At 46.6% G+C, this 228742-nt stretch overlaps 4 protein-coding genes across 15 annotated transcripts; 3 read left to right on the forward strand and 1 right to left on the reverse strand.

The window, feature by feature from the left end:
• The first annotated feature begins 8226 nt into the window (after positions 1-8226).
• Positions 8227-38399, forward strand: LOC133345817 (transcription initiation factor TFIID subunit 6-like). 12 transcript variants are annotated; one of them, XM_061556823.1, is made up of 17 exons: positions 8266-8284; positions 11036-11173; positions 11452-11645; positions 13176-13271; positions 13841-13994; positions 15691-15747; positions 16917-17006; positions 19104-19231; positions 19501-19578; positions 20632-20733; positions 21643-21825; positions 22670-22744; positions 29818-29844; positions 30791-30916; positions 34763-34918; positions 35897-36283; positions 36904-38399. In XM_061556823.1, the coding sequence occupies exons 3-17, from the start codon at positions 11478-11480 to the stop codon at positions 37492-37494; spliced, it is 2418 nt and encodes an 805-aa protein (XP_061412807.1). In that variant the 5' UTR covers positions 8266-8284; positions 11036-11173; positions 11452-11477; the 3' UTR covers positions 37495-38399. The 12 variants fall into 12 exon arrangements, with proteins under 12 accessions (XP_061412809.1, XP_061412807.1, XP_061412805.1 ...); XM_061556821.1 differs by lacking the exon at positions 8266-8284 and adding an exon at positions 8338-8557 and having other exon boundaries at positions 11445-11645; XM_061556820.1 differs by lacking the exon at positions 8266-8284 and adding an exon at positions 8338-8557.
• Positions 38400-39897: 1498 nt separating this feature from the next.
• CFAP410 (cilia and flagella associated protein 410) lies at positions 39898-47837 on the reverse strand. The gene is made up of 7 exons (XM_061556830.1): positions 47572-47837; positions 44851-44869; positions 44635-44681; positions 44003-44232; positions 42777-42963; positions 42028-42115; positions 39898-41144 (listed from the first exon to the last, which is right to left on the reverse strand). The coding sequence occupies exons 1-7, from the start codon at positions 47649-47651 to the stop codon at positions 41022-41024; spliced, it is 774 nt and encodes a 257-aa protein (XP_061412814.1). The 5' UTR covers positions 47652-47837; the 3' UTR covers positions 39898-41021.
• Positions 47838-53671: 5834 nt separating this feature from the next.
• TRPM2 (transient receptor potential cation channel subfamily M member 2) lies at positions 53672-107902 on the forward strand. The gene is made up of 27 exons (XM_061556831.1): positions 53672-53951; positions 57793-58009; positions 60570-60646; positions 61667-61829; positions 66887-67067; positions 68181-68347; positions 69283-69463; positions 71704-71768; positions 73876-74076; positions 74347-74446; positions 75751-75872; positions 76660-77046; positions 77432-77566; positions 80187-80316; positions 80856-81001; positions 81848-81960; positions 85195-85293; positions 87347-87593; positions 88847-88965; positions 90066-90213; positions 91271-91442; positions 93709-93868; positions 95276-95457; positions 96642-96774; positions 98111-98198; positions 102201-102291; positions 104892-107902. The coding sequence occupies exons 2-27, from the start codon at positions 57827-57829 to the stop codon at positions 104918-104920; spliced, it is 3819 nt and encodes a 1272-aa protein (XP_061412815.1). The 5' UTR covers positions 53672-53951; positions 57793-57826; the 3' UTR covers positions 104921-107902.
• Positions 107903-119381: 11479 nt separating this feature from the next.
• On the forward strand, positions 119382-220006 carry LOC133345823 (collagen alpha-3(VI) chain-like). Its single transcript, XM_061556835.1, has 35 exons — positions 119382-119401; positions 122222-122314; positions 131926-132275; positions 133848-133926; positions 136009-136151; positions 136869-136961; positions 137693-137746; positions 142922-142993; positions 144590-144616; positions 145129-145173; positions 147017-147070; positions 163579-163641; positions 163853-163918; positions 164562-164615; positions 166032-166067; positions 166799-166861; positions 168521-168583; positions 172205-172267; positions 175238-175300; positions 179106-179156; positions 180281-180316; positions 180415-180477; positions 183263-183325; positions 183694-183726; positions 184752-184788; positions 197152-197332; positions 205152-205467; positions 206513-206609; positions 208607-209263; positions 210206-210248; positions 213236-213270; positions 214395-214661; positions 215246-215515; positions 216048-216215; positions 216734-220006. Exons 2-35 carry the CDS (start codon positions 122224-122226, stop codon positions 216799-216801), a joined length of 3864 nt encoding a protein of 1287 aa, XP_061412819.1. The 5' UTR covers positions 119382-119401; positions 122222-122223; the 3' UTR covers positions 216802-220006.
• Positions 220007-228742: the final 8736 nt, after the last annotated feature.

Consider the following 228742-nt stretch of genomic DNA (forward strand, 5'->3'; position numbering starts at 1 on the left):
CTCTCCAACACACCGGTGTGCTGTACTAGTGACGTATTGGCATGTTCTGTTTACGTGACAACCCTTACGAGTTGGCTGTGTCGGGTGGTGGTGGGTTTCAACGACAATATATTTACGGATATTGGTCGCGAAAGCCTACGTTTTAAACTGTTCACATGTTGAGAATAGGGTTTCCCCCCTTTTTTATGGCAACAAAAAAATACCTTTTACATTAAATCATGTCTGCATCTCATTACTCTGATAGGCCATTGTCTTTGTGCTGTACGCCTTTTGGCGTCCTCTGGTCTAACACCGTTTGAGACGAGGCTCAAAAGGAAAGCTGTCTCTGGTGTGGACCAATCAGTTTCAAAGACAATGCATATATTATCAGAGTGTGTTTTTTGCTTTCATTCTGACCACAAGTATTGTGGTTAATGGGCATCAAAATGGCGGCCGTGTCTCCTCCCGCGAAATGGCGGCCCCCGACCGCGTGGTCTCCAGCGCGGGAACCCCGACTGCAGGCGGCCGCTCCATCATCCCCGCGCGACTTTGCGGCTCGTCCCCGGCTGCGTCGGCTCCCGAAGTCGCCACTCTCTTCTTCGACATCAAGTCAGCGACGGTCAACCGGAGCCGATCCGCCTCCATCATCAAGGCTCGACACTCCTCCGACGCAGGTGCCACAACCTCTGCACCCTCGGACTTCGTCACCGGGCTCCCGGCTCCCGGGGCTGCTGGGGGAAGTCCTTGGCCGTCTCCCTTCTCCGTCTCTGAAGACGCTACAGGTGGGTTCTTACTATTTCCTTTCTTCGGGATTTTACATATAGCCGCTTCTGACACCACTGTAATGTAGCTCTCAGAGACACCGTCTTGTCTTCCTGTATATTTATTATTAATAAAGTACACTGATAACTCAACGAGTAACCGCGAGTGACTATGTACACTTGGGTAGTTAGACGACTCCATTCCGAGACAACATAGTTTATAGTCTCAAGACAACTTGCAGACGATGGAGACAACCCAATCCATGGCGATGGCGACGACGGCAGTTCCCCACACCAAGCAGCCCCAAGCCCCGGCTCGCGCTGGTTCTTATCCTCACCCGGTCCGGCTACGCCCTTATTCCCGAATTCTCCTCACCGCACTTGGTTCTGCCGATCACCGCCCTTATTACACTTTCCCGCCATTGGATTCCATGCACCCCCTCACGTGACCCTGTCAACACTCGTCCCATCAATCATCATTAGCACGTCCATTAGTAACCATGGTCTCAGGGAACCATACCCTCCTGCTATCGCTCCACACTGTCTTTAGTCTTTACACATGTACCCTCGTCTCGTCCTCTTCGTTCCCAATCCTCTCTCTGTCCTTCATTCTCCCATATTCTGTCATTCTCCCGCCTCGCACTCCTCTACTGGAATCAATTCCCCTGTACATTAAGCAGCACTCCCCATAGACTCAACGCTGCCCATAGGCTCAACATGGGGTGGAGCACGCCCGCGACGTGGTAGTAAATAGTGCACCGTGTGTAATGTACCGTATAGTGTACCTGTGTGTAGTGTATAGTGTACCCGTATGTAGTGTACAGTGTAGTTTACCCGTATGTTTCATGATAGTGGGCAGGCCCAGGTAAAGCTACGTGGCCAGGAGTCAGAGCCATTCTTTGTTCACCTTGGGGTGCGACAGGGATGTCATCTCGCTCCCACATTATTTAACATATTTGACCACGTAGTTCGAGAAGCTTTCTATGGCTGTACCAGAGGAATTTGCATCTGGTACAAATACAATGGGAGGCTGATCGATGCCTGGGTGTGGTCGAGGTATGGCTCCCTATCGGTTAACCATGTTATGTTTGTTGATGATCTGGTGATTGCTGCTCACTCAGAGGAGGAGTTGGAGGTGCTGCTGCTGAACCTGGGGTGTACCAGGATCGAACATTCCACCTCCTCAGCTCCCCATTGGTGATGGAGCAGTCGAGAGTTTCCCATACCTGAGCTGTGTGCTTATGACCAGCTCCGGTTTGACAGTAGAGGTCTCACTCCAAATCAGTCAGGCGGCATTATCTTTTTATCGGCTGCGTAACTGTGTGGAAGCTCCCTGGTCTGTCGCTCCGCATGAAGCTTCGGGTCTTCTCAGCCACAGACATGCCCTCCCTTCTCTATGCTTGTGAAATGTAGACCCCTCTGGTGGAACATCTGCACAGGCTAGAAACATTCAGGTTGGCCTGTCTACGATCCATCCTGGGTTTAACCAGGCTGGATTGTGAGGAGCTCACAAATCCTTCAAAGATCAGTGAGCTCCTCCAGCAGGCAGAAAAAAGGGAAAACCTATTCTTATTTGTTTATATATGTGGCACTTACTTTTCCGTTGGTTGCAGAAACTGTGGGGCCTGAAACCCAGTACCCTGACAAGACACCAGCATGTTCTCCAAATTTTTACATAATAGCCAGGAAGTATATTCTGATTAATTGGACGGAACGTGAACCCCCATCGTGGAAACAGTGGTATAGTACCCTCTTAGCTCAGGCAGCCTCGGAACACTTGAGCCATAAACTTAAGGGGAGGGAGTAAGAATTTGAGGCTAGGTGGTCTCCGGTCCTACAGGGTCTTAAATGAGCAGTTTGGGCAGGGAGGTCGGGGGAGAGGGGTGGCAATAGAGGGGTAATCCCCCTGAATATTCAAGTGGGAGTGGAACTGGGAGTGCTTCTAGCCGCATATTGGTTAATGTTTGTTTTATTCTTAGGGTTTTTCCACACTTCCCCTTCTTCCCTTGTTTTTCCCCTCTTCCCTCCCTCTGTCCCCCCTCTCCCCAGGCCTTTTCTTAGTTGTGCTGGTTATTCTTCTCCCCCCCACGTCTCCTCTCCCCATTTCAATCTTCTATGTCTGCCCCTGCGCGAGTTCCCCACTTGGCTGGAGCAGTGGGCCCTACTCCTCCTCGTTCCGCCCCTTTCATGTGGTCCCACTGTGCTGGAATGGATGTTTGCAGATTTTCTGTTGTATCCTGTTGTTGGAATCTCCTGGTGTGGTTTGCCGGGCCCGCATATTGTTGCCATTAAAAGAGGCGGCATTCTAATCAAAGGTATTGGTCAATGGTGTCGATAACAGCAGCAACAACACCTTGCAATGTCTACGCTGCAATTTCTGCTGCTGCCTGGCTGTTTGCAGCGAGGCCCTGCTCTCGTGGGTCTGATCAAGCAATGCCTCCCCTGGAGAATGTGGCGCCATACACAGAACTTCTCTTGGCCTGGATCGACAAATAAATTATGTCTCATCCAAACGTCACCGATATTGCTGTGGGACTCACCAGCAGACTTGGCCCATCATCCAACGTGCAAAAGGGAGTGCTGATTGGTCAACTTTACAATTCAAACTTCTCAAGTTCCACACCCAGTGTGCTACAATCTGCTGTAGAATGCCGACCCCTACCCGGCCGTGTTCATCAATTGTTGTAAAGCCTCGCAAATGGTTGTGCTGTAGATCTTGTCAGTTCTTCCTCTGTCCTACATCCACATGATCAGGGAAGAGCACGTTCATTGCCATAATGCTGCTGATTTCGGGTATCGAGCCAAACCCTGGACCAGGGCTCCTCAATGTAGTCAGCAAGATGGCACTGATCTAGGATCTGATCAACGATTGTGAACTCAACATATTGGCCATTACTGAAACATCGGTATATGATGACTCACCGTGAGGCTGCACCTAACGGATACGCTATTGTACATTAGGACCATCATGGGAAACCTGACACTGGCAGCCGCATGGTGGTGGGATCGCACCGATTCACCATGGAAACATCTGCGTGAATGTCCCGAGTGACTCATTAACAATAACGTAATTCGCACTGCTGCTTGTGAACATAACGAACAGCATGTGGCAGGTTACGATTGTTGTCATCTATCGAACGCCGTCTTCACCACTGTCGGAATTATTTTCCAAGCTTTCCGGTCTGCTAGTCGGTGGGTCGGTCCCTTTGCTCTCACTACATCATGTGTGCCACGCCGACTGGTTATTGTGGTAAAATCAACAATGGTCTTGCCGAGATTATCGACAGTCACAGTTTAACCCAGCATGTCAGCGGTGCAACATGTTGCTCAGGAAATATACTGGATCACATTTTTCACATCCACCAATGCTGTATTGTGACTTATATTGTTATCGAAGACGTGAGTATTTCAGATCAGTCTCATGACGTGGAAAGTGGTATTATCGATTATTCGCCCACCCATCACAACAATATCATACAGAGACTGGAAATTACAGAAAATCCGGTCATCATTGGCGTGTCTAATTTCTGCAAAAACAGCCGATTTATTTGCATCTCAATTAGAAAATTACATCACTCCTGTCAAGCACAAATATCATGCAGTCACTGGCTGTCACTGGAGGTAATCGCTGCGAAGCAGATGCAGAGGAAGCTTGAGTGTCTTGGGAAAGAAACTGGTTTTGACTTAGAGCAGCCTGCAGATCTGCTAACCGACTTCTTGAGTCTGGCAGATTGTTATATGCTCTGCACGTCAATGAGTTAGCTCGCGATCCTCGTGCTCTGTGAAAGGTCTGCTGCACTCCAACCATCCATCAACTTGTCAACTAGTACTTGCGATGTTCTTTGGCAATAAAATAGTGACAATCAAGATGGCAGTTTCTAACTTGAAGGCAAATAATTCTCCCAGTCTGTCATCTTAAGTTAATCAACCTTGAAACAATGTACAACTCGAGACCCTGGCACCAACATCGGTGGCAGAGATATCGATGTTCATCGCACGGTTTCCAAATAAGACATCTTTGCTCGACTACATCTACACGTCAATTACAAATCCATGGTTGGATGTGCTTGCGCAACGGATTGCACACCTTGCAAATCTTTGTTTAGCAAGGGCTGCATCCCAGTCCAGTTCAAAATAGCGCAAGTAACACCACTCGTTAAAAAAGTTGGCCTAAGCCACAGTGACCCTACAAACTATCGCCCAATCTTAAACCTAAGTACGGATTCAAAGGTCATACAGTGTTTGTATCTGAAGCGGTGACTTCCCCACGTTGTTGCAATGGGCAGATTCAATCCATTGCCATCGGCGTAATGGAAGTTCCACAGCACTGAGACTTCTCTACTAAAGATCACTGATGGCCTCTACAAGATCATGAATGACTGGTGCGCCACAGAATTGGTAGGCCTCGATCTCTCAGCTCCCTTCGATATAATTGACCACGAGATACTCATCGGGTGGCTAAGATCACGGTTCGGTATGTCGGGTACAGCACTAGGGTGGATTGAGTCATACCTACATGGTTAATCACAGTTCGTCAAGCTGGCTGAAAAACAGTCATCACGTATGCCTAGTGCCTAGTCGGCATACCACAGGAGTCTGTCCTCGGGCCCTTCCTATTTTCAGCATACGTTTCTGCTATCGCCGATGTCATCTCATCGCATAATATCAAGTTCCATCAATATGCAGACGATACGCAATTGTACACCACAGTGAAATCAAAGTTAAATATGGAGAGCCTCGACAACCTCGAAGATTACACTCGAGTGGTGCATGTGTGGTTTGTACGAAACGAAAAGCTGCTTAATCCATAAAAATCTGAGGTTCTGTTGGTTGGATCTCAGGCAAAACCATTCTTGGGAGGATCAGATGTGGTGGTCGCAAACTCTAGTATTTCGTTTTATACTCATCTAAAGAGCCTCGACACCACACTCGACTAGAATTAGTCACTTAATCACCGCATGCAAAATGTAGTCAAGTCCTGCAATTTTCATATGAACACTGTCCCACATCTGCAGCAGACAATCTATAGAACATTTGGTGGACGCTGCAGTAAGTAAGCAACTAAGCTTTGAATACCAGCAAGGGGCTACGGCTGTGCTACAAAACTACAAATACGTACTTAACATTGTAAATAAGCTCCTTCGCATGCTCCATTTTGTAGACGATTTATTTACCTTCTTGATGGATTCCACCATGTAGATCCTGAACAGTTGGCCCCCAATGTCGGCCCCCAATATCGTCTACCTGCAGTCGTCCTTCAGTTCCCAAGCCAGTGTCCTGATCGCGGGCCTCACTCCCACTTATATACCAGCTCGGCCACACCCTGGTAACTTCCAGAACTTTCCCCTGGTAACTTCCAGAACTTTCCCCTGGTAGATTCTTCATTATTCCCTCTATGTATGACTAGCTATCATCTCTACACTCCCGTCCATCCGTTATAAGCTCCTCTGGGCTCAGTAGACTCCACAGCCCGGGATCGTCTTCTCTCCAGCACTGTAGAAGATGGCCCACTTTCGACCGCCCCTTTAATTTTGACACTTTGCCTCTCCTCCTTGAACTCCAAATACTTCCTGTTTACGACATTGCTCTTTTTTTAAAAAATACCTCTCCTTGGCTTCGCCTCACCTTATCTTTGCTATCTGATCTCCTTCCATATCCACTCTCGTCCTCTTCGTTCCCAGTCTTGTCTATCTCTCTGTGTCCCTCCTCCGTGCCCAATCCCGTTGTCGGTCATTCTCTCTCCTTGCACCCTTCCACTTGAATAAAATTCCCTTGTACATTAAGCAGCCCACTCCGTAACCCCCTTCCTCTCTTAAAGCCGTACCTCTTCTCTATTGATCGTTCTTTTACTCTTCCATCCCTTTGCCCCTCGACTCCTTCCCGCCCTTCCCCTACCCTTTCGTGATCCCTAAGTACCCTCTATTGCTGTCACTCATTCCTCAACCCTTGTACTACATCTCTGCGATCTAAATCTATTCTGTCACTGCTTTGTAAGCTATGTCAAGTGCATTGAGTGAAGGCACTCTATATAAATTAGATTAGGTTAAGAATCCTAGTTTGAAGTGCACAGTTTTAATAGTCCTAGGCTATTGTAGAGTGATTAGGAAGCTTCGCTTGATAATGAAATGCAACGGATCGCAGTTGTAAATACTCATGCCTCACAGCAAGAAGGGGCCTGGGTTAAATTATGAACTCATGCAAAGTTTTGTTTGTCCTCCCATTGTTCTGCATGGGTTTTCTCCGGGTTCTTCAGTTTGCGGAATGGAAAATAAAAGGCAAGTCACAGTAGCACGACTGGCCATGCAACCCAAAATCACAAAATTTAATTAAAAATAATACATTTTAAATAATAAAAGCAAAAATCCCACGACGTTTCGATCGCAACAGAAGCGGTCTTCATCAGGCGGAGAGATTTTTTTTAATCTACGTGACTTTACCGAAAGAACCAAGAATGCAGTCTGCACTTTTAAGTCTAAATTGAAAACGAATTTCTTTAGAACTGATCTCCGTGTTCAGTTAGTTGTCCTTCCTACGGTGCAAAAGAAGTTCAACATACATGCCAGCTGTGCTGCCTCGTGGTGGAACTGTAATGGGTGAGTGGGGGGCGCTAATTAATTGCAGACGCTGAGGACAGGCATCTGCAAGAACCGTGGTTCTTCATTTGTGGTGTGACATTTGACTTTCATTACTTTATTATAGGTTGTATTTCTCTCTTTAAAAACGTTGTACAAGTGTGAAAATTTTGGGGCTGAAACGTAACTCAGCTTTTAACATGGCAGTCAATGGTAAAGCGATGATCGTTGAACGAATTTTCGCTTAACGAGCAATTATCGTGGAATGCATCTCGCTAGTTAAGTGAGACACGGCCGTGTATTAAAGACAATCCAAAGTAGCAGTCGGGCCATTGCTGCCATGCAACCCAAACTATGTACCACAGAGGAGGAGGAACAGCGAAACAAAAGCTCTCTTCTGAAGCCCTCGTCGTGGCCAGCAGCAGACCTCGACATTGACATTCAGGTCCTGAACGTATTGCCATCATAGGCGAGAATACTGGAGTTGTTTCCTTCCATAGCTAAACAACACCCCCCCCCCCCCACACACAACCAAACTGCTCTTGGCCAAAATATCACAATGCTGGAAAATGACCTTCAAATTGCTGCTTTGTGGACTTGCACCAAACAGCAGCAGCAACAACATCGCCCCCTACTGCAACCACGTGGCAGGATCCACCTGGATAAACACGATGATTACCATCATGGTTATGATAATGAGCATGGTGATTATAATTAACTATACAACTGTACTAAATCACCTTGCTGCTCTGCATCTAAATTGGAAAACTTATTTCTCAATTTAAAACTAATTTATTTAGAAATATTTTTTTTGTAATCAATTTCTTGTCCTTCAAACCGCGCCTCCAAATGAGCACGATTGGTTCCGTACGGTGCGAAAGAAGTTCACGGTACATCCGACAAGTCGCCTCCATCCATCGGCGCTCGTTCACTCCCTGCCAACAACAAAGCTCCACGGCTCAACCACACGAGGTGAACACCACAACCACAACAACCACCACCACCAACACAACAACCACCACCACCACAACAACCACCACAACCACCACCACCACAACCACCACCACAACAACCACCACAACCACAACAACAACCACCACCACCACAACCACAAAAACCACCACCACAACCACAACAACCACCACCACAACCACAACAACCACAACCACCACCACCACAACAACCACCACAACCACCAAACTCGCTCCACACGAGGCACCAGGCACGCACGGACGATGGACACAGGTTCGCCTCCCTACCCATGGGCCACGTCTCCACACACACACACAACAATGGCTTCTACCGTACGGCTGTTGTATCGTTGTTAGTATTAGTGCTGCACCTACTCTACGATGATTATGATGGCGAGCTGACGAGACACGAAGTTGTGTGGGCCTCGACACGCCTCGGCAGTGTTGGTGGACATTGTGAAGCCCTGCCACCGAATCGTTACGTAGTTATTATTGAGTCTTCATGGCCTTTATTTAACCATCTGAGTCACCTGTCCAGTTAGTAATTAACTTTATTCACTCGTGAGAGAGAACGGGTTGTTCATGGTCTCCTTAGGGGGACGCCCCATCTCTTGTGTGAACATCATCTGCGTGGTCATTTTGCGACGCGTTTTGAACGTCGCTGATTTCACCGTGATTTTGTGGTCATATCTGGCTGTGCGTTACATGGAACACACCAATGTGTGTGTGTGTGCTTCATTACTGGCTGATGGCCTTTTCTTTGAACCTACGTGACTTTAACGAAAGACCCAAGCATGTGAATTCCTGCGGTCTCGAAAGCTTTAAGTGATAAATGAATATGGCCAGGGAAACGATGTTAGGGGTACATTGATTGGGGGACATCTGGACCAGCCTAAGACGGTGACATGGCCCAGCGGTAGCACATTCGCTGCTTGGAGGTTCGTGGTCCGATTCCACAAGGACACCCCAGTTATCAAGATGGGTTTGTTAGTCATAAATAAGTAACATATATTTTTAAACACGCTTTAATGAAATGTATTAGTAATGGAAGAACTCGACTGCAGGAAGTGGCCCCGAAGCTTGCCATAACGTAAGGGACCGTGGTGATTTACAGCCAACGTCAGTTGAGCGTGGACAGTTGGAGCCAAGCCGAAACATAACATAAAAAAATGTTTTAAAAACTATATATATGTTTTATGATAGAATATAGTATTGTCATCAGTATGACATAAGTATACCAAGTTTGCAGTCGATAACACATTGGGAAGTGGGTTAAAATTGAGTTACAAGATTTGAGGATACAACGACAACAACAGAGTGAGTTAATAAAAAGCGTGTAAAAAATGGTTTTTAAATTATTATTTTTTATGATATAATATAGCATTGTCATCAGTATGACATACGTATACCGAGTTTTCAGTCGATACCACATTGGGATGTGGGTTAAAATTGAGTTACAAGATTTGAGGATACAACAACGACAACAACAGATAGAGCGAGTTAAATAAAAGCGTTTAATAATAATAGAAGCTCACCGTCCGCTTCACACCGGACGTGAAACATCCTCTACTGGCAGCCTAATGCCTGAGCCCCCTTGTGCCAACAATGACAGCTGCCATTCGGGTGCTCTTGCACGTTTGAAATGAGATGTGATGTAATTCGGTCATCACGTGTAAAGCGCCCTGATAACGACGACCCGGGGGTGAGTGAGTGTTGTTATCCGCAGTGAGGTGGTTGGACACAGTGTGGATGATGGTATACATCAAGTTTCACGTCGATTTTGTGTAACCAGGTGAGAATCCAAGAAGAGGCCAGGATGGAGCCTCATTTGCAAGATTGACCTCGGGTATTAGTCTACCAGTAATGGGCGATGATTGCTGTGTGTGTGTGTGAGATCCCAATTGAGTACATTGATTATCCAGCGGCTTGGGGGGGGGGCTGGATTTGAAAACACGCCGGATAAAAAAAAGACGAAAATAAATATCCTAATTTAAAAAGTGATTGTATTTACTCTATCGTACTTACCACTCCAAGCTCAAAGACTGCATTGGGTGATGTACATATGCTCTTGTTTCTGTAACATGTGTTTGAGGATCGCCGGACTGATGCATCCTTTAGACAGTTGCTCCGGCGAACGCCGAATCTTGCCGGATTGCACTGTATATTTTCTGTTTTTTTATTAGTCTTGAAAACATATACGTGCAGTATTTTCATTGTTTTAGTAGTTTATATAGTGTATAATATACTGCATGGAATATTTGGCACTGAAATCAAGCAAAACTACTTTTTTTTTCTACACGCATGGTGCCGATCGCTGGACTGGAGTGGTTTTTCCGGATCGGCCCTGGACCGCCAGATAATGTTGGAAGCGGGATAATCGTGCGCCGGATAATCGATTATCAACTGTAATTTGGCAATCATTTTTGTAATTTGGCAAATTTGAATCGTGGCATCGGCACAAAAATGGCCTACTCTTGCGAATAACGTCACTGGATCTTTAACGTCGCCATTGATACGCCAAGTGCCAGGATCATGCTATTGAGGAACAGCACGGGATGGCTGGGGCCGCTGGGATGGTTGCGTCCAGGACCACATTAGCGTGACGAGCATGCGCCTGCGTGAGGCCGCCGGTCTGGAGGATGCCCGTGATGTTGATGTCTGTTGCCTCGTCGATGCCCGTGTTGGACTTGCTCCGCTCGCTTGCGGGCTGGTGCACATTGACCAGGTGATGCTTGTGTCATTTGGAGCCTAGGCTCAGCAGCGGCAGCGTCTTATGCTCATGCGGATGGCCCTCATTATCCGGTGTCTCGGGGCGGTCGAATCGGCAATTGAGGTGGCGATACTCCACTGAGAACGCCCGCTCTGTCCAGTTGTCCGGCTGGCTATCCTGGTATTCCATGTTTACTTCCAGCGTCATCTTCCACTTTCACATGACATGTGATATCATACATATTGACAATAAAATTTAAACTTGGTTGACAAGTGTATATATATAGTTGGTTTCCTTTTAACAAGTAAAAAATATCTCGCTAAACTGAACGCTGCTTATATTCTGAGATCCGGTGCATTCAGGGTGAGTCAATTGCAGTGAGTGAAGGAGGCGCGGTGATTTATTAACTTAACCTCATCGCCCTGGCTCTGGTATCGTTTGTTCCTCTGAGTGGGCAGAGAGGGAGGACACACGGCGGGCGGCCATGTCCACCTCCCGCAAGGCCCGGCCCAAGAGGCTGGCGCCGGCGACGGCTCTGCCTGCGGACTCTGTGCGGTTCATGGGCGAGTCAGTGGGTGCCTTCCCACTGGTGGACGACGCGTGCGAAACCCTCGCGGAGAACGTTGTCCTACGCCTGCGTCAGCTGCTGCAGGTCTGGGGCGGGAGCCACGGTGGCGACATGTTAACGACCTCGCCTGGTATACAGAAGGTCGTGGGTTCTATTTCGACCCTGACGCCTGGATATTTGGAGTTTGCATGTTCTCCCCTGTGGTCGCGTGGATTTTTCTCCAGGTCCTCTCGTTTTTCCCTCCACATTTAGAAACATGTGTTTCGAGTATTTGGCTGCTATTAATTTCCACATGATGATAAGCCACTTTATTGAGCTATGATTCGTAGCTAGGTCACTTCTGAAAAAGAGCTATATTGCTTGGAGGGCCTTACTTGGTAAAATAAGAAATAGTTTAGCGGCGGCGATGATAGTGATGGCAGTGGTTTAGAAGTGCGTGCTGCGTGTTCCTGTCTCCACCGCCACCACTCAGATATGGCCAGGTGGCCTGGCTGGAGAGCGAGCGTCTCGAAAGGGGAAAGATTTTGGGTTCGGTAAATAATTCAGGTTTGAGTGTCGGCACCGTCATTCAGAGCGACATGAACTGGAGCGGACTTCACTACAGTGTAGAAGTCCTGTGATATATGGGTTGGAGGTAAACTCAGCCCATCATCCCTGATATACCGTTTAATCTTTCTTTACTCCTATGATACATGCATTTCCTCACGTGTGTATGAATGGATTACCATCAATTCATATGCATCGTATGTTATTAGGTCATGCGATCCCTTGCATCTACTGAGGCAAGCAATATAATGCATTATAGCATTTAAAATCATCAATCGGTGAATTGAGACATGACCCTGGATCATGACGATTTATAGAATTGTGGGCGTTTGTGGGTGGGGGTCGGGGGGGAATCGCGAAACGGTGGTGGAGACCGCTCATCCCGTCTCCGTGCAGTCCTGGCAGCAGCACTGCTCCAGCAGCCATTCGGGGCCTTCTCAGTGTTGATGGTTGTGTGATGCACGTTTCAAGTTGATCTTGTATAACCAGGTGACCTGGGTCACCAATAAAATATTTAAAAATACTTTTTTTTTTAAACACGCTTTCATGAAATGTACTGTCCGAGCTGCCCCTCCCCCTGCCACCATCCCCCATCGCCCACTCTCCTCCTTCCACATCCTCCGCTTGCCGTGACGTAAGGGACCGTGGTGATTTACAGCCAACGTGAGTTGAGCGTGGACAATTAGAGCCGTAAAAAAGATGGTTTAAAAAAATATATTTTTAATTTTCAATGATATAATATAGTATTGTCATCAGTATGACATACCTATAGCAAGTTTGCAGTCGATACGACATTGGGAAGACGGTTGAAATTGAGTTACAAGATTTGAGGATACAACAGACACAGTGAGTTAAATAAAAAAGCGTGTAAAATGTTTACAAATATATATTTAAAAATTTTAATAATAGAATATAGTCTTGTCATCAGTATGACATAAGTATACCAAGTTTGCATTCGATAGCACATTAGGAAGTGGGTACAAATTAAGTTAGAAGATTTTTTTGAGGATACGACAACAGACGGAGTGAGTTAAATAAAGGCGTGTAAAAAAATATTTTGCTTTCGAGTCTTTGCAGGAGGCGGCCAAGTTCACCCGAGCGAGCAAACGGCGGCGGATGACCACAGGGGACCTCGACCTCTCATTGAAAACAATGAATGTGGAGGTGAGACCTCTGCCCCCCCTGGTGCGACCTTATATTGTTTTTAATGATAAAATAATAATAATTACAGTGTCATTGTGGAGAACATAAAATCACAAAATAGGTGAGCAGAAAACTCGTCTCCATCTTATTCCTGTCTATTCACGTCACAAAATAAATGCATTTATACACGACCCATGGGCACAACGGCCTCCTAAGAGTACACAAATTCAGCAGCTTTGATTCAGTACAAGTGAGCTCTGGACTAGTTTCACCATGGTGCCAATATCGGTTGTGATGCAGTGATTATGATGTTGTTATTGGTGTTGTTGGTAGTGGTAATATAAACAATTAAATGGCCCCATGTTCACTTCTGTTGAGCTGGTCGTCTGGATATGGCTGAGAGCTTTTGAATATGCAATGTTACACACTTGTCTGCTATTCTCTTTGTTTCCAGCTGCATTTAATATTTCTGTTGTGATGAGTTTTTCTCATAATTTACGGACTTCAGTTGTGTTAGTGTTGTTGATCTTGACAGTGGTTTAGAGTTTGTATTTGTAGTGGTGGTGTTGTTGTTGTTGGGGTGAGTGCAGCCCCTGTATGGGTTCGAGTCCAAGGAGTTCACTCCGTTCCGCTTCGCCAGTGGAGGTGGCCGAGAAGTCTACTTTGCTCCGGAACAGGAGCTGTGTCTGAGCGAGCTCATCAGTACACCGCTACCTCGCGTGCCCCTGCAAGTCTCCATCAGAGGTGCGTGTGAGAGTGTGAGTGCATGCATGTGTGAGAGTTTGTATGCAAGTGTGTGTGCGGTTGAGTGTTTGCATGTGTGTGTGCATATGAGTACATGTGTGAGTGTGGTGCGTGTATGTGTGAGGGTGTGAGTCTTTGAATGTGTGAGTGCGTGTGTGTGTCATGATGTGAGAGTGTGTGAGTGTTTGCATGTGTGAGTGTGTGCATGTGTGTCAGGGTGTGAGAGTGGGTGACGGTGTGATTGTGTGTAACTTGCAACACCACATATATCATCATCCTCAAAGAAAGAAGGGTAATCTGATCTCTGATCGCCAAGAACAGGTTTGCTGGTTTGCTGAGCATTTTTGTGAGGTCTTCAGGGAGTGGAAACCCCTCAGCTCAAACAACATCACAAGGCAAGATGGGGTTAACTCTGCTGGTGCTGCTATGCCTCAAATATTGAAGGAAGTGTTTGTGCGTATGAGTGTTTGCATGTGTGTGGATGAGTATTTGTGTGACTGCATGTGTGTGTGCATGTGTCAGGGTGTGAGAGTTAGAAACATTCAGGCTGGCCTGCCTACGATCCATCCTTGGTTTAACCAGCTGGATTGTGTGAGGAGCTCACAAATCCTCAATATCTGGATACAGTTCCATCGGTGAGCTCCTCCAGCAGGCAAGGCTGCATTGGCTGGGTCTTGGGGCCCGCATTCCAAGTTATCGCATGCCCAAACAGCTTTTGTTCGTCTGGATAGAGGGGGCAAAACGGGCGTGACACGTGCTATAGAAAATATGGAATGATGTGGTACAAGAGGATGTGGAGCTGAGTGGACTTGCCATTAACTGGTACCAGCGGTGTCAAGATTGGCCTCTGTGGAGAAGATTCATGAAGGACGCTACTGGGCAGTTGGAGGCAGTCACCCTCCAGCAACAACGGAGGGCAGAGGAGCGACGCTCACAACAACGAGTGGAGCGCCCGGTGGCTAAAATACAGGAAGTTGGCACAGTAGAGGGCATAGGTGGTGCATCGGACAGTCATCTCAAGTCAGTCAACCCAAGGCACCTGGGTCTATCTCATGACCTCCTGCAAGCGGGCATTCGACACAAGCGCTGCGGTGATGTCATCGCCACTTAGTGGTGAATGGCGGTTGTTGTTGTGTATGTGTAAGGTGTGAGTGTGTATGTGTTTTTATGTGTGAGTGCGCGTGTGTTTGCATGTATGAGTGCATGTGTGTGTTCGGACGTGAAGGTATGAGAGTGCGTGTGTATTTGTGTGTATTTCTAGGAGAGTGGGAGTGTAGTGATTTGCGCCCCGCCCTACGAGATCTGTTCGAGTGCAGGAGTGAGATGGATTGTTGCATTGCGTGGCAATATCCGGACGGCATAGGGATGCCTTCATCTCGTAGTCCATAGACCATGGCTATGTACAGAACAAATACAGCTTCCTGAAAAGTGTATTCACATAAGTCTGGGTGGTATGTATGTATGTATGTTGAACTTCTTTCGCACCATACATAGCCAATCATGCTAATCGGAGGTGAGGGGAACAGACAACAAACTAGACATAGCGTAGTATCGGGTTGCATCGTATGTGTGTAGATCTACCCTCAGAACGCGTGTGCTGTGAATGCACAGGTGAAGTAGCTTGTGTGTGAAGTGCACAGGCAACGTGTTCCGGCCTTGAGGACACGTGTCGCCCTGTGATCTGTGCTGCGCTCAGCTCACTGGCTTTGCATCGATGGCGTGCAGCCGGCGATTCCAGAAAATCCTCCGCCCGGTTCGTTCAATACAAAGACAAAGATCCCCTGTGTAGCCTACACAGGCTGGCGGGGGAAGTGCTGTTAGCTTGCACCTGTGAAGGCCAACTCAGTGCACGCACACTAGTACATGGGGAAGCAGGCCAGGTAGTGGTGCGATGGTGGCACTCCTGCCTCATATCAAGAAGCCCCTGTGTTTGATTCCCAACTTGGGCGCCTTTACACGTGGCATTTGTATGTTCTCCCCCTCTTCTGCATGGGCTTCTTCTTGGGTTCCAGGTTTCTTCCGATAGCTTAAAAATACACACAATGTTACTGTTATTTGCCAAACATCCTAATGCAAAAAAGTACCTGCAAATTACTCATTTGGGATTACACATGGCAGAAACATTTCCCCCTACTGCAAAAACTTGTGCAGGGGCCTTTTAAAAAAAGCGGTCATCAGACTCAGTGAAGTTTTCCTGGGTAAACCAGTAGTAATAATGCACACACACAGAGAAACATGCACATACAGCACACACACACAGTTTAAACATCAGCACTGGGGAGGCGTATACAGCTTACGTGTGCTGCTGATGAACATTGATTTTACAGCAGCGTGTGTGGGAAAGTGTCCTTCCTCGTGTGTGGATTAAAAAGGTCAGTTGAAGGAATCAGAGAAGAGAATATTTGATACCCGGTGATTGCGGGCTGTTCTCCTGCAAACCTTCCAGATGGATCCTTCATTTCATGCCGTGACTCTCAAAGCACAATTGGAATACAATTTTGAAAAAGACCAAAGTTAAAACCCTCATCATCTCTGCCTTGGCCGTTCGTTCTCGACAAAGTGTATTCTATGACACTTCGCCACGTCCTCTGTATGTGTACTTCACTGCCCTGCGGCCCCTACCACCGCGAGAACTAATAAAATCTCTCCTCCCTTTGAAGTCCCCTCGACGTGGGCGCATTCCCCGCTAGATGTGGTCGCATTTACTGCACTGTATTACAATAAGTCACACTCTGCTGATGAGACTCAAAGAAGTTGAAACCAGCCTGGTTTTTTATTGCTTAAACAGAAAGAGTATGGACCTAAACATTGTTTTACAGTATTCCTAGTGGACGATATATACCCTTGTCTGTCCACTTGTTAGATTAAAGGGTTTGTTTTGCCACCGCCACCACCATCATTGTGTTTGATTCCATGTGGCAGTGCCAAGGGAGCAGCAGAAGATGGAGGCGGTGGGGGTGGACGCGAGGGGACCCGTGGGGCTGTCCGGGAGCGTGGACCCTCGCAGAGCAGGTGACGAACCGCACGACGGCAGGGGCAGCCACAGAGAACAACAACTTGAATTTAGAAGATGCTAGAAATCGCCCAACCAGACGTCTCGCAGAGTGGGCACGTGACCGACGGGATACCGACTCCACTGGAGTTAGCGGAGCTGTGCCTGGCGACAGTTGGCGCCGTGTGCGAAGCGGTTCTGAAAATGTTCGCAGTCGTTTTTCAAACTTCCTGCCATTGATTTCCCATAGTTAATTGTTGATAGTTGTTATAACGGCTGTAAATGGAGAATCTGAGATGGTCGATCGATCCTGTCACCATTTATCTAATTTCTCCAATATGATTCTAAAATATATGTTGATATGAGGGACCTGGGCAAGAGTGGATCTCTTTGCCTGATTTGTAGTTTGTTACATCATGCATTTTCCTCGTATGTGTTCCACATTAATTAAGTGCTATTGATTATTTTAGTTAAGGCCTTAGTTTATGGGCACTTGAATGACTGCATCAGTTTCCCACGATTTATATGCCCTTTCATCATCCACAAAAGCCACGCTTCATGGTATTTGATATTCACCGACTTTTATAGAATCTGTTGATGAATATATTTGTGGTGAATGGTAGAAAAATCTATTTAAAAACCGGCTTGTTCTTGTGATGTCCATGAACAGTTTCTTTATGTATGATAAGTGAATGGGCCTATATTCAAAGCATCTTACATAGGTATGCTAATATCGATCTAACATGCGGTCCTGTTTCTGGGATGATATTCAGTTATTCCATCTGTTTCGGGAACTTTCCCTTGCTATACAGAAATTCGTAGATTAATGCAGTAGACGCGTTCCTGAAAAGTGTCGCGTTTTTATAAAAAAACACGTTAAACCAAAACTAATTACCAATAAATAATGTAACGATAAATTGTGGCCAGATACAATGTACGCATAAACAGTGAGATAGCGGGACAAATAACTGAGGGTACACCGTCGTGTTACTGTACCATTCCTAGTACTGTACCACTGTCACGCTCAGACGTGCAGCTCAAGAAAGTAGTTTGTCATCGACTGCTCAGAAACCGCGTTATAACGGTCTGTGTTCCGTTTTATAATGGTGCACACTCCGCATTATACAGTAATGGTGCATGTTCCGCATTATAATGACTTGTTCTGCATTTTAACGGTGCACATGCGAAAAGTGTTCCAGAATTGAAGTACCGCATTATAGCAAAATGCGTTGCGTGAACACCGCGCGTTAAGCGACGACCCTACCGTACTATGAAGGGCAGTGGTTACCTCTTCAGGTTGGACATCTCGAACATCCTCCTTATCTTGGACATCATTTGTTCCAGGAGTCAATTATTTAGTTTGTGATAAATCATTACGTAGCATTTATCCTTTTTACGATTATGTATTTCACGTGTTATGGTTCCATTGTGCTCTAAGGTCTACCGTTTGTATTTGCAATTCACCAATTGGATACATTGTTTCTGCTGTTTTCATGCGTGTATGTGTTTATGAGCACGTGTGTGTGCGTGGGGAGAAAAAGTGTAGCGGTTGGCGTACTGCACTATGAACCCGGTGGCCCGAGTTTGATTCCCACTCACGGCCAACATCTAAACCGGACCTGGGCCTCCCCTAGGGCGGCTCAGTCTTAAATGAGTACTTGGTGAGGTGTGTAAACATCAGCACTTTAACATGTAGACTTTCACGACCAATATTATCCATAATACAGGTTTTTTGGTTAGATCGCATAAATATAAATGTGCGTTAAATCCGCTACTACCCCACCACAGCTGATTAATAAGGTTTGTCACGTAAACAGAACATGCCAATTCGTTACTAGTACAGCACGCCATTGTGTTGGAGAGTAAATCCACAACATTTACAATCCGAGTATGATGTTTCGCCAATAATTACAACTTGCAACATCGGGCGACAGCCAGAGAAAAACTGTTATGGATAACAGCACTGAGAATACAAAGGTGGCCGGGTATGGTATTGGCCACCTCACTCCCTCGTGTGTTGTGCTGGCCTTAATGGGCACTACTCGCGAACAGTACTTGCCCCAAAAATCAGTTAAAGGCTACATGGGGGACCTTTATGTGTGTGCGTGCGCGAGCAGGGCGGGCGTCTCAGAGTGCGTACGTGCGAGTGCATCGGCGGCACCCGCACGAGCTGTCCATGGAGCTGCAGAGGTTCTACTGCGAAGTGACGGAGGCCACCATGGGCTCCTCGGAGCCCAAGAGAATCGTGAGTGCTGCCAGTCTGCTTGCCTGGCTTCCACCACTCCCACACCCGGCAGCACCCAGTTGTGAACACCCAGCACCAACATGGAACACTCAATACCAACGCAGAACACCCAGAACTAGTACAGAGCACCCAACACGCAGCCGTGAACACCCAGCACTAACACAGAACACCTAGCACGATATCAAATACCTAGCGAGTTATAAGAAAGTGTGTGTGGTTGTAATAAATTGTGTGTGTGTGTGTGATGGTTGCTGTCTCTGTGCCATTAGGAGGCCCTGCAGAGCATTGCCATGGAGCCGGGCTTCTATCAACTGATGCCTCAGCTCAGCACCTTCATATCAGAGGGGGTGGGTGGCTGCCTCATGCCATTACCTGAAACATCGCCCTTTAAATGTATTTTCTTCATTTTCGGCAATGTTATTGATGACTGTTGAGTTGGATGTATGTATGTGTTTGGATATATGGTTGTAGGTAGCATGTGTGTGTGTCTATTTCACTCTGTATTTGTCGTTGCCCATGTGTTACTTGCATATTACTCAATTGGGATTGCACATCGAGCAGCAACAGCGCCTCCCACTGCGAAAGCTTGGCAGGACCCTTTTGAAAAAAAGTATTTAAACTGCGTGAGGCTTTCCTGGTTAAGCAAGCGGAATAATAATGTAATAAAGGTCGTGGAAGCCACTTCTGGAATCCGGTCTTTATTTGTCTTTCATTCACAACACTCCCATCTTACTCCTTCACGCTGCTGACAGACAGCGTGAGAGGGAGAGAGAGACACGCGCGGTTACGTGGCAGCCTGGACCCCGCTCCAGCGTGGCCTCACCCTCCGTTCGTTCCAGATCTGATCACGTGTTGTCCGTCTCCACCCCTTTTAATACCCGGGTCACGTGGTACCTTTCCACCAATCTTGGTTACCCTCTATGGAATCTTCTAGACTCCATCGTACGCTCCCACGACCACGGCCCTGACTCGTCCCCCCCATTGGCTATGGGCCAGGACCGGCAGAGCCAATCATGGTAACGAGGTGTGATCTATCAGCAACCCGGATATATCCTCACATTACAATAATAATGATCACAATCAGGAATAAGACAGCTATGTACCACATCCCCATGCCCACCCGCCTTCGCCTCACCCCAATATAGCTTGATTGCATTGTCTCTGTCCCATGCGTCTCTTCTTTCCACCTTGGTCTGTGCTCGTTATGCTGCTACTATTTCTGCTGCTGCTGTAGTAGAAGTAACCTCCACTGCCTTAGTCACTGCTGCTGCTTCAGGCTGTGTTTGCACAGGATTGCGTAACACACGTAACACACAAAGACGCCTAGGGCCTCTGCCGTTACGCCAGAAGAGTACACAGGCAGCAGTAACGTGCCGCTGCTTGTGCTGCTGTTGTTCCAGGTGCGGATTAACATTGTCCACAACAACCTGGCTCTACTCATCTACCTGATGCGCATGGTGAAAGCACTGCTGGAGAATCCGAACATCTACCTTGAGAAATACGTACGCGCATGCACTCCCGCAACAAAAGACAAGGATTCCCCTTATAACCTTTGCAGACTTTTGGGGCAAGCGATCTTAGCGAGTAGCACCTATGAAGGCCGGCACGGCACACGAGGGGGTGGGGTGGCCAGCACCACGCCAGGCGACCTTTGTCTCCCTAGTGGCGATGTTTACACACCATACCAGATTTCGTATGATCAATGAAGAGCAACTTATTGAGAATCTGTTTGAAGTCATTTAGCCATTCAGTTTGCTTTATTTTAAGAGTTGGTGAATTGCAGATACAAACACAGATCCCTCGTATAGCCTTAACAGACTGTTGGGGCAAGTGCTGTTCGTGAGAACCCATTCACACACCGACCGCCTTCAAATGGATATTTGGGGCAGTGCGAGATTCTATGACCGATTTGGTTTGATGTTCGTAGGCCACAGTCGCACACAGGAGAACATGTTGACTTCCACTTGTGCCTCAAGTGTCCGCAAATTCCTTGCGAGATGGAAATAGGGCAGTCTGATGGTAGGGTTACTGATGAGCTCCGTGTTGTGATGCTGGGCAGTGTTGTGATGAGCTGTGTGTTGTGAAAGTCGAGCAGTGTTGTGGTGGGCTCGCTGATGAGCTGTGTGCTGTCGAAGCCAGGCAGTGTGTTGGTGGGCTCGCTGATGAGTTGTGAAAGCCGGACAGTGTGGTTGTGGGCTCGCTGATGAGCTGTGTGTTGTGGAAGCCAGGCAGTCTGATGGTGGCCCCACTGATGAGCTGTGTGTTGTGGAAGCTGGCAGTGTGGTGGTGGTTCGCTGATGAGCTTTTTGTTGAACACGTTATTTTAATCTCACAAATTGGTCCGTACCTTGAAAGGCAGAGTCTCTGTATCAAGGCTGCTGCTACTGTGTCTGCGTGCACTGCTGCAACAGCTACATGAGCTGATGCCCGCCATGCTGTCATGCGTCGTGAGTCGCCAGCTGTGCCAGCGGCCAGACGTCGACAACCACTGGGCGCTGCGGGACTTTGCATCACGCATCGCGGCCCAGGCGTGCAGGATGTACACGTCACCTGCCAACGCCCTGCTGGGCCGTACCTCCAAGGCCATGCTCAAGGTGTGCGATGCGCGTCTCACCGCGTGTGCGACACGTGTCTCAGCGTGTCTCATGCGTGTCTCAAGGCACGAGTACACATGACTCTCACACCTCCATAACCCAAACGTCCGTATTCCAAGTGATGGCTCGAGCTGGGCTCTGGCTCCGATGAGGCATGGCTCACTCAAAGCCATGCGCTTAACATGAGTCGGCTCTTGAGTATGGGTCCCTGCCACGCTCAGGATTCCTATGAGCCTGAGCCTGGCCATGGCTGAGCCGCTCCATCGTGTGTCTTCGGAAACCAATGGAGCGGCTAAAGCCTGAGCTGAGCCTGAGCATTAAAAGCTGAGCCAGAGCCGTGACTAAGAATGTCCCGAAGACTTCACTCTTGCTCGATCCATACTAATGATCATAGCCAAGGCCAAAACTCTCACGACTACAGCCCTGAATTATTAACTACTACCCCATGATACCATCTCAAGGGGTGCCTGATCTAATGTTTTCACATTCCCCAAACTTTACAACTCCTCTGTCAAAGCACTATCGGGATAAGCAACAGCATCCAGTCAATACATAATTCCCATGCCACTGCCCCGCCATGATCACGAGTTGCCACTATTTAATCTCACTCCATCTAGCCCAGGGGTCGGCAACCAAAATAACAAGAAGAGCCATTTCTTTCCAATTCGGTACAAAATTCAGTATTTCAAGAGCCGCAATGCATCTGAGTACATACGTACTCATCGTCAAGAAGCAGCCCGTAAAGAGCCGCATGCGGCTCCGGAGCCGTAGGTTGCCGACCCCTGATCTAGCCTGTACCGTCTTGCACGTAACGGTTATGACCCCCTCCCCGCCCCTATGCCAGAGCCTGAGTGACTCTGCGGCGGTGTGGACCACACACTACGGCTGCCTCGCCGTGCTGTGCGAGCTGGGACCAGAGGTGTGGGTCACACCACCACCATGCTGCCCTTTTCACGATGCTTATCATTGTCGGCCTCATGGTAATCATTTACTACACTTGGGTTTTGGAGCTGTTTTTATACTCATAGAGAAATGTATTTTACCAGGTAAAGGCCACTGAGCTATTAGCCCTTTTTTATTAGCCGCCTGGTCACACATGATAGTTCAACGAAGTGGCTTATCACGTGTGGGAATTTATAGTAGCAGCCAAATACTCTAAACGCATGGGGAGAGCGAGTGAAATGTTCCTTGGTTCTTTCGGTAAAGTCACGTCGAAAGAAAATAAATTAAATAATAGAATACGACGTTTCGATTACAACACAAGCAATCGTCATCAGGTAGAAAACAAACCTAGTGAACTTAGAAATGCAATGCAATCCAATACAGAGAGTTGGCCAACACAACAGTTAGCACCGTACCTGGTGGTTACGTTCTTCCAAATGTAATCAACGACTTCCACGACGATCTTGACTGGCGTCTTTTATTGATAGAATTTTTGCACAGCTCAGTCCCGCTCTCCCTGTATGTTTCCCTTCCTTCTTTACGGCCGGGGACGAGCCGTTCTTTCTGTTCGCCTCTCTCTCCCTGATCTTGCCGCTGGCTGGCGGCGTGCTTGGTTGTTGGCGAAGAGAGGTTTGTGCAGCGACACGGTCCGGACTCGAGGCTTCACACACCGACCCCTGAGTCCTCCGCTGCCCCTGCTCATATCCCTCTCGGCGGAGCTTAGCTCCGCCTCTAGCCACGCCCCCTCGTGGAACCTTCCCGATGGTTCCCGAACGTTCCCCTTTGACTCCGCCCATTACCTTAGGCCCAGATATATCCCCGCTTGGGATTGGATACCCGCTACCCGGTGGTGGCCATGCGGTTACCCCTTTCCGCCCATTAGATGGCGCTCTCTCATTACATCACCACCCTCCTCCCATAATGAAAAAACTAGCTGTCCCGGCTAGGGTCAATATTAGAGGCCGACCAAAATTCGATTTAGGTTTCGGCGCCAAGAGTTGGCAAATGGCCACTTTCAGCATACTTTCGGTTTCGGTCTGGTTTCGGTTTCAGCCGAAACTGATATTGACTTGCGGTCATCAACCGAAGATGTATTTTTAGAATATAACGCTAGTGCGACGTCTATCTCTCTGCCTATCGGCCGGTCAGTCGGCGCTAGGCAATCCCATGCGATAGGCTGCAGACACACGTCAGCAGCAGCTTAGGAGCAAGGTTAACGCCGCAACCATGTACAATACTGCTAATGTCAACAGACGGCAGCCTGCATCTGCATCCGTGGGTGGAGTCTCTTTGGCGGGACGACAAGTCTACACGCATGTTGATACCGAGATTCGAAGTCTGACAATATTGATTTTCAGTTAGTTAATAGTTCCGTAGCGAATTAGTGATAACGAAATTACGAATCTGAGTGAAGTAGAAAATTAAAGTTAATAAACAGAGCAGTTAATCACTAAAGTCGATTATGATGCCAGCAAGGCGCTGCAACCTGCTGGGCGAGAATACGGAAAAAGTGGTATTTCTTAACTACAACATTCGTTTGTTTGGATATAATTACTAAGTAAGTAACGCCTAAATATTTGATATTTAGCGACTCTTACTGCAGGCTCTGAATGATTAGTTCTAGATTTCTTTTTCATTAAAATAGCATTGCATCATGACATATTTCATAGATCTTGTAGTCTCGGCCGAAAGTGTAGTTAAACTTTCGGTTTCTGCTTCGGTTTCGGCCGAAAGTGTAGTTAAACTTTCGGTTTCGGCTTTGGTTTTGGCCGAAAGTCAATTTTTAACTTTCGGTCTGGTTTTGGTTTCGGCCGAAACCAGAAATTCAGTTTCGGTCGGCCTCTAGTCAATATAGTTACGAGTAATGGAGAGACATGGTAAGAACCCAAAGGTAAGAAATATAAGGCCATACCCAACAGGGACAAGGCTATAAAATTAAGAATTAACTTTGAGAGTAAAAGAAGTAAGACAAAACCCATAACGCAGGTAGAGTAATAACATGCAGCAATGTCAACAAAACCGAGATGTTTTGGAACGAGTCCGCGACGCCGGACCATCCGCGGTAGCCGCAATTCGGTCCGCATTGGCCGACACATCGGGAGGCAGGACCGGCGATTGAGGAGTAGACAGATCCGTCGCAGTCGGGCTGGTCCGGGCGGGGTTACTGCCTGCAATGGCGGTCAAGGATCTGGATGCTGTGGGCGGCAAAACAGAATCCCACGGGGGATCACCCTGTAACCGCACCGGCCCCAGTTTGTCGGACACGTCAGACCCCGGCAGACTAATTACTGGAGATGAAGAAACGACATGCGGGGAATTGAATGGTTTCAACTGAGATGGGTGGACGAACGACCGACGACGACCCGCCCGAATGCGTACACATTGCGGACTTCTAATCTCAACCTCCTCAACAGGACCGTGCCACGTCTTATGTAATTTGGGAGAAGTGCCAACGGGCACCTGAGGGCAATGTAGCCAAGCCCTGTCACCAATGGACCACGGCATATCTTGGCCGGACCTGCGCGCACAGCGCTCATTGCACGCCAGTGTCTTTTCGGTATTAATTCTAGCCGCCTCCCGAGTCTCAGAAATCCGGCGCAGGGAGCCCCAAACATGGTCCGGCAGGGTGGATTTCGTGCTGCCAACAGGCGCCCCCAATTGACCATCTATAGGTGGCACATTTTTCCTCCCATGCATAAGAAAAAACGGCGAATATCCCGTGGAAGCATGCGGGGCTATCCTGTACATTTGGAACATGCATCCTGTACACTTGGAACATGCAAATCCCAATCAGCCTGTTTAGTATCTACAGCCTGACAAAGCATAGCGGTCAAAGTCCGATTTAACTGTTCGACCATACCATTGGTCTGAGGGTGGTATGGCGACGTCCTGATTTTCTTAGTGCCCAGTGCGTCGCAAACATCGCGTAACAATTTAGAAGAAAAATTACAACCTTGGTCAAGCCATCGGCCACCGAGAAAAATATTCCATCCCACCAAAAGATATTTGTTTCCCCTAGGAGTGATTGGAAAGGGGCCCAGTACATCCAGCGCCATTAACTCGTTGATACGCGATACTGAAATATATTGCAGCGGCGGATGACACTTCTCCTGCGGTGGCTTCCTCCGAGCACATTCAGGGCATGAATGGATACATTTAGAAACATGGGCAGTCATGCTAGGCCAATAGTAATCTCGTTGCAATGTCAGCAAGGATTTTTGAACACCAAGGTGCAACAATTTTTCCCCGTGCAGCACGCGAATCAAGCCGTCACGTAGAGCAACGGGAACAACAAGCCGCCAGCGATCCAGCATATCATCCCTCCACATCAAAAGGCCGTCATGAAAAACCAAGCGGCCACCCTCATCCGACTTAGAAGACTTATGTGTATGTTCTACTAGACGCCGTAAAGTCCGTAAGGAGTCGTCCAGCAGCTGCTCGTGCACCCACACAGAGCGCAGAAGCTGCTATAGTCAGCCGGAGCATCTGCGTTGTGCGCGATTGGATTGGCCACCGCGGACATGACAGGTCACGGTAACGAGGCAACAGGCGCACAACGACTCGTTCCAGAGGAACACGCGCAGCGATGCGCATGCAGCAGTCACGACAGGGCATCCGCGTTACAATGCGGGGAGCCCTTATGATAAACCACATCGAACAAAAACTCCTGCAATATCTCGAGCCAACGAGACAGCTGGCCGGCTGGTTGCTCGACTTTCAGGCAGTACTGGAGGGGCCGCATGATCAGTGCATTTCCTGCCGTAGAGGTAGGGTCTGTATTGCTATACAAAATAAACAATCGCCAAAAGTTCCCGTCGAGTGACGCAATAGCGACTTTCCGCAGGGGAGAAGACACGGCTGCCATAAGCGACCACCTTTTCGACACCGTTTTTCACTTGGAATAAGAGTACCGATGCCCGTATTGCTACCATCGATGTCGAGGGTAAACAGCAAGGAAAAATCTGGATATTCAAGTGTGGGCGCATCTGACAATTGTTCGTGGAGAGCCACGAACGCAGCTTCCTTCTCTGGACCCCATCTGAACCTCTGATTTTTAGCAGTCAATTCGTGCAAGGGTTTAGCGACCGTAGCGAAATTTGGCACGAACCGACGGTTATACGAAGCAAATCCGACGAAACTGCGCACATCACCCACGCATGTGGGGGTTGGCCAATCACGAACACATGCAATTTTCGCCGGGTCCGTGGCAATGCCATCGGAACTGACAACATTGCCCAAATAACGCACCGAATTTTGCAACAAGGGACAATTTTTCGGCTTGAATTTCAAGTTAGAGCGCATCCTATCAAAAACAGAGCGCAGGCGGCGGAGGTGCTCATCAAAAGTGTGACTGAAAACAATGACATATAAATAAATGAGGTAAGTGTCCCACTGCAACCCGGCCAAGACGAGCTCCATTAAGCATTGAAGCCGAATTCAACGCCATCGGAACGCAATTAAACTGAAAAAGTCCCTGAGGCGTACGGAAAGCAGTTTTCTGTTTCGATGAGTCATCCAATAGCAATTGCCAGAACCCGGAGGACAAATCGAGAGTCGAGAAATACCACGCCCCGGACAAAGCATCAAGGGAGTCATCCATGCGCGGGAGCGGATACCCATCGGCCACTTTGTTCAACTTGCGTAAATCAACGCAGAATCTGAGGTTACCATCCTTCTTCTTAATGAGCATGCCCCACGGGCTATTTCACGGCGAAATCATTTTTGCGGCCAGCATGTCATTGACAGCGTGTTGCATGTGTGCTTTCTCCACCGGACTCATTCGATGCGAATTTTGACGGATGGGGCTGGCGTCACCCGTATCAATATGGTGCGACAAAAGGGACGTGCTTTCCAAATCGAAATCTTTTACTAAAGACATCTGAGAATTCACACAAGTGAACACAACTTGTTCCACTGCTCGGACGACAAGGATAAATTCTCTCCACATAACTCTGCGACCCACCGATTGTCCAAAATAGAAGAGGGATGAGTCGCCCCCACCAGTGGATGCGACTCAACCCCGTCGTGTTCCGAAAAGGCGGTGGTGGCATGGGCCAACACCGTGCCAGCAGGAACAACAACCGCATCCGGCCCCCCATTAAGAACCTGCAAGAATGGGGCCTGCTCAGAACGAACGATCGTCTGTGTGCTAGCAAGCCTCGGGTCGCAGTATTAGATGGGGTCAGAAAGACGCCAGACGCCGCACTATCGCATCGGATTCCCTTACGATAACGCAACGGCACTAGCATTTGAGAACCCGGCGGAATTTCGACCGTGACATCAGCTAGCGTCTGTACGGCGGCACACAACGGCGAACGCAAGAGCGGGGATAGTAGGAAAAATGATTTGCGACCCGACGGCATTTCCAAGCAGCCCTGGTCCACCAAGATCTTAACAGGCATTCTCCGAAGGAAATCGGTGCCTAACAAACAGGGCACGGCCAGCAACCTGGAGATCAAAACCGGCCCCGACGCCACGACATCACCGATCGCAATATGGGCGTCCACCTGGCTGATGATGCCCATGCTACCGCTGTTAGCGGCGGCACAAGCGTCAAAGGCTGGACGGACTTGCGAAAGGGGGATCGACAATAATTGAAAGATAACATCAGAAGTTATCGTAGCGGAAGCCCCCGTGTCCACGAAGACGCAAACATCCACCCCTGAATCGAACCAGGCACAGCCGAGCATTCCGCAGCCACCGCAACCACGTGACGCGCTAGTTTTTTCCATTGTGTTACCGAAATGGGCCATCCTTTAGCAACCGAACCCGAACACCCAGCGTCAACACACAACCCACGATGTGAATGAATGTGCCCCGTGCCATGAGATGCATGAGGTGGTGAATTTGGCCGGTGTCCAACGCATACCGACTCGCCTGTGTGGGAGGATGTTGAGCCGTCGGAGCAGCAGCCGAAGTCGGTGAACGAGGGCGACCCCGGCAATCCCTCGCGTAGTGGCCCAACAGGTCACACCTGAAGCAGGTGGTCGTTGAGCTCCCCAGTCATCACCCCGACATGGCCTGTTGATCCCTCGGCGACGTGCAGCATCGCCCCGTCTTCGATCCCAAGGAGGAACCGCCGCCGCGGGATCACCCTCGGAAGCCGCGTCTTCAGGTGGCATGTGTACAACTTTAGTTGGTGACCACCCCTTTGGCTCCCCGTCTCGGCTAGGATCACCCGTCCACGCAGCCATCTGCGCCCCCTGCTGCAGGCTCTCGTGTGCGTGAAGGCATCTGGCAGCCCATCGAGATGACTGCACAGCATGACCAAACGCCGGTAGAAGCACCCCCATGTCCCTTGCCAGAGCCAACATCTGTTCCATAACCAACGAGTCAAGGCACTCTTGTTTAACATCAGCGTAGGCAGCCACAGCCAATGCCATCAGAGCACTACGGTAGGCGAGAGGAGACTCGGAGCTTCCCCGCCTCCGTTGCATGAACTTGGTTTGTAGACTTCCGCCATCTCAGTGTACGCATCTTGTAAAGTTTTCTTCTTGTCAGGGGAAATCGACCTGAACACCGCCAGAGCGTCGTCATCCAAGACGTTCGGCAGAGCGATCAACGCCTCCTCCGACCAATGTACTGACCGAAATGCCGCCTCGAACCGCCAAGTATAAAGTCGCTCCAATCACCTCCAGCAGCGACAAATTATTTTAACGTGCGTAAGCCGGCGGGTGCGCTCGGCCCCGTTACGTCCAACTGCAGCAGCGGCCCCCGCAGGTTGCGCACCACGCGGCTCTTCTGAAATGGCGGGCTCCGACCGCGCCCTTGCCGCGCCGCCCAAGATGGCGGCGTCCTGCTGGCCTCCACACAACTGGCCTCAACTGGTTGTGTGGAAGTCCACTCCGAAGCGGCCAGGGGAGAGAGAGAGTGAATGCACCTGTGAGAGCCTGGTGAATTTTGGAGAGAGAAATGGGCAGTTTGAGATTTTTTTTTTGAAGTGTGGTGCAATGCAACGCGGAGAATCGGCTAGCACACAGTTGGCACATGGCCTGGTTGATTGCATTCTCCAAAGATTGTGTCTGTGTTTTGTCTCCCTCTCAAATTTAGCAATCTTTGGAAGAACGTAACCACCAGGTAAGGTGTTGACTGTTGTGTTGGCCGACTCTGTGTTAGATTGCATTGTAATTCTAAGTTCACTAGGTTTGTTTTCTACCTGATGACGATTGCTTGTGTTGCAATCGAAATATTTTATTCACAAAAGCTTCAAATCAAGTTAGAGTGAAATGTGTTGATAGTCTTTGCTCGGTCACCAATAACCACAAAAACGATCATGTTCACTGGGGTTTTCAACTAATTTTATCTGTCCCCAGGCTGGTGACTAACAATGCAGAGCATAAAAACAGGCATTATCAGGGGTTGGGATCAAACCCACGCCCTCCTGCGTACCAGGCGAGGGAGATAACATCTCGCCACTGCGGCGCCCCAGTCACCATTATCGGCCCCATCGTCATCGTAATCAACAGTAGTCATTGAGTACACTTGGGTCTTCGCACCATTCGCATAGCACGGGACTATCACAAAGAAAGATGCTGCTGTATTTTACAGACACAGTCTGCTCTATTTGGTCGCAGCAGGAAATGTTGCTCTGTGTGTAATCCCGATTGAGTGTGGCGGTAAGCTGGCGGCGCAGTAGTAACACCCGTGCCTCACAGCAAGAAGGGCCTGGGTTCGATTCCTGACTCGTGCTCCTTTGTGTGTGGAGTTTGTATTTTGTTCCCCGTTCTGAATGTGCTTCTTCTGGGTTCTCCGGGTTCCTCCCATAGCAACAACAAAAAAACCCTCGCATTGTTACTGAAAATTACTCGATTGGGATTACACACAGCAGCAACGTCACCCCTGCTGACCACGGAGACTTGGCAGCACACTCCTGAAAAAGTATCTGGAGACTGAGGCTTTCTTGGGTAAACAAAGGCAATAATAATGATACAACAAGAACAATAATAATAATGAACCCTTGGGCAATGCGGCACCCCTCTCTGCCATGTGCTGTGACTGGGGCGGTCACCACTGTGGTCCCCAGGTGATCTCCTCGCTGGTGCTGCCCCGCCTCAAGCAAGAGGGAGAGAGAATCCGGTCGATCCTGAGCGGGCAGGCCATCAGCAGTGGCGATCTCTTTGGCGCCCAGCGCGTGGAGAGCATCATCCTGGTGAGATTGGTGGCGGTTGTGTGCTCTGAATGTTTCCATAACCCGGAGGAAGCCCGTGCAGAACAGAGGGAAACTATTCATCCTTTACAGAGAGAGGCGCCCAAGTAGGGAATTGAACCCAGGGCCTTCTTGCTCTCGTAGCTTGGGTCAGGGTAAGTGTCAGCCTAAGGGTGAGGGGCTAGGGTCTGGGTTACGGTCAGTGTTCATAGGTGATGGCCCTGGCGAGTGTTAGGTTCAACATCGCACGGTATGGGTAAAAAGAGTATTCCAACCTGCACTGATTATAATCTGTTACGATGGGTTATTCTTGTCACTCACAGAATCGATCAATGGGGCAGTGTTGGTTAGGGTCATGGTCAGGACTAGAGATATGATCATGGTTAGGCATGTAAATTGTATCTCATCTGGACTGTCATCCTTTTCAGTCTCATTTTGTCTGTTTTCTCTGTATGGTCTGTTTCCAGCGTACCTGCCCTGTGTCGTTCTGCCTCACCCTGCCTCGTTCTGCCTCACCCTGCCTCGTTCTGCCTCACCCTGTGTCGTTCTGCCTCACCCCGTGTCGTTCTGCCTCACCCCGTGTCGTTCTGCCTCACCCCGTGTCGTTCTGGCTCACCCTGCCTCGTTCTGGCTCACCCTGTCTCGTTATGCCTCACCCCGTATCGTTCTGGCTCACCCCGTATCGTTCTGCCTCACCCCGTATCGTTCTGCCTCACCCCGTATCGTTCTGCCTCACCCTGCCTCGTTTGTGCCTCACCATGCCTCGTTCTGCCTCACCCTGTCTCGTTCTGCCTCACCCCGTATCGTTCTGGCTCACCCCGTATCGTTCTGGCTCACCTTGTCTTGTTTTACCTGTATTCTCTCTCACCGGTACTTTCTTGTAAAATTTTGACGTGAAACTTTCATGACCGCAGGAATTCATATTCTTGGTTCTTTCGGTAAAGATGTCATCAACCACTTTGGGTCATGACTTGATTTGTGTTTTCTTATCAACTTTTACCGTCAGCAGTGTGGATGGGTGTAGCGAGGTGCACTGCCCTCCCCCCATCTCTACCCCCCTCTCTCCCCTGATCTCTACGCCCCCCCCCCCTCTCTCTCTCTCCCCTATCTCTACCCTCTTCCTCCCCTCATTGTCTAACACACTTGGACTGCGCCCTCGCCTTCCAGCTCCACCTCTATCTCTGACCCCCCCCTCTTTCGCCCCCCTATCTCTGCCCCCTCCCTCCCCCCATTGTCTAACGCATTCGCTTTACTTGTGTAGAGGAGTCATGTGAGCAACCATGAACGGGCGAACAGAGGGAGGTGCGAGCGAGTTGACAGCCGAGGATGACGTCATGTCACGGGTGCTGTAAGGGGGTACTTAAGGGGGACCCCTTGACGAAAGCGGGGTCGTGGGGAACCAGGGAAAGGATCGGCTGGAAGAAGAGAGCTAAGGGATAGCCGAGAGGAGGGTCCGGAGTATTCAGTAGGGATCGGCTGAAAGAGGGTTTCTCTCTCCTCGTCGCCGGACGGTGTTGGATGAGCCCCCCGTTCTGGGCAGACGAGTGAGAGAGCCCTAAAGGATAGCCGAAGGCAGGGCCAGGTACTGTTGAGAGTCCGGGGTAAGGACCCAGATAGAGGACACCTACCTCTGGTGTGAGTTTAACAGTGTTTAATAAACGGCAACAGCCTTGTAGTAAATCCCGTCTCCGCGTGGTCTTACTGCACAACACTTGTGTAGTGTGGTAAAATACGCGGTGTGCACTGTTGGCCGAGGGCAACCGAGGGTAGGCAGGTGCGTGTGTGCAACGTGAGGTTGCACGAGCAAACCTCCACCTCATTAAGGGGAGAATCGGGTACAGATGGGGTCGGCCCGGGGTTGCACGCTGACACCGGAGGTGTTTCCAGGGAGACGTGCGATAAGGGGTGATTGATGGCCTGATAAGCGCCAGCCTGTCTGGCCCTAAAGAGACACAAGGGAGGAGCTGGATAATTGGGAGGAGGATATAAGGAGGTGCGTGATAGCGGAGTGGGAGTTCGGGTTTGCTGGGACCAAGGTGAAGACATCTCGCCGCTGCCGCTCAAGCCAGGGACGGACCTCAACCCTCACGAGTCGCCGGGCGGGTGATGGTTGATCTCCCCGCCCGGATCGGACGAGTGAGTGGGTCTGAGGGAACGTAGGCGAGGGCAGCGGTGCAGAGTGAGGGAAGCTGCGTGCAAGCCTCTGTGTGAGCGAAGCTGTGTGCAAGCCTCTGCTGCTGTGTGCATGCTCTGTGTGAGCGCTGCTGTGTGCGAGCTCTGTGTGAGCACTGCTGAGTTGCAGAGCCTCGAGTGCGGAGCTACCGCGAGCGGGAGCTGCTGTGTGCAGAGCTGTGAGTGCGGAGCTGCTGAGAGGAAGAGCTGCCGCAGAGATAGGGGAAGTTAGTTAACAAAATTGACCGTATAGACAGAGACAGGAGTGTCTACAACTGAATAGAGTAACAAAGTGTAAGCAGGTGACCTGTAACAACATGTCTGACTGAGTGATTTTACAAGACACTACATTTGTACTTCTGGTGCTTTGCTCCTACATTTGCGCTGGCTGCCCCGCCTGTGCTGTTTACGCCGCACAGCTTTGCTCACTTTGAAAGCTCTTATATGCAGTTTCATTTGGAGGCTTGCCCCCTCTTTTTTCTCCGCATGATGAAGACTGCTTGTGTTGCGATCGAAACGTGGTGGGTTTTTTTACTTTTATTATTTGCATAAATAATTAGTTATTTATTTCCTATCTACGTGACTTTACCGACAGAACCAATAATATGACTTTCTTGTTCGTTTTATTTTGGTTGCACTGCTGTGGTTTTATGGACCACACGGTCCATCTTGCTGCCGTCTGGTTTATTCTGACCATTATGTGCATATTTTTTGTAAACGTATATTCTCCACCAATTTGATTTTACACTTGTTTACCCAGCAAGGTCTCGGTGAGTCTAGACATTTTTTGCAGGAGGGTCCTGCCAAGTTTTCACAGTTCAGGGACAATGTTGCTGCTGTGTGTGATCCCCATTGAGCGCTTGGCAGGTAATTATTACCATTGAAAGTTTTTGGCCAATACCAGTTACATTGTAAGTGTTTTTTGAGCTATGGGAGGAAACTGGAGAATCCGTAAGAAACCCATGCAGAACAGGGGGAGAACATACAGACTCCACACAAAGGTGCCGGAGTTGAGAATCGAATCCCAGGGCCTTTTTGCTGTGAATCACAAGTGTTGCCGACGTGCCACCCTGCCATCCTACATGTATCATCACTGTCATCATCGTCATCATCGTCATTGTCATCATAATAATTGATGTGAATGTTCTTCTTGGTTCTTTCGGTAAAGTCACGTAGAAGGGAAGTAATAAAATAATAAAAATAAAACATAATAAAACAATTCTCACGACGTTTCGGCCACAACGCAAGCAGCCGTCCTCAGGTGAAAACCAGGTCCGTCGAGGCGACAGAGTCTGAATGAAACAGCACACGAGCTTGGAGCATATATATAAGCTGGGCGCATTGACAAAGGAATTTGCATATCAAAAGGAATTTAGCATATTTATGGGAAATGCAGGAATGTGATTAGTACTGAGGACGGCTGCTTGCGTTGTGGCCAAAACGTCGTGAGAATTGTTTTATTATGTTTTATTTTTATTATTTTATTACTTCCCTTCTACGTGACTTTACCTGAAAGAACCAAGAAGATGAATCCCTGCAGTCACGAAAGCTTTAAATCGAGATGTGAATGTTGATGAGTTACTTGCCCATTAATGTTGGGACTTGCCTTTGTCTGTCTTGTCCCTTTGCTGCCCTCTCCTCTGCTCCCCCTGCCCCCCTACCCCCGCTGCCCAACAGAAGCACTGCGCACCGGTGCTGGCGCAGCAGCGCGCGGTGCCAGACGTGGTGCCCGCGTACTGCAACGACTATGGCTGGCTGGGCCCCGCGCTGTGTGAGCACGTGCTGCGCGCTCGCTCGCTCGCCCTGCGCTCCACGCTTTCCTTGCAAGCACAGGTCAGAGGGTGCTGTCATGGGTCCGGGGGTGTCCGCTCTGCTCCCACTCCTCGTCGTGTCCCCTTCTTTCCCAGTCTACTCTCCTTCTCTCTCTTCTGTCCCTCCTTCTCCCTGTGCCCAATCCCATCTTCGCTCCTTCTCCCTCCTTGCACTCCTCCACTGGAATGAACTTGCCCTGTTTATTAAGCAGCACTGCCCATAGACTAACACTGCCCATAACACTGCCCATAACACTGCCCATAACACTGCCCATAGACTCAACAGTGCCCATAGACTCAACACTGCCCATACTCAATACTATCTCTGTATATTCAGCTGTCTCTTTCCTTGACCTTCTATTTCTCTCTTAAAGCCTCATCTCTTCTCTATTGCCCATTCTCATCCCTCACCCCTCCACTTCTTCCCGTCCCTCCCCTACCATTTCGTGATCTCTAAGTACCCCTCTTTGGCTATCACTCATTCCGCAATTGTTGTACGCCCCTGCCATCTGCATCATTCCATTCTGTCACCGCTTTGTAAGCTATATCAGAGAGTGCCTTTAGTGAAGTGAGGGGTACTTAGTGAAGGCACTCTAAATATAAATTAGAATTAGATTGGTGTCTTGTGTGTTCCCCGGGGTTGCCAACAGGCTGAACGTGAAGAGGGCTCTGTTACTAGTGCAGGAAACTTAGGGCCTGAAACACAAAGGAAGAGACGCGCAGAGGTGCAGAGATAGAAATGGAGCAAGATGCACACAGAGTCTCTCTAAGAGGGACACCATGACAGATGTAGAAACAAAGAATGAGAGGGGGACAGACACAAGGTCCTCATGGCAAGACTATCCAAGAAAAACACTTGACGGTTGTATATAAAAACAGACTTTCCTATTGTATACAAGTCTAAGGTCCTCTGCGGCTTGTATTTTGCGTTCTCCAAGTTCCTCTGCGTCGTTGTTCACACACGGTCATCATGTGCCCCTCTCCGTGTGCCGTCCGCTAGCGGAGCACGGTGGGAGCTCAGAGCGCCGTCCCAGCCAGCGTCGCCGCCCAGGGCCCCGCGGCCCCCAGCGGCGTTCCACGACTGCCGCCCACCCCCGCCAGATCCACGACAATGGCATCCGCGGCACCAGCGGCAGTGGCAGGGCCCCCGTCCGGCCGAGCGCTCCCCACGTCGGCGACGCCATCGGCGCCGGGTCCCCCGTCGGCGAGTGCCGGCGCCGCCTCCCTCGAGGCACGGTGCTGGGCGGTGGCCAAACCAGCGATGGCCGACGGGGTCTTAAAAGAGCGGCTCCTCTCCCCGTCGCTGCCACCACCACCACCGGCGCCAGCCAAGCAGCTCGTGGCAGTATCCAGCAGCACGGCAGCGACGGCGGTCACCGTACCACAGGTGAGTGGCGCTTGCCCCCTTGCCCTTTCTGGCTACTTCGTTTGGGTTTGAGAAACAAATTGGAGGAAGGTGCAAGCCGAAGGGCTGTAATTAGAGGTTGACGGATGGCTCGGCAGGTTCATCATGGACATGTGTCAGAGCACTGAGCCAGCTACCGCTGAGGTCCTTGCTTTGGATGCAGGTTTAGCCACCCATGATTAAATTGAGGGTATTGAGTGCAGTGGACTAATGGACTCGGTTTCATCAGTAATGACTGTAATTGTGCTTTTGGAATTATTTAATGAAACAGATAAACATGTCCATAAATCTCGCAGCAAAGGATGCACTACATGGTGACATCGAACAGACCCAGGCCTCATTAGGTCTGATTATCCACACAAGGCGACACCTATTCTTATGCCCTGTATTCATGATCACACGTTTTGGTCCTCAGTCTGGGACAAATCAAATTAGTCGTGCAGTCATTAGTGACCTAGCAGGGTAAAAGCAACACACTTCACTTGAGAGCACAGTTCAATCATCTGACCTCAAACCAGGATCTCAGTGGTGCTGGCTCCGTTTTCCCCAAACATCGACCATGAGTACGGCGAGCCGCCCAGCTCCTCATGTTTTACCCGCAGGTTCTGTCGCTGGTGTCGGTCACGTCCTCTGCGGCTTCATGCCACACCACCACCTCCCCCACGCTGGTGAAGCTGGCGTCGTCCGGAGCGCCCGGCGCAGCCCCTCACAAGTTCATTGTCGTGTCACTACCGGCCTCCACGAGCCGCTCTCCAGGGGGCCAAAAGTCGCTGGCCCCCACACTAGCCCAGCTGCAGCAACAGGTGGCACTCGGACGCCCGCACCCTTCAGGGTTCCTGCTGCAGGCCTCTCCTGCGGGGACGCACCACATTGTGCGGCTGCCCGGCGTGCAGGGACAGGCCCTGGGCAAGGCCCTTACGCAGATCGCGCGTGGCCAGGCGCTCACGCTGAAGCCGCAGAGCTCCCTCTTGGGGCAGGCATCCGCGGTCGAAGGTCGAGCGGTGGACCCGCTCGGGTCGGCCGCTCAAGGCCGGGGTGCGGAGTTAACCGTGGAAGCAAATGTGATTTTAGCGCAGATTCAGGCACCACCGCCGCTTGCGACCAAGGGCCCGGTGGCTGCGACCACCATTCAAGGCCAGATTGGGTGTGCGCCCTTAGGAAAGGCTGAGGTTTCTGACCAGCAAAGGCCCTGAGGTGTAGCAGTTTTGCAGAGAAGCCAGGCATGTTAAAAGTGGAAAACAGTGGATCACACGTGTTATTTGCATGTTAAAGGAGATCGCTTGATGTCTCCTCCCCTTGGCTACAGCATCTCTTGGCTTAAAGATGCTGGTTTTTCTTACCCAGTTACCAAAGTATCACCACTAACCCAGACCCAGAGAGTGGGACAGGGACCCTGTTGAGCCAGCAGCACTAAGCCCACAATACAAAATTCATGAGTTGATTGATTTCATGAGTTGTCATTCATTGTTTTCACGTTTATTTTACGTTTCCAAGTTTGATGGAAATTCAATTTCAGTTTGGATTTAAAGTCATGAGTCATCTAACAACTCATCCCCACTGCCAACATCAGGTGATTTCTACCACTTTGGGGGTCCCAATTAAATTTGATAGTTATTTGTTATGCTGTTTTACCATCATCTCATTTGTATTGCTTTTCATGCTGGTAGCCTCCAACCAAATCCTCCTGAATGTGCTAAATCTCACCGGATCTTGAAAGTTAAGCCGGGTGGAGCCTGGTTTTGTAGGTGGGAGGATGTGAGGTGGCCAGGGGGTGAATCCGTGCAGATCTGGGCACTCACAGTTTCTTTACAAGTGCCACTCATTCGTGAGAAAGTGGCCACCATCCCAATGCAGGATCCTCGTGAAGTGCTTCGAGACTTAGTGTTCCTTTTCTAGGTAAATATTTGGTCTTGTTAAATATGACATTAATTACATGTTCTCATCCAAAGGACCAGTGGTTAGGGTTCTTTGTCGAGAATCACTGCGTGTTTGGCAGTGTGTTGATTCGTTAAGCACTCTGCTGAGTCCCACAGGGGCACCGTTGTAAGGCCTGGGATGGTGCTGTCCTGAGACTGTTTAATAAATTACTGCAAATGGACCAAGTTTGAAGTTGTCTCATTCTTGTTGCTTGCATTCTGTTCTCAAACATGACCTGTTTTGTTTCATTTGACCTTGAAATAGTTCTCCCAGTTTTGTGCCGTCGGTTGCATCTCATGTCCGTTTATAACTCTTGCAAAGCAGTGCATTACCCATGCAATTAGATTTCACAGAACTACTTTTGAGACCTCTTCAGATAACTTTAATTCAAACGATTCCAATTTATTATATTTCATGGATAAAAATATCAGGAAACATGCACTGATTGAATAACGTGCTTCTTAAGGAAAATTATTGGTATATTGCTCTTCATCAAATTCAGATTTTCATAAGCATTCCATTCCACTCTCAAGTCGTTTGTGTCATCAGTGTGATTAATATTTGCATTGAGCAACTGTCGCAGGTATAATTATTGTGTTGCTCATTAAAGTCTCCAACATTCTAATTAAACTTTAGATTACTTTTGGTTTGCTTCGATTAACCCTTAGGTCCATATTTACACGTAGAGTGGAATCATTATCGAGGTCACGATTACTCGATACCGAGAACGACTAACAGGCTATGGCGTTGGCTGGGCAAGTTAAGGAGTGGAGCATGCTGCTGGTACCGTGCATTTCTTCTGCTGTTGCTGCTCCCTGGTGCACGTTAGTGCTGGTCATTCGTGTGCTGTGTTCTACCAGTGGAGTCTGCCACAGCAAACCTGGAACTGCCTGGCCAGCTGCCACTTCATAAATAGATGAGTAGACTGTGCTCGCATACATTCAATACAGTACTTATTTTACCCGATGAACACTCTCAGTGTCCACTGAACGGATCGTTTTGATCGCAAGCTTCGGCACCGATAACACCCATTCACCTGTCTCGGCATCACCCGGTATTCGGAAGCCACTGGAGCTATGAACTTTTAAATCTAGATTGAAAACTAATTTCTTTAAAACTGCTGTTTAGTTTTTTGTCCTTCCCCCACACCTCAAATAAACTAGCTTAGCTACATACAGTGCCAAAGAAGTTCAATTTACATACCCTAAGAGCAATAAACATTACTACTAGAAAAGAATCTGGTTATTACATCTGTACGCTTGTTAACTCCTGATCGAACAACCAAGTAACCACTGCTGTTACCAATTAAGTTTATTGTGGTTAATGAGCTCCTGAGAGGTGCCGTTGACATTGAAAGTGTCACTTGATTTGCAAAGGGAGAGTGGTGGGACCAGTAATTTTTTTAATGAAGTGCAGTTTCCAGTGATTTCTCTCGGTCAGGGTATACATTGAATCCTGGTCTTGTGCAAAGTCTTGGGATGTGGTAGAGCTCACTTATTCTTTCGTAAAGCTTATGTACAGGTAGTATTACGGATTCAGTTTTAAGTAATTTAGCCGTTCAATTGCTTTGTCCCCAAGCTGGTGAATTGCAGATGAAACCACCCTCTCCATCACCTTCAAATTTATATCCGAGTGCGTGACGTTTTATGGCATGTGGTTTGTAAATATAATAACACCCATTTAACCTTGCTGGACATTTTTTATTTGACATTTTTTTTATCATTTCAACATTGAAATGTACTTTTCACATGGCATGCATTTACACACTTGTGAACCAAGGTGAAATGAAAGTGCAATTTCTATTTTAAAACGTGTTGTCAAGAATGTTCATGAACACTAACAACACTGAAAGGCTCACAGATGATAATGGGATTCCAAAACCAACTACATGTCATAGGCAAGTGGCTTTGCAAGAATCTCTTTTTGCTGTTGGGCTTACTATCACTCCAACCTATCAGCTTTATATTTGTTAGGCTTCTTCGTCATAACCTCAACAAGTAGTACAACCCACTGTAAAAGTGGATTGATTTTCTTCAAGTCGCTCAACCCTAATTAAGCCCAGTTATTTATATCCAACACGAGAAGAAACAGTCGAAAGGTCCTCAGAATATGTTGATGGTACCAAAAGCTGGATAAGAAAAATCTTGTAAGATAACATTGCTGCACATGAACTTTTTTTATATCGCTCAAATCCAACATTCGTGTTGTTGCCAATCAGTTGGTAACATTAACATTTTCATATGTACAACAAATGAAAAACACCCATTTAGAGTATTCTTATGGCACAAAATCATGAGGTTCTTTGGAGTTGCATTATTACAATCACTGCACATAGATTCACCTAAAGTATGTGGTTCATAGTTGCATTTAGAATGTGCAATTGCTCACTACAGTTGTCGTGAGTTGCACATAGAATTAGAATTTTCCATGTAAATTAAAATATAAGCTCTTGACATTCATTAATATAGATCATATATCAACAATAGTTCCATGCAAAAATGTATACTAAATGAGATGTAGTTAATGGTGCATGATAGTTTACACAGCACACATCACAGTAATGCATAGCGCAGCGGCATGTGATGCTTGTACGCAGCTCTCAAAACCATGACCCTAGTACCATACTGCATAGCTCATGATAGCCTTCTGCAGTACAATTCAGTAGTCTTAAAATATAAAAATGTGGGATTACACATAAGTACTCTAAACATCTGCAATGTTCATCTTAATTTTTAACATGTTACGTTGAAATATTTAAATATACAAACACTCCCCACCCATTTAGCACGTGGTGTGGTTATTTTCAGTTGGTGAGCTTGCTCTGTAGAAGCTGCAGTCGACATTCAATTGTCTTGTGGATTATCTGCAATCCCTCCAAGTCCAGTTCCTTCACCAGCAGGAGCACAGCGCTCAGCACATTGGCATTCTACAAAAGGGCAGCCGTGAATTAAGGTACAATAGAATAAAAACAATCACACTCTCCATGATGCTCCACTCACCAAAAGATACAAGACGGGTGATAAACTGTATTCTACCGATGATAACAAAAACACTCCAAAAAGACGCAAATCAAACTTGCGCCTGGTGCCAACAAAGTTGTACAAATGTGGTCTCACCTACTATAAAAAATACAGTGGGGGGGGGGGGGGGGGGTGGCACGTGCCCCCCCAATGATCCGATCGAAATCCCTAATTTTTATCGGATCATTGTGGTTTATTAGTAATAATTCGGCATTTTGCGACCCCCACTGCCACTGTGTAGGATATTATGTGCCAGCGATTCTATACGATGATAGGACAATAGTCTGAGTCCATAATTGGCAATAAGTAACGGCAAAGCAGTTCTAAGTGACTCAGAATTGTGCGCAGTTGCGTATACAGTACACGACTTCCCTGAAGGCATTCACCTTCAGCGAGCGCGATGTCGATCACACACGGTTCGAATTCGACCCGCGATCGATTGCGTGCGCCATCGCCGCACACGAGTCAAATAACAAGCAAGGGATAAGTCCTTACTTACTAACAACTCCTATCATTATTCATTGCTGGAGGGGTTGCCCCCCCTCCCACCTGAAAATCCTGGCTCCGCCATTGGGGGGGGAGGATTTGTGCCTTGCAGTCGATGGAATACAGTTATAGAGACAAAGGCAAGGCAAATGACAAGACGAGGCTTGCGAGAGTACAATCGAAAGAGAAAGTACATTTTTACGGAAAATAATTGAGAGGGCTCACCGATCACTTCACAAACAACGTTGGTATCTGTGCAACTAATGATAATCGAGTGAATATGTGGCATATGGAGGGACCCACTTTGGAAGGGATTTTTACTGGAGAAGAGTTGGAGCAGGAGAACTTGTCAATAGGTAGAAGCTTCATGCCAAGCTGTTGTCGTATTTTACTGCAGAACAAAGCAAAATATTAAGAGGGACACGCCATATTTTATCATTGTTACATGCATTTAACCAGGTAAGCATCACCAAGTCTCAACTCTTTTTCCGGGTCCTATCAAGTTGTTGCATCTATATTCTTGGGTCTTTCGGTAAAGTCACGTAGATAGGTTCAAATAAAATAAAACTACGACGTTTTGATCGCAACGACTGCTTGTGTTGCGATCGAAACGTCGAAGTTTTCTGTTATTTTTGATAATTTTCTTTGAACCTATCTACGTGACTTTACCGAAAGACCCAAGAATATGAATTCCTGCAGTCACGCAAGCTTTAAATCAAGATTTTGTTGCATCTAAAGGCACTGTTCCTGTGTGTAATCCAAAATTTAGTAACTGGTATGTAACCAATGCCAGTTACATTGTATGTTTTGTTAGATATTGGTGGAAACTGGAAGAACAAGGAGGAATCCCATGTAAAACACGGAAGAACTTCCAAACTCCACGCAGAACGATGCCCAAGTCGGGTATCGAATTCAGGCCCTTGCCATGACGTGCAAGTGTTAGCACTGGGCCACCCTGCCGATCATGTTTGGGAATGTGCCCTTTATGGATATTCCCAGTCAAAAAATATCTAATTAGCGCCAAGGCAAACAATATCCAATGGGAATCTTACTTTGTTTCTATGAGGCTGAAGTTGATGGGATCCGTGTCTGCTTCAGTGAGGCTCTCGTTGGTTCCATCTCCAGACTGGCTGATGTGATCATTTGACTTCAGAAGCTCATTCTGCACCTGTGCTGGATTTGGTGATGTGATATCCTCCCCTTCCTTCTGTGCTTGAGCCAGTTCTTCCTCTGTGACAGCTGAAATGTGGACCATAAATATTACATTCGATTAATCTTTTTTTTTACGAATCCTCAAGGATGTTGTGTGCAATCGTTTCAAAGTATTAAATTGTGTTTTTTAAACTACAATGAGTGGTCCCCAACAGAAGAAAGTATTTAATGTAGTGGGCAATATGCATGAATGGTGCGAACTTGACACAGCTGACCCCTTCACTGATCTGGATCTGTATTTCCGTGGTTACTTTGATAACGACAGCGTTGTCATTGGCGTCACATCTACGTAGCTTCTCGCCCGCTATGTTCTCAATCTTTGCTGTCTCTCTTCCTCTTCTCCCTGTGCTCAAGACATGCTTTCGCTCTTTCTCTTATTGTCCCCCTTCACTGGAACAAACTTCCCCTCCACATTAAGCAGTCACCTTCGCTCACTAGTATCATCTCCGTACTCAACTCCCTTATTTTCCCGAGCTCACACCATAACCCCTTAATCTCCCCCTCATAACCAGCACCGTTACTTTTCCCTCTTCATATTCTCATTACATGGCTATCACTTATTATCCATTCAATCAATCCATTCATCATTTCCTGTAAATTTTATCAAATTCACGCATTTAATATTTGCCTATTACTTCCTCTCATCTATTTCATTCACCTCATCTCCACCATTACATTCACACGCTGTACCATTGTTAATTATTTGTTAAACGCCTTCATTAAGGTGCTACATACATTCCGTTAAGATGAGATCATGAGGCAAGGGAATGTCCATTCAAAACTCTCATTGAAAGAAGTTGGACATCACACCATATTATAACGGCCTCTGTAAGGTGATATCACAGAAACTACTTCTCGGGTCTCTTCCATCACCAAAAACATTTTAACTCGGCAGTCATTGGTAACTGGGCCGAGACTATCGCTTGCTACACTTGAGAACCTGGCTGTCTGGACATTGACTGCATGTCCCAGCGTGGGTATATCAGCGCTGTCATTCGGGATTAGCCCCCTGAGCCATCCCCAGCCATCTCGGTAGGTTTAAAAAATCAGGGTTTTGGTTGCGTACCCTGGTTATCCAGCTTGTGCAGACCAGGCAGATTCCGCAGCACACACATACGATAGTGGTGGGGGTCGGTCCCACAGCAAGGGTTATCAGCCAGCCAGAGCACACGCAGATGAGGCAGGGTTTTGAGGTGCCACAGCTCTGCCAGGCTGACGACTGCATTTCTGCGCAGGTAGAGCTCCCGCAGGCCCACGCATTCTTTGAAGTCCTTCAGCGTGTCAATATTGTTCACACTGCAAGATGTGCAACATGGCAATTTGAAATCGATCGACTTGCGATGTCAGCAATAACCGCATGATAGTTTGTTTTCATTACATATCCATATACAGATGCACCTTTCGATGGGTACTTTCAGAAGTGAAATTATGAAACTGGGGTAAAGGTGTGAAAAACAAACTCGTGCATTGTGGTGTGTTGAGCCATGTGATCTTCTGCTCATGTTTGGGAAATTTGACTTCCAATAAATATTTAGTTAAATCGGAGTAAAAATGAATGATTATATTACTTCCTCTATATGTACAAAGATAAGTGAAAGTGTAATTGTTAATATTCATAATTTCGGAATATGCAACGTGTTAGTTTTCTACGGAATATTTACTTGTAAAATGGTATGGTATATATTTTTTTAATCTTACCTTAATGTTAAAACTTCAATATTCGGCATTTGCCGAAATATGGACACCTGAGACACACACAAAAGGGCATACACATTGTTATGCAAACAACACTATCCAGTCTGGACAATCTATACACATTAATTGATTTATCATTCTGAACTGTTAACGCTCACATCGTTACATTTACTCTACAAAACTAGTGGCATTATTAAACGTGCATAGCACTATACTTACATCTGAAAGTTCACTTCCCCTGGATGGGGTAAAAGGAAAACACAGTGTTAAAAGACATTCTTGATTTTAAGCTTACGTTACTGCAGGAATCCATACTCTTTGGTTCTTTCACGAAGGTTGAAAAAATAATAATAGATCACGACGTTTTCATACTGCTGTTATTTTTTCTGCCTGAGGACGACCGCTTGTGTTGCACTCGAAACGTTGTGATCTTAATGTTTTCTACCTACGTGACTTCACAACCATGAATAGCACTGACCACAGATAATGCAGCAATTCCTGTGGAGCAAGTCAAGTACATTTTATTTTTGTTTACATGCGTGGCGTCGTGCCATTCTGGCACAAATCTCTCCACTCAAAGCGCCATCATTAAAACCCAACATGAAATTAGAACCTTTGAAACAACAGCATAAACCACTGGGGCCGTATTTCGGGGAAAGGCGGGTAGGTGCAGTTGAGGTGACAACATCAATGCAAGTCGCATGCAACCAAGGTAGCAGCTTCATATGGAATTTATAATGGGAAACCTCTGATCCACAACCCTTACATGCTAACTGTCCACAGGCACCAGCACATCAGCGATATTGTTCCCAAGATATTGTTTCCTTTTTTGTCCAGACACCCCAGGGGTTGTAAAGGTCAGCTGTAGGTGCTCAGCTCCCTGCTTTGCGGACAAAATGTAAATATATTGTATATCGCTCGCTCTCAATACACTCCACTCACTGGCAGGCGTGGTGGGATAAAGTGTGGGTTCTCCCGCCTCTGCCAACACATCTACTCAACGTGGAAGAGTCGACCAAGCACCATGTCGAGAGCTCCCTTCTTTAGGCAAAGGTTCAACGCGGTGTCGTGGGCCGCCGTGGCCTTTCGGCGTTCGCGCGTTACCAATCGGTGGATTCATTACCAACATTTCCCTGGGAACGGTTAAATTCCTTGCTTTCTGAACCAGTGACCGATTGCTGTTAAACAATGCGTGGTTATTTTATGTATTGTATAATAGGACCCATATCTCAGAGGGCGTCCCTTGTCTGTAAACATCTGGAAGGCAGATCAGTGGCATTGGTTGAAGAGAGCCTGAACATTCTTCAGATGAGACAATGAATGTGGTCCAGAGTTGTGTCTCGTGTTGCACCAATGCTGCTGAAATTATGCAATCTCAGAAAAAGTGTGGCTGATGGGATGTGTAAAAAGAAAACTATTGCTTATGTTGAGTAACTGATATGGAGACGAATAATCGTGAATAGTACTTGTCCACATCTCTGTGTACACCCCCTAGCGCCTGGCCAAGCCATCCCCTCCCCTACTTTCCACCCCCCCACTCTCTACCCCCCCCCCAACTCTACACCTCCCCCACTATCCACCCCCCATCCACCTCCCCCACTATCCCCCCCTCCCCCCACTAATCCTTCTCCACTTCCCTCCACCATCCCCCTTTCTCCACCTCCCCCCACTATTCCCCCCCTCCACCTCCTCCCACTACATCCCCCCCACTATCCCCCCCTCCACACACTACCCCCCGCTACCCCCCGTCCACCTCCCCCCGCTACCCCCCCTCCACCTCCCCCCGCTATTCCCCCTCCACCCACTATCACCCCCCTCTCCATCTCCCCCCACTATCACCCCCTCCACCTCCCCCCACTATCACCCCCTCTTCACCTCCCCCTACTATCCCCCCTCCACCTCCCCCCACTATCTCCACCTCCCCCCCCACTATTCCCCCCTCTCCAACTCCCCCCCCCCCCCCACTATTCCCCCCTCTCCACCTTCCCCCACTATCCCCCCCAACCACCTCCCCCCATATTCCTCCCTCCACCTCCCCCCACTATCTCCACCTCCTCCCCCCACTATTCCCCCCTCTCCAACTCTCCCCCCCCCCCCCACTATTCCCCCCTCTCCACCTTCCCCCACTATCCCCCCCAACCACCTCCCCCCATATTCCTCCCTCCACCTCCCCCCACTATTCCCCCCCCCACTATTCCCCCCCCCACTATTCCCCCCCCACTATTCCCCCCCCCACTATTCCCCCCCCCACTATTCCCCCCCCCACTATTCCCCCCCCCACTATTCCCCCCCCCACTATTCCCCCCCCCCCCACTATTCCCCCCCCCCACTATTCCCCCCCCCCACTATCCCCCCCCCCCCCCACTATTCCCCCCCACTATTCCCCCCCCCCACTATTCCCCCCCCCCACTATTCCCCCCCCACTATTCCCCCCCCCACTATTCCCCCCCCCACTATTCCCCCCCCCACTATTCCCCCCCCCACTATTCCCCCCGCACTATCCCCCCCCCACTATTCCCCCCCCCCACTATTCCCCCCCCACTATTCCCCCCCCCACTATTCCCCCCCCCACTATCCCCCCCCCCCACTATTCCCCCCCCTCCCACTATTCCCCCCCCCTCCCACTATTCCCCCCCCTCCCACTATTCCCCCCCCCTCCCACTATTCCCCCCCCTCCCACTATTCCCCCCTCCCACTATTCCCCCCCCACTATTCCCCCCCCCACTATCCCCCCCCCCCACTATTCCCCCCCCCTCCCACTATTCCCCCCCCCTCCCACTATTCCCCCCCCCTCCCACTATTCCCCCCCCTCCCACTATTCCCCCCCCTCCCACTATTCCCCCCTCCCACTATTCCCCTCCACTTCCCCCCCGTCCCCCTCCTTCCCGCCCCCTCGCCGCCATCGTCGCCATGGCAACCGAGCCCCGTCCCCTCGCTCACCAGCAGTTGAGCTTGCGGACGCTGGACAAGTCGCCTGCGCGCGCCCGCGCCAGCACCAGCTTCTTCGTGAGAGTCTTCATTGCCGCTCTCTCTCTCTCGCCGACTCCCTCTCTGTCCACGCTCTCTCCGCCCTCGCCTCTTCGCACGAACCCCGCGAGCCGAGCCCAAGAAGCGACGCCGCCGTCGCGACAGCGCCCAACACAGCCGCTTACTGCGCACGCGCGTGGTTAACCCAACGCGCCGACGTCACCGCGCTTCGTTGATTCCGTACCAGCGTGGTGACGTCACCGCGGTCACCGGCGTGGTGACGTCACCGCGGTCACCGGCGTGGTGACGTCGATGTTGTTACCAACGGCGACGTCACCATTGTGAATAAGCGCGGTGACGTCACCACTGGTTCTTGCTTTCCAACAGCTGAGAAGATGTTGCACCTGGGTCAGCCACCACCAGCACGGAGTTTTCAGCAGCAGGAATTTGCTCAAACATCACTTGATGCTAAAATAAATATACATTAGGCCCTGTTCATCCATAACATCATCATTGGTAAATCTCCGCTATCCTCTTAATAACGTATTGATAGTTACATTTTAATGTACACATTTTAGTGAGGGACTGTATTTTTGTGGTCTGGGGCTGTTTTTGATGTTTTACTGCCTTTCCCAAGCCTAGGAATTGATTTACTCATGCAATTTGAACGTATGCTGTATTTATTTAAGGGGTGCCATGGTGGTGTGATGTTGGTCGTGGTGCCTGCATATTTGGAGTTTGCATGTTCTCCCCGTGGTAGCGTGGATATAAATACATTTAGATAAGATTATTTTGCTATACATTTCCACAGGACAAGCCACTAAGTTGAGATATAATTTGTGGCCGGGACGCTTCTGAAAAACAAGTTAATATCTCAGTGTGCTTTAACTGGCAAGATGAAACATATTTCGATTTAAAGCTTTCGTGACTGCAGGGATTCATCTTCTTGGTTCTTTCGGTAAAGTAGAAGGGAAGTAATAAAATAATAAAAAAACAATAAAACAATTCTCACGACGTTTCGGCCACAACGCAAGCAGCCGTCCTCAGGTGAAACCAGGTCTGTCGAGGCGACAGCGTCTGAATGAAACAGCACACGTGCTTGGAGCATATATATAAGCTGGATTGGAAGGGGGGAAAAGGGCGCCTTGACAAAAGAATATGCATATCAAGAGGCATTTAGCATATTTATGGGAAATGCAGGTATGTGCATAGTACTACTCATGCCCGTGCATTATGCAGGATTAGCAGCATCAAAGGGAGGGGGTAGGGGTATCATTAATAAAGGGAAGGAGTGTTAATAGTATGTAGCTGCAGTAACTAAAACCACGTAAACAACTAAAGTATAAACTACATAGTATCATCAGTATACTAAATATACTCTACAATAAGCTGAGTTACTAACAGTAAGTAATACATTACAATTCTACGTCGTAAAACATATAATATGCTTCCATCTAAACTTTATTCTCTTACATCACACGAGTCTACACCGTACTATATACTGCCATAGACAAACCCAACATTAAATTATATACTGTATTGCTATAAACCACCTTATACATTGTAATATTGCACTATGTGTTATTCTACCCACCCTAATGTATATCACACTGCTGTATATTCACTATACAATTACGATACTATATATTACTTTGTACATTGTATTAAGCATATACATGTTATACTATTTGTTATTATACACTGTACCATTGACCGTCGTGTGAAAGATACTAAGAGGAAGCAACGAAATATGTCAATGGGTGAGTAGTGGTGGGAAACTTGCAGCGGAGGGAAACTTGCAGCGGAGAAAAGAATCCATTCCCTGCAGAGAATACAATGCCAGTGAATGGAACGCGGTCTGAAAGTCACCGTAAACGTGAACACAATCAGTTAAGATCCGAAATGGTTTATTACGTCCTTCCAATGATTGCTAAGCCAGAATCCATCTTTTCGGTTGAAATTGTCTCTGTGTTTGTATATGTGGATCGCCTCATGAACGAATCTCTCATGGTAACCAGATGGCTTTCCTCTGTGGTAGCAGTTACATTGGAGTTGTTTACGTGGTGGTTTTAGTTACTGCAGCTACATACTATTAACACTCCTTCCCTTTAACAGGACCCTGCGGGGTTGCCTGGTAGGAACGAACAATTGAATGGCTATAATAAAATGAAATGGCAAAAAATGGCCGCCAATAAGTGGATGCCCCGTGGCCCCGCCCTCCACCCGCGTAACCCCGCCCCGCCGCCCCATGTCGTTGTCCCCGCCCCCAGCTCTTTGCCCCACCCCTTACCGCTGTAACCCCGCCCCAACCCCGCGTAGCCCCGCCCTCCACCTCGTGCCCACGCCCCCTGCCGCCGTTGCCCCGCCCCCTGCTGCTGTAGCCCCGCCCAATACACCCCTAGCGGGGGAGAGATTCCCAGGCCTGGCTCTAGGCTGGAGAGCCGCCGACAAGGGGGGGGGGGGGGGGGGGGGGTAGGGAGTTTTTAATGTAAAAGCTTTCAATTTAAATGTTTCTATTAAAAAACATCAGGGAATGTAACATTGTTAAACATTAACTCCCTTTCACACACGCGGGGGAACTATACGAAGGGAGAGTTTGAGGCCTAGTTCTAGGCTTTAGGCCTAGCTGTAGGCTTTAGGCCGCCGTGAGTTAATTGTTAATTTAAATGTTTTAATTATTTATGTAAAAGCTTTAAATGTAAATGTTTCTATTTTAAAACATCAGGGAATGTAACATTGTTAAACATTAACTCCCTTTCACACACGCGGGGGTACGATACGAAGGGAGAGTTTGAGGCCTACGTCTAGGCTCTAGGCCGAGCTGTAGGCTTTAGGCCGCCGTGAGTTAATTTTTAATTTAACTGTTTTTATTATTTATGTAAAAGCTTTAAATTTAAATGTTTCTATTTAAAAGCATCAGGGAATGTAACATTGTTAAACATTAACTCCCTTGCACACACGCGGGGGAACGATACGAAGGGAGAGTTTGAGGCGTTGTTCGAGGCTTTAGGCCTAGCTGTAGGCTTTAGGCTGCTGTGAGTTAAATTTTAATTCACAAGTTTTAATTAAAAGCTATCTCAGGGAATTATAAGGGAATGTTACACTTGTTTAGCCAGGAAAGCGTCACTGAGTCTAAAGGTGTTTGTAGGGCCATGCCAAGTGTTTGCAGTAGGGGGCGATGTTGCTACACGGACGGACGGACGGACAAACGGACAGACGATATAATCTATTGTAGGCTGGTCCACTTCGTTCCTACCAGTATTAATGCTACCCCTATCCCCTCCCTTTGATGCTGCTAATCCTGCATAATGCACGGGCATAAGTAGTACTATTCACATACCTGCATTTCCCATAACCCTTCCATTTGATGCTGCTAATCCTGCATAATGCACGGGCATGAGTAGTACTAATCACATACCTGCATTTCCCATAAATATGCTAAATACCTTTTGAAATGCATATTCTTTTGTCAAGGCGCCCTTTTCCCCCCTTCCAACGCAGCTTATATATATATATACTCTAAGCACGTGTGCTGTTTCATTCAGACGCTGTCGCCATGACAGACCTGGTTTTCACCTGAGGAAGGCTGCTTGCGTTGTGGCCGAAACGTCGTGAGAATTATTTTATTGTATTTGTTGTAACGTTCTGACTTGTCCCTACTGGACATTGTGAACATTTGCTTTATCATTCATCGGAATCCTCCAGTATAAATATTCTGCTTCTGAAACGTTTTTGCTCTCTCCCTTCACCGACCCACACTGACTAGTGTAGTGAAGTATGGTTAATAGCCCCCACGAACGAAAGACGTGGAGAGGCTCTCATTCAGCACCTCTGGGTTCTCAGGCACCATTAGTGACACCAGTACGGCACCCATTTGGGTTCATATAGCGTCCACACGCACTTGCGTGTCAAGACACTCCACAAAAGCCGTGCAAAATTACTTCTCTGGTGAAAAGAAACAGGGTCTCCAGCAGTAGCTGTCTGGGCAGTCCCTGGCAGGGCCTGGGAAAATTAACACAAAGCACTGCCAACAGCATAGCATGGCATAAATCCCAAACGTGATTTGCACGTCAATATAACGTCACCATTCTTTACAAATATTACGTGCTTGAATTTGGTTGTATGGAGTGTGAGGCATTCTCTTTGGTTCTTTCGGTAAAGTCACGTAGGTATAAAATAAATCAAAATAAATTAAATCACGACGTTTCGGGCGCAACGTCCGTCATCAGGTGGGACAACCACAGCAAGAAACAATTGCTGAAGTGGGCAAAAGGGCTACTGTAACACGAGGCTATATAGGTAAGAGAGGGGCGGGGAGGAGCCAGAGAGGAGAGGCAGAGAGAGAGGTGTGGGGTAGGGGAAGTGGAGGGGCTGCTCGTGTCAAGAAAGAAGATGCCTCAAGAAGACGCCTCGTGAAGAAGAGTCAAGCCTCAAGTCACCCTGACCAGCCAGCAGCCCTTCTGGCTTGGTCACGCTAGTAGTATCCAAGAGTGTTGCATTTGTGTTAATAATAAATAGTATTGCCTCCCAAGAAGTTGTGAGTGCGCCTAATTCGAGCCTATTACACATACAATGAAACAAGAAAATGTAAAAAACAGAGGAATGGAATACAATACACTATTCGACATTATTGTAAAAAATAAATAAAAAGTCCATCCTCTGTGTTAGTGAATTTGTAAAATATTTTAGGCAGGATATTCGTTTTCAAATTTAGATTTTTTTTCTGGGGGGGGGACCCCAGACCCCCTGGAAGATTTGGTCCCCCCCCAATGTTGACTCCATGGCTACGGCCTTGGCCTACGGTGCCAATAATGGGTCTACGGTACCAAGCATGGACCCACGGCACCAATAATGGTCTCACGCTCCAATCATGGGCCTATGGCGCCAATCATGGGCCCAGGTGAAGAACAATCTTGATTTTCAGCTGCTTGGTAACTAACTGATCAAGAACACAAAGGATATTTTATGCACTGAAAACAGCACCAACCCGTGTTTTTACACATTTGATTCAAATGTTGACCTTGAAGTCCAATAGAAAGAAATGTCCTTGCAGTAGTTCAGCAAACAGTACTATGTTAGGCAGTCACGAGGTAGTGCGCTCGCTAGCTTGTGTGCAAAGGTTTCACCGTTTGAATCCGTTGGCCACTGATTAATTCTGCGGGTGTATTAAGCACAAACAATCTGCGCCCGTATACTTCACATTAGAGGTTAAGGATCCCGTAACGGCATTCGCAAGAGTAGGCCATTGCGTGGTGGAGTCACGGTTCAAAATTTTCCAATTTTGAAAAAAAATACCCACTTATTACTCAAAGGAATCTATTCCAAAATAATCGACCCCCCCTCCCACTGTGAAAACTTGACAGAACCCACATGTAAAAGAGTCATGAGTGATGCTTTCCACTGAGGGTCCCCTAGGCTAGACATCTGTGAAAATACTGTACATCTGTAAACAAAAAGAGCTTCATAGCTCATCGAATTTTTTCAGGATAAATAAAGATTCTGATTCTGGAATGGTTCATATGTGATAACAAGGTTCTGGTAGATGCTGAGGCATTTAAGCAAGTGCCCTTTCCTTTAAAATGCTCGTCCTTAAGTTGGCGTGAAACAACATTCACACTAAAAGCATAATAAAACATTTAGTCACGACTGTTGAAACTTTGTCTGATTTTTTAAATGGAATTTCCGGCCAGTCCATTCGGTGCTAAACTGGTGCGCGATGATGCCAATGCAGATGAATGGCGGGCAGCCCGAGTGTGTGTGGGGCGTGTTGCACATTGCGCCTGCCAGGCCATATTTACACGGCAGCCACCCTGCCTGCCTGGCTGCGTGGGTGGCCTCACAATGGGGTTTGTTTCCTTTCTGTGGTGTCCAGTGATATTGCCAGGCAACCGTCATATTTCTGTATAGTCTGTAGTAAATGGTTTTGCTTTGAGCCATTCAAGCCTTTCGAGCAGCAGATATATAAGATCTCCGTTTACAAAAAACGACAGTATATAATAAATGGTTCTTTACACATTTTTGTGAATTTATTTTGTTGTTATTGTTCACCAAGGCCTGATAGTTTTGCAGTAGAATGCACCTTCATTCTTATGTAACACAGCATTAGACGACAGTGCTTTAGTGTTGGGCGCTATTGTCCCTTGCGGCGCTTGCAAACATACACCATGTTTGGCCAAGGTGCTGGGCTCTGAGTGGGTAATAAGAGGTGAAAGGTGATGATGAAATGCGACCACGCCTCGTACCTGCCGAACACCTGCGTCTGTTCCTGACAGTTCTGAATACGCGTCCGTTATAACCACACGTGCGGGCTGGACACCTTCTAACCTATATATTACATTGTACATTCAGAGCAGGTAAGGACACATCCTCTTACTGCATAAGGATTTAATGAATGTGTGAAGTGCTAATATTTGAAGTGTGCGGCTGCCGTATTAATGTCAATGCTGTATAATGACTGCGGCAAATGGACGGTTAGAAAGCGCTCTTAAAAGGATATCTGGTGGTAAGTGCAGCTACTACTACTGCAGTGCCCTCATGCCATGTTGGTCATGGGGTTTAATTGACCAGTCTTCCCTGCGGTGGTGAGCGTGGGGTGGTGAAGGTGGGGGGGCGACAACCGGTTCGGACATCACTCGCCACCGATGTGAGCCGTGTGATCGGTGGCCACTTTTAGTGTACGTTATTAATGAAGTATTTTTGTAATGTTATACAATACTGTAATTTGAACCATTGCACATTTGCCTTAGTTACCATTGTGCACTGCTCATACCTTCTTGCCACTTACCTTTATCGCATTTCCCAAAGCGTACACATGTTTTTGAATGATTAGGAATATACACAGGTAGTCGTCGACTTATGAACACCCGTCTTACGAACATCCGTACTTACGAGCCAGCTTCCATGAAATATTAAAACAAATTAACATTGACTTAAAACGCGAACTCGCAATTGCAAACTGAACCGTGAAACTTAATTTGTTCAGAGGAGCGGTCCTCCACGAGAGACGCAATGAGCCGGCCTCTCCGTGTGAGTGAATGTTTGCGCATGTGTGTGTGTGAAAGTTTGAGTGGGCGCTACGAAAGCGGCTACCTGACTTCGATGCTTGCTCACGACCAACACCAAGTACCTGGTGTGGTGTGTAAACATCTCCACTGGGGGAGACAAAGGCGGCCGGGCGTGGTGTTGGCCACCCCCTCGTGTGCCGTGCCGGCCTTAAGTGCTACTCGTTAACAACACTTCCTCATCCAGTGTGTAAAGGCTACACGGGGGGGGGGGGGGTCTTTGTCTTTGCGTGCGCGCACGTGTGTGTGTCGGGGAGTGGTAGTGCAATGGTTAGCGTGCTGTGCTACCAACCTGGAAGCCAAAGTTCAATTCCCGCTCACGATCGACACCTGTGACGATTATCTGAATTGACTCAGCCTCAAATGAGTACCTGGTGCGGTGTGTAAACATCGCCACTGGGGGAGACAAAGGCGGCCGGGCGTGGCACTGGCACGCTCACCCTCTCTCGTGTGCCACAGTGCCGGCCTTCACCAGCGCTGCTCGCTAACAGCCCTTGCACCAACAGTCTGTTAAGGCTACACGGGGTCGGGGGGTCATTGTCGTTAGGGTGTGTGTGTATCTCTGTGTGTGCGCACGTGCTCCCGTGTGTGTGTATCTGTGTGTGCGCACGTGCTCCCGTGTGTGTGTGTCTGTGTGTTCGCACGTGCTCCCGTGTGTGTGTGTATCTGTGTGCTCGCACGTGCTCCCGTGTGTGTGTGTGTGCTCGCACGTGCTCCCGTGTGTGTGTCTGTGTGCTCGCACGTGCTCCTGTGTGTCTGTGTGCTCGCACGTGCTCCCGTGTGTGTGTCTGTGTGCTCGCACATGCTCCCGTCTGTGTATGTGTGTGCTCGCACGTGCTCCCGTGTGTCTGTGTGCTCGCACGTGCTCCTGTGTGTGTGCACATGCTCCCGTGTGTGTGTCTGTGTGTGCGCACGTGCTCCCGTGTGTGTGTGTTCGCACGTGCTCCCGTGTGTGTGTGTTCGCACGTGCTCCCGTACGTGTCTGTGTGCTCGCACATCTTATCTTAAAACTCGCCTTTTGCCTATCCAAGGACGGGTGTATTGCAGTAAATCTGAAACTTGCTAACAGCCCTTGCACCAACAGTCTGTTAAGGCTACACGGGGTCGGGGGGTCATTGTCGTTAGGGTGTGTGTGTATCTCTGTGTGTGCGCACGTGCTCCCGTGTGTGTGTATCTGTGTGTTCGCACGTGCTCCCGTGTGTGTGTGTGTGCTCGCACGTGCTCCCGTGTGTGTGTCTGTGTGTTCGCACGTGCTCCCGTCTGTGTGTCTGTGTGTTCGCACGTGCTCCCGTGTGTGTGTGTGTGCTCGCACGTGCTCCCGTGTGTGTGTGTGCTCGCACGTGCTCCCGTGTGTGTGTGTGCTCGCACGTGCTCCCGTCTGTGTGTGTCTGTGTGTGCTCGCACGTGCTCCCGTGTGTGTGTGTGTGCTCGCACGTGCTCCCGTGTGTGTCTGTGTGCTCGCACGTGCTCCCGTCTGTGTGTGTCTGTGTGTGCTCGCACGTGCTCCCGTGTGTGTGTGTGTGCTCGCACGTGCTCCCGTGTGTGTCTGTGTGCTCGCACGTGCTCCCGTCTGTGTGTGTCTGTGTGTGCTCGCACGTGCTCCCGTGTGTGTGTGTGTGCTCGCACGTGCTCCCGTGTGTGTGTCTGTGTGCTCGCACGTGCTCCCGTGTGTCTGTGTGCTCGCACGTGCTCCCGTGTGTGTGTCTGTGTGCTCGCACATGCTCCCGTCTGTGTATGTGTGTGCTCGCACGTGCTCCCGTGTGTCTGTGTGCTCGCACGTGCTCCCGTGTGTGTGCACATGCTCCCGTGTGTGTGTCTGTGTGTGCGCACGTGCTCCCGTGTGTGTGTGTTCGCACGTGCTCCCGTGTGTGTGTTCGCACGTGCTCCCGTACGTGTCTGTGTGCTCGCACATCTTATCTTAAAACTCGCCTTTTGCCTATCCAAGGACGGGTGTATTGCAGTAAATCTGAAACTTGCAAGCGAAAAGCAGACCGCGACGTGATATTCATTGCATTAATGCCTGTGCCATTTGTAATATACATTTTATACAGTATTACATGCAAATGTACCATATTTATTCTTATGTGTTTAACAATGCTCCCCTTTTTGTTACAGATTTCATAACACTGACCGTATGAGCATTTAAAGACAGTGAATTATTATGTTCTGACTTACGAACCGTTCGACTTACCAATGGGTCTCAGGAACGAATTAGGTTCTTAACCCGAGGACTGCCTGCTGAGTTACTTATGCTGTGCGATGCTTTTATAAATACAATCTCTCCATCAGTGAGGGCATCTGGATCAACATTGGTATCGCAAACCCCACGCTTCACATTGAAAATAGCAAAGATAACTTGAATCCCAATTCGATGCAATTCGTATCTCCTGGTGGGTGATACTCGAAAGCAATTTTCTTGGAGCTGCTTTATATCTTTCGCATGATTGCTATAAACCTCAGAATGACTTTGAAAGAAAGGTGTTTATATAGAATGTTTTTTGTTCACTTCGTTAGACACTTAATGGGCCACTACAATTTAAAGTAATACACGATGCAAAGTCCACCATGCACATTATCTTATCTTATTTACCGAGATACACACATTGGCTGTGTCCTAGGCTGTCTAATACTGAAACTTCGTAAGGATGAAAATTACTTTTCAGTTACTTTTATTAAGACCGATCTTGTGTATTTAGTTTGCATCATCCTCTAAGAACTTGTAGCCGTACAGTAGGTGTGAGACAGTTACTTGCACAATTTATAATAATTCTTGAATTTTTTTTTGGTATTCTTGCGTGTGGTACTGGTTCATGGTGGTGGAGCATTTGAAAACTTAAGGTACATTACACGTAAGTAAAACAAGTTAATGTAAAAAAACCTGCGTTACTGTATAATTCAAAGACGCACATAAATATTGTATTTACCGTGTTTATGTTTGTACTTAGAATTAGGACAATAAGCAAACTATTTGAACGATGCTATGAAGTACTGTGTGCAGTTTTGGAATAGATTTAAAGGTATTGTATCTTGAGCAGATTTGCCAGATAGCACTGAGATGTTATGGCATAGTATTAGCACAACGACATCAACAGGTGAGAGCCATCTGATTTGCTTACGTTTTGAATGGTTTCAGATGCACAGCACAAACAGACTTTTAGGAGTCTGTGATGTCAAAGCTAAAGGACTCCAGCCGGGTGGCGCCTTCACTGGAGGTGAGCAGGGCATCCACTCCGCTGCCGGGCATTGGAGGAGCAAGCCACACGGAGCACGCTGATGGGGGCCTCAAAAAGACAACCAGCTTCACAGGGAAGAGGAGCCGAATCACCAACGCCACCCTGCCCGAGGAGAAGGTACACACACAGTATGGCCCCCCGAGGCACCACTTCAAGTAAAAACTCCTCTCGTGACCTTGAGGTGGGCAAAAGCGACATTTGGTGGTGCAGGGCCTCATGCCAGCACCCCCTTATGTGTGTATGGACACATTGTCAACATTTATACTACGATAGGTGCTAATTTAGTCCATCCATGTGTAATAAGTGGCTCCGATACGGCAGAACTTTATTTAATATTTATTAAAGGTTCTTGCACAGTCACGACTCCTCTCGTTCCCGCGGATGCCGTTGTTGCTCTCCGGCGTGACTGCGCTTGCCCCGCGCCACGTGGCGCTCACCCCGCTCTCAACCGCACCACTGACTGGCAGCGCGCTGGGGAGCGGCCGAGCGGCTGGAGGTCGAGCCGCCACGTGGCTGGTGGAGATGGTGGGGCAGCAGCTCCTCTTCGATCTTCAACCACTACCCCGCTTATATTCGCTCTTGCGAGGCTAAGCCCCGCCTCTGGCCACGCCCCTCTAGGAACCTTCGAGAACGTTCCAGAGGCTTCCATGCTAGCTCCGCCCATAACCTTCCCTCCAAGATAGAACCCTACTACTGATAAGGCGTGGACTGTATGACAGTATTTAAAGTGTAACCCCTCAATTATGCAGGAGATGGCGCTCGCTTATTACACATCTGTAGTGGAGTAACGCGCACGGGGTCTTGCAAACAGTGTGCACGCATGTGTGAGCTGCGGACAGTGAGGTCACATCAGGGCGAATAGGTGCTGTGAGAGAAAACAACGAGAGACGACCAATTAAGGTGCATAGCGGTGATTGGCTGGCTGCAAATGCAGGCGCGGAACAGGCGCCAGGTTGGCGAGAGATTGAGGCGATAGCACGGGCGAGAGGCGACGGGAGGACGCCTGCTTAATTATGGCATTTAATGAGGAGCACTATAAATAGGGAACGTGTGAGGCAGAGGAGTTTAGTTGGTTGGAGTGAAGACAAGAGTGAACACAAGAGAAGTCCGGGGCCCCACTCTCCACACCTCGTCCTCTCCAGCGGTGATGGCTGATCCCCCACTGGAGGCAAGGGCGAGGTTGGAGAAGCGAGGGTAGACAGGCTAGCAGTAGAGAAGCTAGCGGAATCCTAAGTGTGAGTGCGCGAAGGCTAGCAGTAGCGAAGCTAGCAGAGTGTATAGCGAGAGGCTAGCAGCAGAGAGGGTAGCAGTGGATAAGCTAGCAGAATATATAGTTAGAGGCTAGCAGTGAAGATGCTAGCAGAGTGTATAGTGAGAAGCTAGTAGTGGAGAAGCTAGCAGAGTGAATAGTAATAAGCTAGCAGTGGAGAGGCTAGCAGAGTGTACGGTGAGAAGCTACAAAAGTGTGTAGTGATAGGCTAGCAGCGGAGAGGCGAGCAGAATGAGAGAGAGTGGAGCGAGTGGAGCGTGACTGACAGGCTAGCAGCGGAGAGGCGAGCAGAGCAAGAGAGCAGGATAGCAGCGGAGAGGCTAGGAGAGAGAGAGAGAGAACAGGCTAGCAGTGGAGAGGCTAGGAGAGAGAGAGAGAGAGAGCAGGCGAGCAGAGCAAGCGGAAGAGTTGCGACGGAGATGGGTGGTGTTGAACGCGAGGAGTTCTGTTCGAATAAAGTGACAGAGGAGAAAAATAAGTTGTCCGCGTGAAATAACACCACTACACACGCATCAAAAATAGCAATTACAAGTGTTTCAAGACCCCCTATGGACTGACATCTGCCGACGTCTCTCTTCCCATCTTGCTCAGCTCTCCGCAACGCACCACCCACATGGCTGCCTCCATTCTCCTGTTCGAGTCCACTTCTCCTTAGCCTACAACTGACAATTGTGTTGAATACTTAATTCGGAATGTTTTTTTATATGAAATACTTTCAAGAGAAGATCTGAAAGGATATATAATCGTAACTGCTTTTATCAGGTACATTTTTAGATGTTAGTGGTAAATTCTTGGTTGATTGCTTTACACCTTCATTCGTCCATGAAAAAAGTATTGCATAAAAATATTGAGTCAAATTACTTAAATAAAACTAAAACAACTTCAAACACAAGTTTTAGATATGTTTTTAATATAAGAACCGTATTATTTCATTGGCTCATTGTAAACATGCAGATTTCAATATTATTCGTACTCTACAACAAAGGGATGACATGAGACACATCTCAGCAGATAACGTGACCAACAGTCACACTACTGCTGTCAGCTGCATGGGTTAAGTTTCAGGAAAAGTCGGCCCATGCTTGCCAAGTTTTAAAACGACCGGCACATTACTGAATTTGAAAGATCATGTTGCAACATCACCTCCCTGCTGGCAGACGATAGCCATTTGCAGGCTGGTGCTGCATCCAACTTGTGCTGTATAGGGATGGTTGCCACTGGGTGGTCTCCTGAGTCAGACTGACACAGGGCATTTGAATGGTACTGTGAGATGCTTAGACATTGCAAGCAAGTGCCACTATAAATGCAATTTTTTGTGTGAAATATTCATGCTCAGGAGTGCAGTGCCGCATCTCCAGACTTCACGGACATTCCTCAATGCTGTTGCGAACATGTGTCTTGTCACAGGAAGCAGTTAGAGCCTGGATAAGCCAGAATATCAAAATGAAGGTGTGCTGCTGGTACATGGAGTCTTCAACAGCTGGGTGAGGGCACACTTTTCTGAATGTGTACATTTGTGTTCGTAAAATGTGGATGGAGTCTGGAATGTCGAGTACTCTATCCATTTACATAGCTACAAAATGCTTATCACACGATTGTTATGCCAGAAAGTGACCTGTAAAATCACAGGCTATAGGTAAGGTAGAGGGTTGGAAAAAAACCAAACCCATAAAATGTAACTGGTATTGGCCAAACATCCGCATTCTATAACCTTACATTGCAAATTAATTCATTGGGATTACACAGCAGCAACATCAGCTCCTCCTGCAAAAAAAACTTGGTAGGGCCTTCCTGGAATGTAATCTTGAGACTCGTTAAGGATTGCCTGGGTAAATGAAGTGTTATCAGTGGCGTTGGGCTGCACACAGAAGTCTCTGCTTGTATTGCTGTTGTAAACCACCCATTCAGGTATAGATGTATTCTCGACCTGCATGGGTGAACCGCAATGCCTGAGCATGGTGTTGTAATTGTGCTTGTACAAGAATTAAGAATGAGCTCTATGTTATGGGAGTGTATCTATATGTGATAATGTATCGTGATCAGCAATTTTAAAAGCACACTCAGTCCAGTGCACCTACAACCATCTCCAGCTCCTCTCGGATGGGGTGCAGTAGAGCATTTGAACCTTATGACGGTACCCCGAGGGACCGTAGCACCCCGGCTCTCGCACAATGTCCGTGATGCAGTCATTTTTAGTCCGTTGATGGTCGGCGATGCGGAAATCGACTCATCTCGACGAGCTGTACACGATGCACTATCGTGCAGACGAGCGTTCAGGGTTGCAGTACAATCGTTTTGTACCAGGCCAGCCTACAATCCATTGTGCCCGTCTCCACGTGGTTATTTCTTGTGCGGAATGCCGAGCTATGATTGTGTTATGCTGACTAACTGTCAATGGCTATATTAGATGGGGTTGGATTCCTGTGTGACCCCCTTAAACTGCAGGATTGAATGCCTGCGCCACAAGGTGACGACGGCTCTGCATTGGCCGGTGCCGCTCGCAGGGTGTGTGAGTGCAGGCACCCGCGTTCTGAGCATGCCTCCACCGCACTGCGCAAGCCCACTCTGCTGGGAGAGAAATGGGAGCCCGCCAAGCACACTGTGAAAGAGCCCACCAATGCGTTCGGAGACATCCAATTCACCGGCCTTGGCCAGAGGCTTGGCAAAGTGAGTCCTGCGCAGCACGTGGGTAGCACTTGGTCATCCCAGCCGAGGGATGTAAGGGGGAGATCCAGCACGGAATGGCTCTCGTGTTGTGGAGATGCACACCGTGGCCATGTCAGGCTGCCTGACAAATGTTCAGCTGGGATAATGAACAAAAAAACCTTGTACATTTATAAAGTGCATATAATATTTAGTTGTTACGTTTCCAAACTAAACCGTAGTGTGTCATTCGATTAATTTGGTTTCTAATTATTCCCACACAATTTTCCCTTCCATCCGCATCCCGGCCATCATTATCATCGCCCCTGCCGTGCTTACCATAAGAGATGTTCTAAGCTTCATTGTTAAACATCACAGCACAAAGCACCGTCCATGTGAGGTTGTAGAGGCCATGGCAGAGCCGAGCCAAGCCGTGGCGGAGCATACCGCGCTAATAGTGAATATACGAGTGTTGTGGAGGATTTCATCTGCGTGACTGTCACCCGCACAGCTGTAGGCATGTGAAGTCAATCGACAGTGTTTCTAGCTTTGGAAGGGCAGCGTCACGTTATATCTGGCAGGAATGAATAGCACCCTAATTAGTGCTGCGTAAAATAAATGGTGATTCTAAAAAAATAAGTGTCTAGAAAATAACTTTTTATTTCAGCAGAGCAAACGATTTCGCAGACGTGCCATGAAAACCAACTACGGTAATTGGTAATCCAGAAACACTGTTTTGTATGTTCCACATCCGTGCATTATGTTACAATCTGGTAATTATGGGTGTAATGATGCATTGGGGGATATTGATTTTCAAGGATTGCTCTGCATGCATTGAATCGTATGTGCAAACCACTTAACTTATACAAATATGCACACAAATATGCACACAAGATGCGAATGTTACATTTAGGCAAACGAGACAGTAACGTGAGAAACAAATCCTAGATTGGTAGCAACTAACAGTGCACGGGGGGGGGGGGGGGGGGGGTGATAGCGAATCGTTAATATTACCCATAAGGGTGATGCGCGATCTTCCATTGTACTGTCCACAGCAAGGTTTCCCTGTAGCAAGTAGCTGAGATTCCCTCAAGGGACTCAAGCAAGATTGAAAACTAATTTATTTAGAACTGATTTGTGTGCTTAGTTTCTTGTCCTCCCGTAACTCCGATTAGCATGACTCACTATGTACGAGTTTGCATGCTCTCCCTGTGGTCGCGTGGATTTTTCTCTGGGTCCTCTGGTTTTTTCCCTGCACGTTTAGAATAAACACGCGTTTAGAGTTTCGATTAAAGTTTTCGTGACTGCAGGGATTCATCTTCTTGGTTCTTTCGGTAAAGTCACGTAGAATGGAAATAATAAAATAAAAATAAAACATTATAAAATAATTCTCACGACGTTTCAGCCACAACGCAAGCAGCCGTCCTCAGGTGAAGAACAGGTCTGTCAGAAAGACAGCGTCTGAATGAACACCACCAGGCTTGGCAGCGTATATTTAAGCTGGGTTGGAGGGTGAAGAGCGCCTTGACAAAGGAATTTGCATATCAAGAGGAATTTAGCATATTTATGGGAAATGCAGGTATGTGATTAGTACTACTCATGCCCGTGCATTATGCAGGATTAGCAGCATCAAAGGGAGGGGATATGGGAAATGCAGGTATGTGATTAGTACTACTTATGCCCGTGCATTATGCAGGATTAACAGCATCAAAGGGAGGGGATATGGGAAATACAGGTATGTGATTAGTACTACTTATGCCCGTGCATTATGCAGGATTAGCAGCATCAAAGGGAGGGGATAGGGGTAGCATTAATAAAGGGAAGGAGTGTTAATAGTATGTAGCTGCAGTAACTAAAACCACCACATAAACAACTAAAGTATAAACTACATAGTATCATCAGTATGCTAAATATACTTTACAATAAGCTGAGTTACTAACAGTAAGTAATACATTACAATTCTACGTCGTAAAACATATAATATGCTTCCATCTAAACTTTATTCTCTTACATCACACGAGTCTACACCGTACTATATACTGCCATAGACAAACCCAACATTATATACTGTATTGCTATAAACCACCCTAAACCTTATACATTGTAATATTACACTATGTATTATTCTACCCACCCTAATGTATATCACACTGCTGTATATTCACTATACAATTACGATACTATATATTACTTTGTACATTGTATTAAGCATATACATTTTATACTATTTGTTATTATACACTGTATCATTGACCGTCGTGTAAAAGATACTAAGAGGAAGCAACGAAATAAGTCAATGGGAGAGTAGTGGACGGAAACTTGCAGTGGAGCAAAGAATCCATTCCCTGCAAAGAATACAATGCCAGTGAGTGGAACGCGGTCTCAAAGTCACTGTAAACGAGAACACAATCAGTTAAGATCCGAAATGGTTTATTACGTCCTTCCAATGATTGCTAAGCCAGAATCCATCTTCTCGGTTGAAATTGTCTGTGTGTTTGTATATGTGGATCGCCTCATGAACGAATCTCTCATGGTAGCCAGATGGCTTGCAGATAACCTCTGTCTTGGAGAAGTCAATATCACGTGAGCCCACTGAATTGTAACAGTGATCTGCCACGGCTGAGGTGTTTGTCCTACCGTGTTTCAAGTCTGCTTTATGTTCACGGATGCGATCCAAAACATGTCGTTTGGTTTCTCCAATGTAACTGCTACCACAGAGGCAACTTAGTTTGTAGACGCCAGGGTACTGTATGTCTGGAACCACATCTTTTACAGACGGGACCAGATCACGGATTTTATGTACTGTGTTGAATCGGACCTGGATCTTGTGTTTTATCAGGATTTTGGAGATCTTTTTTGTGACCCCAGTAATGTAGGGTAAGGTGATGATCTTGAAAGGCTCCTCAACATAATCCTTCTTGATGGTTGGAGTGATGGCTTTGCGGATTGTGTAGTCGGAGTAACCATTAGCCTTAAGAGCTTGGCGTACGTGTTTGAGTTCACTGGCAATGTGTTCCTGGTCGGAGATGCATTGGGCTCTATGGTATAGAGTCTTGATGAGGGAATTCTTCTGGGATGGATGGTGGTGGGAATCTGGTTTTAGGTAAGCATCTGTATGGGTGGCTTTCTTGTAGACAGAGTGGCTCATTGAACCATCAGGTCTCCTTTTAATTAGGACATCCAAAAAGGGTAGCTTGCCATCTTTTTCGACTTCTATTGAAATTCCTTTGTCAAGGCGCTCTTCCCCCTCCAACCCAGCTTAAATATACGCTGCCAAGCCTGGTGGTGTTCATTCAGACGTTGTCTTTCTGACAGACCTATTCTTCACCTGAGGACGGCTGCTTGCGTTGTGGCCGAAACGTCGTGAGAATTATTTTATTATGTTTTATTTTTATTATTTTATTATTTCAATTCTACGTGACTTTACCGAAAGAACCAAGAAGACGCGTTTAGAGTGTTTGACTGCTGTACATTTCCACATGATAAACCACTTCGTTGAGCTATAATTTGTGGCCAGGTTGGTTCTAAAAAAGAGTTATATAGCTCAGTGGGCCTTACCTGGTAAAATATCTTCAGTTTAGTTTGTTAACATCGACTTTGTGCAGCCAGGTTTACATGCTGTGTTGGTTGAGGGCAGCATTGCAGCACCTGTGCTGCACTAGGCACGCCCTTGTTGCTTCACTTGCCTGTTGCGTCACACGTCACCTTGGGTACCGCGTTGACGCTGGATCAGTTTCTGTCAGGTTAGATGGCTCGGTCAACAATCCTTGCTGCTCTCCATTGTGGCAGCTTTTAATGTCGAGCATGGTGCAGTGCACATGTAACCAACCCAGCGCTTTGGAAGCAACGGTTGATTTCCTCAACCAGTTAAGACTCCACACCTGCTGGGTTCGGTGGGCAGCAGGGTGGCGCAGTGGTAATGCTCCTGCCTCGTAGGAAGAAGTTCATGGGTTTGATTCCTAACTTTCTTTGTGGAGTTTGTATGTTCTCCCCCTGTTCTGCATGGGTTTCCTCCGTCTTTTCCTGTTTCCTCCCGTGGATTATAAAACACAAGGTAATGGCCAAACATCCCAATGCTGAAAAAGTATTTGCACATTACACAATAGGAATTGCACGCAGCGGCATCAACATCGCCCCCTACTGCAAAAAACTTGGCTCGACCATTCTGAAACATAACTCAGTGAGGCTTTCCTGCATAGTAAACAATTGTAATTATATCAACAATAACAACAATAAAATAATGACTGCAGGCCATGGTGCGCTTTATAATACATTTCCTGTGCACAGTATTTCTTTACGGTTTATTTGAAACAGAATATTTGGCACAAAGGTCACGTCATAAAAAAGTAGACTCAGTGATACTGTACTTTAATAAACAAATTTATATTTGTAAGGCGCATTTCATCTGTAAATCTTAATGCGCCCCATGTATGGAAAGCAGGAAACATAACCTGCAGGGAAAAGGGCCAGAACTAGGGGATAAAGGCCAGTTTAAAGAGTTGAGTTTTCAAGACAGACTGAAATATAGCTAACGACTCTGATTGTCTTATGAGCAAAGACAAAGTGTTCCAACGCTTGGGGCTGCACTGACAAAAGCCCGATCAGCCCAGGAAATGAGATTTGACCTCAGAGTAGTGAGAAGAAGGCGATCTGGAGATCTCAAAGAACTCGTTGGTGTTTAAACATGGATGAGTTCATGTTAATATTGCGGAGCTAACCCAAGATGTGAAATACCTTACCTGCTATACAGGAGTTCGTGAGTTCGATCCCGACCCCGACGCCTGTATATTTCGAGTTTGCGTGTCTCTCTCACCCGTGGTCGTGTTGATTGTTTTACAGTTCCTCTGGTTTTCCCCTCCAAATTTAGAATCATCTGTCTCGAGTATTTGGCTGCAATGCATTTCCACATGATAAGCCACTTCGTTGAGCTCTCATTTGTGGCCAGGTCGCTTTTGAAAAATATCTAAACAGCTCAGTGGACCTTATCTGCAAAATTTTAAATAATTGTAATAGTTTATAGTTTTAGAAGTGCTGCTGTCAATGCCCGTGAGTGTGTTACTCGAGATTCCGTTGGGGCTCAGTTTGTGCGCGTAGGCAACGACACGGAGCCCAGCGTGCTCTTCAAGCTGATGATGGAGCACTGGCACCTGGACGTGCCCAACCTGCTCATCTCGGTCACGGGCGGGGCCAAGAACTTCCACCTGAAGCCCCAGCTGAGAACCATGTTTCGCCACGGCCTCAACAAGACCGCACGCAGCACAGGTGATCACGACTGGGCGTCGTGCACCATAGAGCCACCCGGGGTTGGTGGATGACCGCACAAATACTGATGGTTCGCCGGGAGAAGGCAGTACAGCTAGTGGACCGTTCGCCATCTGTATTCCATATGTACAGTCATCAAGTGTTGCCCCCTCGCTCAAGGCGAGGGTTGTCTCCGGGTGCTCCAGTTTTACCCTTTCTGGCAATAATTAATTGGCTGAAAACTTCTTAAAATAAAAAAAACAATGTTGGACCCTCCTGAGAAAGAGAGTCCTACAACTCAGTGTGGTTTTCCTGGATAAATAAGTAACACACATCACATCTAATCACATCTAATCTTAAACACTTGAAAGGGCCCCTCCAGTGGCAGCTGCCCCTACTTGACACAAGGTGACCCAGCATCTGTCCTGCAAGTGGGCACCAGTCTGCCAGCAGGGAGGGGCGATAATTGTTGCCTTGTGTTCAATGTAGCAGCCGTGATGTTATTCTAAAGAGTAGGCCATGGTTGGTCTGGCATCATTTTGGCCAAATTTGGAAACATACCCTCACATTCCTCAATTGGGATTACACACATAGCAATACTGATACCCCCGCTGTGAAAAAATACTCGGCAGGACCCTCCTGAAAAACAGTCATGAGACTCATTGAGGCTTTCCTTGGTAAACGAGCAGAATAAATAATGTGAATAAACGTTCTTGATGAGAAACAGCCTGGTAGGTATTTAACTGTCTGTACCATACGTGCTGCCATGTGTGCGTATTTTCTACCGTATAACATGGGGAGCGGTAGTGTCGCGGTTAACGCACCGTGCTACGAACCCGGCAACCCGAGTTCGATTCCTGTTCACAGCCAACACCAGTGACGATTATCTGAACCGGTCTTGGGCGTCCCCTAGGTCTACTCAAGCTCAAATGAGTACCTAGTGTGGTGTGTAAACATCGCCACTAGGGAGACAAAGGCGGCTGGGTATGATACTAGACACCCGTCCCGTCGTGTGTAGTGCCGGCCTTCATAGGTGCTCGCTAACAGCACTTGCCCTGATAGTCTCTTAAGGCTATACGGGGGATCTGTGTTTGTGTGAGTGTGTAAAATGTGTGTATTTTGTTGGTATTCAAGGAGCGTGGATAATCACGGGTGGCTCCTACGCCGGCGTGATGAAGTACGTGGGCGAGTCGGTGAGGGATTTCGCCTTGGCCAGTGGCTCCAAGGAAGGCAAGATCGTGGCGATTGGCATAGCAACCTGGGGCATCATTCACAACAAGGGGCACCTCATAGACGCGCAGGTTAGTATTGGGAGATCATAGAAAATTACACTGCTCATGATCGAATTGGGATTACATACTGCAACGCTGCCTCCTGCTGTGCAACTACGACAGACTGTGTCTGTGGAACGCAGCACTTTCCTGAGTGATACCCCTGCCCAGTATGGACAGCGAGAATACCAAATGCAATCAATTAATGTTACTAATATTCTTACATCGTTTAAATATGGTTGGTACACATAAATGGCAAGTGTATGAAGACTAATAAAATGTTGGACATTTTTCAAAACTATTATCATTAATAGAACTGGAGAGCATCCTGCACAACATGCATTGCTTTTTCAGGAATTGCATTGCTGTACTATTAAATATCTCGAATACCAAATGTAATTGATTATATTCTTGCATAAGATGCCAATACATTCAGGTGCTAACTGCCAATGTCAAAGTCTTCTGGCCGTGAAGAGAGGGCATCAGATGAGAGAATTTGTATAGTTTTGCTGTTCCATCTCCTCTGTTGAAGGAGTGTCACACCACAGTGGATTTGGCTGTATGGTCTATAGTTTGGGTTGTTTGGGCACAGTTACACTAATGTGGCTAGTCTTTATTGTATTTTTACGAGTCTCTATGTGTCTCTATGGGTTTAATATATGATTCAAGTTTGGGGTGGATGACCACAACCGCACTACTGTGGCTTGTGTCTTTAATTTTCCAACCATGAAGGAGATGTGTGCATCAGCCTATTGGTTATAAATGCAATTGATGGCCCCAGCAGTGTCTTTGAGAAGGAGGCACCTCAAAGCATGGAGGTGCAATGATGTTAGGGTCTCTCATGAGGCGTTTATTCCGGACGTCCGCGTGGTTCCACCCTGTTCGCACAGCACCGTTCATGCGATCGGTAATTATTGCCGTTGTGAATGCTGCTTTGAACGTTTTTGCTGTGCGTGCGTTGGCAGGGCAAGTTTCCGGCAGAGTATCCCATGGACGAGGCTGGCCAGGGGCGACTCTCCTGCCTGGACAACAACCATTCTCACTTCATCCTGGTGGACAACGGCACGCACGGCCAGTACGGCGTGGAGATCGTGCTGCGCGCCCGGCTCGAGCAGTACATCTCCACGCAGCACACGGGAAGCGGCGGTGAGTGCCGCAGCAGCAAAGGAGTGGGCGTCGGAGGCAATTGTGCGGCACGGTTATGGGATATGTGTGTCCGTGTCAGACTGTGTGGCAAAATCGTATTAATAATAATTTAGCACATTGGCTGTTCACGTTATTCTTACAGTGCAAGCCTATCACTGAGGAAGACTTGCCAATGTTTCACAGACTTAGTATGCAGTAGTTTTTCAGTAGGCGGGGGCATGTTGCTGCTGCGTAATCCCAGTTGAGTAACTTTTGGTGTAATTTTTCAGATTTGGCAAATTTGAACAGTGATGCTGGTGCACAATGGCCACTCTTTTCGAGTAACGTCACAGAATTTGTATCGTCCACGTAGTTTACGGTTAGCACACACCACAGTATTAACCAGGGCGGCCTTCCAGATTCCAACTGTAAACATCTGCAACAAGCGGCTGCTACAGCTGGACCGTGTCACTGCCCCCACCTTCTCCTTCCACCCCTAGGCTGCCGTTGAAGGCACAGGGGAAACATTTCACTCAGATGTTTGGACGTAAAAATGTGACCGTATATTCATCCGTCTCTGAGTGACCAACTCCACTGTATGAGGAGCTTTTGAGGTCACCGTTCCCACACTGTGCTCTCCTTTCCTCGGCCCTGTAGCCTTTACCACCCCCCTCACTCACTCTCACTTTCACTCCCCAGTGAAATTCTGAAATCCTATTAAAGTCCTCTTTACCATCACTCATTCCCTTCCTCTTCCCTCCCCTCACCCCTCCACTCAATCTCGTCCCTCCCCTATAGCCATTTCATGACCCTGCCATCTAAATCACTCGATTTTTTGTAACCGCTTCTAAACCATGTAAAGTGCTTTGAGCTAAGGTGTTTTATAAATAAGATAAGAATGCCCACTCATTTGTACAGATTCTTGAGATGCGAATGCAGGTATATTCTTTATTAATCTACATTGAATTGCGTCAAAAAAAACTCTCAGTTATTATTAAAACTACAAAATATATTAAACACAGAAGCTGCAAATATTAATCAACACTCAAACATAACCCACACCCTAAACGTCACTTTCTCATCGCTCACTCGCTCTCACGACGACGCTCCACGTGGATCCGTTTCCTGCCAGGCAGCCCCTATGCACATTGTACAGTCGTCTGCTCGCAATCGATGCAGCGCTTTGCGATGTTGTTGCACGCCGTGCGTGCGCTGCCTGAATTTACAATGAGAGCACGTCAGACCGCTGCTCCCACTGCTGCAAGCAATTGATGCCATTAAATTGTTTTTTTTTTAACATCCATTAATGAGCTCGTGGGGCATTTTACGATTTCTCACATTTGTGTTATTGTGTTCTATGTCTTGTGAATACACAAATCCTGATTGTGTTTTTCACGTTATTCATGATTGTATGTTCTTTCATCATGTTGTGAGTGTACATTTTTTTTACACATTTTCGTGTGCAATTGTATCCAGGAGTTTCCGTTTGATGTTATTCAGCTTTGTGATTGCATCTGAATGAGTTTGCGTCTTTGGTGACAGATGAATAACTCACGTGAGCTGCTGATGAGAATCGACAGTCTGGCTACACTGCTATCTTGCTCCCACTTACTGCCTCATTGTCTTCACCTGCCAGAGTTGACAACGCACAAAGGCCAGCAACATTGCATGTACAAAAACTCTCTGGCTTATCTAGACCACCAACTCCAAAGACATTACAGCGATACACTCCGTAGCTCCTAAAGCGGTTGTCTGGCCTGACCACCTGAATTTGAAATTGTAGTCGTTGCTCCACATCTACATCAGCCGCCGTACAAGAGAAGACGGCGTGTGTGACCGTGTTGTCATTTAGACCACCGACTCAATCAATGACTTGAGAAAATGTGGCCCGTCCCAATGGACAGCACTGAAACAAACACATGACTATGGACCAGATTTGTCATCATTAGGACTCATCAGTCTCTGGGAGCCCCCCTATATGGAGAGGGCTGTAACCTTTACACGGTGGGCACCCGTTAGCACTTGCCTAATGGCACCAGTCATGAAAATCTGTAAACGATGAGAAAACCAGAGAATAGGTGCGCAATTTTCATACTCTTTGAGTTGGTGGTGTGAGACGACAAATGAGCACACATGCAGTTCTTTGGAGCTGGTGGTCTGGATAAGGCTGAGAGCTTTTTGTGCATGCAATGCACGTGCTTGTGTGCCGTTAGATCCATTTGTTTCTCAGCCGGCACTAATTGTTCCTCCGTTTGCCGCAGGTGTGGGGAGTGTTCAGATCCCTATCGTGTGTCTGGTGCTGGAGGGTGGCGTGGGAACCTTAGACGTAAGCACCTGTCACATCAGCACATTCACCACCACCACCTACCCCAATATCCTCAAAAGACCTCTCCCTCTCAACACTCCCCACTCACTGTTCCAGTGCTTTGTATGTATGCTGAACTTGGCAAAAAGGTCCCATTATCCGTTTATAGTATTTGGCTACTATAAATTTCTATATGATGATAAGCCACTTTATTGAGCTGTCATTTGTGGCCTGGTCGCTTCTGGTAAAATAAAATAGTGAGTAGTTAATAGTTAATACCCTGGGTGAATTTCCTCTCAATGGAAGGTCACTCCTCCTCCCTGCCTCTGATCCAGCACTCTGGAGGTGGGTGGTGGTGGATTTAGACAGAGGTGATTGTGCGATGCTCCAGCCTGTAGGCTGCGTGGTTGAAGTAAAGCAAGTAGGTCCCACACCTGTACGCATTGATTTTGAGAACGAGGCCCTTATTTGCATATGTTTTTTGGGAATCCTGTTTTTTCTCCACATCTAAGACATTCTGGAAGGAATTTGTCAAGAAATATCAGAATACATATATCTAATTGCTGCTATATTTGGTTGTGAGGATTTTTTTATAATTGGCATTTTTCGTGGCCTAACCGAGAAAATAATGAATTAATCATCCTATTATAGGATATTATGGAAATAGTTTTTTTAGATTTCTTGTTTGATTATTATTATTGTGAGCACATTGTTAAGGTGGCTGTTGGTGGCTTTCCTGTCTAGAGGTTTGCCCAATTTTTCCGTCATCCTTGAATCGACGGAAAAGAGAACCGTCCTTGGATAACTTGATGTCCCTGGATGAGGAACCGCCCATTGTGATAGGATTCGTGCCAGAGGAGACAAGGAGAGTTGTACAACAGTGTTGTGCTATTCATGGGCTGGTCCCAAAGGAGTTCGAAAGGCTGGCTGCCAGTGATTGCTTTGTGTAGAGTCACTATTGAAATTATGAAACTATTTTTTTTTATTTTACCAGGTAAGGCCCACTGAGCTATATAGCGCTTTTTCAGAAGCGACCTGGCCACCAAAACAAAGTGGCTTATCATCATCTGGACATTTATAGCAGCCAAAAACTTTAAATGTATGTTTCTAAATATGGAGGGAAAAACCAGAAGACCCAGAGAAAAATCCACGCGACCACAGGGAGAGAGACACGCAAACTACAAACATACAGACATCAGGGTCGGCATCGAACCCACGACCTCCTGTATATCAAGCGAGGTAGTAAACTTGCCACCGTAGCTTCCAAAGAGTGGAACGGTTTGGATGTTTTATTGACCAGTCTTGTATTCTCTGCAAATGACCATGGGCAAGGCAAGTCAAGTTTATTTTGTTTAACCGGGTGAGAGATAAAGAGACCACGGCAGTCTCGTTAGAACGAGTGACGTGGGTCACCACATTTATCTTATTTTATATTTATAGAGCATCTTAGCTCAAGGTGCTTTACAGAGCTTAAAAGCAGTAACAAACATGTAGACCGCAGGGGTGTGCAAGGAGAAGAGGTGACGCTTTCAGACCGGAGCGGAAGGAGCTTAAGGAGGGGGACTGCTTACATTTACAGGGGAAGTTTATAAAAGCAAATCACTACAGCAATGACAGATTATATAGAGGAAAAATAACATGAGAAATAAAAAATAATACGTAAACATAAATCAAAGTTTAATAATAAATAGAATGTAACTTAATGGTGTGGATCTAACGTGCATATTATCATCCGCCTATAGTTATCACTCGTTTAACGGGGTAGATGCGTTCCTGAAAGTGCTGCGTTTTTACGAAAAACCCGTTAAGCCAAACCAATTTCCCCATAAATGAAGGACCGATAAAGTTTGGCGAGATAAAGTTTGGCGTTACTGTATCATTCCACGTACTATATCACTATGCCGCTCAGAGGCGCAGCTCAACAAAGTAGTTCATCATCAATCGCTCAGAAACCGCGTTATAACGATGCACATTTCGCGTTATAACTGGGCACATTCCATGCTATAACGAATGGAAGAACCGCGTTATAGCAAGAACCTGGCGTATATCTAATTGTGTGACAGCCGGCTCGGCAGGATCGTGATGCGGAATTGTAACCGAAATCAATAGGCTTTTTTTTTCCGCGCAGACGATGTTCAATGCGATGAACAACAACACGCCGTGCGTGGTGGTGGAGGGCTCGGGGAGGGTGGCCGATGTCATCGCCAGCGTGGCCGCGCTGCCTCCCACCGGCATCACCCTCGCCGTCATCCGTGAGCAGCTGCACAACTTCCTGGGCAAGGAGGCAGAGTCCTTCTCGGAAGCTCGCATCGCAGAGTTGACCTCGAAGGTGGCCCCACTCTCCTTCCCACCCACCCACCCAACTGCTGCCTGACTATCGATGCACCGGTAGTCGTTACGTGCCGAGTCTGCATGCTGCAGGACGTTTTGTGCGCTGTGTGGCGCAAAGGAAGGTGCTTTTGTAACGCAGTCTCCGTTAGATTATGCTAATTAGGTTTGAATGATAGGCGGCACATTCTTTCTGTTGACATTCCAGGTTATTGCATTTGCCGGGAAGATGCGTGAAGACTCGGTGTGTGTGTGCGCACCGTGTGTTTAGATTCAAGACATTGTGAACATGAGTCATCTGCTCACTGTCTTTGATGACAAGGAGGGTGGACCGGGCATCGATGTGGCAATCCTCAAGGCTCTGCTCAAGGGTGAGTGCGATGCCCCACCCACAATGCACAAGCCTCGTCCTTTCCTACCCCTCAACCACACCCCCCCATATCGTCTTCTTCCATTCGGATGATGTTGATGCAGAGCAACAACTACAAGTTCACATTCAAGCCAGACAACCGCATCAGGAGTAGAGGAGTGTATCGCTGCGATGTCTCCTTCGTATTTGTGGATCCGGCATTGCGTCGTTATATGTTGTACGGAAGATGGCAGGCTTCACACGGTGAGAAATCATGATGAATGCCATCAACGCGGTGACCGAACATCGATCGTCGATCTCTCCCGGTCTCCGGAGGAACAACAACAGCCTCCGTAACTACCTCATCGCAACCACCGCCTTCTCGCTTCTTTACCCAGCAGCAGCCTCCAGACTTTTTTTGTCAGGATGGTCCTGCCAAGGTTTTCACCATAAAGGGCGATGCAACGGATATGTGGGGTTAAGGTGACACGCTGCTGATGCCGTGCCACTCATCAGCTGTGCTATGAAGAAGGGCCGCTGTCCGAAACGTTACCAATTGTGTACAAGCAGATCTCGCTTAGCGCTCGCAATGCATTCCTGGAGAAGTGAGCGCAAATCGAATCAGCATTGAAAGCGGTTGTTACATCATTGTATACATGGAGATGAATTACAGTGTTATTTATTTGTGTTAGCAATGAGGGCTTCATTGGGGTATTGGCAATAACACTGATAATGATACAGGTGGTAATTTTTATTATTATAAATAAAATAATCAGTAAGTATTATGCACTGCACTCATGAGTGCATTCTACTGTACTCCTACAAGGTAGCGTCTTAGTGATGCCCTCAGTCTAAATGTCTGTAGAGAGGTTTATTTTAGGTGGAGCCTTGAGACTATCCTGGTCTCGTGAGTTCTCACCTGGCTATTAACATTGGAAAAAATATATAGATTTCAAAAAATGTAAGCAAGACTACGAATCGTGATAATCGAATTGTGGGAGGTGGCATCTGGTTTGCGGAGAGCGTTCGTCGGTCTCATTGGCTGAGCGAATGATGGGGGCGGGTGCGTTTCCTCGGCCAGTGCTGCTGCATGATTTCACTCACTTTATTGATGTTTTCATTTGATTAATTTTTTGGGACAAATTATATCGAGGCCAAACAGCTCTATAATGAATCGGCTTTCAACGGGATCACGCTAAGCGAGGTCTAACTGTATATATATATGTATTTTCCCATTTTTCAAGCCACGGTGTTGTTGACGAATGTGTTGTTGAGCTTTACTGACTGGTATGTACGCTTGCGCCATGGTCGTGGTTTGCATCTCAGCCAGCAGAGGTGAAGCCAACAAAGCCCAGGAGAGCTGTGACCACCAACTGCGACTGGCTTTGGCCTGGAACCGTGTGGACATTGCAACCAGCGAGATTTTTACCGACGACCGCAAATGGCAGGTACGCGAAATATGACTGCCTCGGGACATCGACTTGCACCGGGATACTTCACAACGACCGAGCACACTACCACGGGGCCACGACGGTCATGCTGCATCAGTTGGCGGATCCAAATACTGGCGGAAAAACATCGCTAACTCCCTCACACTGCAATGTGGCTACGTGCAGGACATTGTGTGGTGGAGGGATTTTCGCACACTACCCCGATGACCCCTAGTGGCCCGAGTTTGACTCCTGGCCTAGGATAATGTCAGCGGCGAGTGGAAATTTGGTGGCAGGGTGGTGGCGAGGTGGTGACACTCGCGCCTCGCGACGAAAAGGCCCTGGGTTCCATTCCCAACTCTGGTGCTGTTCTGTGTGCAGTTTGTATGGTATCACCTTATTCTGGATGGGTTTTCTCCAGTTTCCTCCCATAGCTTAAATATCACACAATGTCACTGGTATCAGCTATTACCTGCAAATTACTCAAGTGGGACTACGCATAGCAATGCTGTGAAAAACTTGACAAAAAAAAAAGACTGTTGAGACTCAAGTGAGACTTTGTGTGCGTAAACAAGTGCAATACTACTAATAATAAAACATAACCTGGGCCAGTGCTGGGACCCCACACTTCAACCCACACAGGCCAGCGTGCTGATCTTTGATTAGCATGGTTTTTCTATGCACGGTGCGAAAGAAGTTCAATATACGTACGTACATACAAAGTATGGTCAAACAAGCCACGCAATCGAAGAAGCCGCGAAGTTCCCCGTTGTGTTTTGTGTCACGCCACGTCTCCCCGTGCCAGACGGGCGACCTGGAGCAGGTCATGGATGCTGCCCTGCTGGAGAACCGGCCCGAGTTTGTGTCCCTCTTTGTGGAGCATGGCCTGATCCTGAGGGAATACCTCACCTGGGCCCGCCTCGAGTCCCTCTACAACGGGGCACCCGCCTCCTCCCTGCTGCACATTCTGCTGAGGCGCATTTCTGAGGGCGAGAAATCCCCCGCGGATCCACACAGGAGATGGATCTCCACGCTGCCCATGGCGCCAAAGCGAACGAACCACTTTAGTTTGTACCACATCTCCTTGCTGATCCGCGAGCTGCTCGGCGACAGCACCTCCATGTTGTACGGGAACAAGATGTCCAGATTCTCCAAACTGTCGCCCAACAGCAAGAACACCAGCTCCACCAAGGTCAGAATCATAATCAGAACTTTGTATTTCGACTGGAGGAATCCGATGAGCTGTCAAGCGCTTTGTCACAGATGTACATTAAAAGGTGTCCATATGTGGCTTGTGATGTGTGTGTTGTAAACTGGTGTCGGCCAAAACATCCAACTGGATGAACATTTCCCTGCAAATTACTCCAATGGGAATTCGTCAATTACATACAGCAACATCGTCCCCATCTGCGAAAAACTTGGCAGGACCCTCCTGAAAAAAGTCTTGAGACTCAGTGAGGCGTGCCTGAGTAAACGAGCGCAGTAATAATTAATCATACTCGAATGTAGCACAGATGATTAACCCCACAGGGTATGGGGTAACAGCAGCGTCTGATGTGAATGCGTGTGTTTGGCAGGGTGGGACGTCATCGGAGTTCAAAGGACAAACATACAATGAAGGGCAGCTGTACTGCCCTGACCCTGAGCGTGACCTCTTCATCTGGGCAGTGCTGCTGAATCGCAGGGAGCTCGCCAACTTCTTTTGGAGTCAGGTGAGAGCCAAATGTGTATCGTCCGTGTATCGGTTAGGAGCCGTCCATAAATGACGTCACGCACCTAGGGGGGGAGGGGGGTCAGACATTTGTGACGATGTGTGACGACGGGAGGAGGTGGGGGTTTGAGAAATGTGACGTCACATCAAAATGCGCAACTTTAAATAAATATAAACAACACGTTCTACTTAATTGAATATAATTGTTATAACAACACTCATTTTGATTAAGTTTCATTATTAACTATTTGATTATTTAAATTTACTAAGGTCACCTTTTATTTATTCCATGAAGGAGCATTTTGCTTCTCCATGGCAGAATGGAGAAGCATACATTTTGTAATTTTTTTTGAATTATTGTTATTAAACATTTTAATTTTAATTATTCTACCAGGTCTTTTCATTCTGTGGAATGAATATGTGATTGTTATAATTGTACTCTCCATTTTGCTTCGTTCTACTACAAAGTTTCAAGTATTTTTTATAGTTATAATTACTTTTAATATTTAATAATTCTCAGAGAATTTCAATATCATATTATGAACATCTGTAGTTTTAGTTAGACGATTCATATTTTCAAGTTCATTTTATGCTAAATTTCGGCTTTCAAACGCCTTCTTTTTAATACATGTTTTCTCCTACAACATCAGAGTGCAGCGCCACGTAAAATACGCACTACAATAATGGTTTAAAGTGATTTGAAGCATGTTTTATTTTCAAAATGGAAATATGGTTTTGGGGGGTGGGGGGGCAGAGCTTTGTGGCATCATATTTGAGGGGGGTCTGACTTTTTGTGATGCCGTGTGACAAAGGGGGGGAGGGGGGGGGGTCAAAAATTGCGTGACGTCATTTATGGAGGGCCCTTTAGCCAACAACAATTTTACAGATAATGGCATGCATTGAATCAGAATATTCATTTATATTGGAGGAATCCGATGCGCTATTAATCTAATTTTCACAGATGTCCAGTCGGGGCAGGTAAGAACCTTACAACAACAAACAATACAAAACACGATAGGAGTGCAAAGTACAAGAAAGGTAAACAAATCACCCAAACACATACAAATACAACTAAACCATCCCCATCCTACCAGACAAAGCGCACTAAGGTTGTAACTTATTGTTCAAAAGCGACCTGGCCACAAATGATAGCTCAACAAAGTGGCTTGCCTTTTGGATATTTATAGCAGCAAAATCATCTAAATAGTCTAAATGCATGTTTCTAAATGTGGAGGGAAAAACCAGAGTACCTGGAGAAAAAAATCCACGTGACCATGGAGAGAACATGCAAACTCTAAATATACAGATGTCAGGGTCAGCATCGAACCCCCAATGTCCTGCAAACCAGACGAGAAAGATAAAATATCACCACCGTGGCACCCCTAAAATAAAAGTGTGCCTTCTTGAACAGAAATTATGTAAGCTCAATTGCAACATTTCCATCACAGATAAATGATATGTCATTCCTTGGCATTGTGTGTGAGAAAGTTTTGATCAATTAACATCATAAAAAATGTACAATGCACGCGATGAGCAATTATGAAGTGGGGAACAGCAGGAATACGATAATTGCCATAACAACACGTCATTGTAAAAATAATAATATACTTAATTATCCAAGAGAGCTTGTTTTTTTTTAAAAGATGTTTTCAGCCAATTATTGATCAGTTGTGTTTATTATACAAGTGGGAGGAAATTGGAGCACCCGGAGAAAACCCACGGTCACAAGGGATACAACGATCGATCCCCGTACAAATGGTGATTAGTCTACTTTCTGTATTATCTTCTGGCAAGTCAGGGCATGACATTTCGATCAGCACGGGAAGGGAGTTTAACAACAATTGTCTGGTGATCCACCAACCCTTGCCGCTGCCTCCACAGTGCTGGATTACAAGCGTGCATAGCCAGCACTGCCATCTGGCTTTTGTGTCTGTGCAGCACAGTTACTTGCAACACAGTGAGTGGAGCTGGTGTGAAAAACCTGAAGGTGGTGATTCTATAGGCATTAGAGAATATGCTCCACAAAAAAAATGGTTTAACAACACACACAGGTCTGCAGCATGGTGTGTCCATAAGCCATCAGCCTTGTCTACACCAACAGATGGATAGATCTGTCTGTTTCGATTTTGTCATTTAGACCACCATCTCAGAAAGCTGCGGAAGTGTGGCCATCCCAGTGAGCAGCGGTGAAACAAAGACGCAACTGTAGCCCGGTTTCATCCTTATTTAAACTCATCAGTACTGTACAGACATGCATTTTCGCTGCTGCCATATATGGATAAGGCTGCGAACTTTGAACAGGCAGCGCTGCACACATCTGTGTGTTGTTAAATCTGTTTGTAGCTGCATTATGTTTTTCTACCATAATGGATTGGCTCATCATTTACATATAAAAAAAATATTACAACTAAAGTTACCTTTTGCACATGAGTGATAGACCAATGCGTGATTACTGAAGCCTTTATTGTACCTAAAGTAAATCAATTAATCACTCGCATGACATTTAGAAGCAGAGAAATGTTGACGGCGGGTAAAATGACAAAATGGCCGCACATGCAGTTATTTTGAGTTGGTGGTCGAGATTATGGTGCCCTGACAAGCAGTGGTGTTATTTCCGGCAGGGCAAGGACTGCATGGCTGCGGCATTGATGGCGAGCAAGCTGCTGAAGGCCATGGTGCAGGAGGAGGACGACTCGGACCGGACAAGCGACATGCTGGCTCAGGCTGACAACTACGAGCAGCTCGCCATTGGTGCGCCGGATCTCACACCGTTTTATCATTGAGACCACCAACTCAAAGTGTTGAGAAAACGTGGCCGCCCCGTTAGATATATCGTATGCATGTATTTTGAACTTCTTTCACACAGTACGTAGCCAACCGTGCTCATGGGAGGTACGGGGAAGGAAACACAAAATCAGTTTTGGGTGAAAAATAATTTGATAGCTCATCCGATTTCTCCATGATAAATAAAGATAAATAAAGATTATAAGATCTGACTTTTTTATTCTCTGGTGGTGCCTTTTGTAAAGCACACGGGCAACTCGGTTGTCTTGCAGAGCACAGGGAACATGTGCGTGGTACAATACCGCGCGTCTCTCTCTTAATCAAGTGCACGAATCTTGCGCTATAGCCACAGCCATTGCATCCGTGTCCCAGTGCACTCCCGCTGGCTAAGATCATCCCACAATCAGACGCTGCTTTGAAAATTAAACCAAACGGCGTTGACTCGCGTGCCATGTGCTCGACACGCATGTGTGGCGTTTGTGATGGCGGCTGCGGCGGCCGAGCAGGATTGTTGGACGAGTGCTACAAGGACGATGAGCTGCGGGCACAGAAGCTGCTGATTCGCCAGCTCCACTCGTGGGGCGGCGCGACGTGCCTCAGCATGGCCTACCACGCCAACAACAAGAGCTTCTTCTCCCACAGTGGAGTGCAGGTACCCAGCACCACGCACTGAGCAATCGTCACGGGACAAGGGAGTCGGCCGCCGTGCACTCCAATAATTTCCTTCTCTGGAGGGCTCCGATAGCTATGACCGGCCGCATCCAAAATCAATTATGCAACATGCGTTTTCAGGCATGGCTCCAGCTCCTCTCGATTTGGGGGGCGGGAGTTAAGCTGCTGTGTGGTGGGCCACCATAACAACAGTGGCCTACTGCTAAAGAGAGTGAACTTAACGGGGCCATTTAAAACTTTTTTATTTTACCAGGTAAGGCCCACTGAGCTATACAGCTCTTTTTCAGAAGCAACCTGTCCACAAATGATAGCTCAACGAAGTGGTTTATCATGTGGAAACTTATAGCAGCCAAATACTCTTAACAAACATTTTTGAATGTGGAGAGAAAAATCGGAGAACCTAGAGAAAAATCCACATGACCACGGAGAGAACATGCAAATTCCAAATATACAGGCGTCAGGTTCGGGATCAAACCCACGTACTCCTGTATACCAGGCGAGGTAGTTAACGCCTCACCACTGTCGCGCCCATTCACATTCATTTTAAATAATCAACGGTTGATTAAAATCGAAAACATGCACCATATGCACGCATTTAAAATTCATGCTTTGTATTATCAGATTTACATTTTTCAAAAGCACTCCAACGTGCTCTGGCTCACCTCCGATTGCGATACCACTGTGATGGAATGGGGGCCACAGACTCTCCGATCACCCTCCACGTCTAAAACACGCATTTACTTTGTGGCAAACACGCGTGCGTGTGGACGTGCGTGGACGTGTGCATGAGTGTGGTGGGAGTGCACTGATTGTATCTCTTTCTCAGGCCCTGCTTACCCAGATCTGGTGGGGTGGCATGTCTGTGGACCTGAAGACCTGGAGAGTCATTCTGTGCATTATCTTCCCATTGCTCATCTACACTCGTATCATCACATTCAGGTGGGTACTTTAGCCAGTGCAACAACAACCACCATTCGCCACTAAATGGCGGTGACGTCACCACGAGCCTCCTCCACAGAGGCCGATCTTGACACCGCTGGTACCGGTCATCGGCAAGTCAACTCAGCTCCACATCCTCCTCCATCACTCCATCTCTTCTCTAGCCTGTGCTGTGCCCGTTTAGCCCCCTCTCTCCGGCCGAACAAAAGCTGTTTAGGAATGCGGTGGCTGGGCATGCAGGCTACATGACCCAGTCAATGCAGCCTTGCCTGCCGGAGGAGCTCAATGATGGGACTTTTCAAGGATTTGTGAGCTCCTCACACAATCCAGTCTGGTTAAACCCAGGATGGATCGTAGGCAGGCCAGCCTAAATGTTTCTAACCAGCGAAGATGTTCCAATAGCGGGGTCCACGTTTTGCAAGCATAGAGAAGGGAGGGAATGACTGTGGCCAAGAAGACCTGAAGCTTCGTGTGGAGCGACAGACCAGGTAGCTTTCACACAGCATTACGCAACCGATGAAAACATAATGTCGCTCGACTGATTCGGAGTGAGACCTCTGCTGTTAAACCGGAGCCGGTCATGAGCACACTGCCCAGATATGGAAAACTCTCCACTCTCTCTACAACTGCACTATCACCAATTGGGAGTTGTGGGAGTGGAGTGTCCCATGGTACAAAATACCCAAGCAGGTACTTTAGCCAGTGCAACAACAACTGCCAGTGCCCACACATGTACACCTACAGTGGCAGCAGGGTGGTGCAGTGGTAACACGTGTTTCACAGTAAGAAATGCCTGTGTTGGATTTACAACTGGCGTCTTCTGTGTTCTCCCCCTGTTCTGCATGGGTTTCTTCAGGGTTCTCCAGTTTTCTCCCAGAACTGAAAAAAACGCTCAATACAGGCGGTCTCAGGTTTACAACTATCCACATTTACGACGTTTATTTAATGTCACCATGGATCAATCTACGACGCAGAAACTTGATTCAAGCTGCATCTTCCAACACGACTCCAAACACATTCGAACAGAGTCAGTCTGGTTTTTGACGTTGGAGTGGAGCTTTTTTTTATTCTGAAGTGTTTTCGTGGATTTGTATCTACTAAACCCTTGAATATATATGTAGTGAGTCCAACTGAGTCGCAGACGTTGTTCCTTCTAGAGGCAACACATTTATTGTAACACCGTAACACAAAGGGGTAACTGCCCCTTTACCAGATACAGCTTAGGGTGGGGACCATCCAGCTAACTACACTATACAGAGGGGTTACTGCTACGAAGGGTCGGGCTCTCACTCGGGTCTCCGACCATGTGGTTGCCTCGTAGGATGAAGAGCTTTAGCTTGAGACATAGAGCTTTCCGCTTCTAGATGTTGAGCTTCCAGCTTGTAGAATGCAGCGACCCCGGTCCCTCTCAGGGACCCGCCTTATATCCCCCTACAGTCGGGGCCGCTCCGCCCTCGGTTCCGCCCGCCTTCCGGAGCCTTCTCGTTCCCTCTCGATCCTTCTCAAGAGCTCTCCCTGGACACGTGATCACCCACTAGCCCCCCCACCTGGGGCCCCTTGTGTGAACACTCGGGATCACGTGTCTACGGGGTCAACCAGAGTGCCATGGCCCGGGGCAACCCTACCCCTGGGCTGACACTCACGCACTCCCCCTCGTGGGAGCCCCCACCACATGCTGTGTATGGTGCCCGCACTATACCAGTGCTCACCAAGCCCTGCTAGGGCTGGTATTACACACAGCCACCCACACGGTGCTGTCCATGATGTAGGAACATCGAACAGCACGGCCCTACCGGGCCGGCACCATACAGTGACATCCCTGATGTCACTACATATATGTTAAAATAGGGTCCAATTTACGACATTCCAATTTACAACGGGTTTCCAGGAACGTATTGTAACGTCGTAAAAGTGGGGACTGCCTGTACAACATAACTGGTATTGATTTTAAGCTTTCATGACTGCAGGAATTCATACTCTTTGGTTCTTTCGGACTTCATCATGTAGGTAACCTATGTGACTTTATTACGTAGGTAAAGTCACGTAGGTGACTTTACCTACGTGACTTTACCGAAAGAACCAAAGAGTATAACTGGTATTGGCCAAACATCCCAATTCTGAAAAATTGCTTGCAAATTATTCAATTGGGATGACACACAGCAGCAACATTACCCACTATTGCTAAAATTTAGCAGGACCCTCCTGAAAAAAAAGTCTTAAGACTCAGTGATACTTTCCTGGATGAAAAAAGTTTACTAATGAATAAGTTTAGTGACATCTTTTTGAAACTTTTGTACAGGCATTTTTTGGTTCTCTAAATATATAGAATTTTATTTAATTTGTGAAAAATTCTGGTTCTGTGAAACAAGGAAACGACTTGGTTACCATGCAATATCTCCATGGCAACGCACATGCGAGGATGCAGTACCCAAATGATCGATTGAAGGATCCTCAGAAGTAGTTCTACGACATCACCTTCTGCAGACCTCTCTCAGTTACAGTTAAGATGTGATGCACTGCTCTCCCAGAGCTAGGAACGCACGCACATGGCCTCGTGCCGATAGCACAATTGGAAAACTATTTGCTAAACAAGAGGGTTTGGGATAAATAACAGCAATAAATTAATACAGCAGCAGTATTACAGTACTTTATACTGTCTAGTGTAGACTGTACACCTGTCTTAGGCAATGCGGTTATTGATATCATCAGTTCTTCCCTGGACCTCCATGCCAGGCCACTGCCAGAGTCAACACGGTCATCCCCTCCCTCACGTGGAATTCACTGATGATGTAATTCTGCTGACTGCTGTCGTTGCTTACATTGAAATACATCGCTCATATATTGCGGTTTTTCTACAGAGATCTTGGCCCCTGCCATAGCAAAATTGATTGAGGGCTGCCAGTGGAGGCTCGCCATGTCACGCTTGTCCAAATATGGTGCAACACTTGGACATTTGAACTTAAGATTTATTCCATACAGAAATTAAACTTTAATTAAGCAAATCTCAACTAATGTCATGTACAGTACTGTGTAATGGACCAAAGGTTTTCTCTTGAGGGAAAACTCTTAAAGTTCATTAAAGTCTGCCATGTGAACATGTTCAGTGAACTACTTGTTATTTAACCATAAGAATATGCTTTCGTGAAGCATGAATGAAAAGTGATTATCAGACAGATGTCGTGAGAGAATGAGTGTGTGCACTTCCCATGGCCGTATCTCCCTTGTGCTGTGCAGTGAGGAGCAAGAGATGCAGAAAATTCGGATTTCCCAAGTGAGCTCCGCGTGGAACAGAGCACAGCCGATCTCGGACGAGGAAACTGGGAAACACAACCTGTAAGTCCATCGGAAATGATTATGCTCTGTTGTACAATAACCATTTATAACGTAGGCTTGTAAATCGGATCGTATTAGCTCACTCCCGAAGAGAGATAACGACCTGGAGGCATGAGGAACCACGGACGAGTGGGACGGCAGCAGCCAAACTACCAACAATTACCCAAGCTCTGCAGTCCTCTGTATATGAAGATGTTTTCAGCCAATTTAATGAGCGTTTAAACACAAGAGAGGAAACCGGAGCACCCAGAGAAAACCCACGCATACGCAGAGGGCAAAACTCCATCCCCTACACAAATAGAAACCGATGGAAATTAATCCACTTGCTGCCCTGCCATCTCCTGGCAAGCCAGGGTATGGCGACCGTTATGGTCCACGGGCAGGATGTTTCACGAAATGTGTGCAATCCACCAACCCTGGCCTCCAGTGCACCTCCGATGAGCATGGTTGGATATGTACAGAGCGAAAGAAGTTCAACCTACATACATACAGTGCTGGATTACAGGCCACGTGAACAGCCGCCACCGCCCGGCACGTCATGACTCCCACACATCCCACCCCCACCTCACAGTGATTACAATCTTTTTATATTTTTATGAATTGGGAAGAAAAATAGATTCAAGAATCTAATGTTTTTCCTCACGGATTTACTTTCTCAATTGTGTTTAATGTCTTCTGTCTCAGGTGTACAGCTTGTGGGTATTATTACCGTAAATACTCTTTGGTTCTTTCGGTCACGTAGGTAGAATTTATAAAAAATAATTTATCACGACGTTTCGATCGCAATACAAGCGGCAGTCTTCAGGCGGAAAAAAACAATCCAACAGTGGAACTGCTGAACCAGTGAGAGAGCTGTTAAAACAAGGTCATATATGTGGCGATGGGAAAGCAACGGGGTCTGAGCTGGAAAGGAATTCCATCCCCGGACGCAAGCACGTCAGTTTTGTTAATGGGACACTGCTGTTGAGATGATACTCTTATGCGGCGATGGAAGCTCATTTCATGCTAATCTCTCTCCCTAATTTCTCTCATTAACACAACTGGCGTGCTTGCGTTCGGGGATGGAATTCCATTCCAGCTGAGACCCCGCTTGCTTTCCCATCACCACATATATAACCTTGTTGTAACAGCTATCTCGCTGGTTCAGCAGTTCCACTGCTGGATACATTTTTTCTGCCTGAGGACGACCGCTTGTGTTGCGATCGAAAGGTCGTGATATATTATTCTTTTTCTACCTACGTCACTTTACCGAAAGAACCAAAGAGTATAGATTCCTGCAGTCACGAAAGCTTCAAATCAAGATTACCGTAACTGTATATAAGCAAATTATGTGTAGATCATTTTCATAACTTGCATCCATTTACTCTCACACACAATGTTGTGCATTTAGTGGGAGCGTAGGAAAACGATAATAATGGACGACCCGGAGCATTGCTACTACATGCCAACCTTGTTGTGTCACCAAACCCTTAACAATGGCATCAGTATAGCATGTACTATTGTTAAAATAATAAGATTACGAGTTATATTTTAAGAGTTAAAATTGGTATAAAATCGCATTGCTTACTGCAGTACACTATATCGCACGGTGTACGATATCAATTATAGCACCTGTAATCGGCACCTAGCCGTGGGAAACGGTCACTGTAAAGGTCACCGGTCCGTCTGTCTGTCCGTCTGTCTGTCCGTCTGTCTGTCCGTCTGTCTGTGTGTCTGTATGAGAGGAGCGGTTGTGTAGCGTTTAGTACACTGCGCTACAAACCCAGCCACCCGAGTTCGATTCCCGCTCATGGCCAACACCAGTGACGATTATCTGAACTGGTCCTGGGCCTCCCCTAGGTCGACTAAGCCTCAAATGAGTACCTGGTGCCATATGTAAACATCGCCACTGGGGAGACAAAGGCGGCCAGGCATGGTGTTGGCCACCCATCCCCTCGTGTGCCATGCCGGCCTTCATAAATGCTACTAGCTAACAGCACTTGCTCAAATAGTCTCTTCAGGCTCTATGGGGGATCTTTGTCTTTGTGTGTGTCGATGTTTCTTTGTTGAACAGGTCATTGCCCACAGCATCCATAAAGAATGTGGCGAGCAAGCGCTCTCTGACTATCACGGTGTTCCAGCGTTGGCGGAACTTTTGGACGGCGCCCATCACAGTCTTCTGGGCCAACGTGGTGTCTTACTTCATCTTCCTATGGCTCTTCGCCTACGTGATCATCATGGACTTCCAGTATACGCCCGATTGGCCCGAGTACCTCCTCTACGCTTGGGTCCTGTCGCTCATCCTGGAGGAGCTGCGTCAGGTGACGATTACGCGCGGCGCTTGTACCCCTTAGGTTGGCGTGCATCCCACCTTGGTTTACGTCAGCATAATTTCTGTAGCATAAGTATATCCCACACTATGTCGTGATCTGTTATTGTTTGTGAGTTGTTGGGGGACCTTTGGTCTCAGGGTGGGCTCTTTTTGGTTCTAAATAAAGGTCACCTATCTATTATAAAAGCCATTTTCCATGTGTCCATTTGTCCGTCAACTAAACTATAAGAGCCTTTCAGAAGGCTTGAATCTAAAATAATCCAACAGGTTTACAAAAATTGTCAACTGCCGCCCCCCAAAAAAATAATTCACTCCCCCAACCCCAAATGTTTTTTTTATTTTGTAGGCATACATGCCGCCGACACACCAAACATACAATAGTCAGTAGTATCTGCACACATTTGGGGGGTGCGTAAGAGAAGAGGACATCAGTGGGGGCGACAGGCGAGGAGCGAACCTCTGAGTAGTCCTCCGTAGGAGTCAGAATAAGATGGGCGTAGGCCGCCGAAATTTTAGTTTTTAATAAATCTACATTTATCGTCATATAAATTGCAGTTTCACCCTCTAAATAGTCGGTGATACTGTAAATCTAAACTGTAAATCTAAACGTGAGAATTTTTATTGTTTTATATTTATATTATTTTATTATTTCCCTTCTACGTGACTTTACCAAAAAAACCAAGAATATGAATCCCTGCAGTCACGAAAGCTTCAAATCTTTAAATCGAAATGTACATTACAGCTTCATTTACACAAGGGATGTCAGGGTGGTGGCACAGTGGTAACACTTGTGCCTCACAACAAGAAGTTCCTGGGTTCGATTCCAGACTCAGGCGCCTTTCTGTGAAGAGTTTGTATCTGCTCTCTCCCCCTGTTCTGCATGGGTTTTCTCCAGGATCTTCGGTTTCCATCCTATAGCTCAAAAAACCGTAAAAAATACCAAAACATCCCAAAGTTGAACAATTACCTGATTGGGATTACACACAGAAACATCTCCCCTACTGCAAAAACTTGGCAGGACCCTCCTGAAATATAGTCTTGACACTCGGTTCGACCTTGCTGGATAAAGAAGCATGATACAAAATATAACATAAGATGGCTGTATTAGATGTGTATCCTATCATTCACATTAATGTTGCCCACCCTGACGTACTGGGGCAGCCATACACTGCATTGCCATGACGTTCCACAGCTGTCCACAGCTTTCCACAGCTGTCGTGTGACGTTGCTCTTGCTCTGCAGGTTTTCACTGACCCAGAGAAAGCAGGGCAATGGAAGGCTGCAGTCCGCTACATCAAAGACATCTGGAACCGTATCGACATGCTGGCCTTACTTCTCTTTACAATCGGAGTCATATGCAGGTGGGACGAACCAACAACGTGTGCGGCTTACTCTGTACAATTAAACTTACGATGCGGACACATTTATGCTCTTATTGTGCAGGGAAGAGCGACCTAAGTCGATTGCGGGGCCGATTACAATTTTTTAAGGTCACCAAAAATGTGTGCACCAGGGGAGTTTTTATCTTCCCGTGCATATATGGTGTTTTAAACCTCTCATTGGCCACCGCTTATCTGAAACGTTCGTGATAACGTGATATGTTTCTTGGTTTGCTCTTTATCTGTCAAACAGTATTTTATCACTTGAGTTTGTTTTGAATGGCACATAACAGAAATACTTTTTTATCCATGAGACCCTTTTTGCCGGTATGAAAATGATGAAAAATAATAGGCTTTACCCTTTCCGGAAAAAATTGCAGCTGTTCGCCTTTTGGCGTTGTTCTCCAGTCTAACACTGGTGAGAAAAGGCCATAAAGGAGCCTGTCCCTGGTGTAGGCCAATCAGTTTCAAAGACAATGCATACATTATTATTAAAGCACTTTTTTGGCATGTTTTATCACAAGCATGATGTGTGGTTAATGCAGGCATGATGCCTTGCAATAGGTGTGTTTATTTAGTAGTTGAACATCTTAACATCTCCCATATTATTGTCGGAAAGGGTAAAGCCTATTCTTTTTTCATCAAAGAGATTTTAGCACGCAAGTTTTCAGAGCCAATGTTTGATTCGTAATTAATTTTTGGGGTTAGGCCGTGTAATGATCCGGTCAAATCTGTGTCGTTTAACGATGCACCAATTACGATGGTTTCATGTCTTGCCTTATACACAGGCAGCTAGGAGTTTCTTGTGTAGAACATTCTCACTGCACATAATCACTCATGCCCAAGATAATCGATTCAAAAACCCGATACCTCCAAAGAATGACTCCAAATAATTCCCGTCACAGCAACCATTGGCAGAATGGTTTTTATACCTTGCAACCATCTCTCTTAGTGCCGAGTTTTAAACCGTTTATTTTGAGTTTCCAGCACATAAATGATCAGGGAAATTGATAATTAATCAAATTGTACTCAATGAGCTCGACCTGTATACCTTAGCCATGGCACATGTATTGGTGTTACAGGCTCATCCCGAACAGCATAAACGAATCGACATTCCAGGCTGGCCGCTCCGTGCTCTGTGTGGATTACATGGTCTTCTGTCTCCGCTTGATGCACATCTTCACCGTCAACAAAACCCTAGGGCCGAAGATCATCATTGTCAAACGCATGGTGGGTGCAGTACTAGGCCGGTTAAACTAAACTAAAACAAAACATTTTATTTTATTTTACCAGGTCAGGCCCACTGAGCTATGTAGCTCTTTTTCAGAAGCGACCTGACAACAAACGATAGCTCAACAAAGGGGCTCATCATGTGGATATTTATTGCAGCCAAATAATCTAAACACCTGGAGAAAAATCCACCAGACCACAGGGAGAACATGCAAACTCCAAATATACAGGTCTCTAACGATCGAACCTATGTACTCCTGTATACGAGGTGAGGTAGTTAATATATTGCCACCGTGGTGCCCATTCATGTTACTCATGAACGGAATGGTTGATCAAAATCAAATAAATGCGCCATATGTGCGCATGCACAATTTATACTTTTCGTTATCAGATTAAATTTTCCAAAAGCACTCCATCGTGCTCTCGCTCACCTCTTCATTTGTATAATTTTGATCTCAGCTTGTTTTCAACAGTAGATATAATTATCGGTTGAGATTTCCTGACGTATCGCTCCAACAGTTGTTTTTCATTTGTGTAGATAACTCATTGCACATGGCGTTTGTTTTTGTTCATATTTATCTTTATCCCCACTCTGCTACCTTTTTGTTTAGTTATTACATAATTTCCTGCAGACAGCGCAGCGGGGTAGTTGGTGCAGTGGTGACACTTGTGCCTCCACAGCAAGAAGAACCTGGGTTCTATTCCTGACACGGTTGTCATTCCTATGTGCAGTTTGTATGTTCTCTCCCTTTTCGCCATGGGTTTCCTTCGGGTTTGCCAGTATCCTCCCATTGCTAAAAACGCCACTGACAATGTAACTGGTGTTGGCTAAAACACCCCAATGCTGAAAAAATACTTGATTGAGATTAGGCAATAACAACATCGCACCCTATGTGAAAAAATTGGTAGGACCCTCCTGAAAAAGAGTAAATCAGTGAGGCTGGGTAAACAAGGGTTGTAGTAGTACAAGGATGGAACGTTTCAAAAAGAACATGGAAAAGCCTCGAATTATTTGCATCTGGGTGTTTTTTGTTTCGTATTAAACATCCCACCTTAGGTAAAGGATATCTTCTTCTTCCTGTTCCTGCTGGGCGTGTGGGTGGTGGCCTACGGAGTGGCCACTCAGGGGATTCTCATCCTCAACGAGCAGCGGCTGGATTGGATCTTTCGTGGAGTCGTCTATCAGCCCTACTTGCTCATCTTCGGACAGTTCCCCACCAGGGTTGACAGTACGTGCAGCATCCACGTTGTATGTTGTATAACTTCTTTCACACTGCACGTACCCAACCGCGGTAATCGGTTGGTGCAAGTGCAGGACAACAAACTAAACACAAGAAGCAGTTCCAGAGAAAAAACATTTAAGTCTAAATTATTTAAATGTGCATTGCTACAAGTGGCTTCCTGGATATGATGCCTTCTCCTCTGGCCCAGTTTGGACGAGGGCTACTGCAAAGGAGTCCAGAGAAGATGTGGAGATTTAGGCCAATCTTTGGAATGGGAATGGAGCAGCCCAGCCAATGACCAGAGGTCCGTCCATCCCTCTTGAGAGATTCTACAGATTTGTACAATTTGTATAACACACTGTTCAAGTAGCAAGAAAGTGCTTGTGGGAATCCCTGAGGCGTAAGCCCCTTTAGGATCTAGTAATGCGGAGGGATCTACAGCCAATACGAGTCATACGATTCTTCATAAATGATGATACTAAAGGATGTAACAAGGCCTGGAGACGTGTCAGAAGAATTCGAATAGACACAGGGCTCTGGGCAGTGTCATTTGTTTTACTACATTTGAACGACCAATGAGATGCAGCTCCAGAGAGTTCCACTGATATGGAGAGTTAATTATTCCGATTTAGACTCTTTGAGACTAGAAATACAAACCCCAATGTGTTTCATGGATGTCTAGTTCCATCAGATTGGGCACCAGCCTTGGTCTAATTTATGCAGAGGGATTACCACCGAACTAATGACTCACGAGCATTGAGCTTGTACTCTAAGGCCTGGCCAAAGTCACTGATGACCTCCAACAAACTCGGTATAGACCGGTCTGGCTCCATGAGCATTAACAGTGTATGATCAACGTCGAGCAGTGCCGCGTGTGACCTTTTGGTTAGAAGTTAGGCCATAGTTTTTCATGTATATGGCGAGTCCCTGCTTAGCATGGGGGTTGCGTTCCTGAGAATTGCCGCGTAAAGTGAATGTGTTAAGTGGGGGGAGCGATTTTCCTGTAAGAAATAACAGTGAAGGTAGGGGTGCCATTCCATTGTTGTTTTTATTTGACAGTACATTTTTTTTACAAGTTTCGTTTTACATGTTTTGTGTTGATATAGTATTTCTAAAATTACGCTATGTGTAACACAAATTTATTTAAATATAAAGTTAGTGACGGAGAGATGGCGGGTAAAACATCGCTAGTACTGCAGTACCAGCTTTCAGCATCACCGAACAACGCTGCCAACACCCATGTCGTTCAGAAAAGTAGTCTAACATGCGCTAGACTCGCGTTATAGCTAGTAGTCCATCACACGCTAGACTCTCGTTATAGCGGGTGCGGTGCGCGTTAAGCTAAAAACATTCCATAAAAGAAAAACTTTGTGAAAGTGAAAACGCAGGGATTTAGTGTACTTTAAATCACATCAGATGGTCGCATAAACAGAAGGGGCAGAGGGGGTGAGGGATAACTGATGTCATTGCGTCGTGCTCCTACTTAGCAGAAACAAGTCAGAAGTCGACTAACAAGCATCGCTCATGGTGAGCCTGGCAGGTTTGAGGATTTTGGCATGGGAGCATTAATCTCTAATGGCCCCCGAAAAGCCAAAATAGGACAAAACTCCCAAAAGGAAGGGGCCATTCCACCCAATCAGAGGCATTCTCTTCATCCCTCAAGATAGCTACTTGGCCGTCTCTGCATGGTCAATATTTTTACATCAGTAAAACATCCTCAGCATTGTTAGGGATGTCATGGGTGAGATAAATTTAACTCTTGTTACTGTGTTCATTATTTTCCACGATACACAGAAGGTTTCACGAAACAGTTCAATTCGTTTCTACACTATTCATAAAATAATAATTTACAGCACTGTGTCAATGCATTGCTGAATGAAGGCTTCCCCAGCCCCTGATAGTCATGGGGGTTGTTCGACCATACTTCACCGTGCTGGTCAGTGTGGATTGAGGGAGGCTGGGGCAGGACAGGTTCAGATGTCTCTTTCCGCCCGCGGGAGGAAGCAGTCAGGAAACAAACTCGGGTGGGCCAGGTTCACAGTGTAGTGTGCTATACACCTCGCCACCACTCCACCCCGTACAATATAGCGGTGTTTAATTTAATTTAATACAACAAATCCACGTAAAAATGTGCACGCATGTGAAAATGTATCAAATGTCTTGACGCTTTCTAAAAGCGGTCGCGAGCGCCGTTAGAGGGGAGAGAACGTCTTTGCTGTCCGTTAGCCGTGTCTCGAACGCGAATCTCACTCTGTGAGCGATGACTTCTCAGGTACCACGTTTGACACCACGTCGTGCACGAACAACGGCATTAACACCAGCCAGCCCAGGTGTCCGGTGCTGGGCGTAGACTGGCTCACCATCCTGCTCACCTGCCTCTACCTGCTGTTTGCCAACATCCTGCTGCTCAACCTGCTGATCGCCATGTTCAAGTAACTACGCTACAGTTTATTGGCTCAAGTGTTTCTCTGCCTGCTGCCAAATTGACTTTTTTTTTTAAACGACACTCATACATTCTCTTCTCCTATAACGCGATTGTTGCGTTTCTGAAGAAACATCGCTATATAATAATCATTGATTCAGTTTAACACGTAGGCTTTCGCGACGAATATCATCCATAATATAGGTTTTTGGTTTAGATCGCGTAGAATCAATTAATCATTAATTCATTCATTAAATAAAAAATGAGTGAAAATACATGTTACAGTGTTAGTCGCTAAGCCACTCATTGTAATCAACAAAGCAACATCCCGCCCTGTGTGATGTTACGCGGAGGTAGCCGCACAACCACTTGTTCCTACTCGCGTGATGTAGTTATGATCACCCGATTGCGTTATCTCATCTAAGATATTATATAGCGCTTTCGTCAAAGCGCTTTTAATGCCACAGAACGGTTCTCATTTTATCTACCCCGAATGAATGATGGGTTTAATCAACCCCCTTCCAGTTGGTGCTGAAGCAGAGAGCCTGCACGTTACACGCGTATCCATGTCAACGGCGCACAGTAGATGGGACGGGACGTAAGGTTCTTAGGTTCACGGTGGGGGTAGTAATTTGATAACCGGCTATTAGCAGTGGTGGTGGAGCAAGGCATAAGCAAATTAAGCAAAGGCGTAGGGCCCCAAGGAGCTCACGGGACCCCAGACTGAGCAAAGCAGGGAGTAGCGGTGCACGATAAATCAGCTCAGCTCAAATGTGATTTTGATGACCTCGTTTAGATGCGAGTAAAGCAACTCGAACACTCAACACGTGTTTAAACATCCACGCTGAGCTCTGTCCGTTCGCTGTCTGTCACGGGTTGCAGGGCATGATGTACGTATGCACATATGTCTTTCGCACCGTACGTAGCCAACCCTGCTAATCGGAGGCGCGGGGAAACGCCCGTGAAGATGATTTAGTATGAACGCAAGTTTAGGATGAAGTTGTGTTGCCGTTAGGAAGTCGCGTTGTTTCCAAGCAGCCAAATTGGAGAACACAAACCAGCACTAGAGAGCCGTTCCTCGACGTGGTATTGGCCAAACATCGAAATTCTGAAAAATTACCTGCAAATTACTCAATTGGGATCACACACAGGAGCAGCAACATCGCCCCCTACCATGTAAAACTTGACAGGACCCTCCTGAAAAGGAAACTTGAGGCTTAACGAGGCTTCCTGGGTAAACAAGCGTAGGTGATGACAATGATAATATGCATTAAGTTGAGATATACAAAGCAATTGGGATGGTGCTCACACATGCAACTGGTAAGCACGTATCTTGGTCATAAAAGGCTATTGTAAGTCATCAGCTGACGAATAGTTTAGTGCCTGAGCAGGAGTGGATGTCCTTGTCACGTTGTAGCTACACCTTCCAGTTGGTGCAGGACAACACGGACACCATCTGGAAGTTCCAGCGGTACGAGTTGGTGAACGAGTACCACAGCCGGCCCTCCCTGGCACCGCCGCTCATCGTCTTCAGCCACGTCTACTTATTTGTGAGACGGTTCATCCTCAAGAAGCCCCAACACAAGCACGAGGACTTCAGTGAGACTTCCTTCCCCCTGGTTTACTTCGCGTGATGGCTACCCACTGTCGCGTACATCTCGATTGCACAAAAGCTTCTCTCTCCCTGTGTGCCATGTAATTTCTAAAAATTGTCGGCGATCGTGGCCTTGCTTGGCGCTGTCCATGATACTTCCTCAAGAACTTGGCATCAGATACTCCGCCCAGTTGCATCCTATTGTTCAAATTGCTTTTGTGCTTAATTTGCTTCAAAGACACTGTTAAAAGTATACAATTCCACATTGGTGTAATAGTTATCGCTGCGGCATATACTTTTTCATGAACGAGCATTGTAGCATACAATAACCTTTTAATACATTTCCATGGTTTTATAGACAAAATTATTGTAAATATATATTAATAATGTGTTTCGCTTGTAGCAATCCTACAACATGAGAATGCTAGTATTGCAACTTTGGCAACTTTTATTTTTAATTATTATTATTATCACTACCCTGCTTTACCCCGGGAAATCCTCACCAAGTCTCAACTCTTTTTCAGGAGGGTCAAGTTTTATTTTCTGTAGTGAGTGATGTTTGCTGCTGTGCGTCATCCATTTTTCAATATTGGGATATGTGGCCAATGCCAGTTACATTGTATGTTGTTTTTTAGCTATGGCAGGAAACCCATGCAGAACAGGGGGAGAGAGAACATACAAACTCCACACAGAAAGGCACCCGTGCCAGGAATCGAACCCAGGAGCTTCTTGCTGTGAGGAGTGAGTGTTGGCACTGTGCTACCATGCTGCCCAAAAGTTACAATACTTTTTTCCGATCAGAGCCTACATTGGGAAATTTGGAAAAAAAATGTGCAAAATTATTATTTTAAGTGGTGCAGTGAGTCCTATAAATCCTCAGAATAATTTAAATTTAATGCAGACTCTCTCCCACCAACATGGTGAGTCACAGAATTCACTAGACTCGCCTCCGACCTACAGCATCGCCATTCCATTACGCCTGCTTTAAAACAAAAACACTCATTTACAAATTAATATAACATGCCAAGCAAGGACCCGCATAAGAATTCTTGAGGATTTGGTGAGAATTTCCCTGGGAAAGGTTTTAAATGTTAACCCATCCCTTGTTTTCCCCAAAATCTTACAAAGCAACACAAGGATTGCGAGCGAGGCAGTCGCAATGAGAGTTCATTCCACGTGTTCCCCCCAGAGAAGGGTTTCAGTGAGTCGGAGGAGCGCGAGTTTCTGGCATGGGAGAGCATCATGCGGGAGAGCTACGTGGCGAGCCAGCTCACCGAGAAGAGCCAGAGACTGGAGGAGAGGATTAAGTCGACGGCAGAGAAGTGAGTTCCCCACGGACAATTTAACATTCAATAGTACCGCCGTTGTATGGAGCCTACGCCAGTAATGGGCAACCTGCATCCCGCGGGTCAGATGCGACCCGTGGAGTCCCTCGTGGTGACCTGGTCGAGGTGTGTCTCTTTCACAGTTAATTTCCGTGAAGCGTTTGAAGGTGGGATTACGTACAAGGTGTCTGCAATGCCCTTTCACTCCTGGGTAGCATACGTTTGTGTTGGGCTTAGCCGTGCTTGCTGTTTCTCACACAACAGGGAGATGCAAGCGCCTATAGCTCAGAGTCAGAATGGTGCAGTGTTATGCTTTGTCACAACAATGATGGGCGAGCTATAAGCTCAAGTTGAACACTGCGACGGTGTGACATTTGTATAAGTGAGTACACAAACACGATTTCAAGTTTGTGGCCTACTGAATTGAAGAAGGGACGCTCATGTCACCCACCGACTCGTCTGGGTTGCCCATCACTGGCCTACGGCATCCTCCTCCTCCCGTGGTGCTTTGCCTTAACGATGGGACCCTGGCTGCCATCTTCTCAGCCCTCGTCTGTCCCCTGCCCTCCTCTTCACTTCCACAAACGATCCTTCAGCTCCTACAACGTACTCATCCACAGCTTTCTCTTACCCCTTGTTATAAGTAACATCTAATTGCATATAAACGGCGAGCAACGGAATAATATTTAATGTAAATTGTAATAGCTTAGCCCTTTCCAGTTCTGAGATATTTACAAGTTGTAATGTGGGTCCCGTTTACCGCTCTTTCTCTCCCCCGGGTGCCGCGGGGTGGATTTCCACACAGCTCTCCTCATCGACATGCTAGTTTCTCTGCTCCAGCAGACCCACCTCTCTCTCTGCCCCCCCCTCTATTTCTATTTAAGGCCTCGACACAGAGGCGTTGGGTCTCGGTGTGTCTATGTTGTGTCTCTGTCTCTGTGTTGTCTCTCTCTGCTTGTGTTTCTCTCTGTGTGTCTCTGTGTCTGTGTTTTGTCTCTCTCTCAAATTTAGCAATCTTTGGAAGAACGTAATCAACAAGGTAAGGTGCTGACTGTTGTGTTAGCCGACTCTGTGTTGTATTGCATTGTATTTCTAAGTTCACTAGGTTTGTTTTCTACCTGATGACGATTGCTTGTGTTGCAATCGAGATGTCGTATTCTATTATTTATTTTTTTCTACGTGACTTTACCGAAAGAACCAAATAATATGATAAACGTTTGTTATAAAATACGTAACCTATTACTATGTGAGAGGTTTTGGACAGTTGTGAAATATGTCATGGTGGCATTGTTGTTGTTATTTTGGCATTAACTCCGGTCTGGGATGACACCAGGATGGACTCGGTGATGCAGTTCCTGGATGTTTCTGGGGAGGGCAGAACGGCTGCGTTGGAGGTCCGGCTCCATCAGATAGAAGAGAAGGTCAGTGGAAATGTTGTGGAATGTTGACCCTCCATGCCTGAATTAAATATAGGGGTGCATCAAAGAGCACTTTTACACCTTAACAGGATCCTGAATACCTTATCACCTCCGGTTTACAAAGTTGACTACATACGGTGAAAATGAAGTTCAACATACGGAAAGCTAAAACACACAATTAGAGTATTTGGCTGCTATCATTTGTGCCCAGGTAGCTTCTAAAAAAGAGCTATATAGCTCAGTGGGCCTTACCTGATGAAAAAAAGTTTCATTTTTTAGCCAATTTATGTAACTGGTATTGGCCAAACCTCCCAATGCTGAGATATCAGCAAACTACTCAATTGGGAGTACACATCGCAACATCGTCTCTTGCTGTCAAAACTTGGCAAGACCAGCCTGAATAAACAAGCGCAGTGATGATAATTACACTATGTAACACAATTTCTGTTCCTGGGTAGTAAGTGTTATTTCGTAATTGCTTATGCCTAAAAAGTATAGAAAATGGCTATTATTCCCCACAAACTTTGCTTTTGTGACCAGGACAGTGATATTTTGAAATTTACATAATTTCAATGAGAAAACGGGCGAATATGTGTCTTTTCGTTCACATAAAGTCAGAAAACAACAACATATGAATCAAAATTAACATATATTTATACTAAAGTAATACAAAAATGACTACAAAATATTTAAAAGTGAGTAGATTTTCGAGATTTACGATTATACTATAAATCACTTTCATGAATCAGCCCCCAAATGTAGTCTCCCACATCATGTTCTTGTTATCCTGTCCTTGGTAGCGGCGTTCAAAGTCCAGTATATCCGGTGGAAGAGCTCGCCTTGCTCCTCCGAGTACGCTCCTATGTTCTCCTTGAATTTATCAAGAGGGACATCCTACAGCCCATTGTGCCGTAGTTCTTCACCAGAGTCTGAACCAGATCCACATAGTTTTCGACCTTGTGATTGCCCAGGAAGCCACGAATCACTGCGACAAAGCTATTCTAAGCCTCTTTCTCCTTACTAGTGAGCTTCTTGTGGAATTCATTGCACTCCAGGATGTTCTTTATCTATGGTCCGATGAAGACACCGGCTTTGACCTTTGCCTCAAACAGCTTAGGGAATAAGTCTTGAAGGTACTTGAAGGCTGCCGACTCCTTATCTACAGCTCTGACAATTTGCTTCATAAGGCCCATGTGATGTGCAGTAGTAGCATCAGCACCTTCCGGGGGTCCACCAGTGGCTCCCACTTGGCGTTGTTCCTTCCCACAGAGAACTCGGTCCACTGTGGCCAGTCCCACCTGTGGTAGTGCGCCTTGGTGTCCCTGCTGTCCCAAAGACAAAGATAACAGGGAAACTTGGTAAAACCGCCTTGGAGAGCCATCAGGAATTCCACTATTTTGAAGTCTCCGATGACCTCCCAGCCGTACTCATCATACTTCAAGGCGTCCAGCAAGGTTTTGATGCTGTTGTAATCCTCTTTGAGGTGCACCGAGTGAGCCAGGAGAAGAGACGGGTACTTGTTACCATTATGGAGCAAGCACGGCTTTGAGGCTCCTGGATGAGCTGTCAATGAAGAGGCGCCACTCATTTTGGTTACAGGCGATTCCGATTGCCTCGAACACACTGGTCACATTGTGGCAGAAGCAGAGCCCATGTTGATGGATGACGAAGCTGCAAAAAGGTTGATGATGCTTCCTCTGATCTGCGACTTGCACACTTTAATCCAACAAGTTCCATTGCTTGAGCCTAGATGTCAAAAGCTCGGCATTGGACTTGGTGAGACCAAAATCTCTGATCAAGTCGTTGAGGTCTTTTTAGTTGGGGTAGTATGAATTTTTCTCCTCAGCTCCACCTCTGAAATTGTCATCTGGATGTACAATGTCTTCTTCGCTCTCTGACTTGCTGCTCTCTTCTAAAGACGGCCACTCTCTCTCCGGAGGAGTGGGTAGGGGAAGCTCATGGCAGTGTGGCACCGGGGCGATGGATGAAGGAAGGTCCGGATACGTGATAGCAGGTGCATTCTTGCCAGTCCGACGTTTGGAAGGGTCCACCATGCAGAAGTAGCAGTTGCTTGAGTGGTCAGTGGGTTACCGCCAAATTCTTAAGATAGCGAACTTCATGGCTTTCTTTTCCCCTCTGTACCATCCTACAAAAATACATTTATTTCACCAATTATTAATGTGTCAGATTCTTGGAACATTTTTCATATATGATATATTTTTTCAATAACATTGAAAATTGAAAAAATTTTAAAATTAAAAACTTTTACAATTTTTTTTTATAACATAAAATTCTGAGCAACAATTGTCCATCTTACCTTCCAGAGTTGTTTTTGCATTGTTTGCAGGTGAAATGAGGTGCCCAGGGTTTGTCTTGATCCCCTACAGGCATGCCGAAATATGCCTTGTAGGCCTCACACATCTTAACAGAGTACTTTTTCGCTCTTGTCTTGATAAATTAGCCGCAGACATAGCAAAATGCGTCTGCCGGATGCTTTCAGCCTCTTGATGCCATCTAAAAAAATTGCAGATATGTATCCACTTGGGCAGCTGGAACTAAACTGAACGGTAGGCTTAAGGCCCCTGTATTTATACTACTATTTATATTACTGGACAGTTCTAGAATGTTCTAAAAGTTACTCCAAGTTTACTCAGCAGTGAATCTATTTTGATTGTTCTAGAAAATAGGTAAATAAAAAAATATCACTGTCCTGGTCACCAAAGCAAAGTTTGTGGGGTATAATAGCCATTTTCTGTACTTTTAAGTAATTAGGAAATAACACTTACTACCCAGGAACAAAAAAAATGTGTTACACAGTGTTATTATTGTACATTTGGCACATGCGAATTAGTCTACTGATGATCGTTGATTGGATTGGTAATGAAGTTTTTCCCATGCAGTAAGGTGGTGTGTGGTCTCATGGGGGTGTTAGATGTAAGAAAAGGGAGGATATTCGTGACTTCTTGTCGTGAGTTGACCACTCGTTTAACCAAGAAAGAGCAGGTTGGGGAAACACAAGCGGAGTGGCGAGACAATTGCAGGGTAGATGTTTGTGGAAATGACGCATTTGCAGGTTGTTGGGGAATCTGTAAGATGTACGTTTGGCTGGAAGGTGTACGATGTACGTTGTGCACCTCTAATTACCACGGTTGGCTACATAGGTTGCGAAATAATTTCAACATACATACATTGCCTGTCTTTGTTAAATCGGTCGTTAATTGAGCAGATGCCTGTATCATTCCAGGGCTGTCAAAACAGTCTTTGGTGGTAATTTCTGAGTAAGGGGTGAAGCCAGACTGTGCAGTGCCCAGGGTTTGTGCAGTTTTTCAGATGCTTAATGTCTGGGATAATGTAGAGAAGGTGGTTAGGGAGCAGTCTGTAGGAGTTTCTGAAATGAGATGCTAAAAAGACAAAGGGACCAGTTGAACTAGACCTGACTCCCTTATTTTCTGTGTTGTTTTTCAAGAGGTGAGATACCACTCAAGGGACTTGTATTGGCACCATCATACGAGCACAGACCGATAAATATCACCACTGCTGCTATTGACACTCGTATGACAGAGACATTGTGGGCTAATGTTTCTGGTTATTGTTCCTCTTCTTGCCTGTGCTGTATTATAGAGATGTAATTGATCGTTTTCAGCATTCCATAACTGACTGACATCAAATGTTCCTTTCCACATAGCATTTCATGCTCGATATAAATTGTTTTATTAATCACAGAGAAGTGCACGGCCATTCCAGACTTTCCATTCTTTAGTTTGGCAAAACATTCCATTGATTGATTCTAAATGTTTACCCTTAACGGCTCAATCTCATCTAATTGTATATTTACAGAACACCTTCAACTCAAGATGTCTGACTTAGTTAAAAAAACGGTGACATGCAAGAAGTGAGGAATAGTGAACTGCATGACTCTAAGTGTCAAAAATGTAGTTCTAAATTGAGCGAATGATGTTCTGAACTTGTGAAAACTGTTGTTGTTTTTGTCTGTGTTTGCACCAGCTGGGTATAACAGTTGATGCGCTCGATTGGATCACCAAGGCTCTCTGTGACAAAGGCATTGGCACCAAGGAGACGAGGCCTGCCCTCAAGTGTAAGCCCTTCATTATACAAACAACTGCATGGCCCCTAGAGCAGTGGTGGGCCAACTTGCGTCCTGTGCCGCCCTCGTGGTGGTGCTGGTCTCGGTGTCTCTAGGGTGATGTGTGGGGTCATGACGAGATGCACAAGCACGGTGTCATGCTTGCGGCCCACTGAGGTGAAGGAGGTCCACCCATGTGGCCCATAAACTCCTCTGCCGTTGCCCATCGCTGCCCTATAACATGCAAACAAATACTGGGACATTCGCAAACTCATGTACACAAGTTGTTTATAATATTAAGGTCACGATTTCTTACGGTTTTTCAATGCAAGTGTCTTGGATTCAGCAAGCAGCTGTATCCAGGAAGCGAGATTGTGAGGCTAAAATACGGTCACGGTTGATGAGTGACTTGTTAACATGAAATAACTTCCCTCATATCTATGGGACTCTATTTGCTGGTATCAAGATGATGTATTATTGCCGGAAAGGGTAACACCTATTCCCTCACAGTGAATGCATAGTTGGCTTGAGTATACAGGGGCCAATTTACAGTTCATTTGCTGGAAAGGTCCGATTTTTGGCAAAATTGCTGATGTTTCCAGGAGCAGTGGGACAAATCACCGAGTGAATGTGTTTTTGGCGTTTAGTGAATGCGGTACAGTGCAGCATATACAATTGCTCCATTCAGTTTCAGTTCAGCATTCATTCCAAGTACTCGAATATTATGATTGTTGAATAATGCTTTGAGGTTGTTTTTCCCAATTTTAATGGAATTTTTTATTTGTATTTTATGGCAGAAATCCCTACATTTGGTTTCTCATTGAAGGTGTGAACTTTCGGTTGCTGCAGTGCAAAATGCCCTCCAAACGTGAATTTCATGCTGCTAGCCAGTGGGATGCTATGCTCGTTTATAACCCTACTTTTTCCACATAACTGTATGGAGTAGGATTTTGAATACTGCAGGCACAATATATTACTTTACTATTATCTAGCATCATAAAAAATAAAATCGCCAGAATGAGTGCCATTTGCATTGTCACTCTGGATTCCTTTTGTTGTTATTATTATGAAGTTTGTTTACGCAGGAAACCTTCACTGAGTCGAAAGACTCATTTTCAGGAGGGTCCTGGCAAGTTTTTGCAGGAGAGGGGTGATGATTTTGCTGCTGTTTGTGAGATTCCAGTTGAGTAATTTGCAGAGAATGTTTCAGCATTGGGGTGTTTTCTTTGACCTTTTTTTATTAAGTCCCTGGTGAAAAAAATAATAATACGTTCTCATCGCTGGATTGTGTCGCGTGCGATGTGTGCTCTATCCACAGTTCTGACGTGGTGTGATCGTTAGCAACAGCAACAGGGCCAGGCACAATTCTTCATTTTAAAATAATTGCAATAAGTGAAGGAAAAATGCCAGCCGTACCGAGTTATTTTAAATGCAAGAAATGTGCGGTGGGAAAAGAAAAACAAAATTAGTCACGGGCCCTGACAAGTTGATGTGTTTTGTGATCACATGTTCCTCGCGTATACGCTGAGGCTAAATAACAGCCACAGAGCAGAGGCGCGGCCTCAGAGTTCCCTGTACCAAACGCGTGGGCAGCGCGACTCCACCGTCTATGGTGAAATCTCGTGTAGCATTTGTTCCCCTGTGCGTTAATGATATAATTACTCCTTCACACCCAGCGACTTCTGTCAGTGCTATCCGATCTCAACCATATGGTGCCTAACTTAATACGTTTACTTATGTTCTGCCTGAATGAAATTAGAATGCTTTCAACTTAAAATCAATTCCAATGTTTTTGTTATCATGTACATTAATAACAATATATAAACATGCACTCGTTTTGCATTTAACATGAAATCATTTTATGAGCCATTAGTTCCATTGCAATGCCATGGATAGTCGATGTGTGTTACTATTGGTGATTCTGCTTTGATAAACTACCTATATAACGCAAACAGTTCACGTTTGGCATGTGGTATTCATTTCACAAACTTTGCAAATGGATTATACTCGATTCCACCCAGGTGTCATTCATTTGAGAAGCCATTCCTGATGCAAGCACCGTTATGTTAGCTGTAGAAACTTTTTAGCACTAAAACGTACAAATTCTATCAAAGGAGAAATACAATGTGTCCATACAACAGTTACATAACTGATAGCGCTAAATAGGCAAAGATTTTGTGTGCTAAGAACAGCAATTGAGAGACCCCATAGCTGGCGAATGGTGCTGAAAGCCCCGCCGTACCGTGCACCAATGCCGGCCCCAGAAGTCGCAAGCCAAAGCGCCTCCCCTATAAAGCAATGAGGTCGCTCCCATCTCAATTGGTGGCCCTGAGCCAGTGGTGGGAATTCCACATTACCGTGACAGAGCCGTGTCTTTGTAACTGGCTTTCCATATATTGGTGCTCATTTAAATAATTTCCAGGAGGACGAGACGCTAAGTTGACTCCCAGCTAGTATTTTAACGTGTATAGGCCTTCCTTTTGAGAGTCAAGGGTTCTGACCGATTGTCTGCATGCCCCAAAGTTGATTGCATCTCGTGGGTTAATATCTTGTGTAAGTGTGCGTGTATTCGTAACCTTGCACGAAATTAACAGCGCATTTTCTTTTATCAGCCCCGACAGTGAAGGGCCAAAAGAAGTGAAGAGAAGCCACTGCTTTTAAATGCAGACAAGGAAACACGGCCATTTCGCCCAAGCCAAGCCATTGGTTCACGTGCACGCACCAGCGGAGCAGCCTACGCGTCGATGCTGCAGGGAAACCTTCGCAGGAGTGAAACAAGTTCTGTAGATATTTCAAAAAATGTGCGCCATGGTGTACACTGCACAAAAAACGCCTTTTCCTGTTATGAAAGCCAAAATACAAACAAAACAAGGTTGACTGTAGCACTTTAACTTTGATGACAGCATTTAGGAACTGAGTTGGATCGTAGATTGAGTTCGTTAGCAGCTGAATGTATTTTTTGTATTAATTCATGTGGCAGTGGGCAGGGGAGTGATCCTATAATTTCTAGATTTGTTTTTCTTCCGCGTGTCACCTTTTAATGTTGTCTAACTCTGATTGCGAGTGCGTTAATAATGCATTAACTCCGTCCGCCTGTGTCCGCCTCTCAATAAGGCTCATGAAGTCACAGTACAGTAACAGCAACTCTCGTAAAACGGATCCAGTGTGAATGAAACGTAACGATAGTTTTTTCTTGCTATTGTGGACAAATCCTACAGACAACCGGTGGGGCAGTTGGCCACTGCGTCAACGGCGTTGATCGAAGCTCGGCTTTGAAGGCCAGTGATGATTAGGAGAGCCTCTCTTTCGGCAAGGGGCAACGACCACGGAACATCAATCTGTGGCATCGCGTTACATGCGTCGTCCTCTCGCAACAATAATTGGCGCGTCATTGGACGACTCCATTGCACGCGCGACAATTGAATTTATGTTGCCGTGTCGCGTGGTGGAGAGATAAAAACTAAAAAATATATTTGCCGGATTGTTACACAACTTCCCCCAAATCATAAATAAAGACTCAAATTATCATTGACATTGAATGTATGGAAAATGATAAGGACAGCATGTTAAAGGCAGCTGCTGATGAGATGCCCGTGTGGAGGTGTTGAATTAATGTCTGCATGCCCCAGAGTTGGACTACCCAACAACACGTGTAGACTACCACGAATGCTTATCCATCTCCAGCGTGTGGTTAGGTAGGTACAGGGTCTGAGTACAGTTTGATTATGGGGGTTCTTCAGTGTAGATGACGATGGTAAGTCCCTCATCCTCAGTTTTCTTTTGGTTACACCCCAGAATTCCTCCATGCATGATGCCGGAGCCGTACAATGTTTTGTTGTGACATTGTCACACACACCCTTGTGCTGTTTGTTTACTGTTTTTTTGTGTTGTGGTAAAAACAAATGTATCTCAAGATTTTGAACCCATCTTTTTGCAGTCTGCAGGAAGACTTGGTGATTAATATAATTTATATTTATAGTGTGCATTCACTCAATGCGCTTGACGTAGTTTACGAAACGATGACAATGGAATGATGTAGTTGATTGGGGCGTACGAGGATGGAGGAATGAGTGACAGCGATAGAGGGATACTTAGGGATCACGAAAGGGCTGTTCGGGAGGGACGGGAAGGAATGGAGGAGCGAGGAGAGGGAAGATAATGGGCAATGGAGAAGAGGTGAAGCTTTAATAGATGACTGCTCAGTGTATGGTTGTGACACCTGCACAAGTCTTCATAACAAAGCTAGAGGTATGTGACAATGCGACCGATTCATGGTGTCGGTGATGCAACCATCGCATCAGCAAACTAAGCACATGGCCGAAATACAACCAGTCGAGTGATATTTGATAACACACACGATATTAAATGTCATTGTTAAGTCTGTTAATATTCAAATTCTATAACAGCACTGGTAATTTGGCATTTATTACTGCAGTACTGTATTGTATACATGGTAAATTTCACATCAGTCAGATACAATATAAGGATCTGTCGTGAATGCTATATTGTCATGTATGTACACTGTTGGAAAGCTTGATGAATATTTCACAAAATTGTGTTCAATGTAAAATCTGATTCATCACGATAATGTGTCACTACTTTATAATCTTCTCATTATATTTTATCACATTATTTCGGCATATATTGAGGTGGAGCAGTGGCACAGTGATTAAAGCACTGCACTATGACCCATGTAACCCAAGTTCAATGCCCAGCCATGGCTAAGATCAATGGCAAGTCGATATATGTAGAGTTATACCTCGGTTAACAAAGTAGATGCTTTCGATGATGTCACTTCCTTATCAGAAAGGTCAATACCAGAGGTAGATATGGGAGGCATAAGGATGCGTTCCAGGACTTCAGAGAAGGGGGCTACAATAGTAAAACATTGCTGCACAGTGGCTTTCACGTCTGCTTGTTTTAAAATTGTCTCTAAGATGGACTGCGCCAACCATAACGCGCCACTTCAGGTTTCATCTCCCTCGCCTCTACCCGTCCTCCTTACCATCTGCATTTTGGTTTCCAGAGATGAATTTGCGCTGCATTCTTTGCCCAATGAGGCAACTAGCACGAGACGGTCGGTTGGATGACATAATGGGGGAAGCTAAATAACTTTAATCACTGCAAAAAACATGATGACATTCCAGCGAGTTCAAGCAATGGCGGGCAGGGGGAGAGGGAGGTCTCGCGATGCTCTTCGCTGATCGGCTGTTGGTAATGTCCAGTAAACAGACCCCACTCAATTGCGGTTTACAGGACACGTGCAGCGTTTAAAACATTCATTTGAATCGATTTGCATTATTTCCCATTTTCGATTATACTATTTGTACAAAAATATGGGGGGGGGGGGTGAAAATGGACCCTCCACGGCCGACTATAAAGGAGCTTTGTCCCCAGAGGATTCGTCAACCGAGGTATTTATGCACCTCCGATTAGCACGGTTCGCTACGTATGGTTCGAAAGAAGTTCAACATACATGCTGTTTAACACGTCGGCTTAACACGTAGTCTTTCGCGACCAATATTATTAATAATCAACGTTTTTGGGTTAGATCGCGTTATTCATAAATGTGTCGTAACCCTCCACCACCCGACACGGCCAATCAGCAAAAAAGTGTCACGTTGACAAATGACAAATAAATTTCGATTTAAAGCTTTCGTGACTGCAGGGATTCATCTTCTTGGTTCTTTCGGTAAAGTCACGTAGAAGGGAAATAATAAAATAATAAAAATAAAACATAATAAAATAATTCTCACGACGTTTCGGCCACAACGCAAGCAGCCGTCCTCAAGTGAAGAACAGGTCTGTCGGAAAGACAGCGTCTGAATGGGCACCACCAGGCTTGGCAGTGTATATTTAAGCGTGAAACCACAAGATTTACAATTTTTTGGTACGTTGTACTCAACATTTTTTGAGTATGTCGTACGCAAAAATTTAAAATGTTGTGGTTTCACGCTTCAAAATACTGGTGGGCTAAAGCAGGGAACTATTTGTCTTTTGTCAACGTGACACTTTTTTGCTGATTGGCCGTGTCGGGTAATGGAGGGTTACGACACATTTATAAATAACGCGATCTAACGCAAAAACGTTGATTATGAATACATGCTGTATTGTATATCCAACCTGCACGTAACATTAGCATGAAGCATGGTCACACAACGCCCATAATTGACACGGCATGGTTAGATGACTTCATCCAGAGGTGGACTGACAAAGCGCCAAGAACATTATTGTACCGTTGCGTAAGGGACGGCCGAGAGGCAAACCCTATTAAGTAATGCACAAACATTCCCTGTACTCAAAATAGTACCTACCCTGTACTCGCCGGGTCTAACGGCTCGTACATTCAAAGTAGCGCGCTCGACTCTCATTGGCGAGAAGCTGTCAGGGAGGGAGGAGCCAAACGTAAGGTACATTATTCTATTGAAAAGTGGAGAACCACTCAAGTCCGATTGGTCGCCGGGATAAAATTGAATGAGCAGGGGGGGGGGGACCACATGCAAATGAAGGGTCGGTTTGGAGACTATTGGGAGAGATGAAGGGGATCGGTGAAGTCGGGGAAAGTTCCAAAAAGGACGGGGAAGAGGATACAAGGAGCGAGGAGACAGAGTTCGAGGCGGCGCCTGAACGGAGTAACTCTGAAGTGTTACGCGCTCTGCTGAAGACGGAATCAAGTCCAAGACTTACTTGGGGACTGGAACTCCTTTACAATTGTTTTGCAAATGTTTAATATGCCAGAAAACACACTAGTTGTGTGAGCGTCAGTTCGCCTGAGTTCCCAGGTGCACAGTATCCATATATCTTCTTGGTTCTTTCGGTAAAGTCACGTAGAAGGGAAGTAATAAAATAATATATATAAGCTGGGCGCATTGATGCGCCCAGCTTATATCTATATATATAAAATCGTTCATGTCTGTGTGTCTGTGTGTGTGTGTGTGGACTGCACTTTCATTGGACGGCGGTTGCCCCTGGCAACGGCTAGCCACGCCTTCGCAGCTTTCATTGGACGGCGGTTGCCCCTGGCAACGAGTAGCAACTTTTCTCCGCGGGGTGGACGCCATTTTTAATAGCGCGGCGGGGGGGGGGGGGGGGACCGGCACCCGTACCCAGCGTTCGCCGGGTGGGAAAATCAGGCAAGGCGGGAGGCTCTGCACGGTGCTAGGCCTCGACACCCAACACGCCACTCTGAGGTAAATTCATACAAATTTCACGTCCTCTACAGAGTGGCGAGGGAGGCAGAGTGGCGAGGGAGGCAGAGTGGCGAGGGAGGGACTCAGCCTCAAAACGAGTAACTGGTGTGGCGTATTAACATCGCCACTGGGGAGACAAAGGCGGCCGGGCCTGGTGGATACAAGTCCCGGGCAAAGCCGGGTCATGACTATGTGTGTATGTGTTTATGTGTATGTCTGTGTGTCTGTATGTATGTGTGTATGTATGTGTCTGTATGTGTTTGTGTGTATGTATGTGTGTGTCTGTATGTATGTGTGTGTGTATTGTGTATGTGTTTGTGTGTATGTATGTGTGTGTTTGTATGTATGTGTATGTTTGTGTGTATGCATGTGTGTGTATGTGTTTGTGTGTATGTGCGGTTATGTATGTGTGTGTATGTGTGTGTCTGCAGCAAGCACGTGTATGTGTACCTATGGACGCGCGCGCGTGTGTTGTGTAGGGGGAACGGTAGTGTAGTGCTTAGCGTGCTGCCTGTGTCTATGTGTGTGTGTCTGTGTGTGTGTCTGTGTGTGTGTGTCTGTGTGTGTGTGTCTGTGTGTGTGTCTGTGTGTGTGCGTGTGTGGTGTGTAGGAGGAACGGTAGTGTAGTGCTTAGCGTGCTGCCTGTGTGTGTCTGTGTGTGTGAATCAGTCGAGCGGCAATATCTTTTCATCGGTTGCGTAACGCTGTGTGGAAGCTACCTGGTCTGTCGCTCCGCACGAAGCTTCAGGTCTTCTCGGCCACGGTCATTCCCTCCCTTCTCTACGCTTGCGAGACGTGGACCCCCCTGGTGGAGCATCTTCGCCGGTTGGAAACATTTAGGCTGGCCTGCCTACGATCCATCCTGGGTTTAACCAGGCTGGATTGTGTGAGGAGCTCACAAATCCTTGAAAGATCTGGGCAAAGTCCCATCAGTGAGCTCCTCCGGCAGGCAAGGCTGCGTTGGCTGGGTCATGTAGCCCGCATGCCCAGCCACCGCATGCCTAAACAGCTTTTGTTCGGCCGGATCGAGGGGGCTAGACGGGCGCGGCACGGGCTGGAGAAGAGATGGAGTGATGTGGTACAGGAGGACGTGGAGCTGAGTGGACTTGCCGATGACTGGTACCAGCGGTGTCAAGATCGGCCTCAGTGGAGGAGGCTCGTGAAGGACGCTACTGGGCAGTTGGAGGCAGTCGCCCTCCAACAACAACGGAGGGCGGAGGAGCGACGCTCACAACAACGAGCGGAGCGCCGGGTGGCTAAAGCACAGCAAGTTGGCACAGTAGGGGGCACAGGTGGTGCATCAGCCAGTCATCTCGGTCATCTCGGTCAGTCGACCAGTGGCACCTGGGTCTGCCCCGTGACCTCCTGCCAGCGGGCTTTCGACACTTCACGTGGCCTCAAGGTGCACTTGGCCTGGCACAAGCATCGTGGTGACGTCACCGCCACTTAGTGGCGAATGGCGGTTGTTGTTGTTGTTGTCTGTGTGTGTGTCTGTGTGTGTGTCTGTGTGTGTGCGTGTGTGGTGTGTGGGGAGCGGTAGTGTAGTGGTTAGCGTGCTGTCTGTGTGTCTGTGTGTGTGTGTCTGTCTGTGTGTGTGTTCTGTGTGTGTGTCTGCGTGTGTGGTGTGTGGGGAGCGGTAGTGTAGTGGTTAGCGTGCTGTCTGTGTGTCTGTCTGTGTCTGTCTGTGTGTTTCTGCGTGTGTCTGTGTGTGTGTCTGTGCGTCTGTGTGTGTGAGGAGCGGTGGGTGTAGTGGTTAACGCTACGCTGCGCTACCAACCCGGCGAACCGAGTTAGATTCCCGCTCATGGCCACCACCGATCAAGATTATTTGAACCTCACATAGGTCGACTCAGCCTCAAACGAGTAACTGGTGTGGCGTATTAACATCGCCATTGGGGAGACAAAGGCGGCCGGCCGTGGTGGATACAAGTCCCGGGCGAAGCCGGGTAGTACAGCTAGTATATATATATATGCTCCAAGCTCGTGTGCTGTTTCATTCAGACTCTGTCGCCTCGACGGACCTGGTTTTCACCTGAGGACGGCTGCTTGCGTTGTGGCCAAAACGTCGTGAGAATTGTTTTATTATGTTTTATTTTTATTATTTTATTACTTCCCTTCTACGTGACTTTACCGAAAGAACCAAGAAGATGAATCCCTGCAGTCACGAAAGCTTTAAATCGAAAAAGTATCCATATATATTATTTTACACTACAAGCTATCCCCAACTTACCATGTTATTTTTTTATCATCCCACTTGCGAACGTTCGCTCGTACTTGTGAACCAAACTATTTTGTTTGCCGGAGTGATCCTCGGTGAGATGTAATGAGTCTAGCACCCCGCTGGCAGTGAGTGTATGTATGTATGTGTCTTTACACGTTCGCACATGTGTGAGAGTGTCTTTGTATGGGGAGCGGTAGTGTAGCGGTTAGCACGCTGCGCTACGAACACTTTCCTGCTCCCCCACGCAGAAGATTCCACCAAATAAGTGGATGATAGTGGAGCCACGTCAATCAAAATCAATCAATTCCACCCACTTTTAGAGATATGCAACTACTGTACTGTAGAGTCGATTATGTGGACTTCAGAATAAGTGGAGCATATATGTCTTCGGTTTAAGCACATGACTTGTAATAAACATTCCCAAGAATAAAAATGTAAAACTGTTTATAGATGATTAATTTGGGTTTAAGGAAAAAATCATTAGTTAATCATTGATGTCAAAATCTCAGGTGCACGGTTAATCTGCAAATTGGATAAACCGCACGCAAATACTGTATTGAGTTCTGAGGTCCGAACAAATCGACTTGCGAATGGGTCTCATGAATGGAACCCGTTCATAAGTCTGGAACTGCCCCGTACAGCAAGAAATATCATGTGGCTGAACCTCACTGCCTCGTTCACTGGAGTCTGGGAACACCGCGTCACCTGGGACCCACGATGGGCCGCTTGGGACATAAGATGGAGACAAGACAGCACCCGTGTGTTCTTCCGCGGCAACATCATCGTGAGCAGTGCAGTCACCATGCGTAGAGGAATCTCGCGGTCAAGCGCGAATGGTCGAGCCACAGGGGCGTGATCGGCGAATTGTATCTCAATAAATTTGGCAAAAAAACGCGAAAGCTAAACCCCCGCGAGAGGGAGAGGTTTGCTGTACATTCATAATCAGCATCAAACTCTAAAGCATCACGTAAATCAATACCACGTGGTGGCCACTAAAGAGAAAACATTCCCGATGAGATCACTAAAAGTTACACCACCTCCTGTCATGCTTCATGTGCATTTTCTTGAATTGAATTAAGCTGAGCTTACAGTGGCGAGCGCTATCTGAACTGCCCCCCCACCCCTTCGCCCAACCTGTACGGACAAGCGTGGTGAGGTATGGTCAAACAATCTCATGATCAACATTGTGTAAGAAAGATCCTCATCCAGGAGTGGATTGATAAAGGGCTGTAAAGAATCCATTGTTATTAATCTGAGTTCATCTGCCGACATCTTATGATTGGAAACGCAGTGCGTGCCCTGTAGCCTCCAACTGCATTTGGGAGATTAGTTTTAAACCTCATGCTTGCTCGGCCCCTAGATGCAAATGTCTTCCCTATTTGTAGTGTCTTGACATATTTTAATAGTGGGTTCCTCCAACAAACTAGCACAGATATGGCACTCATATTGATAATAGTGTGTCCTTTCACATCTCAACACATTTGAAAGGGCACCCCAGTTACAGTTGTCCCTGCGCAGCAAACGATGACTCGGCACCAGGCATTAGTCTTCCAACAGGCGGCGATGACTGCTGCGATGGGTAATCCCATTTGAGTGATTTGTAGTAATTTTTTTTATTTGGAAAGCAGATGGCGCGTATGTATATGGTTCGTACCACCGCAGTAATAACCAGGGCAGCCTGCCGGACTGGAACTGAGAAACTTCTACAACAAGCGGCGACCGCGCTACCGCTGGGCGCCAGTCACAGTGCAGCTGTCTAAATACAGGACAGCATCGTGCCCTAAGGGCTCTCACAAGCGGATGTGACACAAAAGAAACAGTACAGCACTGCACTTAAGAGATACACATCTCACTATGAAACAAGCAGTGGATTTCTTCTTACATGTGCTGCTGTATGTGTTTAAATAGCACCTCGACCAAATGAAGACATCCGTTTACATCCCAGTTTCGTAAAATGAACGAAAAGAGTGATGCGTTGGGTATGGCCAGGTCACCGCTCAGCTATTAATTGCCAGAACATGTAAACAGCGCCTCTCTGTAATTTCCTCCGAATGTAGGCAAACGTTTAGGCGCCCCTCCGCATTCCAGGGAACTTCCTCTTTTGGACGCTGCCACATTTGACCGCGGTCCTCACAACTGGACGTCTTCACCACGGCGTGGTGGCGCTGACGGTTGTTGACGGGCCGTCAGTGTGAACGCTTGCTGCTGCCGCAAAGAAGAAGATGCACCACAGGTCCTAGAGACATCGAACTTGAGAGCCTTGCACACAGCCATCGCCTCTGCTGCTGCTGCTGCGTTGAGTTGAGGTAGGCTGGGGGATTTGGTGCCGTGGCAATGCTCTGCGTTGCTGCAGTTCATCGGTCCGTGCGGGTTTTTTAAACACTGCGCAGTGGCTTGACGGCTCCGCACATCATTGTGTATCTGTACAAATGTATTTTTAATTTCGTGTACTCCACTGGTATTGCTCTTGATGACGTGTTTATAGTGCTTGGGGGTGGTTCTTGTCAAAGATATATTTGTGTGCTAAGTATGCAAAGTATATACTAAGTATGTACTAAGTAAGTATGTACTAGGTATGTACTTGATATTCTAAGGGTTTTTTTTCTGACCAAGGAAACTAAAGTGTTATAAATGTGTACAACTTTCGAATTTTATTTATTTATACATTTCAAGTAACAAACGGTGTCATTTTAACCAGCAAAACGTGTGATTGTTACACTACAGTATTTTACAACAGAGCAGAGCAACGCTGTTGCCTGTTTTTGATGCCTTGCCCAAGCTTCATAAATCGGACTTATAGAATGTATTATTTACTTATATTTCGTGATACTCTTTGTTTTTTTCGGTAAAGTCACGGAGGTAAAATTTTGTAAGAAATTAAATCACGACGTTTCGGGCGCAAAACTAGCGTCCTTCTTCAGGTGGGGACAACTTAGCGAAAGCACACCACTTGTGTGTGTCTCAGCGGTGGCGCCCGAAACGTCGTGATTGAATTTATTTAAATTTTTGACTTTACCGAAAACACCAAAAAGTATGAATCCTTGCAGTCAAGAAAACTTCAAATCTAGAATTATATTTCGTGACTTTCTGAACCTCTATTTTGCACTCCTATCGGTTTATGTTTGTACTGTTTGCTGTTGTAATCTGCTGACCCGACCATACTGGACATCTGTGAGAAAAGAGCTTCATAGCTCATCGGATTCCTCCTACAGTCTAAACAATAAAGATTCTGACTCTGTATGCCGGGGAAGCCCCTTTGGCTATGCAGTTCTAGAAGCTGTGTGAGATGCTCGGGACGAGCCATGGATGGACCCTCTCACGGCGCCGAGATTCACCGACAGGACACTGCAATCCGGACGAGCGATTTGCATTCGTGTGACTTAAGGAGTGAAACAAGTACAAAAAGGCATTGCAAATGAAGATCTATTTGGTTGCGAAACTTTGATGGTTAGATAAGTCAGTTAGGGTCGACTTTTTGGGTGGCGATGAGGGTGAATCTACTGTTAAAACGATATCCAGAGAAAATCCTTCTCTTGTGTAGTTATACAGAATTTAGTGAAATACATCGCTGCACAATATATATAAATGAAATTGCAGAGAGCTGTATGTTTAAAAATAGTGCCAAATTTTACGATGGTTTACCTAATACGACCAAATACACTGTAATATCTCCCGCCCGCACCTCCGATTAGTACGATTGGGTACGTGCGTTGCAACTAAGTTCAACAAACACACACACATAACAGATTTTAGAGAGGGGAAAAAATACGTTCAATATATTTTTTGTGATATTTCAATCGCGTTCTAAATTTCGTCGAAATAAGAAGGCGCTGTCGCGTGACCCTATGCCCCTAAAACGATGGGCAACCGCGAGGGAGATGGAGAGAGAGAGAGGGCCAGTGGGTGCCCTCTCGCACACACAGGGTACGACTCTTGGCGAAGAGGCCCCCGGCAGCGTGCGGGGAGAGAGGCCACAGATGTGGCGCTGGAATCGCCCGCTGCCAGGCTGCACGTGGGCTCAGCAAGCTCCCGACATCACTCGACTGAAAATGTTCCACCTTGCTGTTATTTGGCTCGTTTTTTTTCCGTTTGAGTCTGGCTTTGCAACCTTTATAAGCTTCGTCAATCATTCCACCGTGGTTCCTTCTCCTTGGCTGCTTTCGGGGCTCTGTCGTCGGCACAATAATCTTGGATTGTTCATAGTTCCATCATTGAAATATTACGTCATCGTCCGTTTGTTCGTTTCTCAATACGCTTGTCCTGGTGAGGGTCGCGGCGGCAGCATGATGAGTAGGGCGGTCAAGACCTCCCTTCCCCTGGCGACAGACTCTAGCTCTTCCTGGAGAATTCCCGGGAATTCCCAGGCGTTCCCAGGCCAGCCGAGCGACATAGTCCCGCCAGTGTATACTGGGCCGGCCCCGGGGTCTTCGCCCAGTGGGACGTGCTGCCCGATAGAGTTCCAGGGGGAGTCTACCGGGGGCATCTTTACCAGGTGCCCGAACGACCTCAACTGGCTCCTCTCGATCTGGAGGAGCAAGGGTTCGACTCTGAGGCTCTCCCGGATTACCAAGCTCCTTACCCAATCACGAAGAGTGAGCCCGGTAACCCTGCGGAGCTCATTTGCGGAAAAAAATAATTTACGTCATTGTCTCTCCCATTTTTGGAAAATACCTTCTGTCACTGTGAATTACTCTGACGAAAGTGTCTCTTTGTTTTACTCAGAGTTTGCTGTCGCCGTATAATTTTGTTAAACCATGTTTCATTATTATTGTTGTTAAATATATTTTAATGCACGCCTTGGATGACTATTCATTTTCACCAAGTCAGATTTTTATTGAGTCAATAAAGTCACTAAACAATGGAAGATTTACGTTCGAGGGGACACACGTGGAATACTTAGCAGAACAACTGAGCCAGGATGAAAACGATTAAATATAGAGGTGAATGAAAGCTGGGTGGAGTTCTTTTGGAAAACTGCACTTAATGGTGAAAGACAACATACTGACCAATCTGCCTTCAGACGTAACTGTTTAACCAGTGTATATTCACGTGCCTGATATGACAAAATGTTCATACATATGGACATTATATGTATGTTGAACGTACGTAGCCAACCGCGCTAATCGTAGGTGTGGGGGAATGACATTGGAGAAAGAGAATTGAACAAAAGCTGAAAGGGGCACAGAGATGGAATTAGGGGCCGTCCATAAATGACGTCACGCGATTTTGGACGATTTTGGACCGCCCCCCCCATCGTCACTCGGCGTCAAAAAAAGTCGGACTCCCCCTCAAATATGACGTCACAAAGCTCTGCCTCCCCCCCCCCCAAATAAAACATGCTTCAAATCGCTTTAAACTATTGTCATTGTATTGCGTATTTAATGTGCCGCTGCACTCTGATGTTGTAGGAGAAAACATTTATTAAAAAGTCTATTTAATTAAGTAGAACGTGTTGTCTATATTTAAACCCCCCCCAGTCACACATCGTCACAAATGTCTGACCCCCCCTAGGTGCGTGACGTCATTTATGGACGCGATTCGATAACATGCGCAAGTTAGAGGAATCATTGACTGGCAATAAAACACAAGTGGCCTTTGGCAGGAAACGTCACTGGAAGTGACGTTGGCCGATGATCGAGACTAAGAAAGGAATGGCAGCCGAAGGAATAGAACACACACGAGAAGGCATCCCCCTGAGGCGATGGAACAATTAAATCAGCTTGCGCGCAGGTGCTGGATGGTCTGTTGAGGTACCTCGCAAGACTTTGAACGGCTTTTGGCTGGCCATGGAACAAAGAAGGTCACTGCATTGCGCGCTTTCAAATGTGTTTCCGCGGCCATCTGGGATGCTCTTCCATTCGATATTAGGAATCCACTGGAGCTATGCACTTTTGAATCTAAATTGAAAGCTCATTTCTTTACAACTGCTTTTTATTTTAAGTTTGTTGTCCTTCCCTGCACCTCTGCACGGTTGGTTATGTACGGTGCGAAAGAAGTTTACATACATATGGCAATAGTTTAAGGAGGTCTTCATGCAGGAGTGAATAGATGATGGTTGAGATTAATAAGTTCGTAAATAATGAGTGCAGTTGAGTTGTTGTTTTAAAAAATGGATTATTACAGGGTAAAGCGTTCCGTAATTTGCTACTGATATCATATTTCAAATGGTTCAACTGCAGTAATTCGCTACCCATGTTCAGATGAGAATATCCGTATACGAGCATGCAAAGGATATGCACGTGAATTATAACGGCAAACAAGTGATGGGGTGTCATGAACGTTAACTTGCACATTGCACGGTGGTAAAGTGTAAGCTGAGAATGTTATTGTAGCCTTGAGCCAACGGCAAGTGCATTGTGAATTACAATCGTTGTGTATTACGCATCAGCTTAGAGTAGTGAAATAGCATTGATAGTGAGTATTCACAATGTGAGAACACGCTTTAGCCACATATTTGAAAGTAGGATCTCAGCAGAGTTGGATTTATTAAATTGAGCACTCACATTTGCCCATGGATTTCAAAGCCACCTCAATGATGATGGTGGTGGTGTGTTGATGAGATTGTTTTCGTCTGCTGCTGCCACCATACAATATTAACATTGTCGTATTGAGGATATCTACGCTCTGGGAATCAATGTGCATTGATAATACCTGTTTGCGTCATTTTACAGATACATTTGCATAGCTTAATTTGGCCTGGATCGTTAACCACCGAGGCAAGATGTTAACTACCTCGCCTGGTATACAGGAGGTCGTATCCAACCCTCACACCTATATATTTCCAGTCTGAATGTTCTTCCCGTAGTCGCGTGGATTTTTCTCCGGGTCCTCCGGTTTTGCCCTCCATATTTAGAAACATGCATTTAAAGCATTTGACAAGTATAAATGTTCACATAAGCTACTTCGTTGAGCTATCGTTTGTGGCCAATTCGCTTCTTAAAAAGAGATATATAGCTCAGTGGGCCTTATCCAGTAAAATAAAACACAGTTTCTGTCTGGAGTTGGCATTTTTGTACCCCTGTTATGCACAGGCTTCCTCTAGGTTCCCCAGTATCCTCCCATATCTAAGAAAAACTAATAATAATTAACATTTTGTGAGGCACATTCCATCCGTAGATCCCAATGCACCGTTACAATATAACTGGTACTGACCAAACATCCCAATGCTCAAATATATCCTAAAAACTACTCAGTTTGGATGAAACACAGCAGCAACATCGCCTTCGACTCTCAAAACTTGGCAGGACACTCCTAAAAAGATTTTGAGACTCAGTGAGGCTTTCCTAATCTAATTTATATTTACAGAGCGCCTTTACTCAAGACCCTCTATGACAGTGCTTACAAAACAATGACAGAATGGAATAATGTGGTTGACAGGGGCGTGCTACAAGGATTGAAGAGTGATTAACAGCGATTAGAGGGGTAGTTAGGGACCACGAAAGGGCTCGGGGAGGGACGGGAAGGAGTGGATGGCAAGGGGAAGAAAGAGGAAGAGAATGGGCGATGGAGAATAGGTGAGGATCTAAGAGAGCAATGGAAGGAGGTAGAGCAGGGGACTGCTTAATGTAACCAGTGCAATAATAAACCACTGGTTAGGTGCAAGCACAGCGTCCACTGCCATGGCCACGTGTGAACCCAGTGCATTTTAATGTTTGTTTTACAGATTCATGAACTTGTTTCACGCGCCACACATGCTCTACAATCATACGAGGTGAAACATGATCAGGTTATGTCTCATTTAAACACATGCTACTGTTATGGTTTTGTCCCAAAAGGTACTGATCGACTTTTAATTTTATATATTTAGGTACAGTATATGTAAAATAATAGCAAATCCTCTTATTACCCCTTCCACCTACCCATAGTATATAACAGCAACAGAAATTGCACTTACCATAACCAGAAAGCCAATGCGTTTGTCAAGAGCACTGTGGCGCTGAAAGGAAAACGCGCGGTTGGGCAACGGCCCCTCTTGCATAGCACCCACACAGTCAGCCAATGGCGCTTGCTTCTTTATTCAGTTACGTTGGTATGGAAAAGGATCATTGCCCGAAACGTCGCCATGTTGAGTCCACGGTGTTTTACTGACGGATCTGTTGAGTTTACTCGCTATGCGTGTTCGTGCACCTCTTCCAGCGCAGCCTCTCACTGAATTATGTTTTGGTCATCTGTAACAAAAAAAGAGCTTTACAGCTCATCGGATTCCTCCAGTGATAAATAAATATTCTGATATTTCTTGACCCTTAAGAGCTCCTCTTCCTCTGTTGATTACTGCGAGGGTTCAGTGTTGAGTAAAAAAGAGAACTCGTCTTTTTCTCCAGAAGTTGGATCATGGAATGCTTACCAAATATTTTGGTTTACATTCAATATAAATGTTATAATTGAATTATAAATAGCTATATATTTGCACAATTTGCGTGAGCAGCATTGACAGAACACAAAACGTTTTACTGTACAGGTTTTTTTAAGAATGTATAAATATTTGCATTATGTCACGGCATGACCGATCTCCTACCGTGATGTGTTTGCCTGCTAGGCATGGTTTTCGTAAACACATTCGTACAAGTTGCAGTCGCCTCGCATGTCACGGCTCAGAAAACAAAGTGACTTATGTCCATTCAAGGCATATTCATCGACACTGTTTCCTTGATATTGAACAATGCTGCGCAATTCTGCGGTGTCGGAAAGTTCTTGCCATCGTTCACTTCACCGTCTCCGCCCGAGTGCGTCCTTCCTCCACATCTCTGTCGACACAATTGTTCTGCAGCCACATTTGGGGCCTGATTCAGTTATTTGTTTTGGGCCATCATTCCGCACAGCCCCATCCTGCAATTTGCGATTCCGGTTCAGAACTTTCTGTACGAAAATAAAATACACCAAGCATATTCGTACCACTACTCATGCCGCCATTGTGGGATGATTTACCATCAGCATCATTCATCGTCATCGCTGTCATCATAAGGACACTGAAACTGACACCAATCTCCTGACTCCCTGCTTGGGCGAACATTCTGCCACTAACTATCCACAGAGACGTGGACACTGCAAGGTGGTCTACAAGTTTTCTTTCCAAAGACAACCTACCCATCAACCAAGACCTCAACAATGTACCTCAACGCTGAATTAAGTCCAGATCCTCCTTCTGGGGTCACACTGTTGCCATCCCAGAACCTCATCCAGACACGGAATAACTTTGGCGAACAGAGTGGAACAACGCGGGCGTCCAGAATAAACACCAAATTGGAGAACCCAAATACATCATCGCACCTCCTAGCTCCGACGTTCCTCCTCCTCCTCGAATACACCGGTGGTGTAATCATCAACCGCATCAGAACATCACCAGGCCGATGCGCACAACTTCATCAATGGAAAATTAAAGACAAGCTACAATAGTGCGATTATAGCCCTGCAACACAAACTATGGACTTTACAGTAAACTACTGTGGCCTGAGCTCCTTCAACGGAGGAGGAACAGAAAAACTACAGGAACTCTCTGTCCTGAAGCCCTCTCGTCATGGCTAGCAGACCCTAACATCTGCATTAAGCTCCTGAACATTCTGCTGCTATCATGCTCAAAAATAGAATTAGGACCATCGTTATAATTGGCATTATCTTCACATTGCATCATTTATCATCACCACCATCTTTACCGTCGTGGTTTTTTTTAAAGCACAGTAGCAACGTGTCGTATTTGGCGTAACGCTACAATTCCACGCCACCGTGCAGTACGGAGCAGCCTGGCACGTACCCACGCGTGAATTGGCGCGCGCGCGTGTGCGTGGCTACTTTAATTTGTACGGATGTGTGATTGGTCGGCTCAGTTCTGTGGCGACGGGGTGAGAGCGCCGATGCGAGCAGCTGGCCCGGCCCGGACGAAACTCACCCCCTGGCCGCGACTCCCCCCCCACCCGCTTCGTGACCTTGCCTTTTGTTTACGGAACGTGGGGCCACCCGTTGCACTGGCAAAATGGGCTCTAAACCTCTACTTGAATTCAGCAAAATCACTTTTGCAGAAATGAGACTGAATTTCTCTCTATCCCTTGCATTGCTTCGCCGACTACTCAGGAATGGGCTCTGCCAGCCCCATTCAAGTTCAGGAATAACACACCAGGACGCCAGGTCCGCATCGCTGTGATTCATGAACCATGAGGTTCTGTGGACTCCACCCTTCCTGCCCTGGCAAGAGCGGGAAAGCATATACCCAGACAATGCTGCGTGGCATGTCTGTATGTTGAACTTCTTTCGCACAATACGTAGCCAACCGTGCTAATTGGAGGGACAACAGTAAATAAAAAAAGCAGTTCTAAATCAATTAGAATTCAATCTAGATATTTGTTTTTATTATTATCTAGGTTGGCATTGCTACCACGTGAAAGGTGTATAGTGACATCTCGTAATAGTGATTAGCCACTTTGGAACGTGAACAAACCTTTAGGAGCAATCCTATACATAGAAGGCTAAACATCAACTTGTTTTTGACTGCAGATATTATCGCCCTCATAATTGTAATTTTGTGTTTTATATGTTGCAGAAATGCCTGGATTTCGGAATCATGCAATGTCTGCACAGCTACTCCTTCTGACTGCATTGTACCTCCACAGGCTCTGCTCTGCACAACCAAATGGTAATGTAATGTAGACCTTGTTTTACATTGTAACATCACATTCTCGTGTGTAGCAATATGCAGTGTCATTTTAATGTTTCCCTAAAAGGTTCAGTGGGACTGAAAATTCGGGAATAATTGTATGGTTGCAACATAAAAAAGACTTAAAATATACTGCTATTATTGTTACAGATTAGTATGATTTACTTTAGTAACCAATTTCTGGAAAACATTTTTTAAGGAAAAACATTTTCAGTGCCTGTTCATTTGCAATTTACTTTACCAGCTGCCTCCCATAACGACAACATTTGAGCAGCCTTAGCTGTGTTACCAAGTGACAACATTTGCAAACTCGCAAAACATGACTTGTTACTTATCGAGGAAAAATCGTTCGACACTTTTTAAGAAGCGTCCACTTTCGGTATTTTGGCCCATTTTTTTTTTTGTAATGAGTGAATGTGAGATTAAACAGAGCCCCCATACAAAGAGAGAGAGAGAGAGCGAGTACCCGTGCAACGGAAGAGATAACGCTCAACGATCTGTACAGGTGGGTCACGTGCCTACTTTTCTGTCCTGCCAGCTGTTGTTCAAGTTTCAGCCGAGCAGGATTGTAAGTCTTTGCACGTATTGAGAGCAGCGTGATCCACCAACCTCTCCCCCAAAGTTCCGTAGTAAAAGCGGTCCTCGACGTTGGGACATGATTAGTCCCTGAGAGCCGTTCGTAAGTCGAACGGTTCATAGTCCAGATTTATGGAAGTCGGGTGTTCGTAAGTTGATGACTGTCTGTACCGGCGTGCACCTCCACACTGGCCTTCAGCCAAAGAGGCTTCAGGGGAAAATTTCACTGACCCAAAGATCAGTGCACAAATGGAAAGAAAACTAGCACCCTCGATATTTATCTTTTTTTTTCCCAAAAAGTTCTACGATAAAAAAAAATATGCATTAAGTTCTTACATTTTGAAAATTGTATTTATTGAATGTGATTGAAGTTCCCTTAAAGATTATTTTTGAACTGAGTGAAGCATTTTTATACACAGATTACCTTAATCTGTGTTGGGGAATAAATACAAAAACAATGTGTTCTTTTATATTGTTGCTTTGAGTCCCGACAAAAGCGTTGGATAATATTTGAGAAATGATCCATGGTGGTCAAGTGTAAATTGCAGATGGCTATTGCAAGGCATGTGTGCGTGCACAAGTGTAGAGGCGTTATGGGAGGGCAAACAAACACACTGGGCGTGGTTATGCCCGTACGCCAAGAGGTGCTTACATCCACGTCCGCACCGTTTAGCCTGGGGGGCTAACACGGCGCTGGGATCCCCCACGGCCCCACCCCTCAGTGGGGGAGTTGCTATATAAGGCGGTGAGCCGGAGGGCTCGGGGTTCAGTGTTCAGCTTTAACCAGCGAAGCAAGAAGACCGGCTAGATAGGCCCTGGGACACCCCTGGATCGCTGTCCTTTTCAGGACCGACCAGGGCAAGCCAGTGGCATGGCCCCGAGAGCCCAGAGCCGATGCTCTTGTGAGAGCCGGTCTGGGGACTCAGGGTGCCGTAATCCCAGCTTAACCAGAGCTGGGTCAGCTAGCCTCCCCTAGCCCTCTAGTGGAGGACCTAGGAGTAGGCTAGCCGTGACAGAGATTGTGTGATCTCCCTGTTAGATGGGTGAAGGGGCCGATACCCCTTCGAGTGTTGTATATCTCGGCCTGTAATATACATTGTGGTTAATAAATAAGTGTGCCTCCGACTACGTCGTCCAAGTCTCCTGGAACCTACTACACAAGTATTCATATCTGTGTATGGTAATTACACCTGTACGATTGTAAACATGCGTCGATAAGGCTGAGAGCATTTTCCAAGCAAAGTGGTGGTCACTGGACATGCATGCAAGGCATGCTGGAAGTTGTGCCTTCTTGCTATTCGTGAGCGCACCTCTATGTGTTGTTAAGTCTCAGAGCACGGTGTGTGTACTTTATAAACATTCATTCATTCATTTTACAGTGGATTCAACTGAGTCGCAGATGTACTCTTTGGAGGCAACACATTTATTAATACCAACACACTTAACACAAAGGGGTAACTGCCCCTTTACCAGATAGCAACCTATGGTGGTGGACCATCAGGCTAACGACACGAGTGACACTGGGAGTTATAAATGTCACAACACTGACCTCAAGCCTTGCTGTGCATGGGACTCCAGCTGTGGCCTTAACTGATAACACAGAGGCGGCCGTGGTGTTTGGGGATAAGTTAGTGCAGCTGTTCCAGGGATAATTGTTCAAAATGTATTCTTTATCAGACTCTTGATTTAGACTACATGAAGAATCTGATGAGCTAATGAAGCTCTTTTTCACAGATCTCCAATAGGACATCATCAGCCATGATCATTTCACTGCTAGATGAAGGTCTCCTCTCCTGTGATCCTACGATGCAACGATCCATCCAGCACTTGCACATGAACTGATTTCATCGCTTCATCTCCGCGTTGGATGTGATCGGATGCGTTCCATTTCTTCAAAATGTGATAAAAGCACTATGTTTTGTGGTGATGCAGTTTCAAATATGTTGCTATTGAAATCGTAAGCCATAAAGCATTCCTAGGTCGATGTGTACACAGTGAAAATAAGGTCAGCACAACGAAAGAAGTCTTAAAAATGTGATAAAAGCATAACATTTGGTTAAATGTATACGTTCGCATTACAGAATGAACACCATTAAAACTTACTTTAGGGATATCAATTTACAAGCAAGTAGGGGACAAGGATCTAAAGTGAAGAGGTTAGAATTCCGTAAATATTTATGTTGGTCTGTGTAGATTTTTTTAAAGTAGTAAAAATGTTACATTAACGTTTCTGGAGAACATTCCTCGGTCTCAGCGAGAGAACCACTCTCCGTGGTGCCTACTATCTGGCGTTTTATTAGAATTAAATGAATTGCTTCCACAGTTCAGAACTTATTTCCTTTTGTTCAGTTGGGTTTGGAGCTTACTGACTGGACACAGTCGGTCATCGTAGTAGTCTGTGCTACCTAAGGCCAGTGTTGTCTGCCATGAACTCGTACATTGTGAGTTCGTAAGAACGCGTTGAGGACTGTGCAAGTGCTTCTGAGCTAACCCGGACCGCACAGCTCTGTGCACGTATCAGATAATGTTGGATGACGGGTGAAATGTTAGCTTGTGTCTGCCAAGTGCAGGATCCTGTCATCACAGTTAAACAATTATTATGATAGTCTTACCTTGGATAATAATATCATTATTAAATCTTTACTTCAAGCTTTCATGACTGCAGGAATTCATATTCTTTGGGTCTTTCGGTAAATTCACTTTATTTTCATTTTTATTATTTTAAAGTTATTATTTTTTCTATCGACATGACTTTACCGAAAGACTCAAAGAAAATACTTATTTTAACACGTAGGCTTTCGCGACCAATATTATTCATAATAAAGGTTTTTAGGTTAGATCGCGTTATTTATAAAAAAATAACATATATTACAATTACAATTCCTTATAGGGGAAACAAATACCAATGAATAACAATTGAATGATTACCAATCTATATATATAAAAGGAAAATTTGTGAATGTGTGTCTGTTCAAAATGTTTAGCGTACTTCCCGACATGCAACAACCTTGAAATTTGGCATGTTGGTACTTTCCAGACTATACACCATGCAAAAAAAAACCTTTAGTATTTTTTTTTGGGGGGGGGGGCGCAATGATGCATATATTTTGCACGGTAAGTGAGCTGTGACGTCACATCTGTCATGTCACCCGCACATGCGCAAGCGTAACGCAGTGTGCCTGCTGACGTCACGCACCCCCAACCCTCCGCGAGTAAAGTGCCATACAAATGTGTTGCAGGTCTAAGGCGTTCTTCGCGCAGCGTTGCTTTATTATTTCAGTCGTTTGCTGCCGTACGCACCTTAAAAGTTGTGTGTCTACAGCAAGCGCGTGTATGTGTACCTATGGGCGCGCGTGTGTGTGTGGGGGAGCGGTCCTGGGCCTCCCCTAGGTCGACTCAGCCTCAAACGAGTAACTGGTGTGGTGTGTGAACATCGCCACTGGGGGGACAAAGGCGGCCGGGCGTGGTGCTGGCCACCCACCCCCTCGTGTGCCGTGCCGGCCTTCATAGGTGCTCGCTAACAGCACTTGCCCCCTACAGTCTCACAGGCTACACGGGGGATCTTTGTCTTTATCCTGTGTGTGGGGGGGGGGGGGGCAGTGATTGCATACCGATTCGCGCGCTGTGCTACGAAACCGGCTACCCGAGTTCGATTAACGCCCACGTCCACCACCGGTGACGATTATTTGAACCGGTCCTGGGCCTCCCCTAAGTCGACTCAGCCTCAAACGAGTAACTGGTGTGGTGTGTGAACATCGCTACTGGGGAGACAAAGGCGGCCGGGCGTGGTGAATCCAAGTCCCGGGCGAAGCCGGGTAGGAAAGCTAGTATATAATTACAATACCCTTCCCCTCTCCGCCTCAGATCACTGCACCAGATTGGGTTAAAAGATGCTGTCACCGTGCTGCCCTATTTAAGACCGGGAGCAAATGGAGGACCTCAACATTCTAGAAAATTGCCTGATGATGCTGGATGTAATTGCCAGCGAAACGTCGTACTCAAAATTTTTGTACTCAAAATTTTAAATGATGTTGATTCACTCTTCAACACACCGGTGGGCTAAAGTAGTGAACTATTTGTCTTTTGTAAACGTGACACATTTTTTACTGTTTGGCTGTGTCGGGTGGTGGACGGTTATGACACATTTATAAATAACGAGATCTAACCCAACAAACTTTATTATGAATATAGTTATTATTTCGGTCTTTCGGTAAAGTTACATAGATAGGTTCAATGAAAATAATAAAAAAACTACGACGTTTCGATTCCAACACAAGCGGTTGTCATCCAGTGGAGAAAAAAAGAGGGGTTAGCCTCTAAAGGCAAACTGTTTATAAAGGTTTAAAATGGGCGTAGCCCAAGTGTCAGAATGGAGTGGGCGGGGCACAAGGGCCCTGGGGCAGCATGGGTGGAGGAGCTTATGTTAATGCCAGGGATTAAAACGGTGGGCTGCTACATGTAGGGCGGAGAAGGTTATGTTAATATGATGGGTGGGGGGGGGGTTAAAAAACTGGTGAGCAACAGACAGTGCTGAAATGGCGACATTACAGCCAGTTATGACTTAAACTGGTTGCTCAGTTTGTATCCATCTTCTCGGTTGAAATTGTGTCTATGTCTGTATATATGGATGGCTTCATGGACAAATCTTTGCCGATAGCCAGTGGGTTTGCAAAGTACCTTCGTCTTAGAGAAATTAATTTGTGTGAGCCAACCACATTAAAACAATGATCAGCCAAGGCCGAGGTATTGCTCCTACCGTGCCTTATGTTCACGAACACGGTCCAAGACATGTCGCTAAGTTTCCCCAATGTAATTATTGCCGCAGACACCGCTTAGTTTGTAGACGCCGGGGTATTGCATGTCAGGGATCACATCCTTCACAGATGGGATCAGATCACGAATTTTATGTAGTGTGTTAAATCGAACTTGGATCTTATGTTTGCTCATGATTTTGGAAATTTTTTGGTGACCCCTGCTATGTATGGCAAGGTGATGATTTTGATTGGGACCTCAGATGGTTCTTTCCCAACGGTTGGGGTGATAGCTTAAAGGATTGTATGGTCTGAATATCCATTTGTCTTGAGAGCTTTGTGTATGTGCTCCAGTTCACCGGCTAGGTGATGATGGTCGGAAATACATAGAGCTCTATGGTGTAGAGTTGTGATGAGGGAATTCTTCTGGGATGGATGGTGGAGGGAGTCAGGTTTTAGATAGGCATCCGTATGGGTGGCTTTCCTGTAGACGGAGTGGCCCATTGAGGCATCTGGTCTCTTTTCGATTTAAACATCCAAGAATGGTAGCTTGCCATCCTTTTCCACCTCCATGGTGAATTTGATGGCTTGATGTATGGAATTGATGTGGTTGAGCAATTGGTTCAGAGCTGGTCGGCCATGTGGCCAGATGACGAATGTGTCATCTACATACCTCTTCCACAAGTATGGACGTAGGGTGGATGCCTGGATGGCGTCTGTCTCAAAATTTTCCATGAAAATATTGGCGACAACCGGAGATAAGGGAGAACCCATTGGGGTACTTTCAACTTGTTTGTAGAATGTTCCATTCCAGGTGATGTAAGTGATGGTGAGGCAGTGTCTCACCAGGACCGGTACATCAGCATTCAGTCCTTGTTGGACCAAATCTTCAATGATTGCAATGGTGCCAGGCACAGGAACTTTGGTAAACAAAGAAACTACATTGAAACTAACGAGAAAATCACCTGGAGATAGTGAGATGTCTTTAATTAGCGATACCAAGTGAGTTGAGTTAAGTACAGCTGAGGTGGTTTTACCAGTGAATGGTTGTAAGGTCTCAGACTGAAATCGGGGCAAGTTTGTATGTGGGTGAGTCAATGGTGGAGATGATAGGCCGGAGTGGTGTACCTTCTTTATGGATTTTTGGTAAGCCATACAGTCTGGGTGGTCTCGCAGCAGAGGGTTTTAAGGATATCCGCTTGGTTGGTTCGATTAAAGATGTCGAATCAGTGATGATATTGTTGGTTTTCGTAAAGAGGCTGTTGGTGGGAGCTTTTTTCAATTTTTGTATAGCTACCATCATGAAGTAAGTCCTGAATTTTGTTATTGTATGTGGTTTTGTCCATGATGACTGTGGCATTGCCCTTGTGGGCTGAGAGGATGACGATGTCATCTCTCTTTTTAATTGATAAAGCTCAGAGGGTTGAATTTCGCAGTCACCCCTAAACGCATCCCAGTGGATGGTATTATTTCCCAGGTCGAGGTGGCCCTTTAGGGTTTGGGACACATTACTGCAGACGGGGCAAGATCGGAAATCGCTGCAATCCTCAAAAACGCTAAGACACCTATCAGCAACATCAGTAAGGATGAGCGCTCTGAGCTTTATCAATATAAATTGCACTACATCTGGACCAAATCTTGTGCTTTGATCGAATTTTGAACGAGGCTGCTTGTTGTACCAACGTCAACAGTCGCACGATAAAATACAGATGCAGACTAAACCCAGTAGACTCGAGGTATTTGTATAGGCTGGGTCACTGTGTAAAGATGTGTTGTCCATTCTGTGAGATGGACGAGGCTTCACTGTGAGCTGGTACACCTGCGGGAGTGTGAGTACATTCCATTCCGATAGGCTGGCAGGGCCGCACTGCTACTCTGTTGGCGCGGTCCAGTCTGGACTTGTCACGAGAGTTGACACCTGTTCGACCTGAACTGTCCGGAAATGTGACATCTGTGTTCAGGTGGCAGGATTTAATTTTGACTGAGACCTGGTACCGGTATTGTTGATTATAGCACACGACTGCACTTTTTTTTATAGACCTCGGCTGATTGAGAAATACAGTGATACCTCGGTTCACGAACGCTTCGGTTCACGAACAACTCGGTTCACGAACAGAAAATTTCATAAAAATATGCTCCGGTTCACGAACTCCGCTTCGGTTCACGAACAGGAGCCGCGGCCATTTTTATGCTAATTCCAGGCTGTCACATGGTCGTGACTTCCTGTAGGAAGATCGTGGAGAGAAGCAGAGACACAGAAAGAAGTACTGTGAGTACTGTGAAGACACTTTCAGTGACTTTTTGATTTTTGGTGTGCTTTTTAGCACATACAGTACTGTACTGTACTACTGTACTGTACAATACTGTACTTACTGTATTGTACAGTTCACCCATTTGAGTGCTTACTGGGACTCTCCCTCCAAACAATAACCGCCTCTCACCTGCCTTCCTCCATGCCAGAAGTCATCTCAAGCAAGGTTAGTGTTCTCTCTTTATACATTACTATACTGTACAGTACTACAGTAATGTGTATTGTCATTTGTTTCATATTTTTGTGCTTCAAAAACCAAAAAAAAAAGTCAGAACGGATTAACCGGATTTACATTGAACCGTATGGGAAAATGTGCCTTGGTTCACGACCAATTCGGTTCACGACCAGAGTCAGTTCACGAATTAAGTTCGTGAACCGAGGTATCACTGTATGTCCGTGACAAGGCTTGTAACCAGGGCCGGATCAAAGCACAAGGGCTTTAGGGGCTGCAGCCCAGGGGCCTCCACCAGCTGGAGGGCCTCTAGAGATGAAGTGAAAAGTTATTTCATTTGTGAATGCTGAATTTTATTTGTTGTTAGCCTTGTAAAAATACATTTGATTTTTATTTAACTTTGTTTTCCTTTTCAAAAGATTACTGGGGGCCTCACAGTACCTGTAGCCCAGGGGCCTACAAAAGCTTAATCCGGCCCTGCTTGCAACCCGAGAGTTCTACATAGATGACAGGTGTGAGAATAGGCAAATGTGTGGGGCTGGGCGTGACATTCCCATTCAGCCTTGACGGGAGGATTCTGCTGTGAGGCATATTCATCCAGATGCGCCCGATGAGAGATTGCCACGATGAGTTTTAAACCGATAACTTGGCATCCCTGTGTGGTGCACGACTGCCGTGGTGCATGCTCGAGTTGCGGCCAGCAATGGAGGATATCCGGAGTAAAGTGCATCATCTTAAAAACAAAATGATTTAGTGATACTGTGCGACTGGCAGTGTGTGTACACGCACACATAACGACACCAAAACTGAACACATCCGTCACATCGTGCACATCAAGTTATTAAATGGTTAAGCTATTAAATCGTTACGTCATTACATCAGCAAATTATTGCAAAGCGATATTTCCTTAATAGAAGTAAACACGACTGGGTACAAACAATTAGCATTTGGAATAAGCGCTGGCCACACGTGCAAAATGTTAAATAATATGCAGTATAGTGGTTATTATTGATTTATTTTGCTTATTGAGTCCTCAATTTCACAGGGAGTTCTCTCCAAATAAGGGAATGGATTCGTCCCCGTGTCCTCCACATGTGGTAGGATTTATCCTGGCCAATTAAACGAGCCCTACTTCAAAGTCATGCCCAGAACAAATGGGTCTCATTAACACTAGCTGTGACGTAAGACTGCATACTGGTGTGGAATGTAAAGATAAAATAAGTGAAAGAGTGGATGTGCGTGCCATCTGTTCAACGCGGTCCACTCCTCTGAAGCACAGGACTGTATTGATCTGTGTTAATTTTCACAACCGTGGACAACCCCTATAACTCGACCCTTCCACAAGGCCGTGCCACACATGAGTCTGCCCAAAGAGCAGGAGGAAGCAGGGCTTGCAACGGTGCTTGTGAGTGAGGTTTTGTGTGTTCTCTGCGTACGGAGTGAAAAGTGCACACGGTGATACCTTCCCATTAAAATTCAGACATTTGAGGAACTGGTGGAGGAGGAGCAGGATTTGATGGTCGGTGTTCGGGGAGAGCGAGTGGAGTCATTTCAACCATAGTATCTTGGGGGAAGTGTTTACTAAATGCTTGTCTTCAGTATTTACGTAGCGTATATACCAAGAAAAGCTCATACTGTACAAACCATGGACTACTGTGCCCTTAAATGTCAATGTTTTGGTTGAACATATGTATATCCGGTGAGTACTGCTATTAATAACCACACCGGAATTTATTATTATCAAACACCGGCATTTCTCTTGGTTGTTTTGTTGTTGCAGAATGTTCTATGGACATTGTGTTTGCTGTGGACGTATCCAATGTGAGGGATGGCCAGAGCATCAGTCTCTCCCAGCCTCAGCTGGAAAATAAGCTCTCTGAGGCAGTGGCGCAAATGAAGAATCTCAACTCCATCAGTTGCGGAGAGCTGATCACACCCAGGCTTGCTGTGGCAGCCTTCAGAAGCGACGGCTCGATCGTCGAACAGTCCACCTTCCAACCCGTGATCCAGGGCCTTGCCTGGAATGTGCCCAGAAGTATCAAGCAGCGTGGGCCATACGTGGTCACGGATAAATCCATTTACAATCTTGCAATGAAATTTTACAATGAGTCTAGACACACCACGATAAAGGTGAGAACGTGTCGTTATCGGCGTCTACATGTCTTCTGCACTGCTGTGGCAGCAGACGGATTAAATTATTTATAACCCACGGAGTGATACAGCAATAACCTCGGGCTAGCAGCACCTCAGGTATCTCCAGTTCCCACTTGGTCAGACCGGGGATAGCCAATTATGACATATTTTGCCAGGCAACACCACACACTGCCTCCTACCTCGCATAGGCCACGTGGCCAGTGTGTCCGTGTAAACTACGACACATCATCAACACAGCTGCAGTCGACAGAATTTGCGCCCAGGCCCCACGTAAAAAAGGGCTCCACAAAGTGGTCATTGTGTATTTTTGGCATGCGTGAATAAGAGGGCCCCATACGTGGCCTTCTGTACATCCAGAAGGCCACGTACGTGCTGTGACCATTGAGAAAAACGGCTCCAGATATCAATATAACCCATGCCGTTTAAGGTTTAAGACTTGAAACAATATTATATTTGGCAGTCACTACAGAGCACTCATGGGCAAATGGAAGTGCGAACATGATATATATGTTAGCACGGTTGGCTACATACGGTGCGAAATAAGTTCAACACGTATAAAAGGTGCAAACAGGCTTTTTTAAAATAAATTATTACAGTTACAATTACACTACAGTATTGTGTGGTCAAATGTTACTGGGGTAAAAGTGAAGTCCACGGACATATCGCTACCATGTTTTTCACGGGACGAAATAATACATGTAATGACATACAGCAGGACGAGTTGCAATTATTCGCTCCCCTCAGTGTTCAATTCATTGCTGCGATTCTGACAACTGTCGGCCACCCCTGACCTGAACACAATCAATCCTTGATTGTGTGAGTGACTGCAGTGAACCTGTCACCACAATCAAGGATTGATTGTGGTGACAAAACCCGATCACGTTCAACAACAACAAAAAACTCGCAGCCAATGATAATACCACACAAGGCTGTCAATTCCACATTTCCTCCTCCCATCATATTTAACGATATTATTGTCCACAGTCACAACCTATTCCTCCACTTGGCACAGCCACGACCTGTCGTGGACATGGGGGGGGGCGGGCGGGGTGGAGCACTCAGTTTCGACTTCACTGGATGATGGAATTCATAGTGGAGCAATCAAGATGATAATTCACTCACTCACCGGATCACTCCAGACATTCACCAGGTCACTCCACTCACTCACCGCGTCACTCCACTCACTCACCGGGGGTCAGTTATCTCCTCAATCGTCTTCTTTCTCTACAAGCATGATTACCGTTGCCATGAACTTCGGTCTTTGATTCTCTCTCCTGCCAGGATGAGGACTCGGTTTACCAGAACTGACAAGATTCGTGTCACTCAACGCACTACATTTCACAATAATGATTTTTGCTTCTTCCCTCTCACTGCTCAACCCTGGAATTCCCTCCTCCCATCGCCACCGTCCCTTTTCCCAAGTTCTTATACACTAATCATAACTTGGCTGAATTCAAGTAACGTGCTACAACGCATTTTTATCACTTACAACTTTGATTGTGCTGTTTGTTTTAATAAATAGCGAATTTTTGTAATGAATATTTGCAGATATTAGTGCTGTTTTCTGATGGATTGGACCAGGATGTGCCTGCCCTGCAGAGAAGTATTGAAAACCTCAAACGAGTAGGTAAGAACCAGATACCCATCAAATCAATGGAACGCTTGGATACTAGCACATTATATGCGTTTGCAGATAATCTAGGTTTCAAAAAACGTTACTGCCATTTTCAGATTCTTTTAAATTACCCTTCAATGCCAGGTGAAAAGTTGATAAATGAATGAATAATTTCGCCCAAAACTGAAGACAACCGTTTCGTATAACAGTGCAACAGCCCCCGACTTGTCACATTATTGCGCGCTGTGACTTCACAAGACTCAATGCACTGCTCCGTCCTTTGTGGGTGGTGGCATCGCACCCCTCTCGGTTGTTGCTGCGTGGAAATGTAAGACAACGGGTTCTGGGACTGGATGGGCAGCATAGACAGTATTGCACATATCACTAAAACCGTGCGTACAAGATGGGTGATGAAACTTTCAAACGTAGGGTTTCGTAGCCAATACAATGATCCATGTGTGTTTTGTGGCTTTGGTTTTGACCCATTGGTTGATGCTTGTACGCGGCATGTGCCTCCATCACACTCCCGGGCGTGCCGCGTTTGAGTTTGGGGCCCCTGTGACCTTTGCGAGGCTGCCGGCAGCCCGCTCACACGGCCGGCATCGCAGCTCTGACAACAGCCTGCGTAGAAACGCAGGCGAGGAACGTCACCCCAATGGTGATCATTTAATAGCTGAATCTCTCGAGGAGAGAGAACGACTCGGTGCGAGGAGGAACCCACAGACGAACGGGAAGGCAGTCAGGCGGTGAGCCGGTGCCCCCCCCCCCCCTTCCATGCTCTGTGGTCCTCTATGTATTAGGATGTTATACAGGTAGGAACAACAGGTTCCACACTGCCCACCAGGGATTATTTGTCTGTCGTGTATATCATTATCAACCTGTTCGGGCAGTTCTACTGTCTGCTGCGAGCGGCAGACATCCACCTGTTCAACACGTTCTTGTACACGAAGTTCTTGGCGGGCCATCTCGACGACTTGAATCGCGTCTTAGTCGTGCGCGCCGAACCGGCGAGCACGCCGGTGGCGATCGCCACGGTGCTTGTGCCGCAGCAACCGAGCGGCTACGACTGCGGCGTCTATGCCCTGCTCAACACCATGCACCTGGTGTGCGATTACGACAGCATCGTGGCCGTTCAAGGACCAGGTCAGGTGGATTGGCGCACATGGTACACGCAGGAGGCGGCGTCACAGCACAGGCGCGACCTGCTGCAGCAGCTGCATGAACTTAAAGACCTACATCAGCAGTACATCAAGAATCATCATCAGATGCAATAGTAACAGCTACAACCTCCAACACGACTACAGTATCCCACACGGATCGCACAAATGTGCTATCCAACCAAGTTCCTACCTGCCCACTCCAAAGGAACGTGCTCGGCCATTTCATGACTGTTTACATTTGGGAGGAAACCGGAACACCTGGACAAAACCCCACACGTGCGAGGGGACAACACTCTATCCCATGCAGATGGAACAGGTGGAGTCCACATTTGCCGTCTCGCCTTCTCCTGGAAGGCCAGCGTCATGGCACCTCGATGCCCACGGGAAGGGAGATTCACGACATTTGTGTGATCCATCAACGCCTCCACAGCGCGGCGTTACAAGCCGCGTGCAGAGCCAGCACCGCCCGGCTGGCCATGCAGAAGTATCAGGCTAGAGTAGTGCGTTCGGTGGCAACTTAAATGTCGCAACTTTTGTTTTCGTATTCAGTGTTTCCTGTGTTTCCTGTCTTCACAGTTTGGATTTTGTTTGCAATGTCATAACCGTTTGTTGCGCTCTGTAACTGCTGCTTAAAATGAGGACTTCTCTGCCACGTCAAAATTTCGCCTGTACCAGTTATTACACTAATAATGTGAAGAATATGCAATATTACTGCAATTCTTATGTTTTGTATTTAAAAACAAATAATAGTATTGGTTATTATGAAATGCTTACTCTATTTAAAGATTTGCTTACGATTACTGGAATCCAGTATAGTGTGCATAGTTACTGCACATGCTTTATAATGGCTTTTTATCGTCTGTGAATAAGTGGAAGGTACTTTTTACATATCAATCACAACACAGTACATTATGCCCTGCCTCTATTTGTCTAGGTGTACAAGCCTTGATTACAGTGGCCTTGCAGACATCACAGGACGAGTCCCTGCACGAGTTAGAGTTTGGCAGAGGCCTAAGATATCAGCGCCACCTGCAGCTCAACATGCATGAGTTGGGCATTTCTCTTGCGGAGGAGCTAGTGAGTACTGCCATCATCATCACCATCCACATGATGTATCCACTGCTGGGTTAAGGCCGCCCCAAGGCTTTGCCATCCCTCTCAGTCTTTCAATGCAACAATCCATCTTTCCTTCCGCATATGAGCCGACTTATACACTTTAAACTTTTTGTTTTTGTGATTTGCTTATCTTTCCTATTCTTTGCATTCCTATCCTATCGTGTTTTTGTATTGTTTCTTGCTGTAACTTAATAACCCGCCCCCAACTGGACACCTGTGAAAAAGAGCTTCATAGATAATCGGATTCCTTCTCCACTCTAAATAAGACAGATTCTGATTCTGACTTAATGTCTCCGTCTCCGCGTTGGACGTCCTTGAGGGCGCAATGCCGTGCACACTACGTCAGCAGGTGGCTGACGAAGTGTGCACAGCGTCATAGCCACCCCACATTCCCACTGGGTGCATTACCATACTGGCATGAATGTGAGTTATACAATCCATGGTAGCGGTATAAGGTAAACGTAACCACCAGGACTTCAAAATTACAATATTGAAATGCTCACTCATGTTATTTTGGAATATGTAAATTTTATGTGCTTCGTAAATCTTCTGGTAATAAAAAAAACGTTATTCTGAAAAGTATGTTAATCCGGAGGGACGATATGACGAAATTACATTTCCGTACAGTAAAACTGTTTTGCTTGAGAGTCTAAAATTTGAAATGTATTTTGTCACCAGATAAACGTGGGAGAAAGGATCTGCTGTAACATTAATTGTGTCTGCTATGGTCAACCTGGCAGAAGAGGCCTAAGAGGTTCTGCAGGCTTTGAGGTATTCATAAACAAGTGTGCCACTTTCAGTAATTCCCTCCAACATATAGTGTCACATAATGTCGCATCAGTGTTACCTTTGCATTACAGTAGCTTCACATGAAGATAGATTGTCATGTGTCATTCTTATAACTAGATTGATCGAAAATTGGTTAAAGCAGACCCGAACATCGCGCCTCCTAGCTCTGACATGCCTCCTCGAAGACACCGGTGGTGTAACGATCAACCGCATCAGAACATCACCAGGCCAATGCGCGCATCTCCTTCATGAATGTTAAAGTAAAGACAAGCCACAATAGTGCGCTTGTGGCCATGCAACCCAAACCATGTAATCCACTGTGGTCTGTGCTACTTCAGTGGAACAGCAAATCTACACAAACTCTCTCTCCTGAAGCCCTCTCATCGTGGCCAGCAGACCTCGCTATTGGCATTAAGCTCGCGGACAAATTAACCATCTTGCAAGAACAGTTAAAACATACAAGAGAGCAAACATGTTTTTGCTGCACAGCACATACATTGCACGGTTATCTACGTATGGCGCGAAAGAAGTACAACACACAAACATTGCCATAAACTCCCTCTCTACCCCCCTCCAATACAGATGTTTGAAGGATAGAGCCCCTTTACACGATGTTATAAACCACTCTTATTCATGGCCTCTGGGTGTCTTTAAAACAACAGCCCATTCTGCCATTTAAATAAACATCCACATCTGACATTAATCGTATGCAGGGCTCTCCGGGTGAGACGGGTACATCAGGGCACCCTGGCGAGGATGGCAGCAATGTAAGTTAAACACATCTCTTGCTTCTTATGCACCATGATCACGTGAGTATATAAACTGTATATACTGTCCTGTATGTATAACGAGGATTAACTGTTATAATATGCATGGGGGTTATATTCAGTGACTCAAGTGTTGGTGTACGGTGTTTTTTCTGCAATATTTTTGCTGTCTTTTCTTGGATTTTCTGTTTGCACTTAGTCACATATTCACTTTAAGATGTTTTTTTGTTCATGTTTTTGTTTTTTGTTTGTTGCGGTTGCACCCGATTCAAGAGCTGAATGGCTCACAGGGCTATACCTAATAAATGAACTTGAACTTGAACTTGAATTAGTGGATTAAAAGTTTTTTTTTTAAATATACAGCCATCTCCGGTTTACTATGGTCTGATTTCTGAAAGATCCACATTCACGAAGGTTATTTAATGTCACCATGGATTGATTTACGACACAGAAACTTGATGTACGCCGCATCTTCCGACACGACTCCGAACACATTTGAACAGAGTCAGTCCGGTTTCCGATGTGATTTGGTATGGAGATTTTGTTATTCTGAAGTGTTTTTTGTGGATTTGTACCTATTAAACCCTGTTAAATATGGACGATAAAAGGAAAAACACAGTTTATACTCTCTATGGGAAAATAGGGTCCGATTTACACCTAGATTTCCAGGAACTCGTGCCGTGTAAGCTGGGACTGCCTGTATATTATGTTGTTGCAATGCTAATCACAGCCTAAATGTTGTCACAAATATCAACACAATTATCAAAACAGCAGGAAAAATTGTCAAACTTTAAGCAGAGCTCTTTAAACTTGGAGAGACTGGTCCATGCGTTTGTGTTATCCCGACTGGACTACCTGCAATGCCTTACTGGTTGGGATTCCGAACAAAGTACTGGGCAGACTCCAGCTTGTTCAGAATGCAGCTGCTAGAGTGCTTACACCTACACCATTCCGTAAGCACATTACACCAATCTTCTTATCTCTTCATTGGCTATAATTATACCGGTAAAATTCCGAGTAGGTTTTAAGAAACTGCTATTAACCTATAAGGCTTTAAGAGGGTTCACCCCACATTACTTGCAAGAACTGATACAATTGTATATTCCATCAAGGTCCTAAATATCTTCTGACCTCCAACTGCTTAGCACCCCCAGATCTAGGTTGCGCCCTTTTGGTGATCTGACTTTTGTTAGCGTGTTACCCAAGCTATGGAACGCCTTGCCATTTCAAAACAGGCAATCGGAGTCGGTAAATGTAATTATGTCTGCGCATTATACATTTGAATTATTATTACCCCATCTGCACTTGATGTAGACTTCTTTTGTTTCCAAATATCTTTGCCACATGTCTGGCTTTGACCCAGGAGGGTCCAGTAATTGCCATTTGTGTGGCAAGTGGCAAGAATTGATTTGTACCCAGATCTGGTAGTGGTATTGATGTGTTGAGCTTTATGACAGTACATCGCACGGATTAGATAGACCTACGTCTGGACATTGGTCTACAGTGGAAAAGGTGGCAACACTATTTCCGACCATGTGTGGGGGCATGGACACAATCAAATATGAATGTGGCCACAATGCTCAGTAATAAAAAATGGGATTTGGAAAATGTTGGGTGGAACAAAAATAATACAATGGTCAAATTTATTACACACTTGACGAAACCAGATGCCTGGCCATATAGGCAAGGTGGGTGACAGAACGGTGACGATATTATTGCAGCAGTGAGCATCTGGGAAAACACGTTTGATATTATGTGGAGCTCTGGAGCAATGTAAACCTGTCAAAGTGGGTGCTGAAACAATATCAATTGCTTCTTCAATCCTCTACATACTGTGATTGGCTATTCACAAGTGTTAAAATGTCACTACAATATTCCCTCGTTATTCACGAGGGATACATCCTGGAGATGCTCGTGAATAGCAAATTTCGTGGATAATTATATTGGCCTATGAAAACCTATCTTAGCAATTAATTACACTACCTTAAATAAATACGTAAATATGATATTAAATACATGAAAATGATCATAACGCAAACAACTATTTATGATAATAAACATAAAACATTTTAGAGTAATAATTTATAGTTCATAAATGAACTTACCTTAAATTATGATGCTGCTACACATAATCACTTTATCTCATCACTTTCTCATCACTTTCTCGCATCTAATCAATTTCTCTCTATCTCGATGGAGTCGTGTAAATTTCCAGATGCGATTCGCGGATAGCCAAAATCGCGAATAACAAGTTTGTGAATAATGAGGGAATACTGTACACACAACATGGCTACATGGGCAGCCATTGTGTCAATCCAATGCTGGATATGGGTCTCCGTGCATTGTGCAGGTTATGGGAGTCGTTAGACCATACCTCACCATTGTGGTTCATACTGGTTGGTGAAGGTGGGAACATAGATGCTGGAGCTACTGTCTCAGCTTTTTTTCTGAATAATGTGCGTGATGAACTTGGATTGATTGATTCCACCATGGTGGGGTAAATATGGAGGTACTTCCATCTTTCCAAAGATTTCTGGCCAGCGTGGAAGAATTGGCCAAAAACATTATAGAGGGGCTCTCCAGAGTTCCATTTCATGAAGGCATTTCCACCAATTGTCATGAGCAAGCAAATTGCAGGGCTGCACTTTCACCGCACCTCCGATTGGCACGGTTAGCTACATATGGTGCGGAAGAGGTTCAGCATACCGTACATATGTAGTGTCAATGATTCAGAGACAGAGTTTCTAGGAGGCACTTTCTTTATTAACAACTTTCACGGTCTCGTCCGCACACTCTCCACAGTAGCTTAGCCTAGCCTGTACGCAACACTAGCCGTCTAACACTGACGGTGCTGACTGAGATAGCCAACTACTATCCTTCATAGCGCAATATCTAGTGGAGACGTTTAGTGACGACGGCGACGAGACGACAGCAACGACGAGACGAGTCCATTCCCAGAACCGGCAGCTCTCGGCTCCTTTTATGCTACCAGCACGGCCTGGCTTCGCCCTGACCACGCCTCCCTTCTCGAACCCGCTAGCAGGTTCCAGGGGCCTCTAGATGGGGTCCTCCATGACCCTTACCCTAGTTCCTCCGCTCTGTCAACACACCTGTACTCACGCTCACCGGCGTGTGTACTGTTTGTCCACCACAGCTGCCGCTGCTGACCAATAGCCAGCGCTATTACACTACACATATATTACCGTTGTACAATAGGACAAGTCATGTTTCTTCAGTGCCCACCGCAGACAACTTAACCCCGCAGCAGCCTCTAGCACCGGTTTAACGCATGGTCACCACCCATCCAAGCCCTGTCCAGGCTTTAATCTGCTGACCTTCTGAGCTCTGACGAATTCGGGCACATTCCCGGTGATTTGGTCACAGGTGTGCACAAAATAAAACAAAATATAAAAAAAACTGCATCGATCTCTTGCACAAGCAAGTTGATGAATGCATTGCAGAACTTAACAATTGATATGAATTGGTGAATCAATGCCCTCCTAATATATATAGACACAAATAGCGCTGCATTGAACCGTTTACAGCACTCTCTGGAACATACGGAACGGTGTTACATACCACATAGTAGCGAATGTGAAGATAGGCCGGTGAAGCCTTGATGTCAAAGGGTGGTTCTCAACCTCTTTGGGATGGCAGCTCCCCAATCAAGACCACCTGACCCCCCCATCCCCCCAGGTTACGAAGGCCACAATACAAGTAATTTAGAGGTCACATGTCCACACCTCGAGTCATCGCAGTGTTAGTAAAACGTGGGTTCCATGTTGTGTGCACGTGTGTTTTGTGTTCATAATCCATTCGTTTCATCTTGTGCATTAGTGTGTGTTTGCCGCAGCAATGTGGCGCTGACGTTCTCTGCATATATTCGACATTTGTGCTGCACGGTATCCATGCTGCAGCCTGCGCACCTTTTCTTGACAGGCGTCACCCCTTGGGTGGAGGGTGGGGGGATTGGGGGCACAACCTAGTGGCGAGATGGCTGCCGTGGTGGCGAGATGTTAACTACCTCACCTGGTATACTGGATGTCGTGGGTTCGATTCAGATTCTGATGCCTGTATATTTGGAGTTTTAATGTTCTCCCAGTGGTTGTGTGGAATTTTATCCGGGTCCTCTGGTTTTTCGCGCCACATTTAGAAACCTGCGTTCAGAGTATTTGGCTGCTATAAATTTCCACGTGATGAGCCACTTCATTAGGCTATCATTTGTGGCCAAATCGCTCATGAAAAAAAAGCTATATAGATCAGTGGTAAATAAAAAAGAGTTTAGTTTAACCCACGGGGTGTGAAGATGCAAACTGGTATTCATGTTATGGTGTTTCGTAAACACTATAGTAGACAATTGGCATTACCCCAGCGACGTTCTTATCTCTACCTCGCTGGTCAGCCTGGCTTATTTCCAAAACTTTGCATTTACTGGACTTTATCAGCAAAGTCTGTTCCACCATCCCTTGAATAAATTGACCCAGATTCCGAACATTGCTGCCATATAGATACAGAAATACCATACACAGGTAAGCAATTGGCTGCAAATCTCAGCACTGTGAACAACTCAATACAAAATATATTTTGCTGAATTCAGTTTGAATGGCAGATCCATTTTGATGAATTGTGTATACAATACTGTAATAGTATGTTCTCCTATAATTCGGTAGTTGTGTTCCTGAAGAACACCGTGTTATGGAACAATTGCGTTATAAATAATATATAATATAGGGTAAAGCACAGACCGCGATAAAACGTGAGATGTGTATGCAGGTTGAACAAAGACTGAGGCACATGGGTAGCATCTAGAAGCATCCAGGAGCATCCCGCCTTGTGTAATGCTATGCCGAGGCAGCCATACAACCTCTTATTCCTACTCTCACGACTCAGTTCGGTTCACTCACTCGTGTTATATCCAATTCGCAGCCGCGTTATAAAAAATGTGTCCCCTAACAGATGTCACAGCACAGCGCTACGTAGCATCACTCGAAACCATGCGGAGCCACTGCTATAATCCAATTTGCGTTATGAAAACACGCATTATAGCAGTGGCTCCGCATGGTTTCGAGTGATGCTACGTAGCGCTGTGCTGTGACATCAACTCGAGTGTCCACCCTGTAAACTTTGAGACTTTGGTGCTGAGTAAGCATAACCTTGCTACACTGTTGTTTACAGGGTGTGAGAGGACCCATAGGGGTTCCTGGATACCAAGGTGGCCAAGGTTGCCAGGGCCCCAGAGGCGTCAAGGTAAACGCATGAACGTTATCACTGGTTTATGGGTGCAGTATCTGAATGCCTCCTACACTTGATATTCATTCTCTCCCATCTTCTCTAACTCTGTCAAATAAAATGTACCCCAAGAGAACCCTAACCCATATACTCTATGGGGTTAACTCTCAAAAGTCCCTGCAGCCAGGCCAGCCATCAACTTTCTTCACCATAAGCTCATGGGTGATTCACGCACAAGATTGTTTACGTTTTGTACGCTGAGACCAATCTTTATTTTACTGAGGTAAAGTATCCCTTCTCCCGCCTTAGCAATGTGGAATGTTCGACATGGGCTTAGGTCTTTATAGGAGAGATGCACCACCCTACACTAGCTTCAATGAAGATCTAATTTTGATATTTTCTGGTCGCCCCTTGTCGGACTTCATTCGCCAGGACTCAATTCCACGCACGGGACAGTTATCATCTGCAGCGTCAATCCACCAAGCAGCACTAGACTCAGTTAAATCAAAGCCAACTTCACGGTTTTCCTTTATTGAACACGTTTCGTTGAGAAACATTGGTCTCGGAGACTGAAATTCCCATTGATCAATGGATGCAATGTAACGTTGTTCATCACAGGAACAGAGATGTTGTGCCTATTCTTGTTCGTCATATGTTCTTTTTATTGCTGATATGAAACTAATCGCAAACAACCTTGTGCTCCGAATATAATCTACAGAGATGATTTACTCTGAATCATAACCACTGCTTTTATTTTAATCATAACCTTAAGTGAATGAAGTTAACAGCCAACTGGACACTATGAGCCATGACTGATGTTTTTGTTTTGCTATAAAGGTGTTGATAAAGGCATAGACACATCATTTTGGAAAATAGAACATGTGCCTAAACTTAACGCATATTTAGAAACATGCCTTTAGGGTATTTGGCTGCTATAAACACGTGATAAGCCACTTCGGTGAGCTATCATTTGTGGCCACGTCACTTCTAAAAAAGAGCTCTTCAGCTCAGTAGGCCTTACCTAGTAAAATAAAAATAAATGTATTAGTTTAAAGTCTTAACGAATCGAAATTAGAAGAAAGACATGTGATCATGCAAAATATTATATGAATACGGGAAACAGAATTGCAAAACACGCTCCTCTGGGTGCGTGGCACACAAGCTTTGCTATTATCTACATGCCCTCAATCACTTGCCGTGTTTCCAAACCAAAGCTCATTCGGACATTACTCCCACCGCTACACATCGTGTATGGTGTACTACTAAAGTGTTTCCATGCTGGTACTGAGTTGGGTTATTTTGACCAATGTCTGTTTGAGCACTTCATGGCCCTTAGGGAACAGGAATAACTGGAATAAAAAAACATGAGAGAATAACACTTAAAAGTCTATGTACTGTATTTGGATGAGTAACCTACTTGCTGTACGCTCCTCCCCCTATGCGCTAGGCGTCGCGTGGGCTCCGGCCAATCAGAAACGCGCGCGAGGTGACGCGTGGCGGAGCAGACAATCAGTAACGAAGGGACCAGGCAGACGAACAAAGCTGCCATTTTGTGTATTTGATCGTGAAACGGATTTGTTTTTATAATGCGCTGTTCTCTGTATTTGTGTCTAGGGTACTCGTGGAGGCCAAGGCCAACTGGTAAAAGTGTACACTTTCATCTTGTATGACTGTGAACACTGCGGCTCGGGCTTTAGAAGAGTTATACCGCAATAGCAACAGAATAAATTATGCTTGCCACGTGGTATTCTCGTGTCACGAAACAGTCACAAATTGTATGGGGGTGAATGTTAACGTCCATCGGTTGAGAGCAACTTAAATTCTGCTGTTAGGCATACGTAGTTCTTTAAACAGTAAAATGGCCACTTAATTTTTACTTGTTCCCATCCGAGATCTTTCGGAAGTATCTCCTTTAACTTTCCTGTAAGTTTACACTGAGGAATGCAATCAGCTTTCGGTAAACGGTGCTTTTCCTGCATTCTTATATATCACAGTATTACAGGAATAACGCAACTGTCCAAACACGAGACTAGTAAAAGACAATTGAGAATGTGTCAAAATTATCTGCTGACAAATTATTTTGCTGGAATTTGTCAAAGTGTCAATTTTGTGCAAACTGTTCTGTGTGTGGGAATAACTTCTGTGTTGAGCAGGGAGCAGCAGGAGATCCTGGCTTGGATGGAGTTAGTGGGGAGAAGGTGAGGACTCCTGTGATTGTGCAGCATCATCTACTGCTACTTCCAAATCATAAATGCAATGCTGTCAAAATATGTTTTCTATCCGTCTCGATCACGAGATTAAAGATACATTCGGAAATGTATTACAGCACAACCCTATGTGTCAAGAGACCAGCCCACTTGAAGGGAATTTTCAGGGGACCCCGCAAAATTAGATTGTTGCATGGCATTGAAACCAATATTTGAAATTGTTAAATCTGGAAGTAAACCCACTTAAACTATACTCTTTGGTTCTTTCGGTAAAGTCACGTAGTTAGAAATAAAATTTAATAAAACAAATCACGAGGTTTCGATCGCAACACAAGTGTTTTGATCGCAACACAAGCGGTGTTGCGATCGAAACGTTGTGATTTGTTTTATTTTTAACTACGTGACTTTCCGAAAGAACCAAAGAGTATGGATTCTTGCAGTCACGAAAGCTTAAAATCAAGATTGAACCACTTAAACTATTTTGTGGCTGACCAGATGGAATACAAGATCTCAGCTGCGTCGGTTTAGACATTTGAGCCACAGTCACCACAGCGGCTTGAACTTGTATTGTCTCTAGGCACTAGTGTACTCCCACAAAAGGTGGCTGAGAAGTATGTATGTAGCCAACCGTGCTAAACGGAGGTGCTGCGGAAAGGATAACGGCCAAAACACAAAGTGCAATGTAACATTTTAATATTATTTTGTGTGCGCAGTCATGAGTGACTGGGCTGAGACCGTCATCACGTTGCGCTTGGGATTTCAGTTGAACCATGTGCGGCTGCTCTCATTTGAATCCCAAGTTCCCGGCAGTGACTTCTGAGCCACCGGGAACCACTTATGATTTACATGCCCGATTTGGTGACTGTGTGACTCAGCTCTCCGGAGCCGACACAGCTGGGATCCCTTGTTTAATTTGGGCAACCACAATATTTGAATTATGGTCCCAGCCTCGTCGCAAAGTCCTACACAAAAATACTTGGTGTAAAAATGTCGGTTTGCCATTTAATCGCGTATATACTGGCTTTCATTCCCCATTAATTAAATTCCTTTAAGATTACATAAGATGTTCCAGCTCTGAGAGTTAAATATTTTATCTTGCAATGTTACCAACCCTTTTACCAAGTATATTTTTTTCAGGGCGGTTATTTGACAAAAAGTTATTGACTGTTAACTCTAATATATTTAATAATACATTTCATCATCTTATGATACTGTTACCACAGTTCGAGTATAACTGTATTCTACTTTCTTTTGATCAAACATACACACACACGCGGAGGGAGAGAACATTTACATTCCATACAGAGCAGTCACCTATTTGCTGTACTGCCGTTTGCACCAACTACCTCATCCAAAAATACACTATGCTTTGTCTGATGGAGCCAGAGTTCATTAATAGTGACAACTGATTCATACACCGAGATCTTGGTCAGTTTAATATTACTTATTGCCCATTAGCAAGTTTCTGCTGGCAGCTGCAGATGACAACTATAGCATGCAGGAGTGAATACCGCTTGTGCAATGCTGTATATTATAGATGCCTCTAGTTTTCAAAGTGGAAATTTGGGCGATGATATTAGCATGCGATTAACTATCATTGTGAATGCCATCTAAGGGTCTTATGCCCATTTTATATCAGACGCCATTCTTTGCTTTCATTACACACCTTTACAGAGTGGCCGCAGGAACGGTATAGTGGTGAGAAGATGTATACCGGCTCAGTGGCGAATATGCTAAACACCAGTTGTATACAATGTTCTGTATACACATGTACAATACAAGACACGTGCATATAAACTTACTGCAATAAGTTGTGTAATGTTATTTCCCAAAGGGTGGCGATGGACTACCTGGTTACCCTGGGAGCAAAGGAAGGCCTGGAATGCCGGTAAGCTCTGCATCTGACTGAAAATTGCACCGTAATAAAATAATGTAATTTCATGTGTGTATGTACAGTAGAGAAAGTAATGAGTGGTAGTGTAGTGGTTAGCGTGCTGTGCTACGAATCCGGCGACCCAAGTTCGATTTCCGCTCACGGACAACACCAGTGCCGGTTATCTGAACTGGTCTTGGTCTCCCCTAGGTCGACTCAGCCTCAAATGAGTACCTAGTGCGGTATGTAAACATCGCCACTGGGGAGACAAAGGCGGCCGGACGTGGTGCTGGCCACTCACCCCCGCCGGCCTTCATAAGCACTTGCTAAGAGCACTTGCCCCAACAGTATGTTAAGGGCTTTACGGGGAATCGTGGTCTTTATATATATAAAAAACATACAACTGGTATTGGGCCAGATGTATCCCAATGCTGAAAAAAATATCTGCTAATTTCTCAATAGAGATCATAGATCAGCAGCAATATCACCTTCCTGCTACAAAAACCTGGCAGGTCCCTTCTGAACAAATAATCTTGAGACTCAAGTGGGTCAACGAGCGTAATTATAATTAACGTGTCAAAATATAGCGCTCTCGTACAGTAAAATGAAACCAGGTTAATGTATCTGAATGTGTACTATGTAAGTTGGATTATATGCTGACATACCACTCTCGAGTTAAACCCACGTTTACACTTTGGACACGATCGCAGGTGAGTGGAAAGTCTTTTTGTGATGGATAGTGTCATTTATTATAAACAAAAAAAAAACCTTTGTCTGAACATATGCATGTATACAATATACAAAACGAAACATTGCGGGGGAGGGGAGCCGTTCCCAGCATAATTGGACAATTTCCTGCATTGGGCTGCTTCCCTGCATTGGAAAAGCCCCTATTCTGGATGTGGTCCTAGTTGTGATGTCTGTGTGAGCGTGCACGGGCACGTGTCCTCAGCTGCTCCCGTAACGATCGTGTTGCACTCCTCTGAGACGCACAGAGCACAGCCAACTGTTCACCTTGGAACTGTGCGCTATTTTTTTGGAACATAATATATACGTGTCCCTTCTGCAACAACTCACAGCGGACAGCCGTGTCATTTGTAATTGCAGGTGTAATGTAGCTCTCAGAGACACCGTCTTGTTCGTTTATATGTGTACTAGCTTTACTACCTGGCTTCATCCAGGACTTGGATTCTTGTCTTGGATTAATTTAATATTCCCTTATATTTAACTGAAAAACCCTGAAAAAAAATCGATGCTTGCAAGAAAGAAAAAAGCCGAAACAAATAAATGTAACTACTGTATTTTCCCGCATATAGCCCGCATACGCATATAATCCGCAGACGCATATACCCCACAAAAATAGCGTTTGGTGTAAAAAAATTTCAGATAGCCCGCACCTCCATATACCCCGCATGCATTCATATCTTTAACGTCTTTACCGCAGCTTAATTCCCTCATATTAATACGAAGTTTCCATTTGTAATACATTCCACTATCAATTGTTAACATTAAAATCGCAACACAAGCAATCGTCATCAGGTGGAAAGATACAGCAGTAGAACTGCTGAACAGAAAAGGGCTGCTGCAACAAGAGGTTATATATAGGGTATTGAGGTGGATGTCACCCAAGGGTAAGTAGGTGGGATCAGAGATGGAAAGGAGTCCCGTCACCGCACGCACAGCAGCTGCGTTAAAGGGAGAGATTGGCATGTTAATGTAAACGAGTATAATGGGAAATGAGCCCCATCGTCGAACATGAGCAATGTCACCGTACGCACGCACAGCTGTGTTAAAGGGAGCGATTGGCATGTCAATGTAAACAAGTTTAATGGGAAGATAGCATGTCTGTGTCAGAGGACCAGGCATAGTGTTGCTCCCAAGATAACGTCTGCGACTCAGTTGGACTCACTACAACTGGTGTCGGAAGTGGCCAACTTGCCAGGCTGTAGCTAGCGGTAGACGAGTATGTCTACACGTCGCAGAGTTCGTGTATGTGCGTCGGACGATGAAGACGACGAGGAGCGGATTCCGCCCACGGCTGCCGAGCACGGAGCGGAGATGCTGCCCGCGGAACAGGGCGCAGTTGGGGCATGGGGCGCCTCGCCTTCAGTAGCAGAGCTCGTCAGGGACGCGCATGGCCATCTCGCTGACCTCCAAGCGGCGTCCTCCATCCTCGTCGAGATGCGGTCCCTACCCTCGACGGCGAAGGAGGGGGCGGCGGAGCCGTCCAGACAGGGCGACTCGGCCGCCATTTCACAAAGGGCGGGAACGCCATCGCCGCTGCCCGCACTCGCGGGCGCCATTTTGACGCCGGCGGGAAGTGCGGAGCCCGCCAAACTTGAAGCGGGGGCGTTCACGTCATTTGACGTCCAGTCGCTCTGCCTTCGGCTGCCCTTCATTAAAGAATTTGTTGCCGCCAGCGGCAATTGGGTGGCGTTTAAGCAGCGATTCCTCACTAAAGCCGACGTGTCGCGGTGGTCACAGGCGGTCGCGCTGAAGGCGCTCCACCCCGCCCTTGACGATGATCCTTTAGCGGTGTTCCTCACCATCCCGCTGTCCGAGAGGTCCACCCTCACGCAGGCATTTGACCAGATGACCGCCACTTTCGAGCCTCCGCTGAACACCCGTCAGAAGTTTGCCGTGAGATGGAGAGGGGATGTTGAGTCGGCCCTCGCCTACAGGAGTGCGCTGTTGGCGCTGGCGAAGGCCGCGTTCCCGCGCATGGATCACGAAGGCCTTGACGCCTTGGTCCTCGAGAAAATGTTGGAGCTCACCAAGGACCTCCATACTGTGCTTCCCACTGAGGACGGGGAGGTGTCTTCGCTCAAGATCGCCAGGTGTATACAGGCGCAGCAGACCCTGCAGCGTGACAGGGTGTTCGTGGCATGCTCCGCATCTCCCGCGTAGCCCGAGGCACACGCGGACGGAAAGCCTGCATCCGCGTGCTCGCTGTATCAGCGGAACGCCGATCGTCGTGGTGATGGAGATCAGCAGCAGGATGACTGGCGGCGGACACGGTCTGCTTCATCCCGATCCAGCGACGCACGGGTCACCTGCTACAACTTCGGCCTGCCGGGGCACGCCCAGTCGGGCGGACGGGTTCCTCGATGGCGGGCCCAGGAACGTTCGCCTTACTATGACTCCCTACCCCCTAAGGCGCCATGCGACTGATGCCTCACGCGCGGCCGTTCATGTCGGCCTCGCGTGCTTGGAATGCGGAGGACCCGACGACCCGGCCTACTGCTCTTCGTGAGGAGCCGGCTTTGTCGGGTCGAATTCTTTCCCCCCCGGCCCTCCCCAGACAGTTGAGCCCAAACCGTCTGGAGGGCCAGCATCACGGACTCGTTCAAATGCTCGTTTTGCGCGATCCCCACGCATTGCACACTCCCACACCGTCATGGGATGTCGCGATCGCGTGAGTCGTGGCGAGTATTTGGCTGATCCTGCTCGCCATCGAGCTCACGGCCGTTGTTACCCGTTGTGGGTGGGAGATGTTGATTGTGCGCCGCGATTGTTGGTTCGACCGTTAGTTATTTTAGGTCTGTGTGTATATATTGTACAGTTGGGTTGGGTAATGTATTGCTTTGTGATGTTGTTGGAGCACACTTGTTGTTATGTTCTATTAACTATACGTCGGATGCTTTGTTTGGGGGGAGTTGGCAGCCGGGACGGCTGGAAGCTATGAAGGGGGGGGGGGGGTGATGTAGTGACTGTGCTTGTCACTGTATGGTGCCGGGGCTTGCGAAGCCACGGCTGGTAATGTGTTGTCATTACGAGCAGCCCGGGTTGCGGGATGTAGTACCAGCCCTAGCGGGGCTTGGGTGAGTGCTGGTTAGCGTGGAGGCACCGCGAGCCTTCCACGTGGAAACAGCGGATATTGCAAGGTGTTACACGAAATGTGCGTCTCGGAAATCCTCTTAAGGTCATTGTTACGCATAGTCAAAACATCTTCTTGGTTCTTTCGGTAAAGTCACGTAGAAGGGAAATAATAAAATAATAAAAATAAAACATAATAAAATACAATTTTATTCTGTCAAAACAATATCGCGCTTTTCAAAATCATTTCCAGCAATGATGATGGTGACTTCATTGACTACCGGTGCATTAAAGACATGTGCATGGCCTTGTGCTGGTTTATTGTTTGCCTTAATGACGATCTTTAGGTCTTCACTTGGATTATCATCAAGTACCATTTTGAATTGCTGAATGTAGTGATTGTTTCCGTGCAGCATCTTTTGCAAGGAAGCGATCAAACTCTTGTTGGTGCCAGGAATCACAGCACAATGACGTTGCGCTTCAGTTTCTTCGTCGCCAAGAAAGTAAATTTGTAGGAACTTTGACTTTTCGTTGGGCAGCAATAGGAGAGAGAGCCAGCCTTGTGGGACATTCGACCTTGAATTAACAAAGTTGTCATGAATCCAGCTGACTGAGGCATAGGCACAGATGTTCCAAACGAATTCATTTGAAAACTGCAATTGTATTTGCGGATCAGGCTTAGATATTATTTCGACTTTGGATGATCACCATTCATAAAGCTCTTCAATGGCTCTGACAATTCCGGAAGCTCTGGCAACCAAATCTTTCGACCGGAACAGCAAAATCCTGGTGTCTCGCCTTCAAACTTCAGCACATCGCAAAAAGTGCACTTCAAAGTCATGCTACCAATGACAATCGGAGGAAAGCTTGAATAATCCAATTCAGGATCATAATTGAATGCTTCGTCCTTCAAATATAGCCAGTTTCTTGCCCGTGAGGCGCCTTGTCAAATTCTCTCCGCTGGAGTCGATCTCTGCGAGCTTCAACATTTTTTGCTAAAATTCAGTTCTAGTCAGCAATTAAATCACTTTGAATTCGTTGCTGTCGCTGCTCCTCGCTTTCAATAGCTCTCGAGTTTGAAGCTTCCTTGAAGTTACACAAACTTAAATTGTTAATATTTCACTCATGAAACACGCGATGAGGAAATAACATTAGAAATCTTCAACAATTATAAGAATCTCTGACTGAACAAAATTCTTAAGAATGAATGTCGCGAGATTTTTTTTTTTTATAAATCGGATGTTTTTCACTCAAGGAAATTCAACCGTAACCCACTTATACGTAAGGTCGATTTTGTCAACTCGGGAAGCGAAAGCCGTAGCAAGCTGACAATAGTCGCGTTGACTTAGACATTCCAGACAGCATAAGCTGTGCAAATTTCATGACGCCAGAGCTCAGCGTTCGAGAGTTTTTGCTGTTTCACACAAACAAACAGGTGTATTTTCTGCTTTATAATTAAGATTTATTATGAATAAAGTCCGCCGACTCACTGATAACTTAACGAGTAACCACGAGTGACTATATACACTTGGGTAACTTAGATAACTCTATTCTGAGACAACATAACTCTACTCTTCCAAGGCTACAAGGTGCCCACTCCAGGATGATGAAGACGACCCGCTCCCAGGTGACGACAGCGACGGAAATTCCCCCTCACGACCCGGCCACGCCCCGATTCCCGAACCCTCTCTCACCTCACCTGGCCTTGTCTGTCTCTGCCTTTATTACAATTTACGACCGTCACTGGATTTTTCTATTGCTGGTAGTCACTTTAAAATGTTTTCTTGTTCATGTTTTTGTTTGTTGCGGTTGCACCCGATTCAAAATGTTTAGCGTACTTCCCGACATGCAACAAACTGGAAACTTACCATGTGAGTACTTTCCAGACTGTACCCCATGCAAAAATTATTAAAATACACTTATGTGTTTTTTTTTGGGGGGGGGGGGGGAGCTCAATAATGTATATATTTTTTGCACGGCAAGTGAGCTGTGGTTAGCACGCTGCGCTACGAACCCGGCGACCCGAGTTCGATTCCCGCTCACAGCCACCACCGGTGACGATTATTTAAACCGGTCCTGGGCCTCCCCTAGGTCGACTCAGCTTCAAACGAGTAACTGGTGTGGTGTGTGAACATCGCCACTGGGGAGACAAAGGCGGCCAGGCGTGGTGAATCCAAGTCCCGGGCGAAGCTGGGTAGGAAAGCTAGTACTGTACCTAATAAACTGAACTGAACGCGACCCTGTCAACGCTTGTCCCATCAATCATTATTAGCAACCACTTAGGTCCCACATTATCCTAACGTGACCCTGTCTTTTCCCGTTACGTTAATTAGTAACCATGGCCACGGGGAGCCGTACTGTCCCTACACAGGTATAGACTGTTATGAACTTTGGCATAAAAAAATGCGCCGTGTTCAAGTTGGTGTTCGAAGCAAAAACTGTTTGGCATGAGGTCTCCAGTAATTGTACTACTTAATATTTTTATTTTGCGAAGGCCCACTGAGCTATATACAGTAGATCGATTATCCAGGGTGAGGGGTTCTGGATTTTGAAAAATGGCAGATAATCACTAAATCATAATTTAAAATAGCTTCTTTTTAGCACATTCTTGCATGCCATTTTTAGGTGTTGTTATATGATTATGTTAGTGTTTTAAATTTATTTAATATGTGAAATTGGCATAAATAAACATACAAATAGACAAACATAAACATACTCCTTTTAAAAGTTACTGTATTTACTGTCCATACCACTCCAATCTCGAAGACTGCATGGGAGATGTATATACTTACAGTATTTTCATTGTTGAAGTTGTATGTAATGTATAATGTACTGTATATAATATTTAACACTTAAGTAGAACAGATACATTTTTTTGGTCATGCACATGGTGCTGATCGCCGGACTTGTGTACAGCCTTTGGAGCAGCTTTGCTGTTTTCGCAGGATTGGCTCGGGACCGCCGGGTAATGTTCGAAGCAGCCGGATAATCGATGATCAACTGTAGGTCTTTTTAAGAAGCGATCTGGCTACAAATGATAGCTCAACGAAGTGGCTTATCACATGCAAATATATAGCTGCAGCCAAATACTCTAGTAATGCCGTACAATAGCACAGTAAAGCCCCAGCTGGTCAGACATGGCTATCTGGATTTTACTTTTATCCAGACCAATAGGTATATATATACACAGGCGTGTTTCGCTTAACGAGCAAGATACGTTTCGCGAAAATTGCTTGGAAAGAGAAAACTCGTTAAACGATCTTCGTGTTCCTATTGACTCACTTCACTGTTAAAAGCTGAGTTAGGTTTCAGCCACAAAAGTTTCACTCTTGAAATACAAATCATCATTTAAAATAAAGTAATAAAGTAGGAGCCGACACCAGATTGCAGGGGTCTCGTCCTTTATTCCTTTCCTTCCATCCACACCTGTCCCCAGCCGTCCCAATCTCGTTCCCGCCAAAGGCCCCTTCTTCCCGCCCGTTCTCTCCTTATATCTCTTCGATCACCCCTCCCACTAACCCATCTATTGGTGGGAATCCTTCCCCTGACACCCCTACATCACCCCCCCCCCCCCCCCCGGAGAAAAAATAACCGTCCTCGGTTCTGCCTCCCCCATGGACCATTTAAATCTCCCCATGCCTCCCACCACTGACAGTGACGACAGCCCTTACCCCCCCCCACAACCATACAATGCAATATAACACAACAAAATCAATTGCGCGGCCTGCCCAGGTCTCCAGCCAGCATCCCGTAACAGCCCGGACATCCACAGGCAGCAGATGACCGTGGCGGCCCCCTCCTTCGAAGGCCCTCTCGTCGCGGTCCCTGGTTCGGTGGTGCCGGTGTCGCCTTGCATGGCGCCGCTGTCTCTCCGGCCCCCGCTCGTGCCGCCGCTCCATCAGGCCTCACATGGGGTGCTGTAGGTGACAAGGGAACACAGGGCACCGAACCCCCTGCCGGTCGGCGCGTGGTGGTCGGCGACCTTGGCCTGGGTAGGGATGATGATGACGTTGGCAGTGATGTTGGTGGTGATGTTGGTGAAGATGACGGTGGAGAGATGTATGGCTTAAGGCGGGTGGGGTGTACAAACCATCGTCGCTTACCCAGTTGGACCTGGACGCACTGCGGTCGGAGTGCTTTAATGACCTCGACCGGCCCTTTCCAGGGTCGGTGCAGCTTTGGTGAGAGGCCAACCGGCACCTGAGGACAGTGTAGCCATGCCTGGTCCCCGACTTTGAAGGGCTTGGCTGTCACTGTCCTCTCCCGTATCCGTACATTACTCTCTTGGCTCGTGGCCGATGCGGCCTCGGCTGCTTGGCGGGCCTCTCTCAAATAAATGAGGGAGGTCTTTAGTGCCTTCGGCCATGCGTCGGCTCTTGCGGGAATGTCCGTCAGCTGCACCTCAATAGGCGGAACGGGATCCCGTCCGTACATCAGGAAAAACGGCGAGAACCCCGTCGCCGCGTGTGGGGCCACCCTGTACGCCGCTAAGACAGATGGAATGTGGAGGTCCCAGTCGGAATGGTTTTCGTCCACCACTTGGGACAGCATGGCCGCTATGGTGCGGTTAAGCCGCTCTACCATCCCATCGGTCTGGGGATGATACGGAGATGTTCGAACCTTTTTAGTGCCCAGGATAGAGCAGACGTCCTTCAATAGCTGTGAGGAGAAATTCCTGCCCTGATCCGTGAGCAACCGCTCCGGTGCCCCCTTATCAAGGACATAGCCTCCCACGAAGGCATCGGCGAAGGTCTGTGCCGTTTGGTCCGGGAGGGCCCACGCCATCGGCCACCTCGTGCAGTACTCGACTCCGACCAACAGGTATTTATTTCCCCGTGGCGTGACCGGCAGTGGTCCCAGGATGTCCAACGCAACCAATTCGTTGACCCTGGTCACCGTGATGGGTTGTAGGGGCGCCCGGCTTACCCGGGGTGGCGGCTTTCGCAGCGCACATTCGACGCAGGTAGCGACCCATCGATGCACGTCAGCGGTCATACCTGGCCAAAAGTACCGACTCTGTAATGTGTACCGTGTCTTCCGCCCCGCCAGGTGCAGCAGCTGGCAGCCGTGTACGTCCATAACCAATTGTTGACGCAGCGACTCCGGAACTACCAGGCATCGTCGGCGCCCTGTCGGGTCCCATCGCATGAGGAGGTCCTCCCATACGATGTACTCCTCCCCCCCTGCCTCTGCTGAGGCGCATAGCGTTCGCAGTGGGGCTTCCTCCAGCTGTAGCCGTCGCCAATCGTCCAAGGTCAGCCCCAGGTCGTGGTCGGTCAGCTGGACCTCACCCTGTGCGTCCTCCGCCGTGCGTACGGGAGCGATGACTGTCCCCTCCGGCCTCGCCTCCTTGCAGCGTGCCCCGCCTGTGGTGCATGCACAAGGGCCCTGGGGCGCCAGTCGGGACAATGCGTCTGCGTTGGCATGTCTGGTCCCTTTGCGATGCACTACTTGGTACCTGTACTCCTGCAGGCGCTCTATCCATCTGGCCAGCTGGCCCGAAGGCTGGTCGATGCGGAGCGAATACTGCAAGGCCGCGTGGTCAGTGCGGACCGTAAATTTGCGACCATACAGGTAGGGTCGAAATTGCTGCACGAAGTGAACGACTGCCAGGAGTTCCCTACGTGTGACGCAGTAGCGCTGCTCCGCTGATGAAAGCACGCGACTACCATAGGCGATAACCACCTCGCGACCCTGCTGGACTTGCGACAAAACACTGCCGATGCCCACATCGCTGGCGTCCGTGTCCAGGATAAAGGGGAGGCCAAAATCCGGAAAGGCCAATGGTGGTGCATCTGTCAGACGTGAGCGCAGCTGCTGGAATGCCTCTTCCTCCAGAGGGCCCCAATAAAACCTCTGGTTCTTCGCCATCAACACGTGCAAGGGCTTGGCAATGGTTGCGAAGTTGGGTACGAACCGGCGGTAATAAGAAACGAAACCCACAAACCGGCGTACCTCTGGAACCGTTGTGGGAACAGCCCAGGCCCTCACGCAGGCCGTCTTTTCCGGGTCTGTAGCCACTCCAGACTCACTGACGACGTGGCCCAAGTAGCGTACCGACGACTGCATAAGGTGGCACTTCGACGGCTTGAGCTTCAAGTTCGCGTTCCGGAACCGCAGGAATACCTGACGTAATCGGTCAATGTGTTCCTCGAATGATCGGCTGAAGACAATGACGTCATCCAGGTAGATGAGGCACGTTTCCCATTGGAGGCCTGCTAAGGCCAACTCCATTATGCGTTGGAACGTCGCCGGCGCAGTCTGGAGGCCCATAGGTAGGCAGTTGAACTCGAACAGGCCCTGTGGTGTCCGGAACGCTGTTTTAGGCCGGGAGTCCGCGTCTAGTGGGACCTGCCAGAACCCGGACAATAAATCCAGCGTACTGAAAAATTTTGCTCCCGCCAGTGCATCCAATGAGTCGTCAATACGTGGTAGGGGATATGCGTCGGCCAGCGTGACGGCATTGAGGCGTCGGAAGTCCACACAGAATCTCAGTGACCCGTCTGACTTCTTGACTAGGACCACCGGTGCCCCCCAGGGACTCGAGGATGGAGAAATTATGTCGGCCCGCAGCATCTCCTGCACCGCTTGTTGAATGTGCCTTTTTTCCATTGGGCTCATTCTATATGTGTTTTGGCGCAGGGGTGCGGCATCTCCCGTGTTAATGTGGTGCTGCGACAGATTTGTGCGCCCTAGGTCGAACGGTCCCCGGCTGAACACGTCCGAGAACTCATGCAATAATGAGTGCAGCTGCTGTTTCTGGTCGGGCGGCAATCCCGGCTCAGGCCCCGCCAGCTGGTCCATCCACGATTCGGCCCCTCTGTCCTCGGACTGGCTGATGCTGCCTACAAGCTCGGGCTTTGTCCCTGGGGCTCCTAGTGACAAGGGACTAACGTGGGCCAGAACTGTTCCCTCCTGCACCGTCGCTGTTCTATCGGAGGTGTTCAGCACCTGAATGAACAGATGCTGGTTCCTCTGTACAATAGTTTCGGCTCCCACCAGCGCATGGCGATCCATGGCAGCTGACGCCGGAGACACCAGGATGGGTGAGTCTGGTCGGGCTGTCACGAGGGGAGACCGATATTGCAGCGGAATCAGCATCTGGGCTGCCGTGGGAATGGAGACAGACTTACTGACCAGAGCCTGCACGTAGGGTACACCCCGGCTGGCCCCCTCCGCCTTTAGGAAATGGAGATGCGTTCCCTGGACTTCCACCCGCCCATTGGCCAGATCGATTTTCATTGGCATCCGCCTCAGAAAGTCCGTCCCCAACAGGCAGGGTACGGGCAACGTTGCGGAGACAAGGATGGGTCCTGCTACCGAAAGCTGCCCAATCTGTATCGGGGCTTCAACCTGGCCCAGGAAGCCCATGCTGCCTCCATTTGCTGCAATGAACGTTGTCTTGACGGGGACTAAAGGTCGGATTTTATCCGGCAGCATCTCGTGCATGGTGCTCGAGATGATCGTGGCTGATGCCCCCGTATCCACCAAGATACGTGCCGACACTCCCGCGATTTCACCGACCAGGACCGAGGTTCCTGACGTGGCCGCTACCACCCGCCTTGCCAGCTTCCTCCATTGTGTGGCTGAGTCCGGCCACTGACCAGGCGGCGTCTCGTTATCCTGTGGTGCATGGTGAAATGATGGGGGATGGATGTGAATGGACTGAAGATGGGGTTCCTCCCTTTGGAGTGCGTCGCAGCAGGGTGAACGCGCCCTTGTTACATAGTGTGGGCTTACCCCTGGGTTGCGGGCTGGGCTCTCTATGTGGTGCAAATTGCCCCCCTTTGGTGACGTAGGATGGGCCCCCCTTGTGGTGTGGGGCCCCCCCCCCATTGTAGGGGGCAGTGGGGACTGGGGGGTGGGCCTTCCCGTGAGCCCCTCCCTTCTCCCCTCCCTTCCCTTTGTCACGGGGGCGTGGTCCCCCTGGTTCCGTCTCGATCTGCCGCAAAGCGGTGGCGAGGCGGCCCGTGGAACTGCTCCAGGGCGCACTGTCAATCTTGTGGGCTGCCTCCGCCCCCGGGCCGTTGCCCCTGGCAACTCGCCGGCGTCGCAGGCAACTGGTGACGTCACGCCCGCCGGCGACGTCACGCCCGCCCGCGACGTCACGCCCGCCCGCGAAACCACGCCCGCCCGCGACGTCACGCCCGCCCGCGACGTCACGCCCGGCCGCGAAACCACGCCCGCCCGCGACGTCACCTCCGCCCGCGACGTCACCTCCGCCCGCGACGTCACGTCCGCCCGCGACGTCACCTCCGCCCGCGACGTCACGTCCGCCCGCGACGTCACCTCCGCCCGCGACGTCACGTTCGCCTGCGACGTCCCTCCCGGCCTCGGCGCGACTCCCGACGCGGTCTCCGGCCCCGGCGCGACTCCCGACGCGGTCTCCGGCCTCGGCGCGATCCCCGACGTGGTCCACGGCCCCGGCGCAATTCCCGGCGTGATCCGCGACACCACTTTTGGCCGCGACGTCACTCCCGGATGCAACGTCACGTCCGTTCGCGACGCCACTCCGGGTCGCGACGCCACTTCTGGTCGCGACGCAATCCCAGGCCCCGGCGCTATCCCCGGCGCGATCCCCTTCCCCCGACCCGGACAATGGGGACCGGGGAACGACACCGACGGCGCCCACCCCGAGGAGACTCCCGGTAAGTTCGCGGCATCGGAATTATAATTGCTCGGCCCGACCGAGAGGCCGGGCGGGACGGCGTCACTCGCCTGGATCCTGTCGGCGTTCGGCCCCGGCGGGTTCCGGGTGACGTTGGCGGCCTCCGGCTCCGTGCGGCACCCCCTCGCCACATGCCCCTCTCGACCACAACGGTGGCAGACCCACGGGGCGTTCCGTCGGGGGGGCTCGGCGCGATGTTGTAGAGGCGGCTGCCAGCGACGCGGCGGCTGGTCGCGCCCCTGGTCCCTCTGCTCCGCCAGTCCCCGGATCGCCGCGTACACCTCCCGCAGCGATGGCTCCGTCTCAGACGTCGGGGGTCCGTCCCCAGCTGCTCCACAGGCAGCCTGTGGCGACGGTGCAGGTTCGGCGGTTGGTGTCGCTGGACCCAGTAGCGCCGCGGCAACGGCTCGGCTGTTCCCCCCCGCCGCGCCAGCCACCGGGCCCACGGGTGGCGCCCGGCCCATGACCTGCTCGTGGGCTTGGATGGTCCGGGCAGCCCACAGCGAGGTGCGTTCCCCCGGCGTCACCACGGGCATTACAACGCCAGGGCGGCAAGCGTAGGCGATGAGGTGCTCGACCACGAGGTCCTCGAGCGCTTCTTCAGCCAGGCGAGGGAAAGCTCTCCTCGCCAACACGAGCAGTGCACCCCTGTAGGCTAAAGGGGATTCTTTAGCCCCTCGCTGGCGATCCTGGAACCGTTTAAAGGCTCCTTCCGCCGGGCAATAGATCTCCCCCAAAGCCTCGTAGGCCGCCTGTAGCGTGGTCTTGCTGTGCGAGGGAAGGGAGGTGTAAGAGGCCAGTGCTTCCTTGCCCAGAACGGATGGCAGCGCTCGTAGTGCCTCTTCGTCTGTCCACTCGAGAGCGTGGAAGGCAGCCTCGAATCGGCGGACAAACTCCTCCCAGTCTTCTTCCTCAGCCACGAACTTGTCGACGGGCCCCAGCCGACGCGGCCGTCCGGCCACCTGCTCTCCGTGTTGGGTGGTTAGCCCTGGGGGTTTTGGCGGGACCGGCGGCGGCTGGCGTGACGAGGTTGGTTGCGGCTCTTGCCCGGCCGGCTGGTCGGCCTCCGGGTCCCGTGGCCTCTCCTCCCGTAGTACGCGTGGGGGTGGGGGTCCCGGTGCTGGCGGGCCCCCCATAGGGAGCCTCTGTAGGAGCTCCTGGAGTGCCCTCTCCACGCGGGCCATGCGGTCCTCCATGGGGTCCTCCAGGCGATCCGGGCCCCCTGCTGCTGCTTCTGATAGCAGGCCCCCTTGTTGCCCGGGATGGGAAGGATCCCCGGCCCCTGCTTCCTCCTCCCTTGGCTCTTTCCCGCGGGGATTTTTCTTTGTAGCCATGAGATCCCACCGCTGCCACCAGATGTAAAGTAGGAGCCGACACCAGATTGCAGGGGTCTCGTCCTTTATTCCTTTCCTTCCATCCACACCTGTCCCCAGCCGTCCCAATCTCGTTCCCGCCAAAGGCCCCTTCTTCCCGCCCGTTCTCTCCTTATATCTCTTCGATCACCCCTCCCACTAACCCATCTATTGGTGGGAATCCTTCCCCTGACACCCCTACAAAATGTAACACTCAGCACACATGATGAACCACGCAGGCGCCTGGCATTTGTGTTGTTTGAAGGGTAGATGTTAGTGTGTGGAGGGAACAGTAAGGGCCATGCCGGACCGCTGGTTCACATATCACTCGCCACTGTTGTTAGCGGCGGTGCGGAATCGAACCAGGATTTCAGGAGGGATGCGAGATGGAGCGCGACTTCCTGTCCTTAACGTTTGCAAATATTTAGCAATGCCGCCTACCTCTCCCGGACCCACCCATTACAGTGACACCACAAGGCCCCTCACCCCCGATACCACGAAACACGCAGGCACAGCACAGCTGGTAAACAAACAGCTGCGGGCTGCCGTGTGCTCCATGCCACCATGGGGTGCATTCAATACATCGGTCTCTGCTCGCAAAGCAAACGTTTTGCTCGTTTTGTGAACTAATTGATCTAAATCAAATTGCTTGTCATAGCAAATAAAAATAAATAGTGTACTTTAGATGCAAGAATGTATCAAATAGAGAAAATACATTGAACATACTTTAGAATGTTACGTAATATAACATGTCTAGTGACATCAGGGATGTCACTGAATGGTGCCGGCCCGGAAGGGCCGTGGTGTGCGATGTACTTACGTCACGGACAGCACCGGGTGGGTTGCTGTGTGATGCCGGCTCTCGCACAGCATGGCGTGCGATTCACCGTCATCGCGTACACCCTGTAGGTGGGTGTAGTACCAGCCCTAGCGGGGCTTGGTGAGCACTGGGATAGCGCGAGCACCACGCATAGCGTGAAGTGCGGGCTCACACAATAGGGAGCGGGAGAGTGTCAGCCCAGGGACAGGGTTGCCTCGGGCCATGGCACTCTGGTTGATCCCGTAGACACGTGATCTGGAGTGTCCACAGAGAAGGCCCCAGGTGGGGGGGCTAGGGGGTGATCACGTGTCCAGGGAGAGCTCTTGAGAGGGAGCTAGAACACTCGCGAAGGTGGGCGGGGCCGAGGGAGGAGCCAGCCCCGACCCGGGAGGATATAAGGTGGGTCCCTGAGAGGGACTGGGGTCACTTCGTTCTACACACTGGAAGATCTACGTCCTACGTCTGAAGAGGCATCAACACTTGGCCGGGGACCCGAGTAAGAGTCCGACCGTTCGTAGCTGTAAGTATAGTGTAGTTAGCTGGGTGGTCACCACCCCAGGCTGTATCTGGTAAAGGGGCAGTTAACCCTTTGTATATGCGTGTTACAATAAATGTGTTGCCTCTGAAGAATAACGTCTGCGACTCAGTTGGACTCACTACACATGTTTAATAAAATGCACAAGATTGCATTAAATTGTGTATAATGAGTAAAAATGTGGTTAACCGGTATGAAATGTAGTTAGGGAAATACGTTAGTGGTGGGGGGTGTCATGGTGGAGGCATGGCAGCTGTTAATGTTGCAGAGACCTCCACACTTGTGATAATTTACATGAATATTGTCTAGCCTAAACAGCCGTTATACCACATAAACAATGGAAAATGCCTTTGGTAAACTGTCTTCAGGGGCGTTTGAGGTTCCTGACAAATTTAGTAGAGTTGACATTAGCATGGTCAAACTTTTTCAAATTTTCCCTAACTTTTCTTCGCTAAAGTGGCCTAAATACATTTGTGATGCAAGCTGTAAAATGTAACATTACACCAACACAGGAATCCAGCCTTGCGTCTCCATTGCATTACTTTTATTTTATATTGTGTCATCTGGGATGTCAATTCATACAACGTAGAATGGAGCTTCATATAGTTATAATTTGTTGATTAACCAAGCTAATCACGTACATTTATGTCACACTTATACATGTGACAGTTCATTTGTTTGGCTCTGTCGGGTTGTGGAAGGTTTTTAATGGTACAAATTTGGTCAGATAGTTATATAGCCTCAAAACAATGTCTAGTATGAATCACATTGTAACGTTTGTAGCAATGTTAAAACTGTAATTTGAGTGTCTAAATGCAACTGCATCTCAAGACGCTCTACACAACAGAGGGACGCCCACTGCAGGGGAAAAATGGAGGCGTATACATTTCCTGTCATTGGAAAATAATTCATTGAATCTGGAATTGAGCAGGGACAGGAAAGTCCGGCACAGGTGTCTGAGGGAAGGAGGTACCAGACCTCAGGAGGAGGAGAGGAGAGAGACTGACCTCCCCTTAAGTCAAGGTTCACCGGGGCCTGTGGTCTAAAGGCCTCTGGAGCCTGCACGTGGTGGGGAGTCGAATGAAATTAGAAGGAGCGCATACTTTTCGTGTTATGTTGACAGCATCTATACATCATTTACGTTTTGTTGTAAAGCTGACATTCATTGAGGCATTGTCATTTATTAAAATTGTGTATTCATAATGCATTTGTCTTGGCTAAACTGATGCGGACACCATAAATCGCATTCACTTAGATATTACATTTGGCCAAAGACACGAAACGATAGAGCGGTGATGAGTACTTGTGTATTGAAATAGTCTGTTGTGCCAGGGACTTGTGGGCGAGCCGGGAATTCCAGGGGAGAAAGGAAACGCAGGAACGGCGGGGATGACGGTAATCACTTACATCTTGCAAATCCGTGCTTGTTCGGATGCTTTTGCTTGTTTTTTTTTGTGCGGATAAACAATGCAATGCAACAGCTTGGTTTTCATATACGCATTGATCATTGTGTTTTCATGCAATGAAAATAGTATGCCAAGAGTGTTGTGTACAGTACATTCATAACTCGTTTGACGTAATCTGTAAATAACCCTTTGTGCTGCAGGGGGAGCGAGGCTCTAACAGCATCGTGCCAGGCGTGGAAGGGGAGAGAGGCCACCCAGGAAATATGGTGAGCCTCGATTTAATATATATACATGTCTTTATAAATTACATTATATCTCTGATTATTCGAACCAAAACATATCACTGCCTGAGTGAGTAAAACAAGTGATACGTTAATGAAATATAGTGATGAACCACTCAAGAATACATTTTTCAATTTGTGGATATAATAATGAATGATTATATATATAGCATAAATAAAAAATTACGGAGTGTGTAACAGACACAGCTTTTGCACATAGGTGTGGTAAACCACCACCAGAACCAGTGCAAGCAATTGTCCAAGATCTGTGGCCCTATTTTGGAATGTTTGGCCAACTCCATTAATGAGTGATTATACACGTGGGAGGAAACCGGAGTACCAGGACATTTATAATTCATCCCCGTACAGATGGAATACAGATGCAAATGAATCCACTTGCTGTACTACCTTAGCCTCGAATTTGTGTGATGCAAATTTGCCATTCAGTTAAACAAAATTTAATTGTGACCCTTAATTGACACAATTGAATTGTGAACGTGAATCATTACACCACGAATGATAGTTATCTTGTTAGAGCGTAGATAAAATAACACGTGATTGTACTTGCGCACTACTTGGAGCGAGTGTGTATGTGGCAACATCTCTGATGCTTCGTTTGTATTCTTAGGGCCTGCCTGGGACCGATGGGCTGCCTGCTGACCCTGGGCTACCGGGGCCTGACGTGAGTCGCTCAGTTTGTGTGCATCACAACACAAAAGTCGCTTCAATATCACCTCAGCGCAGTCATTGTCCATTCAGGTGTAAAATATGTGACATACAGAATCAGAGCATGGACATGTGTTTCATTCATAATAAGGGTTTTTTGGGTTAGATCGCATTAATATAAATGTGTCGCTAACCCACCACCACCTGGCATGACTAATCATTAAGGTGTGTAACTTAAACATAAGGTACCAATTAGCTATTTCTTTAGCAAATCGGTGTGATGGCGAGTAAACACACAACATTTACAATTGAGTATGCCGTTTTGCTGGTGATTGCAAACAGCCGGCAAATCGCCTGATGAAGCTGGTGGTAATCACCAGCGAAACGTCGTAGTCATGGCACATTAACGTAATATACATTAACGTTGAAAGAGAGATAACATCATCACTTTGCATCGTCGAATAAAATGTCACATTGTTGATGTCTGTCCACGAAGGTCAGTGGAGGTCTCTGATTGCTGCACGTGGCCACTGAAAATACAGTCTCATGCCTTGGTGATTTCTGTACATTTCGTCTGACGATACCATAGGCCAAAGGCTTAACTGTAAGGAAATTATTTTCCTGTTTGTTTGCTTAACCTACAGTCCTTATACAAATATAGTATATATAAGCAACAACAAAAGACCTGAAGTTCAACGACAAGCATCTTGTCGTTAGTGTATAAGAGTGGGACCGGATCTAGGATGTTTGAATCCACATGTGTATTTGTATTCTCAAAACCTAGCTGTCGATATTTATATCAATGAAGTGTATTTGAAAACCCTGGACTGAAAGAGGATCTAAACTCTAATACACCCTTTGTTTCATTACTTTTCACACATAGTGCCTTTTCTCCTTGATTTCTCAGCCCCCTCTAACATACGTGTTGGAAAGGGGCCGCTTTTGTGATGTTTTGGCCAAAATATGCGAGTGTCTTTGGAGTGACTCCATTACCGCAGTGACTCCGATTGCCAAGGGGGGTGCGTCTCAGCTGTTTAAACAATTCGTGAATCTGGCCCTTGTCCGTGTATATCTTTATTTATAAATGTATTGAAGAATAACTTGTTGGTCAAGCAACAGTTAAATATAATTGCACCAAACAATTTAGGAAGATGCAAATACTTTGAATGTACTGTAAGCTCCTCATGAATAGTGTACCATGTTAAGAGACTAGAGATGACACACGGGTGTATATTTTCAAGCTTTTTTTTACATCGCAATAGAAATGTGGCAGCATGCAGTGCGCCAATACTTATGGATAAGTGCGCTGCCATTTTGAAGTTGCGTTGTCATGCCGTGTTTGGTCTGTTTGATTTGTTCTGAAAAGTGATAGACGTTGGTGTCTTTTAAAAGTGTATAACTCCACCTGCATTTACTTCTCGTTCACATGTAGGGTGCAAAGGGCTGGCGGGGACCGTCTGGACTCAAAGTGCGTTTGGGTTTAAGACATCCACTGTACTGACATGTAAACAGGAACATTCACAACTAATGTGTTCGGCGATCAGTTTGTGCTCAGTGCACGTGACACATGAGTACTTCCCCACATCCTGGTAAGAAGCCTTCACACAAAACTTGCACAAGATGGTGGCACAGCCGAGCGATGGCGCGCTCGCCGCTCATTGCAGGGGTTCGCGGATTCGAATCCAGTAGACCGCCTCTGGTTATTACTGTGGTGGTGTATATTGTCCATACAATACTGCATACTGTCTGATTCTCAGCAGACGTTAAAGACCCTTTGACATCATTGGATACCCCCCCCCCCTTACTTTACAACTAGTTATGAAACAATTTATTTACAGATGAATCAAATTGTACAGAATGCGTAATATAGTCTAATGAAACCAATCCACTCCTGAATGTAACACATCATACAGCATAAGTTGTGGTATATCGTGCAGAACAGCTAGAGGAATAACCCTATCTCTCATTAAACATTTGATACGAATAATGGATTTGTAGACATCTTGAATTAATTTAAGTAAGATTTGATCCGTGCTACAGTAATGCAATTATGCCTTCTGTTATGTCCTACGAATCTTGCGCGTGTAAAAATTTAATATAATTTATATTAATTTAAAATACCTTCGCTCATGGTGCTTGACGGGGGCTTACAAAGATTCGGTGCGGTTATGATTTCGCTTTCTGATTGTGTGGGCGCAGGGTGAAAAGGGTGCTCCGGGAGGAGGCGGAACCAGAGGACTCGTGGGCTATCCTGGAAGTGCAGTAAGAGGCACACTGATGGGAATTTGTACTGCAGTAACGGTGGTTAACAAAACGTTCCCAGCGTACTACCCGAAACATAAGTACATTTTACAGCAGCTAATTGCAGAGGTTTCCATATATCTGTCGGGATAATTAAGTTGCTGCACTGCCAATCGTGTGGTGTACAATGGTACCAATGTGCGCCATGCGTATAAATGTGTGTATTACCTCATTAACATGTCACGTGACCAATTACAGGTTTCCGGTCGCTCAATGCGGTGGTAGAAGATGCGTTCCAAAAAAATGGGAACAACAAAGCGAAACCGCATGACGAGACAGCTGCCTGCCAAGTGGCGCTTTCAGTACACACAGTAGACACAGTACACACACAGTACACATACAGTACACACAGTACATACACAGTACACACACAGTACACATGCACAATGTTGTTCCTCGTCCCACCGCATAGCCGCATGTAGAGTAAATTCAAACCGCATGGTAGAGAACATTTTTTGGGTAAAAAAGGTGAGCCACATATACAGCGCGAGCTCGCACAAACCGAACCCACATAGAGCAGAGGAAAACCTGTACGCCTATATAAGGGCTCCTTCTAAAGGGGGCCCAGGACAATGAATACCTCTTCGAGGCCATGGTCACCTCTACCTGTAGCTCTGTGTGCTGCACCAGTATATGTTTGCCTTGCCGTGATTGTTAAACGACCATGTAGGCTTTACCAGAATGTGTGCGTGCTTCTGTGTTTACGCACGTCACACAACAAATTGCTAGACAGCTGATAGGGCAGTGAGAGGCCTACAACGGGCCATGTTCCAGGTTTCTCAGGGTCCCAACCGCATGTGCAGTTATTCATACACGTTTAAGTGTGCACATACTCTCTCTAAACACGGTAATGTGCACAGACTCGCAACATGTATACTTGCGCCCAATCCATATCCTATACTGGAAGTTGAACTTATTTCACACCGTATGTAGCCAACCATGCTAACCGGAGGTGCAACAAGTGTGCCTTACACTCTCGTTTTATCCCAGGCCTTCCCTCCTTGCAAGCGTGATTAAACCTTAAGCCGTAAAGGGGCTAATGAATCTGGCCTTTTCATCACAGACATGGAAGCTGTGTACACAGTAAAGCTGATCGCGTGAACTGTCATTACCCTTACATGTAAATGGCCATTATTGCCACAATGTCAGCATTCATGCCTGTGTCAGTTCAGTTTTGCCTCCGGTGTTGTCGGTGACTTGGTGAATGTATTTTATTCTGAGTCTGATCAATTATATTTAGCCACAGGTGAGTACTTTACACTTGGAAATAAAAAAAACACAGGAAGTATTACACAACAACTGACAATAGGGTTTACAATTCAGGCTGTGCTATATGGTTTGCATTTCAATAGAAAGTTTGGTTTTATTATGTATGTTTATGTAAAATAAAATCATGCATATGCGGTAGTTCAGATTTCAAGGTTGTATGTATGTTGAACTTATTTAGCACCGTACGTAGTCAACCATGCTAATCGGTGGTGGGGGGGGGGTCAACAAACTAAACACAACAAAGCAGTTCTAAAGAAATTAGTTTTCAATATACATTTAAAAGTGCATAGCTGCCGTGGCTTCCCAATAAAGGTTGTGTCTAAAGTCTGTAAACGTCTGCTTGGACTTCAGGGTAACAGAGGAAGCCAGGGTGACCAAGGCAGCAGAGGACCAAGTGGCATGCGTGGCTGTCATGTGAGTACGCATTTTTATTTTTTGGGTCTTTCGGTAAAGTCATGTAGATAGGTTCAAAGAAAATAACAAAAAACTACGACGTTTCGATGGCAACACAAGCGGTCGTCATCAGGAAAAGGGGTTAGCCTCATTCCTTCTTTACTCATGGCCACCTTTCCAGTGGTGATTCATAGTCATGTAAACAAAACATACATTTAACTGCTATCGGTCAAAGGCATCCCAATGATGAAAAAATTACTGCAAATTACTAAATTGGAATTACACAGCATTAATATCGCCTCCGACTATGAAACTTGTTGGTGATATGTTAACTCCTTTGCATTGTATGCAGGAGGCCATGGGTTATATTCCAACCCTGTATATTTGCAGTTTGTGTGTTCTGTCTCCCCATGGTCGTTTGTATGTTTCTCCAGGTCCTCCGGTTTTTCTCTCCACATTTGGCTGCTATGAATTTCCGCATGATAAGCCACTTCGTTGACCTATCATTTGTGGCCAGGTTGCTTCTAAGAACTACACATCTCAGTGGGCCTTACCTGGTAAAATAAATAAAAAGATTTTTTTGTTTAATAGATCCCTTATAAAAAAAGAGTCCGTGAGGCTTCCATGGGTAAACAATCGTAATAAATTTACATATATCAAATGTACTCTTTGGTTCTTTAGGTAAAGTCAGGTAGCAAAATGAAATATAATATATCACGACGTTTCGATCGCAACTCAAGCGGTCATCCTCAGGCGGAAAAAAAATAATCCAGCAGTGGAACTGTTGAACCAGGAAGAACACAGCGAGAGAGCCGTTACAACAAGAGGTTATATACGTGGTGAAGGGCAAGCAGGCGGGGTCTGAGCTGGAAATAAATTCCATTCCCGCACGCAAGTACACATATACAGTGAGGGAAACAAGTATTTGATCCCCTGCTGATTTTGTACGTTTTACCACTGACATTTTAATGGTAGGTTTATTTGAACAATGAGAGACAGAATAACAACAACAAAATACAGAAAAACGCATGTCAAAAATTGTATAAATTGATTTGCATTTCAATGAGGGAAATAAGTATTTGACCCCCTATCAATCAGAAATATTTCTGGCTCCCAGGTGTCTTTTATACAGGTAACGAGCTGAGATTAGGAGCACACTCTTAAAGGGAGTGCTCCTAATCTCAGCTTGTTACCTGTATAAAAGACACATGTTCACAGAAGCAATCAATCAATCAGATTCCAAACTCTCCACCATAGCCAAGACCAAAGAGCTCTCCAAGGATGTCAGGGACAAGATTGTATACCTACACAAGGCTGGAATGGGTTACAAGACCATCGCTAAGCAGCTTGGTGAGAAGGTGACAACAGTTGGTGCGATTATTCGCAAATGGAAGAAACACAAAAGATCTGTCAATCTCCCTCGGTCTGGGGCTCCATGCAAGTTCTCACCTCGTGGAGTTGCAATGATCATGAGAACGGTGAGGAATCAGTCCAGAACTACACAGGAGGATCTTGTCAATGATCTCAAGGCAGCTGGGACCATAGTCACCAAGACCCCGCCTGCTTGTCCTTGGCCACGTATATAACCTCTTGTTGTAACGGCTCTCGCTGTGTTCTTCCTGGTTCAACAGTTCCACTGCTGGATAATTTTTTTCTGCCTGAGGACGACCGCTTGTGTTGCGATCGAAACGTCGTGATATATTATTTTTATTTTATTTTATTTTTCTACCTATGTGACTTTACCTAAAGAACCAAAGAGTACATTTTATTATTGTTAATTTATTACGATTGTTTACCCATGGAAGCCTCCAATGTGGTGGACGAGGACCCCTCTACTGACCAGCGTCTGTAGAGTGAAGGCCAGCATGTTGCGGCCACAGTGAGCCCTGTGTTCAACAACACTGAAGAGAAAAGAAAAGCATTGCAGAGGCTGGAAAAGCACAGAAACACGGGCTGTGGGGTTAGGGTTCGTGTAACTGAGATGGCTAGAGCTAGGGGCCGGTTCACTTTTCTGTTTGGCTTACAGGAGGAGCTTTCTGACCTGCCCTGACTGCACTTCTGTGAAAAAGAGTCTCACAGCTCAAAGGATTTCTACGGGATAAATAAAGATTCTGATTTCTGAAAGATTCTGATCATGTTTGGTTGGCTAATGTTCGATGCCACAAACTGCATGCGCCCCCTTCGTCAATCCTCCATAGTTCCCACAACCCATTGCTACGTAATGGCTCTTATGTGTATATTGAGGGCTTCTTAGGTTTATTTTCAGGGCTTCCATGTGTCTGCTGTTAGAATCAGAATCTTTATTTAGACTGGAGGAGGAATCCGATGAGCTATGAAGTTCTTTTTCACAGATGTCCCGTATGGGCGGGTCAGAAAGGTACAACAGCAAATAGTACAAAAAAACGATAAGAGTGCAGAATAGAGAAAAAGGTAAGGAAGTCACTAAATATAAATAAATAAAGAATACACAAATGTATTAATAAGTCTGATTTATTACGCTTGGGCAAGGTAGCAAGAACAATAAAACAGTCCCAGACCACACCAAGGTAACACGACACAGCAGTTAACATTAATATTGAACTATGATACTACAGGGAAAGATCAAAGTTACAAATCACATGTGCAAATGTGACTGCATCCAGCACTACTCTGATACTGTTTTTGAGGCCCCCATGACAACTGTTGGCTGAGCCCCTCCTGAGAGGTCATCAACTCTGCCCTGCACCAGGGACCCCCTCTACTGCCGTAATCCATCACTGCACGAATGGCAACATTTAAGACCGAAGCAGGAGGATTTTTCCACAACTCTGGCTGTCCGCGTGATGATCCTAGTTGTAATTACTGTCTAAACGTTGTACTCAAATTGTAAATGTTGTGGGTTTACTCTCCAACACACCGGTGCGCTGTACTAGTAATGAATTGGCATTTTTTGTTTACGTGACAAACCTTACTAATTGGCTTTGTCGGGTGGTGGTGAATTTAACGACACATTTATATTTACGCGATCTAATCCTAAAACTTATATTATGGCAAAATAGTGGTTGCTGAAGCACAAACGAAGAATTCTCTAATTTAATTCTGGCAAAAGCATTCTGCATTGAACATGATCATCTGGTAGTATTTCACATGATACATATTGTTTAAAAAACGTTGCTCCAATTCATTAAGCACCTTAATACGTGGTTGTATTTAGACAATTGACACATTACAATTGTATTGCATTGTGTGCTGTTTGCTGACATAGATGCTTATTGTATTTGTAATAATTATTGTACAAATTACATAAAGATTCAAAACATGACTAGTGATGCCTGTAACTCAGCGTTTGAGAGGAAAATGTGGGTTCATCTCATTCTTGCTTTTGAAAAATCCCCGAACCAACTGATTTGAAAAGTGGCGAGGCGATGGCAGTACAAGAAGTGCATTTGTTAACCATTTGTTATTCCATCATGTACTGTACATGGGTTTCTCTGAATATTCTGGTTTATTTTCACAAGGAATAAAAAAACAGAACAGGCAAACATCCCTATGCAGAACTTTCTTGGGGGGGGGGGCGTCTTCTGACCCTTGATGCTTTCTTGGGTAAACACATGAAAACATCCTTGTTGTTACAAAACAGAATTCTCTTCCCTGACATTTTAGGGTGATCCTGGACAACAAGGCCCAATTGGTAATCCTGGTGAGCCTGGTGGTCGAGGAACCAAGGTATGTGGCACACTAGACTATCACTTGCAGCGTTAAGGCCTGCTGTATTTTAATTTGGACCATTTACAAGTAACCTTCATATGTATTTTCAATGCCTGATAAATATAAATACAGGCGTCCCTCGCGTAACGTGTACTCCCGTTGCGCGAATTCGTAGTTACGCGATTCATCTTTTAAGGACATAATTCGCACTTACGCTGTGCGTTTCACAGTTACTCGCTGTGTGTTGGTATTAAAAAAAACGTTAAATTTATTCATAAAATGTTTTTAATGATAAAAATGTAAAAGTAAAAAAAGATCTTTTTCTGATGCCTTCACCGCCATCTCCCATCCAACGAGAAAAGTTTTGCCTGTATGGGAGGGATGGACGCACAGTCATGTCTAAAGGACGTGTGAATGGCTAGTGGTGTAGTGGGTTCACAGGCGACATAGACGGTGTAGTCGAGGCACACTATTATAACTTTACATTCAGCACAGGGCAACGTATTCAACACTTGAAGGGGTAACGGCCCCTTCACCTGTACTGGACTGGGATACACCCCTAGGGCTATTGCCCAACTGGTCTGCTCCCAGGTCCTCCGCTAAGGGTGCTCGGGGAGGCTATCTGACCCGGTCCTGGTCAAGGCACAGGTCACGACACCCAGCCAGACAGACCCGGCTCTTAGAAGAACATCGGCTCTGAGGCTCTGGGGCCGCGCCACTGGCTTGCCCTGCTTGGTCTTGAGAAGGACAGCGAGTCAGAGGAGTTCCAGGGCCTATCTGCCGGTCTTCAGTCTTCACTGGTTCTTCACTCGTTAGCTTTCCAACACTGAACCATGAGCCCTCTCGCTCCCTGCCTTTTATACCAATTTGCCACCGAGGGGTGGGGCTGTGTGGGATCCCAGCATCCCCCCACAGCCCCCCAGGCTGTTAACCGTTTGCGGACGTGGATATGGACACCCTTGTGTGTTTGTCCGTTTCCCTCCCGTAACACCCCTACAGTGGTAATAATAACAATATCCCAGTGTAATGGTTGTTATGAATGTTCTTTTTGCTCTTGCCTGTCTGTACCATCAGGGAACAATTCGTTTTACGTCTGAGTGTTGAACTTATGGAAACCACTTCTGTACATTGGATTCTGTGAAGATTTACAACGTGTATGGTTAGTAAAGTGTATAATAGAAACTTGCCAGTTGATTGTTTATGGCAGCTGTGTGGTGATTTATGCAGGAAGTTTGTAAAACACCCCACCTGCAGCGAATCTCATAGACCACCATGATGTCACCCTGCTCAGATGTCTCAATTTTGACAGCTGTGAGCATCTTGCCTGAAGAGATGTAGAGCATTCACGATCGTGACGGCTTTCATCATGTTCCTTTGTGTGAGAAGCTTTAGCTGCAGTAAAACCTGTCGCATCTGTTTGGATTTGAGGGGCAATTTCCCAGCCAGCAAAATAATTGAGTCAATGGTTGGTTGTGTAGTGAGTCCAACTGAGTTGCAGACATTATCTTTGGAGCAGCACTCTTTTTTCACGTAACAATACATAACATAACACAACCTATGCTTGGGTCTCGAATGCCCATCTAACCATGCTACGGCTGAACTAGACACGGTTCGCTATCCCGGTCCGGACCACAAGCTGGGTCCCGGACCGCGTGGCTAGAGGCTTCTTCTCCCCGATGTGGATCTTTGAACACCAACACTTGAAGAACCCTGGGGCTGGCTCTGCCCTTAGCCCCGCCCACCTTCCAAGCTTCTCGAACTCCCTCTCGAATGTTCCCGAGAGCTCTTCGGGACCACGTGACCGCCCCTCGGCCCCCGTCCACCGGTGGCGTCAGCCAGAGTATCATGCCCCAGAGTAACCCTGGCTGGCTGACGCTCGCTCTCACTCCCTCACTGGGAGCCGGCACTGCACACTGCTTGCGGTGCCTCCGCGCTAACCAGCACTCACCCAACCACCGCTAGTGTTGGTACTGCAGCCCGCAACCCGGGCTGCCCGCAATGATATTACCGGCCGTGACTTCGCAAGTCCCGGCACCACACAGTGACAAGTACAGTGACTACCCCTCAGCCGTCCCGGCTGCTAACTCCCCCCAAAGCACGCAACCGACGTAAACTAACATAAGTCACTACAGTTGTATTATGCCTGTATTATTGGCCCACCAATGGCAACCAATGCTAGGCAATTGTGATATTTTTCATGGACTTGGTCTTTCCTCAGCATTTATATTTTAGTAAGAAACCTATGTCTGTGCCAAGATGAGCTCATAATTCTATCCATCATCCGGTTTTTACCAATGCCACTGCAATTACACTTACAGAATCAAATTTGTAAGAAAATAGCGTTTATTTTTTGTAGTAAAATCTAAATCCAAGGTAATTTTCCCATTTTAATTCTGCAACTTTAACAAGGGAATTTGTAGATTTTTCAAAATCCTAAATAATGAAATTGAAGAAATTATCGACTTCCGTACAGTCTTAGCCCGACCATTTACGTTTGTGAGACATCCACACTGCAGTCTTCTCCATGCAGGCTATGTAGCAGGTGCTCTGTTTAAAAATAATTGCTTGGCTTGGAAAGATTATTGAAAGGTATGGGGGCGGGGGGATTGGAAATTATGGCGGCACAGCAGTGGTTCCTAGTTTAGACGTTGGATGAACGTTGAACTTGCGCTTTGTGTAATCTTGGGCACTGCGCACACTCCGTGCGACCGCCCCAGGGTTGTGCTGGACAGAGAAATCTTGCTCACGACAAAAAAGGTGCTTAGACATTTCTAATCGATGCAAAATCATTGTTTTCTATGATTGACTGCATTTCATTATATTTATTACCTATGGAACATGTGTAATAGTAACCTCCTCCTGTTAATAACTCTGTCTACACCATTGCAGTGTAGTACAGTATCAGAGTTAAGTGTCGCATTTGTACCGCAGACACCTATATACGGTACTTTTGAATAAAGATGTCTGCTAAAAGTGGTTTTGTAACAGGGAGAACGTGGTGAACGAGGGGACAAAGGAGGCATTGGATACCCTGGGAAACAAGGATATCCCGTGAGTATTTCACCATGGGGGAGTGTAGTAGGAGCGATGGGAAGACCTGGGTGCTCCATGATGGGAATAACTAAAACATATCACCATCAATAAGAAGAGCAAAGATTCACCCTCTTCGTGATTTCACTAATCATCATTTTGGGTCACCAGTTTCAATGTGATATTTATTCGCCATGATTTTGTATGTGCAATCAATAGTGGCTACAGGAGTCTATGAACCAATGACTATACAAATATATTAATTTGACATTAATGCACCTTACGCACGTTATTGGATACGTGCATCTTGCTTTGATTAGAATCTAAATCGTCACGTTCATAAGAGTTACAACACATACCCCCTAGGATACCCTTCACTACACCCCTGTTGGCAATTCAATCCAAATTCCCACTGTCACCCAGGTTGTACCGTCTCACCATCACATGCTACTGAACCACACGGAGGCAAGCTGGCACAGTGATAACACTCGTGCCGTCCAGCCAGAAGGGCCTGGGTTCCATTTCCAACTCGGTACCTTTCTGTGTGGAATTGGTATGTTTTCCCCCTGCTCTACATGGGGCTCCTCCGGATTCTCAAATTTCCTCCAATAGCTAAACAAATGTAACTGATTTTGGCCAAAAATGTTCTGCAAATTGCTCAATTGGAATTACACAAAACATTAAAATCGCCCCTTATTGTGAAACTCGTCAGGGCTCTCCTGAAAAAGAGTCTTGAGACTCAGTGATGGTTCCCTGGGTAAACAGGCCAATAGCAACAATATAATAAAACAAAGACCCCCGTATAGCCTTAATAAATTGTTGGGGCAAGTGCTGTTAGTGAGCACCTATGAAGACCGACACAGCACATGAGGGGGTGGGTGGCCAGCACCACGCCCGACCACCTTTGTCTCCCTAGTGGCAATGTTTATACACCGCACCAGATACTCATTTGAGGCTGAGTCCACCTAGGGGAGGCCCAGAACCAGTTGGGATAATCGCTACTGATGTTGGCCATGAGCGTGAATCGAACCTGCGTTGCCAGGTTCATAGCGCAGCACTCTAATCTCTACACTACTGCTCCCCATAAAAATATAATATTACTTCACAAACGCCTTGACCACAATCAACCATTCCTCTACTTGTGCAATAACAGCAATTTGATATTCCACTAAAGACTACTTTTCCAATACAAATAAAGTACATCTATGTCTCTGAAACATAATATCTTGAATGTAATTTCGAATAACATGTCCAAACGTATAAATTAAATCCATAACCATATGTAATCTGCGTGCCAAAATGCAATACAAATAAAGTACCTGGTTATCTTATCCCTTTCCCATTCCAAGACATCTGCAAGTTTCAGGGTGGGTCCCATTCACCGCTGAATATCAGAATGTGCAAGCAGTTCAGGGTTAATTTTATATGTACATGTATGTCATCAGAATGGGAAAGGGTTTAGTATGTTTGTCTCCATATACAGTGAGGTAAAAAAGTATTTGATCCCCTGCTGATTTTGTACGTTTGCCCACTGACAAAGAAATGATCAGTCTATAATTTTAATGGTAGGTTTATTTGAACAGTGAGAGACAGAATAACAACAACAAAGATCCAGAAAAATGCATATCAAAAATGTTATAAATTGATTTGCATTTTAATGAGGGAAATAAGTATTTGACCCCCTCTCAATCAGAAATATTTCTGGCTCCTAGGTGTCTTTTATACAGGTAACGAGCTGAGATTAGGAGCACACTCTTAAAGGGATTGCTCCTAATCTCAGCTTGTTACCTGTATAAAAGACACCTGTTCACAGAAGAAATCAATCAATCAGATTCCAAACTCTCCACCATAGCCAAGACCAAAGAGCTCTCCAAGGATGTCAGGGACAAGATTGTAGACCTACACAAGGCTGGAATGGGCTACAAGGCCATCGCCAAGCAACTTGGCGATAAGGTGACAACAGTTGGTGCGATTATTCGCAAATGGAAGAAACACAAAAGATCTGTCAATCTCCCTCGGCCTGGCGCTCCATGCAAGATCTCACCTCGTGGAGTTGTAATGATCATGAGAACTGTGAGGAATCAGCCCAGAACTACACGGGAGGATCTTGTCAATGATCTCAAGGCAGCTGGGACCATAGTAACCAAGAAAACAGTTGGTAACATACTACGCCGTGAAGGACTGAAATCCTGCAGCGCCCGCAAGGTCCCCCTTCTCAAGAAAGCACATATACATGCCCGTCTGAAGTTTGCCAATAAACATCTGAATGATTCAGAGGACAAATGGGTGAAAGTGTTGTGGTTAGATGAGACCAAAATGGAGCTCTTTGGCATCAACTTAACTCGCCGTGTTTGGAGGAGGAGGAATGCTGCCTATGACTCCAAGAGGCAAGAACACCATCCCCACCGTCAAACATGCAGGTGGAAACATTATGCTTTGGGGGTGTTTTTCTGCTAAGGGGACAGGACAACTTCACTGCATTAAAGGGACGATGGACGGGCCCATGTACCGTCAAATCTTGGGTGAGAACCTCCTTCCCTCAGCCAGGGCTTTAAAAATGGGTCGTGGATGGGTATTCCAGCATGACAATGACCGAAAACACACGGCCAAGGCAACAAAGGAGTGGCTCAAGAAGAAGCACATTAAGCTCCTGGAGTGGCCTAGCCAGTTTCCAGACCTTAATCCTTGAGAAAATCTATGGAGGGAGCTGAAGGTTCGAGTTGCCAAACGTCAGCCTCGAAACCTTAATGTCTTGGAGAAGATCTGCAAAGAGGAGTGGGACAAAATCCCTCCTGAGATGTGTGCAAACATGGTGGCCAACTACAAGAAACATCTGACCTCTGTGATTGCCAACAAGGGTTTTTCCAACAAGTACTAAGTCATGTTTTGCGGAGGGATCAAATACTTATTTCCCTCATTAAAATGCAAATCAATTTATAACATTTTTGACATGCGTTTTTCTGGATTTTGTTGTTGTTATTCTGTCTCTCACTGTTCAAATAAACCTACCATTAAAATTATAGACTGATCATTTCTTTGTCAGTGGGCAAACGTATAAAATCAGCAGGGGATCAAATACTTTTTTCCCTCACTGTATAAACGTTCTGCTTCATAATGTAAAATAGTAATTAACTCTCAAATGGCACAACACTTTTATATCTTGATAATTGGTTCTTTACCCTTATATCTGGCAACAAAACTGACACCTTTTTACAAGGAGTCATGTTTGTATCTTCTTGTAATTCTGTATTCGCCACTTCATTTCAAACTAAAGCTCTTATTCATTCTTACATTAACCTGGCGTCAGATTATCTTGTGAGAGGTTGCATAAGAAAAAAAAACTCTGAAAGAAGTGAGAATCAACCAAATGTGACCAATTATATTACAGACGCTTTCCAGAAATGTTTGTCGACGACTGTAATTAGCAATTTAATCTACTGCAGATAAAAAAAGAAAAACGTGGCCTGTCTTATGTCTCCTCATCTTGTAATGCTTTAAGAAGAAGGACATTGCACATTAGACAAGTTGTTTGCCAGGGCTATCGTGACACAGGCAAAAATCAGCAAACCGGGGCCACCCATCCCTGTGCCACAACAGAGCGTCTACCCCAGATCGGCATGTCAGCCATCTTCGGGACCCACAGATAAGACATTGATGGACTCCGAGGCATTGCCAAAGATGTAGAAGCCTGGGCTTGCAAAATATGGTTTTGTCGTTGATCCCCTGTGTGTGTGTGTTGTCATATATAACCAGGTACAGTGATGTCAAGTTACCACACGTTCCATGTGAACTAATCTTCTCAACTGCGATTTTGTTGTCGTTGTAGGGCGTGAACGGATACGATGGCTATGGTGTTTCCGGAGTTAGAGGACCTAAGGTCTCACAATTACCACCCAACACCTTCACCGTGTGCCGTTGCCATTTTACGAAGTTGGCAATCTGCCTTTCAGTGTGGTCGTATAGTATTATTTAATTGCATGTAGATAACAGTTTCAAGACCCCTTTCAACCTTTCTGGGGGGGGGGGGGGTGAAAAAACCTATGAAGAATGCTACCAGTATTGGCCGAAACATCCAAATGCTGGACAGTTACCTGCAAATTACTCAATTAGGATCACACACAGCAGCAGCAGCAACATCGCCCCCTATGGCTAAAACTTGGCAGGACTCTACTGAAAAAGGGTCTTGAGATTGAGTGAGGCTTTCCTGGGTTAACTTGCGAATAATAATAATATTGTAGTGAGTCCAACTGAGTCGCAGACGTTGTCTTGGTAGTAACACTATTTGTTACATCAACTCAACACAATATCACGTGACCTACACTTGGGTGTTGAACGCCCATCTAACCACGCTACGGCAGAACTAGACACGGTCCCGCTATCCCGGTCCGGACCACGAGCTGGGTCCCGGACCGCGTGGCTAGAGGCTTCTTGAACCCGACGTGGATCTTCTTCACCAACAACCCGAAAAATCCCGAGCCCCTCACAGGGCCCGCGTTATATCGGCCTGGGCTGGGGCTGGCTCCGCCCCTCGCCCCACCCACCTTCTAGATCTCTCCAGCTCTTTCCCGAAGGCTCCCGAGAGCTCCTTTATTCCACGTGACAGCCCAGCGGCCCCCGTCCACCGGTGGCCCCCCTACAATATCATCCGGTCATGTGTCGGTAGGTCAACCAGCGTATCATGCCCCAACGTAACCCTGGCTGGCTGACACTTTCTCTCGCTCCCTCACCGAGAGCCTGCACCGCACACTGTACATGGTGCCTCTGCGCTAACCAGCGCTCATCCAAGCCCCGCTAGGGCTGGTACTATGCCCAGTAAGCGGGCTGCACATAATGACAATATCCGCCATGGCCTCGCAAGCCCGGCACCACACAGTGACATTCACAGTCACTATCATAATACATAAATCGATGCAATGGCTATGCACGGCTTACCTTTTTATTGACACAGGCTACACCCGGTGTACCTCATAACCAGAGAGCGTCGCGTCTTTATTCTTGCAGGGGGACGTCGGTGAAATCGGATATCCAGGAGAAACGGTACGCTTACTCCCCACTCTTTTTCATAACATTGTATATGTTACCGTTATGACAATGTATCATTTTTTAAAGATAAATACATTTTTAACTTGTGCTAGGGTGAACCTGGGACTTCAGGGGACAAGGGTGAGAAGGGTTCAAAAGGCTTCAAAGGCAGAGCGGTACGTGTGCTTGATTGGAATACATTTCAGTTTTTTTGCATGCATTTAACCACATATAGTGCATATAATGTTACACCTATGCACATATCAACTGCTCGTTCATCAACGTTACATGGTTTAGCTGTAGATGCGCTCTTTCCATTCCCTACAATAGCCATCCACCGACCTCCTTGAATCTTCTACTACGAAACTATTTTCCTATTCAAATCGTTAAACTGTATTTCATTAGGGCATACAGAATAACAAACCCCTTATTACCCCTCTTGTCCATGCACATAGTGGAGCATTTTTCGATTTAAAGCTTTCGTGACTGCAGGGATTCATCTTCTTGTTTCTTTCGGTAAAGTCACGTAGAAGGGAAGTAATAAAATAATAAAAATAAAACATAATAAAACAATTCTCACGACGTTTCGGCTACAACGCAAGCAGCCGTCTTCAGGTGAAGAATGAGACACTACCAAACTAGGAGCTTATATATAAGCTGCATTGGGGGTTGAAGAGCGCCTTAACAAAAAGAATGTGCATGTGAAGAGGAATTTAGCATATTCATGGAAAATGCGTAGGCGTTGGGCGGGGGGGTGTCAAAGTCATATTATGCCCATGCATTATGCAGGATCAGCAGCAACCAAGGGGGGTGTAGGGATTAGCAGTAACAAAGGAAAGGAATGTTAATGATATGTAGCTGCAGTTACTCAACAACCACGTAGAAAACTAAAGTATAAACTACATAAAAAACTAAAGTATAAACTGCATCGCACCATCAGTATACTTACTATACTCTATAATAAGCTGAGTTACTAACAGCAAGTAATACATTACAATTCTACCTCGTAAAAATTCTATAATATGCTTCCATCTAAACCTTATTCTCTTACATCACACGAGCATATACCGTACTATATACTGCCATAGATAAACCCAACATTAAATTATATACTGTATTGCTGTAAACCAACCTATATCTTATACATTTAATATAACACTATGTATTATTCTACACACCCTAATGTGTATCGAAATGGTTTATTACGTCCTTCCAATGATTGCTGAGCCAGAATCCATCTCGGTTAAAATTGTCTCTGTGTTTGTATATGCAAACACAGAGACAATTTTAACCGAGAAGATGGATTCTGGCTCAGCAATCATTGGAAGGACGTAATAAACCATTTCGATACACATTAGGGTGTGTAGAATAATACATAGTGTTATATTAAATGTATAAGATATAGGTTGGTTTACAGCAATACAGTATATAATTTAATGTTGGGTTTATCTATGGCAGTATATAGTACGGTATATGCTCGTGTGATGTAAGAGAATAAGGTTTAGATGGAAGCATATTATAGAATTTTTACGAGGTAGAATTGTAATGTATTACTTGCTGTTAGTAACTCAGCTTATTATAGAGTATAGTAAGTATACTGATGGTGCGATGCAGTTTATACTTTAGTTTTTTATGTAGTTTATACTTTAGTTTTCTACGTGGTTGTTGAGTAACTGCAGCTACATATCATTAACATTCCTTTCCTTTGTTACTGCTAATCCCTACACCCCCCTTGGTTGCTGCTGATCCTGCATAATGCATGGGCATAATATGACTTTGACACCCCCCCGCCCAACGCCTACGCATTTTCCATGAATATGCTAAATTCCTCTTCACATGCACATTCTTTTTGTTAAGGCGCTCTTCAACCCCCAATGCAGCTTATATATAAGCTCCTAGTTTGGTAGTGTCTCATTCTTCACCTGAAGACGGCTGCTTGCGTTGTAGCCGAAACGTCGTGAGAATTGTTTTATTATGTTTTATTTTTATTATTTTATTACTTCCCTTCTACGTGACTTTACCGAAAGAAACAAGAAGATAGTGGAGCATGTATTTATGGTTCTTGTCAGAAAGTACTGTTTTGGATTCGTAAAGGCAGGTACTACTGATCCCAAGTGATCACTTCGTTTTGTACTTAATGTATAATTGGATGCAATGTACTTGTTCTTCGATGCTGGTTGAAGTGGAAGATTAGGCTCTGAGAGGGCCTCTCTAGGGCTGACTGGAGTGGAGACCCCCTCTAGAGAGACTCTAGAGTGGAGACCCCCTCTAGAGTGGAGACCCCCTCTAGAGAGACTCTAGGGTGGAGACCCCCTCTAGAGTGGAGACCCCCTCTAGAGAGACTAGAGTGGAGACCCCCTCTAGAGAGACTAGAGTGGAGACCCCCTCTAGAGAGACTCTAGAGTGGAGACCCCCTCTAGAGAGACTAGAGTGGAGACCCCCTCTAGAGAGACTCTAGAGTGGAGACCCCCTCTAGAGTGGAGGCCCCCTCTAGAGAGACTAGAGTGGAGACCCCCTCTAGAGAGACTAGAGTGGCGACCCCCTCTAGAGAGACTCGAGAGTGGAGACCCCCTCTAGAGTGGAGACCCCCTCTAGAGAGACTAGAGTGGAGACCCCCTTTAGAGAGACTAGAGTGGAGACCCCCTCTAGAGAGACTCTAGAGTGGAGACCCCCTCTAGAGACTCTAGAGTGGAGACCAGCAATGGCTTGAGCACAACGTCAAGGCTGTTCCTTTATCTTGTCTGCTAAATAATGTGAAGCAGTTCATTTGGCTAACTGGAAGTATTCTAATAATCTTATCGAAGATGTTTTATATTGTATTCATTAAGTTTACTCAAAGTGTTTGTAGGCTTGAAGAGCATCGCATCACACAGTCTGTATGGTACTGGATGGCCTCTGATGGTGTTTGTTCACGTTTGTTCATGAGCCACAGTTGACGGGCGTTTTGCGTTTGTGTTGCAGAGTGATGTGGGTCCGCCTGGCTCTGCAGGGACTCCAGGGAACCTTGGACCCCCTGGGTCTCCAGTACGTCGTGGTGTCTATGGCTCTTAAACATTCTCATAAAAGTTATATTCCAATGGTCTCATTTATTTATAATTTAATTGTCCGGCTGGGATACGATTGCATTCCAATAATAATTTGTTGTTGCTGTCTGATAAAAAAAACTAAATATTTTGTGTCAAATTTTTACCGTTTCATTTGTATTTCTTTTGTTTATACATCTCATTGTGCAAATGTTGCACCATTATTATACATGTTTCATGAGCATAGTATTTGCATATAATTATGAAAATGCATGTGTAATTGATTTTCACAAGCGTGAATAGCTGACTGTATTTTGAGTGTTATAATTGCCTCATCGATGTAAGATGTGTTTTGCTTGTTTATTTAAGGGACCCCAAGGGACAAATGTACCTCCTAAATTGGTGAGATGGTAGAATAAGACTCAAACACTACATTACATGCACCTCCGCATAGCACAGTTGGCTACGTACAGTGCGAAAGACGTTCACCATACATACAGCTCTTCATTTGTATATTTGTCAAGCACTGTTTTTTATAAAAATTTTGTATGTAATTTTAAAGCCGTTTGGAACTGGCACTTGTTTCATAATAATCATCATCAACGGTCACATCTCGAGCAGGAGGACGTTTCAGGGAACTAGAGCGAGTGGTGGCGAGATGTTATCTACCTTGCTTGGTATACAGGAGGTCGTGGGTTCAATCCCGCACCTGCCGCCTGTATATTTTGAGTTTGCATGTTCTGCCGTGGTCGTGTGGATTTTTGTTCTCAGGGTCCTCCAGTTTTCCCCTCCACATTTAGAACGAACTTCACGCGTTCAGAGTATTTGGCTGCTGTACATTTTCACGTGATAAGCCCACTTTTGTTGAGCTATCATTTGTGATCGCCAGGCCACGTCTGAAAAAGAGCTACGTAGCTCCATTGGGTCCTTACCTGATCAAATAGAAAAAAAAGTTGAGTAAATAGTAAAAAAAAGTGAAGAGATAGTGACACCAGCGTTTGGCATCACACCACTCTTGCAGAGTCCCTCAGCCCGGCTCGCCCTGCGTTGATGTTGCCGCTGGGGTCTGGCCCATTTCGGCCGCACTCAATCGGCGCGTGTGTTTTGAACTTAAAGTGGGGCAGAGGTCGCTCGGTGGGCAGTTGACACCGCCAGAAGTTACCACCAAAGCCATCACTCAAAAAAACTGGACCAGGATCTCAGGTGTCTCTGATTTGGGGTTTTAATTTCTGACGAAATATTTCAATAAAGCGCATCTTCCGAAACACATTCAACAGTTAAAAAGAGTAGAATGGCTTTTGTGTTGCATTACTCAACTATGTGAGTGTCTCACAATACACTTGCACGTACAGTTGTAAATTATTGTAGAGTAATAGACTATCTTATTATGGATTTTTAATGCATCACATTATTTGTTTCAATTGCAGAATTGCGAAATATTGAAACAAATCAGAGAAAACTGCCGTGAGTAGTTTTCATGAACGCATTCAGATGTTTTATTGATGTGAGTTTGAGGTGTTTTTGCATCACATGTGAAATGAAGGCATTACTAACACATTGGTTTACTTGTTTTACAGCTTGTTGTAAAGGTAAGATTTTTTTATTTTTATTAAATGAACTAGCTTTACAAATTCTTGGGTCTTTCGGTAAAGTCACGTAGATAGGTTCACGTGACTTTACTGAAAGACCTAAGATTCAAGAATATTAATTCCTGCAGTCACGAAAGTTTAAGTCAAGATTTAGCTTTACAAATTATATAATACTAGCGGGAAGTACCCAGCGTTGCCCGGGCAAAAAAGACACACAAACACATCGACTTACACAACAGCAACAACAACCACACCATTGGTACCTCATTTGCCAGTAAAAAAATATGATAATTGGTTTTTTACCCTTTTATCTGGCCACTAAGTGGCAGTGACGTCACCACGGCGCTTGTGCCAGGCTATGTGCACCTTGAGGCCACATGAAGTGTCGAACGCCCACTTGCAGGAGGTCACGGGGCAGACCCAGGTGCCACGGGTCGACTAACTGAGATGACTGGCTGATGCACCACCTGTGCCCCCTACTGTGCCAACTTGCTGTGCTTTAGCCACCCGGCGCTCCGCTCGTTGTTGTGAGTGTTGCTGTTCCGCTCTCCATTGTTGTTGGAGGGCGACTGCCTCCAACTGCCCAGCAGCATTTTTCACGAGCCTCCTCCACAGAGGCCGATCTTGACACCGCTGGTACCAGTCATCAGCAAGTCCACTCAGCTCCACATCCTCCTGTACCACATCACTCCATCTCTTCTCTAGACCGTGCCACCGGCCGCACAAAAGCTGTTTCGGCATGCGGTGACTGGGCATGCGGGCTACATGACCCAGCCAACGCAGCCTTGCCTGCCGGAGGAGCTCACCGATGGGACTTTGCCCAGATCTTTCAAGGATTTGTGAGCATCTCACACAATCCAGCCTAGTTAAACCCAGGATGGATTGTCGGCAGGCCAGCCTAAATGTTTCTAACCAGCGAAGATGCTCCATTAGGGGGGTCCACGTTTCGCAAGTGTAGAGAATGTAGGGAATGACCGTGGCCAAGAAGACTTGAAGCTTCGTGCGGAGCGACAGACCAGGTAGCTTCCACACAGCGTTACACAACCGTTGAAAACATAATGCCGCTGGACTGATTCTGAGTGAGACCTCTGCTGTCAAACTGGAGCTGGTCATGAGCACACTGCCCAGGTATGGGAAACTCTCCACTCTCTCCACAACTGCTTCATCACCGAGACAGGTGCTTAGTTTTGGTGGGGCTGATAGTAAGGCCCCACCTTCTTAGTGGCACGCTCCAGTTTCAGCAGCAGCGCCTCCAACTCCTCCTCTGAGTGAGCGGCAATTAACAGATCATTGGCATACATAACGTGGTTGACCAATAGGGAGCCATCCCTTGACTGCACCCAGGCATCGATCAGCCTCCCATTGTATCTGTACCAGATGGAAATTCCTCTGGTACAGCCATCAAAGGCTTCACGAACTACGTGGTCGAAAAAGATGTTAAATAATGTGGGAGCCAGAGGACATCCCTGCTGCACCCCAAGTTGAACAGGGAATGGCTCCAACGCCCGGCCACGTAGTTTTACCCGGGCCCGCTCACCATCATGAAGGTCCTTAATGATTGTGAGCAGAGGGTCAGGGACTTCGAAAGCATGAAGAACAACCCAGAGCCTAGGCCTACTGATGGTAGCATAGGCCTTGACCAGGTTAATAAAGCAGAGATGTAGGTCTTGTTAGAATTCCCTACACCTCTGCTGTAGCAAACGGACAGAAAATTTGGCATGTGCAGTACCCCCTTTCCTGAATCCACATTGAGGCTCCAAAAGCCTATCCTCAGCGTGCCTGGCAAGGCGATGTTGAATAATCCTTGCCAGGAACTTTCCCGGCACACTGAGGAGTGAGATGCCCCTGTAGTTACATTCTATGCGGTCCCCCTTCTTAAAGAGGGGGACCACAAGGGCATCCTTCCAATCCTGCGGAACCCATCCAGTGGTCCAGACTGTTGTTATGATGTCATGTAGGGCAGTCTGTGCACAAACGCCACCCTTCCTCAGCATTTCTCTTGGGAGATCATCTCTGCCCGGTGCCTTTCCTGGTCTCAGACTCTGGATCGCCTTAGTACTTCCTCAACAGATGGCACCTCAGCCAGCCACTCACAGGGGGTGACTTCTTCCAATATTTGAGGCACCGCAGCCTCAGCAGGGTCATCCTCACTTTGCCCCACAATGTTTTCCATGTCGAGGGATTTCCCCTCCCCCAGGACTTCACAGAAATACTCAGCAAATCTGCAAACTTGTTCCTGGGGGTCGGAGATTGGATTACCGTTTTTTTCCCTCATGATGGTAATAGGTGTGGTGCTGCAGGTTACTTTTTTGATGGAGTTAAATAGGGATTTGTGATCGCGCGCCATTGAGGCAGACTCCATCTCCTCAGCAACCCGCGACCACCACCCATCCTTGCAGCGCCTCACGGCTCTCCGAACCTCCGAGCGAAGGTTGCGGTAAGCCTCCTCATTCTCTGCCGTGGGATGCTGTAGACAATTAGAGTGGGCCTGTCGCTTTTTCTCAGCCATCCTGCACACCTCCTCTATCAGTCAGGGTCTCTGGGGAGGTCTGTACCGCGTACCCAAAGCAGCCATTGCAGCTGCCTGGTGTGGACCAATCAATTTCAAGGACAATGCATACATTATCAGAGTGCTGTTTTTTGTTTGCATTTTGACCACAGGTATTGTGGTTAATGCAAACATGATCCCTTGTAAAGGTGTCAGTTTTGTGCAGGATAAAAGGGTAAAAAACCTATTATTATATTTTGCCACTGGCAAAAGAGGTTTCATTATGTAAATGCTTATCCCGAGCTCTCAATACTCTGATGCTGCGTTGTCTTTGAGTTGTGCGCCTTTTGGCGTCATCTGGTCGAACACCATATGAGACTGGGCTCAAAAAAAGCTGTCTCTGGTTTGGACTAATCAATTTCAAGGACAATGCATATATTATCAGTGCTGTTTTTGTTTGCATTTTGTGGTTAATGCAAACATGATCCCTTGTAAAAAGGTGTCAGTTTTGTGCCAGATAAAAGGATAAAAAACTATTATTAAGTACTAGGCTATTGTGAAAGCCCAGCGTTACATTTGTCCGTCCATTTTTACATCAACAAAATTATAAGAGGCTTGAAGAATTCCTAAATCCAAAAGTAATATAAAGTAGCGGGTAAATAGTTGGTTTCCTAAAATTGTCGACCTCCCCCCCACAAAACATTTTTTTACCCCCCATAGGCATATATACCTACACACCCTACATACAATAGATGAGTAGTATCTAGTAACTCTATAGTAGTATCTGACTCTACAGTAGTATCTGGCTCTACTGTAGTATCTAGTGACTGTATAGTAGTATCTATTGACCCTACAGTAGTATCTACTGACTCTATAGTCGTATCTACGGACTCTATAGTAGTATCTGCTCACTCTATAGTAGTATCTTTCGACTTTATAGTAGTAAATACTGCCTCTACAGTAGTAACTACTAACTTACTTTTTGGTTCTTTCGGTAAAGTCACGTAGAACGAAAATAAATGAAATAATAGAATACGACGTTTTGATTGCAACACAAGCAATCGTCATCAGGTAAGAATGATTGATTACGTTCTTCCAAAGATTGCTAAATTTGAGAGAGAGAGACAAAACACAGACACGGAGACACAGACACACAAGCAGAGAGAGACAACACAGAGACACAGAAAGATACACAAATAGGCACACAGAGAAACAACGCTTCTGTGTCGAGGCCTTAAATATGTAATGCGGGCGCGGGCGACCTCCCGGATGTGACGTCACGGAGAGGTGGAGTTATGTGACGTGGGAGCAAGGTTAAGGATCTTAAGGGATGAGACCGGAAGAAGAGGGGAGAGAGTGAGAGACTGGACAAGAGTAAGGCCACGTTGGGCGAAGCCAGGAAGAGTGGCACCGGCGGCCAGCGGTGGCCAGCTAAGGGAGCAGCCAGCGGAGCTGCGAGAGAAGACAGCAGTAGGGCTGCTGGAGTGAGGGCGGTTGAAGAGCTGCGGTGAACACAGCCGGCGAGGTTGTGTGTGAGAGGCTACGAGAGCGACGAGAAGAGAAACTGCAGCGAGTGCAGCCAGTGGGGGCTGCGTGAGGGTAACAGCGGCGAGGCTGCTGGAAGGTTACGAGAACAACGGGAGACCAACAGAGGAGCTGTTGGCGTGACGGGGTTAACAGCAGTATCAGTATCAGTGCGGAAGCCTTATAGAAGGACAGCCGTGTGGGTTACGAGGAAGAACCGAATAAAGGACACCAAGCCAGACTTCGTGGTCGAGTCCTTTATTACATTGGTGTCGGAAGTGCAACGGCATGTCGAAACAAGTGAGAAAGAAAAATGTTCCAGCACCAGCATCGGCTTCTTCATCCGAAGACGACGACTTCGAGAGAGGAGGTGGCATGAGGCAGAAAGAGAGGGTGGGGGGGGTCGATAGATTAGCATGTCAATAAGAGAGTTGCGTGGAAATCTACCCCGTAGCGGCTGGGGGAGAGAAAGAGCAAATGGACCTAAAGACAAACAACCCTGGCAAATTTTTGAGAGAGAAATAGGAAGTTTGAGAAAACAAACTTAGTCAAATTTGGAAATGTAATGCAATGCAACACAGAGTCGGTTAACACACAGCCTGGTTGATTACATTCTTCCAAAGATTGCTAAATTGGAAGTTAAGTGTGAAATTTGAGAGAGAGACAAAACACAGACACGGAGACACATAGACAGATACACAAGTAGAGAGAGAGAGTGAGCGAGAGAGTGAGCGGGGGGGGGGGGTTACATAAAGCAAAGTTATTTTAAAAAACATTAAAAATAAAATAGAATACGAAATGATGAACGAAGCCAAGTGCCGACTACACCGAGCATCTTCTTGTTTCCACTGATCGTAAAAAAAAGAGAGAGACAACACAGAAACACAGAGAGAGAGAAAACAAACATAAATCCTCCCCGTAGAGGTGGTTCAAACTTGAATTGAAGCTTTCGTGACTGCAGGAATTACTCTTTTATTTACTGACTGTAGTAGTATTTACTGACCGTAGTAGTATCTACTGTCAGTAGTATCTACTGATTGTACTGTTATGTACTAACTATAGTAGTATCTACTGACTCTATAATAGTGTATATGGACTCTATAGCACAGGGCTCGGAAACCTTTTTGACTGGGAGAGCCATAAAAACCAAATATTTCTAAATATATTTCATTGAGAGCCATATAGTATTTTTAACGTATAATACATTAAATATGTCTTACTTTTAATGCGACTTCTGGTGCTGCATGGTTTTGCTGATGGCCTTGTAGTCTGGTTCATATGTGGTGAGATTGAGCTTCATGCAGGCATTGAGGCTTCCATCAGTTAAACGTGAGCGTAGGTTGGTCTTAATGTTCCTCATATGCGAGAATGACTGCTCACATGCATATGTAGAGCCAAACATGGTCAATACGGAAATACTCACACACTCATTGTGTGGTATGTCACAGGAAGCTCGTTCCAAGTTTTAAGAATCAGCTGGTCTTCAGGTTGAAGATTTTTCATTTCTGTCCACTTGTGTTCCCTCGCCAGTTCTGCTCGCTGTCGCGCAAGACTTTCCAACTCTCGATTAAGTGACTTGAACTTACTCATCCACATGTCTGATGCCTTCAGGTCAGCAACTTCCAGCTCAAAGTCTCTGATAGAGACCCCGGGGATGCATGTCAGGTCGACTTTGTCCACTGCACACTCATGTGGATGAGTGATGAACTTGAAAAGACCAGTGCGCGCACGAAATTCTCCAAAACGTGCTTTGAATGACTGCAGGAGATTGGACGTAAACACAGCTAGCTGCTGGAGATCCAGATGTTGAGTGGAGTCACTTGCTAAGCATGCATCTCTAAATTGTCGCAGTCTTTCAAAGTGCAGAAGACGACCTGTTTCAATGTCCCTGAGAAAGACTTCCTGCTTGCTTTCAAATGGAAACACTGCTTGTTGAAGAGATGAGATTGTATTTCCAATACCTTGCATTTTCACATTGAGCTGGTTCAGATGGCCAGTTATGTCCACGAGATAGTGAAGCTGCAGGTGCCAGTCAGTGTTGTCTAGTTCAGGATGCTTGACGCCTTTCATTTCAAGAAAAGTCCGAATTTCACTCAGGCAAGCTGCAAAACGGCTGAGCACCTTCCCCCTTGACAACCAACGCACGTTGCTGTGCAAAAGCCGACCGGGATAATGATTCCCAACTTCTTCTAACAGAGCTTTAAACTGGCGATCATTTAAAGCTCGGGCAACAATAAAGTTGACCACTCGAATGACCAGCGACATCACCTCACCAAGCTCCTGGCCACACGTCTGAGCGCAAAGCGCCTCCTGGTGCAGGATGCAATGAAAACTTAGGATGGCTCTCTTTTCATGTTCACGGAGAAGTGCTACAAATCCTTTGTTCTTCCCCATACAGGGTGCACCATCAGTACAGACAGATATAAGTTTATCCATCGGTAGTTTTTTTTCTTTAGCAAACTCCATGAAAGGCGTGAATAAATCCTCTCCTCTTGTTGTCCCTTTCATTGGCAAAACAGCCAAGCTTTCCTCACGCAGTGTGTCACCTGCAGCATACCTGGCAATTATACTGAACTGAAAGAGATGGCTAACATCTGTTGACTCATCTAACGCGAGAGAAAAGTATGTCCCGGCGTTTATGTCCTTAATTTGTGTTTCCTCGACTTGATTTGCCATCATGATGCTACGATCGTGAACAGTTCTTGCTGACAGAGGCATGTCTTTTATTCGTTTGATTATCTTGTCTTTATTTGGGAAGTCATCAAACAGTTCATTGGCCACATCAAGCATGAATGTTTTGGCATACTCGCCATCTGTGAATGGCTTTTCATTCCTTACTATTGCCAAAGCACCCGCAAAGCTAGCGGAATTTCTGTCACCTTGCTTGGTCCACACACATAGTTGCTGCTGACTCGTCTGCACTCTCCGCTGTAGCTCTTCGCATGCCTTTTTCCTGCTGTCCCCCGCTGGATATTTCGATGCAAATGAAGCATTGGTGCGTATTGAAGTGCCGCTTTATATTTGACCATTTCATCGATGCAATTTTATCATTGCATATTAGACATACCGCAGATCCTGCTCTCTCCACAAATGCAAATTCCTCTGTCCACGCAGCCTGGAATGCACGGTAATCGTCTTTTTTTCTTTTCGCCATCTTTTCCGTTACAAGGGTTGAAGCGGACAAACTAGTTGACTATTTGATGAAATGGATTTCTTCACCTTTACAATGACCCGTGACATGCTCGCGAGCCATTGGTTCCCGACCCGACCCATGGGTCACGGGTCATGGGATCCGTGACCCGTGAAATTTATCTTCAAAACTAATTTCTGTTTACTTTAAAATGACACAGTATTATTAAGCAATATCACAAGTATTTTAAAATCAGTTCCAAACTGATTTATTATTATAAAAAACAAATTTCAACTCAAAATTGTCTGGGAGCCATATGCCGTCACCGGAAGAGCCATATATGGCTCGCGAGCCATAGGTTCCCGACCGCTGCTATAGCAGTAGCTACTAACTCTACAGTAGTATATACTGACTATAGTCATATCTACTAACTCTATATTCGTATCTACCGACTTGATAGCAGTATCTACGATCACTACAGTATGTACTAGCTGTAGTAGTCGCTATTTTCACTACATTAGTAAGTACTGGCTGTAGTAGTAGCTACTATCACTAGAGTAGTATGTACTGGCTGTAGTATTAGCTATTATTACTACAGTAGTAAGTACTGGCTGTAGTAGTAGCTACTATCACTACAGTAGTAAGTACTGGCTGTAGTATTAGCTACTCTCACTACAGCAGTAAGTACTGGCTGTAGTAGTAGCAGCTACTATCACTACAGTAGTAAGTACTGGCTGTAGTAGTTGCTACTATCACTACAGTAGTAAGTACTGGCTGTAGTAGTAGCTATAATCACTACAGTAGTATGTACTGACTGTAGTAGTAGCTACTATCACTACAGCAGTAAGTACTGGCTGTAGTGATAGTAGCTACTATAACTACAGAAGTACTGGCTGTAGTAGCTACTATTACTACAGTAGTATGTACTCGCTGTAGTAGTAGCTACTATCACTACAGCAGTAAGTACTGGCTGTAGTAGTAGCTACTATCACTAAAGCAGTAAGTACTGGCTGTAGTAGTAGCTAATATCACTACAGTAATATGTACTGGCTGTAGTAGTAGCTACTATAACTACAGTAGTATGTACTAACTGTAGTAGTAGCTACTATCACTACAGTAGTATGTACAGGCTGTAGTAGTAGCCATACTAACTCTATAGCAGTGTGTACTGGCTGTAGTAGTAGCTATACTAACTCTATAGCAGTGTGTACTGGCTGTAGTAGTAGCTATACTAACTCTATAGCAGTGTGTACTAGCTGTAGTAGAAGCTATACTAACTCAAAAAACAGGACCCTGCAGGGTGGGCTGGTAGGAACGAATAACCAAAGAATATAAACATAATGTATTATTACACTTGTTTAGCCAGGAAAGCCCCACTGAGTCAAAATGTTTTTGTAGGGTCCTGCCAAGTGTTTGCAGTAGGGGGCGATGTTGCTACACCTAATCGGACGATACGAAGGGAGAGATTGAGGCCTAGTTCTAGGCTTTAGGTCTAGCTGTAGGCTTTAGGGCGCTGTGAGTTAATTTTGAATTTAAATGTTTTAATGATTTATGTAAAAGCTTTAAATTTAAATGTTTCTATTTAAAAACATGAGGGAATGTAACATTGTTAAACATTAACTCCCTTTCACACACGCGGGGGTACGATACGAAGGGAGAGTTTCGGGCCTAGTTCTAGGCTTCAGGCCTAGCTGTAGGCTTTAGGGCGCTGTGAGTTTTTTTTAATTTCAAAGTTTTAATTAAAAGCTATCTCAGGGAATTATAAGGGAATGTTACACGTGTTTAGCCAGGATAGCGTCACTGAGTCTAAAGGTTTTTGTAGGGTCATGCCAAGTGTTTGCAGTAGGGGGCGATGTTGCTAGACGGACGGACGGACAAACGGACGGACGATATAATCTATTGGTGTCTGGTCCACTTCGTTCCTACCAGTATAATAACGTTTGGTTCTTTCAGTAAAGTCACGTATATAGAAAATAGTAAAAAAGTTAATAAAAAATAATAAAATTAAAATAATGAAAAATAACCATTCATGTAGACTGTAGCCTGATTTTTAAGTTTGATGAGTGTATTGGCAGTCTATAATGTAGACTGTATCAACCAAGAATACGTCTACATTATAGACTGTCAGTATGCTCACCAAACTTAAAACCCAGGCTACAGTCTACATTATAGACTGCCAGTACATTCACCCAGCTTAACTATTGCTGCAGTCTACATAATAGACTGGCAGTACACTCACCCAGCTTAATGACCATTGCTACAGTCTAAACTATAGACTGCCAGTACACTCACCAAACTTAACCAGGCTACAGTCTACATTATAGACTGCCAGTACACTCACTCCGAATCAGAACCAGGCAACAGTCTACATTAGTGGTTTTCATACTCTTTGGTTGTTTCTATAAAGTCACGTACTGAAGGTATGAAATAAAATAAATCACGACGTTTCGGGCACAACAAAAAATAATGAAATTAAAATAATAATAAAACAAATAACCATTATTGTAGACTGTAGCCTGTTTTTTTAGTTTGGTGAGTGTACTGGCAGTCTATTATGTAGACTGTACCAACTGTTTACAGTCTGCCTCAGCAGCAGATCATGCTTTCTCACCTGATGACGGACGCTTGTGTTGCGCCCGAAACGTCGTGATATATATTATTTTATACCTACGTGACTTTACCGAAAGAACCAAAGAGTATGGATTCCTGCAGTCACGAAAGCTTCAAATCAAGATTGGTGGTTTTATTTAATATTGTTACTTATTTTGATTAACTATTTTTTTCCATCTACGTGACTTCACCAAACGAACCATAGAATATGAATCCCTGCAGTCATGAAAGTTTTAGGTCAAAATCTATAATAGTACAAACTTCACGGAGATTAGTGGTGAGGCCTAGTCCCGTGCAGAGCCCCCAGCCTCGCCTAGATTGCCTAGCTGGCCGAGGTGGCACCTTGGCATGCTGGGGCTGGGCTGCTACCCCCCCCCCACCCACGATCCCCCCGCCCACTCTGCAGTAGTATCTACGGCCTATAGTAGTAACATCTACCGACTCTATAGTAGTAACTGCACACATTGGGGTGGTGGGGTGGGGGAGAAGAGAACATCACACTGTGAAGAATTTACCTCAGCGTTTTGTATATTTTTTTATTGCATTTTTAACACGAATGAGAATTTTTCCCCAACTCCACTGATCGCGCGTGTGCATTGCTAGGGGCAACCATGGCTTTGTAGCGCATGCACAAATATGTGCTTTGGCGCACGCTGAGCGGAGTAAGGAAATAGGTTAATAATAATCAATAGCAATACATTGCTAATTTAACTACTTTAAAGTTGACGGATGCGAAAATGGAATAGCGCTGGCTCACCACGGGGCTTATTGCGTGGGACCCGGGTACTTTTTTTTAAAACATGAACCCCACGGTTTGCAAGCCAAATCCTTCACAAGTTTCGTCCACAGATAGACAGACAGACACACAGACAGACAAAAAATGACGTTTATCGGTAAGATAGTATTACAAATCAAACATGCCTTTTGCACACATTAGATTACTGGATAAAGTCCTCAATAACCTGATAACACTGCTTACTGATAATCTAATTACAATATATTGGGGCTTGTTTCTACACAATACATTCTCAGAATTAAAATTGTTATTCTTTGGCAACATTGAAAATTATATTTAAATAATAATTTACGTGGGTTTTTTTTGTTTGTTGAGGGATGTGCCCTGTTCAAGTGGTGCTTCCTTTTTCGTGCTGTTTAGTGGTATGTTTGACGATTATTCGCAAGTGCATCTTATTTCGTATTTCCTCTGGCTCGCTGAAGCGTTTCCAGTGCCTGACTTTCCCGCTCCCACGTGTTGTTTCGATTGGCCGTGCGTGTGACGCGCAGATAATTATTATCAGTTCATAATCTGAATATTTATAGTGGAGGAATTTGAAAAGCTTATAAAGCTCTTTTTCGTAGATGTCCAGTAGGGGCAGGTCAGAAAGTTACAACAACAACAAATAAAAAAAAACACGACAGGTGCAAAGTATAGGAAAGGTAAGCATATTATAAATAAAACTAAACTATTTTATTTAACCAGGTAAAGTCTACTGAGCTATTAGCTTCATTTTCAGCAAGGACCTGGCCACAAATGATAGCTCAACGAAGTGGCTTATCACGTGGAAATTTATAGCAGCCAAATAATCTAAAATATTACCTCATCTCGCTATGATAAATAATTTTACCAAACACAAAGCAAGTTTTAGGGTAATTGCAAGAAAACCTGATTGGAGCGAAGGAAGTTAATAAAAGAGCTGATAGCAGGTCATATACAATAATGAAACGATGTGTATAGGCATACTGGGTATTTTTATTTTTATTATTAAATTCACTCTATCTGTTGCCTGTTCTCGTGCACCTCTAATATTTAATTTATTTGATCCCTCTCCGCCTTCCATAACTACTCTAGGCACACACACATGCACACTCTCCGCTGTGTTTCCAGTTGTCCCTCTCCAACAGATCTGTTCAATCGTTCGGTAAACTCATTGTAGACATCCGTATCTTTGCTAATTCATATTGAGCCTCACTGGCAATCTTTTTTCTACGTGGAACAGAAACATGGACATTGACAAAGAAAATGGAACAAATTGTAGGGGTGCATGGTTGGCATGATACTGAGAAATATGGAGAGATCATATGCAAGTTAAAGACACGATATTGACTTATGTACAGTAGGTAGGCTTAAACAAGAACAATGTTTCTAGAAGGGATGATGAGCAATGGACAGGGAGGGAATGCTTCCGATGGGAAGACAGCCGAATAGTGTTTGTGATGAGGTCGGCTCACGTGCGGGAGTTGGAGCGTTGCATGACATAACGGAAAAGACACGGGGAAACCTTCATCCAGTAGTGGATAGATCACGGCAGATGATGATAATGATGAAAGTATTGTGCATGACAATGGCGAGATTTTTTGTTTATTGCTGGCCCACTACTGCTAACAGAGCTGCACGTGACGTAAAACCATCACCCGGGGTGATATTTGCGATGTGTGCAATAATGCCGAGTTCACATCTCTCGAGTACCTTGTTGAATTTCGTGCAGGGACGTGCCCCCCATACCCACTGGAGCTGGTGTTCGCAGTGGAGATCTCGCCTCAAATGACACGAGCACTCTTTGAGTTGGGGAAGACCTCGATGGTGGAGCTCCTTCGCGATGTGCTCATTGCCAGGAGGAGTTGTCCTCAGGGGGCCCGTGTGGCGGTCGTGACTTACAGCGGCAATGGGTGAGAACCGCAACACTCCGCTCATTCCCCGAGGCACAGTGGTTCTTTACTTAGGGTACACGCACCCGCTGGGGGTGCCAGATGCCCTTTCTAGGGGCGCGAGACATGGTCAGATTTTTCTTAAAAGGTAAATAATCGAAAACACAAATTAAGCACGGGTACGTAAGTGTAGAGGTGATACGCGCTGGGATTAGAGATCGTATGCCAGCGCGTAATGATTGGCTGTGTAGGTGGTGACGTGCGCTGACGGTGGAGGATCAGGGGTCAGCGCGGGGTCGTGGGTTACGGGGTACTGATTGGCTGTGGACCGGTGACGTGCTGAGAGGGAGTGACCGGGTGGCAGCGCGGTGGGATTGGTGGAGGAGTGTTAACACGCGCTGGGGAAACCGGATCGTAGAGAGAGTGCGTCGTGATTGGTTCATTAAGGAGCGATGCTCATGCTGAAGTACGCATCAGCTCCGCCTCTCGTGAGCAAGGGCTATAAAAGGGGATGCACACAGGCGTGAGGGCAGTGTGTAACCAGCGAAGAATGAAGACGGGGATGAAGACCTAGAGCCCTGCGGTACCTAGCCCCGCTGTCCTAAGGGGACCGGGACTCTGTGTAACCCAGAGGCGAGTGTAGTGTGTGTAGCCATAGGTCTACACGAGCCGAATGTATTGTGTGTAGCCAGGCATAGGGTCTACACGAGTCGAGTGTATTGGGTAGCCAGAGGCATAGGGCTTACACGAGTCGAGTGTATTGTGTAGCCAGAGGCATAGGGCTTACACGAGTCGAGTGTAGTGTGTGTAGCCAGAGGCATAGGGTCTACACGAGTCAAGTGTATCGGGTGTAGCCAGAGGCCTAGAGTTTACACGAGATTAGTGGAGTGTGTCGTCGGAAGAAGGAAGACCACACGTTGTATTGTGACACGCAAAGATTTAATAAAAAGTGTGTTACCCGTCAAGAAGTTCCTGCCGTCAATTCCCATACTTCAACTGGCGTCAGAAGTGAAACGGTCTTCCAAGCATGGATACAAGGAGGAACCGTCGGACCCACGGGATTGACCACGGGGACAACCTCGACGACGCGGGTCAACTGGAGTCGGGGGGTGAGGAAGAGGAGTTGCCCACGGGGCAGGATCCGCCGACGGCGCCGGACGAGCCACGGGGGACTGACGCCGTGCTTCGCGAAGCGCACTCCCGTCTGGCGGAGCTGCTGCTCGCCGCCGCGTCCATCTTGGCGGAGATCAGCTCGTCGGGAGGAGCGGGAATGGCGGCCGACGTTCTGCAGGGTCGCCCTGCAGATTCCCGCCAAAACGATTTGGCGATGGCCGCCATTTCATCTGCACCGACTTTTGGCGGGAACGGCCATCACCACGTGGCAGCGGTTCTCCATGCGCGCCCGCTGACGTCACCAACGCGCGCGGCGGACCGCCATCACACACCCGCCGATGGGGCCGCCATCTTACACACCGGCGGGGCGGCAGAGAGGAAGCACGAGGAGGAGGACGACTTCATTTTTCAGCAGCGCCTTCCCACGTTGTCAGCCTTCAAGGCGGAAGGCGGGGATTAGAGCCAATTTCAGCGCAGATTTTTGGCGCATCAGGAGATGTCCGCCTGGTCCGACGCTACGGCACTGCGGGCACTGCCTGCCATGCTGGATGACAACGCGCTCGCGGCCTTCACGTCCGCACGCAGGTCGGACCGCTCCACGCTCAAAGATGCGCTGGCTCTCATGGCCAAGGTCTATGGTCCTCCCTCCGCGTGCCGCCATCATTTTTATGCAAGACGGAAGGCGGACACGGAGACCGTGCTCGCCTACCGCACGGCGTTGCTTGCTCTCGCCGACGCCGCGTTCCCTCGTATGGACGAGGAGGGCCAAGATGCCATGGTTTTGGAGCAGCTGCTCAAGTTGGCGCAGGACCTGGGGGTCCCCATCAACACGGCCGATGAGACCGATATTTCATCCTTACGGGTCGCCACAAGCATACAGGCGCACGAGGTCCTTCAACGTAAACAGGGAGTCGTCTGCAACGCTGCCGTGGCCTCAGCTCCGGGCCCAGTTGTCACCGTGCCCCAAGTCGTCAGCCCACGAGAGGAGGCGTTCATCGCGGGACGACCGGGGGACTGGAGATCGGGGGGTCGGTCGCCTCTGCGAGCGGCCCGCAAGCTGGAGCAACCGAGATCTCCGACGACTGTCATCACCTGCTATAACTGCGGCCTCCGGGGCCACGTGGCCTCCGGTTGCCGCGCCCCACGTCAGCGCGCCATGGGACCTCGGCTGGACGACGACCAAGGCCCCAAGTCGTCCCTGCAAACCCCGGCAAGTCGCGGCACCTCACATGCTCGGCCCGCATACTCGGCACATATGGGTCGTCGCGTTGCGGCGGGGGAGAGCCGAGTAGAGTTCGGGGATTCGGTTCAGAGAGGGCGATTCGGCCGGGACCGGGGAGACATTAAATGGTCGGAGTTGGGGCACAGAATAGTGGCTGCCTCAGCGGGTTCATCCGTAGTTACCGGATCTATTGATGGGGTCGAGGTCAGGGTGTTAGTGGACACGGGGGCATCGGCGACTATTATATCGGATCTCATTTATAATATTCTCCCTGTACAATGTCGTCCGCTTCTTCCGGTGGATGTGCCTTTTTACGCCGCTAACGGGGGATCCTTGGGCATCATCGGTCAGATTAGGGCATCCATTTGCATTGGTGATATCAAATTGTCGGGACCCGTTTTTGTTTCGTCCTCCCTGGCGGTCCCTTGTCTATTGGGCACTGATTTTTTGGCAAAAATGCCCATCAAAATTCTCATTGATCAGCGTTGCATTGAACTACCATCGGGTCGCCGTATTTCATTTTTGACGAGCCCTAATGAAATTCGGACGGCGTGCGCTACCATACAGGCGTTAGCGACACAGACCATGCACGTGCCCCCGGGTTCACAAATGTTAATTCCCCTCCGGTTGCGGAAGCCATGGGTGAAGGAGGCCTCGGAACAGGGCATGCTTTTGGGTCCTTCTAATAGGGCTGTTGGAGGTCTCGATTTGTCGGTGGCTCACACTTTGGTGGGGGCTGACAGGGATCCGTTTGTGATGGTTTTAAACGCTGGGGCGCGGCCGGCCGTCATTCAGCAGGACACCGTGCTAGCTCACGCGGCGCGGGTCCCTGCGGGGGAGAGGCTGGTTGCGCAGGCGGATCCGAGTCCCACGAAAAACGTTACATTGAAGGAGGACCTCGATTGGGTTGATTCGCTGTGCGCGGACTCTGACGATTTATCAGCGGTACAGTTGGGTGCGCTGCGCGGGTTGCTCATTGAATTTTCGGATGTCTTCAGTAAACATAAGTATGACATTGGGTGCACGGACCTGCTACGCCACCACATTGAAACGGGCGATGCGGCACCGGTCAGGCAAAATCCCTTCCGACTGAGTCCTGCTGAGAAGGAACATGTTCAGTCGGCAGTTAACGATATGCTAGAAGCCGACATTATTTCGCCTTCCTCCAGTCCTTGGGGAGCGCCTATTGTGCTCGTTAAAAAGCAGGACGGGTCCCTGCGATTTTGCGTCGATTTCCGTCGCCTGAATAAGATCTCTGTGGCCGACGCGTATCCGCTCCCCAGGATGGACGAGTCTCTCGACGCATTGTCTGGTGCGCGATACTTTTCGACTCTTGATTTATTATCCGGATTCTGGCAGTTGCCACTCGACGAAGAGTCTAAGCCTAAGACCGCATTTCGGACTCCAGGGGGCCTGTTTCAGTTTAACCGGTTACCCATGGGACTTCACTCCTCTCCGGCGACGTTTCAGCGTCTTATGGAATTGGTTTTGACGGGCTTGCAGTGGGATACGTGCCTCATTTACCTTGACGATGTCATTGTTTTCGGTAAAACGTTTGAAGAACACCTCCAGCGATTGAGGGGGGTGTTCTTGCGAATGCGATCGGCTAAATTAAAGTTTAAACCGGCCAAATGCCACCTTTTTCGTAAATCCGTGAGGTACTTGGGTCACATTGTCGACTCTTCGGGGATTTCTACCGATCCTGCGAAGACGGACTGTGTCAGTTCGTGGCCAACGCCCACGTCAGTGTCAGACGTACGCAGTTTCATCGGTTTTGCTTCGTATTATCGCCGATTCGTTGAGCACTTTGCCACCATTGCAAAACCCTTGCACGCTCTAACGGCGAAAGGAGTGAAGTTCCGATGGGGACCGGAGGAGGAGGCTGCATTCTGCTCCCTCCGGGACGCCTTGGTTAGGGCCCCACCCTTGCGCTATCCGGACTTCGCGAGTCCCTTCTTGCTAGACACGGACGCTAGCAACACGGGCATTGGGGGAGTGCTGTCCCAAGTCGTTGGAGGGGTCGAACGAGTGGTCGCCTATGGTAGCAGGGTGTTGTCGCCGGCAGAGCAGCGCTACTGCGTCACCCGTCGCGAACTGCTTGCCATTGTTTTTTTTGTACAACAATTCAGGCCATATCTCTATGGTCGTCATTTCACGGTCCGGACGGACCACGCGGCGCTCCAGTATTCATTGCGGGTCGCCCAGCCCTCGGGCCAATTGTCGCGGTGGTTGGAAGTCCTCCAGGACTATCAGTTCACGACTACGTACCGTAAAGGCTTGCGACACACAAATGCCGATGCCCTGTCGCGGTTGTTGCCTTGTCACAAATGTGCGTGCTTATCGGGATCGGCGCGCTGTAAACCGCCGGTTACGGAAGGTGGGGAGGCGTTGGTTGTGGCCGCGAGCACACCAATTGGGGATGGTCCCGCTACCCCTGGGGGTCAGGACTCGCTGCTCTCAATGTCATTGATTGAGTGGGGCCGTCTCCAAATGGCGGACAGCTCCCTGCTGGCATTGCGCCGCAAGACGGGGGGTTCCGAAGGTAACCACGACCGAACTGGCTCCTACGAGCTTAAGCAAGGCCTATTGATGAGATGGGACAGTTTGTCCCGGCGGCATGCGATTGTGGTGCCTGCTGCTGTGAGGGGGAAGGTTGTCTTGGCCGCACACGAACGCCTCTTGCATTTGGGAGTTAACAAAACGCTTGCCCTGCTTCAGCGTGACTATTATTGGCCGGGAATGGGGGGTGACGTGGTGAACATTCTGAAGGGTTGTGTTGAGTGCGCCAGACGGAAACCACCGCCTGTGCCAGCTAATCCACCGCTGCAATCCATCCAGGTCTCGCGCACTAACGAGCTCGTTGCACTCGACATTCTGGGGCCTTTTCCGGTCACGCCTAGGGGTAATAAGTACCTGTTGGTGGGGGTCGAATATTTTACCCGGTGGCCTATGGCGTGGCCACTCGCCAACCAGTCGGCGGCGGCTGTGACGGACGCCTTTGTCCAGGGCTACGTCCTGGACAAGGGGGCTCCCGAACGCTTGCTGACTGACCAAGCTATGTGGGAGGGGGTGATGTAGAGGTGATACGCGCTGGGATTAGAGATCGTATGCCAGCGCGTAATGATTGGCTGTGTAGGTGGTGACGTGCGCTGACGGTGGAGGATCAGGGGTCAGCGCGGGGTCGTGGGTTACGGGGTACTGATTGGCTGTGGACCGGTGACGTGCTGAGAGGGAGTGACCGGGTGGCAGCGCGGTGGGATTGGTGGAGGAGTGTTAACACGCGCTGGGGAAACCGGATCGTAGAGAGAGTGCGTCGTGATTGGTTCATTAAGGAGCGATGCTCATGCTGAAGTACGCATCAGCTCCGCCTCTCGTGAGCAGGGGCTATAAAAGGGGATGCACACAGGCGTGAGGGCAGTGTGTAACCAGCGAAGAATGAAGACGGGGATGAAGACCTAGAGCCCTGCGGTACCTAGCCCCGCTGTCCTAAGGGGACCGGGACTCTGTGTAACCCAGAGGCGAGTGTAGTGTGTGTAGCCATAGGTCTACACGAGCCGAATGTATTGTGTGTAGCCAGGCATAGGGTCTACACGAGTCGAGTGTATTGGGTAGCCAGAGGCATAGGGCTTACACGAGTCGAGTGTATTGTGTAGCCAGAGGCATAGGGCTTACACGAGTCGAGTGTAGTGTGTGTAGCCAGAGGCATAGGGTCTACACGAGTCAAGTGTATCGGGTGTAGCCAGAGGCCTAGAGTTTACACGAGATTAGTGGAGTGTGTCGTCGGAAGAAGGAAGACCACACGTTGTATTGTGACACGCAAAGATTTAATAAAAAGTGTGTTACCCGTCAAGAAGTTCCTGCCGTCAATTCCCATACTTCATAAGTACAACTACTTTGTTTCATTAAAGCTATGTATTTACGAACATTATACATTTGTTTTACGATTGAGAACCAAAGTGATTCAGGCTGCAGTAAAGGTTAAGAACCACTGCCCTAGGATGTCAGGAATTCCTCTCTCCTCGTGGACCTGTTGTGTGAACTGCTCACATGAAGGGGGAGTTAAAAACACGGAATGAAAAACGAGCTGTCATAAACTACAACAACAAACATGTTGATGAAAAGGAGAGATGTTGAAAAGGAAGAAAAATCCAAACCAAGGAAAGAAACCACGGAGCGATTTAAAAACACCAGGGAGGGAATAACAAGGGACGCACTAGATTATGTCATGGATACAATTTTACGGTTTTGAAAAAAATTACTGAAAATTATTCAATTAAAAAACTTTATTTTACCAGGTAAGGCCAACTGAGCTAGAGAGATCTTTACAGAAGCGACCTGACAATAAATGATAACCCAATTAAGTGGCTTATCATGTGGAAATTGATAGCAGTCATTTCTTCTAAACACACGTTTATTATAAATTGTGATTACACACAGCTGCAACATCGCCGCTTCTGTGAAACGACAGCAGACTGTAACTGTGGAACGTAGCGCCTTCATTTGCCATGGCTCTACGCTATAAGAATATCCCAAACACCAAACCTGCTAAATTAAGATATCGTTTTATGTTGAAGTACTTCTAAAACTTTAAGTAATCAGTAACCATAGACTGATTTAAAAATTCGCTTGCCAAACTATAGTTGATGGCGTTGCCTACACTTTTTAGGATTTGCAGATGAACCGATTACAACTAAGTACAGGTGTAGATTGCCCAAGTTAAGCAGATTGCTCAAGTTAAACATTCTGGGATGTGGAATCGTCCTTCACGTTTCCATCGGTGACAACCACTCTTCATCACCTACAGAAAGTGGCATTGGTCATCCTGCCTATAACAGCAAATATATATATACATCCAGTTTACGGTTCCGGTTTATGAAATTTAGCGATAGATTATATTTTTCCATTTCCGATTTTTGGTTCGGGTTAACCCTGAAAGTTGGACGATGTGAACGACGATGAATAAGATGCAGAGGGTGGTGACAAAATGCAAACAGCACTCGTAATTTCCTCCTCGGTGGAATTCCACACGTGAGTGAAACGAAGGTCTACACGAATCGGTGCCCACAGTGTTTTTCCACCGTGGGCACCGATTCGATGATCACCGCATTGCGCGCCTTTAGATGCGCTCCTGTGGCCGTCTGGAACGATCTTCCGATATTAGGAAGGAAGCCACTGGAACTGTGCACTTTTCAATCTAGATTGAAAACTCGTTTTTTTTCGAACTTCTTTTTTGTCTTAAGTTTGTACTTCCACCCGCACCTCCGATTAGCATGGTTGGCTACGTATGGTGCAAAAGAAGTCCAACATAGATACACTTCAAAGGATTGCTACATATTCAGTCAACCCCCCACAAAACGGAAATCTTACTATTATCTAAAGACACAGTTGTAAACGCCGTATTATTTCTCGTAACCATCAGAGTATATATGACTGTGTGACTTGTGAACGGTTTTCTTAACCACCTTGAGTGATGATGTAAATCATTATATTGTGCTGCGCTTTCAGACCCTCCGCTCAAATTCGACACAAAATCCACTTCAGCGACTACAGCGACAAAGAGACGCTGAAGCGGACCATCAGAGATCTACCATATGTCAGTGGACATAGCGATGCCAATCTGACCACAGCCATGAAGCTCATCGGGAGAAACACTTTCAAGAGAATCCGGTCCGGAATCCTTGTGAAAAAGATGATTGTGGCTTTTACAGCGAATGACTTCGTAGATTACACTTTTAGCGTGTTGCTGACAAGTCTGGCAGCTGAGAACATTTCTGCAGTGTTTGTCGGTTTTGAAAACCAGAAAATCAATCAAATTGACGAGGTAATGCACCATATAGTTTAATGTGTCCAGTGAATGTCGATGTGTATTTGAGAGTAAACTTTGTTATACATTTGATGATATTTTTTCCATAAAACATGTTAGCCCCGATACTAATGATAAATACATGTTACTTTCAATGCAGAATTAAGTGTGAATGCCAATTTTGGAACAACAACAAAAAACTTGAGAAATATGGACTTTCGAGTGGAAAAGTGGAATGTTGCTATTCTAAAAACAAATGGAGTGGCATCCTTGACAGTTTTATTTAAAACAATTTTTTTGCGTGGATCAGTTTACCGTGCATTCACAATGTGATCAGTGGCCATGATTTGGGGTTGCGAGTTAACTCAGGAATAGACATTGGCTGCAAAGTATTGCGAGGGAGTGACAACACACGCTCGAGGGCAAGAGGAACATTTCCAGAAGTGGCGTTGTCAGCTTTAGACATACAATGATTCATCCCCGCCCCGCTCTGGAAGTGATTCAATACATTATCACAATTTGGGGCTAACTCAAGAGAAATAAAATTTCCACATTTCTTTCACTCATGTATGGTTTTGTAAATAGTTGCTTCGCCATGGTGGCAAGATGTTAATACCTCACCTGGTATACAGGAAGACGTGGGTTTGATCCAGACCTTGACGCCTGCTGTAAATTTGGAATTTGCATGTTCACCCCATGGTCGAGTGGATTTTTTTCTTGGTCCTTCGGCTTTTCTCTCCACATTTAGAAACACGAGTGTTTGGCTGTTATACATTTCCATCTAATTATCCACTTTGTTGAGCTATTTGTGGCCAGGTCGCTTCTGAAAAAGAGATGAATAGGTCAGTGGGCCTTACTTGGTAAAAAAACATATGTAGTTTTAGATTCTAATAAACCTGATGACCGACAACGGAATGGGGATGCCTTAATGAAGAAGTCGCTTGACCATCGCTGCAAATTATTGTTATTAATATTGTAATTTCAAATCAATTATTGAAAGAAAAAATAGACGTTTCATCTGCTCACAGGTGCACTTGTTTTCTGCCATCCATTGTCTTTGCAGGGCAGTGACACGTTCTTCCGGGTGTTTGTTCTCCCACAACAAGAAGCAGCTCGAAAGGAAGTATACGATGACATTCTGAAGTGTGCTATTTGTTTTGGTAAATATGTCTTCTCATGTTTTTTTGTATCTGCATGTATACCATGTTTTACATTTTTCTACTACGTAATTTAGTTACTCGAATTGTGTTAATGGTACAATTAATTCAAAGAGTTTTATTAATCAGAATCTCATAAAGGCTTTTGAACTACAATAGTTTTTGCAGTTCACCGGCATAAAAAAACTCCTTCATATTTATGTAGTGAGTCCAACTGAGTCGCAGACGTTATCTTGGGAGCAACACTATTTATTCCGCAACTTAACACAACATCACACAATCTACACTCGGGTCTCCAATGCCCATTTAACCACGCTACGGCAGAACTAGACACAGTTGGCTCTCCCGGCCCGGACTACAAGCTGGGTCCCGGACCGCGTGGCTAGAGGCTTCTTCTCCCCGACGTGGATCTTCACACCAGCACACGAAGAACCTCGAGCTCCAGCCCCTGGGCTGGGGCTGGCTCCGCCCTTCGCCACACCCACCTTCCAGATCTCTCGAGCTCTTTCTCGAAGGTTCCCGAGAGCTCTTTTAGACCACGTCCAGCGGCCCCCATCCACTAGTGGCCCCCCTCCAATATCATCCGGTCACGTGTCAGCAGGTCAACCAGCGTATCATGCCCCAACATAACCCTGGCTGGCTGACGCTCCCACTAGCTCCCTCACCGGAGCCCGCACCGCACACTGCTCGCGGTGCCTCCGCGCTGACCAGCACTCACCCAAGTCCCGCTAGGGCTGGTACTACACCCCGTAAGCAGGCTACACGTCAGCACATCCGCCGTGGCTTCGTAAGCCCGGCACCACACAGTGACAATCACAGTCACTACATTTATGTGAAACTATAAAGGGACTGTAATTACTATTGGAGTAATACTCTTGTCAGTGTTGACGTCAGTCATGCACTAGCCTTGTGAATTACCCTTCAACACGGAGAGGCAGAGGTGTAACCATGCCCCGATTCAAGTTGATTCACAAGTTGAAGATGCGTGCATTGCATCCTATTGAATGTTTCAAAACGGCCGCTCTTATATTTGTATCCTGTATCTGCTTCATCCTCGCCTTGTCCCGTTTATATGGGCCCAGCGGCTCTGCCTCTTAGTCTCGGCCTTGCCCTGTGTGCTGCATCCTTGTGACCTAGAGGCCAAGCCCAATGCCCGACATAACCTCAATCTTGTCTCGTCTCTCCATTTCATCAATTGTTTTCCTGCGACTCCTGCACTACATCAACTACAAAGTAACAAAAAAAAAGATTGTGCTTGCTCACCCGGGAAGAACTCAAAGTCTCAGGACTGTTTTTCAGGAGGGCCCTGCCAAGTTGTTGCTGTTGTATATTCCCAATTGAGTTATTTGTGGGTAATGATTCAGCATTGGGATGTTTGGCCAATATCAGTTACATTGTATTTTTTACTTTTGCTGTGAGAGATAACCAGAGAAAATTGAGAAAATCCACGCAGATTAGAGAAAGAGTATACAGACTCAACACAGAATGGTGCCCGATTCAGAAATCAAAGCTAGACCCTTGCTAGGAGGCGAGAGTTCCACCGCTGTGCCACCCATGGTAATCGATTGTTGTATTGAGCGTGATTACAATGTCGAATCTGACCCCTTGTGTTGGGGAGAGTTTTTACAATGACACACCTGCTAAGTACCTCGCCTGGTATACAGGAGGTTGTGGGTTCGATCTGTACCCTGACGCCTGTAATTTTGGAGTTTGCATGTTGTTCCCGTGGCTGTGTGGATTTTTGTCTGGGTTCTCCGATTTTTCTCTCCACATTTAGAAATTATCATGCGTTTAGAGCATTTGGCTGCTATAAATTCCCATGTGACAAGAAGACACTTCTTTGAGCTTTCAGCTGTGGCAGGTTCTGAAAAAGAGCTATATATCTCAATGAGTCTTACCTTGTAAAATAAATAATAACATAAAATAAATAGTTCCACTGTGCTGTTACATACTCTGCTTGATATAACGACGTTAACAGGCGAGCCGTTTTGTTTTCACAGATATTTGCAAAAAAGGAAAATGTGAAAAAGAGCTTCTTCTGACGATGGACATTGCCTTCGTGATCGACAGCTCAGATAGCATAAAACCCGAAGACTTTCTGAAGATCAAGTTCTTCTTAAGCTCTTTGCTCGACCGCTTCAGTATCTCAGACGACCCCCAGCTTGAGTTGAACAAGTCGCGCGTGGCACTTGTGCAGTACACGCCCGGAGGATTTGATGTAAGCCTGCAACTGACAGACCCCGTGAAGCTCGAGTTCAACTTCACACATTATGCAAACAAGGCGAAAATGAAAACCCACATTGAACGCATGAGGCAAATCGAAGGCACCACGGGCACTGGCCACGCCATCAAGTGGACCCTGGAGCATCTCTTTGGTAAAACGCAAAACGCTCGGAGTCACCGCGTAATTTTTGTCATCACCGACGGCGAAGCGAGGCCCTGGGACAAGGATACTCTCCACAGCGTCGTGCAGGATGCCAAGTGCAAAGAGTTTGCCATGTTTGCCATCGGCGTTGGAAAAGACATCAACCAGACCGAGCTCCATTACATTGCGAGTGAACCGATTAACCAGCACTATATCAAGATCGATAGGTACACCCAGTTGACCGAGTTCAATGTGAACAGCAGGATAAAGAGTATCCTCACGCAGTGGAAAGGTAAGCCGCGACTTTACACTGTTTATAGAGAAATGTATCTGACCTCATTTTAACGATTTGTTTCTCATTGCATTCCATAGACATTGCTGGTGATGTAATAACATATATACAATGGTATCTCAATCAGAGAGACTATGCTTGAACATTGACCTACATGGGAATTTTTAGTATGCCCAAAATGAAGCATTGTCTATTTTTAGCTTTGACACTTATGCAACAGCTCCTAGCAGGGCACGTGGAGCTTCTGTTGATGAAGTCAAATGTCGATTGAAGTTACTTGAGTAGTTCTCGACACAATTGTCAATAACAACACCACTGCGTGTGGCCTTAAAGGAAAACTACAGAATATACGAAATTGCGGGCAATGGCTCTTCTTAGCATGCAAATAGAGGGGCCAGAGAGCGAGAGATAGAGTGAAACGTCACAGTACTCGAATTATAATTCTTGTGGGTCTACTTTCCAACACACTGGTGTGCTAAACTAGTAACTAATCAGCACGTTTTGTTTACATGACAAACCTTACTGATTGGCTGTGTCGGGTGGTGGTGGGTTAGCGACACATTTATATTTACGCAATCTAACCCAAAAACCTTTATTTTGAGATAGAGCAGGTAATAAGGGTTGGAGTCTGCACTAAATATCATGGAGCCTGATGAGAATACAAAAATAAAAATACCTGATCATCAGTTTTAGACTGGCACGTTAATAATTCCCTTTTAGTAGATACCAAATAAAAGTATATCCATCACTTTGGATGTTCTGACGTGAGACGAAGTGATGTTAGTTTCAAGTTCCGGATTAGCATTGTCCTTTCTCACAGCATGATGCTGACAGCACACAATATAATTGAGAAACAAGAGAGGACAAATCCGTATATTTTATGAAAGAATAACGGTCTATTTCTGTGTGCTTGCTTTAATGTGTGCATCTTGTCACTCGCAGATAAAACTTTGATCTACCCATCGGATAAAAGCAAGTGCAGTCGGTAAGTGATGGAGAGATGGGAAGGAGGGAGGGTGGTAGATGTAAGAAACAAAACTGCATTGAAGAGAAAGGGATGTAACATGGAAGTGAGAAGGGGAAAGATTTATGAGGAAATAAAAAAATAGAGAAAAACGACGCTCATTTGCTCTTTTTCTCGGAGGGCCCTGCCAGGTTTTCACAGTAGGGGGCAATGTTGCTGCTACTGGTAGTGTGTGATACCAGTCGAGTATTTTGCGGGTGGTGTTTCAGCATCGCGATGTTTGGCCAATATCAGTTACATTGTACGGTTGAAACCAGAGAAACCCCACGCAGAACAGGGAGGACAACATAGAACCTTCACACAGAATGGCGTCCGAATTGGGAATCGAGCCCAAGTCCCCTTCTTGATGTGAGGCGCGGATGTCACCACGGCGCCACATACAGACAGAGCAGAATGAGCAGAAAGGATGGAGGCGGGGAAGTGAGAGACGGGAACACATGAGAAGGCGGGACTAATTAGAGTTGGGAAAAAAGAGTTGAATATGAATAGCGAGCACGGTGAGTGTGAAACAGATGTGGACCACCACACCCTAATATGCGAGGTAGGACCCGGCCGATCCTGTGCAGGCCAACTACTAAACCTCACACAGCACATCGAAGATGGTTACCAACAGAAGGTGACCACAGCCACAGCGTTTGTTGATCTGTCTGCTGCACATGACACTGTTCAACACCAAATGTTGATCCACAAACTATATCTCATAACTGGCAACCTAGACCTTAGCCAGACCATCCATAGCCTTCTGGAACTAAACAGGCAGAAAAGTAGATGGCGTTCTCAAAAGAATGGCTTAATCACAAGGCAGTGTGCTCGCCCCACTTTTATTCAATATCTACACCAATTATCAGCCACTGACTTCTGAATGTCAGCGGTTCATCTCTGCTAACGACATCTGTATTACCACACAGCAGATAAATTGCGAGAACGCAGAGAAGATCCCGGAGAGGGCACTAAACGAAATGTCAAGATGCTATATAAATAATCATCTCAAACCCAACCCAAATCTGTGCCTTCCACCTGAGAAACTGGGATGCAGAGTGACACCTGAATGTCACCCGGGGAGACCAGAGCCTCGAACACCAGAGTCACCCAGTATACCTTGGGGTAACATTGGATCATATACTCAGCTACAAAAACACTTTAAATACCAAAGCCAAGGCCAACACAACATATTCTGCGAAAGCTCGCAAATTCAAAGTGGGGAGCACATTCATCCACTCTACGCACCACTGCCTTAGCAATTTGTCTCTCTGTGGCTGAATATGCATGCTCTACCTGTAAACATCTCGACACCGCCCTAAATTGCACGTGCAGAATCATATCAGGATGCCTGAGAGCCACCCCTGTTCTCTGCTTATATGTGTGGTGACGTATATTGAGTCACTATGGCGTCAACTGTTGGAAGAAAGGTGGTATTGTACATGTTAGCGTCTCTCTCTGGCATCAGTGTGTGCATGGCATAGAAGCGGGCCCTAGCGGGCATGCTTCGGGTGACGGCCAGAGAGAGGGCACTTATATATATAGAACAGTCTGGGTGAACCCGAGAGGACACGTGACCAGGAGAGGGTAGCAAGTTGGGCCAAGGGGTTGCGAGAGAGACACGCAACATAAGGCCCAGAACCTTCTAGCAAAGCCAGGCCACGTTCAGCGGGCTGTCTCTGGGAATGGAACCCGCCGAGCTACGTCGTCGGTCTTCACGCACGGCATCGTGGACCAGGCAGGGTGTTAACTGATCTGATCCGAGTGTGTCTTGACCCGTGGTGGTTACTACCATATAGTATCCCGTCGAGTAGTTATGTAGTTCCCGTGGTGGTCACCACCTTATGTCGTTATACCGTGAACGTTATATCTAATTACCCCGTTGTATTCAGAATAAACGTGTTGCCTCCAAGTTCGAGTGCGCGCCTCTGTGGAACCCACTACATATGCACTATCTGGCGCCCCCTAACATCAAGAGGAGAGTAGCAGGTGACCAAGACCAGCAAATCCTAGAGGGGGACGTCCATAATCCGCTGCATGGCCATCAGCCAGCACACCGTGTCTGTCATTGAGAAGCAGCTTCTTGTGCTCCACTGTACCACTGACCACATGGCTGGAATCTGACATAACTTCCCTCTGGCAAAAAGAAAACTGCTGAATGGAGCTGGTGAGAAATCATCCCCAGTGAGGAACTCGCATCTGGCTCCAATTCCAAATGGCTCACATGGCAGAGCCTAAACAGATTGAGAGTGGGTTTCGGCAGATGCAACTCTCTCGTGAAATCATGGGACTTCTGCACAATCTAACAATGCGCTTGTCAGGAGAAGCAAACCATGAATCGTCTCCTTAGATGCCCTGCAGCACCACAATGCTCTCCTCAAGATTTGGCAATGCCAACACCAGAAGCGGTGGCCTATGCAGAATATTGGGCAAAAACTATATAGGTTGGACAGGAGACGACGAAGATGACTTCAGTGAGCTATCATTTGTAATAGCCAGGTTGCTTCTGAAAAATATTTACATAGCTCAGTGGGCTTTACCTAGTAAAATAAAATAGTTCTAAGTTTATCGGTGCTTCTGCCATTGGGGGACTGCCTTGACGGGCAGCTGAAGCTCATGAGCTCTGTAGACCCGGAGTGGCTCTACTGCATCGAGGAACCTATAGCAGTGAGGTACTCGGTGAGAGGCAAGACAAAATGTGCCCCCTTCAACCTGACACTGACCAACGTCGTGAAGTATGGTCCAAGCGTCCCCACGACCAATATCTAAATAATAGCAACGGATAGGTGGGTGAAGAAGCATGATATGTTAAAAAAAATCAATGCCTTCTGCATCTGACCATAACTACGCACATAACGTTGTTGAACTTGAAGAGAAATTGGCGAAAATAAGCTGGAGTGTCACGAACATTGATACGTATGATGATTGATCAATTCCCATGACTAATTCTGCTCATTTGACTTCCCCAGTAGCATACAAAGGGACCAATCGTCAGACACCTCAGGTAATGCAAAATCTAACCTACTTGCACAATTGAACTGTCAAATGTAAACACGTACAGCAGTGGGTGCTTGAACACATGAATAATTATCGCAGCGCAGGTGCAAGATTTGTAAAGTTGCAGAGTGGTATCAACGGCAGTGGTTGCGATGACCTCCTTGATCTTTACAGCCACTTATATTTGTTCTTGTCAAGACAACGACTTTCCAGAGGTTTCAGGGAGTGATAGGCCAGTCATTCCCAATCTCAGCCTGCACGCTAGCAATACTCTCTATGGAACTCTCACACCGTATATAGCCAACCGTGCTAATCGGAGGTGCACTATAGTTGAAGCATTCACGTATTTTTCTATAAACAACTGGAGAAAAACAAATTTTCTCACTACAGCGTATCATTTTCATGGGCCAGTGGCTATAGCTGGCATTGATGCCTCAGCTTCTTGACATGGATCTCTATTGGCTACTTGCTTGATAGAAAGGGAATGATTTCACCCACATTTTGACCAAGATTATGTTTCACCCGCCGATAACATTTGCCACTCATTAAGGTAATCAGAGGAATTGTGGGTAATATTGTGAGAGTTCATTATTTTTTACATCTACTGCTGGTGGAAGGGACTGCATTCGAGGAAACTCCAGAATGCATTTGTCCTACTTGTCCACGTTGATGAACATATGTTTTGGAAGAGGTGGGCATTCCCATACTTTATCTAACCACACAAAACCTACCGATAGACTGCAGGGAACCCATTTAGACTGCTGGGTGGACAGGGGTGGAGGCACCCGGATTGCGAGTCCAGTGCCCAACCGTGACACCACGACTGCTCCCTGAAGAGTTCTGCTGTAAATGTGGCATTTTTCAGGATGGTGACGTGTTTGTGTTGTAAGCTCCGTGAAATGTCTTATTTTTATATTAAACGTTCTGAATGTGTTATAAAACTATTATTCACCAAAATGAAACCTATTGATTGAATGTCGCACTACAGTTGCATTATCGTATCGCTATAATAAAAGTACATTATATTTTTATATACGTTTATACAAAATACATACATATGTTTTTAAATGCCCCGATGCTATTAAGGAGTAAAGTCGCCTTAATTAATTAGTTATATGTTATGTTTTGTAGGTGCCTTGGGCAAGAGTAAACTATTAGCTGCAGTCATCAGAGATGTTAACCACACCAGCTTAGTCTTGGAATGGAATGCACCAGACCCAGGCGAATTTCTGGTAACTGTGACGGACAAGGAGACTGGAGACGTGCCGTTCAGGGAAATGACGAATTCCACGACAGCCAATGTGATGGGTTTGACGAGCTGTCATGATTATTTGATACAAATCCAGTCGGTCAACAGCGGAACTCCAGGATTTAGTTACACGGGCAGCCACAGAACACGTGAGTACAAAGTAACATTCAGCACCCCAACATGAGATGCCCACTCATGTCCAAACTTTTTGGTCAATAGCCATAACTGTATCCATAACCGTCTCTACATTATAAGGTTTTCTGCCAGAGCTAAAATAATCATACAATGTATGTATGTATGTTTCACTTATTTCGCACCGTGCGTAGCCAACCGCGGTTATCGGAGGTGCGGGGGAAGGAAACTAAACACATAAAGCAGTTCAAAATAAATTAGTTTTCAATTTAGATGATTTAAAAGTGCATAGCTCCGGTGGCTTCCTAATATCGGAAGGGAGAACGTTCCAGACGGCTGCAGAAACGTATCTGAAAGCGCACGTTGCTCTAACCGTCATTGTTCAATGGCCAGTCAAAGCCGCTGCGAGGATGACCGGATTTCGTGTGATGATTTATGCTCCTTGACGTGATAGATTATGCTCCTTGTATTGCCCTGAGATATCCGTTAGGGCCATCCAAGTTCACTTTCCCTAGAGGTGATCACTGCTATGGTGGTCCGCCACAACTATTGTGAGAGGAGCTACAGCCGGGCTCGCCGCTTTGGGCCGGTTTGTGTGCAGGCGCGGCTCCTCCGTCCTCGGTGTGGACGACCGTGATCAGCAACAGCAGCGTGGCGCTTAGCTGGACTCCGCCCCTGCATGCCGTGCCCACCTCCTACAGCGTGCACATCAACACGCTGCCCTACGGCGATAAAAAGTGCTTCTCGGTCGATGTGGAGCAAACGCGGTATGTTTTTACCGGAATCGCGTCTGATGCTGTCTACAGCGTCGGAGTGAGCGCCTTCTGCGGCACACAGCAAAGCGTGACCGTCAACCTGCAAATCAAAACAGGTGCGTTCTTCAGGAGGGGTTAATCAAACCTGTTTTGTCCACTTTGCTGTAACACAACGGAAGTAGTGGCATGCGACGTTAACAAACACAGCTACGATATCATTTCAGAAATTGCTCATTTTATAACAAGTGTTGCCAGTTAAGTTGCTAAAGAAGCATCTGCCCTCATATTAGGCACTGGTTCTGGCTGCTGCCTTGCCACTTGTGTATGGTTTCCCGCACCTCTGACTCATAATGGAAACTGCGTGTGTTCCAAACTTCGGTATTTAATGATTTTATATACAATCCTGTACCGTTTACGGGATAGGTTATTTCTTTCTGTCATTGAAAGGAGAGCACTTGCCCGTTTCAAATTACTCCGTAACGTGACTAATGGGCACTGCTGAACAATCAAAGGTGTTCCTCATCTGGGAACCAACGGTGAGGGGTAGATTTGTCATCCTGGGCTCTTGAGGTTTTGGGTGCCGTAGAGATTCATCACCGTCCACCGTGCACCTCATGGTGCCTTCACACTCTTTTTGACCTCATTCAGACGTGTGTTCCTTGACCGTGGACAAAGGCAGCTGCCACGAGTTCAAGATGAGATGGTTTTTCTACGCCCACTTCCAAGTGTGTGCCCGTTTCTGGTACGGGGGCTGTGGAGGAAACGGCAACAACTTCATGAGCCGTGAGGAGTGTGAGATGACCTGTAAGACCAGAGGTAAGGGTTCACGAGAGCCATTGTGCGGTCAAACAGCACAGCGGAGCGCACAACACTTAGCATGTTAGTCACGATCCAAAACAAGCAAAGCAATTTCTCAACGTTTTAACTCCGTGGGAATTATGGCCACGGAAACTCCTGCAAGCCAAGGTGAAAACGTATTGAGTGGGGTTGTGCAGCATGGGTGTAATTGGGCTTGATACTGTGACTTGGGTCCTGACTATATTCCAATCCGTAGCTGATCTGATATAATGGATCTGATCCACTGTGTATACTTAAAACAGATGAAGGGTATACGGAAATTGGGCCTTAGGGACACTTTTAGTATTTTGTGGCTCTGGTGGCCTGTAGCTATTGTGTACATGTACCTGTTGGAAGTTGATGAATGTGATTACTCTCATCGAGAACGAACCATGCTTATAATGTTTTATAACCGTATTGTAATTATACCAGAAATGTCGTAGCGTATTTGAGTGATTGCTATTAAACAAATTGTATTATTTCTGTTTGTCTTTTAGGCAGTTCTGACATGACCTTACCTGTGGGTGACATCATGCAGCATGTGAATGTGAAAAGCCTGTCGTGAGTGGTGCTCTGGGAAAGGAGACTCACATTGAAGAAGTGGTGCTAAACTAACAGAAAACCATCTTTCATACACATTCATTATATCGTTTAAGTATATTGTACTCCAATGTTGATCGTATATATTTCAAATCATGTATATTGATGTCATTACAGTTTGCATCCCATTAGGCAGCAAAAAACAGAAATATAATATCAATGTTTGTTCCCGATAACGATTTGAATTCCTTCATTGCTTGCACCCAACTTTTGCAACTCACAAGTAAGTACCGTACTCACTGCACATACCGCGCCATCGTGCACTCACTCTCACCTGCCTCTCCCCTCTCCACTCCCAAAGCCGTAGCGACTACATCGGTAACCTAGGCCTCAGCCAGTGTACTTAGGCCGTGGTGGCGAGATGTTAACTGCCTCGCCTGGTATACAGGAGGTCGTGGATGAATCCCGACCCTGACGCCTGCTGTATATTTGCAGTTTGCATGTCTCTCCCTGTGGTCGCGTGGATTTTTCTTCGGGTCCTCTGGTTTTTCCCTTCACATTTAGAATCAACAAGCGTTCAGAGTATTTAGCTGCTATACATTTCCACGTGACAAGCCACTTAGTTTAGCTATCATTTGTGGCCAGGGCACTTTTGAAATTGAGCAATGTAGCTCAGTGGGCCTTACCTGGTCAAATAAAAAATAGTTTAGTTTACGAGCTCCCTGTCCGAGTATGGTGCTAAACACTTACCTGCCGCAGGCTTTACCACGTGTTTGGACACCGTTCTCAGTCGGGGCAAGTGCAGCAAAGTATAACGTTGTGTCAGGCGTCCCTCGCGTAACGCGTTTGCTCCCCCCCCGCCTCCATAGCGCGAATTCACAGTTATGTGATTCATATTTAAGGGACAAACTTCACGCTTACGCTATGCGTTTTACAGTCACAAAAGTAAAATAAAACATAAAAAAAAATTATAATGAAAGTTCTAAGTTAAAAACTGTCGGAAAGACAGCGTCCCAATGATCATCGCTAAGCTTGGCAGCGTATTTTTAATATGGGTGGGAGGAGCAGAACGCCTTGACATTGGCGTTTACATATCAACAGCTGAGCTATTAACATTAAGTAACTAGGTATACACTACACCTGAGGACGGCTGCTTATTGTTGTGGCCGAAACATCGTGATAATTTTATTGTATTATTTTATTATTTCCCTTCTACGTGACTTTACCGAAAGAACCAATAATATGAATCCCTGCAGTCACGAAAGCTTTAAATCGAAATAAAAGAAAACTAATATTTCGCAGGTTAACCAACCAAAATCTCAATCTGATGGCTTAGCCATTTTAGATCTGAGTAGAAGCAGCCCACGGAAGCGTTCAAAAAGCCCTGAAGTTACTCCTTATTAAGTAATATTTGTAAGTATTAATCTTTAGAATCTTAATTAGTATTTGTCAATAAACTCCTTTTTAAGCAATTGCTGTATTGTTAATAATATTAAGTACTAAATGTATACCTATTTTATAAAACCAGGGCTAAAATAATTAAATGAAGCTTACATTTTCTTCGGTAACGCACCTATCCATATAAATAGGTTTTGTACAGCGCGCTTCGGCTTAGGCGCTGTTTTTCAGGAACGCACGTCGCGCGTTATGCGAGGACGCCTGTTAATGCACGCTGCCCGCCTTCACCGACCCACGCTGATCAACGTTGTGAAGTGTGGCCAATCCGCATGGCGTGGGGAATCACTCATCCAGCAGTGGATTGAGAAAATCAGTCCTGCACGTGAGGGTGCCTATATGTTTAGGATGAGATGTGATGTAACGCGAGTCGCTTATTGTATGTTCGTAAAGTGCTCTAAGATGCCCCGGTGTGAAGGAGGGCGCTGTGTAAAAAAAAAAAATCGCGACACAAATCGGACATCACATATACACACACCACACAAACACACAACTTACAAACCCACAGACGCAGACAAACCGCTTTACACCAGTCACAAGCACACAAGAACTTACAGCTCTTATCTTGCCAATGCACGGTGCTCGTCGTGCGGTCTTGGGGGCGAGTGCTCGTGCCCTGGCATCCTCTTAAATCTAGAAGGTAAGATGTGACGCGAGCTGAAGGATATACGGTGCCAAGGCGTGAGTGGAATAAAGACGGGGTTACGTCTTCGAGGCAAGGTGACGCTGGACGGTGCAAATGTGTGGCGGCCTCGGTGAAATGGACACGGGTAAAAAAAATCGATGCCTCCCACAGTCAACTGACAACCCGTCCATGCCTCTGTTTAACTCCATGCTCAGGAGCCTTGACTTATGGCAAACTGTATTCCCATATATTGTCTTATATGCTGCTCATACTGCATTTCAGCCTCGCCTTATCCTGGTCAAATACCCCCCTTATTATTATGAGGGTATCCCAACCTTTGCATTCTTTCCAGTGTACTGCTCCGATAAAACGTCTTGAGAGCAAATCGACCAAATCACTCTGAATGAAGATTACCTTTTCAGATCTCAGGACCTGATTGGTACTTGGATGGGAAACTGCCTGCGAATACGAGGTGTTATATGCTTTTTACGGATATGTGTGGGTTTTCTCCAGGTGCTCTGGTTTATCTCCCACATGCTGCGCATAATCCCACTCGTTAAGAGAATTGATGAATGCAAGACTGAATAAAGATTAGTGGCTTAATGAGGCTTTCCTGGGAAAATAAAGGGAAAATATTAGATAAGGGCTAGCTTCAGTCTCGCATGAGAAAACCTTGCATACTTAAAGGAAAAGCCTCAATGCCAGCACGTGTTATAACTTATATTATTATGAAGCTTGTTTACCCAGGAAAGCCTCATTAAGTCTCAACACTTAATTAGGAAGGAGGCAAAGTTATGATTAATCCCATTGAGTAATTTGCAGGTACATTTTCAGTCTTTGGATATTTACCCAATACCAGATACATTGTATGAGTTTTTTGCTATGGAAGGGAACTAACTGGAGACCCTGGAGGAAGGCCCATGCAGAACAGGGGGGGGGGGGGGACATACAACCTCCACATAGAAAGGTGCCGGATTTGTGAATCAAACCCAGGCGCTTGTTGATGTGAGGCACGCGTGCCATCACCGCGCCATCCTGCCACATATCACACTTGAGACAGAGGCCAGTGAACCCTATTGACTGTGCAAGTGTTTCTGCTTTAGCAACATTTATTCATTATTAAAATAATAAATACAATTTAATAAATATCCACGCAAGTATGTCTCGTCTGAATATGCATCTTACGGTGTTTCAGTTAAAACCGCATTTTTTCTCCTTCCTCTGCACCTCCGATTAGCATGGTTGGCTACGTACGGTGGTAAAGAAGTTCTACAAATATGTGTCGTAGGTCTCTTCTACTCGAGGCTTTGTGTAGGCCTCGGCAAGGTAAGGTAGTTTACCCTTTTTACCGAGTAAAAGGGTAAAGGTAAAGGGTAACGATGTCTACATGCCAAGGGGTAAGGTAAAGGGTCGGGTAAAGGTAGCTCGGAAGAATTACCCGGTAGGGTAAAGATAGCGCAAAGTATTACCCGGTAAATACGGCACCTTGTTTACCGCTAAAAGCTCCGTCGCGCAGTCCGTGGCCTCCATATAATAAGTAATATTAAAACAAACGTTATTAAAAACACGCTTTTATGAAATGTACGAGTAATGGCAGAACTCCACGACTCCAGGAAGTGGCCCCGAAGCTTGCCATAACGTCAGGGACCGTGGTGATTTACAGCCAACGTCAGTTGAGCGTGGACAATTAGACCCAAGCCGAAACATAACATAACAAAGATTGTTTAAAAAGCTATAGATTTTTTTATGATAGAATATAAAATTGTCATCAGTATGACCTAAGTATACCAAGTTTGCAGTCGATACCACATTAGGAAGTGGGTTAAAATCGAGTTACAAGATTTGAGGATACAACAACAACAATGACAACAGACAGAGTGAGTTAAAAGAAAGCGTGTAAAATTGGAATAATCAAGAGTATTCTATATGATTAAAGCGCTCTACCTAGCATTTACCGTTATAAACCTTGTTCATGTGTAGTAGTTCTCTAGTAATTACCCTGTAATCGGGTAATTTGTATGAGGTAAGGGTAAGCTCGTTGCTTTTTACCTTACCTGCTAAAGGGTAAAAGGTAGGGTAGAGTGATTGTATTGTGGTAAGGTAAAAGGTAGGGTAAAGGTAGGCTCGTTTTTACCTTTTAACTTTTACCTTGCTGATGCCTAGCTTTGTGTGTGCGGGCGGCGTGCGTTGCGCACACACTCAGTCGGAGACTAGGTAGTCGCAGGAGGCACTGTCCTTCCTTTTTAAATCCTTTATATTAAGTTCGCTCGCTTGCTTGCGTGCTTGCGTGCTTGCTTGCTTGCTTACGACCGTGCAAACCTTTCGGTCGTTTTTTAACCCACTTCCCGTGATCCAATCCAGCTGACATTTTGCACACAGACTCGTTGTGCGTGACAATTAATGTTCGTGACATTTTTTTTCCAAAATTTTACACTGTTTAGGGAAAACAAATTAAATATTTAATTACCAATTGTTTAATACTGCAGACAATCATCTGACCCATAGGTGGCAGCCATCTCAAGCCAGAGGACGAGAGGACTCTAGCCGCCACGCATATAAAGGATTTATAGTGAAAAACTTTGTTTTTACTGGTTATACTTATTATTGTTGTGTTCACGCCACCAACTCCAGCCCCCTCTCTCACGACCACGCTGCCGTACGACCCGGCCCAGACACAACCCTGTCCGTGTTGCACCGACGGCGTCGACCGAGACAGCCAACTACTGTTCGGCCGCGCAATGATCGGGTGAAGGCGGCAGCGATGAGGGCGGCAACGACGACAGCGACGAGACAAGTCCACTCCCAGAACCGGCAACCCGGAGCTCTCGCTCTCACTACTTATATTCCCCTTGGCGTGGCTTGGCTCCACCCTAGCCATGCCTCCCTTCCTTAACCCACCAGAGGGTTCCAGGGGCCTCCCCACGAGGCCTGCCTTGACCCTTGTCCCAGTTCACACCCTGCCTGCACACCCATGTATATGCTCAACTGCGTGTGCGCTAAGTGTCCACCTGCAGTTGCAGCTGCTGTACAACAGTCATGCATACGTTCAAAGATCAATGGTCAATAATATCTCGCATTCAAACTATCCAGTAAGGTTCTCAAGGAAACACAAGAACAACGAATTGCCACGCACATCTGTTATAACAACACTGCTCAACGGGCAATAGTCACACAAACTCTCGTACTCTTCATTTGTTAGGGAAGTTAGAACTGCCAAGGGATCACTTCCCCAGTTCAGATAAATTAGAAACAAAAATATTGGAGGCGTAGGAGTAAAACAAAAGATGTGTAATGTGAGGTTATATCCGGGTTGTTGACGGATTACAACTCGTCACGACGATTGGCTCTACCGGTCCTGGTTCATAGCCAATGGGGGGAAGCCTAGGGGCGTGGCCCTGACGTAATGGAAAGGTGACAGCTGGTTGTAGAGGATTGGTTCTACTGGCTTTAGCCACAGCCAATGGGGAGACGAGTCAGGGGCGTGGTCCCGGGAGCCTCTAGAATATTCCATGGAGGCTAACCAGGATTGGTGGAAACGTACCACGTGACCCGGGTATTAAATATGGGTGGAGACATACGACACGTGGTCAGAACGGGAACGAACAGAGGAAGGGGGCCACGCGGAAGCGGGGCTCCGGGTTGCCACGTGGCAGTGTGTCTCTCTCTCTATCTGTCCCTCTCACGCTGCCTGTCAGCAGCGTGAAGGAAAGCTGTAATGCAAGGTTGAATAAAAGACCGGATGCCAGAAGTCGCCTCAACGAGCTTTATTACATTGGTGTCAGAAGTGTCTCTTGAGACCGTTTGGACGATCCTTTAAGATGCCCAAGCACCTCAAGAAGAAGAACCCACTGGACCCTCCGGCAGAGGAAGAAGTTGAGGCGGATGAGGACGAGCTGCTGGGAGCTGCGGGTCCTCTGCCTCCGGCTGCTGCTCTCCCCGACGCCGCTCATCGCCGACAGGCTGGAGAAGCGACGTCCTCAACTGCGGATGAGGGATGGCGACAACTGGCGGAGCAAATTGATTCGCTCCGTGCGATTTTGCTGAATCTGGTGACGGCGGTCGCATCCTTAGCGGCCCTCGTGCAGCCGCGTGGATTTCAACCAAGTGCAGATGACCAGGATTTTCAGCGGGAATCGACGTCCGCCATTGTTCCTGCCGCGCAGGGAGAGGCCTCCATCTTAGGCGGGGCTGCTGCGATGAAGCCGCCGGACGCCATCTTGGGAGGGCCTGCTACCACGCGGCCGCCGGATGCCATCTTGGGCGGGGCTGCTGCGATGAAGACGCCGGACGCCATCTTGGGCGGGGCTGCTGCGATGAAGCCACCGGACACCATCTTGGGCGGGGTTGCTGTCACGTGGCTGCTGGACGCCATCTTGACGGAGCCGCGAAATACGCGGGAAGCAGGAAATAGAGACGCTCGAGGCGTCGAACATTCACCGCGGACATCGCCTTCCTCAAATCAAGGAATTTGTTGCCGGGGGCGATTGGAGTGCGTTCACGTGGCGGTTCGAGTCAGCCTTTCGATCCGTATGATGGACGGAGGTGGAGGCACTGGAGGCGCTGCCCACGCTGCTAGATGATGTCTCCCTGGCGGTCTTTCGATCCATCCCGGCGACCAAGAAGAAGACGCTTCGTGACGCTTTCACGGAAATGGCAGAGTTTTACGAACCGCCGATGGCGGCTACCAAGAAATTTATGTCACATCGTCGAGGACCAGAGGAATCGCCCTTGGCGTACCGAGGGGCGCTGTTAGCGCTTGCCATGGCCGCCTACCCCGACTCGTCAGCTGATCTCCTGGATCCTCACATCCTTTCCAGAATGATTATTGTCGTGTACCTGTGTCGATGCCGCACTCTGTGACACAATGGAAAAAATTGGCCCATAGGGTGGTGGCACCCCGTACCGTCGATGGCGTCGATGTTCGTATTTTGGTAGACACTGGCGCGTCTGCCACCATCATTTCCGATGTAATTTTTCATCTCCTGCCCATTCCTACGTCACGGATCCGACCGGTTAATGATGCGTGCGTTGCTGCTAATGGGGGTAGCATGGGTATTTTGGGGCAAGTTGATGTGCGCATTGCTATTGGGAATATCACCGCGGAGGGACCAGTGTTGATTTCTCGTTCACTGGCCGTCCCATGCCTATTGGGCACCGATTTCTTGCGCCGCATGCCAATTAAGATACTCGTCGACCAAGGTTGCTTAGAAATGCCAGGGGGCCGTAGGATGTCGTTCTTGCCTTCCCTGCTGGGCCGTTCGCCCCCGGGTAACGCGGTTAACGCGATTGTTGCTGCCACGGTGGAGGTGCCGTCGGGCTCGCAAATGCTTGTTCCGCTGCGTTACCGAAAGCGTTTGGATGCTGCGGACGGTGCGACGGGTGTGCTGTTGTCCCCGTCGAATTCGGTGGCAAGATCCTTTTCTCTAGTAGCGGCTCAAACTATCTTTCGGCCTGGTCAGGCCCCGTTTATACAAGTGTTAAATGGGGGCCCGAACCGGGTCGTCGTCCCGGCTGGATCGGTATTCGCTCACGCCACTACCGACTTCATCAGCTTTGAGGGGGAACCAACCACTAAAATGGCCGCTAGCGGGCCACGATACGATCGTTCACACGATCGATGGATCGCGGAATTGTGCGGGTAAAACACATCTTTGTCGCACACGTAAAGAAGCGCCTTGCAATCATTATTGTCGGAGTACGCTGACGTTTTCAGTAAAAACTAATTGGATCTGGGCCATACCTCGCTCTTGTCACACCACATTGACACCGGTGCGGCGGGACCGATTTGTATGCACCCGCATCGCATGAGCCCTGCTGAAAGGGAACACGTGCACGGCGCGGTGGACGACATGTTGGCGGCCGATATAATTTCGCCGTCCAACAGTCCTTGGGGCGCGCCGGTGGTGCTGGTTAAGAAAAAGGATGGTGGAACGAGGTTTTGTGTAGATTTCCGCAGATTGAATAAGATATCCGTGGCAGACGCATACCCCTTGCCACGGATGGACGACTCGTTGGACGCTTTGTCAGGGGCAAATTTTTTCTCCACCCTCGACCTGTCGTCTGGGTTTTGGCAGCTTCCCCTCGATGACGCGTCCAAACCTAAAACGGCGTTCCACACGCCACAAGGCCTCTTTGAGTTTAACCGCTTACCTATGGGCTTGAATGCGGCACCGGCGACGTTCCAACATTTGATGGAACTGGTACTAGCGGGGCTGCAGTGGGAAACATGCCTCATATATTTGGACGATATCATCGTATTCAGCCGCACGTTCGAAGAACACCTCCAACGCCTGGAGACTGCTTTTCAGAGGATGCGCTCGGCTGACCTAAAATTTAAAACAAAAAAGTGCCACCTTTTGCAACGGTCTGTCCGATACTTGGGTCACATCGTCAGCTCGGACGGTGTGTCCACGGACCCTCAGAAAACGGCGTGTGTCCGAGAGTGGCCCACGCCCACTTCGGTGGGCGACGTATGGCGGTTTATTGGGTTCGCATCCTACTATCGCCGTTTCGTTAAAAACTTCGCGATGCTGGCTAAGCCACTGCATGTTCTGACGGGGAAAAATCTGAGATTTAAATGGGGGCCGGAAGAGGAGCGCTCTTTTCAATCTCTTCTGGATTACCTCGCCACCGCGCCGACGCTCGACTACCCGGACTTTTCTCAGCCATTCATCCTTGACACGGATGCTATCGATATTGGCATAGGAGCCGTTTTGTCACAACGGAAACACTCAGAACTAACATTTCTGTAGAGTGCACATATGATGAACAGTGAAATACCGTGTAAAAACTAATTTGGAACAGTGTTTAAGAGACAAGTAAAACCCTATGATGAACACTCTTGGGAGTCAGCGTTTTGCCAGACAGGGGCTCTTGGATTGTTTATCCAGTCCACCTAGACCAGTGGTTCTTAACCTGGGGTGCACGCACCCTTGGGGGTGCGAGATGCCATTTCTGGGGGTGCAAGATGCCCTTTCTGGGGGTGCGAGACATGGCCAGGTTTTTTTAGAAGGCAAACACAAATTAAGCACGGGCACAACTACTTTGTTTCATCAAACCTACATATTTATATATTTATGAACGTTATACAACTGACGTAGACCATCATTCAGTCTTTATTTCACTAGGACGGGCGTATTTCAGTAAATCTGAAACTTGCAAGCGAAAAGCAGACCGCGACGTGATATTCATTGCATCCATCTGTGTGCAATTTGTAAGGCCGCGGTGACACAGACTTATTTAATTTAAAGGTTATAATCCAAGGCCGTAATTATAATATATATTGGGGGGGACACATCCCCCCCAATATATCCCCCCCAATATTCAAATATGCTCAAAATGTCCCCCCCCCCAATATATTGCTATAAAAAAAGTAATCATAATTGCTATGCTATGTAAATAAAACAACAATTTGCTAAACCTTGGCCACAATGTCTGGACTTGTCTTCATATAAATCAATCTCTTTATGTGATTGTGGTTATAGTTGTACTTTATTAATCCCTAATCTCAAACATTGCATACAATGAAACAAGAAATGGTAAAAAAGTAAAAGCATAGCAATGTAATACAATACACTATTAGACAAATATTGTAAAACATAAATAAAAAGTCCATCCCATGTGTTAGTTAATTTTTTAATATTTTAGGCAGGAAATAGCAGGAAATGAGTTTTCAAATTTAGATATTTTCTGGGTTGAAAACCTCAAACCCCTAGAAGATTTGGTCCCCCCCAGTGTTGACTCCATGGCTACGGCCTTGTTATAATCCCTTGTTCAACATGATGTTCTTTTTACTTTGATGTCTCAGTCGCGTTACGGAGATCGCGTGACGTGAGGGTTCTGCCTTTGTACTGAGGGTTGTAAGTTGACGTTGAGGAGGGGAGAGGAGGCGCTTCGACCCCCCATGTGGAGTGACGTCAGCCGCTAATTATTATGAATGGAGGAGTGTGTTCATTTGGAGGACGTCACATTTGAATGGTTACCATTAATGAGGGGGGCTGTTCGGTCTGGTGTGACGTCAACTGCTCATGATTATTAATGAGGGAGGCTGGTGGACGTGGAGTGACGTCACGTGCGTTACACACTGACATTCTTGGGTAAATATAGTAGTAAATGGGCCAGTACCCCCTCAATAAAGTGGACATTACAACGGAACTGGAACAGTACAGAGGGCATAGAGCAAGCAATGAATGAAAAACGAAACCCGTTACAACCTCAGTGGCTAACCCGTCGCGCCCTTACAAATCCAGGGGGATCGGAAACGAAAATAACAAGGGCCATATATTTTTTTAGAAATCGGTAAACAAAAAGACCCTCGCATATTTCAAGAGCCGCAATGCACTGCGGTGAATACGAGATGGCGGTCCTTCATAAATGACGTCACGAAGCAGCACTCCTTAAAGAGCCACCGCATGTGGCTCTGGAGCCGCAGATTGCCGATCCCTGGACCCAGATCAGGCACAGGTCTCCCATCGTCGATTGCCCCGATTACTTTAACGTTTACAACGATAGCAGCCGACGTTGAACCCACAAATATTGCACTCTCCTCTTGTATCCGGCAGGGAATGCTCTTGCCCCATCCATTGCTCTTGAGGAGTCGGGGCTACGATTTTGGTTCGGTGAGTTTGAGTCAAAATTAACGACCATGGTGCACCACGAACATCGAATTCAATGAAAGGTGATGGGACCCAAGATGGGGTGGTGGCCCAACGTAAGGTTTTTCTGTTCAACAAGAACAATATGTAGATGGAACAGCAAAAATTATGATTTAACTGCTTTAAAAAACCTTAAACCAAGCGGATAATTAAAACAATATATATGTTGTGTAAACATAAAACTCGCCCTTTTGAATCGATTCTATCTGAATAGATTTTTTAAAATCGAAATTATTGTGGCGTCCAGTCTGCAGAGGGGCAGCCCTGGAGATTGCGACATGAGATGAGCCCCGTGGAGGAGAGGAGAAGACAGATTTGCGAATGTTGGATTTGATGGCGATCACTTGGGGAGGGCCTTCATTCAGCAGCGGAGCGACCAATGCTGACCAACCAATGTGATTTGGAGGGCAATGTTAACATGTGTTGACGATGTAATTTTGGTCCGATAAAATAATATACGATTCCAAACCACCGTTTGTATTCGCTGTTAAATGCTCGCGTTATGCTATCGGCATAACTAAGAGCTGGGACACCCAAATACTGCTTATGGTAGTGCATAGGCATGCAACGAGTAATCTATTTCGGATTTATGCAAATATTGCAGGTGGCATGAAGGATAATAAAGCACCTGAAGCTGCAAAAGACATATACAATTGTGTGTACCATTGTGAGATTGTGAGTCTGTGGTTGTAAGGCTATTATTATAGTGTTCCGCTTCATTACCCAGGAAATCATCACTGAGGCTCAGGATTTATTTTCAGGAGGGTCCTGCCAAGTTGTAGCAGTTCAGGGTCGATGTTGCTCACGACATTTGAGTGATTGGTCGGTCATTGTTCAGCATTGAGGTGTTTGGTAACACTGGTACATTTGTACGTTTTAATATCTGCAATAGAGTACTGCGTATGCGTGACTGTGGGCATGAACTCGCATGTGAGTCGGTGTGAGACCAATCGCGCCCATGCGACTGATCCCTCCCATTTGAGTCGGTGTGAGGTTGATCTCCCATGCGAGTTGATGTGAGTCGGTGTGAGTCTGACCTCTCCCACGTGAGTCGGTATGAGTCTGATCGCTCCCATGTGAGTCGATGTGAGTGCCCTCTCCCATGTGAGTCGGTGTGAGTGACCTCTCCCATGTGAGTCGGTGTGAGTGACCTCTCCCATGTGAGTCGGTGTGAGTCAGTGTGTCTCAACTCCCATGTGAATCGGTGTGAGTCGGTGTGAGTCTGACCTCTC

This window comes from Lethenteron reissneri, chromosome 23, assembly GCF_015708825.2.
Source record: "Lethenteron reissneri isolate LAM-NWPU_2019-01 chromosome 23, ASM1570882v1, whole genome shotgun sequence".
Lineage (NCBI taxonomy): Eukaryota > Metazoa > Chordata > Hyperoartia > Petromyzontiformes > Petromyzontidae > Lethenteron > Lethenteron reissneri.

Coding starts and splice junctions, on each gene's coding strand:
- LOC133345817 (XM_061556817.1), top strand. Junction 13,995..15,690: donor CCTGCAAGTCTCCATCAGAG/GTGCGTGTGAGA, acceptor TGCTGCGCTCAG/CTCACTGGCTTTGCATCGAT. Junction 36,284..36,903: donor CGGCGGTCACCGTACCACAG/GTGAGTGGCGCT, acceptor TTTTACCCGCAG/GTTCTGTCGCTGGTGTCGGT.
- CFAP410 (XM_061556830.1), bottom strand. CDS start 47,651: ATGAAGACTCTCACGAAGAAGCTGGTGCTGGCGCGGGCGCGCGCAGGC. Junction 42,964..44,002: donor GCACAAGCTGGATAACCAGG/GTACGCAACCAA, acceptor TCCACATTTCAG/CTGTCACAGAGGAAGAACTG. Junction 42,116..42,776: donor TTCAGCCTCATAGAAACAAA/GTAAGATTCCCA, acceptor TTTGTTCTGCAG/TAAAATACGACAACAGCTTG.
- TRPM2 (XM_061556831.1), top strand. CDS start 57,827: ATGTCAAAGCTAAAGGACTCCAGCCGGGTGGCGCCTTCACTGGAGGTG. Junction 69,464..71,703: donor GCAGCACACGGGAAGCGGCG/GTGAGTGCCGCA, acceptor CGTTTGCCGCAG/GTGTGGGGAGTGTTCAGATC. Junction 71,769..73,875: donor GTGGCGTGGGAACCTTAGAC/GTAAGCACCTGT, acceptor TTTTCCGCGCAG/ACGATGTTCAATGCGATGAA.
- LOC133345823 (XM_061556835.1), top strand. CDS start 122,224: ATGCCTGGATTTCGGAATCATGCAATGTCTGCACAGCTACTCCTTCTG. Junction 145,174..147,016: donor ATGGAGTTAGTGGGGAGAAG/GTGAGGACTCCT, acceptor TATTTCCCAAAG/GGTGGCGATGGACTACCTGG. Junction 183,326..183,693: donor TTGGACCCCCTGGGTCTCCA/GTACGTCGTGGT, acceptor TGTTTATTTAAG/GGACCCCAAGGGACAAATGT.